Source organism: Platalea leucorodia (assembly GCF_965183815.1).
Source record: "Platalea leucorodia genome assembly, chromosome: 7".
NCBI classification, from domain to species: Eukaryota; Metazoa; Chordata; class Aves; order Pelecaniformes; family Threskiornithidae; genus Platalea; species Platalea leucorodia.
In genome coordinates this window covers 8,092,594-8,363,123 of record NC_138829.1, presented here as the reverse complement: position 1 = coordinate 8,363,123, position 270,530 = coordinate 8,092,594, and the positions used below count along the sequence as shown (strand labels likewise).

At 42.1% G+C, this 270,530-nt stretch overlaps 1 protein-coding gene across 1 annotated transcript; it reads left to right on the top strand.

Moving 5' to 3' along the window:
• Nucleotides 1-45,386: 45,386 nt before the first annotated feature.
• KCNH5 (potassium voltage-gated channel subfamily H member 5) lies at nt 45,387-205,778 on the top strand (the record flags this gene model as incomplete). Its single annotated transcript, XM_082317131.1, has 11 exons — nt 45,387-45,587; nt 58,965-59,088; nt 64,965-65,071; nt 69,511-69,639; nt 85,328-85,443; nt 89,323-89,715; nt 105,641-106,070; nt 153,317-153,516; nt 165,142-165,394; nt 177,469-177,665; nt 204,831-205,778. The coding sequence occupies exons 1-11, from the start codon at nt 45,515-45,517 to the stop codon at nt 205,776-205,778; spliced, it is 2,970 nt and encodes a 989-aa protein (XP_082173257.1). The 5' UTR covers nt 45,387-45,514.
• Between the last annotated feature and the right edge of the window lie 64,752 nt (nt 205,779-270,530).

Here is a 270,530-nt window from a genome sequence, read left to right as displayed (position 1 = left end):
CTCAGGGTTGTCTGTTGTTCCCAGGCGTGATCTCCTCTGATCTCGGGATAGGTATTTTCTTACATTTGGGAGGGCAAGGTGGGAGGTGGAAAGGCAGACAGGAGGTATAGTGCGTAGGTAGAGTTTAATGTCAGTTTTCTCTGTGTCTATAGCTCTTTAAAAAACTTTGTTAGAAATAATAAGTAATTGATTTTTCAGTTTAGGCACTCAGAAAGTATCATCTCTTGCATTTCCTCTCATCCACCCAAAAAAAAGAAAAAGAGGGATTTTCCCCCCCCCAGTGTAAATATGTAAACACAGAGAGAGAGAGAAAAAAAGGAATGCATTGTTACAGAAATTAAAAAATTAAAAAAGAATAAAACCATTGCATAGCAGTCTGTGGAAAAACAGCTTTGAACTGTATTCCTGACCTCTTGTCTGTTTTGTTCTGGTGTTTCACGTGCCTCTTCAGTCTTTTCTCAATTTACCTATATAACAGTCTATATGCACATGAAGGGCCAAACGGCCTGCTCCTTCCACAGGAAAGATTTTGCAATTTCCAGCAGAAACAAGCCAGACATCAACATAAACCCCAGCCCAGCAGCCCAGCACATCCTGCTGGCTGCATTTCCCTTCCACGAGACTCGAAGGCTTTGAAAGGGGGAAACAACTGGGGAAGCACACCGGTGCTAAATGCTTCCCCCACCTTGCTCATGCCTGGCTAGAAAGAAATCACAGAATCATAGAATTGTTAAAGTTGGAAAAGACCCTTAAGATCATCGAGTCCAACCGTTAACCTAGCACTGCCAAGTCCACCACTAAACCATGTCCTTAAGCACCACGTCTACCCATCTTTTAAACACCCCCAGGGATGGAGACTCAACCACTTTCCTGGGCAGCCTGTTCCAGTGCCTGAAATGCCCAAAAGCACACTCAGGCTTGGAGCAATGCACACCTAGAAGTGTAAAGATCAACACAACCTTGAAAAGGAACTGTCTTAGCCCCAAACTGCATGAGTAAAGACAAACTCAACCTTAATAATGAACCTCCTTAGCCCCAAACTGCGTATCCTTCAATGTTTGGAGTAAAGGGGCTCAGCAGACCCCTTTCGCAGTCTCCCCCAGACAGGCTAAGCCCCATGTCTGTCAGAGCTGTTCACTGATTTAACTGTAAGCTGGATCAGCTCTTAACACCTTCCCCAAGAGGTGGTAAATGGATAAAACGTGAACAAGGTTGAACGAGGTTTTTCTGTTTACCCAGCGAGCCCCAAGGCTCTGTTTGCCATCTCTTATCAGGAGTCTTGGCCATTCAGTAATTTGTGTACCATGCCCCATGTTCTTCCTCTTCTTCATGTCCTTCTCCCTGTTGACAACAGGGATCTTAGTAGGCAGTGTTAGGCCCAGCATCACACCCACTGTCACAGGGCATCACTAAAGGCTTTCCCCAGTTAGGAGTTCAGGTGGCAACCTCGTAGCTTCAAAACTATAGCCCAAGGCTCAGGTTTATCCAACAAAACTTGTGAGGTCTGAGCACCTAAACCACCATTCTCTAAGCATGTACTCTGCTGATCATTTCCACCATCAGGTCATCCTAGGGGCCATCAAGTATTACAGGGTTTTGTTCTTTAAACTTCTTTCTAGTTGCAATTGGGGCAGACTCCAAGCTTGTGCCTCTGTTTGGTTATTACATAGCTGAGCAGGTGCACTGATATCCCCTATGCCTTTGCTTACCAACCTAGTGACCTTGTTGCCAAATATATGAGTAAGTGCATGCTGTTGCAAGGTAACAACAGAGCCTGAGGAAGCAAAAAATTCCAATAATTCATGGTTCAGTTCCCCCTTGCATCTATCAGACAAAAGCAACAGCTATACTTCCCATTTTACATAGGCATAATCCATCTGCAAGTTTTTTCAACATCAGACATACCATACTCAAGGCAAGCCTTAGTGCTATTTAGGTCAGATTTAGGCCTACAACAAAATCCCCATGGCTCATTCTTCCATGCTTAGCAGGGCTTTGACCATAAAGCTGGGCAAGTCTCAGCAGGACTGTGTCCACCTCAATTTTTTTGCAAGAGGTTAAACAATGAAATTCCCTTGCTGTTTCTCTAGAGGCTTTAAGATACTTTATTCTCCTCTCCACCTTTTTTTAAAGGGTCTTTCAAAATTGCTTAAAGGGGTTAGCTTTTTCGATACTCACACTATCAAGGGCCTGAACCAGAGGGTCTGTACAGACATCTTGCCTGTACAACTCAAATCAGTGCTACATTTTTGCTTTACTTATATAGGTGATATGTACAGCTTTAGAGGAGTTAAGGTAAAGTTATAAGACCAGTGTCTGGACTAAAAACATGTTTTCTTTAATCTCATTACTTTAACTTGGTTTGGCATCATTCAGATCAGCTGGGCCAAAACATCTCAAGAGCTGGTTTAATTGCAATGAAGTATAATCACATTGTTTTACACTTTTCTCTCAGGAGACTGAGACAACATTAACCCCTCTGCTGCTCTGGGGTTTTACCTTTTACTTGCAAAGTTGGCCCTGAGTCTGCTGTGTGAATTAACAGCCAGTTCTGTCATCTAGCCGTCTAGTAAAGTTTGAGACAATCCTGTTATTCTTTACAAAAGATTTCTTAACCTGCAAATTGCAAGTGACAATGCTTTAGGTTATGCTGACCCTTCTGCAGTTGCTGTGCAAGTATCAGCTCCCCTAAGACTGCTTCTGCACAACGGAGCTGCCTACGAGCCCCAGCGTGGAAGTCACAGGGTTATTGGTAATGATTAACAAAGATCAGAAGGTCTGGTGATTTAATCTGTATCCAGGGCTTTTTTGCTCTTTCACTGATCAGGTTAGAAATGGTCAGATTTGCTGACAAGATCTTGTCCTTTCCCATCTCACAAATCCAATATGAGCAGTCTGGTTCCAAGCCATGAAGTCTGGAAAACATGGCTGAAGTAAAAAAGTGAACCCAACCGGTCTGAATGGAAAAGCTTGTTTAAATGCATGTGGTTCTCCAGTATCCAGCCCAGTTTGTTTCATACTCGTTTTACAGGCTTCTAGCCAAGACCACCATGGCAAGAAGCAAGGCTAAAAGAGACCGTAATAGATATGGGCAGGTGCTATTAACACCGTGGAGTGAAGATGTCACCTGAAGCACTTTCTAGCAAAGTTTCTCAAGCAAAGAGCTCTGCTCTAGATGAAGTGCCTCTGACCTTTTGTTAATTAACAAATTAACTGGCAGCAGCTCTATTCCTGGAACTGCTGAGTTTGTCTAACTCCCACACATCTGTGTGGAAGCATTAGCTTCATCTTCATCAGCACAGGTCTGACAGGGCGGTCGCTGGAGCTGCTTCCTTGGGGATTAGCAAGTTCAAGGCTGGTGCAAGAAATTTTGGTGAGAAAATCTGTAGGAGATGAAGGACTTGCAAATTTGTTAATTAGCTCTGCAATGAGCAATATGTTTGCCAATTAACTCTATTCTATATTTCTCAGCAGAACTGCAGAGGGAAAAAAAGGCTATGATGCTGTATCGCATTTTCCCTGCTCTCTTCATAGAATCATAGAATGGTTTGGGTTGGATGGGACCTTTAAAGGTCCTCTAGTCCAGGCCCCCTGCAATGAGCAGGGACATCTTCAACTAGATGAGGCTGGTCAGAGCCCCGTCCAACCTGACCTTGAATGTTTCCAGGGATGGGGCATCTACCACATCTCTGGGCAACCTATTCCTCTTCCCCTGGCCAGCCTTGCCACTCCCATGTTTCTCCCCAGTGCCTCCTGCAATGCAGCCGTCTTCCTTTGTGCAACTTTATGAACTTAAAACTTGAAAGTCAGAGGAATTTTCTCCATTAACTGTTTTCTTCACCAGACCTGACCGTCTGCATTTGATGAGGCCCTCATCTTTCCTTAGGCCTTGTCCTCCTAAACCATCTCCTTCATCATCCCTTGGCCTAAACCAAGCAGATCTGCTGCTCCATTCTCACCCATAAGAGGCAGCTCCATGGGGTGGGGGATTTTGAAGGTGACTGCACTACCGTGAAACTTTTCTCCCCACCTCTTGCTGCTTAAAACAGCCTTGTCCAGCCTCCCTCCTTCCATCTACCAGTGTTGATGTGGCAATGAGGTTTCTGGCACTGCTACTGAACTATAAATTGACTTCAGGCAAATTTTATCAATTTTTTTCTTATTCTTTGTCTAATCTGTTTAGCTTGTCAGAGTTTTTTAGGGCAAGGATTGTGTCCATATTGGAATGAGCATAGCAGAACCATATTAAGCCTATCACTGTGCTGTTCAAGACCAGGTTTCCCTGGCCATCAGATTAAGGACGTTTCCTGGACTATGATATGGTAAGAGACAGACCGTTGCAGTTAAATGAATTTGGGACTTTAAGACATCCCTACAGTCACTATATTCTCAGGGGAGCCTCCTGGACCCCTCATCTTAGCTAGAGCTGCCTTGGGATTGTGCTAAGAATAATTGAAATGAGGGCACTTTATCCTTATTCCCTCCATCGTCTCTTTCCCTTCCTTGCTGCCAGGCCCATTCATCAGCCTCCCACCCCAGTGAACTGGTCATTGAGACCTCAAGTGAATTTGATATATTGAAAAGCAGAAGCAGCAAATGAAGGAGGAAAAAATAACAGTTTAAGAGTGACCACAGGAGGGGTGGAGGTGCTCTGTGTGAAGCCTTGTTAGAGGCAGCTTGCTGAAGGCCAGGTGCTGAGGTTCAGCTTTGAGGGTTGTTGAGTGAGAGCAAGCCTCTCTGCAGCCATCACATACCATCAGTCACGTTGCCACCATCACCACCACGATGGTGGTCCATGCCAGCAGCTGGGGGTTCCCTGTTTCATGCTGCTGCTATGGATATAATTAGCGTCATTGGGTTTCCCTTTGGAAAGATGAAGTTATAAAACAAATTACTTTTGGCAGATGAGGTCAAGCAAAGGATTATTCATGTCCTGTCCATCAGAGTACCCTCTTGCTTCCCAGAGACAGCTGCTATATAATGAGAATTGCACATGGTGTATTCCTGTGTTCGTGAATGGGGAGGGCTGTTTCAACTAGGAGAGGTGGTGCTCAGCTTGTTACCTTACAGTTCATTCTGCATCACTGACTGTAGATAGTGCTGTGTTATGTACCCATCCATACAGCTGGTGGTATTTGTCCAGGGTCTGTATTTCCAGCTGTTCTGTTCATAGGTATTTGTATTTGGACTTTGAGGATGAGTTTTCCCTGGAGGTGTGAAAGTTGCCTCTAGATGGTGGCATATGAGCATCTGGAACATAGTCTGGGGCGTCCCTCTGTTTGCATTAGGGTTCCCTCATTTCCTTCCAGAAAAGTGCTGTCTGTTGTCTCTGCCTTCTCTCCTTTCTGTTTTTTTTCTTGCATGGCTGTCTCATTGTATTTTTTTTTCCTCCTTTCTCTTATCTCCTCTCCTCTCCTCTCCTCTCCTCTCCTCTCCCTCTCCCTAGAGTAGAGCTGATGTCTGACAAAAGCTGTTTACCCCTCTCCCTATGACAGTGGAGAGAAGTGGACTTAGGTAAGCATTCAGCCTAGGATTAGCATTGCAGGAAAAATATAACTTTAGGCAATTTCTTCCTCCCTACCTATGGTGTTTTCCATAGAGAATTTTTTTCTAAATTACATTTATTTTAGGATGAGCAATACAGCAGGAGGTTAAACAAAGGGGAACCTCATCTATGCCTCTTCTGCATCTTGAAATGGCATTTGCCTCTGCAGATGGTGGACTGCTGGGAATGTAAAAGGGCTCCAATCAGGAAATCAAGCTGCACTGAGGGTACCAAAATTGTGACCAGTTAGCACCATGCGTGCATCCACTCAGTGAAGTCATTAAAGGGACAAATCTATTTTGTTCACCTCTGAGTAATGCTTGGGAAATAATCTGCAATTTCTTTAAAAGCAGAGAAACTTCCCCAAGTTAGATGTGACCGAATGTAATGTCTCCAATGGGGGGAAAAAGTTCGTGTCTAAAAACATGCCAGTTGGAATCTGTAGGTTTTCAGCTTCCCCCTTTTCAGGCCAAATTGCCAAGCTGGCTTTATCGTTGAAATGAACACATGGCTGATTCATAAAACATTCATGCAGAGTTTTTACTCTCTTGGAAAGAAGGGAGCGGGCTGCTTCCAGGGGGGGAATGTGCTTTTGTGCTTCATGTGATCTTTCTGCCTCCACTCAAAAAATAAGCAGAAGGCTGGCGCTGCCTCCACATTCCAGGAGCAGGCAGACAGGAGGAGACCAAGGTGCAAAGCAAAGGGATGTCAAGATTGCGATGGGTGGTTTTTCTGCAGTGTCTCCTTGCTGAGCCTATTCTCAGCAAAGCCTTGTTGCAAAGGCACTGCAATGAGACCTGGGAGCACCCTGTTTCCAAACCTGCTGCTCAGACTTGCACAAGCAGAGGAGATCATTTGAGCAATGCCCTTATCACATATGTAAACCAGATTTTTTTTCTGTGTATTTATAGTGCTAACCTTCAAGGCAGGGACCAGCTCCTGCATTTGAAGGATGTGGGTCCATGGCAGAGCTAAACCAACTTACTTGCCACCAAGAAAGTGTTTGGTCTCACCTCATAGTGAGCTTGTTAAAGCAGAAAATGTGTAGGAAACTTTTACTCTTTTTTTTTTCCTTCATGTTGGTTTTCTTCTGTCTGAACTCCCCCAACTCGCTGTAGGGACAGATGGACTTTCCACCAGTGACAGAGTTACGGGAGGATTGCTGGCAGCAGCAGGTTACTTTGCTCCTTTTGTAGCGATTGGAGGTTTTATTTGCATTGCCAAATGATCCTCCTGCTTTAAAGGTCTCTGGGTGTGGTGGTAAAACAAGTGAGGAATGTGGGCACCCTAGCTAGGCTGCTGAAATGTATGCCCAAAATTGCACGAGGCCTAAGGTTAGAGCATTAGGCCAATGCCTTAGGACCTACAAGTACCTGAACATGCAATGGAAGGGGGAGGGAGAGGTGGAAAAATAGTCAAAGTCTTAATTTGCAGTGTCTGCTGACTACTCGCAGGTAATTTTTGTAGCCACAGCAAATTTTGGCAGCTCACCACTGGGAGAAAGAGGGGTCAGAGCATGTGTGTGGATGGGCTGATAACTCAGCTCAGTGGCTGGTAATCTTTTTGCCCTAATGAACTGCTGCCAAGATTTTCTTGTGGCCAAAACCCACCAGATACATATCTAGTACCTTGGGCTGTGGGAGGGGGGTGGATGAGAGCTCCAGGGAGTGGCTGCAGTGATTCTCCAGAGCTCCCTGCAGAGGGGACAACCAGATGCCATCACCTTCAGCAGGTCCTAGTTCCTCAGTCTCTCTCCACCATGGAGGCTCATGTTACTGACCCAACGGCACTAGCACAGCCCCGCATCCCTCCTCAGCTCCCTCTGAGGGGTTTACAAATCGTGTCTTGCTCCAGGGCCACAGCCTGGGCTTTCTGAGCTCATGCCATGGAAATATGTTCTTGTGCTCTCTGAAGCATGTACCACAGTGCTTTCCAAGAGGTCTATGCAGGCTTTTCAGTGCTCAGTAGAGCTTTTGCTGCAGGTAACACAGCTGTTAATGTACCTGTGCTAACGTATTTGGTTTGTGTGTGGCAGAAGCTGCAGTCACAGCTTTGCAGACATGCCACGGTAGGCATTCCTGGCTCTCTCAGGCTGATCCAGAAACTCTTTCACCCATCTGTGCCTCCCCTTTCTCATCGCTGTCTGGCTCATTCCTCCTCTGAGAGGGCACTGACATCTCTCAGTAGGATGCTCTGCTTATTTAGAGGTGGCCATTTGTGAAACATAGGCATAGCGTAACATTAGGGAACTGTGACTGTTAAATACTGCAGTACGGTGCTCTGCTCTGCACTGTGCTGCAACCAAGTGATGCAGCCCCATGAAGCTTTTAAGGGTCAGGCTCCATTTCCCTACTTCTCCTTCTCCCACAGTGGCACATTTGTGTAAAATGAGCCTGGCTGTACATTTGCCACTGTCTCAGAGCTGTCTGGGTTCGCTTCCACTGTCTGTCATTAAATGGCAGGACTCCCTGGGGGGTGGACCAGCTGACCTCCAGCGGTTCCTGCCAACCTCAGCTACTCTGTGAGTCTGTGGTCAGATGCACCATGCAGCTTGACCTCTTCCTCTGTCCCAATGTACGATGAAGTACCATGCCTAGGTATTTTGCATGCCTCTTCCCACGTGTACCTCTGAGGACCAGCACTGCAGCGTATTTCAAGAATTTGTACAGAACCCGCTAGTCACAAAGGAAATCATGACTTTTCTATCATTAGGATCTCATGAATATCATTGTTTCTGTCAAAACAAATATGATGTAGACTACAACTATGGTGAATAATATGGGGATCAGTTCCCAGTGAACTATTATTGACTGAGCTTGATTCCAACATAATTTCTTTGCTGTCTTCATGACATATTTGGTAATAGTCAGATACAGGTTGCTCTTTGTTACAGCAAATGTCTAAGAGGCGATCGGGGGATCCGTTCTCTTTCTTGTCTCTCTGATTTGCACCCTGCAGGCACCAGACCTGATTATTTGGCTTGTGCTGGGATGAAGTCTGCATTTTTGGATACGCAGAGAAGCATGTAACTTCTTCTCGCCTGTGGAAGTGGCTTTTGGGCAGAGGCCTCCGTGTCCTCTCTCCAGAGGGGATAACTGCAGTATGGAGATGAACAGACATCTCGAAACAAGTGGGTTTATTTAACATATGGAGCAAAACATTAGAGGAACTAACTTGAAAACAGCCAGCAGCTGATAAGCATCTGTAATTTAAACTTCAGAATTCTTTGATGGACCTTGCTCATCAGTGACAGGAGCAGAACAGCCCCAATTTACGTGCTTTAACTAATGCAGGCGATCTCGAGACACAGTCTGCTCTCAGTAGGCATCACCCAGTAGGACTTTTTCTTGGAAAAGCTTTTCCCAAAGCCCTGGGCCTGCTGTGCTCATCTGAGCCCTGTGACCATATGTTGCACTGGCTTTTGTCAGGGGTCCCAGCTGTGAAGCTTTCCTTTTGTCACAAACTGACTTCTTTTTCCACTTAGGCATCCAAGCAGCCTGAGAGCACACTGCTGCAGGAACCACTCTGTAATCATACCCTCCAGAGCAATTAATTTTTAATGCCTTGGCCACAGACCTTGTGATGACGGTGAAGCACAGCCATGCTTTCATGTCCAGTCCTGAGCCCACCAGCCTTCATCACCATCATCAGCTGAGCTGAGAGCCCCACGAAGCAGGTGCTGGTCATGTACACAATAGCAAAGAAACCTGATGGCTTCCAAAAGCATATCAATCCTTCCTGTCCTCTCTGCAGGTCTATCAGCCGTGTCTGAGCCCTACCTGAGAAGGGAAAGCTCTGGAGTCCTGGAAGATGTTATGTCTTTCCCACCGCCACATGTGAGAGCCCTCCCCTTTGGTGGCAAATGAACATCAGGAATGAGATGCTTCATTTCAGCCTGTTACCATCACACTGTTTGAAATGCTTCAGTGATTTTTAATCCTTCCTGTAGATCATCTTCAGAGCTTCATCCACTTTCAAAATGGCCATTTAGACCAATTTTGCTGTGTTAGTTACTGGATAAATAATATAAATAATAATCCCCAGCTAAAGTAATTCACTAAACATCTGAATAATGGCATGGTGTTTATATACATTTCTCCACTTTTTTAGGTGTCTGAGCACTGTTAATTTTTTTACCAGATTGGAAGTACAGCTCAGATTGCCATGACACATTTTAATACCTCTTTTCAATTTCATCTAGACCATCTTGGTCCATATTTTGATTATTGGTGAAAAAAAAAGAGAAAGAGAAAGAAAGAAAAAGAAAAAAAAAAAAAAAGAAGGAAAAAAAAAGATGAAACTTTATAGGTTTTTCCAGAGAAGGAGCTGCCAAGTTCCTCAGAAAATCTGTCCCCATGAGATTTCCCAACTTTTTTGACCAGGTTCAGTTATTATTCCTTTTCCAAATTTTCACTGAGGTAAGGGGGACTGGAAAACAGTCCATTGGGAAATCATACGAGAGTGGGTTCATGTGACAGATCTTTCTGCAACTTGTCACGCCATGAATAGCAGAGCAACAGCCTTTCAGCCCTACACCATGTCACCGCCTGCCTCACTTTTGATGGAACTGGGGTGAGTGCGTGCTTGTGGAAACAAGGAAAAAGTTAACTAGTGCTTTTTATCTCAGTAAAAGGTCTGGTTTGTGTTCTCATTCAATGTTTGCATAATATCTTAATTTAATTGCTCTCCTTTTATTGTGGCCCCTGCTCCAGTTGCTCTGTGCTGGCATGTAGGATTTGCACTTAGCAGTGCTCGGAAGACCGCAGCAGAAACACGCTCCTGTTACATTAAGCATTGTACAAAGGTACAGGGAAACTCAGCAGCCCCAGCCTCACAGCATTTGCAGTCTAAAGGTGCAAATGACAGTAGGGGAACCAGAAGGGAAAGTGTTGTCCAGCTGACGTGTGAGGTAGTGGTGTTGCTAGAAATAGCACCCCATGCCCTTGACTCATAAATCAGTGGTTATCTCCTGCTATGTTAAATGCCTTCGAGTCATGTGCTGTGCCTACAGCAGGTTGCTCCGAATGCAAGACAAGGGCCAGACTAGCTGTTTATAGGATTTTCCTGATGTGGGATCTGTCACTCTGCAGTACTTGCGGATGACTGAGCGTAAGGTGCTAAAACTGTCCTCTGGGGCCACTTAGCTGCAGGGCAGCCAACCCGTGGGCTCAGGCTGGGGCTCCCCCAAGTCTCTCCATAACAGCAGAGATACTTGCTTGGAAATGTCACTTGGAAAAGTATATTCCCTCTCCTGACCTAGCTGTATCAAAGACTGTATAAAGATAAGCAGTGAAAATCGGATGACACAGAGGCCTTTCCTTAGTTCAGCTCTTTCATCCTGCTGTTGTTGCCTGTCCCTGTTGAGACCATGCCTGTTGGCTGGGCTTGAATTTGGATTTGAAGCTGCTGCACTGCACAGCTCCCACCAGCTGCAGCTGTTCTGCCCCAAGGGGCAAAGTCCAAGTCTGGACACTTCCCTGCAACTGAATTTTGTTGGCTGGCAAATCCCTAGGCTCCCAGCTGACACAAATCAGTTTGGGAAACAACAGGCTGGCAAATCTTGGGTTTTGAGAAGAGTGGATTCAACGTGGGCTTGAAACCCAAGAGGATATAACAATATAGCTATGAGATCTTCTCAGGTGCACAACTGCATCCCACCTCTTCTTCTGCCTTCCAGAGCGTAGAAACCACATTTACATCTGAGCAGGACGGATCTGATCGGGCAAGCAACTTCACAGAAGCATGAGGTTACCTCTCACAACAGGCAGCTGCTCACAGCTGTTGTTTCCCACTGTGGATACATACAACTTTGTTTTTATGATGCAGGGGGAAAACTTGGGCTTTCAAACCCTAACAAGCTATTTGCTTCGCCTTCTCTGTCTCTTCACACAGCTGACCTCCACGTCCAGCCGCGAAGGCATTTTCTGGTTTAAGAGTACCATTGAGCAGAGTGCCAGCAGGTGATATCCCAGCCTCTCCTGCCACTCTGTAATTAGCAGCCCCAAACATGGAGCAGTGTCTGACCCTTTGACATTTTTTGCTAAGGCTTTTATTAATTTGACACTAGTTTTCATAGCAACTCACTAGGGAGCTGTAACAAACATTCAGCTGTACCTGACAGAAAATGTGGGTTTATCTGCTCAAAAGGTTATACTGAGCGTCAGAGGCCAACTGCGGTTTGAATCCTGGGGAACACTCCAACTGTTTGATGGAAAAAATGTGGAGAATTAAAGTGGAAACATTACAATTTAAAAGCAGGATTTGTGTCATCTTGAGCTACTGAGCTCTGTTATCATGGTCTATCAAAACTCCTGCTCTCTGGGGAGCAGGCAAGTAGGAGACTTTTAACACCCCTAATGCCACTGTTCCTAAGGGGACACTGCTTTGTCACCTGTAAACTAACTTAAAATGAAGGGTTGGTTCATTCATTAGCTGATGGAGAATTTTTTCATCTTATGAAGTGAGCTTTTGCATTGCTTCCACGAAAAACTGTTCTCAGTGCTCTTGTGATCCCTTTCCTCCTGCTCTGCCCACTTCTGGCGTGAGCACACTGTTGCATAGTAATGCTTGGACACCTCAAATTGTCTTTTTTTTTGGCCAGATACTGTGATGATGGCCATGGTATATGCAAGTTTGGGTATTGGTTTTTTTGGTGGACTTATACTTTTGGTTTCATGTGGTGTTTTGTCTCAGGGTCCTTTACCCTAATGCAATTTGATGGCAGTGTTCAGCCAGTGTATGCTCTATCAGGACGGGGGAATATCATTCCATCCTTTCCTTGACAAACTTGAAATGCTCTGTCAGAAGATACTTCTTCATTCACAGGGAGTCTCTTGACTTTACCCCAAATTCCAGTCATGATCTGGTTGCTATAATCAAGGACTCCGTCCACCCCATATTGATTCTTCACTCTTCAGTAATTTACAGGCTTCTTTGTCTTTTCTCTTGTTGTTGTCCAGTTTGCAAACACCTCCTTCATCTGTTTCCCCTTCAGCATGGAATGGGGCATTACTCAACATGAAGGCATCATTCAGTGCTATCTAGTGGCTCAGCGTTGTACAGCGCAAGCCTCCGTCCAACAGTGGATATCGTATAACATTAACCAATTTGTTTCACGCATCCCTTGCAAGGCTCATTTCTCCCACCCACCTGCTGAAGGTGGCTTTAAGGTATCCATTGTACTACCCACGTTTTCACCTGTTCTTGGCTCATAGCTTGGTTCTTCTGCCTAGAAATTTCTCCTCCAGCATAAATGAAAACCTGTAATTCTTTCAGCATCAGGCCATTGCTTCATGATGTTTATCCTCTGACTCTTGAGTAAAACCTTGATGTTTTCTGAAAAGCTTTGGATGCACTGGACAGTTATGTGACAGGCCATGTCAGTTGTCAGTGTGTGTTTAAGAAGCACTGTAGTTGTTAATGCTGCATTTCCCCCAAGCAGATTTAATGGTGGTGGCCTCAAATCTGTACATCCTATATTTTTACTGTTGTTGAACAGATAAATCTTTCATTTAAATACTCTTGAAAACTCATTAGTTTCTGTCTCAGATCAACTTAAGATCTCAGAGAAGCTTCCATAAAATGGCTTGCAGTTGAGACAGGAGTTCCTTTCTCTCTCACACCCTATGGGGACAATATTATGTGTGCCTGTTAACTGCAAGTGGTCTTACCGTGGACTTGAGCTCGCTAACACCTGCTGCTAATTGTGGTGAGTAGGTAAATAGGCCCCTGCTGCTGTTCTTCCCTGGTTGCTTCCGTTTGCAGTGAGGTGTAATCTGAGGGACTGCACCTTGTACTCATTTGCAAAGCAAAATCATTCCTAGGTGTAGGCAAGTTTGGGATGAAGGAAAGGACAAAGAACATCCAGACATCATAAAGCAGCAATCTGTGTCCAAAGCATACCCCGATGCAGTTTCACAGCTGCCAGCAGAGAGGGGTAGCCAGCCATGTAGACAACAGCTGCATTGCCAAGGAACAAAATTACAGAGCCAGATGTTCCTCTTGGAAGTACATTACACTGAACTTGGCAGATGAGTGCAGTAGCTGCCAAGTACATCTCTTATTTGGTCATAGGTAATGATCCCTCTGTCAGGGAATGTGGAGGAAAAAGACCACACAGAATATCCTCATCAAAATGTTATAGTTGAAACATTAACTTTTCCTGGACTAAAAAGATTTGGGAGCTCCATGGCAACCTTCACATCTTGTTTGAAGGATGATGTTGTTTACTACCAGGCATGAAGTGAGAAACTTACAGTAACTGAAGCCAAGTGCTTTCAAGGTATTTGTTGCTGAAAGGTGACTAAGAGGCTGATATAATTTTTATAGCAACCACAGTTGTTTGTGGGTGCTGTTGTAGTTCTCAGCTAAGACTGCAAGTGAGAAGGAGAGCTTCTGGTTCTGTCTCTAAAGTAAATACCAGGAGTTCGGGTTTCTGAGGACATGTTTATGCTGCAGCCATGTCCGTGACACAGAGTGATAGAGATAGACCCAATCCAGCTTCAAACTAGCCAGCTGGGTGTGAGTAGAGACTAGCCACTGCAGTGCAGGACACCTTCATCAACTCACTGCTTGTGTATCTATCTTTAATGGAAAATTTTGAAGCCTGATGTTGCCTGTATTGCTGTCTAGAGCTAACATTGCTAGGGTCCATGGTACTCTGCGATGGCAGCAAGTAGACACAGAGGCCCAGATTCATGGCAACTAGTGGGATGCAATTCATAAAAGTGCCTGACTTGGGGGTCTGGCTGTGGTGTTGCCAATGGAGAATGACTGATACCTCCTCAGGGAGATCCACCCCTCCAAAGACCCCAGACACCCCTGTAAGTACTTACCTAGTGAGAGCTTAGATGACTGAGTCTTTGGAAATAGGTAATACTAGCATCTCTGAGATAACTGGAGAGATAATTCGTGTCTTGTGTCTCTTCTTTCTTAAACTTTCTGAATTTGATTCTTCTCTCCTGGGACTCTCAAGTTGCAAACCCATTTCTTTCTTTAAGTACCTTCTATTTAATAACCAAAGAAACTAACAATAGCCCAAATCCCTCTGCCAAATAAATCTCTCAGTAAGGAACTTACCCCTAAAAATTACTTTGGCCCAATATTTCCCATGTGTAATATTAAACTCACTCCCGCACCATCAACAGATTTAAGATCTGATATCTCAGGGCTTGCAACAAAGCTCAGAAAAGCTACAGATTGTAAATGAAACTTGCAGATCATACTGAAGGATTTCTTCATCTCTGGTCATGTCTAGTTCATGGCCCCCACCACTCATCCGCCACTGAGGGAGGGAAAAGGTCAGGTTAAAAACTGTGGGTTTGGAGCGAGAACACACCGTACTGCTTACACGTTTTCCAGGGACATAGGGACAATAAGTTTCTCTCCCCACCTAGTGGTCATTAAAAGACTTCTAATAGAGCAGTAGCCTAAACCAGGATGCTTAACAGCCCTCTGTGAGTGATGCATTTTGCATTTTTTCCATACCAGCACAGGGAGGAGATGGTTGCTCACTTTATTGTAGATTACCTAGCTGAGATGAAAGCAGAGAGGAGGATTTCTGGAGGATTCCCTTTGTTTCCAGTTCAGTCTTAATCAAAATATGATGAAGGTAAGAAACTGAACTGATGGTAGGAAATTATTGTAACAAACGATCGGGCAGTGGACACTAATTTTTCTTTCCTTTGTGATCCTCCTTCTGTGGGTTTTGCGGTGAGCGAGAGCAAGTCTGAAATGTGACAGGAACAGAAACATCTTCATTGCTCGACAGCTTGTTTGGCCTGGCTGTGGTTAATTCTTTCTGCAAACAAAGTGACATTGGGCAAGGGAAGAAGAACATGAAATTAAAATGAATATGGATGTTAAGCAAAGCTGATACTGACTTGTTTAAATTTGAATAAGGGAGCTAGGAGAGTAAATAGTGAAAGCAAACAGAGTTGTTTGAATTCTTCCCATTCCAGTGCCCTAAGGTGTTATAAGTAACATGGGAAAAATATATATGAAGCAAAACCGTGGTCATAATATTAACACAAGACTTTCCACTACCTTCCCTGAGACTACTCATACAAACACAGCCTGCAGGACTGTTAAATGGGGCATGGTTCTTTTTGGGAAAGCAGTGGGTTTTTTTGCTACGCCTCTTTTAGAGTGGGTTATGAAACACAGCAAAGAGAGCAGCCCCAGTGGTACCTCGTGCTGACTCTGGGTTACCCACGGGTGGCTCCCTGCCTCAGTGCTAGATGATGTCTTGCCATGTTTTCCAGCGCTTGGTTGTAGTTTTATTATTCTGTAACTGTGAAATGAGGGTAATGATATTTTTCTTTCTGTGAATAAAACTTGGAAAATGAAAGCTGAAAGGTATAATTAAAGACTGCAACTGCATCAGAAGTGCTGGCTGAGGCTTATTGGCAGGACAGCTCGGGTGTCCTTCCCTCCAGCTAGACACGCGCAGGGGAGACCCGGTGGCTGAGTCCTCCTGTCCTGCATGCAGATGCAGGGCGGGGGAAGGGGTCCCGGCCCATGCTGCTGTTGTTTCCCCCAACAGACAAACTTCCCAGAGGACCCTTATAGGACCCTTATAGGAAATCCCTGGAGCTTAAGCCTGCACTGAGCTTTTTGTCCCTTACCTCTGAACGCAGACCCAGGTGACCTGTGGGGACACTGGGTGGAGGCTGCTCACTCATGGTGCTGCTCCACCATCTCACCCGAGATACTCGTTTCAGCCCTTGCTGATGAGCCTTCCCCTCCTGCATACTAGTAAAGCCTTTTAACTGAGATTTGAACTGCTCTGAGCTCTAGCAGATCAGGACAAGCTTCCTTGGAGAGGAGACAGATGTTTCCCCTCTTAGAAAAGGGCTCCCCATTGCCATGGACTTCCCATGGACTGACTTGTCTACCTGACTGAGTTTGTTTTTAATAAATCCCTAAAATAGGAAGGGAATCTGAAAGCCCCGTGGCACTATGGGAAGGGATCAAATTGTCCTGTGGTTCAGATGAGGAGGAGAAAAAAGTCTAGCAGAAGGTTTCCACATGTGACACCACCTTTCTGAAAGGTATGGTGGGATGAGTTTGGATGGAAGAAGGGCAAGTTAAATTTCTTCCTTATCTCAAACCTAGTTATTATTTTCTCCACTTGACTCTACAGAGACCTTTCATGCTGTGCCTTACAGTGGTATAATGAAGCAGATGGAGAGAAATGTGTGTCTTCCCTCTAGCTCTCTTATCAATACCTCTGTACAACAGTAAATAACAGGAAAACAGAGCTCGCTTGTCAATGTTACCAGCTGCCGTTGCTTTCTTTAAACATACAGTCATATATTTATTGCCGACTTTTCTGAAATAAATAACAGCATGGGACAGGGCTGTGGACACATTTTCTTACCTAAATAAGATCTTAGTGACAGCCAATGTTAGATATCTTAGGTTTTTTAATTTTTATTTTCAGTAGTTGTTTCCTTTTCAGAGGGTGCCAGAGAAGCTAGTCAAAGGCAGACTAGGCCACTAATTAATCTCAAATTAGATTAGGTTGACAGCTAACCCTAATTTACACCTTGAAATATAGAAGGTGTATTTGTAGGGGTCTGTAGCTGATGATGCGTCCCTGGTCTGGCATAGCTCCATAAGCGTGGTAGGGGAGTGTATCCCCTTCCCCATCAGCATCGTGTTTCCTGCCCCCTGCCCGGTCACAGCTGGTTCTGGTTTCTCTGTGGCCTCTGCTTGACCAGACATCATACTCACGTCCTGCCCTCCTTGGTGGGTATGACTTTCTTAATTGAGGCCACCTGCATGTTCCTGAAGTTTTACTTTCCATCATTAACAAGATTAATGGGAATACTGAGTACAATTCAACAGGACAGACCACTTCAGGAGCCCAACGGCAACATTTGCTGTCGGTCTGAGGACAACGTCTTGGGACACATTTTTGCAGGCAGGTGCTCCTGGAAACCATGCTTTCCTAGTTTCTCATGACTGAAATCAAGACATCCATCCTCCCCCTTTCCCAGTCATCCTGTCAAAGAGGGAAATGAGTTTGGGTTTGGTACAATGTGTTCTTGACGCATCCACTCTGGCTTTTTTTAATCACTTTATTGTTCTCCTGATGTTTATAAAAGGATTGTTTAATAATTTGTGCTAGTATCTTTCCAGACTGACAGTTTTATGGTTCCCCAGATTCTCATTTTCCACCTTTAAAAGGGAAAGGTACTCTGTTTACCCTCCTGGTATGCAACACAAGTGATTTCATGTGAAGAAGCAGCGAAATGATATTGCATTATGACAACTATTTTGAGTCATCCTGAGGATTAATCAGAAACAATGGCAGTGATGGGACCTGAACGTTCAGAGCAATAACAAAGCAGCAGGGAGAGGCTGTGCAGGTAGTGTTGTCCCACCTTTGCAGAGGAGAGCCAAGCAGTGGTGGCTCGGTCAGGAGAGGCCGCGGAGAGAAAAGCAGCTGTCAGACAAGAATTGAACACACTGGAGTATCACTAGTATCCAAACATCTGGGTATTTGGCTCCTGGTATTTTGGTATTTTAGAAATGCAATGTTGACTTGGTGCACAGCTGTCCATCTCCCAGTGTGGAAAAGCCAAATTTTGCTTTTCCAGCATGCACTGATGCCCTAAAAGAACTGAAAGGCCAACGTATGGCATGTAGCTTCAATCATATCCACATTAATCCCTGGTGTTCAGAAAAAGAAAAGAACCCTGTAGTTTAATAAAAAGTGAATTAACTTCCCGAACAGCTTATTTTAAAAAAGTTTCTTTTTTTTCTGGCATTGCTTTATTGACCTGTTTTGGTGGATTAGGTATCGGGACATGATGCTTATATAAACTTTCTCAATAAGCTATGTTAGGCACAAACATCCCTTAAGAAAACTATTCTGTTCTTGCTGCTGATAACTATATGCTTTTTATTATTCAGAACATAAGAACAAAAGGCAAAAGAACAAAGAATCCAGAAGATACCTGTATCATTCATAACTTTATAATTTTCCCTTTGTCGGGCTTTGCATTTAAGAGAGAAAATGTTTAAATCCAAGGGTACCATTGCTAGTTTGGATCTGTGTTTATAGTTTCTGTTTCTCACAGCTTAGAAAATGAAAGTTCGGGGAAATCCCATCATTCTGGTGATAATGAATTTCAGTTTCTAACACCCTTGATGTGTAACATCACATGAAATATTTGTTCATTTAACACTCAGTAGGCGTTGTGATGGTATTGCGGTTGTTCTTAAGAAAGTTTCTCTCTTTACAGTGTAGGATTGTGGCTCAACCTTATCCCCTTGCTATGAAAGGTAGGTCCTGTGCATGGGCATACAAGTCAATACACTAAAGAAAACAAAGGGATGACTGAATTCCTGAAGGCGGGGGCATATTTAAGTGTTTGTAGGATCAATCCCCTAATTTGAGATTGTCCTTTCAGGGTAAAGAGTTAACGCTAGCATTGTTAACTACAGTACACATTGCAGTGTGTTGGGCTACTGCCTACACAGTGAAGAAAGCCATTGAAAAGACATTGCTATTTCTAATTACCAGTTTTATCTGTATAGAGAAAACTATCACAGAAGAAACCTTCTATATCATAGTAGAACCTGGATTCCCTTTTTCTTACTTACTGTAGCAAACAGAAAGGAGCTACCTGCTTTCATACTAATTATTTGAAGAAGATAACACTATTATTTGCTATTCCATGTTGGGTTGCAGCACAGTTTTGCCTGACAGACAGACTACCTTTTTGGCATAGGCCCTGGAGAGGCTGTGCATGGTTTGTGTCTGTCATGTTCTTATTGTTGCTTGTAAATCTGCCCTCCTATGTCATGCATGGAAGAGTATCTGGGGCCAGGTCCTCATCTGGTTTAAAATGGTCTGGTGAGCTGAGGTTGTGCTGTAGTTGGTGGATGTGGGGTGGTTTACGTGAGTTGAAGACCCATCTCTCTCCTCACCCATCTACTCCCAAGCACTGAGCAGTTCCACCATGATGGCTAACTCCCGTGCCCTCTCCCCTTGGCCACCCTCCCTGTGTCCGTCTCCTCCCCAGCCTCTAGCATCTCTTGCTCTGTGGCCCCCAGCACTCCCTGCACCCCACCAGCCCACTTTGGGCTGCCTCTGCTTTGCACTTAATAAGGTATAAGCAGATATCAACTGCTCCATGCAGAGCTCCTCTCCTGAGAGCCGCCAGCAGGAGCATTTCAGAGCTTGTTGGGCCAGCTCGCCTGCGTACATCATTGGAGGTGTTGAACTGACAATAAAGAGTGTAAACCTATGTTGAGGGAAGATCAAGGTTACCTAACCAAATCCCTCTTTTAATTCTGCCATCGCCTTCTTTCCTTTGCAACATGAGTTTTAAGTAACCTTTGCTGATGGCATTTAGCTTAATTTCTCACTGCCTTTCTGCAGTGCTTTTTCACTCTACAGACAAAAGCATTTTAAAATAATTATTTTTTCTCAATACTAAAGCAGCTGCATCATGTTCCCAAGTCAAATATCCTGATTATTTAAAACAGATCCCTTCTTCGTTCCTTCAGTATTTTGTCAGCAGAAATTAAATCAGTAGAAAAATGTGATGGCCACAAAGCCCAGTTTCCAAATATTTCCATTACTGAGAGCTCTCTGTCAAGTGTCTGCAGAGGTAATGAAGAGGAACTGCAGCCAAGTTCATAGCATATCAGAGACAATATAAGGGAGGGTCACAGGAGAGACTGCAGCTCAGTTGTGTAGGTATACCCCTTTTCTCCCTTAAAAAGTACTTAAGAGTGGAAGATTTGACTGTAGGGTCACTAGAAGTATTGAGAAAGGAAAGTCCTTTGGAAAAAACTATCAGTATACTCGTATGCAATAAACAGCTGGAGGTCAGCTGCAAAATATACACATCTGGGTTCTTGGGAAGCAACCTAAGGGTAAACCCAGAAAAAACAATCCTCTGCTTTAAGTGGGAACAGGGTTACTGGTTTCAGTACTTCTATGTCCTGTTGTTCCCTGGTAATGGAGAAGCGGTGTAGGTCCCTGTGGTTAGGAATGACCATGATCATAGCAAGATCTATTTCAGGTTTTAAGAAACCATAGCTGTGAAGATATCTTGCAAGATATATACAGTCACTTTTTTTTCTTTCTTTTGTGGCTGATTTTCAACACCCAGAAAGAGCAGAGACTGAGCAAATTATGCTTTATGAAAGAGGGTGTTGAAAAAGCTGGACTATGTGTAATCTTTCCTACATGGGAGAGGCTCTGCCCAGATCCTAAGTCAGTGAGAGGGATGGGAGGAAAAGGTACATTTTTTTTTTCTCTTGGTTGATTGGTTGATTTGCCCTATCCCATAGAGCTATTTTTTTAAATAAAGCCTAGTTAAGGGATGTTGGTAGTTGAGCAGTCAGACCATCTATAATCCAGGCTGGCAGGCTGCTGGCCCTCTGAAGCTGGCTTGGGAAAGTACATATGGTATAAAATTGGCAATCTATGGAGGAAACTGACGGGACATTTCTCTTTGGCTTTGTGGAGGCATAGAAATGCACAGCCCCACAATAATCTACAAAGGACGTGAAACCTGAAGCCTTCTCCTTTGCCAGGGGATGGAAATCCATTAGATAGATACCTCCTGAAAGCAGGCAGCAAGCTGTTTGCTGGGACTAAAGCTTTGCTTCGTTTTTGCTCCCTTTGAAAGAGTTGGTATCACTGTGAAGACCAAGAGTGCTGGATAGGAAAACATTTAAAAGGAAATTCTAGGATATAGTCAAATGCTAAAGGGTGATGTCTGAGCCAGAATGTGTTTAAAAAGGGGAAAGGGGAAATGTATCTAAGAAAGTAAATAAGTATTCACTGAAGATTTGAAGGGGAAGACTAAACTGACCCAGGATGTCATTTCGCTGGCTTCTTTTTCTGTTGCTCCTGGGATGAATTTGGCTCAAATTCTATGAATGTCAAAACCAGGTCAAAAGATAATTATTTATGTTATTTGTACAGAGCCTTGCTCATGGTGGTTGCTGGTCACAGCTAAAGCTCCTGGATGCTTTACAGCTAATGAAGACTAATAACGCAGGTAAATTGTTTTCCATCTATTGTAGAGGACTAGTTTTAAAACTGTAATGATGTAAGTGGGAAATCTGTACTCATTTTAAAGTTCCGGATAGTTTTAGACTTAACTCTGATTTTCTGAAAAAATGCCTCCGATGCAGTATCTTCAAAACATCTGTATTTAGATTGTGTCTGCCTTGTCACTTATGATGAGCACGGTATATAGTTTCCTCTACTCTTCCAGGAAATGTGATTTACAGTTTTATGCTGTGCACCAGGAATAGCAAAATGAGAGACTGAATTAAGTCAGGAAGAGGCAAGCTTGGGTGCCGTGCAGGAACAGGGTCCAGATTTGGTTAATTACTTACACTGAAGGGAATGACCAGTTTAGCAGTGAAATCATTGCCTTGTGTGCTATTTGGCAAGTCTCCCAACAACCAGTTCATACAAATGAACTGAACTCTTGACACTGCCTGGCCACCGATGACTGTACAGTTGGATTTTTCCCTCTCAGTCCCTGTTTTCTACATGCACATCGTGTTCTTGGCTGGTGCTTGGGGTCTTGGTAAGATTCAGGCTGAACTTCCTTTCAGCTTACTGAGCTTGGATAGATAGTTCCCCTGGGAAGCGGAGGGGGGCAGGCGAGCAGAAAAGATGAGACTGCAGAGCAACACACCCTCTTCTTCCTTCCTTCAGGCTTTTTTCAGGGATTTGGTATGGGGATAGGGAACACTCCTATGTTGCCTTTCAAGAACAGGGTTTTTTCAGCACTTTTTATGTACAGATTCCTATAGTTTTTCTGTGAAAGTGCATTTAAATGCTCTAATATTAGTCTTACTCTGTTCCTACCATTTGTGACCCCTTAAAAATTAGTATCTGCAGGCCCTGGGCAGCAAACTGAAAGCCACCAGACGGAGTGTATCCCAAACCAAATTGCTTGAAACAGCCAACATAGTGTCTGCAAGCTTGGCATGTCCTTCCCATCTCTGAGCACCTTGCAGCAGTACAGCAAATACACCAACTATCACCTATGTATAGATTGCACTCTTGGCCTCTCATTAGGTAGGAACAGTGTGGGCAGAGCAGTGTTTTGTTTAGGTTGGGGTTTTGTGAGCACATGCATGTGAAGTCTTTACGGAAAGCTCTTCTCCGGCTGCCAACAGCATGTGTGTGTCATACACATCCAGGAAAGGACTTGCAACAGATTTCCTGGTGCTCTTGTTCATGGACCGCAAACACCCTAACCACTGAAAGAAGGGTTCAGTGGGAACTCTGCTTCGCAAAATTCCTGGATGCCTTTTTGCCTTCCTGACGTTAGTTTACGGGAAAGCTCGGCATGGCCCTTTGTAGTATTAGGAAGTTGTGTTGAATAATATAAGTTACCTGTGTGTTACTTTTAGTTTAATTTCCATCCCCAGCTGAAGAATGGAACAAGTTATTGCAAGGAGACTAGCAAACTCCTATAGTGTAGCGGAACTGCAACCAGCAGGTCACAGAGCTTTTAAAGCCAAAGTCGTGATGATCAGAAGGTAAAACCTCAGGCGGAATAACAAGAAAAATTTCCCGATGGTGTATTGTACCAGGCCTTTGAATAATCCCTGTAAGGAGTGTCAAAAGTCCAGTAAAAAGGGTTGTTTGATCCTGGGCAAGAGCAATCTCAGTGAGCAGACACCAGGGACCAGCCCGGTACATGGGAATGTGACATGGCTCATGCCCCTTTCTAGTGCGTCTGATCTTGTTCGTGAACAATGACTACTGAACATCTTAATCTTTGCTTAATTCTGGTTATTGTTAAATGATTTCTTCTCTGTCATTTCTCCAGGGAAATGTTAAATTATTCTTTTTTTGCCCATCTGCCTACTGGTGTTTATCTCTTCCTGGAAGAAATCCAAGTTTTGTAATTAAGGCACTGAGAACAGTAAGAGGTTTGATCAGTAGATAAAACATAATTATAACAGATCTGTGAGTGTCTCTGCAGTAAATATTTTAACACCTTGGGCCAAATCCTCCATTAACATTAACAGAGTTATTGGAGATCACACTGTCTTACACCAGCTGGGGATCTGTGTAAAACTGCACAGGCAGCTCCATTGTGGTTGTGTGGGAAAACTTACAAAAAAAATTACCTTAGGAAGACGATGAGGTACAATACTGTGCCCAACAGGCAGTTTGGAAGAAATGTTGGGTTTTTTTTTCACATCCTGTGACATACGCTTGCCTGTCTTTTTCCCTTGGCTGTTTTCAAATATCCTGAAATAGAATTATGTCTGTACAGGTAACATTTTCTAAACTAATCTCTTCAGTCGCAGTGGTGAGTACACTCTGTCTCATAGTTGGATGACATATATTAATTAAGCAAGCGGTGTAACCTATTCCCTACTTCGGATGCTTAGGTGAGGGTTTGTGTTAGAAACATTTCACATACAGAAATCACAAGAAGATCATTTTGGACAACAGCACCAAATTGGCTGAAAATTCCCCAAATTCTACCATTTCTGGGTATCTTCTTTACCTTCCTGCTGAAGTCTGGAGCAGGTTTCCATGCCATAGCTAGTGGCAATCACTATTTCTGGCCTTCCTGACCTGGGAAAATGCTCTAATGGGACATTGGCCACGTTCCCCAAGGTCTTCCTCAGCTGTGAGCCCTGGGGGAGCCTGACATCAAGTATTATCCACTGAACCTGCAAAGTACCAGATGTTGTCCTGCCGACTCCTCACCCCTCCATCGTGGATTGAAAGCTGTAGAGGGACATGCAGGAAGGTCATCTGCCATGGACATGGGAAGAAAAGGACTTTTGGGTGGAACAGCACTCCTGCATGTGATGGAAAAGTTTCCAAGGAGACTGTACGGATGAACCATAACACAGTTTGAGAAGGTGTCCCCACCCCAGGCTGTGTTGACAGTCCTTTCAGCTAGTCAAGACTTACTTCCCAAAGGATTTAAAGATTTTACTGCTGAACAATTAAAGGGAGTTGGTGGGGAGGATGAGCCATGCTGCCGTCCCCACAAGTGGCACTCGTTGTCCCTCCCTGCTGTGTGCTAACCACTGCTGCCAGGTAGAGAGGCTGAAAGGTTTCCACCAGCAAGATCTTCACTGAAGGAAGGGAGCTGAGCAATCAGCTTTCTGCCTTGTCACAGATGGCCTTTATGGGGCTCAGGATCACACTCAGAAGTAGCGATGGGATCTTATGTGAAAATAAGCATTTAACTCATTGGGCAACATACTTGCTTCAGTCCTTCTTCAAGCAGTTGTTTGCAGCAATGGCCTGATGAATATTTTGGAGGGTGCTTTCCATCTGATTGCATCTCACTCTGCAGGGGTTGTTCAGAAACTAAAAGGCATCAAAAGCAAGACAAAAGAGAACAAAGATGAAAATCAAAAACGAAGTGAATTTTAAGGCCGTGGAGGCCCAATGGCAATTCCTGCTTGCCGAAACCATGTGGCGCAGGTCCTGTAGGAGGGGTTGTACAGCAAAGGCAGCAGCAGTTAGCTGGGACCAGACAGCTTATAGCATAACAAAAGAAACTAATTCCTCAATGTGCCTTGCTTCAAAAGCAGAACCAATAACCTAATGTCTTCCAAACAATGACAGCTCAACTAACACAATAAAGAGTTTAAAGAAAGCATTTAATAAGAATGGAACATTATTATAATTTAAAGAAAAATAGTCGCATTGAAATGTTATGTACTGGCTTGATCCTTTAACAAACAGAGGTTCCAGGGAGCCAACGGTAAAAGTTGAGTCTATAACTCTTCCTGTGTTAAGATATAATATAATGTAGTGTAATATAATATAATATAATATAATATAATGTAATATAATATGAAAAGGCTTACTTCTGTTCTCCAAAACCAGGGTCCAAGGCTCAGCTGGCCCTTCTGGGTGGCCTCTTTCCTTACGTGGAATTGATATGAAAACTTTTACCTCAAGTTTATGTCTGCACTGTGTGTGTGATCAAAGAGTAAATCGCAACGATCTTTAAAGTCATCGGAAAGCCGCATGTCTATAAAAGAAGTATTTCATTATGATTCAGAGATGCCAAAAGCATCGTTTCCCTTCAAGGTTTGCCAATTCATTTGAAACAAGACGTAAAGGATGCATCTGTGCAAAAGCTTGGAGTTACACAGCTGCAAAAGGGGGAAAGCAGTTGTTTATCCCTTCAGAAGTCTTGCATTTGTGAAAGTAAACAATGCACAGATTGGAAAGGATGTATCCCATACCATGCAGCGACGTCTGTCTACGTCTAGCTGTGAGTGATCGTACAGGAAAAGCTGCGGCTGGCTCTGACCATAAACTTTTGGAAGCAATAATGAGAAAAGCTTGTGGCAGCACCAGCACATCTATAAAACATAGTGATGTTCCTGCAGAAATATGCTACTGTGGTTAAATACAGACCAAGAGAAAATATACCCCATACAGATTTCTTGGTCAGATGGTTTCTGGCAGGGTAAAACAATTAGAAGGAGGTATTTTCAGGCGTAAATTAACTTCCTTTGGGCTGAGCAGCATTTGTGAGGTAAGAAATGTAGAGTCCAACCATGCCAGATGCTCAGCTGTCCTTAGCCATTTGATCACATTTCAGTGGTACAGTGGCTGTCCCGGGAGGAGCCAGCAGTTGTCGGTTACCTGGATTTTGGGGATCCAGACAAAATTTGTTCATTCTGGGAGCATGAGTTTCACAAACAGCGAAGAAAGATCAGGAAACATGGAGTGACATTATATCTCTGACAACCTTCATTACTATGGGATATTTTTGTCCTATGAGACAGTGCTTGGTAGTGCTGATTGAAATGGGATGCTTTTTTTTGTTGAAACTAAAAAAAGAATAAACTGTCTGTAATTAGAATTTTCAGTTGTGAGGGGTTTTGCTTTTTTTTTTCCCCTTAAGCTCAGGGACTATTACTGGAAGTTGCCAGCAGGAGCTATAGAAAAGTGTCTTGTTATTTACACCTTGTTATTTATATGTGTAAGCGTTAGCTCTCCGAGAAATGCTTATTGTTTGGCACGGTTCATTTTTGTTTTATTTTCCTGAAAGCCAAGTGCATCAATAATGAGATTTATTATACTTTATTTTTTTCTTAGAGTCAGTCTTGATGGCAGCTGCTGCCCTCAGATTAGCTGCTACAAACAAACAAAAATTTGGTTCAGATATTTGGCTCAGTGTTCAAAAAGCAGTTAGACAAACTCATGGAAGAAGAACCTGCCTGTAGATACTAAATGCAGAGAAAACAACTCTGGCTTAGGAAGCTCCTGAACTGCAAAATATCACAGCTTTGGAGAGTAACCTGGGACTATATCTTCATATGCTGGCTGTATTCTTGTATTCCTTCTCATACAGCTGTTCAAGGCCAGCGTTGGAAACAGGACAACGGGTCTTTCATCTGAGGTAGTGTCTCAGTTTTTTGTCCTCATGTTTTTATTCCATGTCATAAAAACACAACAGCTTTGCTGCTTCTAACATGTTTCTCAGCAGCAACACACCTGATTTTTGGAGCTACTTTGGCTCCACATCATGACAGAAAATGAAACTGCTTGCCCAGTTTGTTCATATGGTAATCTGCATGTCAAAGGCTGCATGTGAAACACAAAAAGAATAGTATGTACTGAAACAGAAAAGTGGTGCAGTTAGGTACACCCCCCATGTAACTCTGGAAACTCACATTTTGAAAATAACCGTTAAAAATCAAAAAGACATGTCATAAAACCTCATGAAAATCCCTTTAAAAGCTTAATACTGGTTCACATATTTCATTAAATAACAACCAGAACAGTAAACCATTTGTGGTTGGTTCTGGTCATATGAGCTTATTTGTGGCTTGACTTTCTCTTGATGAAATTCCTTGCAAGAGCTGCTCTCAAAGGCAGAAAAAACAATGGGTTAGTTTCATATATCTGATTTAATCAGATTGCCCAAATTATCATTTTTCACTGCTGCCAGGGAATCAGAAACATCCCTGTATCCTTCTCCTCAGTCTCAGGTGTCGTTCTGGCATGCACAGTGTTTGGACCAGGTGAGCATGAAGAAGCGCCGTGGTAGCAGCGATCCAGTGGAAAGTTTAAAGAAATGGTTCAGACCACTACAGCACTTACATGGGGTCATCTGGATATATATGTCTTGGAACACTTCATATTAGAAATACTCAGTGGACTCCCAAGAGGTTGTGACCCCCAGCTGAGGAGACATGTCAACGCTTCTCCAGCTCCTTGGTACAGTCACTGGCAGGACAAACATCTGCTCCACTGGTAGTGCTTCAATGGGAGTTCAGTTTGGCTAAAGAAGTACCCAGCTGTTTGATAGGAAAGAAGACGTCTCTGTAGATGGCTAAATAATCCTGTTTAATAGTACTGAGAGGCTCTTACCCTTACCTGATGGTATTTGGATTAGCCCTGTTCATATCAACGGAACTGGAGTGGGGTATTTGCGTGCTGTCTTGTGGTAGCCTGCCTGGAAAATATCCCAGCTGTCTAAATGAACCTATACATCATTTTGGTTTGTTTGTTGGTTTTGGTTTGGTTTTTTTTTTTTCCCCCCTTAATTTTATAGTCAAAGTTTCAAGTTTGATAAGTGAAAAACCATTTAATCAAATCACTTTTCAAAAAAAAAGGAAACTACAACTTAAAAAGACATGTTGCCTTAACCAAAGTCTTAAGTTAGTTTGAACCAGGCAGTAGCTTGAGGAATCCCGGAAGGAGGTAAAATAAGGCTATACTTAATTTTCAGCAGCACCTTCCAAGCAATTTTACCAATTTTTCTATTATTTATTAAGGTCTTCTGAGTTCTTTTATAGAGATCCTCCGACAGCCCAGGTAGAATTGCGTGCTGTCTTTGACACACTGGTCCCTCAGAGCCTGGGAAAGCAGTAAGAAACACGAGATATCCTGCAGGAACGTGGAAGACATCGTGTGTCTTGGAGCTTGGTGAATTTCCGGCAAAATTTACTTATGCTTCAAATTCATATTAATTCCTCAAAACCTGCCATTTGAGATGCTCTGAGCTAAGAAAACTGGAGGAAATTGAAAATCAGCATAGACCAGTGTCACCCTTGCACACAGGGTCTGAGTTATTTGGGGCCTCCTAGCTGAAGAGAAAAGCTTTAGATATCCCTGTGAACCTAGTGAAAATGTCTCCACAATGTAAAGCAGCTGTGAAAAGCTAACAGCAGTAAGTAAGCTGTGTTAACAAGGGGATAGAGAGTAATACAGAAAGTCTGGGGGCTTGACAAGTTAATCAAAGCTGGGCAGCAGTTTAAGAAGGATATAAACCAGAGCTGCTCAAATGATTTTCTACCAAGAGCTGTTGGATAGATATAAGTACAACAAGCAGTTGGGTTGTTTCACTTCCAAAGGGATAGCAGGTTATAGGTGAGTGCTGGGGAGAGGGAGTGGAAGTTGATTTGCAGCACTAAAGGGAAACAAGGGGTGATGCTCTGGTCCCGTGTATGAAGTGGAGCTCCTGCATGCAGGATAGGGAAGGGGATGGGGAGGAGTTAGATCATGTGGGGAGATTTATGGGGCTGAAATGGGATTTGGGAAAATGAAGAGAAGGACGTGTAGGGATGTTTTCTTAGAGTGGAGGTAAGAGAAACAAGATGAAGAGAAGTTTCTCGAGGCATGGGGGGAGCAAGCAGAGGCAGATGTGAAGATAGGCTGGTGGAGGAGGAGGCCTACAGTTGGATTTGGAGATTGAGGAAGCAGAGAATACATTTTGCAGTTGATCCCTCTTCAACAGCAAATAACATTAGCAGACCTTGCTCCCATCTGAGCAGCTGGGGAGGGAAAATAAGGGAACATCACATTTGAAACATTCATACAGTCTGCTAGCCACAGAGAAGCATTTTCAGGACTATGGGAGGGAAAGAGAGGAGGACTGGCAGGTGAGCATGTGAAGTGGGTGGCAGAGAACCAGATCGTGAAGCTTCTGTGACAAACTCCTTAAGAGCTGGGAGCCCCCTCGGATCTGGGGTGTTGCGGTGTGGTTATTCACTGTTATCTCCAAGGGATATTATACAGGGTCTGGGTTTCTGGGGTTATTACCATGAACAGGGCTTCAGAACATAAGGGTGACTTGGAGCTGCAGGATTTGAGAAATAAATTAAGTAGGTGGAGTAAAGGAAAACATAGAAGAAGATTTGAAAAAAAAGAATTGGAGCTAATACTTTCTACATTGAGTTGCTATTCAGACTGCACAGGGTGGAATTAGTAAATTTTATTCATTAAAAGCAGAGGTGTGTTATTTGCTTTTCAATTAGGAGGTGGAATTCAGCCTTCCAAGCAAAGGCAATGGAGTAACTGGAGGCACACCTGCTCGTGCTGCAGTTACAGTCGCTCTAATCTCTTTTAAGGCTGTTCCCCACTGATGCAGCTCCTTTCGGATATGTCTGATTAGCCAGCTCACAAATCATCACGGTGTATTTACACTTCTAAAACGCATAATGCTTTGCCTAAAGTCGTCTTATAATTGGTGATAGGTAAAGATCATCTTCAGATCCTGATCTCTGTTACTCATTATATACAACATGAAAGATGGGAATGTGTTTCTTCCTTCGGAAAAACATCATACCCTTCGGTAAGTTTGGTGGTTCATTCAATTGCAGTGCTGTTTTCTGAATCCGTTCTGCTTATCAATTCTGAATCTGTTCCACCATTGGAAGAGGTGGGTGGAGGATTTAAGTCCAAGAAGAAGAGTTTAAGAGGGAAGAGATCAGGAGTTTGGGCCATGAAAAGGAGGAAAGAAGAAGGAAAGTGGGATGAGTACGAGCATGAGGTGGAGGGAGAAAGAAAAGACTGAAAAAGGAGGGAAACGCAAACATACTCTGTGTGAGCTGGGAGGATGGGATGTGGGAGCCGTTGGAGCTTGGCAGAGGAAGCACTGGTCTCGGGTGAGGGCCAGGACCCAGCACTGAGCCTGAAATGCAGGGCTCGGGAAAGCAGCAGAGCCCGTGATGTTAACCATCATGTGCATTCACTGTCTTCTGCTCAGTTCATGGGACTGGGCTTGGGCGTCAACTGGAAAGCAGCTGAAATCATGGAAACACTTAGAGTGTTAAGAATTGATGTAACCAGGACAAAAGAATGGTTTAGAAGAGGCAGACAGTTTTGCTTTACAGCATAGATCATTCTGATTATATTATGTTTTCTGGTTTTGTTGGCAAAAATCTGTCAGCAGGAGACAACAAATGGCTTTTAACTTATTGTTTTCTCTAAGGAAAGCATTATTTTTTAAAGACCTCTCCATTAAATCTGCATATACTTGGAGCCTGAAGAAAACAATCTGACTGGGGGGGGGAGGAATAGAACAGCTGAAAATTTATTTGCTAAGTCCTGCAATGGAGAACATATATTTTAATGTGAAACAGTGATGACAGGGGAAGCTTTAGACAGCTTCAAAGCAAAAGCATCTAGGCAGTCAGTCCTGCAGGACTTCAAAACCTTGCATTGAGACAAAGCTTTTTGTATGTCAGAGCTTGAAATTCAAATCAAGCGGAGAGCGAACCAAGCCAACTTTGAGCATTCTGCATTTCACTTGATGTCCTTAAAGGCTGCAAGAGTTTCTTTAGCATTGGCTTGCATCACGTGCCATTTGCAGTGCTGCTTTGCAGGTGTTCCTTTGCTCTTTTTCTTCCGGTTTCCTTGAACAGTTACACTACAAATCTATGTGTCACATGTGTTTTTTAAAGCTTTTGTTCAATTGGTTTCTCCTTTCCTTCCTCCAGCCTTAAAGGCAGATTTACAGGAATCTTTTACAGATATGACACTACATTATTTTAAAAGCTTTGCTCTTCTTATCTTCATGGTCTAGGGGTCACAAAGGACTATATATGAGGATAAACATCAGGTTCCCCAGCATGGAATAAAGTCAGACTGGATTACACAAAACACTTTAACAGATAAATCCAGATACTCTTCTCAGTGTCTCCCCTCTCTCCTATCACTGATGAGATTTCTTGAATTTATTTTAAAATGGCAGGAGGGAGGAGTGCTAGAAAGAGCAAAGAGATCCTCAAACCTCTATCAAAGAACCTGAAATAACATTTTAATTCTAACCAAATAATGCTGGCTCAAGAGTGGCTCAGTCGAGATATTTTTATGTGAAAACCAGCAAAGGAATATTGTTGGCTAATTAATGACAGGGTTTATATTTCATTAATGAATGTCCAAAAAATCACGTAATGCTTTCAAATGCTTTCAAATTAAGGGCAGAGAGGAAACTACATTTGCTTTTGTTGAAGGAACAACTGGATATTGCAAAATTGTTTCAGTGATGAGGCTTTGCTGGATTTGATTCAAAGAAATGCTGAAAGCTTGGTTCTACGTTGCCCATACTTTATACCATAATTTCAGTCATGCCGTCTTTCTCCATGCGCTGTTGCAATTAAGGAACCTGTATGTTTTATAATTTACAGTTCTGGCACAGCTCAGGTATGCCAGAGATGGGGCATTGGGAGACTTTGGGTATGAAACTTGGCTTTGGCCAAAGCCGGCAGAGCACTGAGGTGAGTGGAGGGTGGCTTTGCTCCCTCCAAGGCTTTGCTCACAGGCATTGCCTCCCAGAGTGCAATATCGAAACCTGCACCAGCTGCCCCTCTGGTCTAGGTAGGATGAGATCCAGGTGACTGAATGAGCACCAACCCACCCTCTTCCTGGGCCAGTTGTATAAATGATAAAAAATGGACAAATAGAGCCTGGTTTTGCCAGTACTGTAGCAGCTGCATGCCCTATTGCAGCATGGATGGTGCTGGAGCCTAGGGAGCCCCTGAGGGGTTTTATGCCCAGGGTGGGTGTCCCCATGGCTGCTGTGGACACACAGAGAGGCACAGCTCCAGGGACCTTTCACAGCCAGGAACAGTTTTGGTGCCCTTGGTCTCAGGTGACGCATGGTACTCTGCAGAGCACAGAGGGGCTGGGTGACACTTGGGGGGTTCACGGGCTCTCATCCTGGATGCCCAGGGGTCTCAGCATCACAGGGACCTGCTGTGGATGGGTGCCACTTACAGCCTGGCAGAGGGTGAACCGCGTGGCTTGAGAAGAGCTGTACCTAGCATGGGTGAGGAGTAGCTCTGCCAGCCAGGTGCGGAGGGTTAAGGCAAGCAGCAAGAAATAGCTCTGCTGTACTTTAAGTAGGACAAGTCAAAGGTTTTGGCTGTGTGTGATGTGGCTGAGGGAGATGCGGTTCGCTTGGGTATCTGATTGCTTTCCATTTTTTCAGAAAGGGTGAAGGGAGTGCCCAAGGCCCCGCCACTCTTGCTCAGAAACAGGCATCTGCTGGGCTACCAGCAGTCACAAAACGCCTCCTGGTGTTCCCCTGCATTTCAATGTCCTGTGATTTCATAAGCAGTTTATTTTGTCTCTCTCGGTCCTAATCCTGATATCAATGGCATGATTTTAATCTGACGACAGAGGTGAGGCTATCCCCCAATGAGAGGCAGCTGCTCCAGGAGCTAAGGTAAGGGAATGAAATGGGATTTATGCCTCCTGCACCTGGCTGTGCTGTGGTTTCACTGAAAACATAACACTGAAAGTCACTGAGGCTCTGGGCAGTTTAGTGATCCATATGGTGGAGACCAGATGTGTCTCCAGGAGGAGGCTGGCATTTGCTGATACCCAGCTCTGGGCTTCCTTTCTGATGAACCCAGAGTCTGTAGCATCACGGACTCAAAGAACAGGAGATGGCACAGCACTCCTCACAAATGTAACTATTTTAATGGGAGCATTTGCAGCAAAATGTGAGAGGATGGTAATTCCTGCTGCATGTCTCCAATTCTGATGCTATTTCCAGGTCAAGACAAGGGAATGGTCTTTGCATTTTGCTCTGCTGCACAGGTCTGAGCTATTTATTATTTCCATACTGAGTGGTGTCTTTCTGAGGGACAGATACTCAGCCAGCTATGGAGGATTGGTCCAGTACCCTCCTCTGGGGATGTAGTTGCCAGCTAGGAGGGACAGGTAGTGTTCAGCTGCAGGCAGCTGGCAGTAATCCTTGCTGAAAGGCAAAGGTACGGAGATGGGTACAAGCAACCTCGTGTCACTTGCAGAAGTGATTCTCACCTCTGAAGTGTTATTGACTCTGTTACTGCTTCTGAGACCACAGGTAGCAGGAGTCTTTGAGCATCTTCTGCTGTCCAGAGCCAGGTGAAGCACTGCACTCAACCTTCAGTAAGCAGAAAAAGTGCTGTTGGCCAAAGAATTTTTTGGTGAAAAAAACTTCACTTTGTTTTGGGTATTTTTGTTTATTTGTTCTTGGGGCTTTTTTTAATAAAAGGCAATTCCAAATTTAGGATAAAACAATGACAGAAAACTTAGCCAGCTGAAGATGCTGTTAGTTTTCAGTTTGGGTGTCTCATCAAAAACTACCGAAATGAGTTGTGGAAAAGCTAAAAATCCCCGTTTTTTTTGTTTTAAATATCTGACCCAAAATTAGCATTTTGGCTTACTCTAACATGTAACCCAGCAGCCCTAGGCTATCTGACTGCTGATTGCCATATGCAGTGTTTGCGCCTGCAGGACAGGTTATTACAGAGCACTCCTGTGATTAGAGCTAGCTTTGTAGACACAGAAGCAGCACGTGTACCAGGATGCGGCTCCTTGCCTGTAGACGAGGTGAGAAATGTGTCCAGGTGAATCTGGAGTATAATCTCTGTGCCCGTGTAAAATTTTAAATGTTCTGTACAATGCTTTTTTTAGCACGAGGAGATGGAGGAATCCCTGCGTGGACAGGCTAGGTTTTTAGTTATATATAACCAACAGGGGGCATTAGGCTTATGCTTATTAAATGTGTACTTCTACTCCTAGCAGAGAAATAGCTCAAAGTTGTTTGATTGAAAACAGCAGGATGGGAATCCTGTATCCTACAAAAGAGAGAGGATTCTGTTTTTCCAGAAGATTGTCTGTTCTGTTTTCTTTAGGTCTAGCTTGTGTCTATTTCGAGATGAAGATAAGTGAGATTGATGTAATTAAGAGCCAGATGACTTTTGTATGATCTGTAGCTCAACAAGCACTTGAAAAATATAAGTGTTTCTCGTGCAAATTTGTTTATATTGATGATTTCCAGCTTTATAACCAGAAATGAAAGTAAGGCTGCAATTACATCTTTCTGTTAGAATTAGATTCAGCAGTACACAGTCAACTGCTGCTCTTCATTATGGAGAAAACCTTGCCCTGAGTTATTTGATTACTGAATGCAAAGGACTTTAGTGAAGAGCTTCAGTGCAAGCACAAATTGTGGTCTTCAGAAATGAAAGTAATAGTTATTAAGAGATAATTATGATGGGTGCAACCACTCATACTCCTGTATGTGAGACTACTCATACACACATTCTGAGGGAGATGTGTGTTTTATGTTTATAGCACTGACTGTAGTAACAAATCTTTTTCTTAACAGTTAAAGTTGGAAAACTGTAGCCTGCTCTGCTCTCCTGTCACATACAAGCAGCTGGATAACTGTTTTAGGTGAAGTGCTTTCTGCAATCTATGGTTAACTTGAGCTGCATTTGGAAATATGGAAATAAGTTAAGGAAGTAGATGCTAAATAACTAGGCGATACAGCTGAGGAGAACTGCTTTCATAACGCAATGTCAATACAAATTGTTGGCTAGAACATACAGACACTAAGTTTCAAGAGGTTGATTTAATTACCTGCTTTATGTTAAAATGGTTTTTACATAACCTAATAACTTTAATTTCTTCCAAAGTAAAGTAACAGTTATGATTTGGAAATAAAGTAAGCAATGAGCAACTCCTAGGAGTAGCAGAGCTTTCGCCTGCTGGTGCATCTGGGATGCTGTGAGCAATTCTTGGTCCCCCACAGTCAGAGAAGAGAAATTCTAATTGGATCAGTGGCACACAGTATCTCCGTTCCCCTGAGCTTCTTCATACCCCTGTCATAAAAAAACAAACAAACAAAAATCCAGCAAGAGGAGTCTGGTTCATTTTTATCTAGCAAGAATGAAGATGAAGGGCATAAAACCGCAAACAGCCAGTCCTGTAGCAGGGTGCTGCAGAAATAAGAATTATAAAGTAAAGCACAATGTTTGCCCAAGAAAAATGGGTATAACTTTGCAAACCTGCAGGTGATAAGGGAAGGTATAGTTTTCGGCAGGTCTCTTTAGGTGGTGCCTGAAGCAAGGAGGGTTGGACGCTTCCCAAGCATTTGTCCTAACGGTAAGCGCATTCAATCAGTGTCTTCTCCCGGGTGCCTAACCCCAAACTGCTCTGTTGGAAGGGGGAAATGCCTAGTGGTGGCATTTCTCAAATGCCTGGGGTGCTCTGTTGTACCGGCCCCACTGATCTTCAGAGCAGGGGCTGTACTGCTCTCCCACCGCTCTCCACTGCGGCAGGACTTGGCTCCATTTGGGTTCCCTGCATGTGAGTACAGGTCAGAGGGGGTTATGGAGCACTTCTCAGCCTCGTTGGCTGGAGGAAATCACAAATGCTTGCGTGTCCAGTTTGCTGCTGCCTGGTGTTTCTGACCTCTGCCTGTTGCCTGGTTTGTGTGTTGGATCTTAACAGACAGCTCTGCATTATTAAACAGGTTACGGGAGACATCCCAGAGCATGGGCTCACAGATGGTTTCTTTAAGTGCCATATCCGCAAGAGAAGGACAGCCCAGACTCCCTTCAATGCACTCTAAGAAGTGGCTTAGTTTTAATTGCTTCTATCAGATTGTAGGTTTGCCTGCATGAGTAAATGAAACTCTTAAAGATGTCAAAGTTTAAGTTACTAAAAGGTAATTGCTACAATATCTTCCTCTTGAGATCTGCCCCTATTTCTGCATATATCTGATTATCTTCTTAATGTGAACAGTGATTTTTTTGGAACTAAAGTCCAAATGCTCAGAGGTGAACTCCCCATTCAAGCCTTCAACACAGGAGCAGCTTGTAGTTTGAAAAGGGAAAGTCATTAGACGGGGAGAGAGTTGGATCAGATTCATCAATAGCAAGAACACTCACATATTCATCTCTTTCCTCATCTCTCTTCCTCCTCCTCGCTGCCTGTTTTTTGGATCTATGTACTGAATAACTTACTAGCCATGGAATAAGTTGGTTTGTGTTTTTTTTTTTTTTTTTTGCCCTTCCAGGATACCTTTCCTGTAGTTCGCATTGCTCATCTCCTGCAGCCTGGTACTTGCATCAGTGAATGAATGGTGCTAGAGTGCAACTTGTCTGTAAAATTTCAAAGCGTGAAAGCTTGCTGTGAGTGTATGCTAGTGCATTTAAAAGTTCTTGGTGGGGATTTCCAAAGCATGGATCATGGAGAGCTAATATATGGGTCTGACTTGAGTCCAGGGGCCAAGTAACAAAATTAAATCCCACTTTGATGCTTGCAGACATCTTCCAAAGATGGCCTTGGGTTAGTCTGGCCCAAGCTTGGGAGCAGTTCCCCGTGCTTATATGTATGCGTTGGTCTTGATGTCTCATTTTGTGCCAGACTCAGAAGCAGTTGTGCTATCTGTGGTGCCGGTCTTTTGTCACTCTTGTGCACTTTCCTAGAGCAGTAAGAAAGCCTTGAGGAATCGTTAGAGCATGATAGCAGCTGAAGTTTCAGCCCCTGAGTGATGACAGCTCTGGCCTCCCAAGTGCTGGGACGTGTGTCATGGTCCAGGAGGGACCCTGTTGTTGCTCCAGCTGCAGTGACTTGACTCTGAGGGACACCACATCTTAAGACTTCTTCCATAGTCCAAAGGTGCTGCAGGCAGTACAAGGTTTGTAGGCTTCAGACTGGCCACCCGCTGTAATAACAAAAGCGTGTTTTATCTTACATTGCTTACCTGGCATGTTTGTAGACCTAAGGGAAGCAACCAGATTATCTAGAAAGATTTTTTTGTTTTGGAAGTTGCTTGATTAATGCCCTGGTATATCCTTCCTTCTTGTAAAGCAGAGTTTAGTCTCCTTAAATACTTAATTCAGTCTGAATTGCATTTTAAACAGCACCTCATCTGTTAGACCTGCTTCTGTTAGTGAAGAGTTGTGTTATTCTGTGTATCCAATAGAACAGCAAATTAGGGACACCTTTTCCATGCTAATCAATTAGTCATGTAAGATGTTACTGCTTTCCAAAGAAGTGCTGGAGTAGCAGCTGTGTTACTTGTTATGAAAGGTTTGTGTGTCAGCAGATTCTACATCTGTTATGTTTTCTGCAGAGCCAGCAGCAAGTCCTAATAAAACTTAATGCGAGAACACACTGCCAGTGAGGTGATAGGTTGAGATTAACTGCACTAAACCGAGGTAATTCCATGCTCAGTTTTTTAACTTCTCTGAAGATTCACTATTATAAACATACCAATTTAAGGACTTCTTTCTTCTGTGAAAATCAATATGAAAACTTGCACAGAATTAATCTAAAGCAGAAAAAGCAGACAGCCAGCTACTGCTCATCCTAAGCCTGGACAGCTAAACTGTGCATAGGCCACATTCGCACTGGGCTCAGTGGAAAACTTCACTCGTGCAAAAATCTTTAGCTGAATTAGATGTTTACTGGGGAATCTATGTTGTTATCCTGCAGATCTTTTGCCTTAGTAGTTAGGAAAAGGGACTCATAACTATTTTTTTTTTTTACTATTGCAGTTAGACATAACTTGAAGGATAACATGTATGAAAGGGGCAATGTTCAGCTGTCTTCCAGAATGGCATGAATGATCAGTTCCTCTGTTGTGTGATGCATCCGTAGGTAATTGCGTTTGCTGTACCATACATTGAAATTAAGGTTTTCATGTCAAACCGATCTCTTTGAAGAGAAAGAGTATGTGAGCAATGGTTGGTGCAGACAGGCATCTGGTGTCATCCTACACTCTATCTGAAGAGGAGTTTGGGGCAGGTGCATGAAGCCTCAGGCTGGCAATAAGAGGATCTAAGTCTGATCGTGGACTCTACCCTGATTTTCTTTGCTAGCCCAAATGTTCTGTCTTAGTTTGCTATCATCTACAGAACAATATTTTTTTGCCTCTCTTTAGCTCAAACCGAACCATGTAGGTACATGTACATATAGGTACAGTGTCTTTGCTGAAACTTTCTGGCTTTCTAGTAATACAAGTTTTAACAAGTATGTTTAAACTCAAAATTTAGCCCCTTACTGAGTTCTAATGACAATTTCAAAAAAAAAAAAAAAAAAAAAAATCACAGTTGAGTTAAGCCCTGGTGTAAATAATTTCCTTCTCAAAGACTTTTTTTTATAAACAAGTGTTTATAAATAGGTTTAAAATTGAAAAAAAAAAAAAAACAAACCAAAACACCCTTGTTCTTAACTGCATCATTGTTATTATAACATTTTACCCAAAATATATAAAATGCTTAACTTACACTGCCTACATTAGAAGCAAACGTTGTGTTTAAAGCATTTTTCTGTTTTTTCTTAAGTACATAATTTTCAGGACAACTTAATGTCATTCACTTATGTCGATGCTTCAGCTGCCAAAGTCTTGATTTTTCTGGTGTACTTGATGCACAACCCTCAGGCTCTCAGAGGCATTCCTGTACCAGTAAAACGTGGTGAACACAGTGGAATTCTAGCTCTGGAGAAGGTTTTTTCCTGTAGCTGCTGCCCATTTCAGAAGAGGCTCCAGAACCTGACATGGTTCTCACACAGAGAAGGGTCCAGAAGAGGTGTCGGACATGGGAATAACTTGTAACACCTCTGAGAAGTGATGGTCTGTCTCAAACTGTCCTGCCTGCTACAGCCATTGCCACAAGCACCACCTTTGGCTGGTTGGTCTGTCCTCCCTCCCGCCAGTGCAGCTTTCCTGGCTGCTTTCCACACATGCATGCTACCAAGTGTGGAAGGAAAAAAAGATTCAACCAAAAGAAAAGAGCCAAGATCAGACCTAGAGCCCCAGCTCCTGGAGTCATAGGATTAGAGACTCTCAGCTTCCACTTCTTCAATAAAGAAAAGTTTCTTCTCTTGGAGTCCCTCAAAAAGCCTGGAAGCATGGTCAGATCATAGCCTACGAAACGATCCATGCCTTTGAGTCTGCAGGAAGCCTGAAAAACAGCTCTAATGCAGAAAATGCCTCCATCCTCCAGCAGGGTCCTTGCTTTCCTTCTGTCCCCCATGCATGACTGTGGCTGGAGAAGAGTGGGGGGTATTTGCAGCTATTCATTTCGTATTGTTCCAGCTCCCCACTTGTGCATTGGGACCTGTGGGGATGTGAGGGGGGGATATCATGCTGTTTGGGGCCTCCGTTAGACTTAATCCAGACTATTATCCACTGCTGCCTGAAAAAATATCCCTATCTGCTGTTAGGATACCATTTATTTCTGAGTTGTCTGCCCCTTTGGTGTCAAGGATTTATTGCTGGTTCAAGTAGTCCAAAGACCCCCACAAGCACCGCACCCTGGAGTCAAAAGCAGTTTTTTGTGTATTGTAAACTGGGCACAGGAAGGACCTGTGAGCCCATGCAGTCCTTGCCTCTGTTATGGATTTCCTCAGAGCACGCCTGCAAGGACTTTTTGGGGCTATAAAGACTTTAGGGATAGTCAAAAAGGCCAAGAGAAACAGAAGAGGCTTCCGTGAGGTGTTTTTAGCTGGATACTACTTTAAATGCAAAACACTTCTTCTAAGATATAACCATGGATTGTTTCCTGTTCTGAATCTTTTCTGTGATGATTCAGCTATTGGCAAAAATAACCTGAAGAGTAGGATTTTTGAAGCATGGGAATACTCTGTAATCCTGTCTTCACATGGTTGTTATTTCAGGCATTACCTGTTTGTGGGTAGAAATATTTTCCCCTTTAAAAAAAAAAAAAAAGAGGCAAGAGGAGGACATCAGACTGTTTTTCTTGGCTTTCTGTAATTAATCTGGTGATTTATCTCTGTAAAGTCTGACAATAAATTATTGGTTTGTATCACCTTATTTCTTAGGAGGAAACCCTGGAAGGGGAAGTTGCCACAGGCTTATTAGAGCCTCCAGTGATTAACCTCCGTGCTGACATTTGCTGTCCTTGTACTGGAATAATGTTTCCCCCCCTTATTCCACATTTTGACCTACTAAACACCAACCATTTACACCACTGGCTGCTGTGACTGTGCCCCACCTACCCCTGTCCCAAACCTTGCTGCTTGGGTATCTGTAAGCTGCCATCCTGTGGTACTGGTCTTACTGGATTTTTAGGTTAACTCAGAGGACTCTTTCCTCCTCTTCTTTGCAAGTGGGAGTTTGAGGTTCCCACTTCTTCTCTCCTGAAAGTCTCAAAGACATGAAAACTTTCACTCCTATCACTGTAGGTTTCTCTACCCATAAATGTGCTGTAGCATCTGTAATGGTTTCCTTGCAGGGTTAGAAATATGAACTCTGTACCCTTGAAAAGAAGGTATTTCCTTTCTTTCCAGGGAGAAAGTCCACAGGAGTCTTGGTTTGGACCTTGCAGCACCTGCCTGGTGCTGTGATAATGGGCTTTGAAAGTTTTGATGCTGTTAAATTCGAGGTGCTATTTTAGGTCATTTCAGAAGCTTTAATGGCTCTCTGTGACTGCACAGCTGGACTGATGACAACTGAAGCACAGACTTCGAGCTGAAGGAATATGAAAAACAACATTAATAAAATGATAATATTTTAAAGGCTTTTTTCCCCAAGTGTCAGAGTCTGGCTTAAGAAAAGCCTGTGGAAAAGCAAAGTTGGGGTTTCTAAGCACTCCAAAGTGAGACAATGCCTATATGATAGTTGGGTTGCTTCTGCCCTTATGTCTATTCAATCCAACACAGTCTTCGGTTACGTTCCCCACGATATTTCATATATGTGTGTGTATATACATCTTCCACACTGGCTTCTAACTTCTGTGCAACTTTGGCCTGTAATACCTTTGGTGTGCTCATTAAAGAAAATGAAAGGTATGAAGCAATAAGGCAAGGTCTATAAAAAGTCTCATGTTAAAAGCAAAAAAGACCCAGAATTGTTAAATCTGTTACAGGGCTCTTCCATGAAGCTGTGCAAGTGACTCGAACCTAGTGCCTCCCAGTGCCCATTCTTCCTATTTTTTTCAAAAGCTCATGGGAAATGCACAGGTTGTGGTCTGGAGAAATGCTTTGCGCTCACAACTGTAACTGGAGTCACTGGACACTGAACATCTAATCTTCTACTACAGTGGGACTCCTCTGCTATAGGATCCTGGATGTTTCAAGTTGGACACTATGGATTACCAAATGATTTTGACCTTAATCTCACTGTGCCCCAGTTTCCTGTCTGATCCCTGTATGACAAGGTAAAATGCAGAAGATGTTCATTGATGCCTACAAAGCACCAGCAGATTAGTGATGAGCACCACGAAGAAATTAATCGTGCCATACTTGAGCAGAGGTTGGCTGGTGTCCCAGGAATATGGCACAGGGCCATGCTGAATGAGAATTATAGAGGGGAAAGACTTAGCTGTTACTCATTCACTGATCACCATCCTGAGTCCATCCTAAGCGCACGATACACAGGAAGCCTTAAGTCTTCCTAATTCCTGTGTGCTCGACTCAGCTACCCAGCCCTTTCTGAATGCTCTTGCCTCATGTAAGTTCTGCATCCCTTTGGTTTGGACTGCCAAAGGGGCTAAGGGACAGAGATCCATAACCTCCAGGTCTAGTTGCCCAGGCTTATTTGTGCAACACAACAGAGGATGAAGAATTCCCATCGGTGCCAAATCAGATACCAGCAAGTGCTTTGGCTCTGAGGTTTCATTGATATTTTCCATCAATTTTTATACCAAAAGCAACAACTTTGTCAAGTTTTTATTGATTTCCTGTCTGTCAAACTGCTTTTTCAAATTTCTAATGGGGCAGGAAGCGAAAGACAAAAAAATAGGAAAGAAACTGTAATTTATTCCTTCCCCCCACCCATTTTTTTTTTTCCTAAGTATTCTTTCTTGATATTATCAGCTGTTGCTATGAGCAGAGGTATTTCCTTCTTTCTGAAGGCTACTGTCCAAACGAAATGAAGAAATGCTGTCACATGTATAAGCAGATCTGATGGCATCTCCTCAGTAGCTTTCACCCACATGGTGAAAGGGACAGTGGGCTCAGAAATGCTTGCTTCCTGCAGATTTCTGACGAGTCCCATGCACACTTCTTGGGTAGTGTTTTGGAGCCAGTAAAAGAGAATTGACCTTATGGTCCTCCCTGCTGAGGAGAAGAAAGTTGCAGTACAAGCTCAGCTGTTGTCCCACTCCAGTTTCTAATGACAGGTGTACTTTTATTTATTTTTTATTTATTAAGGACCTCATGCCTCATAGATACCAGAAAAGTCTCTTTTGTCACATTCTTCTGTGCAGAGATTCTCTGGGCTATAAGGAGCAAACTCTACCTGCTTTTCCTGCAGTTAGCATGCTTCAAACATCACCCTCTGGCATCTGTTTCCCACTTGAGCCCTTGTTTCAGCAATATAACTGTAAGCCATGAGAAACAAATCCATTGGAAATCAAACATTGTTACTTTTGGAGTTCATAGACCGATTTGTACAAATGGTGTTGTTTATAACCAAAGCTTGTGGTCATCTTGATTATGATGTTTAGAATGGGAAGTCTTCGGTGTGCACCTGCATTAGAAAACAGCTCTGCGCCTTGCCAAGGGCATCCCATCACTCAGTTCTGCTCACAACATTTTTAGATCTCTGTGGGTGGGTCTCACTGGGTGCCCATAGCAGTCCCAGGGAACCTGACTCACCTCGTGACATACAAACACTGAAAGCAAAGGCAATGTTGTGAATCGGTTCAGCAGCTCCTACGTTTTAATGACTCAGGCCATCGGGGTGTATCAGTGCCTGACCTGTTTATGCTGGCCTATGCCTCCCTCCTCTTCCAGGAGCTCCCTGAGTCCCAGGTGACCATTCTTCAATTCATAAATTCATGGAAGTTACATTTAAAGCTCTGTGCTGTGGATAAGAACCAGTTCTGAAATGTTTAATAGTCCCTGAAGTAAAATAACCCTCTCCTGTAGGTTTAGATTCAAAGGGTCAGCTCTTCACCAGATGCAGCTGAACTTTATAGTGTGCGCCGTCTCCTCTTGCTGTGGGAGTCGATGTTTGCCCCCTGCTCGGTGGATAGCGGGTATTGTGCCTTTTGTAGAAATACCAGTAAAGAGGTAAAACACCCCAAGCAGGTGTTTCACATTTCAGAAGGAAAGAAATGGTGAAGCAGAAGAGGAAGGAATCGTATAATAATAGAAATAATAATAAATAGAAATATAATAATATATAATAAAATATAACTATATATAAAAATAAAATAATAATAAATAATATAAATATAGTTAGAATATTTTTTAAACAGAAAAACAAACATTTTCTGTCCAGCAACTTTTCTACACAAAGAGAAAACATCTTTCACAAAGCATATAAATCTCCCCCAGACTCTTAGATTTTAAAAGAAAAAGGAAGAAGGTATGGTTTATACTACAGGAAAACAAGAAAACAATCTGCACAGCTTTGCAAAAGCTGGCACTACTTTTAAACCACACCGCTCTAAGGAAAGCCCTGAAGATTTCAGAGCTGGGGGGGGGAAGCAGTGTTTGACAAATAGGGTCTGGTTCACCTCGCGAGCTAGTTTTATATCAGCATTCACAAGCTGATTGTAATGGAGCTGCTCCTGATTTGCATCTGTTCAAATGGAAGCAGAACCAGACCTTTTCCTTTCAGCGGGTGCCTGCGGCCAGCTGGCAGCGACAGCGGTCCTGGCACCCAGGCTGGAGGAGCTGCTCCTGCAACAGCTCCCGGGGAGGCAGAGGTTTTAAACCTGCGCCTAACTTTAAGCAGAGGAGTTCAGGTGACCTCAGTGTGACTTGTTGGACCAAGATCCAAGCATGGGGAGGAGGAGGTGCTGAAAACAGGCGGGAAAAAAAAAAAAAAAAATTGATTTTTCCACAGCGGAATAATGTCCTCTGGGAGAAGCACTGCTGCTTGTGCCAACTATGGCAGGAGCGTGCAGCGCACCGGGATGTGCTCCGCAGGGCACTCTCCTGCCCTAGGCAAACAGCGATTTTCCATCTCTCGTTTCCTTCTACGACCCTTTCTAGCCTGTAGCAGCATGTGAGATTAGCAGAGGAAGAAGTAATAGGTGGAGAAATTCCTTCCAGGATTTTACTGTCCATACCTTTAAAAGACAGTGTCCGAGTAATGAAAAGGCTGGCGGGGGAGAAAGGCGGCTGGGTCAAGAGTAGGGAAGCGCTCGCACAGCGATCGGCGGGTGGTGGCACCGCACTGACTCATCTCCTCCTCGGGGCTCCGGCACAGGAGCAGCACGGCAGAGCTGGGCCCCTCAATAAAATGATAAAAAAGAGGGCTCCAGCCCCAAATCTGCCTCCTGTTGCCTCCCCCTCGCAGCTGCTCTCGCTGGGAGAGGGAGGAATCCTCCAAAAAAAAAAATAGTTGATGGCTTCACGCGAGGCTGGCGTTTTACATGTTACCTTGCACGTTACGGTTATCATTTGTGGGCAAAATGCGGCCACCTTCCACTATGTCACATAGCATTTCGTAGGCTGTTTTCCCCAAAACCCAGCCGCTGAGAACATGGGGAAAAAATGTTAAGAAACCATTGTAGAGATGAAAAGGGGGTTTAGGGGTTTTTTGGTTTCTTTCGCTCAGGGGGACCGGGCAAAACTTCGAAGCGCTTTCCCGGAGAGCCCGACCCGGGGACAACCGGGGGACGACGCTCGGCGGGGCGCGACGCCGCCACCGCGCATCCCCGCGGGGCCCCGCTCCCTTCCGCGCCGCTCCGCGCCGCTCCGCCCCCCCGGCCCCCCCCCTCCCGGCCCGGCCCGGCCCGGCCCGGCGGGGCGGGCGCGCAGGCGCAGGGGGCGCGGGCGGCGGCGCTCGGCGGCGCGGAGCGGCGCGGCCCCAGTCCGCGCTGCAGCCGCCGCGGGGGCGCCACTACCATGAGCGGCCGCGGCCGCCCCTGCGCGACTCACGGGCACCGGGCGCACCAGCCGCCGCCGGCCCCCCCCCGCCGCCGCCGCCGCCGCCGCTGCCGCGCACCCCCGGCCCCCGAGCCCGGCGCTGCAGGATGCCGGGGGGCAAGAGAGGGCTGGTGGCACCGCAGAACACCTTCCTGGAGAACATCGTCCGGCGCTCGAGCGGTGAGGGATCCCCGCCATCCATCCCTCCGTCCGTCCCTCGGTACCCGTCCCTCCGTCCCCGCGGCGGCTCCTCGGGGCGCGGAGCTGCCGCGCCCGCTGCCACGCTGATGGGGCCGTGCCAAAGCGGCGCCTTCAAGGAACGGGGGCTGCCCGGGGCGAGGGGCTGCCGTGCCCCGCCGGGCTCCGCCGCCGCCGGCCGCCGCGGTCCGTGCCCTCTCCCCCCTCACTTCTTACATCGTAACGGTGCTCTGAATTTGTAGCTTCTTTTTGTTCTTGTTTTTTGGTGAGCCGTTTCTGAAGATAAGTAGTCGTCATTTACATTTCTAATATCCTCTCTGCTCGTCGGGTCGTTTTTTTCCTTCTTCTTGTTCTGTAGTTCTCTAATAATTGGGCTTGCAACCGTTTTCATTCAGGGTTTCAAAGTCTTTGCAATTCTGTGACACTTTAAAGTCTGTGGCGAAGGTACCGGGAAAGAGGATGAGGGAGTGACTGTGATTTGGAGGATGGTAATCCTGTGGCTGAGCAAATATGTAAAGAACTGTCTGCAGTTGCTCATCTACGGCTCCTCTGTTAGGTGAATATTTACAGGACTGGTTCAGGACTGCGTGGCCATCAAATTATTCCTTGCTGATGGACTTAATTTTACCCTTTCATCCAGTGCAAAGCACTGATCAAGAGTACTGTGTATAGCTCCATTAAAGTTACGATGTGGTTACAGACCACCGTCTCTCTTGGTGTGTTAATGTAGATGCTGCTTTAGGCAAGTCTTGTGCTAGTTACCTTCCTTTTTTACGCGGTCTTTGCGCTGGTACATAACTACTGAAACATCTGAATGTTTGTACAAATGAAGGCCAGTCAGAGACCCGGACTTTGCATCTGCTAAGAGATATCTCCTCGGACAGCCCAAGCTCGGGGCGACCCTGCCGTCCCAAAGCACTGCTGTGCCAGTGTGCGTCTGGGGACGTGAGTGGGAAAGGTGGGCAGAGCAGAGCACTGAGAGAAGTTGCCACATGTATTATTAATTGAGACACTAATGTGATGTGAGATCGTGCTGAAAAGTGTTCCACCTTTCTGTTGCACAATTCTGGATTTACCTCACGTTCATACTAACGTGGTCTGGTGTGCTGGCTTGAAGTTGAGTTTGATGGCAGGTAGTAAATTAGTGATTCATTGACTTCCCCAGGAGCGGGAGTGGGATGAGGACCTAGAATTTGTTTTAAAATGTTGTACGTTAAAGTGCCAGCCTTGTATTAAGCCATCAACCCTTTTTGGGGGGCTTCTTCCCTCTCGTGTTGTTCTGTGCTTGGCAGCTGACTCTGTGTCAAACTGTAGCTGCAGGATCGCTAAGAGCTAGTTTCCCGCAATAGTGTATTTATTTACCAGAATATTAAATGCAAGCTTAATTAATAGGGGTTTATATAGCACTTTCCCTCTGACAATTTCAAAGTGCTGGGTAGAATTTAATTACGCTTCACAGCTCCTTGTGGAAGAGGACACCCAGAGGCATGCCCAACCTGTTCTTACAGCTGTGGCGTGAACAGGGGCTCGGGGCGTCACGGTTGTGTTCCCAAGGTCATGCAGCAAGTCGGTGGCAGGGCTGGGCACAGGGTTTGGGATTGCCATGCTTTTGTATCGTGCTCTAATTAAATCACATGTCCTCCCTGGTGAAAGCTCAGTAAAGCTTTGAGATGTCAAAAACTGGAGGAGCTCAGAAGGCTTTCAAACATTATACTTTAAAAGCACGTATCCCTCTCCAGTTTTTAACCTGGTCTAATTTGGGAGCATAAATCATGCTGATCTGGTCATTCATTCTGCTTTTTCTCTGCCACTGGTGATGCCTAAGCGTGATGCTGCAGAGGCAAATCTGCCCCATTGGACAACAAAGCGAGAAGTGGATTGGGAATTTGTTTTTAACTCATATAAGTGGTCAGTGCTGTGCCCTGAAACATGATTTAGTTCTTATTTTTGTTATCCAGGACATAACCTTATTTGTCCTATATAGAAATAGTAATTTTCATTGGATTCAGCACTATTTAATCCGAACTTAATGGTATCCAGTAGAGCAAATCTGGTTCAAGTGTCTCCTGCCAGTGCACGGTAGAAGGCAAGGATTTGGTCTGCTGACTGCGTGCTGGGTTTTGTTTTTATACTTGGATTCACCAGTTTCCAAGAGATTTTTTCATTGACAAGTTGAGGAATGGGATGAAGGAAAGACTGATGATTGTTTTTTTGAAATATATCTCCAGCATCCTCAAAAAAAGCCCTTCTATTGCCTTTCCTGGTTAGAGAACACTCTCTTTTGAGATTTCTCACACTTATACAATCCCTTTGCACTTCTTGACCATAAATCTTTTCTTAACAACCAGGAGAAGGTTTGTAGATAGAGGTAATATCTTCTCTTAGGCAACAGGTATGACTGGAAGAATTAGACAGGTATTTCGGCAGATAGGCTCTTGTTCAGGTGAAATGGAAGCAATGGTTTCAAAATGAAATGTAGCTGGAGACAAATTACTCGGAGTTGCCAGATGGATCTGAATAACAAAATTTATAGACAAAATTGCCGTAATTTTAAAATGTGGAAAGCCAGAACTGACATAGTGGGAGAATGGCGTGCAGACTCTGTGGTGGCCAGCCTGGTGTTAAAAGCAATCATACATTCAATTTTCAGCATTATTTACGCATTTTCTGTTTTTCCTTTTCACTCCAGCTTTGGCTACAAATCAGGTTAAAATTGTGGGAGAAGCGCTGACGGTGAGTCAGTGGAGAGCAAAGCGTCAAAGAGCCATGCAGGAAGGGACGGGGTGGCTGCGGCTCTTCTGTCCTCTGCGTGGAGGGGTGGGATTTCTGGGCTGCCGTGCTGGACGTTCCCCTCCTGGCCAACGTGTTTGGGAAAGATGGAACAACTGCCAAAATTGATGCAGGGAGGGGGCGTCCCATGGTGCCCCACTGCCCGGGGAACCTCTCTTTTGGAGGTGACTTTACACGTTGGAGCTTTTGAAGTATTTCAGAGCAGCGGCATACTTTGCTTTTTGGACAACATCAGGTTGCAGGTGGTTCCCAAAGCGTTTTGTGGTGGATGGTGCCCCTCAAGCTGCTTTGCGGGTTCTTTGCCCACACCGCAGCCGTGCTCAGCTCCAGGAGAGACAAAGTCTGCGGGGAGAAGCGAGGTCTGTCCTTAGACCAGCTGCTGCGGTTGGTGAAAAGGGACGAGCCCTCTATCATCAGGGTAATCTCAGTGCGCTCTCTGCAATCTCTTTTTTTTTTTTTTTTCTTTCTTTTAAAACGTACTGAAACTACATCCAGTAAAGGTCTTATCTGAGGCTCACAAAGATTGATACGATCTCGCTACAGCCTTGACTGTGCCCTGGATCTTAAGAACACCAGGTGTTTTGCTGAGCAGAAAGAAGCAGCGTTTTGTAAGAGCGCTGGGTTAAATCACATTAAGGTGACTGCCTTTTACTGCCATTAGTATTTCGGACTTTTAATAAGGGCCTTCCTTAGGGCAATGTTCTCTCCTAAGATGTTCTCAGCAGTCTGTGCCCGTTATTACTAATATTATTGGTTGCTTCTCCAGTGCATTCAGAGCTCCTGCTGATGCTGACCTCGGCTCAGCATCGCGGAGGTGCAATGGGTACAGAATTGGGCAAGTCTCTAGAGCAGGGCTGGCCTTCGTGGACCTGGCTGGTGTGCAGAGCGATCCGGCCAGTTGAGCTACACGCACAGGGGCAGAGAAATGTCTCTGTCTTGCCTGTCCATCTTCACCCTTCACATATTCTAGCAGGAAAAGCATTAAGCTTGTGTTAGTGACATAATTTGCTTTTATGGTAGAGGATGAGTTTGGGAAAAGGTTAACTCTGGGACTTTGCGGCAATATGCAATAAAGAGTGCTAACAGTCTGGAAGAGGGGCTTAATCTAGTGAAAAGACTATATACAGTCTTATCTATATGATAAGAGTCATCATTATTGGTTATCGTTTCTGTTGCAATAACTCTTAGAAGCTTCCTCGGAAAAATGGGTCTTTCAGGTCTTTCATAAATGTATTTTGACACTTGGGCTGAAATTTTGGCTCCGTAAGGCTTACATGGGAATTTTACCGTGAGCTTTAATGAAGCTAGTATTTAATTCCTGGCCTTTTTCAGCTTTGTGCCACATTCCTACAAAGCAGTTCCTTCCGACGGAGCTTCACGCCCTGTTGGGTCCCTGTGACTCTGATGGACGAAAGGGTCAGCCCTGTTCACGGGGTGACTGTGTTGTCAAGGCAGGTCACCCAGGAAGGAGAAGGGAAATGAGTGTCACATCTGTAATGCTAAGACACCTTTTTCATTTTTATTACATTGGTATTATAGATAAAATAAAGTGCCTGTTGTCTCTTCTGTCCTTTTTACCAGCCCATGTAGTGTACCTGATGTCTTACAGGCAGGGTGACAAAACATTGTTCTCATGGGACATGATACATGTAGGCTTCTCTCCCCTAAATTAAAACAAGCTGCATTTTCATCTGATCCAAATCAAGTTACGCACGCTGCAGAGACAAAGTTCTTTAAAGCAAGTTACTTCAAGTTTACAGGATGTCTGTCATTGGGATCCTCAGAAAAAAAATGTGGACCTCAGCAGTTCCCTAAATCTCTGCATAAAGACCCTATAAACCATGGGGCGAAAGTTTCCATCCTCCAGCTCAGTTGACTGCAGAGAAGTTACTGAAGGGATGACCAAGGAGCTTATGTCATTAGGGCTTTCTTTGGCATTCGAAGGCACAGGGTTTGCAGTTTCTACGACTGCAGGAGGCCTGCTGATACGTAAATCTATGGATTTTTACACTAAGAAGCATTACTACATGACGTTTGTGAGGAGTTTTCAATTGCAATCTCCCCGCTTTCCTTACTTTTCAAGTTGGTTTGCTGAATGCAGAAAGATTAAGCATATCTGCCTGCTGTTGATGAAATCAGGGGAGTTTTACATGGTCTAAAATTTGTGTGTGTGTGTGTTGGTTTGTTTTTTTTTTTAAATGGTTATGGCAGCTCTATACCATTGTATTAATTTAGAAACCCGAATAATGCCATGTCGTTAGCTAAAGGAATAGCTGGATTTCCTTGAGGTCTGATCAGCTGCTTTGTAAATTGTGGGTCTTCTCTTTCTAATATTTCTTTCTGTGCACACCGCTGGCGGTGGGATGGGGCGGCGGGAGAGACGGTCTTCTCTTCTGGGGGATGCTTGAGCGCTGCTGAGCGCTTGCCACAAGAGGTCACTGCAAGAGTTGTTGCATTTCCAGGTTAATGTTTAAATCTGAGAGAGAAGAGAAAAATGAAATTATTGATTTTTTTTTTTTTTTAATTTTTTTTTTTAGAGTAAACATCCAGGTTTTTTTATTGCTGTTGGAAGGAGTATATAGCCAAAGAATAATGTCAGGAAGTTAAGTGAGCTGTAGAAATACATTTAATTAGCCTGTTTAACAGGGTACTGTTTGGTGGTTAACCAAGATTTTAAGTTCTTCTCCTGGAGCGCTAAGGGAATAGTATTTTCTGGTTTGATAAAATTAAGTAATAGAAGAAGATTTTGGAGTTAGCACTCTAATGACCTGTTTTTCAGAAAAAAAAAAAAAAAATCTGTTACTTGTTTAATCAGCACCCTCAGTGACTGGCTGTTTTAAATGCCAAGCCCTGTGTAAGCCAGCCAGCCGGGGCCCGATCCTGCACCCACGGGTGGCAGCGGGAGGGAGTCCGACTGCTGGCTGGTGAATAGCCCCTTAGGAGGCTGGCCGAAGCAGCACCTCGGTGCGGGGCTGGGATCCGTCCTGCTGGTAGTTTTGCTTCAGCCACTTGTACAAAGAGGGGGGCATGGGAGAGGCAGACGATTCTCTGCCAAAACAGGTTTTTTTGAGATGCAGCCAGGCTCTGTGAAACTGCAGCCAGGACTAGGTTCGGGCTGAGTGTTTGCAAGAGGAGCCCCCGTGTCTGCTACTGTTACCACAATTTTCTCATCTGGGAATGTGAAGCAAGCGCTCTCATTTGTATAAAGCTAGAAATCTGATTTTTGGTTGCTCCCCGAGGGTGCCCGTGTGCCTTTAGTGAGAGCTACAGTGTGCTCCAGTTTAAATTTAGTCTCACTACATCTGTGTTGTGTTCCTCATAATTTTAATAGAGAACAGATTCAGCGGCGGCATTTAGAAGATAACTGGGATAGGTGAGGATTAGTTTAACTCTAGGATAGATGAATGTGTGAGGGAGAACCTGTGGTCGGAATTGTATGAAATGTCATTTTGTGAGCAACTCATGGGGACGCTCTCTTGTCCTTATTGACTGAAAACTCTGGAGTCAATGACGTTGTGCCACAGTAAAGGCGGGGGACTGCGCTCTTTGTGGGCTTTCGCGTTCAGAATGGTTAAAGTTAATTTTTTAAGTTTTCAGGAGGTAAATTCCAGGTGGACTCTAACCTTTCTTCTTGAGCTTGCTTGCTAAATTGCTGAAAGCTGCTGTGTTCCCAGCTAAGTGACTTACACGTGGATTTAATATTGCCGCCAATGCTGGATTGTTTATCTTTTGTTTTATTTGAGGAGCACTTATTTGGGGCAGGAAATAGATCATTTTAGCATAGTCGGTACGGTGGCATCTTGCTCTGGGTTTAGCCCCCTTTGCATTTTCATAATATGAGTATTAGCTAAAAACAACAGTGGTACAGAAAGGTGACGTAAAGAGTTAGTCCTTTGAGAGATTTTTTTTCAGGCAAGCAACGCTTAATGTGCTGGATAAATTGGATGACACTGATGTTTTGCATGCTTTCAAGACACTGGGGAAATAATAGCTTTGTTAGAAAACAGCAATGTGGTTTTATAGCAAGGAGTACAAAGTGCTGGTGGAGGTTGCTGCTTGAAGCAGAGCGGTTTGCGTGCAGCCGACCCCGGAGCTGGAGGGATGTCGGTGCCCCTTGAGGCTGATTTCAGAGGGCAGCGCCCTCCAAAAGGGTTTGGGATTTTCTGTTGTATTCTGTGGGGATGCAGTACGTCTTGAGCATGTGGTTGGAGTCACTGTAAATAACACCAGTAGAAATGTGCATTACCAGGGCCAAGACTTGCTCAGGAGAGCTAAAAGAAAATAAAAAAAAGAGAACATTTTTTAGGACCCCCCTGCCCAACACACACACAGAGGAGCCCCATGAGTTTTCCAAGAAGATCTAAACAAGACTGCAGCAATATGCTGACCCTGTGTAGTTATAAGGAGAGTCAGCTGACAGCCGTTTAAGTGGTTTGGGGCTTTTATAAGACAGCATTAGCAAAAAAGGAAAATTCCAGATGTTTCACAGACCCTGTCAGGTCCGGGCTGCATTTGCTCTGCAATGGAAGGGCGGTAATTCTGAAGGACAGCTCTGTGTAAAGTTGCTTGAGTTAGGAGTTTATTCCTAGATGAGAATAAATTCCACTGCTTCTTTTTATTATTATAATTATTATTACTTGTGTTCTGCTACTGCTTCATTTTTTTTAAAACATCTTTTCAATGGTGACTTTTCTAAAAATATTAGTTGCCTGTTTTCTTGGGATGAGCTGGAATTCCAAAATGGTGATTTAAACAATTTTGGTTACAAGTGGTACCCAAGCATTCTTGAGAAAAGATGATTAGGGACAATATTTCTCACTTGGCTAAGCATATCTCCTGGAATGATTTAGCTGTTCTTGCTCTCCTGTCATTATATAACATGAATTTTACACTGCTTTGGGCATTTTGTTGGTTAAAAAAAATTGCTTGCACACTGTGGTCTTTTTATTTATTTATTTTTTTTTTTAAACAACACAAGGCTCAGCACTGTGTTGAGTATGAGCTGCTGCAAGATAGAGTAAGATTAAAGGCTTGCTGCTCTACAGCATAGGCTGCCTTTATACAAAAGAGCCTTTTTACAAAATAGAAGTGCAGCAACAGCAAATACAGTGCCTTTAATAATTGTTTTCCTCAATTGTGTTTTCCAACCTGAAATTTTGCTAACTGTACGCCTCTAATATCCCAATTCCTTGCCATTGGTATTAAACCTTGTAAATAGGAGAGTTATATTAGCTAATAAAAAGCCTGCTGACTTCCAAAGAGGAATCTAGCAACTCTGAGGCAGGCGACTCTGCTGGCTGAGCCCTGCTTCCCTGCTCTCTTACAGACAGACACTGGTGTTAGATGTGTCTAGTCAAAGAACTTACACAACCTACAGATTTGTGATTTGGGCGCTCTACAAAATATCAGAAAGGGGAATGGGTGGAGAAAATGATTGGTGGAGGCAATGACATCAAGACAAGCTTAGAAATAATAAAAATTGACTTTTATCTCTAAGGAAATGGGAAGTAGAAATGCATTTTCAGTGCATCGGAGAAATCTGAGCAAAGATGAATGCATTACCAGACATTTTGGGCTAATCATCATGCAAGTTTTGAAGTTAGCTGCATGTTAATGTTTTCAGAGTATGAGATATCACCACATGGTAATCTGGATCACAGTTGCATAGAGTTTCATATACGGGATCAGACCATTGGTCTGTCAGATTTACTGTCCTGCTTTCAGCAATGGCCAATGTCTAGCGGACCAGAGGAGAAGTTCCCAGCCTCCATGGTAAAATACTTGTGAGATTGGGTGCTGCTGCACATGGAGAGAGAAGATTTTCCTTTCTGGGCCACAGCACAGATATTGCACACGTTTTAGTTACCAGTGTCTTACTGCAGAATGTGAGCTGTATTTATGCATTGCCATCTGTAACTTTGGCTATCCTTGGCAATCCCTGTTGTGATACTATGCTTTCAGTGAAGTCGTGGTATTCTTAAAAACTGAGTCAATTCAGGTGTTGTGGTGTAGGCATAGTGGCTGAATTTGGTGTTGTCCAGCTAAACTCTGTTAAGAAATACTTATCCTTGAGAATACCTCCAATATAATATAGTCTTTAAAAAAAACTAGCTTGCAGAATATAGCTCTTGTGTATTGAATCCCACAGGAAGACAGCTGTGGAGATCCCAGTGCTGGTGTCCTTGCTATGCTCATCACCCTGCAATTTGCAGACCTTTTGTTGGCTCCTTTTTCTTCTGAAGAAGGCACAAAACACCAATCTTATCTGTTAAAGACTAGAGCAGGCAAGGAGAGCTTGCCTCTCCCATGAAGGGAGTCTGAGCCTGGGTCTGTCTTGCAGAAGGCATCTCCCCTGTGAGGGCAGTCCTTGGTGCGTGGCATTGCAGGTCTCATGCCCATGCTTTAGAAAAGACTGATTGTGTAGAAGTCCTTTGGCTCACTCAGAAAAAGATCCTTTGTATGAACTAACCAATATGGATTGTGGGCCATCAGGGGAAGGGGAGGACCAGGAGTGAACCTGGGATTTGGTGATGGAGGTGCACCCAGTGCTTGCCTGCAGCAACACTGGCGGGGCACGTCCCTCGGCTGCCATCGGGTGAGTAGCTTTGGTCTGGGTGTGTTTCCTCCCTGTTGTGTGCAATGAGTATGGACGTATCTCAGGAAGGAGCAAGTCAGTTGGCAGCCTGTAGGCAGGTCTGTAGCACACTTGTCTTTCACTGTACCTGATCTGCTTGAATGAAGGCTTGTGTGAAGAGGCTGCTCTGGGACTTGACCACAGAGTCACAGGGCACAAGGGGACATCAAGATGCCCTTGGCTGAGGGTCCTTGCTTTGGAGCTGCTGGCAAAGGAGGCCAGGAGGAACACACAGCCAGTTGTGTTTGGAAGGGAACAGACTCGTCTTTGGTGTTAGGCTGCCCTATGGCAACTGGAGATGGAGAGGAAATGAGTTTTTTCCAACCCTTGTCTCTTACACCAGGTTCAAGCAGCCAGCTGGAAATCAAACAGAGTGGAATTTGCCATAGTCAGACTGATGGAAATCTTAACCCAAGACACAACTGTGATTGACCTTTCTTAGTGAGGAAACCATGTAACTGAGTTCTAGAAATATGGAAGTCAGGCATGCAGATGGATTTAGTCCAGGACTGCCTGTTAGGACCCAACCTGAGGGCAGGTAACTGCAGAAATGGACTTTCATGAGTGGTGGTTAGTGGTGATGACACGATGTAAAGCAGTCTCTTCTCCAACTACACAAAACTCCTAGAAACCCTAAGGTTGCATTCTCTAAGGAGTCTCTGTTGTTGACCAAGGTTAGGCTCCAAAACAGAGACATGTTAAAGAATATACAAGGGGTCAGAGCAGAGGACTCAAAGCAAAAACTCCTCCGTGTCCCTTTGCACTCTGCAATTTTAAGAAATTATGGCCAAATAAAAGAGGTTCTCTCAAAGTGTCCTGTCATCCAGTGCACAGTTTGGATGTTTACAGCTGGGTATGGACTGGCTAATGTAAAGTTAAATCTGCCTGGAGTTTTGATCTGGAGAAATTGTAGAAATAGGGAAGAATTAATATGTGTCTTTGTTGGTGAAAATAACATGACTCCTGATAAAATGTAGGGTAGGCATGTGTTCCCGTGGATGCTGAGACTTCAGTACACAATAAAACCCAAGGGTCAGGTGCTGACTCGATCATCCTTAAATTTTATCAAGCTGCTTACTGAGCAGCAGCGTTCGTGAAACATGGATTCCTATGGCTTTGTGCCTGCAGTTAGGTTTATTGGTAACAAGATGCAAACATTGCTTCAAGATTTTTCTTTAGTTGGAATAGGACACACACGTACATATTCATGTGCTGAGCATGGATGAATAAGCCTTATTTGCTTAGGAGACAAGGGTAAAAAAGAAGTCAATTAAGTAAAGGAAAATTCATAGGGACAAAAGAAAACATATTCTAATATCTGGTCTGGTTTCTAGTACATATACTATATATCTGATCTAACCTTACAAATACTAGTATCTACCAAGTGTCTATTTTTTCTGATTTTATGAGATTGTTTTAAACTATCAGTAGTTTGGCTTTATGTTTTGTTCCCTCCCAAGTTTCTGGTGGATTTGATTTAGTGAATGCCTTATCAAGTATATTGAGACCCCCAGGTGTAAAGAAGTGTAAAATCCATAGAAGACAACCATTAAATGCTGTATGTCAGCTGCCGGCTGCAACACGTATCTTCTGTTGTGTACTCTGTGTCCTGAAGCAGTTACGTGGTGGGAATACACAATCAAGATTATGTCTGTCGGACGGGGAGGCTTCGAAGCAGGGTTATCTGCTTTTGGACTGTGGTCCTGTGGGGAGGACCCAGATGTGCACAGTGTCTGTGAGTAAGTTTGGTATTGAGGTCTCTCATCGCCCAGGTCCTGCCGGTTGTATCTAGATATGTGAGCAAAACTTTAGTGAAAGATAATGCTATAAAGAAATCTCTTTCCAAATCTGACCAGAGGACTTGTAATATTGGTTGTTTCCCTGTGCGATGGGAAATTAAGAATTGTTTATGCTCCCATCCTCTCCAGCTGCTGGGGTACGGTGGTGGTAGGGTGGCCGCCATGGGGGGAGCCCAGAGGGTTTAGGGGGCTGGTGGTGTCTCTCCTTTTCCAAACTGGAGAAGATGCACGATGTTTGGTGGACATCAATACGATGGGATGAGCTCCGGTGAACCCTTTGGTTTCCAGGGGGTTAGGATGTCCCCTGGGTTAGTGTCTGTGCCCTGCTGAGGAAAGCTGGGCTGAGTCCCTGGTGCAGAACAGGCTGCGGAAAGCCAGGGAGGTTTTATGTAATGCTTAGGCTTTACTCTGTGTCTCCTGCTGCTTGTAGCGAGGGCATCTCCCTTTGGGTAGGAAAGCAAATTTTTAAAGTTGGCATTTAGGCTTAAGAATGTTTGTGATGGATTCAAAGAAATTCTTTGAGCTTAAAAGTGTTAGATTTCACAAAAACTGAACTTCTATTTCTCACATTGGTTGGCTTTTAAATATTTTTAAATCTGCTTTTCTATAGAAAATCCAGTAATCTCCAGATTATTTTTTTCCAAATTCATGCTTATAAAGAAAAAAGAAAGAAATACTATTTTTTCAGTACACTTCCCTTGTTCAACAGAATAACGTTTGCATAATGTACAATCCAGTCACAGTTACAAATACTCTGAGAAGGGCTTGTGTAGCTCATGCAAACCCAGTGTCACTTTTATGTGAAAATGAATGTGTGCACCTGAGTATATGTCCATAAGTAATTGGCATAACCATTCTTTGGCTATTATGAGGAAAATTTGTAAAAATCTCCTTAATTTTTTTTCCACAAGAACTGCTGAAAGGAACGTTTCCTATAATTTCTGTACAGCAGTGATTCTTAATAGTTATATTTTAATAGCTTTTTAGCATCAATGAATGGGACCAGTTAGTCCCATAGCTGCAGTCAAAATGAAATTGAAAACTTAAGAGTAAAAATAAAGAAAACTCTGAATATCATCACAGACTACAATTTGAGAACCTCTGCAAAGTGAGAATATCATTTCTGAAACAAAATTAGGAATGTTTACAGTGTCAATAAACATAAAATCCCACAACATTGCTTTTAAGGAAAAATGGGTATTTCCTTCTTTGGAAACGCCTTGCTAAAAGCAGGGATGGAAGAATCTTTCCAAACTAGTGAATAAAACTATTTTAGGACTAACTTGTAACGTGTTGGTGCCCGTCCGTGTGTATGAACTGTAGGCACTGACTGAAAGAACAGATGACTGAAGCAGTATTTAAACCTGAATTCAGCCTCCTAGAAATACTCCCTGCCCTTATTTTGTATTTACAGCAATGGATGCATGTTACTAGGATGAGCCAAACCCACCTATTTGCATTTTTAATAGACTGCCACTGAAATTCAGTACCTGCTTTGTGTTATTTCAACGTGTAAGTCCCTTTGGCACTCATCAGTTCCCCGATCGTGCTGAATTTCCACGTGGGTCACTTAATATCCGCACTCGCAGGCGTGATGTGGCTCGTGGTGTACCGCGAGCTGCGGTGGGCACATCTCGCCCCTGCCCAGCGGCTCCTGGCGCTCTCTGTCCCTCGTCCCAGGGATGCTGCCTGTGTCCTGCCAAACAGGCTGGGACCTGCCAGGAGGAAAAATTTACTTGTCTTAAGCAAGAGAGTCATCATCAGCGTTGGGCACACATACAGTTCAGCATTTAAAACTCAGTTTGCAAGTTAATTTAAGGTTGATTTCAAGATACATATAAAATGAAAATCAAACATGATACCTTGCCCAGATGTTGTGAATAAATGAATCCTTTCTAAATCGTTAAAGCATTGGTGCTTGTGTCAGTATTCTGGGGTGCAAGAAGCTACTTATATTATCCTGTTTCATCACGTTTTCTTTTCTGATACCCATTTTGATTTCAGTTCCCTCTGAAATTTCATGATAGAAGTTACCATCGTGAATAACTCTGCATCTGCTGTGTAACACACGGAGGATTTAAATGTATTGTGCCACTGACAACAGCCCTTTCTCTCTTTTTGTCTTTCTCTCTTCAGAATCCAGTTTTTTGTTGGGAAATGCCCAGATTGTGGACTGGCCCGTAGTTTATAGTAATGACGGTTTTTGTAAACTCTCTGGATATCATCGAGCTGACGTCATGCAGAAGAGTAGCACTTGCAGGTATGCTGACTGTTCGTTGCCACTCGGTGCACTTTTAAAATTATAAATCTGCTGGGAAGAACAATGAGGTTTTGGCAAAAGGATCAATGTAAGAAAAGCATTGTTTTGCAGAAATTAAAGTATTGAAACAGGCTTTAAATGAATGAAACCAGCAACTTATCAAGGACATGGTAAAGCACTTTTTGAAATTTATCCTGGCTAATATCAGTACAAATGTGCTCTAGCTAATAATCCAATAAAGAAAGTGGGGTTTTAGGTAATGTATTTCAAAGTCTTTTTATACTAGATTTTTGTTAATGCTCCTGTTATCATGCCAGGAGGCGCTGGGCTATTCTGCAGCCGATGTTGGTCCCTGTTATTACACACGCACACAGAGAGCACAGTAATGTGCAAACTGCATCTTTATTCCCAAGAGAGTGATTAGGCTGATGATATATTTACTCGAAGCATTGCAGCTTTATGGCTTTTTCCTTTTGTTGGTGGTCTTTCAGGAGCAGGCAGCTGTGATTTATGGTTAGACATGCATCTCTGCCTTGTCTGATGCATCCTTTAAAAGGAGGTGCTTTGGGGAAAGACTAAATCCCTAATGCGTGTGCATGTGCGTATGTGCGTGAGCAAAGTAAACGACGGACAGAGGCAATAAGGAATGGCTGAGATACAAGTTTCTGTAGGTTTTCCCTTTATGCATTCAGGGAGCGACCAGCTCCAGGGCACTGGGAGGACGGGGGCTGCATGCCTACAGCAATGATTTTTGGGAGACGGGTGCTGCCAGACACTGATCATCGGCTGATGCTTCAGCTGGCAGGAGCAGGGCGGGCAGCGAGCCTGTCCTCGGATGTCAGTCATCACTTATTACAAAAAACAACACATGCTGATGTGTAGTCACTGCTCTCATCTGCTGGGAAGGGGAGGAAACCTTGGGGGTCCAGGCTTGCTGTGTGCAGCCAGGTGTCCTCTAATAGGCAATGGAGAAGAGATGGGCATGTGCTGCTGAAATGAAATATTCATTCACACAGTAGCAACAGAGTCGATGTACTCAGTGGAGCTGAAAGGAACAGCCTTATCACAGCCATCCTGGTTATACCTACATGCTTTCCCCTTTGCTCTCTGCTATCCTGCATATTGAACTGTATAAGTTTGCTGTGAGCCAGCACTTTTGTAGTCTGTGCACGTTAAAATAATTATAAATATAGAATGGGATTGTAGGAAAAGGTTGAGGAAGTGAAGGTTTAGCAATACCTCTCTTATAACTATTCCCCTGTGTCTCAAATACTGAGGAGACTAAAAGGTTTATTACATCTGAGTGCTTTTTGTGAATGTGATGGGCTGTAGTTACAATTTGTAAGGATCCTGTTTTGACCACATTCAAGTAGATCATACAGGTGAATCGTACAGATGCAAATTCAAGGAGGAATTATTGTGGAAAAGGGAATTGGTAGCAAAGATTTTTTTTTTTTTTTCTTTAATCTTCGTTCTATACATCCATCTCTGTATTTTGGAGAAGCCTCTTTATACTCAAAGCACGGCTAGTACTTCTTTCGTGTCTGGGTCTTAGCTGGTGGAGCTATATATGCAGTGTGATGTTTCCTGCTTCTTAGGAGACATCCCAGTCTTTGCAGATTAAAGGAGAGCTGGAGAGGTTTTCAGTATGGTCTGACGTGCAGTGTGTAACCTTCCAGAGCAATGTCTTTGGAGCTGCTCTCTAATGAAGAGCTGTGCAGCTGTATGGAATGGAAAATAGTCTTGAAAGCCAATGGTGCCTGCTTTGGCTTACTCAGTAGAATGTCATTGGAGGTTTTTTGATGTCTGCGGCTGTTATTTATATTATTTTTTGAGTCAGGCTCTCAGTCCAGATTTGCTATGTTATGCCCAGATTATGTTACATTATACATAAAAATTGCTTTATATATAATGTTTGCATTGCTGTTCTAAGGCAAGTGCTCTGGGATAAGAGTGCTGTGGTGCTACATCTTTATTGCAGGTTTTGGAAGGGTCTGTTTTTACAGCTTTTTGGTGCCAAAAAACTTGATTGGAGTTACTGTTGTTACTGATCACGAGTGTGATAAAGGACAATTTATAAATTTTGCAGTATCATCTGGTCAGCTTGCCCCTGCCTAGAAGGTATAGTGCCTTCAAAGCAGCTTTCACCCATGCTTTTCTCCTGGGTAGTCCAGTGAGTATTCCCTATATCCTCTTTCTGTCTGTCGCACCCCATACCCTACAGTGGGGCTGCTCATAGGCCATCATTATATTCAGCCTCAGGTGGTCTTGGCTGATACTAATCCCTGGGAGGCGTGGATAAACTGAAGGCACTGGAGGCACGAGCAATTTTTGTTCCAGCTTGGGCAATGAGTTAGTCTCAGTTACAAGGTGGTAATCCCTTTGATTTTACACTTCTCTCATCTTTTTAATCAGCAACAATGTGCCTATTGGCAGGAAAATCACTTAGAAATCCCTCAGTACAAGCGCCAGCCTCCCTAGTTTCACGGGCAATATATAAAAGGCACAGCGTACACAGGGGTCAGGCTACGTGAATATTGTGTGATGGGAATCAGTGTGTGTTCTTTCTGGGTGCATATGGGGCTCAAGGTTCCATGTGTAGCTGGGGCTAATATATAGAATAATTGGTATAAGTGAGTGCTAAAATGCACAGGATTTTTAGGTGGAAGAACTTGTGTGCTGGTGAAGCGTTGCTGTGCTAAATGAAAATGAGCTGACAGTCCAGGAGGAGCAGGGCATCTGCAATTACAACACCTCTAACCTTCAGTTAACCATGCAAAAACCCCTGCCTGGAGGTGCACTGACAGATCAACCAGCATGCAGGAAACCCACGTGCTGGACTTGAAAAAAGTTGGATTTGATATTGGGATGTCATCTCCGTGACCTGATTTTTGTGTATGTGAGAAGGCCTCCTTGCACTGCCAAAGCTGTGCAAAGAAACCTTGCTGAGCACGCCAGTGGGACCCTGGAAGCCACACCATTTCTCCTCAGAAATGGTGCCTGCTCTTTAACTTGCAAAGTTTTGAAGCTATTGATGTGTATCTGTATTTGCTGTTCCTCCTGGATAGATGTTTGTCCATTGTGATTGATGCCTTTTCATCCAACACTTTGGGATGAGAGCTGTAAATTGGATGCAGGATCATATACTTTCTGTGCTTCACCTGTCCTCTATCCTGGATAATTCCTCACAAAAAGCTGTTAAATACCGCCCTGGCACATGCTGCAGACCTGGAGCTGTTCTGATGCCACTGCTCTGGATCCTGACAAAGGACAGAAGAGCACGATATAAAGCTTCAGACGGGGCTTTTCTGTGCCAAGGGATGCTTTCAAAGGGATGCGGGAGCCCAGGCACCTTAAATGACAAATGGTCTGTTTCAGAGATGGGGAAATTAGCTAAGATTGTGCCTTTCTCTGAGTATTTCAGTAAGTCTTGTTTCTCTTTGATAAGTCTATTTTCTAGGTAGTAAGATTCCCAGTAGCAGGGTGGTTTTGATATTTATGTCTTGTACAGTTTGCACTGAAGGCACTCAACAAGCACTAAATAACAAAAAACATGAGGCAGAAAAAGACAGAGTGATTGACTGAAGAAGTAGGAGTCCCTCCATGTGTACAAAATAGGACAGACTAAATTAAATTAAACCTGTGATAAGCAAAGATATTATATAACTTATACAGTGAGTGGCTTTGAGGTTTCTTTGGTGCTGTTAAAAATTGCCTTCTGAAAAATATTTTTATTATTCCACAAGCCTTTAAAATGTCTCTTTATATGTGAAAATAATATAAGATTTGAGTATTACAGGTTTACTGCAATAATAAGCTGCCTTTAATTTAAAACATAAAGTTGATTGATTGTATTCAGCAGCACTAACTGGTATCGTCCACCGCTCAGAACACCAAGTACGATTTGACATTTTAACGCTAATTAATGATGACTTTCTGTATTATAAGCGATGTAAAGTCAAGCACTTTAACAAAGTCTTGTTATTTTTTCCTTCAGGGCTAAGAGAAACATTGTTTTAAATCTCAAGAAAACAAAAAAAAAGAGAATTCAATTGCACAACAGGCTGTGTGAGAACTACCAGCTCTTATTTTGTGTTGCAGATAGGGGAACAATCTGCTTTACCTCATCAGTGCTTTAAAAAAGGCATAGATTAAAAAAAAAAAAAAAAATCAAACTCTCTTCGTTGTCAACTCACATATAAATATATAAAAGGTTATCAGCTGAAATCGGGAAGGAAAGGCAGGTCATTTGAGAATGAGCAGCAGGCTGTGTTTTGCATTTCCTAAAGACGGCCGTGTATGTTAATGCTAAGCAGTACCTTAACGAAGCCTTGTGCCCTGGTGAAGCCGTTTCCTGACGTCAGTCGCTGTAGTGGCATCTCCATTACATTGCTGTCCCAACCGTAGCAGTTATAACGTCATTTATCAATACCTCTCCCTGTGTTACTGGTGAAGAAGCGCCTGTAGTGACATACAGATGTTGTAGTTACTGCCTCTGTCACCCGTGCTGGGCAGCAGCTTATTCTGGGAGCAGCCCCATTACCGCCCTTGGTTGGCTGTGTAAAGAAAAGATTCATGGTCTGGCCTTCATTGAGTATTTTAATGCTTGCCGAGTCACTAACCACTATGCTGTTTTATTGTTTCTTTCAGAACAGTAGACATAAAAAAAAAATGTTTATTGAACCTTTAGAGGTCTGTTGATCAATAAAAGAGAAGCTGCACTGAAACCACAGAGACACTGATAGCTTGTCTTTTCTCTTTTGTATTCTCAGGGTTGTCTGTTGTAGGTTTCAGCTGAAGCTCAAACTCTTTGTGAACAAAGAAAATGGGGGGGAAAAAAAGTCTGATCAATTAAAAGTATATTCATCTAAGTGGCTGAAAGCTTTTATCCCATGTGCCATTTTCCTTCAGTTCTGTAATTGGGAATTTGCACAGAGTGGTCTTCGCTTATTTTTAATCCAGGGAAGAATGACAATGAAAGCCTGGCCGTTTCCTTACAAAGGCTTTCAAAAGTAAGGTCAGGGGGTTGGGTTTGCTTACACCAGCTGAAAGTCTGACCTGGAAAAGAATGCAATGATGAGATGGTCAAGATGGTCAAGAAATAGCAGAGTTAAAATTATGTTTTTATATTCTCAGTCTGGAGAGGGATGAGTGTCCAAAAGCATTTTAGTGTTTTCCATATTTTTACTGAAATATTAAAGAAATGCAGTATACAATAAGGAAAATGAGGGTGAATTTGGTTCTATTTGGTAGTAGTGCAGAGGTAGCTACGCTGAGACAACTTCATACACTTGCTTTTTGTGCTGAATTTTCAGAGAATTAGTCATCACAACCCCCCTCCTTTTGTAATCGGTAAAAGGATTCCAATTATCTTATTGTCCCAAATGCATCTTGACAAGATTAGATTTGTAGCCATTGATTCAGCCAACAGCCTTTACCTGTGGTAGCTTCCATTCCTCCTCCAGAAGCCTTTTCAAGAGGACTGAACAAAATTTGGGAGGTTTTAGAGGTTTTGTTCAGTTTTCTCTGTTTTGTCAGCAATATTCTCATGGCCTGCAGCTGTGGCAATAATGGTTTTATAGGCTATCAGCTCTTCTTCTAACCTTCTATAGTTCTATCCTTAAAGATACGCTCAGAAAAACACTTAATGAAACATTACAGTGGATTTATTTGCTGTCATTTACAGTAAAAAGGTGGCCACAGTTACTCACTATTGTAGGTTTCCTTGTAACACTAAATATTTAAATGAAGTGTAAATCATAATTAAACTTTGGTAAATGACAGTTAATAGCATCTCCAGTGTTTATACCATTTAAGGTGACTGTAACAAAGTTGTTGCTTGTCTAGAAAAAAAAGAAACATTTGTTCTTTTTCAGTTTTATGTATGGTGAACTGACAGACAAGAAGACCATTGAAAAAGTCAGACAGACTTTTGACAACTATGAGTCAAACTGCTTTGAAATTCTTCTCTACAAGAAAAACAGTATGTATATATTTGTGTATGGTGTTGGGAGTGATAATGCATATTTAAAGTATATAATACACTAAAATAAATTTTCATTTCGGCATATGGGTAAATTTGGGGCAAGATTTGGAGAAGAAATGGGTATTTTGGTCGCCACAGCTCAGGAAAAGAGCTCTTTTTTCAGGACGAGTGTTCAGATTGCCAAGAATAGTTGTTCCCTGCTGTCTCTAGTCTGACTCCTTCTTTCCAAAATATATTTAGTTTTGAGGATTGTTTCCCTGAAGGGAAACTGACTGGGTTAAGTGAAAAGAAATCCTGAATGAGGTTCCCCCACATCCCTCAGGAAACACCCCCATGTCTCCACAAGTGAGAACCCAGACCCTGGTTGCTGTGAGTGGATGCTCCCAGCAGTGCCTCTGCGGTGTGTAAACCAACATGTCTGAGCTCTAGTGAGAGTACTACATTTGGTGCATAACCCATGGATTAATCAGAAAACCAGGGAATTTTGTAACTTAAGGAGATGTAGGACCTAAAAGTCCCTTCCTCTTGGTGGCATTGGGTTTACAGGAGGTTGCCAGAACCAGGGAAGATTTTCTTCAGTTTGTCTTAACCATGAGTCACTCCAGTCACATTTTCTGTCCTGCCATGTATGTGGGTAGGACTTCTTGCTTAGTATGTGCTATAACGTTGATAAGCCAAACTTGCACAGTTGTGTGGTCTCATGCTGGGCTTGTGCAGTGTGGACGTGTGTCCTGGGCTGGTGGTTGAAATTCCTGCTGTCGTCAGTGGAGATGAGCAGCCTCCTCCACTGGCACAGGCCATCGTCCCAAGGTAGAAAGCTGAAACTGTCAGATGGAGCGTGCTCCAGAAAAGCTGGTTCCTCTACACTGAGCAGACCAAGTCTAGTTGGCTGGGTCCGTGGCCGTGTCAAACACGAGCCAAGAGCAATCTCAACAATGTTTTCTTCAGTTTTGCTTTCCTTGCCCAGTACATGATGCAGCTCCTTGTGGGGTTGGAGAGCTTTCCCCCTTGTTCAGCTGCCAGGAGCCCAGCAGCTGAGGCCATGCTCCCCCCTGGGTAGACTTCAGTGCTGGCATGGAGCACCGTGCTGGGGTGAGGCTGGAGGTTACCTCTGCGTGTCGTGGCTGAGGGAAGGCAATGGTGTGCCTCGGGAAAGAGCTAACTATGCCTGACTGCGCCATTTCACTGCAAACTCCCAAAAACCTTTCATGACACTGAAGAGAGCATCCCGGATACCTCATCTTCTTGAAACAAACTCACATGCTTTATGCCTTATTTCCACTTTCCCTTTTTAGACTAAATCTTCCTGTACGTGCACTTAAACAGTAGGAAATGTCTTTAGATTTCTCCAGTTCTGCCTGCTTCAAAGCATTTTAGCCAATACTTTAATTAAAAAGAGAAGCAAGAGCGGCTCTGAAGTCCAGCTGTTTCTGCAGGTGCCCGGGAGAGCCCTCCAAATGACCTCTTTTCAGTTCATCAGCATATGGATGTGTCTGTTCTCTAGATTTTCTGCTTCTCTGCTTGTTTCCTATGCAGGTCACCTGGACATCCCCTCGCATTAGGGGAATTACCCAACACAAGTCTGTCCCGGGAATCTTTGCAGGTGGTGGTGCCCAGCACTGCCATGCCCTGTGTCCATGTGATTTCCGAAGAGGATCCCAGAGACCCACTGCTCTCCCTGACCCTGGCTTCTCTTATTAACTGGGCTGGCAGCTCCTGCTTTAGCACGGTCTGGTCCTGAACTAAATTCCTTTCCATTTTATTTAAGTATAAAAAGGGGAAAGCCTTCTCTTGGTGACTTTTCTGTAACAAGCCAGTCGCTTTTTGCTTTGGGTTGTCGATTGCCTGCTGCAGCTTGATGATGCTTCAGAGATTTATTGAGCTGCAGTTGCTTTAATAAAATCTTCACCTTTGCCCAGATCTCCAAGCCTACACTTTCCCTAAGTTATGCAGGATTACAGAAGGACTTTATGGAAAAGTCCTCATATTTCTTTTTAGGCTTGAGTCGTTTCCCATCCATAACATCTGTTGCCAGCTTCCTTTTCTATCACCCAAAGCCCAGAACTTCAACCTCTTGCTACCACTAACAGGCTCACCTTTTGGCTCCAGTTCGGCATCTGGTTTGCTCAGGGTTTGCTTCCATTTGTCATACTCTGAGCCTTGCAGAAGAAGATTCTTCAAGAAACTGCCTGCTTATCCTTCTTATCCTTCAGGCTGAATATTGGAGCAGATAGAGAAGTAAAGAATAGAATCTCTTGGTATGAATGAATATACTTTGCATATTCATATATATGAATATACTTCTGCAAAATGTAGACAGTTACTCTGTGGAAGGGCTCATGTTTATCACCTTCAGAGACCCTGCATATTGCCTCTCTCCTGCATGGTGCTTGCAGCGCACTCGGAGCTCCCTCCCACCCACATTTTCAAACTGTACATCCAGAGGTGCCATGTATTTTTCATGATGTGGCAACCTTTTCTTTCTCACCCATTCCTTTATGCTTTTGGCAGAGGGAGATTTTGAGATTTTCGGGTTGCTTTCCCATCCTTCTTTCCTTCGGCACAGAGATGATCTTCAAGAGCTGTTATTCTCAGGCAGCATCCACATGACTGCCGACTTCACATGCCCCCACGGCATTTTAACCCAGCTAGCAGGTTTCAGGTTCAGACCTGGAAGTTTGCTACAAATTTCTTCTGCTTTACTGCATTCCCTTATCTATTCCTTAGCTCTACCCACCCAGCTATTCAGCAACCATGTAGGCATGCATATATATGTATATGTGGGTAATACTCAGGAAACATCTTTGCCTGCTTTTGCCCAGATTGCTGCTTCTACAGCAGGAGCCACCTTGCCTCTGTCTTTGATTTTTATCAGTGCTGTTGCCCAGGTTATTTTGCCTACTTACTTTCAGAGCTTTTCAAGGGGTGCTGATGAGTTGCCAGGTGTAAGTACAAGTACATTGTTACTCCAGAGAGCTGCAGCACTCTGTTTTAGAAGTTATGAAAAGAGTCTTTTATCTTGGGTTAGCAGCCGGGAATTGAGATAATCAAGTAATCAACATAATGGCTCTGGAATTATCACAAAAAGCAGTCCCCCATCTTTCCCACTTCTCCAGTTTACTGCTAGTGAGTTACTGGTTTACTCCCAGTTCAGCAATGCTGAATTTTGTCATGAACCCTTGTGGATTTTAACCTTCCCCACGGTAGTCCTAGTCCAAATGGGTTTTGTTGCCCTTTGGACATCTATTCTGCAGTTCCTGGCACAGCTCCCAGATACAGCGTATTACAGGAGATCTGGGGGGGGCAGTGGTGCCCGTAGGATAACAGTGGGCAAGCGGCTTGTCTCAATGTGTCAGCTCTCAAGCTGGCATTCAGACGGCACAGGAGAAAAGCCATTATGTCAACTGGCTGAAAGCACATCAAATCCCAAAGGTAATTAGCTGGCTGTGAAGGCATTTACAGTGCAGTGTGTGTAGATGCAAGTTTGGGAGGGAGGAGACATGGCTGTGGGTATCGAGCTTTGCTGGATGGAAAGCATCTCTGACATTCATTTCTAAGAAAATTGCTTAAAGTCTTTTAGGAGTTCGCCCCTTACAGAGCAGACCTGCCTGCACACAGGGGACTGCCATGTGCGGTTCAGCCTAGGAGGAAACAAGACCAGTTTCAGCTCCTGAGCATCTGCAGGAGCCCTGTGTGAACAGTGAGGATTTACCAAAAGCCACGCTAACCACTCCAACACCTTAGGCATTTTTTTGGCTGTTTATTTGGTGAGTGGTAGGATTTGAAAAATACTTTGTATTTATTTCAAAAGCTGAATAGAGAGAACTGCATTGAGAGAGTGCTGCACTGGGCAGGACAATGAGGAGCTGGAGGGTATGACCTGAGACACAAAAAGGAAATCAAATCTCCTGATTTGTCCTGATAGGACATTTAGAGTCTGTGTCTGGATTAGCTCAGGTCCTCTTAAATAATGGAGTAGCATAAAATTTGGAGCATTTGACAGTATACTCCATCAGTTTTGGATTTGATAGCTCCATATTATGTGAATAAGGAATCAAAGATAGCGTCCATCCATTTTTTCTTGCCGTCCTACCTTGCAGATGCTGTTTGTGAGACATGCTGGGAAAAAAAAGGGGAAGAGGGGAAGAATAATATATTTTATTTCAGAATGGAGATTTATAAAGCCTCCTGTCTCTGCTTATCATCTAATTAGATTGGTAGTATTTTCCCATTTTAATGAAGCTGTAAAAATGGGAATATATTGTTTTCCTTTGAGGAGATAAAATTAAAAGATCTGGAAGATGTAGAAGTATTGAGATATGGTCCTAAACTACACATGTATTATAATGACATATAAATGATGAAGTATTCTGTGTACAGGCTGGGGAAAGTTTGTGCTACATCACAGTCCAATGTCACCCTTTTCTCTGCTCCAGGAACCCCAGTTTGGTTCTACATGCAAATTGCACCTATAAGAAATGAGCATGAAAAAGTGGTTTTGTTCCTGTGCACTTTTAAGGATATCACTTTGTTCAAACAACCAATTGAAGATGATTCAACAAAAGGTAAATACGAAATACATTATTATGTTTTTGTAAATGATGAAGTACATGCTTGAGCTCAGTCCTGTGACAGGGACATGTCATGCCTGTGATCTGTTTCTTGAATTCAGGAAATGTTTTGTGACTGGTCAGAGTTTCAATGCCACCCTCCTAAATTATTGCTTAAAAATAAAAGATAAATCATCATGAGTAGAAATTCCCTGACAACATTTTGCCAGAGTCACAAGCCTTCCTTTCTGCTTGTAATTTTACCACTTCTTCACTACAGCTGGCATTTGCTAAAAATTATGTAGTTTTGAGTCATTTTAATGCTGCATTGTTTTGGGAGACCTTTCTCCTACGGGACTGGTATCTTTTTTTCAGAAAAAAAATAATGTCAGCTCCTTTGTGCTGAGATGTTGATATTTCCTCCTTTCTCACTCTTGGAGACGAAATGCAAAAGAAACAGCCCATTTGGGTCCTTTATTACTGGCTAGTGATGTTGACTGCATGGCAGTGGACACAGTACTTGTTATTTAACAGCTGCTGGTGATGGCGTTTGAGATGTGCCATGCTCTCGTCACCTAACAAGCCACGGCCAGACCCGCAGCCTTGCATGAGAGAGAGTTGGTGGGGAAAGGTGCAGAGAATCTAGCAGCATCCTCTGCTTTGGTTGCAAGACGTGTGTCTTGTGTCAGGTTTACATGTGTATTGCTTTGGGTAAACTAATGCACACTTAGATAAAGAAGGGCATTTATGCTACAGCATCCACATCCTATCTTCTCTTGGAAGTTGCCTTCTGATGATTAGTTCCTTGCTATATTTTTCTCTTCACTCTTGGAGAAGGCTTGATTTCTCACCAAGAGCCGTGTGTGCTCTAAGCCATCTTCTGTAGAATAAACGTGGTGTCATTTGAATGCACACAGGATTTAAACTCATTTCTTATGATCTAGATAACACTTATTATATGTGTTTGGATAACTGAAAAGTAGATATATAAAGGCAGACTTAAAACGAAAGGCCTCTCTTTGGGCTAACACTAAATATGAGAATTATTTTGTCTAGAGAGTATTATCTGTGAAGTTATAAGATCCTGATATAGGAATACCTTCTCAGCCATCGTAAGCTTTATTGCCTCTACAATTTAGTTAGCAACCTGCAAATGTTCCTTTATTTTGCTTTCAGCTCCATGACGTGGAATGCTTCTGCCTGGAAATAATCTAAAATTTAGAGAGCTCATAAAGGAAAAAAAAATTAATTAAAATTTAGGGAGCTCATAAAGGGAAAAAACAGTCTTTGCAAGGATCCTCCTGTAGAATTTCATATTTGATGCTTTCTGAGGGGACTGAGATGTATGTCACATGGAACCAGCCCCCAAATCCCCCCCTTTCACCAGCTCTGCCCTACTTTCTGCAGTACATAGTTGTACTGAGGAGTGTGGGGCTGCAGCAGGACGGGGAAGACACATGGAAGGTGGCTCCCAAATGCAGAAATGATGAATGTTGCCTTCTTTGCATTCTCAGCCTGGGAGATTCATACTCTGCTGCCTTCCCTGGGGAGGCAGGGATGTGCTGGGAGGGGGAGGGGGGATCTGAGCTCTCCCCCTCCCCGTCTTGTGGCTGAGGAGGAGCAGAATCCACCTGGCATCCATTATAGGAACAATATATGTTCCTATGGGAAAGAGCAATAGCTGCAAAGTGCGTAACTTGTGTACTGCTGTTCTCCAGTGAAGGGTACCATTAGTTAAAATGCCAAGCATTAACTATGAACATTGCAAAATATTGTCGTCAGCAGCCAGAGAGGCTTGACTGCATGTTTAAAGAGCACTTACTTCTGTCAAAGTCATACTTCAAAAAAAACCAAACCAAAACACCGCAGAAGGCAGTACAGCCACAACTCTCAAGTGTCTTTAAGGCATATGATTGGAGTCTTAGAATTTGCTCAGGGTGCTTTGATTAGAGCATTGATTAACGTTGATCAATATGCCCAACAAGCTCCATAATTACAAACCATTGACCTGATTTTTTTCTTCACCTTTTGCTTAAATTAGAGCTTGGCTTTTATATTCTTCATATAAAAAAATCATATTCCAATATTTGCACCATTTTACTACAAGGATGGGAAAACAGCACTGTTGCATTACCTTCTGTGTCTCAACTGGGTGGATCTACAGGATCCCACGGCACTGGGATCACAGTGTTGTTTTGGCAGACGTGCTATGAGAGATGCATAATTCATTGTCCTTGCAGATAACATTACAATGTGCTTAGAAGCTGTCAGGCCACTTTCTTTTTGAATTATGTGATTGGTAAACATATACATTACAATTTAGTGGAGAATTTTTAAACTTTTGTAAAAAGCATTTCAGTAAAATACTGCTGTTGAGTGCTGGGATTTGTCATTGAAAGAGATTTTATTTTTCTTTTTAAAAGAAAGATTTTTCTTTGGAAATTCTGCCAGGACCATGCAATACATAATACATAAGTAACTATGGTGCAGATAAGTTACTGTCTGTTACTTATGGGAGCAGTAAATTTGAGATAAAAAATTCAACAGAAATAAAATATTGATGCCATTATGCAATAATCTTTCCGTACCAATAAATTCTGCACTGTTCAAAGGTATGTTCCTTTGTTGTGAAGCTTCAGTGTATCACTCTCCTACGAGGTACTAGGATTTGGTATTTAAATCATAACAATAGGTGTATCTACACTGCAGTGTCTGTGTGTCCTGGCTCCTCGAAATCAATGGCTGGGTTTGCCAGGTCTGCTTGTGGTGGCTGCAACGCAGTCGGCATCTCGTGTAGACCTTACAAGGGAACAGCAGTTTCAGGGGACAGGGAGCGGTGCCCCAGTGCTGAGGTTACAGAACTGCTCAGAAGCGTTGAGGAGTTTGTCGTGTTTGTGAAAACGGGACGTACAAATGAAAGAAAATAGTTGTCTTACTACAAAGCACACTGCAAGGGAGAGGTGGGATTTTTTTTTGCACAATGTAGGCTCAAAAACATGCTTGTTTACAGGCTCAGTACAAAAAATATAGTTGACATCACAGGGACTAGGCCCCCGTGCGAGCAAGAGGAGTTAGAGAGGTCTGGGGCACTGCGGCAGATGGTCTATCTCTCTGCTTACCTGCATGCTCACCATTTGATCTGTGTTAATGCTGTCAGAGAGGAGGAGGAGGAGGAGGGAGTTTTGCTTGCAGGAGGGAGTAAAAGTAATGAAAAATTTTCCCAGGTCACCCAGGAGACTCTGAATTTGTTGCAGTCCAGAAAGCTGTTGAAACTTACTGGACTGAAAGCAAGACGGGAGAAAAGGGATATTTAAAAGCTACCTTCCTCTAATAAAATACAGTGGCAGAGATCAAAACCCGTGTTTTCTGAGAGGGTACAGGTGGTTCGACACTAAAGATTTGACTGACTTGTTTTCCTGTTACCCATGCTGGTATCTATTATCGCTGGGCGATGTGTGGGAGACCTATGATGTATAGCAATATAACAGTGACCAAAAAGTACTGTTGTATACTTGTAAATGGAAAATTACTTTAAAAGTGTCTAACCATGCAAAAGTGTAAAAAAAAAAAAAAAAAAAAAAAAAAAAAAAATCCCAGCATCTCAAGTAGAAGCAGTGAACAGAAGGAAACATCAGCCACCAGGTTTATGTGTTCACTCCTTGGTGAAGATGCCAGCGGCAGTTGTGCAGGTCTGGAGGGTAGGGAGACCACCCTCCGTTGAGTTGGTTTGTGGTTCATAGTGCCCCAGCTCCCGAGTCGGTGGCTGGATGAGCTGTGGATGGTGTCAGTGTGGAAGAAGAGGCGTGAGAATTAGTGATGGGGCAGGAGATGTCCCAGGAGATGATGGCTGCACTTGGTGGTCACTGGGACAATGCCCTATTTTCCAGTGAAGGAGCTGTGCTATGTTTGTCTGGTCTCTCTTTCCTTCTCCTGTTCCTCTTTGGTAATATGAACATTTGTCTGATCTGGATTCAGTACCAAGCAATAGGTCCTTCCTGTGGTGGTGGAGGGCCAAATCTCCAGGTGTCTTGGATGAATGCCTTACACAGCAGAGGTGGAGGACCATTACAAGCATATGAAAGACCGTATTATGTGTTTTCTTCCGGAGAATAAAACCCAAAGAATCTTCTTTTTTATGTTTGTACCATTGTAGGGTCACGGTTGGATGCTTTTATAAGCGTGCTGTGCTTTTATTCTGTCTTTACCCAATGGCCTTTTAAAAACATCTGAAGACTTTCAATCCCTCCAAAGACACACAGTGGTAATAAGCTTATGTTTATTTGTCAGAAAAAAATGAAGCCATTTTTCTGGGCCCTAACTATTAGAAGGCCAAACGGGGCCACTTAAAATGTTAACAACATTTGAAGCCAGGAGTGCTGTAGATTATATTGAACTGAAAGTTTAAGGACAGAAAAAAAGGCTGGCATTTTTTTGCTAATAATGGAGTTTCACCTAGTTGTGCAATGGCTTTATTTCCTTTGTTATCATCAGTGAAATAAAAATGTGGCCTCTAGGTAAACTTGGAAGTTTTTTCAGCTAGTATTCTCACTGGTTGTCTTTCTTAAGTCACTTTTGAGTGAAATAGCAGGCTTGTCACATGCTGGAAGTGATTGGGAAGTTCTGGTGAGTACTGACGGGACGCTGAATTAGGATGCAAAGCTGTTTTAATGAGGCCCCTACAACTCAGGACTGTGTGCTGTTAACAGATGGGATCAGGAGATGGCACAGCAGTATCCTGAAGTTGTTTCCCCCCCTTGATACAGCCAGACTTTGATTATCAAGACTGTCTGGGACAATGCTGTAATGCTTCCAGTGATATAACTCTGTATGGTTATATAACTCTATATAATGATACAACTCTATCTCGGAGTGTGACAGGGCTATAAAAAGTGTAGTAGTTGCAGAAATACGCACTTACGCTTGCTAATCCTTGCTAAGCCTATAATTCTGATCCTTTTTTATCTTTAATAAGTGCAAGTTATTAAGCATATATAACTAGTTGCACATGGGAACTTTTTTCCTTGAGGGGGTATCAATCCTGGTGATAATAGAAGAAGTGGGTGGAGGGATTAGAGCACGAAAATGAGGTTTCTACCTTTAGCTGCAGCACAGTGTACCCGGTTAAATACCTCACCTTGACAGTAATCTATAACAGTAATTTAATAGGTCACAATTTGGATATCCTTACCATATTTTTATCGCACTTTTCCATGGCTGTAATAACAAGGGTCTTGGTGCTACAGAGACCCACTTGTTCTGGTGCTACTTCCTATTGCTCTCATCTGCAGAGTTTCACCCCCCAGTGCCTTCAGGCACCAGGGAGATCACCTCCATCTCTCCATTCTCGCCTGGGTCTAGAGGCTGCATCCGGGGACACCTGGGCCTTGAGAAAGGACTTTGTGGGGGATGACAAGAGAAGTGTCATTTGCCAGGACACCAGGTGGGCTTCCACTGTCAAGAGTAGACAACTCATAGGAATGATGCTAAAATACAGTCTCTTGGTATTTGAAACCATCCATTTTGGATGGGCACAGCTTGCTAGTAACCAGGAAGACCTTCTGAGGTCGCTTTTTTGCTCCTGTTCCTGCAGGACAAGCATCCTTGTTATTGTCTTCAGTGACATGCTGGTGTCACTTTTAGCAGACACTGCTTCCAGTCATGAAGAGGTAGTTGTTTCCTCACTCCTAGGGGTGACACTCCCAGGCCTTATTTCTGCCCTGCTCCTTTCTCGCTTTGCTGCTGTTGGAGACCCACCCTGATGAGAACAGGTAGTTTCCATATCCAGGGCTGTTTAGTTTCCTTCACAGAAATCAAGTACTTTTCTGAATCTGGTATTGCCTTTTGAGGCCTTTGTGTGCTCCATCAACAACGCATAATGCACATTAACTGTCTGTAAAAGTCTAGAAGTTTAATGTGCGATGCAAAAGAAATCCCATTGAAATCAATTCTAACCCTGTGAGAGATTGAATTAAACTGAAAGCTGATTTTCAAAGCAGTAACTGTTTGTGGATGGATACACTTTCCATGTAGAAAACTGAACACTCATAAGCCGTATATTAAATAATAAATATAAATTTAGTAGAGTTAGAGAGTTTAAGAATCTAATCTGTATATCACAGGCCATTACATTTCACTAAGTTACTCCTCTGCTGAACCCATGAACTTATGTTTAACTAAACCATCCCCTCCAGACAAACATCCAGTATTGATGTAGAAGTCTGAAGAGGTTGAGGATCCAACACATTCCTTCATATTTTTCTTGCTTTTTCATTACACTAATTTCTTTAAAAAAAGCATCATATTTAAATTAGCCTGGCTTCAGCTTCTTGCGGTGGCATCTTCTTAAGCATTTTTTCCACTGTACTAAAAAAGTCCCATTAAGTCACTTACACATATAATCAAGCCATCGCTCTACCTTCTTTCGATTAAGTAAATGAGTTGAGCTCCTTAAAGCCCTGTCTAGCCTGAATTTGGAGGTCTGGTGATGGCAGATACAGACATTTTAGCTGCATTTTAATCCAGCTCATTGGCAGCAGTAGGGATGAAGTCGTGGTGACACGGATTGCAGCCTCCCAGGTCCCAAATAAGTTTCTGCAGCTGTTGTAGCCAGGAGGGTTCATAGCTAACTCCTCAATATTGCCCATTGCTCAGCCTCTCCAAGCCTAACTCTTACTCTTGTGCATCCAAGGAGTAGGTGACTTTTTGCCAAAGCAAACCACACGCTGAATTGCTCATCCACTAAGACCTCTGGATCCTTTTCAGAACTGTTCGTTGCTAGGGACATTTCCCCCTCCCGTGCTAGAGATAGAATTTGCATTGCTTTTGCCTAGATATCTGATTCCCATTTAAAACATGTTTTAATGGCACATGCCCAGTTATCAAGCACATCATTCTGTGTGACTGCCCTCACTACTGTTTAACATTTGTCTAATTTTCCTGTCATCTGGGAATTTTTATCAGCCATTTTATAATGACTTTCAAACCATGGAGAAAACCAGTGAATAGAAGGGGACCTATCTGCTGCGGTCCAGAAGGCTCTCAATAATAATTTTTTACTATTTTCCACTACTCATTGTTTGATATCTGCCAGGTAGCAAGTTCTTCATCCATTTAACCAGTAATTTACTAGACTGCGTAGTCTCAATATTTTGTCAAGAGTGTCACACAGTGTCAATTCAGTAAAGATTACTGTACAAGAGGATTTGGCCAACGTGTGGCTGTCGGGTGATTCAAATGCGGCACCAGGATGAGGTGATGATACATGATGAGCACTGTGGCTGTGCTGATTTGGGAGCTGTTGGGTCCTTGGCTGCAGGTGGGAACAAACCCAGGGCAGCCACTGAGGTTCTCATCAAGTAGCTGCCCAGTCCAGCCCCAGCAAGGAAGCACTGGTACGGGGAGCTGCCCTGGCTCGTGCCTCTCTGGCGTACATCATACATATGCTACAGCTCCGGCTGGCCATTGCATTTGGCTTGCAGCTTGTTCTGTCAAGGCGTTTGGCTGTCTTCCTCAACCAAATTTATACTCTTATCAAATAATGAAATTAACATTGTGGGGCATTTTACATCATTCCGTATTGACAGCCATTCATTATGCTCCTTTCCTTTTCTTTTTTCTTGAACATATGGAAACTCAGATCAGCTTTTCTCTCATTTTGCGTGGCACTGAGATCAAGCTAAGCAACCTCTAATTACTTGGGTCAGCCTGTTTGCCCTTTTTGCATATGGGTGCAGAAAGCCTTTTGGTTGTACTCTGGGAGTTCTTTAAAAACTTCATTGTTACTGTAATAAATCTAGCCAAAGAAGGATTTTTTTTCCCATATGTCTTTAGCTTTCCATGTCCTTTCTGATAAGTCATAATTTCTCATTCACATACTTAACTTGTTCTCTCTTTCTTCCCATCCCTGTGTGCTTTATTGTATACTGCTTTTTCATTTCTAGCAGCTGCCTTCCTTTTGACCTTGAGCCTTTGGCTGGTGTAGTCCTTTTCCTTGACCTTTGAATGGCACCATTTTGCTATCTGACAAACTCCTAAAAGCCAGCTGACTGACATTTACAATACTTAGTCTCCCCCCCCAAATTTGTACTTGTTTTTATATACTTATGGGAAATAAGTTTTTGGTGGCCCTATGTGTGTGTTTACCTTTAGTTGCAGAAACATGAAATTTAAGAAGTTGTGCACTGTAAATTTACAGCTATGTCAGAATTCAATTTAAAAATACATTGTATACCAAATGTAGTCTAGTGGTGTCTAAATCTTAGCACGTTTCATCTGTAGATCTCAGAATGGCTTGCAAAGTAGGTCGTTAGCATTATCTTAATTTTAAGGAGAAACTGAAGCTCAGAGAGGCAGAGTGATATGCCCAAGATCACCTGGTGATTCTTCATCCATTTTGAGCTCCCCAGTAGTTGCGGTGGGTGGACAGTAACTGGGAATACAACATTGAGCAAGAACAGAGGTCGGATGTAAAAATTATCCCAAGAGTGCAGTACATCATCAGACAGTGGAATGCACAGACTTTCAAATCAGGAAATTTATCCTAATATTTTGAATTACATGTGAATAGACTCTGTGGTTCTTCAGTCCGTAAATAGTTTTACTGCATCATGGGAGTGATTGAGCTTTGTTTGACTATTATTCTATTTATTCAGGAATCCCATTTATCCCTCTCTCTCTAACAAAGCAAAACCAGGATGATTAAGTTTTTTGAAGAGGCAATGAGCTCTTGCAGCCATACTTTACCTGCAATAAAGAGCAAACAGCCAGCCATTGCAATGATTTTACTGTCTGAACATCCAGAAATAGTTGAGATTTATAGATGCTAACTACTGATGCAAAAGGATGATCCATGTTATCAATTGAATTCCAAACTGCCTATTTCTGAGTGGTGCTAGCTCTTTGCTTTTATGGGTAAGTCAAGTCATAGATTATATATTATTTAAGCATTCTGTATGCTAACTGTTTAGTGAGAGGAGGACAACCTTTCCATGGTCTGGAGGTGTTACACTCCTGCAGGCAGGAATCAACACAAGCACTGCTGTAATTACTATTTGCGGTTGTTTTTTACATACAATATCATTCTTAACCCAAGTGTTTTCACTGCAGTCTAAGATATTGGATAGTTCCCTGTTACACTGATTTAAAGGCCTTCATTATTTCTGATCCTTTTAAGACCAGACAAACCTTGACAAAAAGGTTAATTGCAACCCAGTAGAGCTACACTAATGTTTTATTAGGCGGAACTAGTCATGTCTAGATTTTTCAGAGCAAGTGCACTATAAAGAACATTAACATCTCGCCTTGAGATTTTTAAACTCTTCATAAACTCTGATGTATGAATTTAGCTTTAAAATAACATAATATAGTTTATGAACTAGAGATTTAATTATTTTTTTCAGTGTGGCTGCTAGCTAGGTGGCTAAATCCGTATTTGTACCTGTGCACAAATTCAGTAAAAGAGATTGCATATTTCAACTCCTAATTAAATTATGTGGAGAATTTGAAGGGTTTTATCACTTGCAAATACTTATATTTGAAAATATTTACTGTTATCTGTGAAGGCAATGGGTAGGACTATTGACTACTGAGGTTTGTACAGGGAAGGTGGCTTAAGCACTAGCAGAGCAAAAGAACCCAAGTCTTCTTTGCTCACTAGCCCGTGCCTGCACAGGGGCTTCTCTCTGGCGGGGGGAACTGCCCGGGTCTGACACAGCCCCTTGGCAGGAGTGTCCGTGTGTGATGGGCACCAGGAGTTGCTCCTCAGGGCATGTGGGAGCACCATCAGGAGGCTCACAGATTTGGGTGGAGTCTAACCAATTCTCTGCCTGCTTTGTGACCTTGAGAGGAATCGGAGGAATTTAAAGGTTTTGTCTCCAGATAGCTATTAGGAAACAGTGATCCTGTACCATCACTTCCAGCATCACTTCTGCTTGGAGAAGCCTCCCTTGCTGTGCTTTCTTTGGGCAGCTTTTACCCTGGTCCTTTTTATGGCCTGTCATATACTGCAATAGCGTCTTCGACCTGGATGACATTCCTCCTTACTTAGAGAAGGCAGCAGAGAAGAGGAGCGGGTGCTGGGAGATGGATGAGAGTGTTTGTGTACTGGATCGATCTGCAAGGTATATTAATGGGAAGGAGATGATTGGTGACCAGAAGGGCAGGGAGAGAGGTCCCTATGGCAATGCAGGAGCGCAGTTCGCAGGAGGTCCCTGAACACAGAGTAAGCAGTGAGCGTGGCGGTGGAGTGGAGCTGTTAGGGGAGCAGCTGCCACAGAGCTGTTCCCATCCCAGCTGTCCAATGTAAAACACAATGATTGATTCAGGATCTCAGCAAGAAAGATGTGTGGGCATAATACTACTCTTGTTGGAGTAGTAGCTGATGGAAGGGCACGTGCTCTAGTGAGTAAGAGGTTTAAGGTAAGATAGTTTGGACTCTTTGACAGTGGAGGGACGATAGGATCAAGTTCTAAGCGGGAAATACTGTTTCCTCCTTAGATACCACATAATTTTTGTAGTGGTGTATATATACATCTAGGGAGTGGCTGAGTGAGCATCTTAGACCCATCTGGAAAGCTTTTCCCTCTCTGAGGAGGTGTTTGGGCGCTCTATCTGCTTTGCTTGACTATTGCCTACCTCTATTCCGTGCTCCTGCACTCCCTCAAGCATCCTGGCACAATATTAACAGCTTCAACTCATCTTGTAGCAGCTAAGGTTTGAAAGAAATACTTTTTTTTTTTTTTTTTTAAATTAATTTATTACTCCTTTTTTTCTCTTCAGAGGAACCTTTGGCTCAGCTGTTGTCTGAAGTACACCACCCAAGTCATCCCTGGCTCAGTTAGCCCTGCAGTCAGAGGGCTGTCAAATTAGCAGTCCTAATTAGAGCAAGAGACGTGGAGAAGATTTTGCGGATGTAAAGTATTTAATTGTGACCAGAACACATGGAGGAAGAAGAAAGTTGCATGCTTGGAAAGACAGCATTGCAGCTGGGCAAAAGGAGAGACTAGTTTAGTTCATGCCTATCAACATGCTTGCCTTCATGCCTGTTTTCCTAACTGTATGGAGTTGTTAAACTTGCATCTTAAATTTCTTGAGAATGCAAACATTTTGATTTCAGTAATGGGTAGGAACAGGGAAATATTTTGCTAGGCTCCTGTTTAAGAACAGACCCTTGTTTTGGGTTATGAGAATGAATGCACATCAAGAGTTTTTTTTTTTTTTTTTTTTTTTTTTTAAAGCAGGGGTACAAATTCTTCTGGCTTTGTCCATGAATCGGGAATTAATTAAAGAGAACCAGGGGAAACAATCATTTTATGTGTATGCTATTCCAGAATTTTCCATTTGGGGTAGTTAACAACTTTCTCTGAAGTATCCAGTTTAACTTCTTGTAAGGAGAAGCAGCTGCTGGCCTGATCTGGTGTGTGATCTGATGGTGTTGCCTTTGTTCCTAAGAATTTGAGTGCAGTGGTGCAAGTTCAGGGTATTATTTTTCAAGTGGTGCTGTGGAAGAAAGACACAATCCAGCTGAGCTGAAGAGAGCATTAGAAGCGTTGCTTTTTCTCACGAGTAGTTTTTTTTCCCTCTTGCACCTGCTATTTGTGCTGCTCCTTTACTCCTTCCAGACTGAAAGTATCTGTGAGGACAGGCGGTCACTAATATATGGGATAAAATTACCATTCTTTTCATGTCTCTGTCTATAGAGGAAAAGAAGAGAATCATTTGAAGAAACATTGACAGCACTAGGCAGCTATGCAATTTTTGCCTCGTCTATTTAAATATACACATTGGTTTTAAATATAATTCTGAACTTATCTAGTCTACAACAAGGTCAAGAAACAGAGAAATGTACCCTGTACAGATTATTTCAGACACGAGGCAGCCTGTATACATTTTCACCTTCCCACTCATACCCCAGCATCTTGCTGTTGCTATGTTTTTAATTCTCTTGGGTTGTAAATAGGAAACAAAAGAACTTGGTACTTTTTCACACTATTGCAGATGGATAGATTGGAGCAGGTAGAATAATGCTGGAATTTGTGCTGAATTAGAAAAAAAGTCATGTTATCGTATTCTGTATTTCCAGCATCCAGAATCATGGGCTTCACAGGGCTGAAAGAAATGTGAAAATGTGAAGCCTCTAAATGAGGCTGGAAGGGTTTTTGCAAAAGATCTGCTCTAGCACAAAGCAAAGCTTTGGTCTTGGTGGAGAAAGGACACGATGAAATGGTTTGTCCCGTGAAAAGAAGAGGTCAGATCAGATGAGCAAAGTGGTAACCCTGAATGCTAAAATGTATGGCTTTCTTTCACATGACATTGATGATCTCACCAAGGTGGCGAAGGAGTATTTGAAAAAGTCATAGTTCTTCTTTCTTCTTATTTTTACAGCTAAAGGATTGCTGCTGTTTGGTATGTGTCTTACTCCTCCAGCTCCTTGTGGTACATCTTTCCCCACTTCCCCAGGCTTTCTGTATTTGCAGTTAATGCAGAACAGATGTTTTTCTTACCTAAGATGACAAGGGGTTTCTTACCAGTTTTACTTTCGTAAGAGGAGAGGCATTTTTAAAACCCATATTTTTGTGATTGAGATCTCTCAGCCTGTGAAGCGCCATAGGAAAGGATTGCTAGAGAGTATATGAAGCCATCTCCTGTCATTGCCAGCCCCTGACTCTTCTCCAAATCCTCATCTAATCACTGTACAGATCAATGCCCTAAACCTCAGAAAATAAAGTAAACCTTGAATCATTAACTATCAACCATCAGAAAGGTCACAGAATCACAGAGTGGTTGCGGTTGGAAGGGACCTCTGGAGGTCATCTTGTCCACCCCCCCTGCTCAAGCAGGGCCCCCTACAACCAGTTGCCCAGGACCATGTCCATATAGCTTTTGAATATCTCCAAGGATGGAGACTCCACAACATCTCTGGGCAACCTGTGCCAGTGCCCCCTCACAGTAAAACAGTGTTTCCTGATGTTCAGAAAGAACCTCCTGTGCTTCACTTTGTGCCCATTGCCTCTGGTCCTGTCACTGGGCACCGCTGAAAAGAGCCTGGCTTTGTCCTCTTTGCACCTTCCCTTCAGGTATTTATGTACATTAATAAGATCTGCCCCCCTGCCGAGCCTTCTCTTCTCCAGGCTGAACTGTCCCAGCTCTCTCAGCCTTTCCTCAGAGGAGAGATGCTGCAGTCCCTTAATCATCTTCGTGGCCCTTTGTTGGACTGTCTTCAGTATGTCCATGTCTCTCTTGTACTGGGGAGCCCAGAACTGGACACAGCACTCCAGGTACTGGCCTTACCAGTGCTGAGGGGAAGGATCACCTCCCTTGACTTGCTGGCAATGCTTTGTCTAATGCAGCCAAGGATACCATTCACTTTCTTTGCAGCATGGGCACATTGCTGGCTCATGTTCAGCCTGGTCCACCAGGACCCCCGGGTCCTTTTCTGCCAAGCTGCTTTCCAGCTGGGTGGCCCCCAACATAAATTGGTGCATGGGGTTGTACCTCCTTAGGTACAGGACTTTGCACTTCTTGTTGAACTTCATGAGGTTCCTGTCAGAGTAGCTGACAAAGCTGAGATGTGACAGATGAGAGCGTTGGGACTGAATCCAGCAGTTTGGCTGTGGTGGTTTTGGCTTTGCTGAGCTCCTTTCCATCACTTTCGTATCAGCTCTGTGGGGCAGGGTGACAAACTAGAGCTTGGGGACTTGCCCTGAATCCGTCCCCATGGACCACAGGGAAGTGTCTTTCCAGGGGAAGAGGACACTGCATGTATGCATGTGTGTAGGTACCTTCCCAGGGTCTGGAGGTGGGTGACTACCTTCCCAGAGGAGAACTGCTCTTTTTCTCTGGTTCTTGCAGCGTGGTTGCAGCGTGCCAAGAGCAATCGTCTGGATGCACCGTGGCCTCCAGCAATTATGAGAAATGTCGGGGCAGAGCTGTCATGATGCTGTTACCACGCTCACTTGCTCTTTGAAATCACTGGCTAAGAAAGATAAAGAACAGTTCTGTCTTTTGTCTTAAAGCTGTCTCCTTGCCACAGTTTTATAAACAATTAGGAAAAAGAAAACCACAATAATTTTCTCTAGAAATTAATAGTTCATATTCTGATCACTATAGTCTCTTTTGACCTTATTTAATACAGGAAGTGCATGTTCCTAATTGAACATCCCTGTAAGCTCAAGATGCGTATCTGAAGTTCCAATTTAGATTGGAGAATTTAATAAAATACTTCTATTTTTTTACCTTTTCACAGTGCATATTATATGTGCATTTTTGAGGTCATATATAAATAGCCAGGCAAGTGGTTTGTGTTGTGCTGGTGGTGTGGCATGATACTTAGATCTGTTCTGATTGCTAAATGATGAACAACGGATTTACATTTGCATGAATGTGATAGGTATGTGGTAAGTTGCAAAGCCAAACTGTAAATTATTTTTTTCTTTAAGTTTTATTGTTTTGTCTGTTCTCTGCTCTTCATTTTATTTACCCCAGGGCTTCCCTTAACTTTTCAAGTCCCTGACTCCTATCAGACAAGAGGCATTTAAAAATAAACCTAGCTAACATAGAAATGTTGTTTCCTTTCTCAGATGTGACATTTCCCCCAATTTTCACTTACTCAGCATTCAAGTTAAATAAAAGTAAAACCTTCTCCTGAACCCATTTCCTGACCGTTTGTTTGATATTTTATACACACCTGTGTAGTAAAATATCAGGCTATACCTGGCTAAACTGAATGTTGAGCATCTCTTTCAGTGCTCTTGGGGAGGCATTTCCTTCCTGAAGATATCTGAATTTTCACTTTTCCTGCTTAATGCCCAGGTGCTACACTGCTTAAACCCCTGGTGTTTTCTTTGCTCCCGCCAATCTACCTCATCCATTGACGCATCCGCGCCAGCTGTCACGTTTGGGCGTTTTTCCAGCAGGAATGACTTGATGACACGTTGTCGGGTCGGTGCTGCTGTCAGTAACAAACTCTGATTGCTCTTTTCTGAATGCTGCAGAGAAAATTCCCAAGGGGCAGCCCAGTGTGTGGGTCTCAAGCTACCATTAACGCAGATGTTTATCATTAGTTTAACAGCTAAATGTATTTCTTAATGCCATTAAAAATCTAGTGCTTAATCTGTCTTTAAAGTCTTAATGATTTTTTTTTTTTTTTTTGTCTGAAGCATTGCTGTTGATGCAGCCCTGAATTTTGCTGATTTTTTTTTTTTTCTAAGTTTTAGTTTTGTCCCTGAAGTCTAGTTGGGGCAAGAAACAGTGAAGACTTAAGGACCAGACTTTTGGGGCTGCTCCAGTGGCCCTGAATCAGCAGAAGCCTTTCTGTAGCTGGGCAGGATTTTACTTCAGCAGAATTTGCAGACTTTGGAAGCCTTTGCATCAACTTCAGAGGCTTAGAATTAGATTTCAGCAGCAGAGTAACTCCCCAGAAAGCTGAAAGCACAATGTGATCCCTCTAACACAATGTCTCCAAAAGGCAGAAGAAAGAACAAGCCAGAGTGTTTTGATTTTACTCAGATTTACTTGTGGTTGCCTTGAAGCAGCGGTATTTTTCCCTCTTTAGCAAGATCTTTAAGCCTGGAGGCTGAAGCTGTTCTGTGCAGCAATTTAAAGAAACTATTCAAGTTTGAGACTTAATATCGGTGAACATGAAGGAGATTTACTAGCTATGAATTAGGTTTGAGTACTTCTGACACGATTTCCTTCTGTCCTGCAGGTTGGACAAAGTTTGCCCGGTTGACACGGGCCCTGACGAACAGCCGGAGCGTACTGCAGCAGCTAACGCCGATGAACAAGGCCGAGGTGGTGCACAAACACTCCCGGTTAGCCGAAGTAAGTGGGACAGACACCAGCCTGCTCCCTTCGTGAGGCAGGAAGAGATGGGGGGCATAAAAACCCAAACCTATTCCTATTTGTGAATGATATTTTTAGAGGAAAATACTTCCTAACTCTGTTTTTTTCAACCTCTCCTCTGCTCATCCTAAAGCAGCACTATGTGCCAAGCCCGTGTTTCCGGGACAGGTCATGCTCCTTCAGTCATGAAAACAGTCTCTGTAGGTTGCTTTTACTTAAATGGCCCTATTTCTGTGCATGCAATTCTCAGTTTGCCAGTTGTTGCTTAACTTGGGGTGCACAGTGTCCTCTGCGTGCTGTCTCACAGCGACATGGAACCAGACTTGATGTCCTTGAGCCCTGTGGATGGTCGCTTACTCTCCCTGGGAAATGGGATTGTTTCAGAAACCAGGTACTCCTCTTTGGAAGTATCCCGGTCTGGGTCCCTGGGGTTGTACAGGCACACTGACTACATATATATCTTGACTTTCTTGCAAAGTCATTCCTGCAGTATTTTGCTCATCGTTTTTTTCTTCAGAACTGATGAAATGAACTCTTTGGCAGGTTGCAAACATCTCCTTAACAGTGCAGATGGTGCAACAAGTGAATGCCTTCAGGTTAACTGATGAAACAGAGGTACTGCTTTCATCTTCATGTCCATTGGTAATGAAAAATATATGGGTCAAAAATATATGGTCAAAATATATGAGCTACTGAAAATGACAACCCTAGCCACCTTGTGCCAGAGAGCTTGTCCTGGGTTTGATGCTAAGAACTGGTAGCAGCTTTAATTTTTTTTTTTTTTTTTTTTGTTCCCTTTCGTGGTTTTAGTGGACTTTGATAATAAAAGCTCTACTTAAATTAAAATCAGAATGGAAACGCACAGTTTTCAGGTGTTGGCAGCGTGATGCTTTCCCTTGAGTTATCCCATACCAATAGCTTGGATGACTGCTGAGTTACTCTCACATCTTGCTTTTCTGATTCATGACATTTCAGCGTTCTGTAAATCCAGTTATATCCATTATTGGTTAGTCTAGAGAAGGGAAGACTGGAGAAGATATGGTAACAATATTCAAATAAGTCTAAAGCAGTTGCATAGAATGAGGGAGGAAATTATTCACCAGGACCACCATAGCTAGAGAAAAAGTAATGGCATTAAGTCATAGCAAGGAAAATTTGGATCAGGCAGTAGGAAAAGCTCAGGTAAGGGAGAAGGTTGTACCCAGGAATAGGTTGCTTGGAGAGTGTGCAGTCTCCTGTCTTACAAGTTGTTTAGAGCTGCAAAATGCTGTCTAGGCAAAATGCTGTCAGGAATGCAGGCTGAGTGGATGTATGTCATCACTGTATAGGCCCCAATTTTCCATACTTCTGTGTTTGAGGAAGATCGTTATCATCACAGCTCATTTCTTGCAGAATGTACTGCCCACCTTTACCAGGCTTAACTGTTATCAGCCATTTTCATTAGTTGTATACAAGAATAATTCAGAATCTGTGATGAATGCAGCTGACTAACAAGATATTGTGTATTCTTCAGTGATTTAAAATTAAAAATTCATGCAGCATGAAAGAAATAATCATTATAGTTCAGTGGTCTCCATAGCCACTTGCCACCCACTCACCATGTCAAACTCAGCATGATATTATGTTAAGAATAATAATTATGCTTTTACGGTATCATGGGAGCTCCTAAGCACTCCACCACCAGAGGCATAGGGAACTATCAAGCATATGTTCATCGCATTCGGCTTGAGCCCTAAGAAGCTTATTATTCCAGCTATAGTGAGGCTGTTTCCAGCTCCTGCCCCAGTGAACAAGACAGCGAACAAATAGGCCTGTAGAAACCAAGGAAAGAAGTCCCAGTCCTGATTTATCACGATAGAAGAGTGTTGAGTCCAGAGATAACTGGAGATAACAAACAGATTATGAGTCAAAGCCAAAATGGTGTGTTAAATGCAGGGGACAATTTTGGCATTGAAAGAAGTTTCATGGGTTTGCACAAAGGCTGCTGTGGTAAAATGACTGTACCGGTCATTGCTTTTATTCCAGGGAAGGACCCATGGATCCACCAGTGAGTTCAGCGTACCACAGTGGCCAGCTGAATCTTGCCCATTGCGTGGTTATAGGAGTGCTGTTAGTGAGTTTTGTCCTGGTCACTGGGGAAGGGGTACCTGGATCTTGATATTTTTATGGGTGTTACCAGGGGTTTGGCATCTGTGAGGGCCTCTGGTGAGTGCCATTGGGAGCAGGCTGCCTGGTGTGCGTTGCTGTTCAGCTGGAGTTCAACACATGGCTTTGTGTTACACCGAAGCTGGTGTGATATGGGGCTGTTGGCAACGGGAGCAGCCATGGTCTCCTGGAGGTCTCTGCTGCACTTTCACTGCTGCCTGTGTTGTGGGTCTAGTGGTTTTCTGGCCACAGGATAAATTTATGTAACTCAGCTGACTCTGTAGAAAACAAATGGCTAACTAATGTAACAATAAGTTAATTTTTCGTCATATCAGTTTAACTGACTTTCCTTACAGGTCATGATTGCTAAATCTGGCCTTAGGGAGGGTGGGAACAGGTAGGCAGAAGCAGGTTTGCATCCCATCAGGTTACAGCGTGACATTGGGCCAGATTAGACACGTTGGGAAGCCACATCCTCCGACACAGAGTGAGAGAGGCTGCTGTTGTTGTCCCTTGGTGATTTCTGAAGAACAGATTTTCAGTAGAGCCAGGCTTTTACTGTTTGATCTCAGTAACAGCTTTCTCATCTTAAAAATAAGACTGCAAAGAATTAATGGAGAATCCATATCTGTGGTACTTGGGTTCATATTCTTAGTTGTGCTGTTTATTCAGAGACATTTACTCCTCTTCATCGAGCAAGCATCCTGTGTTTGATCATTTTTACACATATGGGACTGCTATTTGCAATCCAACTGTCCTTGCAAATACAGTGCATCAGCTTCAATATGGGACAGGTGTAGGGCTGAAATGAGTTTTAAAGTTGCTGAAATGATTTATTTTATCCCATACAGACTTGAGATCCCCAAATGTAAAAGGTGTTATTAGTTCCAAAATAGACATGAATCTTTCAATTGTCAGCGCGATATATTGCCACGTTGTGCGTTCCTTTGTGCTTTTGTTTCTCATGTTGGACTGAGATAAGAGGTAATTAGATGAGCTGGGAGGAATGTCTTAAGTGAATTTGGCTTGGTTCCTTTGCGATGTTTCCAGTTCCACATTTTACAAAAGTATGCATGCAGAGATTACAGTCATATGCAAAAAAGAAAAGTAATTACAAGAAATAAAAGAGAACCCACTAGTGATATTGAGCTTGTAAGAGCAACAACTTTTTGAAGAAAATGAGAAGGAAGTATGCCAGGGTGTTAGGGCAGAAATTGTGCACGAAGTGCTTCATTTTAGAAGGAGGTCAGCCAGCAAGGCTGAAGTCTGGTTTACCTTTGATGGGTATTGTTCTGGCTCAACAGTGGTTTAAAAAAGAGGTCAGGCACGAAGGATTAGTCTTGTAACACTTCCAAATATGAATGAATATTCATGTTCATAACTGCAGAGTATAAGCTGGTGTGGCAGTACCCACAACCTGTTTATGGAGCCTCCGTGCCCTTGCTATTGGCATGGTTTCCCTTCAGTCCATCTGCAAGGACCTCCCTTTTTGCAAGAATATCCTTAGATGCTATGCTGCTGCCATTCATCGAGTGATAGCTGCCTCCACACATTCTTAATAAATCAGATAGATAATTTAGAAACTGTGAATTGACTTGCAGTGTCCAATGAACACAGTCCTGTCTTTGTGCTGCTCCTTGCAGAAATCCATAAGAACCCTTATTGGATCATATTAATTGAAAACAGTAACATTTGCTTTTCTGTCTTTTACAGGTTCTCCAGCTGGGATCTGATATTCTTCCTCAGTACAAGCAAGAAGCTCCAAAGACTCCACCACACATTATACTACACTATTGTGCTTTTAAGACCACTTGGGACTGGGTCATCTTAATTCTAACCTTCTACACAGCAATTATGGTTCCATATAACGTCTCCTTCAAGACAAAACAGAACAACATTGCCTGGCTTGTGCTGGACAGTGTCGTGGACGTTATTTTTCTGGTTGACATTGTTTTGAACTTTCATACGACCTTTGTTGGCCCTGGTGGAGAGGTTATATCTGATCCCAAACTCATAAGGATGAACTACCTGAAAACATGGTTTGTGATTGATCTTCTGTCCTGTTTACCGTATGACATCATCAATGCCTTTGAGAATGTGGATGAGGTAAGTGATTGTAGTCTGCCTCAAAAGGATTGTTTTAATTAGGAATTAATTTAGGAGCATGCTCCCAGGCATCTGGCAGCAATAAGAGGCAACTGAAACCGTGCAAATATGCAGGGATGGTCTGAAGCTGCTGGGCTTTACCTACGCAGCATTCCCATGTTGGAGAAGAGACGTCTTATGATTTCAGTACCATGTACGGGTGTGTACATTAATGATGTGGGTTTTAGAATCCCTTGCTTGTCATCCAAAAGCATTGTTGCACGTCCATACCAAAACGGGCTGGACCCCTGCCACAGCCTCTCTTTTCAGCTCATACCCAGTGATTGACTTTAAGCAGTCCTAATCCATTGCAGGGCAGACTAATATGGCTTGACGTAAATAATCAAAAGTCTGTATCTGCTCTGGCTGAAGCTGGTGGCAAATTTGCCACTGAGTTATACGAAAATAGAGAATGCCTCTGAATGAGCATTTTTAAAATCCTGCCCTAGGACTGCTCTTTGAACCATGCTGTAATTATCTTTTTTTTGTGATATCTTTTTAAATGTCTGATTGAGAGGGAGATTTATCTCCATTTTTTTAAACAGTTCTTGAGTTACTGCTGGAATTTTAGAAACTGTTTGAGGAGAGAAAACATAAATATCTTAAACGGACACTGAATTAAAGCTTTTTAACTGCTCAATGTATTAACATTTACGAAATCGAGCTTGCAGCCTAAGATAATAGAGAGAACAAGCAATAACTATGACAAATAATGCATGCACAAGTCAGTGTAGAGAAAATTAATTATTAAAATGCAACTATAATGGCATTAGGAACTGCTTTAATTTTTCTCTAGAGCCTTTTATCTTTAGGGCCATAAACAGATGAAAAAGCCTCTGTTCATTTTTTAACTTTTTAACAGTTTTTTTCTTAGAACACCATTGAGGTTTTTTTAATTTTTTTTTTTTGTTTTTAAATTCTCAAATTCTACAGTTGTATATTCTCACTATATAAAATCTACATTCTTATTTTTTAATGCAGATTTTGTAGAGCTCCTTTAAAATTCCATCCCTGCCTCTGTGCTAAGTACCATCTTTTGACATTGTTCCATTTTATTTATAGCAAATATGACAGAAGTGATAATACTTGCAGCTTAAATTCAAGATCATATGAGGGCTGCCCGTCAGGAAGCAGGTTGTACAGTCAGGCTGTGTAAGGAGGTGGTATTATCAAGGTTGTAAATATAATACAGCTTTTTAAGATCACCAATTTCAGACTGAGAGGAACCCGATTTTTATAAAAATGCAGCGTTATCTCCAGATTTTTGCTTTAATATGTAAAACAAACAGAAAATTTCTGTGCCCAAGTAGTACAGATTTAAACGATGAGCTTAACCTCTTTATCTACATATAGATGGGAAATAAACCATCTGTAATATTTGTGACAGCGAAGAGAATCATTGGCATAGCACATTATAATTGAGGCACACTTAAAGTGGCAAACTTTAACCAAAATGTAATAACAATAACAAGGTATCATGAGGTCCAGTGATCCTAGACCTGCTATCATTTACCTTCAAATAAATGAAATATCAACTCCTTTTTAATAAGAGAACCAATAGTAACATTTCTTTCTCATGAAATGGTGTGTTATGGCCCTGGAGCCTCCAGCAGACATTGGAGTATAACTGCCTATGTATTTGATTTCAAACCCCTCCAACTCCAGTTTTCCCTAGTGCCTGAAAAGAATTGAAGTGATTTTGAAAACAGGTATGTAAACAGTCAGTCTTTCCTCCTTGGGTCTACGTTCTCCCTTTCCTCTGTCTTCCAGGGGAGATTTTTTTTTTTTTTTTTTGTATGATATGTCTTCATTTCTGACATTTAAGTCATTTGAGCTGGTCGGTGTGTTCTGGGTGGTTGTAGTTATTAATGCTCTCTATCTTCATTTGGCTTTTGACATTTATTTTGACTGATGCTTCTTTTCTGGGATTTAACTTCTTGTCCCACTAGCAGCAGTGTGCTCAAACACTGTTCATGGGTAAAGAATCAGTAAATCGATAAGCTTAATTTGGAAGAAATATTCCGATTGATGAAAAGGAGAGTATTTCTCATTAGAAGGTGAGTGTTTCCTCCTTAGGCAAGTAGGAGAGAGAAGAGTTCTTTTAGCTCTTGATTCTGCTAGGTTTTAGCTCTTTATCTTGGCCTGGGTGTTGCATTTGTCTTCAGCATTAAAGTTGGCGATTGTGGCATTTCAGAAAAAGTAAACAGAAAATCAGAGCTTAGTGGTAAAGACCTTGGGAGCAGGTCCTGGTGCTCTTTGAGTTCTTGGTATGGCGGTGAAGGATGGACCCAAATCAGAGTGAATACCCCTAAAAGCCAGCTAAGTGAAAGGTGACTTTCCAGATTTCCCTTGTATGTCCTACCTCCATCCCTCCTTTTTCTACATAAAGCATCAAATGCAATTTTGTTAGTTGTTAAGGGACTACATGAGTAGGGGGGAACACCATTGCAGGCAGTTTCTTTTCCTCCCTATGGGCAGGTCTCTCACGCATAAAGAAGGATACGGCCAAAGAAGTTTAGGTTTGTGTCTCTCCATTGTAGATGTAGACTACTATATGTGATATAGGTGCATGAATGTTCTCACGCAGAGGCTGCTGAGTCATTGTATAAGATGTCTTATGCACTTGAGTGCTATTTTATAATAGAATTAAGAATTCTAGAATAGAATAAGAATAAGGAGATAGAATAAGAATTAAGGAGGTAAATTGAGAGATTAAAAAAAGGAGTCTGAAAAAAGGAAATGTGAGTTTTCTTACTGAGGCTTGGAGTTCTTCAAATGCAGTCAGTCTGGGCCGGAGTAGGAACAGTGTCATTTCCATCATGGACAACATTAGGCCAAGGCTGGAGTCCTGTGAAATTCCCACCTGAGGCAAACATGACTGCAAATCAAAGTTGTTTTGTTGTTGAGTGGATGTAGAGCCTCAGAAGAAGGATATGATGAAAAGGATTATGACACACAAGTTGCGAATTGAGGGGGATTAAGATGATTTGAGGCAGAATTAGAGGTGTAGGTTTCCATGCTTGGAGTTACAGAGCCAGGCTGTTATAGTCTGCTCGGGGGGATTTGGATGTATGACAAGGAGGGGGGAAAGGTGAGATAATGAGAGAGAGAGAGATACCTTGCACAGCATAGGGTGATCTAAATTGATGTGATGGATGAGGAATTAAGTGGCTAAGTGGTATTGAAAGGGTAGGAAAACAAGGCAAAATAGGAGAAAAATGAGCTAAGAGAGGCGAAAGTGGAATCCTTAGTGGGATATGTGCTTTATTTAAGAAAATTGGTAGGATGATAGTCCTAGAAATCAGAAAAATGTATGGCATCTTTTCTAATTGGGAAACATTACTTGCACTGGAATACATTCTGGCTAAACCAAAGCCATGCAGAAAACCTTTCATATATAGAAGTATGAGAAGGGACACTATAAATCATACTGAGGAATCCAGCCAATTTCCAGGGTATGAACCAGAATGGAGGGTGTGTGTTCAGAGTCTCGGAAACTAGGCTGATTATGTTTTTTTTTAAGTAAAAGAGTTCTCTAAAACTTCAAGTTTAGTCCAAAAGTGCATGTCTGTCTGTCTCTTTTTTTTTTTTTTAAATTAAAAAAAAAAAAAAAAAGGAAAAAATGTTTAGAGTAATGGAGGATATGGTGTTTGGATCCAAAGATTTTGGTCACATGAAGTTCCTATTGTTGTTAGGCTGTGAAGTGTGTAGCGACTAGAAGTTTGATTTTTGTCTTGGAGTTACATGAAGAGATTCTAATTTTTTCCCTGAGTACTTAGCTGTATGTAACAACTCTTTCCATTGCTGTATGCACTGTCAGTTATATTTCTAAAATCATGACTCCCTACTTTTGAAGCTAGAGAATTATTTTCCCTTGAGGCTTAGCCTTTATATGTGTTCTGCCTACTACAGAGAGATAAATATCCAACCTCTGTTAGTCTGGGCTACCAAAAGTTTGTTTATAGTGTGGGTAACCATCGATTCCATACAAGTCACAATTATCAGAGTCACACTGTGCTGAAATTGTCAGCAGATGGGTTTACAGTGTGCCTGAGGACACCGATCCCATTGCTTGTTCAGATATTGTCAAACCATGGTACAACTCTCTTTGGGACCAAATGTGTGGGTTTACATCTCAGGGAAACCAGGATTTTGTGCAGGTGCTTGGCTCTTGTCCCCAGATGGAGCCATGCAATTGGGAGAGTGCCTGGATCTGGAAGGACCTCAGGTACAGGCGCACTGATACAGTGCTGCTGAGGGCTGCATTTGAGCATCTGTAAATTAGTGCATGGAATAAATATTCCCAAGACTAGGTAGATGGACAAGCTTTTGGACAAATGGAAAATGCTTCCACAAATTAAGTGTTAAACACAGCTGAAAAAGCCCCCTTTGCTATTTGGAAAAATATTGGTGTCTTCCCCCCCCCCCTTTTCTGGGAATTTTCACTGCGATTCGTGAATTTCTGAGTTTGTAATGAAACAAAACCTAGAAGCTTGATCTCATCTCTGCCAGAAACATGGCCCTACAATGACATGGCACATATTGCGAAGAATGGGAGCAGATGTTAGGATGGTACATACAGATAGCCAAATAGATAGTTTTCAAATGAGTTGTATAAAAGATCATCCTTTCTGCAAAGGTTAGTTTTCATGAGCCAATGGCTGGAAGTGAAAGCAGACAAATTTAAATGACCTAAAACTCTAAAGTTCTATATCTATTGTTTAATAATGTAAGACTACATGACCCAATGGCCTTTAAAATTTAGTGATCTGTGCAGGACATATTAAGGCATGGAATACTTGTAATTGTAATCTTCTTTTAATTACTATTATCGATCTGTTTCAGCAGTGGCAGAAACTTCTTTGCATCACTGCAACTAATAGCAACTAAAATAGCAATGTCTGTAAATTGAGAGCAAATAAAAGCTGATACAACTATTTTAGTCATATTCACATCTGCAGTGCTTTACTGCAAACATTCCCTTTTTAGGAGATATTTGAAAAAGGGTTTATGGACCCCGGTCTGAGTGGCACATGCAAGGTGAAGATAAATTGGTGTGTTTCAAGTACACAGCTTTTGCTCTGAAATAAAGTCTATGGCTAGCTACCTTTCGTAAATCTAGGTGGCTGACATGGAGAAAATAATTCCCAGAACTAAATCCCTGCTGCAGCCAAGTGTTAAAACTGTGATGAAGACTCCTAGCAGCACAATGACAGACGCGCTAAGCCTGGGACCTGGCATTTTCCCCTTTGTTATGCAGTCAGAAGGCAATTAAATATGAAGAATACTGTCATCCTGCTGTAGTGTGCAGAAAAACACAATATAATAATACAATGGCTTGGTTATGGTGTCCAAATAGAAATGTGTGCACCATAGGTGTATATTGTATAGATGGTCAACCATATTCACCTCTGTCGCTTATTCACCCCTGTCACCACTATTGCACTTAGTTGCAGAATTGCACTGTGTCTCTTTAGCTTTTATTCAAGTTCTGCCACTGTTTAACTACCAGCTTTTTTAATGCCATACAAGATCTGGGATATTTCTGCAGGTTCCCCTATGGAGACACATGAATGTCATCTTGACGTGAGGGGCAACTTGTGAAAGGAAGGGACTGAACCGGAGTCGATGCGGGGGGTGGTGGGAGGGCAGGCAGGGTTGTCCCACGAGATGGATGTGACCTGGTAGCCTCGTGCTGCACCACTCTGGTGTGGATTATGCATACTGAACTTTATGTGTCAGTGGTCTTCCCCCACCCCCCCTTTTTTTTTAATGTGTGGTATGTGTTGCTGGGAAGCAGATGTTGGGTACAAGCCATTTAAATCAAATCTTTAGTCAGAGATGTATTAAGTGATGCAGAGTCCAATTGGGGCAAATTGTGTGCGGAGTACTTTCAAGGGAAGCTTTGAGTCCTGCATGATCCCTTCGCTTGCAAAGGAGGAGAAGGCTTACAAAGGAGATGAGGCAAATGAGATAATCTGGTCAGATACTCACTAAAATAATGCTGATGGAAGTAGTGCAAATCCACACCACTGAGATTGCTGTACAGAGCTGTCAATGGGAGGAAAATAGTCGCAGGCTTAGAGACGGGCAATTGCTCTGAAGAGAATGGAGCCAAGGTACAGCCTTGGAGAAACTAACTGCATGGCTAATATCAGAATTAGCAAAGTTTTACTAGCGAGACAGCCTTGTAACTTGGTGTGAGTCTATTTTGTTCAAGACTGGGTTGGTGTTACATCTACCCCTTGACGTCAGGGATATGTGTAGTTCCAGAAGTACTTGCAGAAGCATTGCAGCTCAGGTTACTCTCTCCAGGTATTTCTTCTCTTTTTATTCCTATATTGGCATAGGAAATTTGTAGTTTGTTGCTGGCATTAAACTATCAGCTAAGTTTGGTATCCTGCTCAGAAGCTGTGACAACTGATGTGACACAGACCTTCCTCTCCCTCCCATTTCATCCTCTGTCCATCTTCCCTAAGAAAGTGAAAATTACCAGATCTTAGGATATCATCCTCTTTTTTCCCTGGTTGGGCACACTGATGCACTAACAAATAAATAGTGCAAGATGCCATACCCCCCTTACCTTGAATCTAGAACAAATATTTTGAAATCACCCTTCTTTTTATGACCTTAGTTTTTCACTGTTTGAAATGTATTGTGTTGTATAGTTGTGCCATAAACAATTCACGAGGAGTTTATTTATGATGTTATAGCTTATTGACATTTGTGTTAGGTGGGGAACAAAAAAAAAGAAAAGCTCCCACGTCCTCCCGGAAGAAAAACATGCATCTCAAGCAATAAATTTAGAGGTGCTTTCAGAGACTGCATGAGAAAACCTACTTGCTTTCATTTTGCTGTAAGGACTCAATTTTGTGCTCACTGCAGTCACTACTCCCAGTGCTACCAGTGGTGCAGGGTCAAGTATTAAATGGGCTCTGCTTGTATCTGGACCCAGGATCTAGATAGCTAGTGCAGAAGCACAGCCCCTCACTCCTGTGTGAATTTACATAATTGAATGCAACCCTAAATTCAGTTCTTAAAGTGGTGATAAATCAGAAATGTTGCTTTTTTATTTTTCTCATTCCAGCATTTTGATTTGTAACTGTGCAACTTTATTACGTTAATTGTTTACCTAAAAAGAAGGGTTTCTGAGATATGTTGGAAGATTTATTTTAACATTAACTCCAGTAAAGAAGCATTAAGGAGCTAACCAGGGATTTTAGAGCTAAGCTCTATTTAAGTAGCTAAGCTCAAAAATTTCTTTTGGGAATGATTCGCTGGTTAAATTTCAAACAGCCTATACATCCTCCTGGATACTCCTCCTGCACTGCACAGAACAGTACCTTCTGGATACGTGCCAGCAGGCTCACCCGCTCCTGTTGGCAAGACTCACCGTTTCAGTTGTTCCCAAAATCTGTAGGCACTTTGTTTTCTTTTACATTGTGTACCATCATGTAACAACTGCTCAGTGAAGATTGCCCAAGGTTTACAAAAATGGTGCCTTTTTCACTGCTTCAATACCAAATGCTGAGCTATACCTTGACTCTACAGAATCAGCTAAGTGGTTCATTTGGGTGAATTTTTTTTGTGTATAATTACTTCTGGTGAGGGAAAGGTAATGAAAGTTTTGCCCGTGCTTCTTTAAATAAAGTATTTGGACTGTATTTCAAAATGTACTAAGCATGGGCTTCATCTGATGAAACACAGGGCCAGGCATAGTCCACAAGGAGATACCGGCCTGTTCAGAGTATGGCTCCTCATGTTCTAAGATGCATCTCCAAAACAGGTCTGAGGAGTCACCCTGCCCTAAAATGCCTGTTTCTTACCATTGACTGTAATGACATGCTGGTGTGACTAGCTCAGATGCAGACCCCTCCATGGTATAGTTTAGGACGAGATGAGGTGCATCCTCCCCTTGAGACTGTATTTGCTTCACTTCAACTTTTCAAAGGATAAAAACAAAAGAAGAAAAAAATAACAGGGGTAAAGCTCACAGGGACCTTTTGAGTCACTGAGTATCACCCTTCCCATAAACTGGTCAAAATCCACCTTAACTCATGGTGTCTGCAAATCTGTCTTAATTCGCAGTCTGCACATTTGTCCCTGTGCCAGCCTTCTTGGTTAAATATTTCTTTTCCTTCCCTCATGTTTATCTCCTTGATGTGCTTAGAAAGAACTGCCATCCCCCTCTCCCCCTGCATAAACACGCCTATTTGCCTTTCCTTAATCTAAGCAAACTGATCTTGTCTAGAAACCTCATTTATGAAATTTTATGACAATTTTCTTGGCCGTTCCAACTGCCTCTCTCTGCACAGAGTTAGGTTTGAATATATCTCTGTAGGGCAGAGCTGTACATATTACTCCAGGTGGAGAATTCATCTTTGCTTTGTAATTGGGGTTTGGCTTTTCCGCTTGACAGTGGAAACACTCAACTGATCCATCCTGGAACTGGATTAACCTCTTCTGTGAGTGCAACCCACTGATTGCTCTGAGTCACTGTGGGATTAACCCGTATACCCAAATATTTCCTTTTCTCAGTAATCTTCAGCTAAAGATCTTAGTGGTTGTAGAAATTTTTGTTAATTTGCCCTGTAATGGATGCCTTGAGACTCTGTATTGTTAAACTGTTTCACATTTTCCTTTATTCCCACCCAGTTATTCTTTGCACTGACAGTCTATTCCGAAGTTGTGCCTTCAGCAGATTTTGTGACCGTATAATATTTCTGCTTACATCACTAAGAAACCAACAAAATCACCAAGAGTCACCACTTGTAACCCTTGCTCACCTTCCTTTTAATGGTTTCCATTTTGCCATCCTTTTCACAAGTTCCTCAGTCACCTTACAATCCCAGTTGTGGTCCCTGTTTTCTGTGTTTCCCAATAATTTCACCCCTTGCGTTACTGAAATACTGCATTTCTTTTATTTAGAAAATGGACTGTGTTACCAGAGAAAGCTATCAGGAAAACTTGGCTAGATCCCAGCTAACCAAAGCTTAGCAAACCTATTGCTGCACTGATTGCATTTTGATTTATCTCAATGTTTCTAATTATTCTTTCCCTTAACATTTGTTCAGGTAATGTATTTGTTTATTTCCTTCTTGATGCATTAGCTTTTCTGGAAAACATCAACATCATCTTTGAAAACTAAAGCTAAGAATTAATTTAATTTTTAGCCCAAGCCTGGATTATTTTTACTTCATTGCCGCTTAATCACTTTTGTTGTTCTTTTTTCATTTATGAATGTGAAGAATCTTTGGGTATTTGTTTTAATGTTCTTTACAAGGAAAAGTTCAACCTGACATTTGGCAATTCTCACTTTATCCCTATTCTTTTTACCCTCTAAGGTGTAGCTTTCCTGTTGATCAATTTTTTTATTTCTTATATATTGTCAGTTCTCTGCTTCTGTTTTTTTCCTTTGGGTGATTATTTGTGCATTTATAACTGATGCCCAGCTTTATGAGTTTTTCCCCTTCTTTGAGATACAACCTCTGCATGTTTTGTACCTTTTGACATACGGACATTCCAGGTGTCCTCTGCTGCCAGGTGTCTGACTCTCCTATCTCTCACAGTTCAGTGGTCTTCACTTATTATTGTCTACAGTTCAATATACTATCCTTTATAATTTACCAGCTCTTGCCCTTTTGAGATCAAGAATCCCAGTCCAGTTCACTTTGTGATTGTTCATTTTTTTGTGAACTGATTCAATTCCTTCTTCAAGCCCATGAAGACTTCTGCAAAATCCTATGAAAACCAAATGTAGTGTAGCATCACTTTCTGTGGAGTAATTGGCTATTCAATGAAGAAATAAGCATGCTATTGCATCTGTGAAAAATCTCAGCATAGTGCTATTAATAGCATTTATTCTCCAAGCTCATATGGAGAAAGATAAGTCTCACATTGTGAGGCAGTGCTCTGTAATATCTATCTCGCTAATAACATAATACAGGCTTGGATGCTGCCCAGATCCAGGCTATCCAGATTTCTAAGGATAGGTTTAATTTCTCCTCCTGTAAGCTGTGTAAGTGATAGGCTTCAGCTTCTTTGTATTCAGTGGGAGGGCAGAGAGACAGCTCCAGGAGGTGATTCATCCCATCCCCGGCTGTGTGAGACGGATTGGGTGAATCACTCTCCTGACATGCCTCTCTGCTCACCAGGGAGGAAAGCTGGACTATTCACATAGACTGGATGGTTGGCTGTAAGGTTGCAGCATTAAGTGAGATGAATTCCCACCCCAGGAGGGTGGTTAGTGCTCAGTCATGGTGTGGCTGTGGCTTGTGCAGGTGTGCTCGAGCTCAACTTGCATGAAACCATTTTGCTCTTGCATGCTCTTTTTATCAAAAGCTCAGCTTGAGCTGCAGAATCCTCAGAGGATTTGATCACTTTAATGGCTAGTTTTGCTGAATGCAGGTTGCTGTAATTGCTTGCATCTAGTAATTCTAAACATATTAGCTTAAATTTAGCTTAAGAAGGTCTGTATATACTGCAGTGACACCTTTGACTGCAGTGGCAACATGCCCTACAGCTTTTCATAGAAATGTTCCCAGCTCTGGTTCTTGGCCACTCCATAAATTCTTTAAAACCACAATGTGCTGAACATCAAAGCATAGTGAAAAGCTCTTCTTTTTTTCCCTCTGACCTCTTCCGAGACAGTGTTTTCTATTAAATGATGCAGTACCAATCCCCATTTTCAGAGCCAGGAGGATTTCAGTTTTAGAACACATTTAAAATACATGTTTCATTTTTTTTTGTTGCTGTTGCATATGTGCCCACAGCTAACAACAAATAAATAAAAAAAATCATGGAGTGCAATCTAATCGAAAAAGCGCCTAGAGTTAAAAACACATTGTTCCCTAACAGGAAAAAAATTATGCATGAATTTATCATTTCAGCATACTGGGATTTAATTTTGAGGTTTAAGCAGATTTTAGTATATTTAGATGGTAGAAACTAATGGCTGGTTTTGGTTTTTTTTTTACTTTTTAAAACATTTAGGCAATAATTTCCTACTGCAGAAAAGACTTATTAGATTAGCAAGTAACCAGCTGATTAAATTTTTTACGTCTTTTACAAAGATGCAGCTCTGCTATTCTGTTGCTCCTTTTGTGTAGAACAGACTCCACTTTCTTTTTCCTGGCTTAGGAGGACATCTCTGGCACTCATACTAGCTTGAATGATTTCCTGCACTTGTTAACCTTCATTTTCCTTTGGTGACAATGTTCCTCTCAACCCCCCTATAACATGACCTTGACAGCTTCATCCGTCCTATTGCCTGGCTTATCAGGAATTCGTTAAGCGCAAGAGAACTTAGCTCCCTGTTCTTGCTCAAGCTGCGGAGGTCTGTTCCCAGGGCCTGTATCGCAATTGCAGGAAACATCTCTCTCAGCCTTGTGGTCAGAGAAGTCTAGAGTCAGACACGCAGCTTAGACACTTTTTTCATCCTGGAAGACTGAAGTTTGACAATGTGTAACATCTAGGATCTGAAATGGCAAGATTCAGGTAATTTTAATAGGAAGGAGTAGTCCCTCTGCATTTCAGACTGAGTGCTGTCATCACTTGTGCCTCCACCATCAAACTGAATTTCCTTTCTTAGTATATGAAGAGAATTTGAGAACGCAGACTTTGCAAGGCACTTATGTCAATAAACTTGGGCTTTCTTTAATCATGAATGGCTAATTTAATTCCAAAGTTGAACATCCATTCCTCAAAAATGTCTTTCTGGATAAATTTGACATTGTCTACATCCTTTGTGGTGGCTTCAGCTGTCTGCTAAACTGAAACGGTGGTACAAAAAGGGCTGGTTCAGGGCTACTGCTTGTGTCCTTTCCAGATCCAATGGCCTTAGAAGTCACTGGGAAAGTCTCTTGTGACTCACACTTGTAACACTTAAGTTGATGATAGGTATCAGACAGGAATTTGGTTCGAAACTTGACACAGAAAATGCAATTCTGGAGTAGGTGGTTTTTCAGTTAAAAGATTTCTACAGCTGAGATGATTGAAGATGAGCAAGCTGAATGTCCTCATCTGATTAAGATGTGATCAAGTACATTAGTCAAAACCTCAAGGGGCAGGATTGGATGGTTCATAACATAACGAGATATTCTCCGATATTACAGACAATTGGCCCAATTGACTAAATATGGCCACAGAGTGACAAATGCTGCTCCCAGAAGGCTGGATCTTCAGTATCAAACACATGCGTTATTTAGATGATTCTAGTGCCAAAGAGGATTACATGCTCCATTCAAAGTTTCTAATCACCTCTCTGTTCCTTGAGTGCTGAGGTTACTTTAGTTAGAGCACCTGCTCATCCTTTAGTAGAAGGGTTTGCAAAATATTCATTATGGAGCATAAATACAGTTAAAAAAAAAAAAAAAAGAAATTAAAGGCAGCCAGCAATCAGTTGAGTTCAGAACACTGAATTTCTTGATAGCCCAAACTTAATTCAAGGCAGTTAGTCTTTCACATAATTTCCACCAAAGACATTGTTGCTGAATCTTAGGCAGAGCTTTGTGTATTAACAATTGTGCATTTATTATCAGGTGATTTTTTTAAGTATCAAGGTACCAGCTTGACCCAGCCCAGTACTTAAACAGTGCGATGCATCACATGTTCATTTAGTATGTGCTTAATTGCTCTTTCATGCGTAGTGTTTTATGGAGTAGGCTTTTAAAGTTTCCAATATTGTCTTTATATTTTGCAAGATTAGACATGAAACGTGAATGGTCAATAAATATATCTCTGATTTTTTGGCCTTAAAGTGGTGGGTCAGGCTGAACTGGCTTTAAGACTTACCGTGAAACTTACTTAAATGAATTACTCTTTGGAAAGAATGCATTTCAATGTAAGCTAAAATGAAACATTTCTCTTTGTTTTATACATAAGAGATGTGATTGTTATCTGTGCTTAGGAAAAAAAAATAATCACAGCACGATTTTTCTCTCAGACTTTGAAATAAATGCTGTATTTTTATATTAGTTGTACAACTGCTAAACTGTCCACATAACTTAGAGAAGATGTAGAATCATAGAATTGTTTAGGTTGGGAAAGACCTTTAAGACCATCAAGTCCAACCATTAACCTAGCACTGCCAAGTCCACCACTAAACCATGTCCCTAAGCACCACGTCTGCCCATCTTTTAAATACCTCCAGGGATGGAGACTCAACCACTTCCCTGGGCAGCCTGTGCCAGTGCCTGACTACCCTTTCAGTGAAGAAATTTTTCCTAGTATCCAATCTTAAATCTCCCCTGGCACAGCTTGAGGCCGTTTCCTCTCGTCCTATGGCTTGTTACTTGGGAGACAGACCCCCATCTCGCTACAGCCTCCTGTCAGGTAGCTGTAGAGAGCAATAAGGTCTCCCCTCAGCCTCCTCTTCTCCAGACTAAACAACCCCAGCTCCCTCAGCCGCTCCTCATAAGACTTGTGCTCCACACCCTTCACCCACTTTATTGCCCTTCTGTGGACACGCTCCAGCACCTCGATGTCCTTCTTGTAGTGAGGGGCTCAAAACTGAACACAGTACTCGAGGTGCGGCCTCACCAGTGCTGAGTACAGGGGGGCGATCACTGCCGTAGTCCTGCTGGCCACACTATTCCTGATACAAGCCAGGATGCCATTGGCCCTCTTGGCCACCTGGGCACACTGATGGCTCATGTTCAGGAGGCTGTCAACCAACACCCCCAGGTCCTTTTCCTCCAGGCAGCTCTCCAGCCACTCTTCCGCAAGGCTGTAGCGTTGCATGGGGTTGTTGTGACCCCATGTATATGTAATATGGATTTGTATGTAACATGGATCCATATTTAATATGGATGGAGAATGAAGCGTCAGACTGTAAACTTTCCTGATCAAGGGTTGACTCTCGGTTTGGGTTTGTGCAGTGGAAAGTGCAGTGTAAGCCTTGCCACTGGGAAGAACTTAAACTACTGGGTGAAAAAAGGGCACACTCAAGTTTAGATTCCAGGTCTGTAACTCCCTCCTTAGCCTTAATCTTGGTAATGAACAGTGACTCTTTAAGTAAAATGGAAATAACGTGTATCTCCTTGACCAATGCAATAGGACCTGATCCTTCAAAAAAAACACCCTGCTGTTTTCTCCCTCTGATTTCATAGCAAGTTGTAAACTTTCAGAATCAGGGCGAGTTCACTGAAACACATTGCAGATTAATTTTGTGAAATACACTATTAAACTGCTCTGTAGTTTTCTTTTTTTAATGTAGATACTGTTTCTGTGGAGTGTGACCCTCATTCAGTACTCCGTTCGCCCCAGTCCATTGTGTAATGAACATTGCAAGGGACTTCCCAGTTTATTGGACAAATTGGCTGTTCAGAGTGCCTCACAGACATATATCCCAAAGCAAAGAAGTAGGTACATGTTTAGATGGAAATCAGAATGATAAACTAGACCTGTGTCTTGTGTAAATGCAAAATACAGAAATCAAAATGGGAAAATTCCACTTCCTTCCATGGTATTAGTCATCATGAGAGCTTGAATGCAAATATAGAACTTCAATTTATTAAGGATTTGGGGATCTGAAACAAATTCCAACAGGATTTGAAAAGCATACAAGAACTTTGCCAAACAGATTACATCTAGAAATATCAGATGTATGTTACCCTTCAAACGTTAGTTGTTAAAAGAAACAGAGGTGCAAAAGAGATTAATGTTTTTCTGGTATGGAAAACTCCAGAAACTCCAGTCTTTTACTGTTTGATAATATAATTAGCCAGTGTTTTGACTAGACTGATTTGATAATGATGCACAGAAAAGGGCAATTTAATCTTGGCACAGTGACTAGGAATGTTTGCCTCATTGCTTTCTATGTCTTAATTTCTACTTTAAATTAAATGTCTTCAGCTTCTGAATGTTTTATATTAGAAACCTTCCTTTACAAACCTTCTATTTTGAGCCACTAATTAATTTAATGCACAAGTTAGGTATATCATGGGATTGCAATAGATCAGGAACATATTTTTCTTCTCTTTCTGCATCTATAAACTCTATTAAATTGCAAACTATTTGTGCATTGAGGAGGACATACACATTTCTTGTTCCCTCTGAGATGTTTCTATTAACTTTTTGATGGTCCCTGTGCTTCTATTCCCTAAATATTTGTACTTCCATTTATTTGTACTCCATTTATCTTGGCATGGAAAAAAAACACTGCACAAATACTTGCTTTAGGAAAATATCTGGAATGTCTGTTGATTGGAAAGGAAATTAACCCTATATGCAAAGGCATGTGGTTTTCTTGCCAGTGCCTTGTGGTCTGTATTACCCTCACTCAGAAAGGTGATGCGCCCACAGTTGTTAGTTCCATGTTCAGTCAGTGAGACTTCTTATAAATAACAAAATATCCAGAATTATATTAGCTGCGGTGAAGGCTAATATGAGGTGGAGACTGTTGGACTGTTTTGGCCAGAATAGCAATAGAATAGCTTGGATTTAATAGAATACTGTCATCTGAGAAGCTTCGAGGAGACTCCACTTGGATGGTGTAGTTCCTTCTGTGACTGCTCTTCTGCCATGTTTGACCTCTTTGAGGTCAAAGCAGAGTCTCCCATTTACTTCAAATTGCCAAAGTATCAAATCATTCCTTTTTGTAATAAACATGCCATTTCTCACTTTGAATTCCACAGAACTCTTCTGTTACTTGGAAAGACTGAGCTTGAACGAAGTAATTTATCCACCTAATGAATGCCAAACTTGATTTACCCTGATGAGGACAAAAGTACTGGAGGGGGAGGAGGGTTTGATCTTGTATGCTGTCATCTGGGGCATGAAAAAATTGTATAGAAAGATTTAAAGCACATGCAGGAATCGCTGTAGAGCCTCCTGTGTTAACGAGCAGGATATTTCAGATGAAATAATGATTTTTGTTCTTTTCTAGGGGATCAGTAGCCTCTTCAGTTCCTTAAAAGTGGTGCGTCTTCTACGACTCGGTCGAGTTGCCAGGAAGTTGGACCATTATCTGGAATATGGTGCTGCTGTACTGGTACTGTTGGTGTGTGTATTTGGACTGGTGGCCCACTGGCTAGCCTGCATATGGTACAGCATCGGGGACTACGAAGTTATAGATGAAGTCACTAATACAATCAAAACAGATAGCTGGCTCTACCAGTTGGCACTGAGTATTGGGACACCATATCGATACAACACCACTGGCTCAGGGCAGTGGGAAGGAGGACCCAGTAAAGACTCCTTGTACATATCCTCTCTCTACTTTACCATGACAAGCCTTACAACGATAGGATTTGGAAACATAGCACCAACCACTGATGGAGAGAAGATTTTTTCGGTGGCCATGATGATGGTTGGCTGTAAGTAGAATTTGATTTTATTGTGTTTAAGCAAAAGGTGGTTGTATAGCTAGTATGATGGCTGCATAGTACACTTGCTCTAAGCTTTCTTGACATCCTAAAAAATATGAAGTACCTGTAAATAATCATGAAATGAAATTGGAATTACTGAAAACAGGAATTGAAATTGTGTAGTTGCTGTAGCTTTTAAATTGTTTGCGAGTCTACGTGTAGTATGTACATAAGTGTGCCCGATGACAATTTTATATTGAGTTCAGGGACTCTTCTTTACGCTTTAAAGATGGCTTTGATCGTGTTTGAAAGGTCTTGGTGGAATTTGGTTAAAAGTTGCAACGTATATTCAAATTCAGGTAGTCTGACTGAGTTTTGCTTATAAACTTGCACAGGTTTGAAAACGTTGGAAGTGGTTTTAGCCAATTCTTGAAACATTTAGTGGTTCCATGAAGTGATTGTGTACTTTATGGCACTGGTTTGATGTACAAGAAGTCCTGATTTTATCTCCTGAATGTGGTGACCTTTGTCACCAGCAAACCTAGAAGTGAAGAAATCATAACACACTGTATTGCACCTTTTCTCTCCTTCCTGCTGTTTTGCAGCTCCACTGAAATAGTCTAAAAACAATAGTGGTAAAGCACATTTCTTATTTCATGTGCTGCCAAAATTAGATCACTGATCAGCTCTCCAGGTTAAACAGAAATCTTCAAAATATAGTAAAGACTGCTGAAAATGTTAATGTCATTTGGAAGAACTATTTTTCTGTTAAATAAATAATTCTTGGTATTTCTCTGATGCTTTACATTTTCTGAGCTCCATACAAACACTAAGCAATTATGTAACAAGAGAGCAAACAAAACCTTTTGAAAATAAGATCTGCATAATCTCTCTGATAATTATCTCGGCTTACACTTTGAGCTCATCATCTCAGAGAAATACTGAACTATAAAAAGGAAGTTTTCTTGCTACAGTCTTTCTAGATCTTTAGAAGATTAAAGCCATTTGTTTGGAGATTTTTAAATGCTTTTTAAAAACAGAGGTTGCAGTTTTAGGACTCTGCTTGCAGCGTGGTGCAATGAAATTTCTGCTGAACAGCATCTTTACATGATGGGTTGATGTGTTTCAGAACATTTCGAAGTCCATAAAAAGCAAATCCTCAAGCTAGAGCATTAATGAGCTATTGCAGCTAGGCCGTAGAAATCCTATAGGTGCTGATTGGCCATTTGTTGAAACTGCTTTGTGGTATTTACAGAAGGCTGGGGATTTGGAGAATAAAGTGGATATAGAACATTTTAAATACTGTAATATTTACTTGCCTTGTCTTTTGTGGGGACTCCTGTTGGCCTGCAGAGGAGAGTCCCACAGAAGGAACTAAGCAGCCATGGTAAATGACTTAGGGTGGTGTGAAAGCCATAAAAACATAGTGAATAATAATAACAACAACAACAACAACAACAACACAGATACATGGCCTCAGTAGGTGAAAAGGAAATGGAGCTTGTAACCTGCTTTGTATTTGTTCTGGGCGGATTGTACTCTTGCTTTTTCATCTCTGAAACACATGTTAAAGATGGGGAATACACATAGCAGTATCAAAGTTGACATTTACAACAACCTACGTATGTGCCACTGGCTGATTTTAGTAGTTTGCATAAGTGTTACCTACAAAATTATTAAATGTACATGTCAAATTTATAAGTGGTACCTGTAAGCTTAGTTGGAAAACCATGAGTAGGTTTATAGGCTTTTGGGCAAAGCCCAGAGTAAAATCTAACATGGCAAAAGGACAGTTATGTTGCTTATTGCATAAAAATAATGCCATCAAAATAAAGGTGGCTTCTCTTGTGAGTGGGGTGAAGAGCATTGTGGCATGCAGGAAGGCTAGGGACAGAAGAAAGCTTCTTTTTAGATTATTTGCAAGTGTAAAAATGCTCAATTATGATCAAATGGTTGAATCTTTTGCAAACATATCGATGAAGATTTGAAGATTTTCAATTCATGCACATCAGTATGATGACTGCTCCTGAAAATGAGTTGCTTGATTGATTGAATAAATGGTTAGAAAATACGCCAGCTTCCAAACAGATATCAGTCATGGGCTTTATACTTGCAATATTTCTGCAAAGAGATCAGACCTGCAGGATTGTATAAACATGCTTTGCAGTGAGAGCTGCTGAAAACATGACAGTCTGTACAGCAAAATGGGACAGGAAGGCACAACAAATAGCTGAGGCAAAATGCAGTTTCTCAGGCAATCAAAGTGGCCGGTAAGCTTGGGAAGAGGATTTGGCCCCAAGAAAAGGTGTAACTAAGAACTGAAAATTGTTTGAGTTGTTTTCAAAACAAGATGTTTCAGTTTTTATTTTGCAACAGTGTTTTGAGATAAACATTCAGCAAAATTCAATTACAGTTCAATCAATAAAAAACTCTGGTCCCTGAACTGACTTCTGCTATAAGCAGAGAGAGACCGTGAAATACCTTTGGTAGTTTTCCTGAAGAAGCTTGCTAATACCAATAGTTGATATTGGCAGCATCGTTTCTAACAGACTGTGCCAAATAAACGTCTTAAACTTAGCACTGGAATCGGAGATAGTAATTCATCACAATCCCAGCTGCCTACTCATGCAAACTGCAGATATGAAAGAAAACCTTCACTGCGTTGTCAGCTAGCAGCAGCTTGTTCTGCAAGCCCAAAGTTTCCTATTCATGCTGGCAAAGTTATCAGGACCTGGGAGGAGTATTTGGAGAGATTTGCAAATCCTTCTGGTGGGCAGGATTGCAAAATGGTGTACTTGTTAAAAATAGCCAAATTAAGATTCTGTAGCTGCTGATAAAGCATTGCTCAGTGCAGGGCAGTGGCAGGGGAAACCCAGATGAATGGGGATGATTTTCAGTTTGATTGGCAGTTTGTCACTTGGTTGTTCACTGAGGACAGAATCGGGTGGGATATTTAGACTGAAATGCATCACCTGTCTTGCAGGAGAGAGAGCTTTGAATAATTAACCTCATCTTGTGGAGCTTACTCCGGATTTCTTTTTGCCTCACTTGCTTTTTCTTGGTGGCCAGTGCTGTTCAGCAATATTTTTTCTGTTGCTTCTTGACACTTGAAAAGCTAAAAATAGCAAACACAAAGCATCCTATGACAAGGGAGCAAGGTTTTTTTACAAGGGTTATTGTTTAAATACCTCTTCCGCATTTGCTGCCTAGAGTTGCTGAATATGCATCGAAAATCTGATTTTTGTAGCTCCTTTTGTGTTGATACAGGTCATTTCATCCCCTCTCTGCACAGAACAGAACAAATAGGTAGGTCTGTCAGATCCTTTGAATGGACCAGGAATCATTTATCATTCAGGAAGGACCTTTCTTGTAAACCTCCCATTATCTTCTGTCAGCTCACCCCCTCTAGCAAGAAACTCCGTCTCTGCTGCTGCGTGTTGCTCTAGCTCAGTCCACAGGCAGGTTTTAGGCTTCTGCAGCACAGCCATAGATGTAGATGTAAAACTAGCTGTTTTTGTGCCTTTCACAAAACAGAATGTATTAAGAAAGAAGCCAGAAAGATACTTTCGGTTTGTACACCATTACTATCTTGCAACTGAGCACAGCCAGGCCTTCAGTGAGCAGAAAGTCTGTAAAAGGGAAAAGGCATTTTGGGGAAGGTGGTAATACGGCGGGGTGAAACAGATGGCAGAATTCAGGAGAGATGGGGTTTGCTGAAGAAACAAGTGTGAATGTTTAAACGACAAGAGTTTGTGTACTGCTGTGTGCCGCCTTCCCTCCTGTGCTTCCACTGGGAGAAAAGTGGCCCTCTTCCCAGCTTGCAGCTCAAAAGGTCTCTGATACACTTCTGCATGCTTCTTGTGTAACCTGGAGCAATTGATTTGCCCCTGTCCATGTGCAACAATGAAGTTGCTCTGAATGACACAGAGCGGATTGCAGAGTCAGTCTAGCCCCATAAATATGGCATTTGCATGAGTTTATGTGTCCAGCTGAGTGGGCCCAACCCAGCAGGTACTTCATCTAAGCAATAACAGAAATCCAGTATATTCTACTGGTCACTGAAATGCTCCGATGATCCCTGCTGCAAGGGAAGGTCAGAACAAGATATTGAAGGCAGGAGTGTCAATGGACATTGAATACTTCACTGTTTCTCGGGATGTGGAAGTCCCAGATGAATCTCTTAGTCATCCATCCATCCCCAGAAGAGCTGAGAAAGGGTGCTTTGTTGTTCTTGCTTTAGGGAGATGCTTATATACATAGCTTGCTTTGGCTTCTGTTTACTTCCAGATTTATGTGGGGAGGTGGTTGTGGGGGAGATATTATTTTTCAATGACTGGTTTTAAATTATGGTGAAGACAGGCTTGTTAATTCAAATTGCTTTTGTGTATGAGCAGAAGAATTCGTTGTGGTGATTGTACAGGGTACCTTCTCTGGAAAATTGGTCATTTCTGCCAGCTATTGGAGGAATTTTTAGACAACTCTTTCCAAAACTCAGTTTCTAATTTCATGGCTTGAAATGATGACTTCTTGTTTTCATCTTAAAAATACCCAGGATGATGATTTGCAGGTTGGAAAAGAAAACAGATGTGATTGCTGTCGCTTTGACCCCAAGTTGTTATTGTTCAGGGAGAGCTGGTGAAGGAGAGCGTGGGTGGGTTCCTCTTGATACCCTGCTCTGCTTTTAATTTTACTAAACAGAGAGGACATGCTCTTTCCTATTGAGATTGGGTGAGATGCTTTCATCCGAGCCACCTCTGGTTCTAAAACCTCCTGAATTGGGCGAACCAGGCTGCTGGTTGCTCGTGGCACCCCCCCTTGCTGCTGCTCAGCTCTTGTTTTGGAGTTGTGACATGGACTGCCGCGGACTGTCAGTCATCTCTCCATTGATCTGCCAAAACCTAATTCATTATTCAAGTGGGTTCTTTCATTGTTCAAGTAACATTCATCAGTTCCCTGCCACTACATGGTAGTTAGCACTTGAGTGCTGTTTGTATGAATCATGGAGGTTTATCTAGTAAATTTGTTAAGCAGTGGCTAAGCCCACACACTGACACAACAGTGTATAATTGTAGGAAAGCACTTGTCTGGCAGACTTCCAGACAAGCAATCCCAAGAGTCCATAGGATTTAATTTTTGATCCCAAGGAAAATGTATGTGCAAGATAGCACCTTCTAGCAAAAATTGTTGCCAGTACCGTAGATTAAATCGTATTTTTCACAGCAACAGATAGTAACGTGAGAAGGCTTTACATCTGTAGGAATTCACAGGCTTGAGCGTTTAGCTATGGTTGAAATCCAGCTCTGCTCTAAGGGTGTCCTACAAGAGTCTGTCCTGTGTAAAGGCATTTTCTTTTCCTGCAGAGATGTGGGATATGGGAGAGACATGGCTTCTGCACCACCTGTTAGGAGCTGCAGAGGGGTTTGACCTCTTCAGCAGTAGAGAACTTGTGCCAATTTATGTGGTGCTCCTTACAGTTTCTTAAAATGTGGGCCAGTGGGGGGAAATATGTCTCTCTGAACAAGATCATGGCCCCACTAGCAAGCTCTTAATTGCTTCAGTTACCTACAGATGTATCCCCCAAACTGTGTTTGGCAGGTGAGGTGCAGGATGCTTCCACAGCAATTGGTGCGACGTGGCTGGAGAGCTGGGTGACAGCCTGGACCCCCGGGAGGGATCGCTTTCAGGTTATTGCCAGGTTGGACTTAGCAAAGTTTTGAATGTCCTACAGAATTTGGCCCAGTGAAGGAGGGATGAAGCAGCTTCTCACTTCTTCATGGTCTTCTACGTTGTACAATGTGAATCTACTACATCGTTTGGCAAAACTGCCCTGATTGAGGGTACTGAGAGGAGGGCACAAGGATGCTTCCAAACTAGGAGCTCTTCTGTGTGCAACTGCTTCCCTCCTGCTCCTCTGCACAAGCATGCATCCACCCGGAAAGGCTGCAGACTCACCTGTGCATTAATAACTGTGTCTCAAAGACAGAGCATTTCATTTAGGGGCAGTGGAGATTTTCTGGAGGAGATCATTAGTTTCTAATTGGACTTCTAAGAGATGTAGGGCTAATGGAGGAGGAGGTGTTGATGTGGGGACTGCCTTGCAGTAAAGAACTGCTTGCTTGACCCAGAGTGGTTTTAAACATTGAGACAGGGTGCCAAAGATTTTCCCAGAAGGGCTGATCTGGGTATATTTCTAGCTGTCTTGTTCTGGGCAGGTTGGCATTTGGCCTCGTCATCAATATCCCGCTGGATGAAATACCAGAAGTAAAGCTGTGCATCACCCCTACCCCTTGTCTTTGAAGTGAGCGTATCTTGATATTTCAGAGCTTGAAGAAAGGTTCTCAAAAGGTGGCAGGACACCTACAAGACTAGGAGTAAAGATTTCTGCACAACTAAGTCAGTGATACAAGTTATAAGTGAAACTGGGGATAAATTTATTAGTTTAGTATTTCAGATGAGGCAATGAGAAAGGTGATAAATTACTTAACATCCACATCAGGAGACAGTAAAACTGTTCATTCACATTTACCCATCAGCGCAAATAGAAGGAAATGACACAGAAAGTTACGTGAAGTTGCCTTGCAAGTGGAAATTTCCCCTTTTGAGTGCCATTGAAAAAGCATTTTGACACTTTTGAACTGCTGAACCGTAGTCCAAGTGCTATCAGCTCTACAAAGCAAGTATATCAATATTTGTCTGTGATATCTTTTAATTATTAGCAATCTCTGTTATGTTTCACAGCTGGAGCAGATGAAGTGTTTCCAGGCAGGGTATTGGTCTCAGTGCAGCAGCTGAACCTGGCAATCTTAATATTCTCTGAACAGCTGCATGGAAAAGGCGTAGAGTATAAATGTATCAGTAGCCTACAGTAAAAAACAAGTTGCTCTTAGGGAGTAAAAGATCTAGCATCATCCACTTTTTCATGAAACTTTAGTCTAAGAGTGAGATTGGGGGGGATACAACAAGGGTAATTGTCAAAAGCACCATGGCGCTCATATGTGCCTTGTTTTGCTTTAACTCTGACGTGGCAGTAGATTTTTAGATATTCAGGTTCTAGTTTACAGCAAAAACATGTGTCTTTCTATAAAGAGCTTTAAAACTGTAAAACAGCCTCCTTGGGAAGCTTTATGGGATTTTTTTTTTGCAAGGTTATAGCTAGCGTGTGTTTATATAAGCTTTACTTCTGTTATCATTGGCTTGATATGTTTAAATGAATTTATGGTATCAAGAGAGATGGGGCAGTGAGTGGGAGAGGTAAGAATGAAGAAAGAAATGTTATTTCATGCTATTGAGCTATGTTATTTAAAACAACTGAAAATTGCTATTAAATAAATGATACATAAATGTGGAAAATCAAGCTTTATACAGTGCTCTTGCTCACACACAGTGCAAGCAACCACCTGAGATGGTCCCAGAGGGATTATCAGGTTGTCCCGGATTACTCATAACATCTGTATCTCTCAGGAAGCAAAAAGTTTTAATTAATCCAACTAGATTAGCAAATATATCTGACTAGCTCACAACACAGCACAGCTTTATAGCATATTGTGCTAGAGGGATAAACAAATCTTAGAAAAAAGATAACCCCCAAGGTATTATACCACTTGGATGGAAGGGGCTTGGGAGATTGTTCATGTTTTTCTGTTCTGAAGTTTCAGAAAGCCAAGTGAGTGATCTAGGCCTGTGTCTGCACAGAGATCCTTGGAAATCTGCAGGGCTTAATTTTGTATACTCATGAGATAATACCTGTGTGTGGCTGGCATTCAAAAGGGAGAGTTACCCAAGGAAGTTAGGCCAGTTACCCAGGTAGATCCTGCCTGGTTTCAGTGGAGCTGTGGTCCTCAGTGGGCGCTGCTTTTCCGTGGGCAAAACAGATATTTTCTGTTAAATCTCCTTAATATTGGCCTAGCTTTACTTGCAGACAAGTGCTATGGTTTATCAACCGGAGTGTATGGAAAGTTGTTAGGATGGGCAGTGGAGTGAGGAGACAAGTTGTTTTAGGAAGTGTCCCATTGTAGAAAAATTGAATCATACCAGTGAATCAGGCCTTAAAATATTATTTTTTCAGGTCAATCAAGAGATTTCCTTGCCTAAATTTTGCTAGGTTGAATTTCAGAACTGAAAAACTGTGTGACATCGTTGCACATCCAGAGCAGCTGATAGAGTTGTTTTTTTTAATGTTGTTTTTGTAAAAGAAATAAAAAGCCCAAATCCCTGGGAGGTTTCATTATTGCACTACTGCCTGTGGTACTGCAACATGTTTGGTGGTACCAAGAGATATCAGGTAATTGGATAAAAGATGACAGATACTAGTTCTTGGCTTCTCATTGCTTCCTTTCTGTAGGTCTGAAGTAGTACAATGTCATGTTCCTCTTGAAAATACTGAGAGCACTGAGGACTGAGCCTGCACGTCTCTCATCTTCATTCATCTATCCTGCAGCTTTTTCTGCAAGAACCTTGGTAGAATCAGGAAAAACTTTCCGCTGGTGGAAGCATACCCTATGTGGGAGTATGACTGCAGATTCCTCCTTAAAGAGCTTTACCCCTTTCCCTTCAATTTGGAGGAAGGAGAGGATAGCATCCAAAATGGCATCTCTCCCCTGGGTACCTGCTGTGCCTCCCCGCCAATGCTGAGTCAAAAAAAAATCCAGTTGTGCTTCAGTAGGAATATTTTGGTCATGAATGATTAAAACTAGTTTTCTTCCACTGGCCAGCAGCCAGCATGGATTTGTCAAGATGAGTTCATGGCAAATTAATCTGATTTCTTTCTTTGACAAGATAACTGCCTAGTGAATAAGGGGAATTTAGTAGATACGATATATCTGAACTTTTTAAAAGGCTTCTGAGACTTTTCGACATAGTGGTCTCATAGCAAATGAGTGAAAGATGATCTCAACACAGTCATAACAAAGTCGGCGATAACTGATTGAAAAATCTCTCTCAAAAAGTAATCAAGGGCTTCATTGTCAAACCTGGAGGGAATTGCCACGGAAGTCTTTGACCTGCCTGTGATTTTATTCAACACTTTCATTAGCAGAGTTAAGTGACAGAACAGAGTGCATTGGGAGAATTATGGGAAGGGTTGCAAGCAGTTTAGATGACAGCATCAGAATCCATAATGATCCCGATAAATTGGAAAGGCGGCCCGAAATCAGCAAGGTGAATGTCAATAAAGGCAAGTGCAATGCACCATGTGTAAAGAGGGCAAATCAAATGCATAAGCGCAGTATAGGGAATAACTGGGTCTGCTGCTGTGAGGCTGTAGAAGATCTTGGAGGAAAAGGGAGGGGGAAAGTGATAGGCAACTGCAGACTCAACGTGACACAACAGTGGGCTAAAACCTGTAAATCCCACTCTGGAAAGTATCAGGAGCAATGTCATAGGCAAGCTGAAGAAGGCATTCATTCTGCTGGGATTAGGGCTGGTGCGACATTTTTTTCTTTTTTTTGATACAGAGCTTTAAGAAAGCTGTAGACCAGCTGAAGGGAGAGGAGATCGATAAAAATCTGTTACAAGACAGGATCTCAGGGGAACAGTTGGAGGAACTGACTTTGGTTTAAGCTGATGGAAGCTGAAGGGGAGCATGAAGATTGACTTCTACCATTGAAAGACTGTGCTTTAAAGGGAAAAAAATGTTGGTCCTCTGTGTTTCTTGAAGGGCAATCAGGTCAGTTAGGAGGGAATGAAAGACTGATGTTGGAAATGGGGGTTTCCAACATCAGTCCACCAAAACTTTTCAGCTGTGGGTGGATTCAGACCATGGGCAAAGCCACCACCAGATTTGGTAGACTCCACTTCATCGATGAGTATCTGTCAAGCTTGCTCCAGGTATCCTTGCTCTTGCCTCAGCATGGCAATTGGACCAGGCAATCCCTTGAGGTCCCTCCCAACCCTACATCTCTCTGATGCTGCAGGGAGAATAAGGTACAGCCGTAAATCTCTGTTATATGTTAAGCAAGGCAAAGCTAGCAAAGCTCGCTTTCTTTAGATGGTTGACTATCCTTTAACATTTAGTGATGTTTTATGGTCTGTGATGTGGCGGCTGCACGTTTGCACTGCATATTCACCCTATATGACTTCCATATTTGAACTGTAAAATGTGCATACACGTGCTGGAGTACACTCATCCTGGGGATGTTCATCTCCCTGTGGAAACGCTCTTGTCATCCAAATCGTGCAAGGCATTGAGAGATGAATGAGGGTGTCCCAACACTAAAACAAAGCTTTAGTGGGATTTTTTCTGAAGTACAAGGGCTCCATGGTAGCATTCATATTCTCTAACATATTTGGAAGGCATTGTTTGGAGCTGATGAATCTTGATTCAGTTATTTATGGAGGAAGAACCTGTTCTCACTGTGGGTCTGAATCAAGTCCATCTGCAGGAAACAGGGGGAAATTAATTTCAGTAGAGGAGTTTTGGCTTTTTTGGCTTTAAAAGTTTTTGTTACTGAAATATAGTTGTCAGCTAAATGTTCTTGCCTCAGTGTTTTCATCAGGACTTTTTCATTAAGAAAATAAAGACTTACACTAAAGAAAGAAAATATTAATTTTATCTTGGAAATTTTATTTCCCCCCCCTTTTTTCCTGTCTTTATTCCTTTAACATGTATTTCTTAAAAAAATTCACATGTTTTGGTATTACCCACTGGAAGAATAGTAGAAAGATGGAAGTAGAATCTTCCTTAAAGATCAAGAAAAAAGAGAAAAGAGAGATTTGGGGACAATTTTCTCATTTTCAACAATTTCTCTCTTTTTCCAGGGGAAAGTAAGCAAGCAGGTACAAGGAAGAAGGCCAGCAGATAGAAAAATATATTTTTTAAAAGATGAAAGATTAATAAGCTTTTATCTTACTTTGTCTACATTTTGTTGCATAACAACATGAAGGATTTTCTAATAGAGCAGAATATTTAATTTCTTCTAAAGTATGTCATGAAAATCAAAGCATATTTCAAAGCTCTATTGTGAAGCGTAATCAGAATTGAAATAGGATGAAGTTGATGGAAACGGGGTTATAAATATCTGCCATTGATTTCTACATGATGATGTGGTAATTAGAGATGGCTTGGAGGCTGAATTCCTCTGCAGGAAAAAGCCCAGGTCTATAGAAATGGCATTGTGTCGAGTTCTGTGTCAGTTTTTCCTCAGTGGAAGATGGTCAGTTTTGAGGTAAAAGTCCTTTAAACTGGATCTTTCCTCAAGTTGGAACACTGGAAGTAGCAGTCATATCTGTGTCCCTTCAAAATTTGTGTTTGTGTGTGCACATGCCAACAGTAATGGTAGCAGCTAGGGCAAAATTGTAATTCTTACAGTGTGTTGGCAGGGTTGAACAGCCTGAAACCATCATCAGTTGTCACACAGGCAAACATCATCTGCCTTTGGATGGGGTGTTGCATCCTTTAAGTCTCATCTCTCTTGCCTCATATGTGATCAAATGACATGAGGTTAAAGGCTAGGAGGGCAGACCAAGGTGTGATGAATTCTTACCTATTTTTTAAAAGCATTTAATCAGGTCCTTCGGTCCTTCCTGAACTGGGACCTTAAACATGCGGTGTGTTTTAAGCACTTGAATAGTCCCACTGACCTCATTGTTGCTTAACGCCAGCTTACCTTTAAGTGTTTTTCTGGTAGCAAGCCACAATGAAAGGAACTTTTCTGACATTTAAGGTTTATGGGTGGATCTTCCAAATATAGTCAAGAGGGAATTAGGAGGGTAAGTCCCGTTTGAAGGTCGCTAGGACTCATGCCTAAAATTCATGCATGTGAGTGTCGATGTGTTGAGCCCTATCACCTAAGTTTTAGTTGCAGCAGGGGTTGAAGCTGGCCCTGCTGAGAAGCAAAACACAGGTAAGCCTGCTGGTGTCTTGTGGGACCTTGCAGGAGCTGATGTGGTTGGTGCCACTGAGCTCCTTGTCCCCTTTCTGTTCCTCAGGTAGAAGCAGGTGGGTACCCATGGTTGCACCCCTGTTGAGGTTGCTCTGCTGTCTTTTCTGGGAAGTTGAGGGGTAGCATTGGCTGTTAGATGGGATTTTAAATGGCAGAATTAGAGAGATTTATCTGAAGCATTAATCTTAATTTCAAAATAATAAATCTTCATTGGCAGAACTTCCTTAATATTTTTCAGGGATCGTAACAGATGCACATTATTTATGTTGGGTTGATGGGCTTTGGAGCAAGTTTACAATTCTAGGAAGCCAGTGGCTTCATAGATCCCACAGCCTGCTTTGGACATTTTGGAAAAAAACCTTTTTTTCCCAAGCTTCAGAGCAGGACCCAGCACTGCAGCTGTGTTACGTGTTCTACCAACTGCTAAAGGCGCAGTTTGGGAAAGCGCAAGCTTAAATCAAGTTTCTGTGTAACCTGTTAAAAAAACCAAAAACAAACCCAAGAATATCAGAGAGTATTAGTGATTAAAATCCTAAAGTGCTTTGCTAAACGGAGGACTTAATGATAAATATTGGGGGTCTCCCAAGTAAAATATTCTCTAGCTATCTTAGGAAAGAGTGAGATTTAAACTCCCTTCATTACGGACAGAATAGCGAGAAAATTATTAATATGGTTTATGCTTCTTATAAGCAAGTGAAGCCATTAAAGACTTCTAAATGTTTGCAATATTGTAAGGGGTGATTAGAGACTTTGGAAGGAGTTTAATGGAAACTGCATCAATATTGAACACGCACATGAACACACAGAATAGGAGGAGCAGGAAGCCGAGCTGAGCAGATTTGACCTAGCCTAATTAGTCAGATTGTTGTTGTTGTTTTTACAGTCTATTATTGATATACAAACACGCTGTTGAAGAATTAGTAATCTAAAACATTGCAGTTCATTAGAGTTTTTAGTGGTGCTCTAATAGCCACGCTCCATCTGGATGATAATAAGAAATAATGGACCGTAGAGAAGTTATGCATCTGCACCTTATAATCCATTTTCAGCCAGCTGAGAAAGCATCAAAGAGGATGTTTGCTGAAATATATCACTGTGCGATTATAAATTCAAAGGGAACAAACAGAGTCCTGTGTTCTTTATCTCTCCACCAGATATTTATTCCTTTCTTCCTTTGCATGCTGCACAAATATTTCTAACCAAATTTATACAGTGGATAAAGGCACGTCATTGTGTCGGTATGACACAGACATCTCTGCAGTGGCATGACATTTTTAATGGTTTTTATGCTACTACAATAAGACTGTCAGAATGAATCAGACTTGCTCATAGTTTATTGACTTTCAGGTTATAATTGTAGCAACAAATTGTCTTCACGTATAATGGCAACACATGGAGGTTGTTAACTGATGTGTTTTCATGTGTACATGAAAAGGAGAAGGAGTCAGTTGTGGTCTCATTTAATTGGTAGAGTTTAACACAGGAACAAGAGCTTTTGGGTAGAGATGTCTAAAGGTTAAGGCTCTCATCTAGCAATGTGAAACCTTTAGTTTCATTTCCAGATCTGACATTTGGTAGAATCATGAACTTTGGCATTTGATAAATTCTGTGGTTCTTTTTTCCTCTCCAAACCTATGCCTGATTTATTGGTTTAAATGTTAAACGGTTGGGGGCAGGAACTCCCCGTGTTTTTGTACAGTGCCTACCAAACCACGTTCCAAGTTACAGAGAGCCAACAAAAACAAATGAAAATGTTCCAGGAGTCACAAAAAAAAGTAGTCTGACTGTACTGAATTAGTCTGAATTTCTGTAGTTGACTCCATGTAACTGGTTCAGAGCCCAGGTTAAATTCAAAGAGTACAGGAGGCATTTAATTTTTGCTAATCTACAGTTTAAAAGCTCAGGTGAAGGCAGAGGTAAAGAGGGGATACTGTCCATTGCTATGGCTGATCTAATTGCTTGCAGTTGGCATATTTCATGATAGCCAAAAGTTCATGTGGGTCTGAGCTACAGCATTTGTGGGAAAAAATCAGACAGACCTTCTAGTTCATCATGATTGAAAAAAAATAGTATATATATTATTTTGCTTCAGGGGATGCAGCCTACCAAATAGGACTGGAGGCAGTTCTTCCTACCATGTTCAATGGTAAATAATTCCAGGATTAACCTAGCCCATAATATGTGGGAACAGTACGGATTTGTGCTGAAATTAGTGCCCGTCTCTTGCTTCTCATCGGAATGCGATGAGCATATGTAGGCATAAATGCAATAGTCCAATATATCCTGATGTTTTAAACTGATATATTAGCATGTTTAAGGCAGAGTCAATATTATTCAGCAGAATGGCAAGACATATATGGCTGACATGACAGAGCCACAACAGGTATCTCCTATAAATCTGCAGAAGGTTTGAAGTCCCATTGTAGATACTGGAAATGTGAGTTGTTTAGGATATTAAGCAACATATTCAAAACACTGATAGAGCTTTTGGGTGTTTATTTCCCATTCACTTTCAGAGAGATCTTGGCTTTTACATCATGTTTCCTTTTTTCTGAAAATCTTTCCCATTACAATCAACATGGAACATTTTTAACTAGTTTCAGATTTGCTCCTTGTTTCTTTCCTAACTCCCAAAACAAGCCAGAAATATTAATTATAAAAAGGAAATGTGAGATGAAAACCACTAAACAGGCAAGATTAAGATAAACCAGCAAGTCATTACTCTGAGTTCCCTGACCTCCAAGCACCGGGTCTTGGAATACTAAGCCTTAATAGTAGATACTTTTTTTTCCCCCCATGAAGAACAAGAAACCAATTTAAAAGTCTCACTTTATTTATTTTTTAAATTTTGATGATTTGTCATTGGTTTGAGCTTTCTCCATGAGATTTCTTTGGTTTCTTTTTCTTGCAACCTGTTTCTGTCTCAAAAATTTTGGAGTAACCTTAAGAAAAAAGCATAGAAAATTCAATTCTACTGTAGATGAACAAAAATGTTATTGTTTAAATGCTTTTAATATTGAAAGGATATTTTCAAAGTTTGTATATATGTTTTATACTAATGTGATCAATAACTGCACTGAATTTGAGACTTCTGCCTATAACTGGTTACTCTTACACGTACTTCCAAAAACGAATGAAAAAGACCGTGTTTTTCATGTGGAGCTACAACAAATGAAAAACAGCCGAAGTAATTTTCCCTCAAATTTCCTAAAAACATTCACCTTGACGCTGGAAAATATCAGACCAAAACAAATTGGTCTTACAAAAGGAAGGAAGTTTAGAGTGGGAGGTGAAACTGTCTCAGCTGGGGAATGCACTGTTCACTCTGCAAATAACGTTTTAACTCCCTTTCTTACTCCAAACTAAATATCCTTATTTTGGTAAAAAACACATTGAATATACATTTGTAAGACATAGTATTACCTTACTTCCATTTCCTGCCCCAAATAAAATTTTACAATCATCAGCTCTATATTTGTAATATTCTCGTTCATTGTTTCTTGGTCTCTTCACATTCAAGACACCTAGCTAAAAATATCAAGAAAGTTAATACCGTAGGCAGAAGATTTGTTTGGAAGAGTGTCACAAAATGAGGACAAATCCATTCCTTAGATTTTGATCCTATTACTTCATTTTAGAAGCCAGTCTAAAACAACAGACTTTACTAAATTCTGTTTAGGTAGTCTGGGTATCTGATATATTGGATTAAGATGTTTTGACAATTATCCCATTGTTATACTCAGGGACTCTATCCTCATATGCTGTTTTTCTTGAAACAGTTTCTGAAAATGGTAATTAATTTTTTTCCTAATCTTTCCCCCCAAAATTGCTGACATAGCACAACTCTGTTGACCTGGCATGCAGCTAGGTATTTATGTACAGCTATAACTGGAATAAGGCCATCTATGATGTCCCAGGGTAAAATCCTGACATAGTTTTTCTGCTTATTTCCATGCAAGCAGAATGTTACCCCTTTTGTTTTGACAACGAGGGGAGACCTACGGGATCCATAGGCTCAAGTATGTAACAATATGTCTTGCTGATACTAATTTCAGCTCACTTTTCGTGACAAGGTAGAGCATGGAGCATGGTATCTTGGAGGCTGATTTATGTGGCATCTTCTCATTAAAATAGGGGGAAGCTTCAGCCCCCATCTCCTTTTTCTTTTCTTTTCTTTTTTTTTTTTTTCAAGTGAAAGCCAAGCTGGCTTGAGTCAGGGTGTACTTACAAAGTTGAGATGTGAAAGTGAGTACCTATCAACTCAGAGTTATTTTTTGTGACTGTTAGTAGCATCTATTTGTATAGGCAGAAAGTGAAGCCTGTGTTGTGCATCACAGTAGAATATGGAATTGTAAGAAAAATCTTTTTTTTGTTGTTTCATTATGAAGTTATCCATGCCACCCCATAACATAGTGGAGTTAGCATATGAAATAGTTGCTGCTAATTAAGCCCTCCTGATTTAAAACCATTTCCATAATCTAATTAGGCTAAGTACGTAGCTGAGTGTTGTATGGGATAGTTAATGAAAATATTTATAAGCATGGATCATGGTGAAATTAGAAAAGGTTGAAATTAATTATGGTCAAGAATTTTTCTGCCTCTTTTCCAACCCTGAGTGTATAAATGGACTGGGATGAGGGCTGGCAGTGAGGTTTGTTCCCTGTGTCTCTTCATGCTACTAGAGAAGAGATTTTCTGCTGTCGTCTGAAACATTTATCACAGCAACAGGCGTAAGTATTTTCTTTCCTTTGGGAGGTTAGTGCTCTGTGTTCTTTATGCAGGATAAATATGCTTTTTCACAGAATTATGTTGTCAAAGTCTTTAAGTACAGAATATTGGAGACTTAATATATTAAAAAAGTACTTTGGGCCCATTTCACAGCAGTCATTCTGTTTGCTTCTGCTTTAATCTTGCCCATTTTTCACTGGGAAATTTGATGCACACTTTTCCCACAAAACGGACAGACTCCCACCCTTTCCTAATCAGCACATACACAGCTGTCCATTAATCAGGCACTTAGTGTAGAGTGCAGCAAACTTATTTCAAAAAGCAAGGTGTCCGACTTGACAAACCTCTAAGGATTAAGGAACTATAAGAAGTACCAAATAGCTGTGCTAAATTCTCTGAGGAGGAGGATTCAGCTTGCCTCTTCCTTCCAGTGATTGCATTGGCAGACCTCTTTTCTGGGTGCTTTGTGTGGATCCCAGAGATTTCATCTCTGCAAAGGATCTCCAGACTGCCTTGAAAAGGCTGTGTGAGCAAAACCAAAAGCAGAGATGGTCCAAGGGAAAACTGGCCACCAAGTGTGGTTTTCCTCATCCAGACCTTATGGAGGAAGAAGGGCACAGATTTTGGGATATCAGTAGTAACCTGGGTTCATGTTAAAACCTGGGGTGAAAGTGGAACAGTCGTTTTGTGCAAGGGGCTTGTTTGCAGTGGAAATGACTTCATGGAAAGGGCGGAACACTTCTTTTTTATTTTAGGTCTTGGAAAGTTTCTGTAAGTGAAAGGACCAATATAGTCAGTTTGAAATGTTATATGTGGAGCTTTTATTCTGTCAGTTCCTTTATTGGCCTGAAAAAATAAAGCGGGGAAAGAGAGGAACAGAATCCTCTGCTTGGAGCATGCAGGAGGGGGAATTTAAAGGCATCTATGGTCAGTTGATCATTGTTGAATTAACCAGAAGATGATTTTGGACCTTGCTCCAGCTGCCATTTTTTCCCTCTTTTTTCCCCAGTTTAGAGCCAACTTTGCCAAAGAAATGTGGAATTTTGTTCAACCTGACTGTTTTCCCAGGGATTCAGAGAACCGATTAAAGCATGTGGTGAAAGCCACGCTACTGTTTCTAAGATGCCCTTAATCAGAAACCTCTTTTTCGTAATGGTAATAAACTGACCAACTCAAAAAAAAAAAAAAAAAAAAAAAAAAGAGTGTTTCTAATGTATTATGGTAATAGTTGTAGATGATAATTTCTACTGTCAGCACAAAACTTGACTTCATTTTGGTCTGTGACCTGAAAAAATATCTTATTAGTGCTTCTGTACTGTCCCAGTGGTGTTTTGTAGGCTAATTCAGGGTTCGGGTGCTTAATATATGGATATCATAAAAAGATGGGGTTAGGTAGAGGTAGGGAGAGTCTATCCCTGAAGAGGCTCAAAGTACATCCATAATTCAGCAACAAGAGGAATCGTTTTAATTAAAGTTATGTGATTTTCTTTTTTGACCTCAGGCTGTAGTTTTTTAGTGCAGTGTGGGACTTCTATTTTAACAGCAATCATGCTGCATACTTTCCTAGTAAAAACCAGTATCATGGGGGGACATAATCTTGGATTCTCTGTCATCTTAAAAAAGCACATTGTTACTCATAAATGAATATTAATCTTAGTGCATGGTCCAGAATGTTTTAAAAATGGTCCCCTTGGCTAGAATTCATCTTGCCTAACTTAAGACATGTATGATATAAAAAGTTACTGTCTTTCCTAACCTCCTTTAGGTTTATTTTAGACTGATTTGGAAGAAATGAGCACTTTCAAGGCACAATTCATCTGACCCATCGTAGGTGTCTGTACTTCAAAATCAGATGAAACTCTGTTCTTAAAGTCTGATTATAAAACTAACTTAAATGTAAATATCTGTGTCCCACACTTCCTTAGGAACACAGGTAAAGCTTTGTAAGAACAATGCAGCAGTATTTAGATAAAATCACCTGATGAAGCATGGGAGCTTTTACATTGCTAGTAAATATTTTTCACTATGAGGGTGGTGAAACACTGGCACAGGTTGCCCAGAGAGGTGGTAGATGCCCCATCCTTGGAAACATTCAAGGCCAGGCTGGATGGGGCTGTGAGCAACCTGATCTGGTTGAAGATGTCCCTACCTGTTGCAGGGAGGTTGGACCAGATGACCTCTAAAGGTCCCTTCCATCCCAAAGCATTCTGTGATTCTATGATATTGTGTCACAGAAGTTTGTGGACCTGAAATAGCGTATTTTTATGGAAAAGGAAGGAGGAGAAGGCAAAAAGGACTGTTTCTCTTTGTACGTATATTGAGTGCATGTGGATGGGTGTGAATTTATATATAAACTTGCTGTGTGTGTCTGAATGCTTTGTTTTTATAATTGCTCTGCTTTTATCATTCCTTCAGTCGTAGGCGAATCTTTGTTTTCCCATTCTCTAGGTTGATGTGCAGCCCATCACCACTAGTGGGCTCTATTAATTGGTGCAGTTGTGCTTTCCCTGATGAAAGCACTTTGCCTAAAATTATTTAAACTATCAACAAAAATGAGTCCAGCTTGGCCACATCTGAAGTGTGCTTACTCTGTATATACCAATGCAGCCTGCAGTTGCAACAGTTTGAGGTGGATCAGGTTCATTTGACATAAATACGTGATCCAGAGAGATTACTCCAAGCATTGAAAAACTTTAAAATTGAAGTAGTCGGGTGTTGCTGAAAAATCTGCTTTATTTTATCCTCTCTTGAAAAGATGCCCTGAGTTGCATGGTGCAGTCTGCTGATAGCACCTTCTTAATCAATAGCTTCATTTTAACCATATCGCACAAGTTGTGCGCAGAAATTAAGAGCTTCTGTTGGGCTCTCTTAGCAGATATGCGGAGCAGTGATAAATTCCTGCCTTGCCTATGTATTCCTTTGTTACTTGGTAATCTCCTAAGAAATGGTAAATACGACTGAGAGCTGAGTGTGCTGCTTTACACAATAACCACTAACCTAATTCCTGCAGGGAAATGGGGCAGTCGACGCTGCTGTGTGCTTGGGAGAAGAACAGCTTGTGAGGGAGCCAATAAGTACCTTGAGAGTGAATGCAAAATTGATAATATCATTTTGATTCAGCAGAGCAACTCAGATAATGCTGCTCCCAAACTCCATTAACTTAATCAGTTCTGACGAGTGTTACCTTACACGGCTCTGTGCAGATGCTGCACACAGTCGCTTGTAACTTGTTCGTGCACTTGCTAGGTGATTTATCTCCCTGCAAAAGTATTTAGCTCTCTGGGTTGCCGGATAATTTGTATATATTTGGCACTTGATGACAGTGTGTAACTTCACTAGCAGCATCACTTTGTTAGAGTTTATTAACTGTGCTCATATAATAGATCCTGTAATAGACACAGTCAGTCTGATGTACAGACTTGGCACCAGCTATGTTAGGTCATGGGAAGTGAGTGGTTTTTAAGCTGGAGACTAGTTTAAAATTATAGAAGTATGGAAGCCTTTGATTGTATTGTTAGAGAAATACATTTCAAAGGGTGAAGAGTGGAGGCATGAAACCTGCAATAAGTACCTTTATGAAAATGGGTGGTTTGCCTCTTTCAGAGGGAATACCCGTGGTTTGTCCTCTGAGTTGCACCTTCAGAAGACACAATCAATACAATCATAATCTAGCAAAACCTACTTGTTTTCAAATAAAATTAAAAACATTCTTTTTTCACTGTGAATTGAGCTGTGAAATACCAAACGATGTAGATGATTTTCCTAGTATTCTCTATGCTTTGTTCACTTGTAAGAAATTCAATTAAGTTTTTCTTATTTGAATGTCATTATTCACAGTACACCATATTATCCTGCATGTTGAATTACATTGCAGCAATAAACATAAAACACGACTTATTTGTGCAAATATTACAGCTAGTCCCCTGCAAACGTTTGCATATTTTCAACAGCAATAAAAATTACAAATAGAAAACATGATGGTTTTTTTTTTGTTAACCAGCATATAATAGACTGAGTACATGAGTACTTCCCTACCACCAACTCATTTTTCAACCTGCCAAGACCAAATGTGCTTGACAAAGAATCAAGAAAGCAAGCAATAACCAAAAATTGATTCAGGAGACTTAGGCTACTGCGGTTTCACTTTCTCTAAGCAACTAGCTTTCTGTAATGTCAAGATTTTTCTGAAAAATAAATTCCAATCATAAAAATGAAGTATTATCGCTGTGATGTACAGTGCAGGAAATTCTAGGTCTAAAATGGTCAAAAAAGAATACCCGAGATGTGCAATCAGATTGTAATGGTACTTATTTATTGGGGATAAGGCAAGAGTCAGCCTTCGACAGATGGGCTCCATACTGAATTATCCACCCACTGAGGAGCCGGATCTACCTTTTCCTTTTTTCCCCTCATGTGCTGAGATGCAATACGGAAAATGACGATCAGCTGAATCACCATGGGAATAAATGAAAATAACTTTTGGAAGGTGTTGTGTCACTTGAGACTTACTGCTGCCTGAAGGTACCATTTTTAAGAGGGTCTCCTCACCACGGCATAGGGTGCTACTACAGCGCTGTCTTGGTGGCAGCTGCCGGTGTAGGGTGTCTTTCCTGCCTGAGTCCATTGGAAAAGCAGTTGATTAAAGTAATGCACTATTTTGTTTCAAAGTAATGATGTTTCAAATGTCTAATGCTTGAATCTGCTGAACATGTCAGGGGAGTGCTTCATGGTGCAAAGTTAAATGATCACATGCGGACCTTGAAGAACTTAATGATTTTTTAAAAATAAGTTTGTTGTTATGGAAAGGGCAGTCATTAAGTCCCTTTGCTCTAAAGTTGGAGTTTTCCCATGATGCACAGAGGCTGCAGCATGTTTGTCATGGTTTAACCCCAGCCGGCAACTAGGGCCCACGCAGCTGCTTGCTCGCTTCCCGCCGGTGGGGTGGGGGAGAGAATCAGAAGAGTAAAAGCAAGAAAACTCATGGGTTGAGATAAAGACAAGTTAATAGGTAAAGCAAAAGCTGCGCACACAAGCAAAGAAAAACAAGGAATTCATTCACTACTTCCCATCGGCAGGCAGGTGTGCAGCCATCTCCAGGAAAGCAGGGCTCCATCATGCCTAACAGTTACTTGGGAAGACAAACGCCATCACTCCGAACGTCCCTCCCCTTCCTTCTTCTTCCCCCAGCTTTACATGCTGAGCATGACGTCATATGGTATGGGACATCCCTTTGGTCAGTTGGGGTCAGCTGTCCTGGCTGTGCTCCCTCCCAGCTTCTTGTGCATGTCCTCTCTGGCAGACTATGGGAAGCTGAAAAGTCCTTGACTTAGTATAAACACTGCTTAGCAACAACTAAAACATCATTGTGTTATCACATTATTGTCATGCTAAACCCCAAACACAGCGCTATGCCAGCTACTGTGAAGAAAATACCTCTGTCCCAGCCAAAGCCAGGACAATGTTGAAAAGTCTGTTTGTTCAGCAGGACTAGGCAGAGAAACAAGCTCATTAGGAAAATCATAAACTGCAAGGTAGTTTTATCATCTCTTGAAAATTTAAATATACAGTAAAATGCAATGATTTCAGCACAGTACATCAACCTTGCTTTTTCACTCTAATTAAATTTGTTCTAAACATTTGGAGCTGAAGGTCTTTGTGGAGGAACAGAGAGAGGAGCCAGACTGTGACTGACCTTTTCATTTTGTTCGTGGGCCAGGCAAAGGTGCACTACCTGTGGTCACTTGGAGGACAGTATAATTGTTTCAGGCATTCTCAAGATTTCGCTAATTACACCCAGATACTTGGTGTGTCATAATGTTCACTAACAAAAAGTTATTTATGTTTCCCAATCAGTAAAGAAAATTGGTATTTCTATGCGTGTTCTCAGCATCTTGGTAGGTGAGGAAGCCACCTGGGTAAGTAGTATGTTGCCTTGTCATTGCTACTGCCACTGCTCAGATTTTCTTGCTTCCTGCTTGCTTTGTAGCATTTTCATTTTAAACTGCACAAGAGAAAGTGCTTCAGGGAAGAAGCATCTGTAGCAATAGCCAGGGAACCATCTTAATCCCTCTAGTAATTCTGTGGTTCTTTGACCTCGTACTTCTAATCTCCTCGAGAAGTTTATTCCTTGACCTCATGATTCTAATCTCATCACAAATTTTATTCCTTGACCTCGTGGTTTTAATCCCTTTGCTAATTCCACTCCTGAGTCCTGGGTTGAGTGGGGTTTTGTGTAAGCACATCTTTGAATATGGTACTTTACAGTCAGCAGTGGACCTCTATTACTGTGCCTTCTTAGCTTGTTTCTGGTTAAAGGCTGAAATGGTGGGAAGATAATTAGAAGATGCTTTTATGCACATACCCAAATATATTCCAAGAGAGAGCCAACTATTTCTGGGCCCAGAAGTTTCTGTGAGACATTTAGGGCAGGAAATGTAGGCAAGCAGTTGCAAGTTACCTTAGCAGGGGTATCATTTGCTTAGATGAACATTAAACTACTCTTAAGATGAGTCTTGTGAACTTGATTATCATATTATTGCAATTATGTCCTCTGGGAGGATTTGAGATAGGAAGATTTGCAAATGAGTTGGATGTTCAGGCTCAGAGAGCAAGAGAAAGCTTTGGATTTGAGTGTGCTTTGCCTGTATTTGAACCCAGCGAGGAATATAGATTTACTGACCATCACATAGCAAAGGCCAAGGATGGAGAGATGAAAGACTTTGCATGCTGTCATTTTTCTTCTTTTGAGCTATTCAGTTTCCTACAGTGCATCAATTTTTAAACTGAGACTTTAATCTACAAGATTTTAGCCCCTTTCATGAAGGGATTTTTTTTTTCTTTACTTTTCCCTTTTTGCCAGTTATGTAAAACCATCTGCTGTTTACATTTTGTCACTTTGAGTGCTCACTCCTTTTCTTTATTCTTGTTCCCTTCTGTCTGTCGCTGTACGAAAATAATCGTGTTATTTGCAAAGTTCATTTGAAAGTTGCTCGTTTTCGTCTGCGGCGAGTCCTTTTGCTGGCAGCCACAGTAAAGCATGTAGATACTATTATGTCCTTGTGTACTTGACATTAAGACTTGATTTACCAAGGGCAGAGTGGAGTGCAGGCAGCTGGGAATGGTCCTGGCTCCCAACATCCATATTAGCAATCTTGCAGGGATGTGCTGTTGTGTGGCTGTGGCTTAGAGATGGTTTTCAGGATAGCCTTGAGCTAAGGACACGGCAGTGACTTGTTTTCTGGGCCCCATAATGATCTGGTTCATGTTCCACCTTCTGGATAAGATGTAGAGGGAAAAGGCTACTCTGAGTAAATGTGGGATTTGGTGCTCAACTACTGCTGAGCAGTTATTCCTACAGACAGTAGGAAGGCATTTTTCAAATGCTGATTTATTTTTTTTACTCTCACGTTGCTGGAAAAAAACATAGATTACTGCTTTACAGCTTTTCTGTTTGCTTATCCCATCTTTTGATCAACTGTAGAGCTACATGGTAAAAATGCTGACAAAACAATCATCAGGAGTATTGGACAGAAAAGAGGAGGAAATACATTGTCAAAATTGAACACCTTGTCCTTCCTTTCCACCATTTTCCAATGACTTGGTTCCCAAGAAGCTAACTCACCTGACTTGCGGTAAAACTCATCAGTGCAAATTATCATTACCATTATTATTTAAATAGCACTATTTAATTAAAAGGAAGATTCTGCCTGCTATATCTCCACTTCTCCTTTTTTTTTTTAAACTCCCTTTTTTTGAAAATTAAATGTCAACTCTGGATCCACTCAACAATCTCAGTAATTTAAACATTAAATACCTGATAATACATTCATTTTCAAAGATGATGCATTGGAACAGCTGTAATGCAAAACCCTTGGAAAAGCTAGCCAAAACGAGGGATGTCAGCGCTCCCTACATTTTAGTATCTGTCTTAGTTGTGTTTCATTTGTTAAATGCAAAAGCAGTGGTGGTGTCAGAGATAACAGAAGCCCAGACCTGATGTCAGAGGTATCATCTGCTGGTAAAACTGTCCATGTGTTTCTGATGTTACTGCAAGCACAGTGACCTCCAGGATGAAGCTCCATGCTCATCCATGCTCAGCAAACACTGATGGCTCAGCTGGGTCACAACCAAGGCTTGGCAAAGTTGCACCATGTGGATGCTTGATTTGTTTTGGCAGCTTTGAAATTACCAGGCGGACAAGGCTCGAGCAGAAAAATAGCATTGTGTATGTTGGAAGAGTAGTTATGATGAAACTGAGGTCAGGGGAGGTTTTGTGTGTATGCAAAAGCTGAAATGGGGAAAACAATATTTAGCTGATGATTGAGGTTCATGGTACACTTGTGCTGTTTGTATGCCCCAGTGCTGAAACTCTGGCTATCCTGGGTTAAAGACAACTGTGTGACCAGGGTTGTGGGAGGAGGGAAAAACTGGTAGGAAAAAACATATCCATATGTCTTTCATAAGACATGTACAAGACATATACTTATGACACTATACATAGTGCATACACAGACCTTTATGCATGCACAAGCAGACTGGCTCTTTAACCATGTTCCCTGCCCACTGTGAAAAGCTGAGGGACCATTTAACCTCTCCCATAAAATGATGTGATAGAAAATGGAAAGACTGTGTCTCAGGAGCATAGGAATATTACAGTGAAAGGAAGAGGGCGCTGTGATACAATGACAAAAACATGAATGCTGTATAGCCTTATGTCAAAATAGCCTAGGTAACTTCTTAAATATGAAGATTAATTGAAATGGACTGTATTTGTAGTCTGATGGAAGTCATAGCTTAGGTATGCTTGAGATCTTGTTTTAATTCCAGTTCTCCAGGGTGTTTCTCAGCCCAGAGTTTTCTTTACGCTTATCTTGTGGCAGATGCTTTATAGGCATTTCAGTCATTCAAGCTGCTATATTTAATGCATGTATTACTGTTAACACAGAAGGTGTTAATATCCATAATGATGTTTCCTTTGAAAAAGCCAGCAGCATTTATTCTAGCTCTTTAATGTGATTGTCAAGATTTTGCTATGTTGGAGAAGGAAATGATGACATTCAAGCCACCTCGGAGTAGTAATTCCATTAGAGCACTTTCCAATTCCTTAGCTATGGCCTTGGCTTCTTCAATTAGCAGAGAAATTTAAGAGATGTATTAGTGAAAGGAATTGGAGTGTTATCTGAAGACAGAAAAATACCCACTTTTCTGTTACAAGTGTGAGTAAACATGTACAGCTGAATTGGATCCACAGCATCATCTCCTGGGGTTTGCTTTGGATGGTGAACACCAGAGGCTACAAAAACACCCCATTACTAGTAACAAATCTTCAAAGCAGTGGCTGAAGCTACAAACCTCCTTAAAAAATCTAGGTGGCTTTTACCTGCTTCCTGGGTGGGAGTGTGGGATAGGAGCAATATGAAAATAGCCAAATGAGTTGGCTATTGCCTAGTGGGTTGCTTGTTGAACACAGTGGGTGTCCAAATGTTGGAAATCCCATGAACAGAAGTTTATAAGGCAGGGTGGCTACCAGGATCCTCTGCCCATCTGACACCCACCACCACAAACGCAGTCGGACCCAGTAGTTGTTCTTTGAAAGGAGCCAACAGGGGTTCACCATGGCAGGGTCACTGCCCTCACCTGAGTATTTGAGGAGAAGCTAGGCATCAGAATATTTCCGTAGGACCTGGGCAACTATCCTTGGTCTGAGGGATTTCAGTCCTGCATCTGTCACCTTCTAGAGGTCCCAGGTCACCTTTCTAACTTATCCCTCTTAAGGCATCCTGCCTCAGGCTCCTGCCTGTTTCTCTCCCAGATGAACTCATTCATCTCCTGTGACCAAGCCTGGCCATTCTTCTTAACTCTTTCCCATATCCTCTTAGTTCGACAACCTTCATTGTTTGTGGGTGCCTCTGCCTAGTCCCTCCCGTATCCTTGCTAAGTCTGTTGGTCTCTGCAGAAAAGCAGCATTGAAGGTGACTCAGGAATATTTAGATTAAAAAGAGAAGCAGCAGATGATTCTGAGTAATTCCAGGGTTAGTCCTCATTGCAACACAATGATGCAGGCATCTGAATTTGCTTAACCTTTGTTTTCTGCTTGTGCTTCTTCTTTGGACCTATTCCATGATGTCCAAAGACCCTAACAATGATCCATTTTTGACTTTGCAAGGCACTCATCCAAGTGAAATTCTCTGTTCTGAATATTTATGCTGAAATACTCAGGCATCGAGGTGAAGCTGTGTGTACAGACCAGTTTCATCTGCAGTACCTTGTCCTGTGTTCTTTTTTCAAAAATTTCAATGACTAAGAGCATTTAATACAATTACATAATCACGTTAGGAGAAAAAGCAAATTTTTAAACGGAATGCTTCTTCCAAAACTAGTATTTAAAAAGATGTCTTCTTGAAAAATGAAATTATCAAGATTGTATTTTTTGTGCAAATGCTTGCTACTTTTGAGGGTTTTTTTCCAACTTTTGCAAAAGCTGTTGAGTATATAAACGTGTAATCGTAAAACATATGAAAATGCTATAGCCAGTTTATACTCCTTATAAATAAGAGAGAAAATGATGTGACTGTTTTGTACTTACACAAGGTATACTTTTTAGCATAAGTAATAGGCTTTTAGTTCTCAAATGGCTTTCACTATATGTTTACTGCTATTTGTGTGAAAAGCAGCAGCTATAGTATCTTTCTTGAGAACAGAAGCTGAAAACAGGCAGCTGAAAATAACCACGGTCAGGTGGTTATTTGGGATATGGACAGAGAGGAGAAGGTTGCACCTGCGTTTACCATCCCCGTGCAGCTGACTTCTTAAAATCTCCAATCACCCAATTTTTCATTTCTTTTCTCAGTCAAAAATAGTGCTAGGGTAATGAAGCAAAGCAGTGCTTAAATTCTTTCGCCTTTCCCTGTCATTCCCTCTTTATTTCTGCTGGTGCTAAAATCAATACACATCTCCCAAATATGGCTCTGAAGTTGCTGGGGGCAAAGGAATCAGTCTGCAGGTTTGCTGTCAGAACAGTGTTAATTCAGCACCTCCAATAATGCGGAGAATGTGAAACAGTCTGGATTTAGACAGTTTTTGGTTTCTCGAAATAGATGGCGGCTTTTCTGTATTGATTTTAAATGGATCATGAAATGTTCATGTAATGAAGGTAAAAGGATTCTAAAACCTTTTTTACCAACAACTGGAAAAATTATTATGTATTGCCAATGAAACCTCAGTCTTTATTCCTCACCTTTTATCCACCATTCCTTCCCTTCCTTTCTTAGCAAGTGACTGTTGAAAAGAAGTTCTGTCAGCTTATAGGGAAGGACTATTGCAATCGTTGGAGCTTGATTCTTCTGATGCCAGGTTTATGTAACTTATGTCTCCAGAATTTCTATTGTCACTTTTCCCTAAATAGAAGACATTACACCTAATATAGATTCTTTTTATCTTTTTGTCATTTAAATATACTACCCATAAATTTAGAACCTGTTAAAAATTGCTTTTAGTTAGGAAAATAAAGTGCTGGGTAATGTTCTTTTTCTCCCCTCCCCTTTTTCTTTCTGTGAAGATAACATTTTCTCAAGTAACTTTTTTTAAAGGCTTTTCTATTGCAAACTATTTGAAGTGCATGTTACCAGGCTAATTAAAATTCTTGCAGGACTACGTTTGCTGTTACTTAGCTTGTAGCTGTGCTGTAGGCTTACAGGCGAGTTAATCATAAAGGCCTCATTGTGTTATTAAATAAAGCAAAACAGAGTTGGAATATACAGTTGTGTACAGTTGGGATATTTTCATGGAAAACATTTCGTATTCTTGCAGAACACATCCTTATTTCCTAACTACTGATGATCCCCACCTTCCCTGGCTGGGAGAAACTGCAAAAAAGATCTGGCACGTCCTGTACCTCCCTACCAAGTTCCCACAGCCTGCTCTATCCTGAAAAAAAGGCATCCTGTCCAAAGCAGTGACCTGACCAACTGCTGGTTACAAAGACCTGGTGAACAGCCTACAGAGCCACTAGTTCATCAGTGACAGTATAGTATTAAGTTATATTTTAGATCCATGCAGAGGACAAAGTTACTGCTTCTCCATGGATGGGGTGTACTGCCCTTGTCATGATTTTAACAAGAAGGAATTTGAATGATTCAGTTTCTATTTGAAATAAAATAGGGGAAACATAGTGAGAAATAGACTGGCTTCTGAAGGACAGTGATATATGTTTTTAGTAGTTGATACTTACAAATACTATTTTTTATTTTTCTCTGAAGGAAAATGAAAGCTATCACGTGGAAGATCAGTCATGGTAAATGTTTTCAATAGCCTTTCCCAGATGTCATCTCAGCCTATGTGAGGATCATGAGATCAAAAAAAAAAAAAAAAAAAGAGTTTTCTTCTTCCAGTAATTAAGAAAAATCAAGATACTAGATGAGCAGTTACTTTCAAACTGCTCATAATAATTTAGTACTAGATTGTGCCACAATGGTAACTTGTCTGAACATCCTCATGAGTTTAAATACAAAGATATTCAATGTGGCCCTTATAAGTCTGAATGCCCTGAATGCAAATACCATTGGAGTATTGCAGAAATCCCTTACTAGCAAGTGAATTGGCAGATTATTAAAGCTAGTTAAATTTTTTGAGGGAGAATATTATTTCAATAGAAGAAGCTAATTTGTCAAAGAGGAAGCATTTAACTGGTCTTGCCAAAACATCTTTTAAAAACTCGTTAGCACTCTGTGTCCTCTTCCTTCCATTATGTCCTGATAAATTCAATATGGGACAAACTGACCTGTCAATTTTGTCATTAAGCATCCTTTGCTTTGAGTTTTTTATTCTTTAGTGTTACCTAGTGGAATATAAAATAGTGCAAAATGATTTAATTTTAATTCCTATTTCCATAATCCGCACCCACCCACCCCCAATGTTTAAATCTAAAAATTATTCTTTCTTTCCAGTTTGTTCTCAAAATCAGAGTTTCCTGAGAGAGAGAAAATCTGATCCATATTAATCTCTACATGTTTTTTGAGGACAGAGGGGGTGAATATCAAGCTTTGTGGCAAAAAAAAAGGGGTGTGTGTGTCAAATTCTCAATTTCTAACTGTCCCTGGAAAAGACAGCGGCAAAATGTCTCATTCCAGTAATAGCTGGAAACAGTAGAGTAAAGCAGCCTGGCCACCAGCTCAGGAATGGGACCAAACCTACAGCTTTAGCAGTCAGAGATCATCAAAAAGAGCTGTAGATAAAGAAAACATATTTTCTCTTCTACATTTCTTGACTCATTTTTCCAGTGAGTGTATGGTGTGCTGACTAACGGGCATTTTTGCATGTCTTTGGCAATTTCCCTTTCCATCGAGTTGGCTCTTCGTGGCCATGCTGCGTGGTTTTCTGCAGCCTGTTGTCTTCAATGTACATGCGCTTGGTACCTGTTAATTAGGGGGGGCATAAGGGGACTGCTCTGCCTTGCATGCTGCACACTGACTCTGCTCAGTGACATTCATTTCTTCAGTCTTGTCTAATTATGGAGCAATTAATGACTCTATGACTGCACAAGGCAGGAGGAGATTTGTAGGGTGGGCACAGGCTTGCTTAAATTGTCTGTGGGTTCTGTGCAGGGTTGAAAGGATCATTTCTCATCCTCTACTCAGTCCCTCGCAGTATATGTTCTTTAAAGTACTTACTGCTTGCTGATTGCTTGTAGAGGATGAACCTGGAAATGGACTGTACATTCATTTTGTGTAAATGAGATGGGAGATGGGCAAGCTCTTACTAATTATAATCAATAAATGGTAGCTTTTGAGAATTTTAATTTGTTGTTATTTTGGTTAGAGCACTCGTAACTGTCTTTCATAAATGAAAATAAATACATTAGGTAAATAAATCAGTCCTTGAATCTGGCATGAATCTGCCCAAAATAATAATAATAATAAAAATGAAATTTAACTATAGCCTTATGCCTCTGGACTGTGAAATGGAGATAACAGCAAAATATCATTTTGTTATTAACTTGTTAGTTAAGATTTTGTTAGCTTCTGCCCCAATTCTTATCCTAGCCTTGTGGATGAATCGTCATCAACAACAATAAAAGCAGATTTACTCGCCAAGTTTGTTAATAATGTAAAAATGAAAATAAATGAATATTTTCTTACCATAAAAAGCTTGGCTATTCCCAATCTGTATCAGGTCTGCAATATTAACGACATAGTTTTGAAGAGCAGAACCAGAGCTTTAGTGGTGTGTGTAAATAAAAATAACGGATATAGCTAATATTCTGTTTTCTTAACAACTTTCACAAGGACAGATACACTATGAGGATTGTCCATGCTGTATATTTCAGACTGTCTTAGGTACGAACTGTGGTCCTCTAAATTGTACATAATTGTCCAGAGAACTGCAATATAAACAGCGTGATCTCTGTCTAAAACTAATGCAAAACAGACTGTAGAGATTGAGCCGTTAATGCTGCTTGGTGTACACTTAAAATGCTTTGGCTTCATTTCATGTTTTCAAACAAATGTCCTGATTGGAAAGGTCTGGGCCATGAGGGGAGGTTGTGAGGAGACTGGGATTGAGGTTTGGGGTGACTTAGGGGCCAGGCAGGAGGAGCTGGGGTTGCCAAAGGTGAGGGAGGACTTCTAGCAAGGACCGCTCTCCTGAGAAGGATCTCAGCTTCCTCTGGATCTCCTTACTATGTCCCTGCTCTTTGCATGAGGTTCCCTCAATGCACTCCTTTTTCTGCAACTGTAAAGCTCTTAGAGAGTCGCAGGGCCCTTAAAACAGCTCAAGCCATTAACATCTGTTCTGAAATTCACTGTCTCAAATCATGTTACTGTAATTAGAAGGTTGCCTGAAACTTTAGGGTTAGGCTCCAGCTTCTTAGACAGCAACTTACTGCAAACTGTGTCTTCTTTCCTCCATGTTTTTAAGAGCACACCACTTTTTATTGATGTGAAGGGGGGGGGGGGGGGGGGAGCTTTGCAAAAGCACTCAGCTGTAACCCAGCTTGGCTCCCACCAAAGCCATACCTGTGTGATCTGCATTGTGCTGATGAGGTGCTTGTGCCACCTCACTGCTTGTTGCTTTCCACTGGGTGTACGTGGTTTGTTTCATCAAGCATAGCCTATTTGCCTTTACTTCTTGCCAATCTGTTGGAAGCCCTCCACTGTCAGGGTGGTCCTACCGCTGAGCAGCCTGTTGCACCTCTACCTTTAGCAGCCACTCATTAAATTTTCAAGTACCACCTGCCAGGTTGTCCCTTATTGTTTTGAAGGAGGAGGTTTACACATGATCACAAAGATACGAAAGACACCTGGAAACTTCTGTTCTTCACGGGTGCCTTCAAGACGTATCATTAGGAAGAAAGTTGTCTATTAGGTTAATCATTGCTGTTGCATTGATGCCTTGTGCTTTGCTGTCTGGAAGCTCATGGAGGAAGAGTGCCTCTGCCTTGCAGTGCCCCAGCTCCTATATTCTAGCGCAGGTGTAGACATAGATAGGGCCAGCATTTGGGCAGTCATAGCTGTTGTGCCATGGGAGCAGCCCATCTCGCTCCACTGGATGCGTGATGGTGGTGGCATGTGGAGGGTGATGGCAGATGCAGAAAGGTGCGTTCTCTGCCTCTGTTTTGAATTTGAGGAGAAACATGCAGGTGGGGGGAGTGTGCGAGTTGTCTGTGACCGTGTTGTAGCAGCTGGGCTAACGCCCCCAGACGCTCTGTGGGTGATGCCATGTGTCCTGTGTCTCAGACCAAAGCCAAGTTGTGGAGCTCCATGCGGTGGGCAGGTTAGAGAAACCAGGCGCAGCTTTGTCCTTAAGCAGCCCTGAGTCTTTGCTATCCCTAGTAACTCCACTAGGAGCCACAGGGCAGAAACTGATGAGACTGTTAATTATGGTTACTTCAGTAAAACAAGTCCCTTGTGATGAGAGGTTGCCATTTGGCAGCTGGACTAATGGTGCTTCATGTGACAAAGGCGTGCCATGCTACGGCAGAGCGCTAAAGCTGTGCAATCTTGGTCAGTAGTAGCAAAAGGAGAGCACTTTATGAAAAAAACCCCAACATTTTTAGCCCTATTATTCCAATGTAACCTAGCTGCAAGGGTTAAATTGCTAATTATTTTTTATGGAAGTGTGCGAAGCTGGGGAGTTGGTGAAAGCAAGATGTTCTTTATAAATTCTTCAGAAAGATCCAGGGATGGAGAAATATGGAGTCATTTCTTACAGTTTCATGGCAACCAGCTCTACCCAGAGGAGGCATCTTATCAATTAGGTTAAGTAATTAGGAATAACATTGAGTAAAATGAAGAAAAACAGCTTAGAATGATGTCACGTGGGAGGCAGCTAAGCTTCTAAACAAAATAAAAAGTAAGCCATATCACTTCTGGAAGACTTCATCAGAGGCTGAAAGGAGACATGGAAGGGAGGAAGAAATGGAGGGAATTAATGAGATAGTGAAAAAAAAAAGTAGAAACTTACTCAGATAATATGGAAAGTATTTAGACAAACCCTTAGTTTTGTTTAAAGTGTATTTTTATTGAAAATGACATATTTTGAAGAAAAGAATTAATATACACAAGATTTTTTATTTACTTCCCTACTAATATGTCTCTGATTTTGAGATAACAGAAAAGTTCTCTCTTGCTCATCCTCTTACTATGCTGTTCAGATTTTTTTACACTAGAAAGAAACTGGAGAAAAATCCTTTCCTTTGTTTTCTGCTGGAAAGGTTTTAAAAAAAGAGAGGAAATGTTATTTTGTTTTTAAAAAACTTTTCACTTTGATGGTGGAAAAAGTAGAACATAGTAAAGAAGACATTGGGTTTCTACTTTCACTTTAGAACGTCTACAACTACAAATTCAGATTAAGAAAACCCACAGGTGTTACTTTTTCTCATTTTTTTGCTAAACTTTACGCTATTTGACTAGAAAAAAAGTAGCTAAATAATAAAATGGGGAGTAATAATTTTTAAAAACAGTAAAGGTATCAATTTTGTAAGATATTTCATTCTGAATTTTCCAAAGAAAAATAGAACAGGGACAATTGAAGTAAATGACAGGTATGGAACAAAATTGAATAATTTATCTTTCTTTGTAAAATGTATGTATAAATGTCAAGTATGGGTTGACTATGATATTATTATTATTATTATTACTACTACTACTACTACTTGTAACTAATTCTTATTATGAATAGACATAAAGAAAATTAAAATAGTTTCCCAAAGGCCTTTTGCCCTGCCTTTGGGAAATTTCCCATACGGATTCTCAAATGAAAATATAAACGTATCTGTTTATTGCCAACCCTAAAACTCACTAACATCAGCAACTACTTTCCATTGACCTCAGTGAATTATGGATCACAACCTCTGGGAAAAATGAGTTCAGATTAATATCATTAAGAACCAAAGCAGGTTAGCTTGCAAATTTGGTTCAAAGTGGTTTTATTTAGGTTAGGTAAATGTGTTTTAATGGTATGCTTACTAATATGTACTTGCAGGAATAAACACTTGCATAAAATGAGAACTATATGAAAGATTGTGTCTCCCAAACCATCAGTAGAAGAGATGAAGAGGCCCTGTTCCATAGATAATAAATCTGAATGCCTAAAAAGATTAAAGGAAATATTTGCAATTTGATCAAACAAACTGTGGGGAATAAAATGAACTCCTTTGGGATTGGGTTTGGAAAACTGAATAAAAAATGTAAAGAAAACAGCTTTGCAAAGTCAACTACAATTAAGAGTTCAGTATAAAATTAATGTACCATACTGCAGAGGCTGGAACAAACAGGCTGGAAGGCCTGAAAAGATGTGCTAATAAATGGGTTGTTGAATTTCATTTTCATTGGGTTTGAAGACTTCATCCTGCAAGGCTTACAACAGTTTCTTACTCACAGAAGTAGTCAGTGGTAGGAAAAACTGAATGTGAATGATACCTTCAGGTATTAGTACCACTAGCTGGTTTAGGTCATTAATGCAGAGGGACCAAAAAACCTGAAAATACTGTCAAACTCCCCATTCCATGTACAATCCCTATTCTGAGTATAATTTCAGATGTCATTGCTCCTAACAAAGGGAATTAATGGCATACATGCCCAGCCATTACTGCCTCGTAACAGCTAAGAATCAACTGAGGGTGCTTCATGTATTGGCAAAATAAGTGGGGGGAGAGACCCAGCAGTAACTCCTTCAGCTGTCAGGATATGAACAAAAACATCAAAGGCGTCACGGTCACGTGAATTAACCTGTTGCATTCACAGCTGATCTCACTGTTACTTGAATAAAGACGATAGCTGTTCAGCATCGTCAATGGTGCACGCAATGGTGCGACACTGGGACTGCCAAACTGGAGGGTTAAACATGTATTTTAGAAATCGATGCTTACTCTTGCTGCTAAAGACTTAATGTTCAAGAGACATCCCATAACTGTTATAAGTGTTGGGTCACATCTTGACATTTTTATTCTGTCAAATCGCTCATTTATTTTCACTGGACTTTTAGGGTTGGCTTAGTCACTCTTGGATAAAATCCAAGAAAGAACAGCTTTGCCTACATTTGCCCTGCTCTGGGAAATAGTCAATCCTGCTTGTAGTAGAGAGGTGATAAAATCTTCCCAATTATTGGGACCTAAGCCATGATACTAGTATAAACCTAAAAAATTGAAGAAACAATTCAATTTTGCCCAGATTTTTTTTGTTCTTTACCTTGGAGCTTTATTTAAGTGCAGCTTTTCTCCCTTGTGCTGCAGGTCTTTTTTCTGCTTAATACTGAAATTAGGGTTTCTGGTTTGCTATACAAATCCCACCACAGATGTGACTGTGAAAAGGACAGATGAAATTCAGTGTCAGTGCATGCAAATTAATACACGTAGGCAAAAAATAGCTAGCTATACCTGTACAATAATGGTTTCTAAATTAGTGGTTACCACTCAGGGAAGACATCTGACTGTTACTGCAGATAATTCCTTGAAAATATCAGTGCAATATTCAGTACCAGTCAAAAAAAAGGCAAACAGGATTTCTAGGCAAGTAATTTAAATTAACATTGTTGCACCACACTGCACTGTTCTACAAGATTTTGTAAGATTAAAAAGGGTGTCTAAAAGTTGATGAGAATGAAGCATGGAATGACTTTCTCAGAAGGAGAGATCAAATAAGTGAGGGCTGTTCACAACCAAGAAAACACAGTGGAGGAAGGCTTACAAAAATCAAGAGTGGTGCACAGGGGGTGAAGAGGAGCAATCACTCACTCGCAAGGGGAGATGGGGTGGCCAGTGTAAAGGCTGGGGCAGCCAGACTTGCAGAATAGCATGGCAAAATACTTTTTGCCGCAACATGTTTTGGTGAGAAAGAAGTAGAAGTGGATTTGTCAGATATTCTTGGTGGAGATGTCTGGTCGGTGGCTAATACCATGGTCTGGATGCAGTGGGCAGTTTAGAAAGCTCCTGGGCTCTGGGTTCATGGAAATGTGGAAGGAGCAGCCCAGGGCAGGAGACGCCCTGTGCACCCTCTTTCTTGTGCTCTTCTCAGAAGTATGTGGAAGGGGCTGCAGTCAGAGGAAGGATTTTGGCTTAGATGGGCACTTGGTGTGATGCTGCATGTCACTTCTGTCGCTGTAGACATATCTATGGGCCATATGCATCACAAGCATCTTCCAGACAGCGTCTGGAGCTTTACAACAGGAACACCATCATCCCAAAGAGAGTTAACTTCATTGCAGCATCCAAAAGCAGAATAAATGGATTTTAGTGAAACAGGACATTTAAAAATGCTATGAAACAACCACAAAAAAAGTCAAAGGAAAGTGATAAAATACACTCAATTATTCTCCTCAGATACTCTCCAGACGACAGTGTAATTTCATTGACTTCAGTGAAATTAGTGTTAATGTTGGAATGGAAATGCAGCAAATCTAATTCCAGCATCTTCTTCCTGCAATAGTGAGCAAGAAAAGAGAGAGGTAATCAGATAGAAACAAGTGCTGATCAGAAGGAGTTGGATGGGGAGGAGGAGAGCTCCAGGAGCTGCTGCCAGGAAATAAGACACTTTTCCAGTCTCCCTAGTCATGGAGAGTTCAGCAATACATATGCAGAGGCTGAAATGAAATGCCAGACTTTTTTTGTTTGTTTTAATTTGCCAATAGATGCAACCTTTTGTTGTTCTGTTGAGTATTTTCAAACCCCTTCTACCAGGACAGCATCAATGGCTAGCAATATTTCCAGCAATGTTGTTATGCTTGGTATTATGGGGAAGGGAGCATAGAGAGCTGTGGGACTGGTGGAAAGAGGTGGAGTTATGTGCTCACTATAGTATTTTGACAGCTCTTGTTTCAACTGCAAATAGATCTGTTTGTAACCTTTGGAGTACTGATGTCCAGTTCAACATATATATTATTGTCTGGCTTTGTGCTCCTCTGATAGAAATTGCAAAAATATATTTAGGGTGTTGGCTTCCATTTTGCCATGCCATTGCTCTTCAGCAGAACAGTTCGTGGCACCTGCAAAGGTGAATGTGGAGAGCATCTTCCTAGAACCGTAGATGTTCTCTCAGGTGTCATAAAAATGACCCAAATATACCGGGATTCAAATCAACGTTGTGTAGGACATGAAACCCTCTCGCTAAGCGCATTCACACTAATATCTTCCCCAAAGACCCTTCTCCACTGGTGAGAAGTGGCTTTGGAGTGGCGGTGAGTGACACCAAAGCCACAGACCTGTGACTGAAACGTGGTTCCACCAGTGTGTCAGGGCTGGTGGAGGTGGATATAGTCTGAATACATAAAGGGTTAATTGGTAATGCTGAATGCTAAAATAAGAGGCCAACTTTCTTCCTCCCTCCTCCTTCCAGAAGGATGCAGTACAGAGTAGCACACCTGATTTCACAGAGTATAAAAGTGGGAAATGTGCTTGTTCGGTTCGGTTTCACTTGGCTATTGACTGTTTTACAAGACAACCACTGAGGAAGCTCTGAAGAAGCTGTCAGGCTCAGTGACAGCTCAGCATCTGCCACAGCTAAATCAATACTGCAATGAAGGACAGGTTCCCAAAGTGGATAATCAAAGCAGAGTAAAATTTAATTCACCTTGAAAGCCTGAAAACATTAGTGTGAAATTTTTTAGACAAAACCAGCATTATTCCAGCAAAGCATGAGAGGTGCCGAGGTCCAACCCTGAGCAGCAGTCTGCCCAAGCTTTGCCTTCAGTGGGAGTGGGGAGCAGGCTTCAGGCCGATCACGGGCACAGATGCCTTGATAAAATGGGAACCTGATGCTGCTAAATCAGGCAAAACGGGGTTCATGTTGGCTCTGATTGCTAGCAGTTTGCTAGGAACTCATGGTATGCGTTTTGTGGAAAATATTCCATTATAATATAAATTTGGTGTGTGTGTGAAGATAGTGAATGTTCCATTTTTTCTTAGGCTGTTGAGACTTTTTTTGCATCAGAATGGGATTTTCTTCTGTTGTTCAGGTTTCAAAGGTTTAAAATCAAAAGACTGGAGGAAAAATGTTTTGCTATGAATAATTTTAGCTTTATAAAACCTGGAGGTGAATTGTTTCAGCTTTTTGTGGAACTCTATTTTTTTTCCCCGCAGTTTTAGTGCAAACATTTCAGGGAAGGCAAATTTAATTTGAAATAGACTGTTAGCATCACATAGAAAATTTTGGCTACAAAATTTTGCTCAGCTCTGTCCAGAGATGCTGAATTTGCAGGACTGAGAATTAGAGGGAAAGTGCTTCCATAGATGACTTAGATGAGTAAGAAACATTATCGTTCAGTTCAATGATGCCAGTTTTGTGGTCATTTTACAAAGCAGAATTATTCTGAAAATAGGATGCAAACATCACCTCCAAATACTAGTCTTTTAGTTTTAACAGTTAAGTACTTTATTTTGTCCCTAAAAATACCCTATATTTGCATACAAAAATCTATCCTTACACAGAGTTCAGGCTGATGAATTAAAATACAGAAAGAAGGAACTACCAAATAGAAGCAGCATTGCTTTACCTGCACCCTGTCTCATTAATCAGGCAGATATTGTGTAAGCATGCACCGTTATCCTAACAGGTGTCTTTTCCACATCTCTCAAGGCTATGCGTGGCCTGTGTTTTGTAGCTGGAATCATTTGTGTAATTCTCCCAAGTCCATTTCCTATTAATTGTGCTGAGATAAAATTGGACATTTAATGAAATTAATAAGCAAAGTTAGATTTGAAAGAAGTAGAAAGAATGAGCAACTTAGAAGACTGAAAGGAAAATTAGCAGCTGCAGAAAGACTGAGCCCATTCATGTTGTATGTTCACCTTTACACTTACATACAGGTGTATCTGTGTGTACGTACGTATATAAATACGTATATTTGTGAGTATCTAAAACTCACCAACACCAGATTTATACAGTACAAACTTTTACATTGGCATACGCAGAAAAAAAGAACCTAGGAGCAGAGAGCTAGAAACATATTCTAGTACAGTCCAGTACTTTGAAGGTGTGTTTACAAATTTCCTATTATATTCTAACAAGACAGGCAATTTTAGGTGGTGTTCCTCAGGATGAGAGTGATGTTCTGTCATCCTGCCTGCAGCAACATTGCTATCCTGGGTTCATCTTAATGTGACAAGAACTTGGTGTCCCACTAAAAAATTCCCTTAAAAATATTAAAGAAAAAAAAAACCTCAACCACAGGAAAAAACCTTGCAGCTCAAATCCAGCAACAAGCTGTCAAGTTGTTTCACACGGTAATACTGACAGCTGCCAACTTTGCTCAGAGAACTTTTTTCCGGAGATGATCCCTTTGGTTCCTGTGCTTCCATTCAGTAGCGCTGGAGACCCTTTGCATCCTGTGCTTGTTACTGGTGACAGTTTTGACACGGTGAGGCACACAGAGGCAGGCACATGGGATGGTTTTGTTCCACAGGTGTCAGCGCTGGCCAGTAACAACACTAAAGACAGCACTCTGGGGAAGCAACTTCTTTACTTCTTTGATAAGAAAGGAAAGAAAAAGATTTATGTGATGGGTAGATGATTGTTTGACAGACACAATTCAGCTTTTTTTTTAAATACTGGAGAGAATTGCATGGAAATGAGGCAATGTTAAAGATAATATTCAAAATAGAGAAAATGATAAATAAGGGATGGAGCAAAGTGCTAGAGGCATGGGGTTGCTGGCATTCATGGTGAACATAATTCTTATGAATTTTGGTCATCTTCTGCCTCTCTGCTTTCCTTCTGCAGCCACTGTAATTCCTTTAGGGAAGTGATTGTGGTTTAATTAACATTTACCATTGCCCAGGGCTTTATGCAGCATGTGAAATGCTAGATGTGCCATTTGGTAAGGAGGTGGTGGATTTCTGAAGAAACAGGAAAGATGAAGCATTAGTATAAGAAATGGTTTAGCTCATTTCACTAGTTAATTATTCTCTGTTTATGTCATACCCTTCTTATACATGGAAACTTAAATATTCCTCCCTCAGTTGTCACCACCAAAAGCTGTGACCCATGAGACCCCACTGCTTATGAAATTTGTACGAAAAAGCCCTAACTCTCAGCGTCTTACTCCAGAGCAATTAGGGAAAAAGTTTCCAGAATTAAAGCCCCTTCACTACAAGACATGGATTTTTCAGGCAAAGTGAGGTTTTGCCACTCAGTAAACACAGGGTAATGCTTTTTGCCCTGGTGCCTGTTATGGTGTAATTGCAGCCCTTTTTCAGGCTATGCCTTCCCATATGATGCTTAACACCCTTGAATAATATGATGAGGGAGAAGCAGACCCTAGCAGACCCAGAACCCGTAAAGCTTTCCAGATGAAAGAAAACGCAGGAAATTGCATCCAAACGCCAAGAGGAGACCACTGAACCTGCGCAGGGCTGTATTTCTGATGGCTAGCACCATTTCTCAGGTGAACGAACAAAGTAATCTAGTAACATGGGGTGGCTGTTGTAGGGGATGTTGAGCAGGGAAGATGTCGTGTGTGAACTGTGATTTCAAGCTGCTTAGCATCTGCATCGTCAGACCCAAGCAGCCCTTGGCCCCTCATCCTCAGGGAGGGCAATGTGCAATTTTGTTGTCCATGCTGCTGAGTAACCTTAGCAAACTTCAGCGCATGTCCGTTGTTTCCTCGGGGCTAGAAGCCAAAACCACTGATAACTATGGGCAATGACAGCCTTAATTTAAGACTGTCTCAGTAAAGCATGGTACTGTGTTTTGCAATACAATACCAATTTGGCCAGTCTTGGATTGCATCTGTGTGCAAAAATCTTAACTAGTCAGCTCATCACATTTGCATGGTGGAGAGGCATTGGAGCTTTAAAGTAAATATTTTCTGTTAGCTAAGTGCTCTCATGAAAAAAAAGCTCCCAGTTTCACCATTTAAAAATCAGTGACTGTACAAGTGCAGTTGAAAGCCCTTATTTTTATAAGGATTTTTGCATAAAGTATGCAAAATGCCTAACTACCTTCAAAGCAGCTGTTCCACTCTGCTGTGCAAACAGTGTCCCCTATAACGGGAAGAACAGCAAGTGTGAGTTCCTGCAGTTTACTACTGATGATCCTCTTAATTACATAATTATTTAGTTCTTGTCGAAGAAATATCACATCAATGTGAACAGGGATTTTACAGATTTATCATTATTATCATTATCCTCTTAATTTAGAATTTGCATTCCTGTAGTATTTAGAAGGTGTTGGGTCAGGAAAACAGGGGTGAACATCAGCTGGACCCACGGAGGAGCTGTGCATCTTATGTGACTGCAGCATGGGATATAGGAATGCATGGAGGGCCACCACCTCCCTGTGTTGGCAATACGGGCCATACATCTGGATGCAGGCACTGTATGTAAAGCGTATAGGCTATGGGGATGCTGGATTCAAGCTGGCCGTGGTGTGCCTTTGCCTAGACACAATTATGTCCAACTCCCCCCTGATTTCAGCAGTTGGATGATGTTGGTGAGAAGTTCAGAGCTGAAGTTCACTGCTGAATCCAGACCTTTGCCCATTAGCTTCACTGCTGCAAAATGGGTGTAACAATGCATTGTGGGGCTCATGGGAGGATCAATATATAGGATTATGTGGCACGGGATAGTGCAGTGATATGGCTGTGAGTGTAATTGGAGGAAAGAGATTTTTTTTTTTGCTTTGGGTACTTTTGGAAGTAAAATGTGAAAGCTGTTATGCTCTAGTGTTGATATCCCCTCCCTGTAAATACGGAGTAATTGTATTTAGGACTCTGATGGAACACTGCTGTAAAACTGGTGTCAGCATTACTGGAATGGGGGAGTGTATTTTAACAGCACAATTTTTATTGGGGCCAAAGATTCAAAATTAAAATTGGCCTTTTGAAGACCTGTAAAACGACAGGGTTGTGTTGGTGCTTTCACTGGCACAGCTGGCAGGCAGGAGTGTCGCTGCGGGTGGAGGTGGGAGGCTGAGGCTGTGGGGCAGGATGGGGCAGGCAGCAAAAGAGTGAGGGGGCTTAGAAGGATTATTTTCTTCCAAGTAATACACTTTGTTGAATAACGTTGATGGATTTGAAGAAAGCTGTTCATTGTGGCAGCGGCAGCCTATTGCTGCTTCTGCACCTCAGTGAGGCTGTTGAACTTAGGAGATGGACACTGTGCTGCAGGCGTCACACCGAGTAGCGCCTGCAAATGTTTTGCAATATAATCGGATGTATTAAGGTGAGGTGGCAGAGGATAACAGAAACCAGAAAAATAATAAATCAGATATTTGTGTACTGGGCTTATATCTAATTATAGCTAGTATCTATATATTGGGCTTTGTATCGAATCTCTCATGAATGATATAGCTTTAATAATATTAATCTAATAATCTTACAGGAATGCTTAATTCCAAAAATTCGTTGAAGAAGTTGCAGCTAGCCTCAGCATGTGAAAACGAGTATCTATATTCTTCCAGGATCAAGGCATCATCTTCTTCTTTACAATTACAGTTTAAAGGTATATTGTATATGCTTAGATTAATAACACTCTAGCATAGAGCAGGCCATAGGCAACATTAGATCTCTCAATCACGCCTTCACTTCTTAAAGGCAGATGTTCCTATCTGGACATATTTAGTATATGTGCAGGTATTAAGAGATCTGAAATGCTTTGGGATAATTTAGGTAACTCCGAGTGTTTTTTTTTTTTAGAAAGTTCCTTATTTTTAAACAGGCATAAAGATGTATGTAACACTATTGCTAAATCATTCAAAACTGTTTTATGTATATACAAATATAGTAGCACATATTTTATATATAAAAATATATAGCACTTAGATCCTTGTGTATAATTTAGGGGCGATTTTTCAACACTGAAGAGTAAAAATAGTAATTAAAATAACAGTTGAACCACCTACCTCACCTTTAGGACTGAGAGAAAAATATTTCTGCATCATTATATCAAATTGATCTCTATGAAATCTAGTAGACTGTTCCAGATTTCCACAAACAGAACAATTAAGTAAATGAGCATTTCATGACTGTAGAACATAACAGGAAATGTCTGGAGAAATGCAAGGCATTAAAGAGAAGGTGAATAAATGCAATTTGACCTAACTAGTCATTTCAAGAAATTGGGTAAAGTAATTTCACCTTTAACCTCTGTAGCATCCTCTCTCCAGTTTCTTGTAAATCAAGAGACTAAATTAAACCTATTGAAGTGTATGTATACCCTTCGAGATTTCTTTAGTGATTGTTTAAATCCTCTATTTTATTTCCTTCAGAACCTTTTGCAAATTATCTTTACTGCCACTTCCCCTTGCCAAAAATAATTACAACAAAAGTGAAATGCCCTCGGTAGTGCTCCTCTGCCTTTGGTTTTTTAAACGTGAGGGGTAACGTTCACTCTTGGCACTTCAATGTTTGCTCATTAAATAGGGATGCTCTGAGAAATCTTCATTTGCTAATTAACGGCACCAAGGGGCATTCATGGAGAATCTTAAACCTTTAAAGGCTGAGAAAGGCAAGAGCAGTGTTAGATGCTCGCGAGCATGTCCACATGCATGCACATGCCTGCATGTGTGCACCCGTGCATTGGGGATCCAGTGGGCCCCGGTGGTTGTTGGCTCCCTGAGCTGAGGCATCTCTGCCAACTAAGGAGCTGATGCAGTTCTGTCCCATCTCTGTCGTATTTGCAGCTAATGCAATTACCTCAGCCTAAAGTTGGGTGGGGAAGAGCAAAGGCAGGTAACTTGTATTTTTCAGGTGGACTAACCTCTTCTCAGAAGACCCTCCCAAGCAGAGGACTCTTTCCCTGTAGAGTCACAATGGGTGTATGTAATGCAAATGATTTTATTTACATATTTATTATATATTTATAGATGTATATATATAAATACATATTTTATTAGATATTTATGTATTCTTATTTTTATATTTATTATTTCCTTATCAGCACAAACTTGTTTTGTTGCATACCAAGACCTGCAAAACAATAAATACCAGCTTTTTTTAAATGACCCACTTTTCTGGGTATCTTATAGAGAACAGGGATGGGGATGTGATTTACAGAGAGAGGTGGATTTTCCATGCCAAATTATGAAAAATGTGCTCTCCCCCAAAAAAACAACAAACTGGTCCCAGCAGCTACCAGTGTTGGCATAAGGAAGCACCACGAGCGAGGAGAGACTTTGAGGCACAGCTTCAAAGCTGTGAAGATCTAAGTAGGTTCCTTTTAAATGTTTGCCAAAGGACCCCCATGAAGTAACCTGTAAGAAAAGTGGAATATTCAGATGAACTCAATCATGTGTCCTTACCATTTCCAACAGGAGGCAAAGGCAGGCTTTGATTTCCAACAGAGGGATAATGCTGGTTTTGTCTGTGCAGGCTCTACAGTGTGTAGGCTCGTGAACTCTGGCTTACTGAAGTACTGCTGGGTAATGCTTGCAGCAATTTTGCAGGCTTGATCCAATGATTTATTCTATCCTTAATTTCTTGAACTAACATACTCTTTTTAAGTACAACTTTCCAGGACCCTATATTAAGAGACACGGAACTAGAATATCTCTTCTGGCTATATGTTTTCTACAAATTGTCTCTGCCAAAGGGTAATTTTTTTTGCAGAGGAGGTGATATGTGCCAGTTGCTTCAGACAAGCTGTTTTCACCATGACATTCTTTGCTGTTTCCAACCTGGCAGGTGTCAGAGTTTAATCTCTTTTTTCCTAATCTTACAGGGCACTGTGTCACATTTTCAATCAGCCTGTGTCTTCTGTGTAGGTTTGTATGGCCAGTTGGGTTGTATGCATTGTAATTGCATATGCAGTCTAGCTGTAGTTACAGGCTTGCATAAATTTTACTCATGCAGAAGGGCAGGGTTGTGGGGACAGTTATGACTTTTCTGTACATTTATAGTCGCAGTCATTTTCAGATGCGTGTGACGTCAGAGGGCAAGACGAGATATTCTGCACTCACATATCTGATGAGCTGACTTAATGATAAATCAGCAACTGTTCTTCAGAAGGATGAGGGATGTTGCACTTAGAAGAAGTGACACTTCATCGTGTTTGTCCTACTACAAATGTCCGAAAGAGTGGCAAAAGCTAAAAAAAAAAAAAAGAAAGAAAAAAGTCAGGTGACATTCCTCCATCTAGACTTTTTTATAATCCACATACTCTTATACTCTGGGTGTTGATATAGAATCATAGAATCATTTAGGTTGGAAAAGACCTTTAAGATCAAGTCCAACCGTAAACCTAACAGTGCCGAGTCCACCACTAAACCATGTCCCTAAGTACCACCTTTACGTGTCTTTTAAATACCTCCAGGGATGGGGACTCAACCACTTCCCTGGGCAGCCTGTTCCAGTGCTTGATAACCCTTTCGGTGAAGAAATATAGATCTGAATGGGTACAGAGGTAGAGAGAACCTTTCACTAGCTAGCAGATATGATACAACCATCAGTAAAGCAAGGAAAAAAACCTACCCTTGCAAAGAGCTTTATTTCTGGACATCAGAAGTATTAATCTGCTGTATTTTCTAAAATTGAAACCTCATGTTCATCTTTGCTACACAGTGTGACCTTGTTTGATATGATCTTGTGTGTTGAGATGAAAAATACTTTGATGAAACAATGAACATCATATTTCTGATGAACTTCAGCATCTAATTTTTACATGGACATAGTAAAAAGCACTGTGAGGAATGGAAGTACAATTTTTCTATTAAACAGGTTTTAGGATAGCACCATGTTTCTTTAAAAATGCCACCTCTCAAATAGGGATGATAAACAACAGTAAATGAGTATGAAAAAAACGGAGTTTTCTAGAATGAGGTAGAAATGTCTTGTGTAGAGGGAAGACGTTATGCACTGAGAGGTGGAAGGCATTTTTCCTTTCACAGTGGGTTATTTCTTGCCATTTGTAGGCTGCAGTTGTTTTTCAAAAAAGCAATATGGAAATGCATAGCTGCATTCTGCTATAAAGAACCTCCAAGCAAAGATTATTAAAAATGACAGGCACATTTCTGTGTATTTGATAATGTCAAGAGCAGAAGTAAAGTGCAGCACATTGGTGTTATAAGATATCAGAATAATTCTCTTTTCTGCAAAATCTGTAATGCCTAATGGAAGAATGTCATTTTGGCTTGCTTGCAAGGGTAATTACATTGTGACTCAATAAGGCACCTTAAACTTGCTTGACTTTAAGAGCGTCTTTCAATCCACTGCTATTCAAGACAGCACTAACAAAGGTATGCATTTAAGTTTTTGCTTAAATGCTTTGCTGAATTTAGGCTTCAGAAATTAACTGTTCTCCATCAAATAGTGTTCACTGCATCACACTGGAAAGGATTACGTAAAACATGTGATTTTCTTGAATATGGCATGTCATTCTTTGATGTTGCACAACTCAGCTGGCTAAGCTTGACAGTAATGGTGGCAGCGGTGGAAAGGAGAAAATCAAACCAGAAGAGACGGTAACTCCAGGAGCGGGTTTGAGGTAGTGCTTCCTACTCTACTGTGTCCTCCTCCTGCCCTAGTGATATGCCCTCAGCCATGAGGTAAACTTGGGGCTTTCTGTTGTTCTCTAATCCAATTTTTCTCTCTTTGGAATCATTAGTGACTGGCGTGTAGAGTTGACGTGACATATCCAAATCATCTGCTGGGGCTGGCTGTGAAACTGGGCTGTGAAATGCCACTCTGAATCTTTCTTGTGCACCTTGGCCATTGACACAGGACCCAATTTGTATAAATATCTCCTTGCCAGGGTTCCCAGGTTCCTTCCTTCATTTCATTTCTTCTTTGGGACTGAGGCCATTCTGTACTCAGAGCACGTGCTAGCTGAGCTGACCTTACGGGAGATCCACATGATTCTTTGGATAGTGCCTTCAAGGTTTACTGGCAGGCTGAAGCTACATTTGAAAATTAGTTTGGCTTAGTATAGGGTACAGAGTTAAAATGCACCGTCTGTTTTTAAATAGCGCCATGTGTGGACATTATCTGTATGACTGATTTTGTAAATTAATGCAGACTGAGTGGCTGTATGAGCTGTATGGGTAAATTCAATAAATAACTCTGTACATGTATGTGTGTGAGAGTGTGTACATTTTTTACGTAGTTTACACCTATGCATTGGCAGTAATTTGTAACCATACATAAAATTCTTTGAAGTTATCCTTGAATTATGAGTAGCATTTATTGGACCATACATATTTATTTTTTATTACCTTTGGTTTTTTTCAGCTCTTCTTTATGCAACTATTTTTGGAAATGTCACCACCATTTTCCAGCAAATGTATGCCAACACCAACCGATACCATGAGATGCTGAACAATGTGAGAGATTTCCTAAAATTATATCAAGTCCCAAAAGGCCTTAGTGAAAGAGTCATGGATTATATTGTCTCAACCTGGTCCATGTCTAAAGGAATTGACACAGAGAAGGTATGGGTACATGAGGTAACAATTTAGATAGCAAGAGTTTGTGTCAATTGTGTACTTTCTTAGAAACAGGACTGTATAACAGTATATAACTTACTAACAAATTCTTAACTGCATGCTACTCCATTATTATGTTTGTGTTTGGATCAAAAACTGGATGTTTTAAAAAAGAACTGTTTTGCTGCTTTGGAAATATGCCTTTATTTTTCTTTATGGTAAATGTTTTCTGCTTTCCAGTCTTACTTTGCCTAAATACTAAATAATTTTAATGTACTTCACTATTGAAATCAACGGGAAATTGGTCTTCCAGTTAGTCCAAGAACATAATTTGGTGTCTAACCTACATCAGTATTACTCTGAAAAGTATTGGCATCTGTGAGTTGCAATGAAATGAGTTTGACTGGCTCGGACCTTTTGCTGATGCCTAGGACATCGACATATCCATCAGCATAATTAGTATAGGATTTAATGGCAGTAGAGATTGATCTCCTTGAGTTAAAATCTCTCGGCTAGAACTTAAGGCCTTTGGTAGGGAGATACAGAAAATGTGGCACTGCTGGCAGCCTTGCGGGGTAGAAGTCCTACAGGACTTTAGCCCTCAGAAAGGACTGGTCATTTAGGTTTCTTCAAAAGCTGATTAAAGGAGAAGGTCACCTTCAGAGAGTGATTCTTTGTGTGCCAGGGCAGACCAAGTGAATTTTCCTCAGGGCCTCTCTTTCTCCATGATATGTGCAGTGAGTCTGTCTAGCCTTGGATATTTTAGAGAGCTGAAGTCAGATGGAAGGGTTTCCACTTGCAATACCTTGAATGTAGGCAAGATATGACAGTTTTAGGTCTAGATTTTTGGTCAGTGGAGATCGGCAATGCTCCTGTGGCTTCTGTGGACCTGATACACATCAGCTGAGCTTAGGTATTCAAGCTCCAGTTTCCATAAAGATTTCCCTTCTAAGAACTTAAAAGGCAAGTGTCCGAGGGAGGGTAAGGAAGCATAATGGCAGATTAATATCTTAAAATGTCTAGTGCTTGCAGAGCTTTGAAGTTCTTGCTTCAGTTGAATCTATTGTGTAATATGGAATGATGATGCAGCTTGTTCAGATATGCCAAGATGAAGTCAGCTACGCTGAAAAATTTAGTCTTATATCATGCTGATGCAACAGCAGTTATCTTATTAATCATTGGCTGTGAAATTCGGTTTACCATCACAAATACAACTATTTTAAGTAACAAGGATTTTGATTTCTTTGATTCTTGTGCTTCAGTATGTCGCATTCTTTAATATGTTAACTCCTTATACACTAATACCCTAACTTCCCAATGCTGATTCATATAGTGTTAAAAGTGAGCTTTTATATTGTAAACTACTGTAAATGCATTCAGTCCTATTGTGTAAACTCAAAACCATGTGAAAATTCAACTTTCATTTGCATTTATCTCCTTGCAGTTAAGCCAGAATCCTGTATCCACTACAGTTTCATTAGATTTTAATGATGCTTTGCAGTTAATTAGGAGAACCTATGCTTTAATTACTGAAATTTCCTTCCATAGTTTCCGCATGTCCAGTTTTATAGATTATAAAAATGCAGTTAGAGCCATAATCTTCAGCACATGGTAAGCAGTGTTCTCTGGTCTGTAAGATAGTAGTGGCTGCTTAGCTAGATAATTAATATGGCTGTAAAATCTGTGACCTAGGTTTTTAACAATTTTCCCTTGGTAAAGACTTGCCTAAACTTAGGCCTGGATCCAAAACCTATTTAAAACAGTGGAAGGATTTCAGGAACCTCTGCATCTGGACATCAGTAGTTGCATCTAATCGAACTTCCCAGAAAAGCCCATGTTACAGAAGAACAGAGACAAGATAAACGTAAGAACTTGAGCACCGGTTTGAATATTTTGGTGTTTTGTATCCCTTACAGCCTGCAAGTCTGCAAAAGCAACAGCACCAGCGGCCTGTAGTGCCCGCACTGAGCATCCCTGGGTCTGTATGAGTGTAAGGATCAGGCAGTTTGCTTTCAGCTGCAGGACCTTAGCCAAAGTCAGGATTTGTTTTAGCAAAAGGGTGGAAAGCTGTGTCATAGCCAGGCAGCTTTCCTACCTTTATCTTCACTCAGGAAGGTGTTATAATGTACTTCACCAAAACAAATGAGAAAATGTTGTAAATCCCAGCTGAGAAGTGGTAGAAACAATGGTACAGTCCCAGAGACTAGTCATGTAGAGTGGATCGTTTCTTTTGCATTAGTTCCTTCATTACCTGTTCAAGCCCTGTTCTAAGACCCTTTGCACTTAAATTTAATCCATCTGTGCTAACCCTAGAGCAGCAAGTGGATGGGAGAGCACTGTAGGGATCTCCAAGGAACACCGAGTCAAGTCAGATTTATTTCCGTAGACACAGTGGAGCTAATGGGACTACATTGCACCTGCAGCTGACCTGCTAAATCCAGATAGTGCTCTAACGTAGGCTGGAATAGGGGATTACTGCCCGAGGTCTTGAATTGCTTCTCTGCACTGCTTTGTCTGACAGCCTGGACGTGACCTTAGGGGTTTCTTCCAGTCTAGTTTTCAAAGCTCCAATAATGAGATTCTGATGAGTCCGTTGTCTGGATATCTTTGCATCACATGATTTCCCATTCTCCTTAATTTTTATGAACTTTTCAATAAGCTTCTTATTATCTTGCAAAACACGTGTGCTCATGACACATGATAATTAGTGAGGAATTTCTCAACTTTTCAGTTTCCATCAGACAGCTCAGACAGTTTCCATCATCCAGGGATGTTTTTCAACCTAACATAGAGTATTACGTCCTAAACTGTTCCAAATATATCTGCATTGTCACACTGGAATGTGTTTTGCAACATCATTTGCCACACATTTATAAGACATTTCATTCAGTCACTCAGCATGTTGAAATGGCTTTGTTTTGAATCCAAATTCAAAGAACAATAAGGTTAATGTACTAACAAAGAATGAAATTTCTTATATGAGCGTTATAGTAGGTTCCTATGGTGATGAACAATCCTAGCAATTTGGTGGAGTAACAATAAAGACATGTGCATGTGTTTCTTTGATAAGTATAGATTTTAAATTCATATGCTTGAAATAAAAATATAAGTTAATAATTTGATTGGAATTACTACCGCTACACACATTGCTACCACTTAATATGTGTAGACTTGTTGCATCAGAGCTCAAATACCTATTCTCCAATGACATATTCAGTGTGTAGTCCCAAAGAACATCTTGGCTAAAACTGGTAAGGATGAGATGGGAACTAAAGGCAAAGTGGAAGTTAGCATGGAGGAAGTTTAATGATGATCTTGTCCTTGCTGCTTGTGAGAGCAAGCTGTCCCAAACAGAACTTGATTTTAAAGCCCCAGTCTGTTCTTCTATGTGGAAGAGGACTTGTTCTCCCACACTGAAGTGATGGTCCCTTAAACACACAGTTTTGGCTTCCCCGTTCTCCTTCGGAATAGCTCATCTTCAAATCCTGTCTTCAAACTACAGCGCTTCAGCCTGTCTCTGAGTGTTCACAAACAAGGAATTAACGATGACACTAAAAGCATTAGTGTATTTATTATTATTACTTAAGGGGAAGTAAGTGGCCTCTGATCCATAATCTTAAATCACTTAAACATGAGAGCCCTTCTCTGACAGCTGGGATGATATATGTAATACATGCACATGGACTCTTATCTCCTGGTGTAACAGTGGCTCAAACAAGATGGAAATTTTTTTTTATGGTTAATGCTACAGGTTTTGGGGTTATTAATTTAATAATGAGCAGAGCTAAAAACATGACAAAACTAAGAAGCCTTTATATACTACTAAACAGTATCTCTCATCCAGCAGAACCCGTTTTTCTGAGAGAGGTAAAAGAGAGGCAGTACATTCTCTGTATATGAACATTTTTAAGCAGCTGAAAAAATCTTTACAGTAATAATTTGATAAATGAAACACACACTGAATTCAAATCTCTTAGTTTTTATTGAAATCTCTAGGCAGCAAATGAAAAATTTATAGATATTAGCTCTTCTATAAGAAATAGGTCATTATACATGAAAGCAGAACAACCGTTAACTAACATGCAGATGTCTCAAGGTCTCATCTAATGATAGCATTCTGAAATGTCAGTAAAACCCAAAGATTTTCTCTTCTTGACCTCTATGCTGTTGTATGGCTTAGGATTTGCTCAGAAAGCAATTAAATAAATGTCTATCATGTTTTAACAGTCGATTCCTTCAGAAAAGTCATAGGTTGAAAGAGAAAAAAGGCGTCTATTTAGTCTCAACCTAAGCATCAATGGCGATTCGAATAATGAGAGCCAATTCCACATTGCAATGACTGAAATGGAAATCATGGGAAAACAACACATTATTAAAACTATCCGCTGCTGGCCCACTAAGCTTTCATACAGGAGAGATGGGTTTATGGTAAATAGACACAGGTCGTAACGTTATTAAACATTAATCTACAGAAGGACAGTGCAGTTTAGTCGTGTTTGCTGTTAATAAGATCTTCAAGAGCTGTAGTAATAATTAGTGATACCCTGAGACAAATAGGAGAGAAAGGCTGCCATTCCTATGGTATCCCATCACATAGGGGTGTCTGTAAGTGCTGGCTGGATTTCCTCGTGGATGACCGGGGTAGAAGGCTTCCAAGCTTCGTGGCCAAAGAGAACTTCTACAAAATTAGGTGTGACAGCTACATACAATTCCCTGCTGAAGAGGGAAGGTAAAAATCGTTTGGACAAGTATTTTTGTTTCGTTGTAGAGGCGGGGTTGTTGGTCGTTCCTTGCAGATCGGGACGAGGTGAACAAGAAGTCGTCCCTCACCTCACAGAGCTGAGCTAGGACCAGGTACAGTTGCAATCCATGGTTCTTTGGAGAGTGGGATGCAGGAGAGACGGTCAGGGTCTCACTGTCCTTCCCACGGGTCCAAGAGCGGGGCCTGTGCACCAGTGGGGCTTTCTGTTTCACCTTGATGGATGGTATGGATTATTTACCTCCTGTATGCACTGTGCAGAGCCAGGAAAGATTATCCACAATTATCTCTGCCTCTTGGATGTGTTCATCTTGGGATTGATACAAATTAAACTATGTCATACTTGAGGAGATGCCAGGGCTATACACCGTGGCTATGGAGCAGCTCATAAGCCTGTTTTCTGGGGTGAGAAGTACCCAAGTGGATGGGTCGGGCATCTTCCTGAGCACTGCCACCAAGGGGATGGAGCTGACAGAGGGACTGTCAGTTCCAGAGACCACATCTAGGGGAAGGTCTTCTCCAGATCTGTTTTCTTAATGCTTTCACCCTTGAATGTCTTTACATAATGCTGCATGTTAGAAAATAAAGCCACCTCCAGAAGAAGCACAAAATAAAATTATCCATTGACTGACTCCATTCTTCCAAGGGTGACCTTTGTGCCTGAAGTTGTCACTCAAAAAAATATTGTGACTTGAGAGATTCTTTGATGTATGCCATATTCCTTCTGATGTATGCTGTGTTCCTTCTGATGTTTATTTTTCTTTCTCTTATCTAAAAATTTTATCTTAATGATAGACTTCCCTGTAGTCTACTATCCTTTGCCCCATTAGAAGGTCATGTGATGATTGTTTCTGAGATAGATATTATAGCAAAACTGAAAACAATGAAACCTTTAACTATTCTGAGACTTCTACAACCCTTAGGCAACCTGGGATCTGCTACTTTGGGTCGTTGGTGAATTTTACTAGTGTGCCACAGTGCGTTAGACAAACCAGCAGCTCTGTGCTGGTGAACCACTTGATTCTGTAAAACACATGGTGATGCCTCTCATCTTCCCCTGTTTTTCAGACCTTTAGCCAGATTCTATCTGTGTTGACAATACTGAATTTAATGTAGTCGAGAGCCAGTTTCTAGGGATTTTTTAATGTCTCTAACACTTGTTACTCAGTTAAAAAGTGGTTAATTTTGTTACTATACCACTAAATCTAACCATTTTGATCACTGGTTCAGATCATGTATTGTTAAAAAGAAAACAAGCCAAACTCAACTTATTAGACTTGATTTTCAGATCTCGGTTTCTGAGCATTTAAATCCAAGTGACCTTGGATTTTAGTGCAATTAAAACAGAGCACCTCATTGCTGCTGAAATTCAATTCTTAGTTCCAGGATATTCAGTGATGTATTAAAGATTACCCTAATGTATGCAGGGTTAATAACTGCTCAGTTCCGTACATCACCTTTGAGTTACTTACAAAATTACCTGATTATTACAGGAAAATGTTCTGTGATTTGCCAATGAGCTGTTTTCTTACCTTTGTCTCTTTGGCCTCCATCCAATGCCAAATGTAACACTTCTAGCCAGGTCTGCAAAAGAATTCAACACTCAAATGAGCCAAATCCTTCTAAAAAATCTCAATAACTTGATCAGGTGCCTAGAGGGTATTGTGGTTTTTTGGAAAGAACTGACCTTGATTATGACTGCTGAATATGTCTGAAAACCAGAGTGGCCCTTCTCCACAAAATGAGAAAGAGATATCTGTGGCCTATAGATGGTTAGAAGTTGGAGGAGTTTATTTTATTTATTGTCAAAGCTGACATTTTTTGTTATCACCAATATTTGTAATGGTTATTCATTTAGGAAATGGTCCTTGTTATTGTACTGCTAAGACTGCTCTTCACTTGAATATCAGTTAATATATCCCCTAGCTACAACCCTGAGAAAGTGAGAATCCTGCTGAAAGAGAACTGCAGATAGATAGCGTTCATGATTTACTGGCCTCTGCCCTTTTTGTTAACAAGTCTTAACAGATTCTGTAATATTTGCTAAGCCATCCTGTAGTGTTTTCCAGCTGGGGAATATTTTTTTTTTAAATACTTGAACCCATCCTAGGTATTGTTTGGACACACTCTTAATCTGTACAGTTTTGTTTCGATTCATTTGCTTTTCTTTGAGTTCTTTATAATCTCTGCTCCCCGTAGAGTTCTTTGAGCTGTTCAAGGGGTTTATCTTAAACTGCCTGAGCATGCTGAGGAAACAGATGGGAGAGCAAAAAATCAGATGGAACCTCCTTGGGAATTTTATTCCCTCCTTACAGATCTCAAGCTGAAAAGATAGTGAAACGTTTTGTGCCAATTCCCTGTGAGTCTTCCAGAGCTGGTTCCCGCCTTTCCCAATCTCTAGCAGCAGCAACAAGCTTTTCACTCACTGCCAGCATTTTACGCATGCCATAGGGTGCTCTAGAGATGACAGCGGTGTTGAATCTGTGCATTGGGTGTCGTGTTGGGGTTTGTATCAGCTGGGTGCCAAGTGGTGATGGCAGAGCTCAGCAATTGTCTTATACTGGCTTTGAGGATGTTTAATTTTCTGTGCGGAGAAGGGAAGTGATAAATCTTATCCTGTGCTTTACTTTCTCCTCTCTCAGCATTGTAGTAGTTCAGGTCTTAGAAGATACACGTGTACTGTTCGTGTATGGCATGGAGATTTACTCCTTTTCTGGTAGAAACACAGCTTATACAGCCAGCGAAGATTTTTCTCTGGGTAGAATTTGACGTTCTCCTCTGATTTTGCATTGAAACGTAGCAGGTTCTGTTCTTTCATGCCGCTTGGATGCATATGGGAAAGCTGACTGCAAAGTCTGTGGCTACAGATTTATTACAGAGCAACTTCTGTAGCAGCACAAGCATCTGGTCCCTGCAGACTGCCTGCTCCAAGTTGTGTGCTCCAAAACCATCGGTTAGTAAAGCATTGCAGTCAGCAACCTTAATATCCTGCCTTGCTTATAAACTACAGGTTTCACTAAGAAAGGTCTTGAAATCTCTAAGGAAATTTCCTCTTCAGAAATTTGTCTTGGTGGTTTTTGATACGCTGCTGAAAGAATACACAGGCTAGAACAAATGTCCCAGCTGAACTTTGGTTCCACTAACATGAACTGTTGGAGGCATTCCCCTAACAGTGAAACAGTAGATTGAGCATTACAGGATATCCTCTCCCTTGAACTGAATTTCTCTTTTATACCCATGTATGTGCATTTGTACACCATATGGACTCACGTACAACCACGTTGCTACTAGTTTATATCTTTTTAGTTGCATGCTGCCTTAAAAATGCTGAGATCTCAGTAATAGCATTTCACAATAAGAATGTCAAAGTCTTGTATTATCAATGAGGGATCATTTTCAGAAGAATATTTATCTGAATTTGAAGTGCTCATTTTCTCATTTTCTGCTCTTAGGAGCTTTGGACTATTTATCATTAGCTTCCAAATGCTTCTGTGTGATCCTATATCACATTATGTGTCTTCTTTGGAAGCTGGAAGATTACTACGTACTGTAATCTGTGTCATCAGCCACCCCTTTCTACAGTACAACTAATAGAGAAGCTGGTGGCATCTGTGAGACTCCTGAGTTCATGATGTTGGTATTTGTAAACGCAAAAAGAAGTGCTTGAAAGTCAGGTTGGAGCTCATGAAGTCCTGTGCTTGGAGCATACAGGAAACACACAGCTGAATATTGAGGTTGTCTATCTTTGCTCTTTTTTTCCCCTACATATATCTACATTTATCTTTATCGGTCAAAGCTCCTTTGCCAAATCCTTTAATATTAAGTATTTCTTTTAGTTGTCATCTGTTTCATTCTCTGTTCTCAGTACTTGCAGCATAGCAAACAAGAAAACTGAAATAAGAAATATTTGTTCCTGGCTAACTCTTGGATCATTACTCATTTACTGCTGTACTAGTTGATAAGTGATATCTCCATATATCTCCATACAGTATTATGTCATTAGCAGAATCACATCAGAAAATTCCTGAATTATGCTTTCTAAGACTGGCTTTTTCTGTGCAATGGAATTTTTTCTGTCTCTTCGTACTACAGTGTGTGATGATAAATATGTTTGTTGTGTCTATAAAAAGAGTAATACTTTGAGTGCTCACTTTTAATAGTCTGTATTTAACTCTGTATTTGTGAGGAAACAATATGCTGCTTTGCATCCAAGTGGCTTTAATTCTTGAGAGACACAATTAATTTACACTCCAAAATACAAAGGGTCATGGAACATCTCTGAATCTTACAGTCACAACCTCTGCAATAGTTTAACCAATTTTTCCTGCAGTTTGGAAGCTTAAAAGATAACATTCAGAAATCAGTCATGTATGAATACACACATTTTTCTTAAGAGCAGTGTTTGAGAATTCATAGCTCATGGCCTTGTTAAGTCAAAAGCACTTACATTACTGAAAGTATTAAAGGGACATAAAAAACTTCTAACCATGATTTTAGGCCCAAGTGTAGATAAAAATGTTAAAAATTGTCAATCACGATACAAAAGAAAGCAGAATTTTTCATTAAATTACTGTTGAGAAGAAGAAAGATGGCATGTTTCTATTTTATTATAATAAAGGCGAGCTTTCTGTTTGATCCAGAAGTAGGGCTGAAGTGACACAATCACTCTCAAAAGTAATTTTTGTTTTTTACTGGAAAAACTAAGGTGTGCCCATATTTCTAATGGTAAGTGGAATGACTCAGGTAAGTATAAGTTTATAAAATTGACATTTGCCTCTAATAAAATTATGGAAATGTGATCCGGGATACGGTCAACAGTGACTCAGACAAGACATTATTACTAATGCAAATGATGGTTTATGGAGAATATGTCTTGTCAAATGTGTTTATTATTAATTTTTATGATTAAACAGACTTATACAGGGTCTTTTAATGTGTTCTGTACAACATTTTGTTACAGAAAAATAATATTAAGCCAAATTGACTTATTCTGTGTTAAATCAAGTAAAAACTAATTATCTGGTAGATCTGGGAAGGTGGTTCTAAGTGAGAAATCCTCATGCTATGGGGAAGTCTCCGAAGAGACACTGTGCTTCATAGCATTAGGCACAAGAAGCATCATCTCTCTTGTTTATTCAGGATGAGATCGAGACATGACCTGGTCATGTTCTATAAACACCTACGTGTGGAAGAGATTTCCAATGATTGCAGGTCTTTTACCTGAGCAACATGATGAGATCTGCTGGCTGTTGGCTGAAAATTTAAAAGAATCCATTCAGACATGTTTTAAAAGAGAGAGTAGCCGTCCATTGGAACAACTGCCCTATGTCATTTGAAAACATTAAATCAAGGCCTTCTAGGCTATAATTTTACCAGGTATTCTGGGATTGATATGAAAATTATGAGTGCGAGAGGTTAGTGCAGATGGTTGCGGTATTCTGCCTCAGACTGTAATAGTACAGAGGACAGGAGAATAACTTCTACTTCACCTTTTTGCATTCATTATACCTTTGACTGCAAAGGGACTTTGATCTATTGAAATAAGAAAGGGACTAAATGTTATTATTAAACTGGAAATTGTTTATTGTTTTCCCATTCTATGCTTTAGGACCTTTAGTAATACTTTACAATAATATGTTTTATACCTCTTCTGCATTAAACAGAAATGAAAATCGTGGCTTTACTTCAATATTAACATGACCATTTGCCTCAAAGCTTAGTCAGGGTTACCAGAGTCTCCCTCTGTTTGCTAATATTCAATAGCAGTCAACACATTGACCCAGTGTCCCTGTCTCTCACACTGTCTGCATAGCAAGCTGTCAGATTAATTCCATACGATGAGAAATTAATCAATACTATTGATCTGCAGTCTTCTTTATATGAGACTTCCAGAATGCTCTTAATCTCATGCTCTTTTCTATTATTTATCCTAGGAAAACTTTAAAAGGTTTTATATGGTTCTTAGTGCAATTAGCTACAATGCATTTTAGGGTTATAAGGACGTTAGTGTGTTGAGGAGGATGTGCAAATATTAAACACACGGTTTACAAACCTAACAAGACCCACAGGTTTTCACTTTCTTTCTTCAGGTGTATTTGTGTTACTATTTCAATAGGGAAAGCTATTTAAGGTAAGAAATTAATTGAAGGTCTTATTTAATTGATCTGCTATGAAGACATCTTCATGTTCACAGGACAGTTTTTCCTCACCTTTACTTTACATTTCATAAGGTTTCATAATACTTTCTTTTTGCTCTAATCTCAGGCTCTTTGGGTTTTCTAGTCTGTAAGCCCTCCAGGGCAGGTTGCTTATTATAATATGTCTGTACGGCACTGAAACTAAACCCTAGGTGTGTTTGAATACACGTCGGTAAGTGGTCATCTACATCAAGACTTTTGAAGACTAGGTTTTCTGGATGTGAGCAAAATGTGGTGTTTTCTATTGTGAATGGTCCGTCTTTGCATGCCTTCAAGCTCCTTCAGCTCTGAGCATCCGTTCTGTGCTCCTGCAGGGATTGAGCGTAGCAGCGGGCGGATGGTCTGGGCACCAAGTCTGGAGGGATATCCACGAACAGGACATAGTAGTGCCACCTGCAATTCTGGAAAATAAGTGTGAAAACTGTTAGGAATGAGAACAGTGTAACAGAATAGTCCCTTCTTCCACATCACCCTTTCAGCTGCAGTGAAAGCAGTAGATGGGTAGAAAAAGACTACCCAAATTCAAGATAAAACTCCCAGCAGAAGCTTTATGAAATAACTGGATGGATCCACCCAGGCGGATCTTAAGATCCATCCATTCAGTTATTTCATAAAGTGCACGCTGGCCCGGTGTCATATTCCCAGCTGATTATTTTTCATCTTTCTTTTATTCAGGTTCTCTCAATTTGCCCAAAGGACATGAGAGCAGATATTTGCGTGCACCTAAACCGGAAAGTTTTTAATGAGCACCCTGCCTTCCGGCTGGCTAGCGACGGCTGCCTGCGAGCCCTGGCTGTGGAGTTTCAGACGATCCATTGCGCCCCGGGGGACCTCATCTATCATGCTGGGGAAAGCGTTGATGCTCTTTGCTTTGTGGTCTCAGGATCCCTAGAAGTCATCCAGGACGACGAGGTGGTGGCTATTTTAGGTACTGTGATCTCTATTGAAATGCTAGTGATTTGGATATATTCGCCTTCTGCTTAGCTTCAAATATTAGCTAGTCTTGCCTAACATCAGCTGGGACTACAGGAGGCTAGTGGTTGTCATAAGATGGAGATGATGTGTCTCCAGAGATACTACTCTAGAAGCAAACCCTTCATCTTTCATGCCATTGGGAATGCTCTTTCTGCCCGGTATGGCTGACTGGTCACAGTTATAGTGTCTCTGAGCAGAAGAGAATGCCATCTGTGTGCTTGACATCTTTTAAATAGCCTGGTAGAAGAAATACACATTGTTTTCTATTAGTCTCTCAGGAGGATTTCCACATTAACCTTCACACTGGGATTTTCATTTGTCTGTGTTCTAGCCCGGAATAACACCTGCAAACGGTATCTACAAGGAAGCAAAATCGTCACTTGTAGTGAACTGGCTTTACAGAAAATAAGTAGTCTGATCTGACTATGAAAAGAGTTTATGCACCGTTTATCCAGCCACAGTCATGAGAAGTCTGAGTAATGGGGGAGCTCCTGGTTAATCACCGCACTGTGGTATCTGGTTTGCCAGCAGTGGGTGGGAGAGAGCCTAATGCAGGCTCCTCGCTAGCTTGTATGGAATTGGGAAAGGTGTAGCAGATGGTGGGACTGAGTGGTCAGCACTAGTGTTGAGGCAGGAATCATCCTCAGAGGCAGAACAGTATAGAGGAAGAACTGGTGGCTCTGCATGAAAACCATCCAGAGTCTGTCTTGCCTGTTTAAAATAGACCCATTTATTGTAGAACTCATTTCTTGTTGAATATTAGCTATTTGCCTTCTCTTAAACTGGTGCTGTGGCTCCCTGAGGGCAAATCCAGTGGGTGGCCTTGTCCTAGGGGACCTCTCACACCCCACTGAAGCTCTATACTGCTGCTTCCCCGTCAGGGTGGCTCCAGAGGGCTCCATGGGTCCCTCTTGTATCTCATGGGGACGATCGCTGGGAGATGAGGGTTACACTTGGGAGTTGCGCTGGCATGTGGGAAGAGGGCAGACATGGTGAGTCAATACTGGTCGTGAATCCAGGCTTCAGCTCCTTTCCAGCTGGAGGCAAGGGGGAAGAGAGGAGAAATGGGGACAAGCACGTAGCCAAAGGAGACTCCTGACATGTTGCCGTACAAGCCTGTGTACGTGTGTCCTGCACTGGGGTGGGACTGGGCAGTGTGCAGGTGTGTGGATGGGACTGCATGGGGATGGCTCCCTGAGGGCATAACCTGCGTCCTCCCAGCTGGAGAGTATGAACTCAGGAAAATGCACATCCATGCTCTTTTCGAAATACCTGCTGCACCTTTCTGTATTCTAGTATATACTCTGGTTTATAAAAAGAGAGATTCAATGTGAGAATGAATCTGTTTCCATATTCAGATGTGAAGTCATTATGGTGAAAGTTCCTAAATTTGCAATTTCCATAGTAAAATATTCCGTGTGCTTCAACTCACTGGACCATTTCCTTTATATTATTAATCTCAGTGACAATATCTTAATTTGCTTACAGCTATTTAAAAAACAAAAGCTTTAAGAGTAAGCAGCAGAATTTAAACAAATAAATGGCTTTCTGGGTATTACAATGAAAACAGACAATAAATATGTAATTTACTGAACTAGAAACCATCACTAAATGGATTACATGCAAAACTTTATTGCATTTACTAATGAATATTGTGTGTTTGGAATGACAGTAAGAACTTTTTGTTTCTACCTTGTAGATATGGTAAATCTAGCACCTATGTTATTCTCCATTTGGCTGGAGAGACCTTTAACCATATCTAGTTAAAGCGAATTACCTTTAATTACCGAAACCACCTTTGATTCTGCCGTGGCTGCTGACAGGCGATCCCATGACTCAGAGCTATGTTCACTGTGTACTACAGGGATTGGCAGAATGCGTAAATGTAACTTAAAGCAAGATTAACTGCTTCCTCTAGTCATAGAGCACACTGAAGGTCTTTTTTCATGCTCTGACAGATTATTTAACAGAATAGTGAACTGAGTAATTATGGGATGTTGTGTCCTAAAAATTCACTTGTGGAAGAAAACCTCTCCCAGATATAGTTGCAGAGACATTTATAGTGGCAGCTGTGGCACCTGAAATAGTGACTGCAGATCAGACGGTGAAGAACATGATTTTTATCGATCTGTTCTGCCTTGAAAAGTTCAAGCACAAGGAAAGTGAATCTGCCTAAGGGGGAGACCAGGTTTAAAAACATCTGGCTAACATGAAAACCTCTGTACCCTGCTTTGAATACGCCAAGCATCTGCCCTCACACTGGGTTTCCTAGGGAAAGGCAACTTATGGGGCTGCACTACCAGTCTGTCCATCTTCTCCATCCCCCAGCAGTAACCTAGAGTGGAAACATGATAAGTATCCTTTGGAAACTTGTCCACATTAATTTCCCTTGTGGGAGCAGGAGCGTGGCAGGACATGCTGTCTGCCAGCCTCTGCTCCTTGCAGAGCCATCAATTTCCTAAGTTTACTTTGGAACTGGTACTTTGCAGTTACTGTTTTAATAATGTAGTGTTATTTAATATGGTAGTGTTATTTGCCTTGCTTAAAGAGAGAGAGAGAGAGAGAGAAGGTGTGTCCATTTTTTTTGTTTTTTACCATGCTCACCCACAGATGGAAGTTTTGGTGTATTCTTAAAAGTGGAATATCCTAGGAAAATGAATCAGGTAGGGACACCAAAATGGGTTAAGAACATGCATCTTCCATCTCTTGCTTTCGTGCTTCTATCTGAAATGCAGGGCTTTGTCCTCCCTTGGGTCCTAGCATGAATCACTCTGCGATGTTGCTGCTTTTTCCCCTTCTCCATCTTCCCTTATCATGTTCCCTTCCCTCGCAGCCATGGTGAGTTGGCACATCCAGCCTCCCTGCCTGCCGAAACGGTGTCCTCAGGAGACTTGGCATCCCATCCAGGTGCCTTTTGCAGGCTCCACTGTGGAGACAGCCATCCTTTTGTTCAGCAGCAGTTTTCTTAGCTCAACAGCCCCAGCTTTGGCATTTCTTGTGCTCGAAAGCAGGTGAAACCCAGTGATTGACAGGGCAACTTGCAGCACTGTGACATTTTGTTCTCCCCTGGTTTGGTTTTATTCTCATTTGTGCGTAATTAAATGCCCAGCTGCTGCAGTAATCAGCATTACAGAAATCGGTACAGTAAGAGAATGACTCCAATTGTAGATCCGCAGTTTATAGGACTCATTAATGAAGATACCCAGGTGCCCCATTACATTCCCCTCGTTAGTTATCTCCATTTCTGGAGGACAGTCTCCCACCTTTTGCAGGTACTGACTGCTGCTGTAGCAGAGAGCGCACCACATGCAGAGCTGGTGTGATGGGGTGCTGCTTCACTGGAGAAAACCAGATCCAGTCATTTTAACATAACTCATCTGTAGTTGCCAGGATAATGAAGAAGGGCAAACAGTCTTGTCTCTAATTATCAAAACTTTCCTAGCGAGCGAGGTGACCCTGAGAAGGCACATCAGTAATTTTCCACCGTCTCAAGCAGGAGTAAACAATTTAACTGCCACTGCTCTGGGGAGGTGTTATCAGTGGAGAAGTCTCAGGAAGGACCAGGGGTTTGAAGTCCCCCAGGCTAATGAAACAAGGCGTCTGCTAGCGGAGGGCACCTAGCACCCTGCCACGATTAACCTGAATTTGCTCCTGGCGAGGAGTTTCATGTAAGTGGCGGTGCCAACCGAGTGTCTCTGGAAGCTGCTTTCCAGCTCCTGCTATTTGCACAGCCAACTGCATAAGTTGTACAGTAACTTAAACCAGGCAGCTTGATTAACAAGGTTTAAAGAAGTCGTTTTGCCAGCAGTGAAATAATGACCCACCACATTCAAATGTTGATTGTAGGAATTGATCAAATATATTGCTCAAACTGCATAGTGATAAAAATATATTGAGCAGTGAAATCCTAGCAGGGGCTGCTGCTGAATGAATTCAATTTTGATAGTCAAGCCAGGATGAATATAGATTTAATAGCTCATGTTTCAGCCACACTTAAGGTCCTGGTCCCATATGTATTCAATTAAGTTGCTGTTTGCCTTTATGTGTTGCATGTTAATTCTCAGCGCGTTCTGCGTGTAGTCCCAGAGCAACCTGTTGTATATTGGATTTATTGTTTTTAGGCAAGCCAGAGTTTCACTTATTAAAGGTCTGCTTCATGAATTCTTTCCAAATGTTTGGTCTGGGAAGGGGATATTACGCAGTATCAGAGGAGTTAAGGAAAGCAAGAGCGCAAGCGGCATGTCTTCTTGAATTTGGTATGACAGCTGAAAATAGGGATGAGTCTTTCTACTTTTAATCTTACATGTGTTTGGAGGTCAAAAGATTAAGTCTCCTAGCAAACCACACAGAGGAAAGTTCTTTAGAGGCTGAGCGAGTAGCAGCTGCCATTTAGGTGAGCAGGAGACCCAGGTGCTCTGTAGCTCTCCTCTGTGTGCATTAGTAATTTAGTATTTGGGATCCATGCAACAACACTTTGAATTTCCTTGGTGTTATACAGCCGGGCATGTGCTTTGTGCGGAACAAGACTGACTGTGTGTCATGTACTGTATGACATGAAAAACTGTCAGTCCAGTTCCATCTCAGAGTATTAGTAGCCAATTCTGTGATTTTAATTAGTTTAGTTGCAGCTTGGGTTTCTTCTCCAGTGGAATGAAGATGGCAGAATTTGCCCCTATGCCAAATCAGCTCTTGATATTTTATACTCAACTTTTTTTAGTTTTTCATGTGAAGTAAACCAAGGCGGACTAATTGTGAGAGTTTCCCCAGGTTAGTAACATGCACCTTGTAGCAATTTATGGAACAGCCTGTGTCCTGTTTCATCTATAGGAAAAGTCCCTTTTGATCCAATGAGTTAAAGCTCTAAATTAACTAAGAGGAAAATTAATCATAGAGGAAAGGGTTGTGGTTTTTTTCAGCTAGCAGGACTGCAATAATTAATGTGATGCAGGTTGTTTATTAAGTGCTGAATCTCAAAGTATTTTGCAAAATACTTGAAGGATTACTGATCTGAGAACCAATGTGACATGCTGCTCTGCACTGTGCAGTTCTTCTTAAGCACGTGCCTTGGAATAAATCATATCTTGCAGGTCTGGGTTGGCCTATGTAGTACCATGTAAGATTTAGTTCTACTGATGCTTGTTCAAAAGCGTTATTGGCTCTTACTGACAGAGTTGAAAGGAATACTCAATTTTTCACATTATTTTGTACATTTAAAATATGTTCGTCTCTATCTGCATGATAGTTAACTATAAGAAGAAGCATTGATCTTAATTTAGTGCCAGCTGGTGTGTTTAGATGTGATCTGCAGCCTCCAGTGTCAGAAAGATTCCTTTCACTGAATTGAAATGGTTTTGCATTAGACCTGCACATTTCACTGCCAAACCCAGGACCTCAAAAGTCTTGGCAGCGCAAGAAAGGGAAAATTATTTAAAAATCATGTGATATATTTCTTTTAAATTAGACTAATATGATGTTTGAGGCAATCTGATTTGCCATATGAGTTTTGAAGATGGTGGGAATGGTCGTGCTTTCAAGTTGATTTCCTTGGTCAGGAAGGATAGAAACTTATTTCTGTATAAAATCAAAATGGAGATATCCTGTCTCCAGGAGCTAGGGCTTCTAGAAAAATATCAAGTACAAGGAGATTTGTACTAAAAGTGAGAGAGATGGGGACCATAAACCCTTCGCTAATAGGAGAAGATCTATATAGACCTTTTGCTCTTCTTGCAGCAGTCCTGAATGCTGGAAGAAAGGTAAATTTCTTTTGTGTTTTTAGGTGCAGATGGGGAAGGTTGCACTGTGTGAAATAATGCCAAGTACCTTTGCCAGCATGGACTTGGATCTTTGGCACAGTCTGTTTTTATTGTTTCTTGGCTGGCTATTTTGAAAATCTTTCAAGTAGTAGAAATGCTGTTTTTTCTCATCATTCTGCCCTTTCAGATGTTAATGTGAAGTCCTGTAGAGCTGGATTTCTGAGTGGTCAGTGCTCAGCTCTGATCTGATTTTCAAGGGAGTTCTGGCCCTTCTGGAAGCCATAAGAAAGGCGGAGATTCTGGCTAAAACGTTCACAGAGGCAAGGAGCCCTCTCTCACAGTCTGGTAGTCATCTCTGCACATCATAGGCTGTGCTTACGGGAAGCAATGTTGTCCCAGCTGGCAGGAAGCAGCTGATGAGTTTGCACCACTACATCACCCCCATCTTCTCCAGATTCCCTCTTCAGACATAAACAGCTGTATCATCTAAGTCCAGAAATCCAGCCAGCCCAGTAGCCTGTTTCCAAAAATGGCCAATAGTGGATGTGCAGGAGAAAGTCAAAAGATGAAGTAAGCAAACAGTGATACTTACCCAGAATATTCTCCAGCCTTCCATTAAATTGTGTTTTAAGGTCTTCCTCACCCAGAGTGAAAACTTTTGTGTTTAGTAGCCACAGATGGATTTTATTGCATGAATCCATCTGGTCATTTTGTAAACCTATGCAACTATCCCCGATGTCCCGTGGCAGGGAGCTGCAGAGCTTACCTACTCGCTAAGCCATCACAGAGCTGTGTGCTGCTCTGGGTAACAGGAGCTGATTCCCTCCTTGCTCATTGGATTTCTACATCAGTTTGAGATCTGTCTGTCCTACAGCTAGAGGTTTCACTGCAGATGTATAGACAAAGGCAGATGTATTTGTCTGAATACATATACCAATATATATAATTATGGCTGCAGGGACTTGATATTTGGTTGCTGACCTCCACCTCTGTGCATGATGCCGTTGCTTTGTGGCTGTTGGTACCTGAGCTGATTAGAGGAACGTTTTCTCTACATGATACGGCTTTACTGATTCTGCAACAAAATCAGCCTTTGCTTTTCATAAGCAACAGAAGATTTGAGCATATCAGGGTGGAAAGCCTACGTTATTCATCACGTCTGGCTTTTACTAGTGTGACTGATGGGACTTTGGAGGTGTTTTAAAATGAGAGGAAGGGTAGCTGGCCTAATAGCTACGATTGCACAGCACAGAAAAACACCTTATCACCTTAAGAAGAAGTCTTGGTCCCTTTTATGTGTTTTTCCTCAGTGCTATTTTCCACTAAGAATTAATTCTTTCACTGCCTTCCCACACTTCTCCCAAAGGCCCCATCAAGTTCTCATGTCTGCTAGGATATTTCATAGCTCAGTTTCTGTCCCCATCTGGAGAAGGATAAATTTTGCCATTACATAGATATCACAGAATCATAGAATCATCGAACAGTTTGGGTTGGAAGGGACCTTTAAAGGTCATGTAGTCCCACCCCCTGCCATGAGCAGGGACATCTTCAACTCGATCAGGTTGCTCAGAGTCCCGTCCAACCTGACCTTGAATGTTTCCAGGGATGGGGCATCTACCACCTCTCTGGGCAACCTGTGCCAGTGTTTTGCCACCCTCGTCATAAAAAATTTCTTCCTTATATCTATCCTGAATCTACCCTCTTGTAGTTTAAAGCCATTACCCTTTGTCCTGTTGCAACAGGCCCTGCTAAAAAGTTTGTCCCCATCTTTCCTATAAGCCCCCTTTAAGTACTGAAAGGCTGCTGTAAGGTCTCCCCAGAGCCTTCTCTTCTCCAGGCTGAACCCCAACTCTCTCAGACTTTCCTGATAGCAGAGGTGTTCCAGCCCTCTCATCATTTTTGTGGCCCTCCTCTGGCCCCGCTCCAACAGGTCCATGTCCTTCCTGTGCTGAGGGCCCCAGAGCTGGACACAGTGCTCCAGGTGGGGTCTCACCAGAGCGGAGCAGAGGGGCAGAATCACCTCCCCCAACTTGCTGGCCACGCTTCTTTTGATGCAGCCCAGGATACGGTTGGCTTTCTGGGATGCGAGCACACATCGTCAGCTCATGTCCAGCTTTTCAGCCACCAGTACAGAAGAGAGATGCAGAATTAAGATGCTGCTTTGCTATCACAACAGTTGCTCTGTCACTCCACTGTGTCAGTCCATCTGCTACTAAGCTAAAACAACGCTCCTTTACCAGTTCCAGCTCACCTTACAGATCTCCAGGTGAATCAAATTAGAGGACACCATTAAACTACCAACTTTTAACATCACATTGTACTACCTGTGTGGGAATTTGAATTTATGAAGTCTCCTCCTTATACTTACCCTGTAAGTTTAACAAAGGGTTATTTCTTTTTTTGATTAAATTCACAATTGTTTTTAAAGAAATGCCCCCCCTGCAATGGAGTGAATTTTTTTTCCCCCATTTATTTATGCAGTAGGAGCTTCCAAAGGCCACATCAACCCTGAAAACTGAGGCTCAGCTCTTTGAACATCTCAACAATAGTTACCTATTTCGAAATAACATTCGGAGAGACATTTCTGCACCAAAACAAATGCTGTAAACAGCTGGTTAAACCCTTGCATATGGGTTCTGAGACGCTGTTTAACAAGAGTCTTCCCTCTCTGAGTTCAAGGACTTTTTCATTCCCTTTGCAAGCTCCCGTGGAGTTTCATAAGGCCTTTAAGATTTTTTCTGCCTGAAAGGTCCAGGTGTGAGCTGCTGTCTCACAAATTGGCAAGTCAGTCCATGGTGCAAGGCTGTGGAGAACATCTGCTCCCCACCCTCTTCTGTATGGGAGCGTTATAATATAAAAGAAACAATAGTGTATAGCAATATCATTTTCTATTATATAGTTACATACCATGCGATTGTCTCTGTATATACAAACATGTATGAATATATATGTATGTTTTATGTACAGGCATATGTACATAATACACCAGCAAATTTTTGTCCATGTTTAGGATGATACTGGTGTAGCTATTTCAGCAAAAATGATGCCTGTCACCAGCACCCTGTACATGTCCTCTTGGTTTCCATGGTTCTTTTAGTCCCCAAATCCTTACACCCATGTTCCTGCCAGCTTTAATCCAGCAGTATCCAAATCCTGATGCTCCTCTTCCCTTTCCTCATACCAACTGTAAAATGTATGCAAGCAGTTCCCACTCTAATTTTACGACATTCCTTTTTTCTGTGGTGCTTTGGGCACGGTGAGAGCAGGGGCAGGAGGACTTCCCGGAGCTTTCCTCCGTTCAGGAGGGGTATTAAGACTGCTCAGGACTCAGGGCAGTGCAGATTTGGGAAGTAACATGCTGGGGCCTCAAGAAATCTCTAGAGAGAGGCTTTGAAAAGTCTGCAGGCTGCATCAGCCCCAAGTGCCTCCGTATTCCCAGCCCAGCCCCGGGCTTTCCCTGGAGGCGCGCACATGTCGTGCAAGTGTACAACGTATACGTGCCTCTGCGTAGCTGGTGTTTCAGACCTACTGGTTAAATTTTCCGTTGCAGCTCTGAAAGACTTTTTTCATTTAGTTGTGCCATGTAAAATTAAACTGGAATGAATAATTACTGCTCTCTACTCAGTGAACTACAGTTGATAGAGACGAAGTATAGTACGTTAATCTCTGTATTTATGAGAAAAGACACATTGTTTTGGAGAACCTGGTTGGTTTTGTTTTCATTCAGAACATTCCTTAGCACATTTATAACAGGCAAACAGACTCGGAAGTGTGTGAGGGAAACGTCAAATCCAAGAACTTAAGGGTTCTTAATGCTTCCAAGATTTTATACTTTCTGAAGAGAATAAACCACAATGTAAGAGGAGCTTATAGCTTCACCATTCAAATGCAGTGACTGATGACTCATGGAGGAGTGAATAGATTTAGTTCATGTCCCAGCGTTTCTGAGGGACCCATTGTGGTTCCCTGCCTCACTGAACTGAAGACGATGAGAAGATCTGCTCAAGTTTAAGAATGGTGATTTCATTTATCTGTGGTTTGGGTACACATCCTGTAACACACCATCGGATAGAGTTTCGGAGTGAGCATCCACTGCTCTCAACCTCTTGGCTTAAATTAGCTCTGTATTACCTTAAATTTGAAAAGAAAGCAAGTATTCTGCTCACATTTCAGTGGGAAAATCATAATAGTCCCTATTATTGAATTCTGTCTTTTTAACTGCACTCTGCAGCCAGTGAAAGCAGGACTCAAGTCTGTCCTGTGTCCACCTCAGAGAGCAAATCCATTAAGCAATTTTGTGCGTTTCAGAAATGGTCTATTTTCCATAAATTATGTAACTGTGCTGAGTATGTCTGTAAACCAGGTTTTGAACTGTGGGTATAGACAAGGACAATTAACTGCAAAGGGTAATTTCAAAACAGTACATTAGATAAATGATATGTTACTAGGAAATGCTCCACGATAAGGAGAGCATTTTAAAGCAACTTGTTTTATAAATTATACCGTGTATATTATGTACTGTAGTTAATTTTAATTACATCAAAACATGTAGAATTATTTAAAAGCAGTTCAATGAGAATGCAGTTATAACCTCTCTAAGGGTTGATTCTGCTATACAGACTTTTATTAGGAAATTAAAACAAGGAAATGAAGATAAGGACTTGCACATTTTATTTTACTCTACGTGAGAAGCGTTGGCTGTGTTTTACTGGATACAATACCTAAAGCAGAAATGGAAATAGAGACATAGAGCCTCTGACCCCAAAAAGTAATAAGGTTGGATAAATTATTACTCTGCCCTGTGTTCCCAAAATAGAGTTAAGTGAAATGGTACAAGTTCTTAAAAGAGGAAATATTAAAATGTATTACCTTTTTTATCCCAAAACTATAAAATCACTAACCTTCACCAAGGGGCTGCTTGAGGTACCTGAAATCAATAGCGATACCACCACTGACTGATTGATTTTAGGTTCCTTTTAATAACCGCTAAAATAAAGAGCTTGGATATCATTGGGGTCTGAAACAAAAAATGTCCTTTGTACCATGGCTTCTGCTTCAGGATTTGAGGTGTCAGCCACAAACCACACGCCATGGCCCTTGCCCAGCACATAGGTGGCAAGAAGCTGGGAAGCAAGAGGCAGCTTTTGGATGCTTCAGGGTGCTTTCTGCTGCTGCTGCTGCTTCTCAGAGCAACCATAGGGTCCAAACCTGAAAGTATCTCTTCAGTCTGCATCCATGCTTGTGTTTTGGTTGCGTCAGAAGTGTGATTTTGAATCTGATGTCCTGATCCTCCTCGCTTGTCCTGCTTCAGTGTCTAGCTCGGCTGTCTGCGGGTGTGGATTCCTCGCAGAGGGAAGGAAACTGGGGGATGCAGAGGAGCACATCTCATGCACTTCTACTCCTTGGAGCTCTTCTGACTGTGGGACTGGACTACAGCTAGTCCTAAGTCCTCAAAATGTGCAGGGTGAAGGTCAGGTCCTCAGCATCAGCTGTTTTGCTGCACTGCCTACTGATGTAGAAATAGCCTTCAGGTGTTAATTTTCACATCTGGTTGAAGTTAGTTATATGTGCAGGTGTCTAATGGGTCAAACCCTTTCTTACTCAGCAGACATTTAAATACAGACTTAAGCGTAAGCCTCTACTTAAGTGGATGTGTTTGGATTTAGAACTAGACTTCTGGAGCTGTTTAAGGTATAGAGCCAGTTACTTATAGGTTAAAAGTCTCAGGGAGGTTTTTGGTGGGTTTTCAAAAGGAGTGTTGCCACTCACACTGAAGTAAAAACGTTTAAACATCCTTTAAAAAGTGGTCTTGGGCCCTGGAAGCTGGCTCTTGCACCACACTGCAAAGCCTTGGTGATGTAGGAACCTAGACATCATGGGCTTTTGGTGAGAGTGGGGCTCCTGAGTCACTTAGGAACAAGCCCTCAGAAATATTCAGTCATCTGAACGTTAGTTAAGTGCTTACTATATTCAGGAGCCTTTCAAGAATCTATTACCTGCATCTTCAGCTACAAGGAGACCTTTACAATCTGTTTTTCATGCTTTGTGACACTTCACAGAGCAATCTATGAATACCTTAAAAACCTGGGGCTACTGCTAAGGATACTCAAGTACCTCAGATACTTTTAAAACTTTTACCCTTACTGGTTTTCACAGTTGTGAGCTTATGTTAGAATAATCAGAAGCGTAAGACAGTTTGGGAAGAAATCGTTTGTGTGCTGAAGAACACTGTGTAAGTTTTATCTTTTAACAAATTTGTTCTGCTGTTTTTCAGGTAAAGGTGACGTGTTTGGTGATATCTTCTGGAAGGAAACCAGTCTGGCCCACGCATGTGCCAACGTACGGGCTCTGACATACTGCGATTTACATATTATTAAACGAGAAGCCTTGCTTAAAGTGTTGGACTTTTATACTGCTTTTGCGAACTCGTTCTCGAGGAATCTCACGCTCACCTGCAATTTGAGGAAACGGGTAAGGCAACTGCTCTTGTTTTCCTCTTTCTCTCACCCAGAGATTACACACTCTTGCAGACTGTTTGCAGTGTTTAACAACCCCCAATTTACTCTTGATATTTTCAGGTCATTGCAGATTAACTGGCCTTTCAATAAATATTGTGGCTGTTCATTAATGATGGCTCAATAAAAGTTTCCCATCGATTTGCAGCTCTGAGATGCAATCCTAACAGGGTGACATATGAATTACATTTCTTTTCCTTTTCTTCACAGTTGCTGGGTTTTGGCTTTTTTTCCCCACTGCATAATGGATAAAGCTATATTTTATAGTCTGATAGAATCCAGATTCTGGATTCCTCAGAGGTGAGGTTTTGTCTCTCACCTGCTAAGATATAGCTCAGAGAACAGTCTGATGGATCTGCATGGTATAGACAAACTAAGAGAAATTTATTGATGTTAAATAAATAAAATCTACTCAGCAAAAGTATTATATTAATACCTGCTTCTCTCACTTGCATAGTTTAGAATTTTAATATGGCAAGGTTAATAAAGCTTGGTAGCAGTTTTACATTCACAGCTCACTTCTTAAACCCTCCTGCTCATTTTATAATCAATCAGCAATGCTCACTATCCATTAGTCCTTTCAAAGAACACTCCATCTGAAAATTAATTAGCTATAAGGACGTATCTTGAAAACAGGTTAAGGGATTCTTTAATTTGCATTGCGGCTGCAAAATTTAATCTTTATGATGTGTTTTTTAAGATTGATGAGGGTTATATAAATTTCATTTGCATAGAGAAATCTCATAACAATGATTTATAGATTATTGAGCATTAACTGTGATCCTCTAGCTGCTGAAACACATCTTTCTGCAGCTGTACCTAGGGCATCTCACCTGATAATGTACCGAGACTACTTCAGTATTTCACAAGACAATTTCAGCCTCTGCAGTAGCAGGAGTTCAACACAATGAGAATTTTACTTTTCTGAGTCTATTTTCTCTCTAGCCACTGGAGCATCTTACAAATGCTTCTTTCAAAGGAGTTTTAATTTTTAGTACATTCCTTGTGCTCATTAATATACCAAGTATGGCACAAAATACCCATGGCAAAAAGCAGATGCAGTGGGATTACAGTCCCCCTCTGTCTGTGCTGGAGCCTGAAAGAGCTGAATTATAATCAGGTTTGGTTCCAGCTTGTCAGCTTGCCTCTGACTTGAAGCTTTTTAACTCTGCTTCAGACCTGAAGGGGGGGTTTGGGGGCTTGAAAGCTGGTTTGGGGTTTCTAGTTTATCGCTTCTCTGTTGATAAGATGTCCTCCAAGCCTTGACTTCAGCATCCCCCCTCTTGCCATCTCGCCTACCTGTGATGTGCCACCAGCTACAGTCCTGTGATGACAATTCTGCTCAGGCATTGCTGACAGTGATTTCATGGGACAAGATAATGCCACATACCTTGTGTCAAAATGTGGTCTTTCCTTCTTAAAACTGTGAACCTGTCAATTCAGCTAGCTTCCTGGGACTCCCATTCCCCCATTAGCTGTGACAAGGTTGTGTACAGCAAAAACACCTACAGATCTTTTCCTGACAGGGAAATGTGCTGGAGTTCAACTCTGTAGTCCAGGGATGCATATGGGAAACAGCCTTCTGGCTCGGTTTTCATGGATTTTCTTCTCTCCCATGCACCTTTTATTAGGAAAACTGGTTCCCCTTCAGGGCCCTGCCATAGGGAGTCACCCAGGTGGAAACAGTCATGGAGTTCAGGTCCGCGGTACAGATACCCGCAGTATAGCTCACTGTTAGGTACATGGACTTTGCCATGGGGACAGTGACTCAAAGCAAGAAGGACCAGCACTTCTAAAGAAACGTTGGATTTTGGAGGAAGAAAGGAAATGTTGGTTGGGTGCACGTGTGGCCATTACATGAGAGTGGATGGAGAGTCAAAGAAAGGTCGTGTCAATGTGGTAAATGCAGGGTGGAGTTCATTTCACTAAAAGTTGGGTGGTGACATCCAAGCTAGTCACCAGTCACCTTTATAGCCCATGAGGAAAGAGTCCTCCAGAAGGCAACCATCTGGCCCCTCTTCAGTGCCCAGTAAGGGATGGGAAAATCATCCGCTTTCTGTTGACTTTTGAGAGAGTCTTTGATCACTAACTTTTAAATACCTAGGTTACATCAGATGAACTCCACCTATCATGTATCCTACAGTTTTACTCAAGAGCTATTTTGGGAAAAGTCTTACTTCTAGTGTTGCAGTAAGATGTGCTGAGCCAGAGCCCGCTTTGCAGAAATTCTGTGTCTTGTTCCTAGGCACAAAATAAATCATGCTACTTTCAACACCAGGGACACAATCTAAGTCCTGTTACATAAAGTTATTCAGGGGATTGTTTCAAACCTCATATCTGCTGAAAGTCTACGTGATTCCCTGTTGGGCACAGAAGTGTTTGACGGTGAGTTCATCTCTAAGGAGAAGCAGTGCCATCCAGGACAGTTTCATCAGGCGAACAGAAAGCAGTTGTTCAGGCAACGAGACCGGGCTGACAGAGCTGCACTGTACTGCCGCAGTTTGTGCTGGAGTCCTGTAATCTAAATGGAAAGAAAATCATTGTCTCCTTTAATTGATTTCAATAGAAATATACTTAGCACTTTTTCTACGTAGTCATCACTCGTAAGGTTTGGCATTTAATTATAACAAAAATACAGTCCTTGCAGTTCTATGCTGAAGAAAATGGCTGTTCTCGCTGTCAAAAATATATGGACAGAATTGTTCTTTCATCATGTCTGCTCTTTGAAATGTGCATACCTGTATGTGGATGCACACACACACACACATGTGTTTGTGCTGCCTTGTCCCTCAACAAGCACTTAGATGTAGTCCATACGCTGCAAAACAATTTAGACGTTCAAAAGGCTAATAAATTAATAATAGTACTGAGCACAAAAGGTTAGTTCCACATGACAGGGAAGAGAAAGTCACGCTGAAGTGGGAAAATGATGTTATCTCACTCCCAAATAACATTTAGAGGCCTGGCATGTTGAATGACCTACTTAAGGCATCTGCTCAGCATGCTATTATCAACTCTGGATTTTTGGTTTCTTTTTTGTGTGTTAGGTAGTTCAGCCATCACACTGCATTTATGAGCCCATAAAGTGAACGTGCCTGCTAGCTTTTCAACCTGCAGTCATCTGTCCTGCTCAGGGTGGCGAGGTGACTTTTAATTCGTAATTGCAAAGTACTGCAGCATATCATGTTTCATGCTCTGAAATCTTTATGGCACATCTAACCTCACTAATGCACACTCCAAGGCAGAGCCAGGACTTTGAACTTTTTTCCAAACAGAGAAAAATAATTAATCTGAAAAGATATTCTTTAAAATCACAATGAGATTACGTTGCTATCAGCCACCTCTGAGGACTGAAAGTTATAAAGCAGTGTTTAGGATGAGTCTTCAAAGAGTTAATTACTGCCTTCCAATGTTGGAAGAGAATATTAATAATGTCTGATTCATTAAGTGACTTTCAAGATATCACACAGCTGGAGGAGGGCCTCTCTGCAAGCTTGAAGCCATGGAGCTTGGCCTGAGGAGGGGAGCCACAGACAGAGGCTCAAACCCATATAAATGTATGTACATTTTATTGATGGTCAGAATTCAAGAAGGAAGGCTGATATCAAGCTACCAAATGTGTTCCCACAGAAAACAACTGAAATATTTTTAAAGGTTTTTCTTCTTTTCTCATCATTGCTTCCACTCGCACAAGCTAATGCACCATCTCCAGCTAACTGGTAGACCAACACGGTCTACGTAAGTGCAATAAAAAAATCAAACTGAAATTTTGGCCCTCCTGAAATCACAGCTAAAATTCTCCTGCGCTTCAGTAAAGCAAAGATTTCCCCCACAGCTTTTAAGGTACACAGTCACATACTGCTGTTTTCTCCCATGAGCAAAATGAGCTGTGTTGAAGAACTGAGTCAGGAGCAGCCAGGGAAGAGGACAATTGTCCGTACAGGACCTCTGGTCCATTTGCTCCTGGAAGGTGTGCTAGAGAGTGAGCCAAGCAGATGTGAGGAGAAACGAGTGCCTTTAAGGCAGTGAAATACCATCCAGAGAGGCTCGTTTCTTTTCCCTGTGATGCTCTTAAAGCCAGGGACAATACTGTGAGCGACTAATGTTATCTAGTTCCTCCAGTACAGTGTGAATCTCTGAGGCTTTTTAGCGGTGAGGCTATCAGACTGTCTTAACGCACATCCCGTTTTTCTTTCTGTTTCAGATTACAGTAATTTCTTTTTAAATTGGCCTTCTGTTTTTGCTTGAGGTTTTAATGTATCACATGTTGTTTCTTGACCGAATCACTCATTGTTTCTGTGTCACATAGTTTTTAGAAAAGCTTTATTTTAATTTGAATTCTGCATTCATGTCTCCTAAAAATGAAGGTTGTACCAAGGTTCATTCAGGACCCCCCTTCTTTTTCATTTTTAAGACTCCAGATGGTGTGCTATATTAGTGAGTGTCCTGATGCAGAAGCAATGTCAGAGGCAGGAAGCATTGCTCTGCATATTGGCCCTTGCTCCTGAAGGTTGCACATGTTCTGGTGAACCTGAGGACTTTCGCAGGTTTTGAGCTATGAAAACCATTCACAATTACAGCAGCTTAATTCAGAGCTGTTTGCATTTTGCCAGCTGGTGCTCACACTCGGTCCTGATCAGTTGTGGGGAATGATTTGCTCACATAGGAAGGGATCAGAGCACCATCCTTGGGTAACTGGCAAACAGAAAGCTGTGGGGTACCTGTGGAGCAGGACATGCTGAGCACCTCCTCTGCCCAGTGGTCCATCTGCACTACCAGGTCCGTCGTCCATTTTCACCTTTTTCAGTATAGCATTGGGAGCTTTCTCGATGTGGGACAGCAATGGACGAGAGGAAACGGCCTCAGGCTGCGCCAGGGGAAGTTTAGGTTGGATATTAGGAAAAAATTCTTCACCGAAAGGCTAGTCCGGCATTGGAACAGGCTGCCCAGGAAAGTGGTTGAGTCTCCATCCCTGGAGGTATTTAAAAGAAGGGTAGACATGGTGCTCGAGGACATGGTTTAGTGGTGGACTTGGCAGTGATAGGTTAACGGTTGGACTCGATGATCTTAAGGGTCTTTTCCAACCTTAATGATTCTGTGATTCTATGAATGATGGCAAAACCTGTCCAGGAAAAACAAGTTTTTCCATCATTATTAATGAAGAGAAGCAGGGGAGAAAAACATGCTGCTTAGGGAGCTGCTGTGACTAGCAATGTGGATCAGCTGGTGGGGGCTTCAGCGGGGTCCTGGACTCCCATCCTGTGATAGGGAATGTGCCCACCCCCAGGTTGGTACTCGGTCCTCATCCATGTCTCACTCCTGGTACTTTTCTTTTGCATGTGCAGCTTATTCCTCTACTCGTTTGAGCCAGTGGCAAGGGTCCCAGGGAGTGCAGGATCAAGCCTCTGGAAGGGCAGATCCAACAGATCAATTTCTATTATGGCTTATATGGCCAGCAGGCTTTTGGCATGACTTAACTCAGCATTTGTTTGTAACTCAATGGCTTGCTCAAGCCTATTGAAAATTAATTTGATCAACTTCTTGATGGCAACATGTATGGCATGTTTCCTTTCCCTGTCTGTATCTTTTCAGGGACTCAAAGCATCTACAGGATAATGCATCCTGCTGCTTGCGGCCCCTAGCCGAGGCAAGGGGACACAGAAGGGTTCTCCAGCCAGGCATGGTGACGCCCCTTTTCACTTCTCCAAGGCAAAACACAGAGTGATGTTAGTCACAGCTCCTAGCTGTGCTGCCTGTGACGTGTTTGGGTGTTTACAACTCTTACTTCATTACTGCAGTAACAGGCAACTCTCTCGTGACCGTGGCAAAGGACACCTTTCTCAGTTGTCTAAGCCAAAGGTCTTGCCTCTAACTTTTCCTCCTCACTCTCTCCTCACCTGTGACTCCAACAAAAGTAACACACCTCATTCCTTTTTTTGTCTTTTTTTTTTTTTTTTTTAAAGCAATAAGGTCAGCTCAATTTGGGCATAAGGGGGGAATTTACCTCCTCGTGCTCCCACTGTAGAGCTCGCAGACTAGCCTTGCCTTTAATGCCACCAAATTCCTTTCTCCATCTCCATGTGAGAAAGGAAGGATTGTTTTACTTTGTCTCAGGATGCTTCTGCCCTTTCCTGTCCCTCTCTGGTCTTTAGTTGTCTGGGCTTTTTTCTTCCTTTATATGAACATGTTGTCCCAGAAAATGAAGTCCTATAGTTATAGCTTAGCTGTAGCGACAGTTTAGCATGATTACAGAGCAAATAAGTTGTACTGTCAAAAATCAATATGGTTTTATTTTGTTCACATCTTAGCAGACTCTGCAGCCCCCATTATGCTTGAAGAAGCTTTCACTTAAGACAATTTTTTTTTAAAATTTTTGTCGTTTGGCTTCATTGCATTCACAGCTATCTCCAGATACATTAATATTCCATTGCAATATTTCCTAAAGGACTGTTTCACTGATTTAGATCTAGTACCACTTCTGATGGTGTTTAGACTTGTATATTGAAAGTGCATGGGACAGAAGAGCCCACTTCAAACATTCAAACAACATGGCCTCATCCAGACTGCCAATTGACAGTGGTCCCTGGCTGGTCCATGCCTGGGAATTTCTTGAGAAACTGCTAATGGGTCTGGGCCAAACCCATGTGAGGAGTTTATCAGTACGGAGAATGGAGTAATTCCTTGCGTATTCGTAGCTTTGTGGTTACAGGCAGCCCATCACAGCCCATGCTACACCTTCTGCCATCGAGAGACCCATGCGATTCCTTCTGAGTGAGGATTGCAGCTCTGAGGCTGGAGTTTTTTCTGCAGCTCTTCCCTCCTATCTCCTGCTCCCCTCAGCAATTCCTTGTGTCTTTGCTCCTCTTCGGGGGCATGGGGATTTTTTAATTTGAGGCAGTCAAAGCAAGGAAGTTAGTCCTTGGAGGACCATGCATGACTTTCCTAGGTAGAAGAGCAGCATAAAAATTCAAAGAGAAAGCTGCGGCAGCATTAACTTCACCCCTCTGTGCCTCTCTGCCAGACGTCATGGGACAGCTGTCTGAGTAGAGCTATTGCTGTAAAAGCTGTCAGTGGGTTTGCTTTCTCACTTTTTTTTGGTAGCTGTGAACCTGACTCTTTTCTGCGTGCCTCACTCCCTTCCCTCTCCTTTTTGCCACTTCATCATCTCCCTTACGGTGGTGTCTTCTGGGCACCCTTCGGGTCATACGGACCATGGGAAATCGCGGGTACAGGAGCAATTTCACCTCTGAACCCCTCCCTGGAGGCACAGCGGGAGCACAGTGGGTTTCTCTCCTTCGACAAGCACAGCATGCTCCCTTGGCTGTGCCAGTGTTCATGGACGGGTGCAGAAGTGGGTGATAAACCTCAAATCTCTCCTCTCCTCGCCACCTCAAGGACTTGGGTATCTTAGGGAGTGTTTAAATACTTACCTGTAAAACAGGCACTGTATATCCCCCAGGGTCTTTGGGAGGCCTGGGGTAGTATGGATTCATGGTACAGTCTGGGTTAATATATTTGCCTTTAGACTGCAGGCAGATGCAGAGATTAGCCAACATGCTATCATCTTTAATAGTGTTTCAGAGCCACATTAGTCCTATAGGGTACCAGCAGGCCCCTATTCTATTCTAAATATAATCTCTAAATTAAATACCTTCCTCAGAGGTCCTGACTGTGCTTCTGTAGGAGCAAAAGGCAAAGCACCACCAACTCTGTTAAGAATAGGACTGAGCCCAATTCTGATTGGGACATGTAGCTTCTTTGTCTAAATCTAAATCAAAAGGACATTTGATCTTGTTTGTCAGGCTATTATTTTACTGTTGTTCTTTGTTGAGAAACGCAAGGCAATTTAGCATACTTTTCTTTCAAGGATCTTTGAGCAGTATGGTATGGCTGCAGAAAAAAATGTGTGCAGATGTGCTGCTTTCTGCAGGTAGGGGCTCAGCAGCTGTTATAAAAGGCACTCTGCTGATTTACTCCAATGAAAGGTAGGAGCATCTCTTCTTCTAGGCAGGCAATGCAAACTGAGTGATATATTTGTGTGTGGACAGATAATTAAACAGGAAATGTCAGGGATGGGCAGCATCCATAGGAAAACAAAAGTGTAAACTGGCTATGTTAGAGTGAAGATCCAGATTGATGATGATTTGCTATTGTGCTTTTTGTGAATTAATACCATTTTCTGTTTAGAAAGCTGTCACAATTAAGAGACTCTCCTTAGCTGACTCAGAAAGGCTTCTGCAAGCTGTCTGCTGGTATCGATTCAGGGCAGTGTTGCTTGCACAGGACTTGAATGATGATAAAAAAATAAATCAAAGGTTTACTATTTTTAATCTTGTAAATATTAAAGAAATAAATACTTTGTGTTTACCTCCTCTCATCAATTAAAATTGATGCTTTTAGTCTCTTCCTACTGCTAGGGAAGGGGAGGGAACGTGCATGGTGCAATGAGAAGCAACATTGCCATTTCATTTTTGATTGCCAGTTAAGAAGGTTTTTATCATCAGCCCCCTCTGTGTTTTGATGTTGCAATGAACACAAGCACCGGCAGCTCAGCCAGCAGCAGACCCAAGCGGATCACTGTCCCTGTCCCGGAGCTTCCCTCGTGGTCTGTTACTTTGCCAGGCTTAGCTCTGTGGCAGGCTCTCTTTCGGGCAGGCATCCTCACAAAGCCGATCTCCCCATAGCTTTGTGTGACTCCGCTGGTGCCTAATAAGCCATGGGAGTGTTACAAATTCATTTTTGTTACCACTGAGAGTAGCCAATTTATTTTGTGATGCCCTCAGTGCACCCAGCAGCTGCCACTGCTGCAGGTGGTTCCCTGCTTGTGGGCCATCTTCGTTACGTACAACTGTGCCTAATGCTAAGGCCACCAGCATCCTAGCAGGTAGGATTTGCACCGAAAGTGGGGAAAGAGGTCTGTTGTGTTATCTCTCCCCACCCCCCCAAACAATTAGCTCAGAGCAATGGATTTCTTCTTGCATGGCCTGCTGAGCCTAATTACCATGTAGGTCTACAACTTTTCCAACCGCAAAAAAGGGGGAGATGTTACAAAACTGAGATGATTAATTCCAAGTGCTCTCGTTGCTTCTGTCGTTGCTTCCTGGAGCAATACACCAGACGGTTTAGTAACACAGCACAGCATGACTTGCAGGTATAAAAATGAGTTTCTACACAAGACTTCTCACTCCCCAAACCTTACTTCTGCAAGGCTGGGAATGCCAGTTGCAATGCACCCAAAACCATGGCTGTGGAAAGAGAACTTCTGCCTGTTCATTGGGATCATATAAATTGATTGGTACCATATAAATTGGTGTTTATGGACATGGTTTAGTGGTGGACTTGGCAGTGTTAGGTTAACGGTTGGACTTGATGATCTTAAGGGTGTTTTCCAACCTTAACGATTCTATGATTGTATGATTGTATGATTCTATGATTCCCATAGGCTTCACAAGGAGCAGACAGAGCTTTAGCGTTCACCCAAGTGGGAGTTTTCTGACCCTGCCCAAAATGGGGTGTGTTTTGTCCACTCTAGAAATGATCGATAACAATTTCACAGCTGTTTTGCACTAGAGAGAGCACTGGTTTTATTCTTGCCTCCCCCTCTCCGAACAGGTTTTTGCCTTGACTTGCACAGAAAGACTCCTCACCAGTTACATACTGTAAGCCTGTAAAATGCTAAATAAAACTCCCTGCATAAGGTCTCTTTTCTGTGCAAGTATAAATCCATCTATTGTTTTGCAGCACACACTTCACAGATGCAATAATACCCAACCGTGCTGGTTCAGCATGTGATAATCATTGCAGCTGTGCAAATCCTAGATTTACCTTACTTTGAATGCTATTTTTGGGCTGCCTTCTCCAGCAAAGAAACAGTGCATGTAGGAAAGTATTAAATTGTACACAAAGTGCAAGTGAAACTTTGTGGGGAAGTTTGCATGAATCCCACTAGTTTTAGTTAAAAATAAAACCCAGCCTGTCACTTCCAACTTAATGATGGCTGATTGACTGTGCCTTTTTTAATTGTCAGCCAGTTGGTGTGATTAGCAAGCTGCTTCAGTTTAGGTCCCATGCAAAAGAAGTCTGGAGGAGCAATTATGAGAGTAGCTGATTTACATATATGCCAGAGGTGCACATAGCTGTTGGGAGGGACAGGGGGATTCTGGGAAGCACCTGAAATAAGTTGAGTCCCCTATTATTGCACTTTTGAGCAACTTGCTGAAAGGCAAAAATCTGCCGTGTGTTTAGGAAGGAATATATATTATTAATCCATGTTTTTTCCTCATATTTTTCCTTCTCAGTTTTCACAGCCCTTGGTCTTAATTTGTTTCCCTTCCTAAAGAAAACAAAATCATAATATAGTTTTCAGATGTAAGTTACTGTTAAAAAAAGGAACATAGTGTAAGCAGTTATAAAAGTCTCTGATTCTCTTAACTCCTTTAATTAAACTGTCAGTGATCTTTTGAACTTTGGGAGCTCCCTTCAGACTTTTAGGTGAATTTTAGATTATTTTATTAGTACTCCACAAAGCTGTCCCAGCTGCCAAAAAGATTTTGTATAGTGCTTCCTATCTAAATATTTTCATCAGTCACTGTACCTCCAGAGCAGGGGGACTTACCTCTCTGTGCTCTGTGAGTACATATCCCTTTTGGAAACAGTCCATTTTCCTCTGTTTTTCATTACGGACAGCGCTCCTGTTAGTGCAGGAACAGGCTTTGGCTTTTTCTGAGAGTCTAAAACACTTTGCGCTCCCTTAAAAATGTGAAAATGGGGACCTAAGCAACCAGTAGATGACAGCAGCAAAGAATAGCCATTTCTAAGCAGGATATTCCTACCAGTCAGCTGAAATGTAGCATTTTTATTAAGATTAGCTTTGCTCTTCCATTCCTGCCCATCGCTCACCGCTCAGTGCACAGACGTCCAGTTTTCCTTTTCTATGTCCCTGACCTTATCAGAGAATCCTGGCATCTCAGCACTTAATTTCTGTGTCTAGCCTCACTGTTTTCACCAATTCTGCCTTCCTTGACTGCCTGACATTGTAATGAGTTTCCACCTCCATCATGTGTCTAAGGCAAATCCATTTTTAAATGGAACAGTTGTTGGTAGTTCAGAGCAACTCAATTATGAATGACCCCATCCTTCTCCCAGGCTGTATTAGCCCTCCCGCTGAAGAAAGCTACAGTAAAAGTGTAAATGGATGAACTGAATCATGCATGTTTTTCATGTGTTATTAATTGTCCCTGTTGCCATTTGTTAAAGGACTTAGCCAATAACCTCAAGGTGTTCTACAAAAGTACATGAATAATAATTTACAAGCTCAACACAGCCGTGCATTAATATACCAAACAGATGCCTGACTGATCCGCATGAACCATCAGCCATAACTTAAAGCATTTGTCAGAAAGTTTGAACCAAGTCACTGTTTGCCCTGTGGTCCATCAGTAATGTGTCCCATGAAGAACTTCCTCCCAGACAAGTTGTGCTCAAATTCAGTCCAGTGTGTCAGATAGCTGCTAATAGGGTAGATAAAGACTCTGCTGGGACAAGAGATTGACCTTGCAAAATTCCCAACAGCCTTCTTTAACCTTGCTAGCCTTCTTGTGGGCAGATGCTCTTGCTCCATGGATCAGCCCTGCCCCATAGGTGGAACATCTGGCACAGTTGCACATCTGTAGGCATCCCCTAGCATCCAAGGTGGGTGTCAGACCCCGCTGAGAAGAGTCAGCCTCCTAGAAGTGCCTGGACAAGGCCTTCCTGGGAGAAGGTGGCTGAAGAACTGCTGTCTCATGTGGGAGGCTTAGGGTTAACTAGATTTTTCAGACACCAGAAAAAAAATCAAACCAGAGTAAAACAGGGAGGATGCTTTAGCCAAAGTCTCAGAGGTCAAAAGGACCTCTGGGAAGCAAACGCAGCACTGAGATGAAAAGTAACAGAGCCAGAGGTAGAGATGTGTACTTCTTCTGTCTGGTGTCTCTCTGCATCGTTGCAGCAGTGTTTATCCTGTACCAGCTGGTGTTTTGTTAATTGTGTGTGCACAGGGAGTGGTAGAAAGGATACAAACAGTGTGTAAACAGGGTGCAGCATAGTCACAAATGGGGAAATACAGAATCATCAATGTTATTGATTACAAAGACCTGTTATTTATGCAGGTACAGGGTTTTCTTACTAGCCCCAGACAGGAAGAGGGGACAAATCAACTGGACTGACTCCAATTTTATATGAGGAGGTCATTTCTGATCACTTTTAAAGCCAGATTTGCCAAAGTATACAATACTGAGGATTACAAACTAATTTGTTTGGGTCTGGAGCAATGAGATAAGCTAAGGCTGCAAAAACAGCAGGCTCAGCCCCTATGGAGCGTCCTGTGTCAGTGCCTAAATACATGGATAGGAACATAAAACAGTGCTGATGAGCTTTACAGAGATACACATCTAGAAAAGAGGTGATGGCTGTGATACAGGTATTAGGGAAGATCACCAAGAATCACATGAAAAAAAATGGAAGGACCTTTTGCCCGAGAACAGAGTAAATGCCAGGATACAATAGAATGATACCCACAACTAGGATATAGCCAGATCATTAAAATCCTCCCCAGCAGAGCCTTAGCTTATTGCCATGAAAGCCCAGGGATTGATTTAATGCAGTCAGCATGTAAATGGGAAGGAAATGGCTCTTCACCACACCATCTGTTTATCCTGTCCCCATAACCCCACTCGTTAACTCTTTTGTGCTGTCTCTTCCTCTTGCTGATACCCTTCAGAAATAAACACACAGCTCTGCAGAGTCACCACTTGCCAAGTTCCTCAGTCACATCTTCTGAGGTTAGAAAAAACATCTAATGGTCCCTTTGGGGACAGGCAGAGCACTTCGTCGTCCCTGGGTGTTTGTCACGTAGGCAACCCACTGGTTTTGCCTGATACAACTATCATTAGCAACTTCATTTCTGCACAAGTAACCTTCAGGGAACAGCACACTTCTCTTTATGGTGAAGTTTCACATGGCTGATGCAGTATTCCCATGCTGTCATAGGAAGCTCACTAGTTGGTGGATAGCTCTCCTCCTGGCTGTGGGGGGATTTTCCGTGACTTTCTGCCCCAGAAAGGAAGAGCTCTTCGCTGGTGCAGATTCGAGTACAAGGAAACATGAGCAACATCACTGAAATGGGGTCTTTGCTCTCTAAAAATTTTTCCGTTGGTTATGCCATAAATAGAAGGCCCCTGCTCTGTTGACAATTACAGATGCCTCTGAAAAACTCTTAATTCCTTCAGTCTCTTGAGCTAAGGCACCCTCAGTGGCAGCTCTACAACAAACCCCTTTTGGCTAAAGGGAGATGCTTAGGTCAAAGTAGCACATGCTCTTCATAGTATATTTCTTCCTGACTGGATACATGTTTGCATGCTTATGTCTTGGGTCTTTTTTTCTCCTCAAGGGGTTCCTCCCCACTGAAGCACTGGCTGTGATTATATTAAAGGCAATTACAGTACGTTTCAACAACCAGCACTCCTTACTCACACACTGCCAACCGAGAGCTCTCAACTGGGAAAATTTTAGCTCTTGCTGGGTGAGAAGTTTCACTTGAAGAATCCCAGGGATACTTGTTATGGTTATTTCACAGAGCTTTCTATAGTTAAATGAAGTAGATATTAAAAGTTTAAATAACCTTTTGGTCTTTTTTCCTGTTAAATTGGGATTTCCCAATGGTTTAACTGAGTTATTTCGCATCTATTACACAGTGGGCTGACCCCGTCTTTCAGTCAGTCAGTGATCTGCCAGAGGTGTTCGTCTTTTCTGAGTCTTGATTTAAGTTTAAAAGAATTGCCAGGTCACACTGCCAGTGGATTTTGTGCTGGTGTCTCTGAGCTGAGAAGCAGAGATGTGAGTTGCTGAATTGCCCCAGCTCATTCTCCCTTGCAGCATCCCTGTGGCTTCGTTTGCAGAGCATCCCATGGGGAAGGTAGGCATGGGGATACATCCAGCGGTCATTTGAGCTTGGGTTTCATCCAAAAGATCTATAGAAAGGGAGTGAGCACTGGCAGCACTTCCCTGAATTTGATCCAGACAGATTCAGTCTTCTCTGATATGGCAGTAGGCTGTATTTATGGGTCAAGAAGGAAAATAAGTAACTCCGAGGTGATTTTGGCATGGCTGGCTGGCTGAAAGCAGAACCATGGTGCAGTGTGAGCTTTGGGCTTGAAAGCAGAAGAGACAGATTAGAGCAGTTCTGAACTGAGCCTAATTAATCCTGCCTTTCTGCGGGGGAACACTACTGTGCTACAAGAGGAGTCCTTGTGCCGTTCTCTGTGGTGTGACATAGACATGCCCTCACTTTCAACCCCACGAGCATTTAAAAGATCAAGTCCTTGATGGGGATCTAGAAGCAAATAGGAAACAAATAAATGACTGCATAGCCACCAGCCTAAATCTGCTCCACTCAGGAATACTGCCATGTTTTTTAATTAGCTTGAGTCTGGAGTCAGTGGCCCTTGCCACCAAACTCGTCTCCACTATTAGACCTGGTTCAGGGGAGGAATGTCTGACAGTGACAGAGCAGCATGTTTTACCTCTCTGTTCTGTACATGGAAGGATACAACGAGGTTTGATGCCTTGGCTCTTTGAGGTACAGAGGCTGTCCATTGTCCCTTTCGTTTGGGTCTGTTGTTCCTATGTTCTGCCCTTTAAAATTATTTCTTCATTTCTGACTCATCACTTCCAAACAAAACTAATGGTGTTCTGCATCGCAGGGCACTGGAAGTGCATTGTTTTAATTGAAGCTCCCATTATAAAAGCTTTTCAATAAATTAACAAAACCTTGAAAATGATGAAGTGAACAAACAGTAGCTGGTAGCACATTCCGTATAAAACTAAAGTTTCTGAAAGCCAGGTAGAATGTCCTCAATGTCAGAATCAAGGCTGATAGCAAGGGGTGTTATCTTTTGTTAGACCAGTGTATATAGCTGGAAAAAAATCAACAAGCTTTCAGTTGCAAAACACTTTTTCAGGTCTGAAGACTTCAGATTAAATTTCAGGCACTTTATAGTTTGGTACAGTAATATTTAATAAAAAAAAACGCATAATGATTCCAATTAATTTAAATTTCCACTTAAAGTAGAGAGGAGAGAATAGTTCATTTTGGGAACAATTTGCAATTCTTTTGCTGATGTATTACTTTGTAAATGCAGAGTCTCTGTTAGGCATTTATTGAGACCATTCGGTCTTCAGGCAGAAACCCATAAGAGGCAAAAACACAGAGAACAAAACATGAATTCTGCAAATCCTCTGGGCCCATGTTCTCTGTGGCTTTGTGCTAACGCTATGCAGGAATACTGGGTCTGTCAGAAGTAGGGCTGGCCAGTAGCCAAATGTGAAGATTTTGACATTTTTCATTTGAATAAAAGCAAGACCTTCTGAAAATTTTCACTAAATAAACAGAGATAGTGCTGCCCACCTCCCCACCCCTCTTCCAACACAAACCCGAACAGCAGTAAAGTTGTCCTGGACTGGATTTAATTTCAGCAATTAACTGAAATTACAGTTGAGTCCTTCCAACTATTTCAAATCCAGAACTATATTTCCCAGACTGGATAGTAGTGAAAAAAGTGTGTTATTATATTAATAATTTTTTTTTTACTTTAATAAATATCTTTATTTAATCTTTTTGCATTATGGCTTTTTCTCCTATGGGGGCTCTAGGCTGGAAACCTTGGTTCCATCCGCCTCGCTCATCCATTAAACAGCTCAGTGACCCTGGGCAAGTGATGCATGACCTCTCTGTGCCCTGGTTTTGGCATCTGGCAAAAGAGGCAGCGACATGAATCCTACTTTCTCCAATACAGGGAAAGAAGAGTGGTAGATTAGTACTGCATATTATTATTGATGATTGATTTTCTGTTCAAGTTAAATCAGGCTGAAGAGCAGCTTGAAAAGTCTTTGACCAGAAAGCACCATTTCTGCAGTTTTCCCCCAAGCTCAAACCACACTGCCGTCATCTGGAGGCTTTGAACTGTCTTCCCCTATTTATGCTCAGAAGCGTATCACTCTTAGGAGATACTGCACTGGGCAAAGCAAAGGCTGCTTTCTTTGGGGAGTTTCTTTTTTTAATCATCTGTAATAAAATGCACAGACCATAACTCATCTGCACCACAGTAAAGCCTGAATCAATTGACACTGCTGCTTACTGACATTTCATTAGGCCAGTGCCAATAGCAGATATTGATCCAATGGCCGATACAAGTTTGCAAGTACCAAGCCTGCCTGATCTAGTTGGAAACTGTCCTGTTGAAGGGGCACTGTCTCGCAGTGAGCACACCACCCCACAGCTGGGCTGGAAGGCAATGGGAAGCTCCCTTCAACTCTTGAGCCCTAGGGTAGCTAATGGTGATGTGCTGGCAGGATTGGTGGTGGTAACATGGTCTTAGTGCACCACTTGATGGTATGTGTCACCGGCTATTTACATCAATGTGTAGTTATAAACATCATGGCATGGTTTCGTTGTGGTGGGTGGAGGCCATCTTTGCTGGGATTCTCTTCCACATCCAGTGAAAGATCTTGGGTCTGTTGAGCTTGGGTTTTTAGCCTTCTGCAGGGCTTCTCTTTCCCATGGTCTGTAGAAGTACCTCAGCTTCCCTTCTTACAGGAGCTCTGTGCTATACAGAGCTAGAAACATCTGCAAGATGGAAGGAAAGAAAGTCCAGCAAGAGTGTTAGAAATCTCCTCTTCTCTCTGCCTTAGTGTCAGGCAAAGAAGTAGGAGAAATATCTCCCCGGCCCTTTGGTCCCTCTAATAACTGCTTCAGTAAGGAAGAGAAGGGGAAGGGGGGAAGGGGAAGGGGAAGAAGAAAGAGAGATGAGTACGTGCTGCTCTCCATCAGGAGTACATCTGCAAGAAGGACAGATTGGTAGAGGGAGGCAGAGAGCAGGAGGAGCTGTTTAGTTTGCTTACCCACCAAATGACCGACCCACGCTAGACTTGTTTACATGATAGAGTTGTTATGATGTAAAGGAAGGCATGAGTTTAAATCCCAAAGTGGGTAAACCTCACTAGTGAGAGGGAACAAGGGTCCCCATGAGACACTACTCAGTAATAGTTACACTGCTACAGTTATCCCAAAATTGCTCTCTGCTCAATCTCCCCATGTTTAACCATCTCTGTGTTGTGTACAGGAAACAAATTACGCCCTGATTCAACAAAGTATTTCAGCTCCCTAGTCCAATTTAGTCTTTGTATTGAGTTCAGTGTAGAATTTAGGGTCCTGAAAAGGAATTAGGAGGCTAAAGCTGGGTTTCATTGCCCGCAGTTGTGACAGGAGCCCCATAGGAGGGACTGTGTCTCTTCGGTCACAGTTCAGTCTCTTCTGAGGCCACACAGATCAATACTCCTCTCTGCACTGGACTGACACTAAAATAGGCCAACGAGCAATAGACCCTGGTTGAAAAATACCATAAATTCATAAATGAAGTTGCCTTTCTGGTTTATTGTTTTAAATAATTTTGTATGTGGAAGGTGTGTTTTTGCTGTCTTTGATAGAGTTGGAGAAATAGGTCTGAATCTGGCTGTTCTGCAACATGCTGAGGCATCTGCTGTTTGGTTAAAGCAAAGCAAACAGAAAATAGTGAGGGCAAAGCAGGAAACAAAGAAGTGATTGGTTTCAATTCCAGGTTCTTTTTTAAAAACCACGGCAAAGCTCCCCATTGCCAAAGGTGCACAGTGCCCTTCTTCAGCATCCCTTTCCAAGCAGAAACACAGAGCCCAGCAGGCATCAGCTATAACAGCTAAGCCTGCAGCAGCATAAAATCCGTGCGTTGTTTTCCCCTGGGCTACAAAGAGAAGGAGGCGTCTGTAAGAGCTGAATATATGGGCAGGAGGTGCTCAGGTCAGGGCGACTGGAAGAACAAAAGAGCTCCCGATTCAGGAGGCTGAGCTGCTCTCAAAAAATGCTCTTGTGGTTGGTGTAAGTGCGTGCAATTATGCAAACAGAGTAAGAGGCTTTGGCATTTCTTTTGGCAATCTGACTCCTTAGCTCAGCATATGCTTAGTTAAACATGTAATCACACCATTTTGAAGAATCAGTGCCCATCACTCAAGCTGAGCAATTTTCCTGATCCTTCCTTGCAAAGTAGGTGTCAACGCTACCCTTAATCAAGGTTTGACTGATGTATCAGGGCATCAGGAAGGGACTTCATGTAGCATTGTACACCCGTTGTGCACTGCCCTAGATGTCTCAGTGCCTCAGGCCCTTAATATTGAGTTGAAATCCTGAGAACATGTATGTGTGGTTTTTATGGCTGTTTTTTTAATGAACTGTCTCAGTTTTGGTAATAGGCCAAAACAGTGGCCTCTCTCTGCTGTCAGCCATGGATTCTAGTCTCTTGGTTGTAAATAGTTAGCAATGAGAGAGGGATTTCCAATTAATTGCAGAAGTGAGGGCAGTGTTATTATCCTCTCTTACACTGGGAGAGATGGAGACATGAAGAGACAGTATGATTTGCACAGGACCTCCCAGCTGGCCAAAGGTCAGGCCAGCAGAATAATCCATCCTCCTGAATCCCAGCCTGGTGCTGTATGTGTTGGGCTATGATGCTCTGGGGATGTGATAAATGTGACCTGGATCTCTGCCTCCATCTCTTCTCTTTCTTCTTCAATCCAGACATGTTTTAAAGTAAAACAGGATGACTTCAGATCCATACCAAGTATGAAGTAGATGGGGCAAAGTCTCAACCACTCTACTCTTAATATGCATGCATGTTCACAAATGCAGATCAGCGTAATTGACTGTCAGCAGGCACAGATGTCTCTCTGCAAGAGTAGTCGGGTGCCATGCAAATTGATTGCAAACACAAAATGGAACCGGATTAAAATTTGACCTACAGTAACCAATTTCTAAAACACAGAGCAAGCAGTAACGAGGTGATGGAAGTTCTGGGCTCTGGGAAATCAGTTACTGGCTGTTGTTGGTTCTTTTGAAGGGTCTCTCCCTCCCTACATGCCCTGCTTTTTCTTTAGATGAGCAACTTGGAGGACACAGATCTTTATTATGTCATGATGAAAGGTTTAACCCCTTTCTTGCACATAAAATGACATTAAATTTCCCTTAAAAGGGCTTTTTCAACATCATGGAAATAATTCTCCTTTCCTTGAAGTGACATCACTTTGTTACTTGGATTGGAAATCTTCGCATCTCTTACAAATCAATTCTATAATCGCTTAGGAGGAAACTACAGGAATACAGTTTCTCCAAAGCAAAATTAAAATGTGCTTAGTAGCAAGCTTTTGCTTTTGCATACTACCATATCTGTGAAGTCAGGATCAATGGAAATTTGCAGAAAGGCTATTATTTACTGTTTCTTTCAAGCAGCCAGCAGACTAACCTACAAAAATCTTCTTTTCCTCCAAAATCCAGCATGAAAGACTGTTTAGTCAAACATTCCTATCCTGGAGATTAACTAATTGCTCAGCAGTCAGTCATTTTCACTGCACAGCCAAGGACAGTGATTCCTCTCCCACACGCAGATGGAGCAATGGTTTAACAGAAAACAGTTCCTGGGACAGGAGGATTAAGGAGAATTTACTGGAGAGCAATTAAAACAGTTGTTAGAGCAATTTGTTTGTGAGGCTGAATTTCACATCAAAGTAAAGCTATCTGAGGAGCGTACAGAGCAGAAGAACAATAAAGCCATCATTTCAGGCCATCTATTCTGCATCCTCAGAGTGCAGATTAATAAAGTGAGCTAAGAGGACATGGAGATTTACAGGAGTAAATTAGGTGAAGCAGCCTAAATGCAGTTTGCATTTGGAAGGAGGTGCCCTGCCTTCAGTCTCTGTTGGCTCTTGCTTTTTGTGGCTTCAGCTCCCTTCCATTTCTGCCAGGTTTCTTGTCACTGTCATATTCAGTAGAGGGTTTCTGCCCATGCTTCTTGGTTGCAGAGACTCCTGCCAGCGCAGGACAGCGCGGTCGGAGGCTGCTCTCATGCACAAGCCATACTGAAAAGGTGTTAATGGAAGCTGTGTCGGAGCCAGTGCTCCTTGCTGGCCCTTTGCTGGTGTTTGCTGGTCTTGCTGGCTTGGTCTTCCTATCCTAGCTGTCTGCTCGTACCTCTTTGCCATGCCCTGACCTAGGAGGAGGCATTACTCCAAACTCTCCCAGTTAAGAGCTGGAATTGCATCTTGTAGGTGGTGCTGCCATTGCCCTCTCTGTTTTGGAAGGGCAGTAAAGCTGCAATGAAACAGGTTTTCAAGGCAGGGAACCTGTCCAGACACAGTGAGTCCATCCACAGTGCATGGCAGCAGCTTCTTGCTTCCACCCCAAAGGAAGGTTTGCATTAAAACCGACTGTTCAGGTTTCTCTGGCTTGCTGTGAGGCTCGCAGCCTGGACTTTCAGATGAAGGACAAATAGGGGTGGACTGTGGCTCCTCTGTCAGACCATCCCAGGTGGGCTTCAGTTTCCTAGGAGCTGCGAGGAGATCAGCTCAGTTCCCCAGCAGTTGCTGGAGGGTTTTCCTGGGGAGCATGGTATGAACAGGGGGGCTTTGCCTTCCCTATTATTGGTTCATCTGATTGCTCTATGCAGGCTAAATATCTGTTTTTTCCGAAGCTCTTACTTGGACCCGCCAGTCTGGCACGGTCTTCTGTGCACTTGTCGCTTGTCCTCCCTCTGCAGCTTTTAAAATAATAGTGTTTATCTGGAAGGACTGGCTGGTCTCTGAGGTTGGGTGGGGAATGCATCCCAGCCGGGAACTGGCAATACCCCAGCATGCTGGGCGGAATAAAAATAGCATCAGATGAAGGGTATAGTACACACACACATACACAGAGAAAAGCTTTACAAGAAGGCTTTTTACATGATCTGCACCAAAGCCTGACATTTGCACTGCTAGAGGCAGGGGTTTGGATACTTCCTACCCACCATCACGTGGAGGATGTCTACATCTAAGCAACATGCACAAAGCTCCCTGTATAGACACAGGAGACAAGCAGGCGTTTCAGGGTACAGCTTGTCTGACCTGTTTTGACATCTAGCTGCAGGTGAAATGACTCACACCGTCCAAGTGTCTTTTTCTCTACCTCGACTGTGCAGGGCTCCTGGAGGATGAGTTCATTTGCAGACACAGGCTTCATATAGGTGAACCCTGTTCTGAGTGTCTGTGCTCTGGAAATTGGGTGTATTTTGTAGTTTGTTCTCAGAAGCAGGAAAATAGCACACTCGCCTGAGCACCGCATGGGTTAGGGTATCCTGTGTCTAAATCCTGGATCTGACACAAATTCGCCTCCCTCATTAGCATGAGAAAAATGGCAATTACTTTTCTACAATGCAGTCCAAGATATGAAAATTAATAGTATTTTTTGCAAACATCTTTACAAAAGTACAAAATGTTGTGCAGCCTAGGCATGAATTAAGCTTTCCTTATTATTTTCGGTTGTATTTGTTGGGGTTTTTTTAGCATTGTTTCCTAAGAAAATGAGGTATATGTGATTGCAGTATTTGTCTGATATTGGTCATATCATCAAAAACTTCAAAATCCATTTGTCAGCTTCAGCTAAGCTTGTGTGAAGGGCTCGCCAAGGAGGCAATGGAAGACAGCTCTCCTATTTCCAAAACAGGACCTATATAAAAGGATGCCAAGACCAACACACCTTGTGAGGACATCGACCCTTTTTATGAGAATTAGACATTCCCGTAGGATGTGGACCAGATCAAATCCCTCTGGTGGGATTTGAAAGCTGGTAAAGGAGCGGCTCTGCGGGCCTCAGCCAGCTCCATTGCTGCCTCCATCACTGCAGCCGGCTTGGAAAGTTCCCACTTGCTCCATCCACTCATCCCACTTGCTCCATCTGCAGTGTGTTCCAGTACAACTGTGGGTCTGTGCTGTCAGATGGGTCACTGGCATGGTCCACGTTAAAAAGAGACCTATTTATTTCTTCAAATTTATTAACCTGGATCACGTCACTGATCTAATTTTCAGTGCTGCTGGGGAGGGGAACAGTGGATAGTTGTCTTCAGGGCCACAATATTGAATTAAGGTGTCTTCTGGGATGTTCCTGTATTAAATGGGAACAAAAATACAGGGATCTGGACAAATACATTAGGTTGTGAGTATCCAAATGCAAGGAAGATGGGGCTTCTACAAGACATTAATACAGACAAGATAGTTACCTCTGGAACCAATTTTTGAGAGATGACCAACACCCACATCAGCCTAACCTATGCATTAATGAATGTGACCTGTCGGTTACTGATTGTGGCCCCAATTCAGCCACACGGCAGGGCTCCTCCTTCTGCTCTACATGGCTGTATGTATCTGTGGGGGCCGAAATGTTGTGTTTGCTTTCTGTTCCAGTTTTTGGCACTGCATAAACACCTGGTGAGCCGAGTCAAGCTAGTTCTGCTAGGACAGGGTCTCCCCTTGCTGCAGGATTCCAGCATCACTTGCCCATCAGCCACGTTTGTAGGATGCCTCAGCTTGGGCACCCAGAGTTTATTAGTCACTGTGAAAATCTTTACGTTGATGGGCTTGTGCAGCTTTCCTTCTCTCTCACTTGGTGCACACCCGCTGTATTCATCACCATGACAACGCTGTGCCCTTTTGCTATACCGTTATATGTTTCTGTGAATTTCTGTGGTGAGGGGCAGGCGCGTAGTGAACGCCACTAACAACAGCATGGGATGTTCTAGAAATGGGACAGGATGATCTCTGGTCAAATATTTGCCACTTTTATGAACTTACTGTAATTCTTCAAGACTTTTACCAGTTCTTTACTCCATTCACATACCTTCCTTGGAGTCACTTACTAAGGGGTCTTTGTGAATGGGGCAAGGTCATGGAGGGATGATCTTCGCAGTACTGGTACAAAAAAAGACAGCAGACAAGGGATGCATTTCAAAGCATCTGGAAAGGCCAGAGTTTTACTAATTAGTTCGGCAGTAGATGGGAGAACTTGTGTGTGTCTCAGCCTTGAGCTGGCTCCCCGACCTCTCATTGCTGCTGCCCTTGTCTGCACTTGGGTTTGGGTTTGGTTATACAAGCCGGCACCTCACAGGAGCTGCTCCAGCAGTAATGTACCCGTTGCCAGTACCTTTGGTAAGGTCCCTCTTTGGAAGTGGTGATGGGCTGAGTTCTCAGTCACAGTGAGTTACCTCTCGGTACCGAGGGAAGTGAAAGGAGGTTGGGGTTAAGATCAAGTGGAGAATCTCAAGTTGCTGTTGTCTCCTCTGTGCCTGCCTTGTAGTTAACCCAAATACTTCAGTTCCCAGGGCTAGCCATCAGTTGACTTCTACTTAACCTTTGCCTCCTCAATAATTAATGTCACCTCCATTCCCCCTCCTTCCCAAAATAAATACATTAAAAGCAAGAAAAACAGGAACCTGGTCTCATGAGGCAGGATCTGTATCACATGGGGCAGTCTTTCACAATCCCATCCATAAAGGAAATGAAGTCCTACACTGAATCTCTGTCACATTAATGAATTTAGCACTTGCCGTGAGACAGGGATATGGCTCTTTACTCCTTGAGATATGCTGCATACACTGTTAATTCATTTTCTTCTGATTAACTTCTTTGGGGGTTTGTGTCTATTCCTGGGACATACGTTTGGGCAGGCCTACGTGTAACCTCTCTGAAAAGGGTCAGGGACAACTGAAATAGCTCATCCAATTTAAGATTTCAAAATAAGCCTCTCTCAATTTGCTGAGGAATGTCAGATTGCATGAGGTGTTTTTCTGTTCTTATTTATAGAGAAAAATAGCCAGTAATAGTTATTAGACATTAATAGAATTAAGTCTCCATGTAAACACATTTAATCCTGATCTGGCTTAGGTTGAACCACTGTGGAAGTGGATTAAATCCAACCACATGAAAACATTCCTAATATGGAAAAATTTGGTAATGCAAAACAACTATTACTGCTAGAATTCACATCTCATTTTTTTCCCCAGTTCTTTGTCTGTATAAGAGGATCTTTCTTTTCTTTTACTTGTACATATTCTAACAATATTGAATAGTCCTGACTAAGACTAGATCCCGGCCATGCTAGGTGTAGTGTTCCCTTGGTTGAGGGTGGATGTCCTGAAGAGGGGACAGTCTCCATGGGGTGATGCTGTGATGAAATGGTTTCCATGTCGTGACAGGGTAGTTCAGTGCGTGAACGAGGTCCAAGACCCTGGTGTCCAAAGTGTCATAATCACACAGTGTCAGCTGGGATATGAGGGTCTGCTTGGTTATGCATTTCAGAGTGAAAAATAAAATAGCAACACCTGTGAACACATCCAGGTTTCATGAGAAAGCCGAGGAGAGGGTGGGCGCAGGGCTATGCATCAGCCCACCTCTGCTTCCTTGGAAATATGGCTCCACCGAGACAGATCAATCCTGAATTCTTGACTCCCAGCTAACCTGGATTTCCAAGTCCCTGGGCATTTTCTGCACTAATTCAGAGTGCAGCAGGCTTGCTTCTGCAAAGGATCTGCCCATAATTGTTCCAGGGTATAGCACTTTCTGTCCCAAGCAGAGAAAGAGGAAAGGATTTATTGAAGAGCTCTGCCAGGCTCCTGCTAGTGTCCTACAAAAGACTGAAGGAAAATCTCCTGGGGAGGTGACAGCAGGGCTTTGGGAGTGTGTCTTCTCCACTGCATGTGTGTAAAGTGGGGAGAAAGTCCACGGCTGTGAGTGGTTACTGGGTCCTTGGTCTCACTTGGCTGGAGCAGATTTACACTTCAAATCTGATGGCGTTCATCAGCTCGGCCACCCATCCCAGCAGTAGGGACACATTCAGCTTCCCCCAAAGCGTTTGCCCCATGCTGAGGCACAGCAGCACTTGGGCTCAGACTCCCACGCCTGTGGGCTCGGCTCATCCAAGTGACGTCTGGCCAAGGGGTTCTGGGGCGAAGCCTCCAGCAGAGAAAAACAAAGTGATTTCCTGGCTTTCAGAAGGGCCCACTTCAGGAGTGTAAGGTACAGGCAGTGTCAAATTAGCAAAGTCTTGGCTTTTATTCTGCAGAAGGCAGCAGCAGCTGTCACGGGTAATTATATTCTGTGCAGAGAGATAACCTCTGGCTGGAGAAGTTTTGAACTGAGAGGAGAAAAGGGAGAAATGAAAGAACAAGAGTAGACTGGGGAGAAAAAGGGAGATGAGGGTAGTTTTCAGTGATGGGCGAGTGTTTGGAGAGGGATCAAAAACTGGTGCTGTGGTCTTTGTTGTTGTCGCTCTGGTCTTTATAAGCAGCTGGCAGGACAGAAGTTACCTCATGCCTCTCCGGACCGCGCATTCAGTGCTGCACCGGACACGGGAGCGCTGCGAGCCCCTGCCAGGCTGCAGGCAGCACAGGGCAGAGCATCCCAGCCAGATGTGGAGACCAGCAGAGACATACCTCTGTGTCTCTGAGACACATCTTGGGGACACATCCTTGCAGCTGGGTGCTTTCAGCATTGTGTCATCTGCCAGAGGTGCCACGCTGCCCTCCGGGGAAAGGCAGGCACAAACAAAACAACACAACTCACCTTCCCAATCTTTGTTTAGAGAGCATGGCTTCAATCAAATGTAATTACTTAATTTTGAATCAAGGGCAACTTCTCTTGCATTTATTTGCTGTCCCCAGTGGCTTGTCCGAGAGAGAGTTGCTCCACGAGGGTAGGTGGTAAGGAAGGGGAGCTTCCAAGTGAGTGTATGTGTCGCTGCATCTAGGTCAGAAGAGCCAGATGAAAGTATCTGCCATGTTTCTCTGTTGTTTTTTTTTTTTAAAAACTGGACTTCTAATAAACATGTTAACTTTCCAAATTATTATAAGCAGCTGCATCTATCATCAGCAGCCCACAAGGATATATTTACTGCATTTGAAAGCTCTCTAATGAAGCTTTGAAGTCCAGCTCATTCCAGATTCATGCAGGGAAGGAGCTGTAGCCATCGTGGCACTCCTCTGCTGACTTCTGATGATGTGAGACTTGAAAGCAACTAGTTGTTTGCAAATAATATGGACAGGCGTGAGAAGCCTTTTTATAAAATGTAAATAGATACTGAAATATGGATACTCAAACAGATACTTCAAAACCTACATCTGACTGTCACAGAGTTTTGTTTGTGTATTGCAGGGGCTTTCTTTTACTTTTCTTACCAACACTATCCCTACACAGTCCATCTTTGCATTTAATCACATGCTGCTTTTCACTTTAGTATCGTCATCCAGAGAACCAGAGCTTCCCTATCCTGCCGCAGTCCCACATTCAAGAAAACTGGATGAACCTAAGGGAAAAAAAGAAAAAAAAAAGATTTCGTACGAGTAACATGTATAAAATCAACAGAAAGGTTTTTACTCTGTGGATCCTTCCACAGCTTGAGGCTCAGATTCCTTTTTCTATAGAGGCCTGAAAGATGCTGCAGGGTGAAATAACTGCAGCATTAAATGGCATGGCATCACAAAACTGTGGATATTGCTGGGTTTTATAATCACACAGCCCTGTTACAGTACTTCTCCATGGTGCTCCCAGTACACCCACACGTATTAGACATATAAACTCTCCAGGAAACGCTTGTGTTGTTGTGTGAAGCTACACAACATGGCACATGGGGAACCTAATTGCACCCTCCAGCCACTGTTATAAAACTAGCAGTAAGCAAAGCTAAAAAGTATTGAGTACATTTGGATTTTCCAGTCTCTGGAAGGGTGTGCACGTTGAGTTAAACTTACAGCTATGTGGTCTCCACTGAATTACTGTTTCCTTTTGATCTGTACTAAAGATAGTGATGGAGCAGGTATGAGTGTTAGTAATGGGTAGGTAGATATCACAGTATTTGGGTTCTTGCTCACATTATTTCTTCTCTTTATTCAGTTTCTTTCCTTCTCTTGGTGTCGGGATATTTTTAGTTCTTCAGGGCTCTATCTTCTGCATCAAAAATAAAGGTGAAATCCACTTTTAATCTATACTTTCAAGAAAGTGTGTGTGTATACATGTATGTATGCAGCGGCATATATTTGAGGTTGCTATGTCTTGATCAGCTCCATTTGAATTCACTACAAGAAATTAAGATAGAAAGGAAGGAGAAATGGCTGTTCTCTCAATACTGTTTCCCCATCTCCCAGTAACGTTTGCCGTATGCGATGTCCTTTGGGTATTAACTCTGTTGTGGGTTTATCCCCCATAGATCATCTTCCGGAAGATCAGTGATGTCAAGAAGGAAGAAGAGGAGCGCCTGCGCCAGAAGAACGAGGTGACGCTGAGCATCCCTGTGGACCACCCCGTGCGGAAGCTCTTCCAGAAATTCAAACAGCAAAAGGAAATGCGTAATCAAGGCTCAACCCACATCGACCCGGAAAGGAACCAGCTTCAGGTGGAAAGCCGGAGTGTGCAAAACGGGGCCTCCATCACAGGCACCAGCGTGGTCACGGTGTCTCAGATCACCCCCATCCAGACGTCCCTGGCTTACATGAAAACCAGTGAGGCCGTGAAGCAGAACAACAGGGATGCGATGGAGCTCAAGCCAAATGGAAATGGAGACCAAAAATGTCTGAAAGTAAACAGTCCCATGCGGATGAAAAATGGGAACGGGAAAGGGTGGCTTCGACTGAAGAACACAATGGGGACCCACGAGGAGAAGAAGGAGGACTGGAACAACGTCACGAAGGCTGAGTCTATGGGGTTACTGTCCGATGACCCCAAGTGCAATGACTCAGAGAATGGTGTAAATAAAAACCCACTGAGGAAAACAGACTCCTGTGACAGTGGAATAACAAAAAGTGACCTTCGCTTGGATAAAGCTGGTGAGACTCGCAGCCCCCTGGAGCACAGCCCCATTCAGGCTGACGCTAGGCATCCTTTCTACCCTATTCCTGAGCAGGCCTTACAAACCACGCTGCAGGAAGTCAAGCACGAACTCAAAGAAGATATCCAGCTGCTAAGCAGTAGGATGGCTGCCCTTGAGAAGCAGGTGGCAGAAATTTTAAAAATATTGTCCGAAAAGAACGTACCCCAGATCTCTTCCCCCAAGTCTCATTTATCACCCCAGCGGCCCCCCCAGATACCCTGCCAGGATATTTTTAGTGTTTCAAGGCCTGCATCACCTGAATCAGAAAAAGATGAAATCCACTTTTAGCATATACCTATGTGTATATATGTATACAGTATATATGCAGAGGTGTATATATACCTTTATACATATATATGTGTGTGTGTATACGGTAAATATATATACATATATATTTTCACTTGCATCCAATATGACTTGAACACACCAAGGATTTTGATATGTAAATATTGCATGTCCAGCTGGATTCTGGCCTGCCAAAGAAAACAATTATTAACATAGATATTGCTTGTATAATATGCAGTTGACTGCATGCACACTTTACATTTATTTATAATCTCTATTATGTAATAAAAGAATGACTTTTGTTTAACAAAGGCAATGTACTATTTAAAGAATCAGGGTCTAACCTGCCAATATTGCCATGACAGTTTTGATCTCAGGCTGGGTGAATTGAGCTTTTATTTCCTCACTGTCTATTCTGCCAAGTTAAACAGTAGATTAACGTGACCACGTGGAGGACACGTTCAGACTCCAATTAGTATTGTTTCCTGGTATCATCCCATTACGATATACTGTATATTTGGTGATGAATTCCCCTACTCCTCCTAAAGGGAGGGCTCAGCTCAGTGGCCAGGGAAGGGCACCATGTCCGGTGCTGGGGTGGATCACTGGAATTTATTTGTGTGGGTATTGTGCATGCACAGCCTTTTATTTCAAGTATCCTCCTGCTCTTTTAACATTGTAAGTAAGAAATAATAATGGTGATTTATGTAACAAAATGAAACTAACAGAAACTCTCTCAGCTGCACTCCCTATGTGTTTGGGGGTAACGTCTTTCTTGAAAGCCTCCTTTTACTGATGCCATTTTTACCGAACTGTTAGAGTAACATTATGTAGATTCTCTTTGCAGCACTCAGCGATGGTGTCCGGTTCTGTCAGTATCTTCATTAGGATGTCCCGTTTTTGCAGGGTTGAGGTTGCTCTCCCGCTGTCCCCCTCCATTGCTCCTGGCAGAAAGACTTTGCATGAGGTCTGAGCAAGGGAGAGAACAATCGTAGTTCAGCTCCTTGGGAGCCATGTGAGCAGGTTTGAAAGCCTGAAGTGAAAAGGCTGCAGTTAATCCTCCTCCACTCTCTTTTCTGAGGACGTTTATCAGTCTGCAACTGCTTTTGAGAAGGAGAGAAAATAACCAGTCAGGATGAAATTCACTTTAGTCCAAGGCACCTGGATGGTAATGTTTGGGTGGGAGAGTGGTGGGTGTGTTGGGGAGATGAAGCCCTCCCTAGGGTGCTGCCCACTGCTCTTGCCTTGGACTCGTGGAAGGTTTCAGTGCATGGAGGGGGCACGCTTCAAGAGCAGGCTTGCAGTGCCCACACAACCAGTCATCACACGTACTAAAAGTCCCTTAGGTCTTTGTCAGATGCTCTGACCCTCCTCTTAGTTGACTCCCATCAGCATCTCCCAGTCTTGAACCATGCTCAGAGCCCCATCTCCACCTCCTGGGCTGGAACATCGCCCTCCACGCGGCACTGCTGGCTTCGCAGGGCTGCAGGAGGGCAGGGTCTTGTGCTGGATCCTGTTTGCTCTCCTGTTCGGAGCTGAGGTTTTGGCCTCTGCCTGGGTTTGCCCCTGAGTGTGGTGGGGTTTTTTTGTCTCCCCATTTACATGGGTTTTGAATCCAGATACACATGATGCACAGCAGAAATGGCCGTCACAGCTTCAGAGCTGTTAACCAGTACAGCTTGAGGCCAGCTGAGTGGTGTGCAATGGCTCCTTCAGAGAAGGATTTCCCCTTCTCGCTTAAATGGCCTCTTGCATCAAGATCCCATGTTTTCAAAAGTGCCTGGAGTAAAACATATATGTACCACAAGGCATCACTATCAATCAGATAAGTAAAAGACATGTTTATAATTAGTGGGCATCCTTACCAGACACCAATACCAGATCCGTTGCTTAACATTAGGAAACTAAACTAAACTAAACTAAATTGCTTCCTGAAAAACTAAAAAAAAAAAAAAACCAAACCAAAACAAAACAAAAAAACAACAAAACCAAAACCAACCATCATTTGCAGTAGTGGCAATTAGGAAACTGCATCTTAGGGTGAACATATCTTCTACTGTGAAATCCAAACCCATAAACCCCCAAAAGTGCATAAGAAAGCCAAAGAAATCATTGCTTCTCTTGTGTCAGTTCATAGAGGCTTTTTGGGAGATGAAAGTCTTTCTCATTTGCTGTTCCTTTCTGACCGGTTTCTGCCCCTTCTCCAGTTCCTTTCTTTAGGAAATTATAGACAAAAAAAAGGAAGAACAAAAAGCTACCAAAAGGGACAACTCTTCCCAAAGCCTGGTGGTTAGGCTGCCTGCTCATTATAGTTCTCTGCTGTATTTTGCAGCTGCTGTTCTGACACAAGTGCAAATCTGTAACTCTGCAACCATGCTTTGGTCTGCAAGGACAAACTGCACTTGCGAAAGAGCAAGACCTTCAAGGTCGTACTCTACATCCTACCCTGGGACTCTGAAAGAATCGGAGGGTTATAGGGTTAGGGAGTTACAGGGTTGCTGCAGGTTGCTGGAGTATGTACAGACCTTGTGGGTACAATTTAAGTGCCAAGCTTTGAAGATTTGAATGTTCTTGCCTGACTTGGATTCCTGGTTAAGACAGACACACAGCAACTGCCCAGAGATGCCCAGTGAACAGCTGAGTCACGCAGGCTGTCTGGGGGCCAGATTTTGGTAAAAAGTTCCTTGAATGCATGAATCTGATGTGATGTGATTCTGCAAACGAGCCAGCAGGGTAATGGGGGTGACTTTGTTAGAAAGCTTTAGCCTTAATGGCATTCCTTTGCCTTTGTGAAGGACTTCTTTTCTTTCTCTGTAACTGATATTAATTCTAGATAGAACTGCATGGCATGTGAAGGGATCTCTATTTAGGTTTATCTTGCAAGTCAGGCGTAATTTTGTGCCACTTTACAGTGAGAGAACATGTAACAGGATTAATCTGACCTTGAGAATTATTTGAGCCCAGAATGTCCATTACGGTTCAAGTGCAACTCGACTGGTTACAATGTGTAGTGGCTAAAAGCTATCAATAGTGTAAAATACCAAGTTCATGAAAAAAATACGGTGTTTCCAGGTCTAATGCTGCTTTGACTCTGATATTCCAGTATTGTCCATTGCAAGTTCAGTGGAACCAGCTTGTACCTTGTACGAGGCAGTAGAGCGATGGGTGTCTTGCAGACATGATAAATGCAGCCTGCAGGTGGGCTATCCCAGGCTCTGTGTGCCGGGGGTGCAGCCGGAGGCCCAGTTTGCAGGATTGACTCCGGTGACTATTGCTCTGAAAATTTGGCTTGTACAATTCTGAAGGATTTTGCCTCCAAAATTTCATGATCGGAGCATTACATGTTGTTTCATGGAGTTGTTACTGGGGCACTGGTTCAGCTTTCCCGTCCCCTCCCGGTTGTGCATGATGCAATCAAGCGTGCTGCCGGCTGGGGCATTCCTTTTCTGTTAAAGACGCATGAGTCATATTCTTGTAGTTCAGGCTTGACTGAAAGCAACCACATAGTCATTAAGTGCAGTAAGGACACAAATGTGTCTCTTCCACGTAAGCCAGTGCTCAAGCAGCTACCTGCGGCGTGGAAGGAGCTCTCGGCTGCATGCTTTCCTTTCCTTGAAGAGCTGTATACCTGTACAGATGTTCCTGCCACATGCTGGTAACAGCATTCTTAGCACTTACTTACCTTGTGCTTTGTGTGTTCAAAGCATTTTACCTGCACACAAGTGGATTTTATCTTTCTGGACTTTGCAATAGAAATAAAATATGTACAGAAAAGTAAACACTTCCCAAAGCAAATGAACTAGAGTACCTTTAATAGTGTTTTTGTGTAATATTACATATACGAGATAGAACAGCACTTCAGGATAATAACTGAAAAAAATTAATTGTTGTAGTGAAGATTCAGTTCTTCTGAATTTGTATTTGTAAATCCTTTTTTCCATTTTTCTGTCTTTGCCAGGGGACAGGGGTTAGAGCAGAGCTGACTCTCGAAGTGACAAACTTAAGCTTTGCCCATTTTCTTTTCCCTGTTCTGGAGAAGTAGCACAACTATAGGGACTCGATGCTGCTGGCACCGAAGTTTGGGCTCATTGCTAGATTCAAATTCAGTCTTCATTTACCACATGGAAAGCAACCCTGTTACACAGGTGTGAACTGAAGGGTGAATCTGACGATCATATTGGACATTAAAGTGTATTTTGGATCCCAGAAAATTATAGAGAACTGGCAGCTGCAGAAATAACGTTGTACTATTTGCAAGCCGTGAGCAGTCGGTCTGGAAGTAACTGAGACTGTTATACAGACGTCATCGTTTGCATGGATCAGAAAACAGATGTGCTCATGAAATAGCTTGGAGGCTTTTTGGGGAAAAAAGATGTCCTGAACTGGAAGGGAAAATAAAAAATCAAAGGTTAAATACGGAATTTGGGAGTGAGGAAGTAGAGGGGTGTACTATAATGAATTGACACTTTTTTACTTGGATTTTGAGCATTTAGAAAACAGAAACCTATCTTTTTGGATATCAGAATTGGACAGATGATTGTTTATTAAAATCAATATTTTTTTCCTAAGTGAGGTGGCATCAAAGTGATACCCGCTTTTTAAAAAAAGTGTTTAAATGCCATTTTCCTACAGAAGAGAGTTTTAACAGGTTTTGTTATCGTTGTTTTTAACAGGCTGTATGTAGAGGCTTTTTTCAGTTGTTTTTTTGTACCAGGAGCTCCTATGTTAACACGTATCTTCAGGTCTATAGAATCTGTATTGCTTTATATTCTTGCTGCTAATGTACTTGTTAGAGAGGGTTTGAGAATCATTGAATCGTTTAGGTCAGAAAAGACCTTTAAGATCATTGAGAAGTGGGATTTCTTTGGAGAAAGACATCTCTCCATGGCAGCCTGGGCTCTCTGATTCTCCCGTCCTGAGCTGCAGTGAGAGCTGTGAGCACTAAACAGCAGCAGTTTGCATTTTTCTTGGCACTTCTGGACCTGCACTGATTTCCTTCAGGGAATTTAAAGAAGGAAATAGAAAAGTTGACACTGTCATTTCTCCTGGATGGCCCCAGTCCTTCACCTGTGTCTGTGCCACCAGAGCAGTGCTTTCCCATGGAGCCTACAGGGAGGAAAAGTTTGATCCAGGTAGATTTCCACATCTGGGAATAATTTTTATAACTTTCTCCTTATTTTTTTGGTACAAACAGATAAAATGTTCTCTACATTTTTTGTTGTTTTTTATATGTTATAGCGCATTTCAAAATTAAAGACATTCTTAAAGCAAAGTGCTGAATGAAGCTAAAATAGACAAGAAGTCCACATTATTTCAGGCAGAAAAGCAGCAAATTTTCTTACTGACATAAAGAATATTGTGCAAAGATCAGTTTTGTGATACCTGACAAATGGCAAACAAAATAAAATCATTCTTACTGAGGGTGCATTCAGTCATACAGAAAATTGACCTTTTATTACACAGTGGGACAAGAAGGCATATAATGATTTTGAATAGTCAAATGATAGAAGCATTCAAAAAGGGCTTGACCAGGCTGTGATAAATAAATTATGTTAATTTATTATGTTATGTTAATCAGCCTCCTGATGCAAGGCAGGTGGAACCAGCCATCTGGGGCAATAGTCTCACAAACCTTTTTATCCATTGTCTATACAGCAGATAAGTGCAGTTCATCATTATTTTCTGCTTGGACACGTAAGCTTGCTTGGCCCACAGTCTGAGACTATTGGTGTGCACCAACTCTGTATCTGGCTGTCTGCCACAAATACATCAATTAGCCTTAATTAAAAGCCCTATAAAAAGGATTTTTTATTAGGCTGGGCTCAGCCTGCCCCCCTGCCCAGTGACATGGCTGTATGTTAACTGGTTCAGAGCAGGTTCAGTTCAGACGAAGCAATGACAGAGTATGTTTCTGCCTGCCTGCAAAGGATGTATAGACACACCATATGTATGTATACCTACCCATTTGGAATGGGGACTCGGATCTGTCCGGTTTAAGACAGGTCTTTCAGACAGGTGGGATAAATCATGCTCCAGAGGTGCCAGTCTCTCATCATTTACTGTAGAGTAATGACTTTAGATTAGACACTTGATTTGTAGACTGCTAGAGGGTAAATGAAGTGAATCCAACCCATAACTCAAGCTCCCAGCCTGATTTCGTTTGTATAAAAAGGTACCTCTGAAAGGGACCATTTCCAGCACAGAAGGACTCTCATACAGGTGACTAACAGTACAGGGAACATTGAAATGTCTCAGCATGCAACCAGAAACAAAGCGTTCAGCTCCTAAACTGCTAATGAGAGCTCCATAAAGACACTCAGAGGCTCAATTCTTGGCCTGTGGTGATCAGGTTTTTAAGTTTTTACCCCAGTGCCATGGCAGGATAGTCCAGGGACCCCCATTGTCACAGGTATATAGCAGTTGAGATGCTCTTCATCGCAATGTGCAACACCAAGGCACAGGGGAATCACCGGTCACTTTTTGGATGGTGAAGGACTGCCACCTATGTGGGATCTGTGGCTGCTCGGGGGTATTGAGACTGTTAGGAGTTTTATTGCTGAGCTGTGTCATGCCGTGGAAAGAGGCCAAGGCTTGGAAATGTCCAACAAAGGGAAAAATTGTAGTGAAGCACTTCCAAGGTAGATAGAGAGTGACCAATGGTCAGGTGATTGCCCAGATCACAGCAGAGCCCTGGCTCTGTGCTGTGCAATGGGAGGAGAGAGGGGAGAGGGAGAAGAAAGGGTATAAAGAATGGTGTCCAAAAATGGTGACAATCTTCCACTGAAGTCAGTACTTACTAGTCTCTGCATAGTGGCTGTGTCTTCGTAATTTACTTATTCGGAAGTTGGCAGACTCCTCTTTCCTTCAGGTGGCATTCAAGGATGAGGCTGAAAGCCCTTTCTAGGGTGACAACTGTGGGACAGGGAAGGGCCATTAGAGGATACTCAAATATAGATGACCTTAGGGGAAAATGTGGGCTTCAGGAGAGCCAAAGCTCTTAGAGCTTGCCAAAGACCCGTCAAAAGGAGGCATATAATATCCAAACTGTGTAGAGTCAATGTATGGACTCTATATTTGAAGTTGGCCCTGCTTTGAGCAGGGGGGTTGGACCAAATGATTTCCAGAAGATCCCTTCCATGCTATGTTGTTTTATCATTCGGTGATTCTGTAGATTTTGATAGCACAAATAGAGAGGAGGTAAAATTTGAAGGTTCTTAATTATGTTCCATTATTTTCTGGTTTTCAATTTAAATACCATACTGAGGAATGTGGTGCCAATTTTCAAGGCAACGAATATTTCTATGATGACCTGATACTCATCAAGCAGACACCAGATAAATTTGGCATATTCTAAAACTACAGCATATAAATAAAGTAAGCAAGCCCTTCACTGGGCATGAGCTAACATCCACACTTGATGCCAAACACTGAGAAGAATGTCTCGGTGACCATGCAGTTTCTGGAAGCAGTGGGCTAGTATGGATGCATCAGCAACACCCACTCCCTCTTCCAGCCTCTTCCCCAGCCCAGTGAAAGGTGATTATGTTATCTGAAAACACCATCCAAAAAGCAGTAGCGTTTGAGCTGGTTTTCAGTGCTGCACTGGCGGACATGCACAGCCAAGGCTATAGGAAAGGTGTGAAGGGCAGTGGCAAGTAGGTTTCGCGTTAGTGGCTGGATTGGTGAATGATTCTCGCCCCTCTAGATTCAGCCTGCTCCTCTCACTGTCAGCCGGTGGACACCGTTGCTGAAATGGCCTGGGCTTGTCCAAAGGGTCTGGATACGTCCGTGGGACCTGTGCACATCCACAACCACTTTGTTTTCCTAGAAAAAAAAACCCTTCCGTGCTGGTGTCTACCTCCTCCAGCTGGTGGGGCAGGAGAGGACACACACGGCTCATTGCAAGCAGGCGAGAAGCAGTGCGGTACACTGCACTTTCTGGCTGATTGATTGGGAATCCAGTTGCATCCAGGGCTGCTGCCAGGACCATTAGTCGGAGGTCACAGTTCAGTTTGTAAATTGGGTGTCTTACCCGAGCTCTCATGGAAAAAGTTGTTTTGGTTTTTTTTTTCTAAAGCAAAACAAAATTTCTGCTCTGCTTCTAATTAGTCCTCTGTTGTCCCTGCAGGATTAATTACTGCCATCTTCACTTGTATCATCAAATGCTGTTTGGCAACAGCTGCTTTTTTTTTTTTTTTTTTTTAATTTTAGGTATAATTAGGAGTCCTGGCATTACAAACAAGCTCAGTCAGGTGGTACTTAAAAATTACAGCACTGAAATGTCACCTAAACTAGTAGTTTAAACCTAGCTTTTGAATACCAACGACCCCATTTCACTCACTGCGTGTTCAGAGCTCATTGCTTTGGGGTCATCAGTACGACAGTGTGAAGGTGCTTCTCCTGAAATCAATAACAGAAGGGTTTTTGTTCTGCAGGGTCCTCCCATGATGTGGCTCTTCTTAGAAAAGGGCTGTGGGTGCAAGGATGCAATGGCACCTCCCAACTCTTCCTAATGCCCATTGATGCTCTGTAGATTGCCAGCCACATTTTTTTTGACTTAAAGGAAGGGCTGAGTGCCACCAACTGCATAATTCTATCAAGTGGTAAATTCAATTTATTGACTGGGAGAGGCAGTAGCTAGCAATAAGGCAGGATTTCGGTTTTAAAAATCTGCCTTGTGGGAATTGGGCAAGCTACCAGAAAGACAATAAAGGATTTATCTGGCAATGCATGCCAAAGGAATGCTAAACATGTGAGCGGGAGAATTTATTGATACCAGTGAAAAAGCTCATTAGCGTTAAAGTGCAAAGCAAGTCTATAAATGTACCTTTCAGCTGTCCCAATAAAACCCCTGTACTTAGACAAGGGGAGTTAAGCCTTGTTTCTGTGGAGTGCAGAACTGGCTAATAAGCTTTCCCAGAAAACTTGCACGCAAAACACGTTTCCTCAAATGCAATAGTTAGCATTATTTTACTAGCATGGGCAAATTTCACAACTAACCTCAATGTATTTCCCCTGCCACTAGTTTCACAGTGATTCAAAGATGCTCCTGAAGCTGGTACTGCTGTATTTCTCAAAGGACAGGTTTGTTCCCTTCCTTGCTTGTCACTGATTGTCAATTATTTGCCCTTTAAGAGAGCTGTGGGCCTGTAAGGGACATGGGACACCAAAATTAACCTGCCCCTTGTGGAGATGCAGTGGAGATAAAGCTTCACCATACTTTTTCTGGAAAACATCCCAGTAGTAAAAGTACGCTTGCTAACTGTCTAAAGCTCCAATGCCTTATCAGCACAGTTTATGTAACAAAATCCCACTAGTACTGCAAACCGTTCTCACATGAATTAGGACATGATATGCTTCATAAACTTTACATACCTATTTACTGTTGTTATGCATATAGCACTTGGCTGGGGCTTTTACATGCAGGTGTAGCCGCCTATCTTGTGTTAATTTCTGTGTGTTTTGAAAGCTATGTAATATGAAGCAGAACATTTTCCACAATGAAAAGCAGCGTTTCCCTTCCTTGTTTGCTTGTTTCTCTCTTTTTCCTTTCCTTTCCTTTTTCCTTTTTCCTTTTTCCTTTCCCTTCCCTTCCCTTCCCTTCCCTTCCCTTCCCTTCCCTTCCCTTCCCTTCCCTTTCTTCCTTTCTTTCTTTCTTTCTTTCTTTTCTCTTTCCTTCCTTTCTTTTCTTTCTTTCTTTCTTTCTTCCTTTCTGTCTGTCTTTCTTTTTCTTCCTTTCTCCCTTTCTCCCTTTCTTCCTTTCCTTTTTCACTTTTCATTCCTTCCTTGAATTCTTTTTATCTTGCCTATACTATTAGGCTAGCAACTTGTAGAAATGGAAAGATTGATTAAGTAATGTTGCCTCAGCAGATGTAATGAGATAATGACCTGTTTTGCTATTTGTGTTCAGAAGAAATAATAGGCTAATAGGAACTGTAGTTAGGGCTAACTTGTTGATGTCCTGCTTAAATACCAGCCAGTGACCGAATGGTTCAGTGAAGTGTCTCAGCAGATCTTCTAAATTGTGTTCTTCATTTAGAAGGTAAATATTTTGAGACTTCAAACATCCTGTGTAAATGTTCTTATTAAGGTCAGTGGAAATCTTTCCATTAACTTCTAACCAAGAACTGTGGGTACTAGAATTTTAATTTCAGGCCCCTGTCTAATGCATGGGTACAAGATTTCATGCCCTACAAAATGCTGCATGTGGAATGCAGGCAGAAATGTAGAGGGTGTGTTTGAAGATTGGGACAGCAGGTAAATTGCCATAAAAATCAGCTGAACCGATCAGGGAAAGGGCACTTTTTAATTAATACATATTTGAATCCGAATGACTTAGTCTCAGTGTCTGTACTGTCAGTAATTTCCATCCAAAGTAGCTGCTCAAAATTCATGACTGTCTAGAATATCCTTGTACAAGCCAGATATGTACATAAGCTGTGCGAACTCTCTCTGGGGAGAAGCACAGTTAAAAATAAAGTTATTATTGCTACCACAGAGAGAGACGATGACAAAGACAGGAGGTTGTGCACCAGATACAGTGAGACTCTCGAATCCTGTCCTGCCATCCCTGTATCCAAGTGCTGCTGATGCAGACATGGGCTGACGTGCTCAACTTTTGAATCCTGTTTGTGTTTCCTCGTGTCCGTCCACACCTGGAGTGGAGCAGAGCATCACTCAGGGAAGGAGCAGCTTGTCTAGGACTTCATGAAGTGTAGCCCCCACCCCAGACCAGGCTTCGAAGGGTGAAGTCCTGGCTCCATGAGGGCTACGGGAGTTTTGGCATGGGTTTTAGGATTCTTCCTCTGCCTCCTGCATCCCTTTGAAATGCTTATGAGTTCCTACTCATGTTTAGGCAACTGGTCATCCTAGGCTCTTAAAGGAAGAAAAATCTGGGGAATATAGGCGGAAGGGGGGGATGAGGTGTGGGTGTGATCTTGCATATGTCTCTGCACCCCCAGATCCCCAGTGGTGTCTGGTGAAGTATCCTCATAACAGCATGCTCAGAGTGCTTTCACAATTAGTGGCAGGGGGAGATTTTTCCTAACGAATTGTCATCACAGAGGACCTCATTACAGACAATACGTTGTACTGTTTTTCTAGCTTTTTTTCCTAGGCTTCCACCTTCACCCCAAATGACAGCTGAAAACTGAACTGAGCCACGTGCTGCTATACAAGCCTGCACAGCAAGAGGCTGAATCTAAAAATTTCAGAAATACAAAAATAGAGGCTGAATCTAAAAAACCACCCCAGCTTGCCCTCGCGAGGTACCCACACAGTCTGTGCTGAGCTCCCATCCTAGGCGTAACCTGCCTTCTCTTTCTTTTTCTCTGCTGAAATGCAGCTGCATGGCCAATATGCATTTTTTTTTCTTTCTCTGGGAGCAGGCATCGCCAGCCCAGCGCTCATTGACCCATGCTTGTGCTGCAACGTCTCACTCTGCACCTTTGAGCACCTAACAGGGACAATCCTGCAACGCTAATCTCTAGTTTGTGGGAATCGTTCTACTAACGTTAGCAGGACTTTCTTCCCAAGAAAAGCATAATGGGCTTTAAAGCCTCTTTTTTTTCACCCTGAGGTCCTTAGTTTTCAAATTTCAAGGTGTCCCATTAGCTGAAAAAGCACCAGCTGGTATAATCACATTTGTGCAACCCTTATGGAGAAGTTGGGTAAAACAACTGGTTTTAAAAGATCATATTGGAAAAACTGATCTACAGAATAACTGCAGCTTTTGAATGTATGTGATTCACAGACACGGGACTGTGGGGAGGAAAAATATTTTGGGAAAACTCTTTTTTGCAAGGGAGAAATTGGGGGAAAGTGTTATTGCTTGGGTAATGTTTCTTTTGTTACTACTTGCTGCTCTTTGTACACTAGCCAATGCAAATGGCATTCATGTTACTGATGATATTTTTGAACAGCCCAGCTATCTTTTTTGCTGTTGTTAATATACTGAGGATTTGGGGGGATTTTAAATGCCTCTGCCTTTCAGGATTATTTCTACAAAAGCAATTGAGAACTGTATTTTGACAGCAGGAAGCTTATAAAAACCTAGAGAAAAAAAAAAAAAAAAGCATTTGAAACTGAACAGCTATAAAAGGAATGCACCTCTGCTACCATATCCGAAATCTGCAAAGCGATCATGAATTACATCAAGGAAGGACCATCTTTCTACTGAAAATCACACATCAGTTTGTACAGAGTGGCTGCTCCCTTGACCACTCGCCTGACTGCCGAGGAGGAACGCGTGGGAACGCTTTCGTTAAACGTGACTACCCTGTCACTTTTGGACATTGCCATGTGTGGTCGATTGAAATCGGTTAATCTGTAGCAAGTTTCTTGTTGCACTTTTCTGTTTGCTAAAATTCAACAACAAGGAAAATGTGGGTCACTTTAAAAGCATTGGCAGACAACTGTTTCTAACCCAAAGGATTATGGGTTTTAGCACAATGAACTGTACTTCTTCAGGGAGGATCAATGTTGATTTTTTTTTCCACACGTCTTTATTTACATGTGGCTATATTTTCATTGATACAGAATAAAAAGTGGCTTTTATTGACATTGCGTGCTTGTGTTGTTACTTCTCTGGCACTCTGGCATCATAAAAGCGATAGCTATTGTTTTCCTGGCCAAAGCAGAACACAATTTGCTGAGATTAATGAGCAAAACATAATCTTATTTTTAGAAGGCTTGGGGACGGCGGAGACACATAAATCTATTGTTAGAATAGAGCTTGTATACAGAACAACAGGAACTATGCTTGGCCTTCCTCCTCACTAGCCTGAAGACAACAGAAAATAAATGAAGCTGAGCTGGGCACAGGTATCTCATCCATAAAACTTTTGTAGCATTTAATTCCCTCCCCCAAGCAAATCAGGATGAAGAGGGAATACTTTATCTAAGGGGATAGTAAGTATTTGCTTATAAGCTTTTGTTCATAAAGTGTTCCATTTTATTTGGTACAAATGCATAACTTTTTGCTTCAAAACAATTCCATACATTCATTACATTCCAAATGAAAAATAAAGATTGGGAGGGTGGGGTAGAGGCAGAAGTGTTCCACTTGGAAGTAGCGAGTTCCAACAATTTCTAAGAAAGACATTTCATCCCTTTGCTTCTTACATCATGAGCTTTGTCACAAGTGGCATTCCCCAAAGATTCACCTGTGCCAAGGTGCCAGTGGCTTTTCTGACACATATATACACAACATTGCTAACATGGTCTTGAAACCACGATTGCTCCGACACTCCTTCAGCTCAGAAACCAAAGCACATGGAAACTGGTGGAGTTTTTTCTATTCCCTTGCAAGTGGCTTTGACCCAGATCCTACAGGCTTTGTCCCAGCCAGTGATGGTATCAGGGTGTGAGAGGGGTAATTACAGCTGTGACAGACAGAGTGGAACTAATTCATTTTGAAGGTAAAGCACCCAAAGCTAGCTGTCCGCAGATAGATGTTGCAGTCTGTAGGGACAGGTTCTCTGGGGAGAAAATGTTTTCTGTTTATGGTGAAAAATGCCCATCGCTGACCTTTTCTTTTTTTGACTCGCTTGAGCGCTTACCCTCAGCATCCTCAGCTGTGGTGAGGAGACCTTGGGCTCAGCACAGGAGGGAGGACAGCTTAAAGCCTTCATGGCAGGCACTGGTAGAACAGGCCATCATTTCCATCAATGAAAACCCAGTGGTAGAAACCACTCCTGCTGCTTCTCTTTTGTAATTAGGGTTGGCTTTTGCCAGATAGGAAGCTGGCAGCGTCAGCACAGCAGCTTTTTCCAAGTGGGCATTTGGGACCGTGTCAAGGCTGTGCATCCCAGCCCTGGGAGCCATGCTGGAAAGGGAGCTGCCAGGCAAAATGGAGGGAGACTGAAGGATAAAGCAAGAGTGGATTTATTTGCAGGAGCTAATTTGTTACTGACTGACAGCACTGGTTTTTGTGGTAGTGCAGCTGTGCCTGAGAAAGCTGGCAACTTCTGTTGTGATCCATGGGACTGGTCCTCACCAGCATCCCAAACTCCTTCCATCCCCCCAGAGAGGGTTTGGCTTGTTCCCCTGCAAGTTGCAAGGATGCCGGGCGAGATGCAGGATCAGTCCCTGAGATTGCTGAGGCCCTGGGGGAGACAAAGCGCCCATTTGGCTTTGCAGATTGCCTTACCTGTGCATATTACCTCTGCCTAAACAAGCCCTGAAAGCCAGGGAAACAAGTTAATATGTATGCACACCTAATTCCCTTTACAAGAGCACCATCCAACACACTGGGCTGAAGATTTATTCTCCAGGGCTGATGCTCCCACTGATTTAGGAGCCATCTATAAACAATGTGTATAAGCTAACACAAGCCAGGAGCACAGGGCAGAGACAGAGGCTTGGTTCAGACCGGCTCCTTCCTCACATCAGTGCACCCTTTACAGGCAACTTCTTACAAAAGTTTTTTTCCTTATTGTCCACAGCGATGTTATTTGGCAGAGAATGAGGCTAAACCAATCATCTTACACCTCTGATGAGGTGAAGTAATGAAGACAGAGTGAGCAAGTTCTTTAATGCTGGAAATTCTTCAGTGGTTAACTTTGCTGCATAGAAATAAAACAGCTGCTCACTTCAGAGCACAAATTGAGCCAGACATTGAAAGCTACCTGCGTTTTTTTAGTGCACAACTCAGAAAACGGATAAAGAGAGATATAGCACTGGTGTCAGCTGTTTTGGGGGCCACGTTGACCACTTCCCTCTCCTGGCCAATGATTTCTATCTAGCTGGGTCTGCCTGAGTACAGTTTCTTGCTCCTTTGGTTGTACCTAAGTTCACAAATCATTATCCTCAGGCATGAGCAGGCTGGTCCTGCAAGCCCGAGGGCGGAGCGTTTGAAGCATTTGGGCAGCATGGGGTAGATATTTAAAAAGTTACACTGAGCTCATACACAGCAATATGTCTCTGCAAACACCTTTGTGGCAGCACTGCTCAGTGCTTTTGACTGCTAGCACCAGCAGCTGCTCAGCAGTCACTGCCACAATTTTTTGGAGATGCTTTTCTGCCCTTGGTTAGATAGCAAGACACAGAAAATATGTCCTGATTGCTTAGCTCAGGTGTGGGAAGCAGAGGTTTGCCTTGCAAGCCATTTGTCAATGGCTTCTCCTGATCATAACCACTTCTCTTCAAAGGCTGCCAAACAAATAAATACAAATATATGGTGTATTTATAGATATGGTGTATTTATAGACTTAAATATGAATAAATTGTGCTGCATAAAGAAATGGCAAATAGAGACAATAGCAAAATACCTTAATTTCTCTGTCATCACAAATGGACATGCAGAGCCTCAAGCTCTGCTGACACTCGCCAAGGGAGAGACAAGATCTGAACGTTTACTTTCCTATTCTACTCCCTGTGGCCTGCCTTCATCTCACCTAAGATTTAGGCAACTCATTGAGGATGCCAAACTGGAACCTGGTCCTGCTAAAGATCCATCATGACGGGCAAGACACAGGGCACTTCCAGCTCACTGAAACCCTTCGAATGAGTTATCTGTTCCCCATTAACCAGACTGGGGAGGCCTAAGGTGACAACACCCTTATGTCATTAGTGTCCTGGGCTGCTGGTTATAAATTGCCATTGTACTGTACAAACACAGGCATGGAAACATTGACTCCTGTATTTTTGCAAATACATATCCTGCAGATGAAATGCAGTACTTAGAGTCATCACACAAGTCCTTCAAGAGCAAGATATACCATTCTTGATGGAGAGCCCATTTGCAAAAGACTTGAAGAAATTTGTTTTTAGAGGAGCTGCCAAAAGCTTTCTGTGAACATGTTATGGGGAGCTGGCTAAATGATTATTATAATGCAGATTATGAAGGGAAAAGTTAGGTTCACTGGTAGTATCTATTATTCTTCTGCTCATGGAGAACACGTGGTTTAGGAGGGGTGAAGGAAGCATCTGTCAAGAAGGGACATACGGATTTTTTGTTGCTGAAAAGGAAGGCACAAACAGAGCTACACCATGAGAAAGGTGTGCTTCTGCCCAGGCATTTTATAAACACATCTTCAGAGGAAAGCCAGTGGGCTGGTCTTCCCCTGCAAATGACAAGTCTCTCTGCTTGGAAGTGCCCAATAACTAAAACAGCGAGAAAGGACAAATCTGTGAGACAGCTCCTGTCTCCATGAGCTCCCCGGCTCAAGCCTGCCAGGCGCTGCACACATTGCTGCCTGTTGTCTCTTCATTTCACCCCGTGCCTGCAAGTCACTTGCTCCTGCCCAGCTCTTGCAGACTTTCCTGCCTCCCAAGAGCTCCCACCACTGTCAGCAGTGCCTGTCGCTCCCGTGGCAGCTAAGCAAGAGAGACAGAGAGCTGAACGCTCGTTTACTCCCTGTTCGGGGCACAATTTAAAGCCAGCCTGCGATTCTGCAAGGGAGAGGCAGATATTTAAAGAGATCCCCAAACCTGAGTTTTCCCTACAAATCTGGTTGCTCCCCTTCTGATTTTCAGATATGCTGAAACAAGGATGGGAGTACCTGAAATCAGAAGAGGCAGGTTGCTGCTTCTGGAAAGCTCGTTTCTGGCTCCCAGGATGGAAAAGCAACCTGAGAGCTCGAATGGGACACCATTTGGGACGGTCTAAACATTTCTGCAGCAGGTCATGGAAACTACCACCAACCCCACACTGAAATGTGGTCAGGTCAGAACAAAAGTTGGCCACGTTAGCCCAGTGCTGTGCTAGCCCAGTAACTTTCAAAGATGTCCAAATGTCAAAGGTATTTTCAGGAATTCCCAGTTTATACAGACCATATGAAGGTTTTTTTTCTCATTAGACCAGTGTAACTTAAAGTGTTCTTTTAAAATAGGCTCTCACTGAGAGGATTAGAAGGTAAAAAGTCTATGATAGGTTAAATATTGTAGCAAAGTGTCTGAATCTGTGTCTCTGTATCTGTATCTTGTCCTATTGGCATGAAGGAGAGCACAGCTACATCAGCTGGAAACTACCCACTGAGGCATTGAGGTGACCTTCCTGATAAACAGCAAAGCGTGCCGTCCCAGAGGCGCTTTCTGGCTTCACAAGTGCTGCTGCCAGGATTAGTGCTACTCAGCACCTCCTTTAACCAACAGGAGGAAGGTCTTCTGAGTATGCTTGTGCTGCTCACAAATGGGAATAAATGAGGAGGAATGGCGATCGGCCAGGAGCGCAGAGTGCAGACGCAGGATGCGCGGCCGGCTAAGTGCTCCTCGCATGGGATGGTGCCGGCTGTGAAGAGCCCTCAAGGGCAGGGGCCGGCACCACATCATGAGGCACTTCTTCGAAAACATTGCTGGAGCAGAGCCGGGAGTGTGCACTGTTGGGAACTGCCCTTGATTGGCAAGAAGATGGACCGACCAATTTAATAAACCTCTTCCATCTCTCTCCACTGTAATTCTGTGACATTTTCTCCAGGAAAGTAACATACTTCCAAATTAATCTGATTGCAGTGAAGCAGACTGTTGTCAGCCCCTGGAGAGTGCAGGGCTTCACTGGCAGAGGGAGAGTGGTGCGATGGTACATCTCAGCCGAGAGCAGGTGAGACTGCTACCCCCATGGCATGGGGCGAGGGTGACCCTCCGAGAGGCTGCCAAGTCTATTTACTAGTAATTAGCAGGGGAATAATAAAAGGATGGATAAGGAGATAGACTGAATCAACTTATTGCCTGCTGGGTAAATAAAGCACAGGCAAGAAAAGAACTGAGATGAGAAATAGATGGACAGACAGACTTGATGGATCAATCAGTCTTGTCATCTACTTATATGTAGGCATTAGGATGACATTACGAATCAGTGATATAGACACTACTCAAAGAATAGCACATTGGTATGAAAGATCTAAGATTGCAGAACAGACACTATTCATATTTAGCTGTTTTTCATATATATATATATATGTTTTAACATTCAAAGACCCCAGCTCCACTATGCCACAACTTGGCAGTACCCTGCAGCAGAGGCAGAAGTTACCAGTGGGACCAGCTGTGGGGAGGTGGATGGATGCAGCCCCGCCATCTGCCCATCTTTCTCATATTTATTCCAGCCATTAGGGCTGAGCAGAACTTGAGTGAGGACTGGGTACTGCAGACATGGGAAAGCACATTTCTTACTCAACAGGCAGCAAGGGAAAAGGCAAATCTGTGATCATGCAGCATGTGATCAATCAGAAGTCACATATAGGGATTCAAAAATTGTGGCAAGATTTTGCATTTGTTGAGATGGAAAGAAGGGATGCAAGAGGGTTGAAGCACCATAATTCTGTCCCTGATGCTCCCTCTCTCCTCTAGTCTCTTATATTCTTCCATTCAGTTGCTATAAATTACTGGCTTCTGTTGGGAGTGTAGAAAATATTCATTAGAGACAATTTTCCATTAAATGGAACAGTGAAAAATGGCATCCCTGGTTTCATGGGTGTGGCGAGGTCAAAGGGTCTGGAAATATCCCCAGCTTTTCAGAAGTAGCTCAGCCTGTCATGATTTTCCAAACTTTCTCAGAAGGGTTCTGCTTCATGATGGGGACACCAAACTTCCTTCCTCAGCAGCAGTTTTTGAATAGGAAAAGCCAGGGATCAATGGGTATAAGCAGACTCTTTGAATCCCATTTGTGGTTCACAATCTGATAACATAAAGCATATTATTTATCAAAGATGCCCCCATCCTCCTTATCTTCTATTTACTTTGTGAAACAGGGCCAGGAGTTGCAGAGATTTCCTCCAGCCAACAAATCACTCACCCTTTGTCTTTTGCCTTCCTTCTAAAGATTAAAAAAAGCTACCTCAGTCTTTCACAGCGTAGTTTTTTAATTGTGTATGTAATCAGCTTTTCTTAGTGAAAAATGGAAAGTGCACAATAAACAATAGCTTCAAAGACATGTGCAGACTTCTGCATCCCTGTAAGGGATAAGGCCTAGCTCAACAGTGACGCATTTCTAATAATCCTATGGCTTCAAAACGTTGGGAAACTTCATCCTGGGAGCACACGGCTTCGCAAAAGCCTCAGTTTTCCTTTAGTAGGGTGATGTTTCTTTCCCTTTCCTTTTTCCTTTCCCTTTCCCCTCTCTTTCCCTTTTTCCCTTTTCCTTTTTTTCTCTTGCCCTTTCCCTTTTCCTTGCCCTTTACCCTTCCCTTTTTCCCTTTTCCTCTTTTTCTCTTTCCCTTTCCTTTTCCCTTTTTTCTTTCCTCTTCTCTTTTTTTCCCCTCGCTTTTCTTCTTTTCCTTTTCTTTTTCTTTTTTGAGCTTCATCAAGAAATGCAGACTCTTGTTCTGGCCGGTTTGACCTGCAGGTTTGAGGTTGGTCTTTTATTCTGGCCAGATGACTTTCTAACCGCAGCAGGGAAAGAAAAGTAACAGAGGGAATCCAAGCCATCAGTTGTGCCAGCAAATGTACGCTAGTAGTCTAGCACACTCTATATTTCCAGATAAGCTTGCTTGAAACAAAGACAACTAAAGAAAACAAACAAACAAAAAAACCCAACCTGTTAGAACTTGACAGAACTAACCCCTCACCATATGATATTTGCTAATGAACTGCATGCAGTGAAAAATGTGTGAGAATCCTTTCTGCGGCTTTTTGGGGAGGGTGATGAATTATTATCAAGTAATGTAATAAGCAAGTCTGAAAATGGGTTGTGGTGGGTGGTTGCTTTTTTTTCTCCCCCCTGCTAAATCATGCCATAAATGTTTCCCTCAGCAGATGCAGACGCACATCATTTCTTTCGGGATTTTATAACCATGACAACCAGTTTTAAAGGAACGTTTTCAGTTTCCATAGTTTAAATTAGAAGTCTATCCAAAAAGAGGGTTGTAAAATGAGCAGAAATAAGCTACTATTTCCACATTTTCCTGAGAACAATGGAGTTTTACATTTTTGCCTTTATTATTATATACAAATATGATAAAATGTAAAATAAAGCTTCTATACCAACTTTTACTTTAAAATTAATTTTAAAAGCAAAGTTTATTCCCTTGCTAAAAAGCCTCATTTTAAAGATAGTGAAATTAAATCTTCCTCATTTTAACTCCTGTTAGATTTAATGATACTGTAATTTATAATGAGTAAAGCATGTTGACATTTAATGCATATGACTTCTTTGAAGTTACATCCTTTTAGTAAAGAGGAATTTTGATGAGTTTTACCAAAAGGGTTGAAAGAATTTAGGTAAGCTAAAAATAACTCAGGAACGAGTTTAATCTGGGTTAGACACGGTTGCTTTTATCTTACATTGAAATCTCATTAGCAGCAAGGTGCAGAGAATCTTTCAGTGCTTTCAAACACTTTAAAAATCAATGCCAAGCTCTGGGCTGGAGTCACGAAGAGGGGCCAGTACCCAAGCCCAACATGCTGCCAGTGCTAGTGTCCTGGTGATCTACTGAGCTGGGGCTTCACCCCAAAAGGCTCCTCTGTGCTGCCATTTCTGTTTCAGGCTATGTCCAGCTTCACCCAGGGCTCACCAGCTCTGACCTGCACATGCTTGCCCAATGCCCAGCACTGGTATTGCCCATTTGAATACCTGAAGGACCAGGGCAATAGGAAAAAAGATGTGTGCACCACCTACACAAAGAAGATGATCCTGTCTCAGAATTCCCTTTTTTCTTGTCCAATAAAGAAATCAGAATAACCCTTTCTAGAACCTCTAAATAGAGGGCTGGGGGCTTGCTTGGATGCAAACAAAGCACTGAGCAGTGCCAGGCAGAGAAAAGCTGTTCCCTCCCAGGTGTGTGCTGCTGTCACAGCTCCATGCCACATAGCATTCATTTGGGGCTCGTCTATTCACCCTTTGGTGCCTGACCTATAGTTGTTTGCATCTCAGCTAATCACCCAGACCTCTTTTGCAGACAACAGAAAAAGACAGAGAAAGTATGTGCATGTGTGTCTGCATGTGTGCACATGTTCTTGTGTGTGTATGCTTGCAATAGTGTGCCTAAGCAGAATTTTTTTCTCAAAATTAAACATCTAGATAGGTCAGATGAACAGTGCTTTATGAGCATCTCTACCTCTCCATTTAAATTAGGAACCTAGAACTGATGTGCAGATGCCTGCCGTTGTATGGATAATCCCACCTGTTCTTTGAGGCCCTGATCAGGCAAAAGATTCCCCTGTAACCAGCAGATAACTGTGAACTGCTGGTCCCCCAGCTTCTGGTTACAGCAGCCTGGCTACTGCACTCATGCTTTCTCTTGGTTCAATTCCATGCTTTGGCTACAAGAACATTTATTACTCAGATTATTCATTTTAACCATTGGTGGGCTCACCTGCTTAATGCTAAATGTCTTTTTAAGCAGAGTGCTCAGTAGGGCTCTTACAGCACTGGTACTTTGTGAGTCTCTCTCTACCTTTACAAGTTTCATGTGGTTAGTCCCTCATTTGTCATTTCCAGCTCATACTTCTAACCCATCTTGAAGCAGTTTGCCTAATGGCTCTATGGACTTGCTTTTGTTTGCCATGTTGCCAAAACACCATGTCAGCCTGGCTGGGTGAGGCAGTTCTCCTCTTCTCCCAGTGCAGGGTAAAACCCACATACAAAGTCCAGGCAATCGCTGGGTTCATTTACCATGGGGTGCATATGAAAATGTGCTTTCAAAACAGGTAGCACGTAACATTCAGTTGATCCTTGCTGCATAAAATCAGTTATATTTTGGCATTTCTAAGAGATGCAAGTTGTTCTGTGCTCAGATGTAACAAGCAGCAAATTCTTTATCCTTGTGACTGGGGATCCATCTGTGGATCCATCAAAGAAAGATGAGCTTGTTGGGTTGTTTATTAGAAAACCACTGAGGACTCGTGTAATTTCTCCTTAGGGGTGACTAAGGTGACCTGGTCATTTCTGCCCTGCAGTGGAGGACTCCAACCCTCTCCTGAGAACGCAATTTCAGCCTAAAATGCAGTCCAGGGTTTCTGATCTGAGGTTCACCATTGCTGGAGGGGCTTCTTCCACATGCATAGTTGCACACCACTGCTGGCACTGCTAATTGATCGTCCACTCAAGCTGCCTCCCAAGCTGGACACAGCTCTTGGGCAGCACATAGCTTCTTTTGCAGAAACACCTCAGTAGCCCCTGTGCAGTGCTCCCCTGCAAATATTCAGACCTGTGCCTTGCTCCCTCTGGCTTGCAGTTGTATGTTCAACTTGAACCCCGGTGTCGAGCCAAACCAAGCTACCAGTACAGGGCTACAATAATTAGCTCATGTTTCCATTAGCTAATCACATCTTTTCATGCTCAGCAGTAAAATCCCATATAAATGAAGCAAAATGTTAGCTTAAAACAAATGTGGCAGACAATTACAACCAAGAACTGATCATCCGGAGAGCAGCAAACCAGGAATCAATGGAGAATGACCTCAAAATCCTTCAAAAGAAGGTAATTCAACATTGCTAACGTCAAATTACCAGGAGTTTGGCTCCCGAAGCACCTTGAGTTAGTGTTTTTTTTTAATCTGGAAATACATTTCTCACATCTGATCTCTGTTTGCTGGTTCCATAGTTTTGAGAATGGCAGTGGGCTCATCTCATCTGAAGATCCATTTGAGGGCTTAGGGTAAAGTGAAGCCCCCCAAGGTGTCTCTGCTGATGAGATGAGAAATGATTTATTCTGATGTCTGAGAGCAGAGGAAGGGAACAGCTTTTGGGGTATGAAACCTTTCCCCCCTTCTGGACTTGCTGTTGCAAAATTAAGGAAGATAACAGAAGATTTTAAACTTAATTTTCATACCCTGGGACAAGCATGTGATGCACAGATATACAGAGGAGAGATGGGGTTTAATCTAGCACAAAGACCTGCTTAGGCTGAGGGTTACAGAAACTTATAATTTTGTATTCTTATTAGTATTATTACATAAAATTTCTTGACACCTGACAGCTGTAAAAGCATTAGACCCTGCAGCCATACGAACACACCAGAGTCATCACTTACATGTTTTTAGTGTAAATGCGTGGCTCACCAGCCCTTGAGAACACCATGCAAACTTGCACATTGAAGTTATGACATCAAACTGCTGCAAGCACTGCCTTTACATCTGTATGATCTCTGGGGGAAAACATGCTCATCGTTTCTGACTCTGCAGACTTCTGAGGAGTGACACTAAACTTGGTGCTCTAAAACCACCTTGGATTTCTTTGCTTTTTAAGCGGTAATCTAATCCAACTTTGACACGGATGTGCGTGTGAGAGAGACACTGCACAATTACATTTCATAGCAATATAAACTTCTTTCTCAGAGTCCAACTGAATTTTCAGTTTACTACTGAGACCTCGTGCCCTTCACCACTGCTGTACCCTCTCACTTGCTGCCAGAGCTGTGCTCTGGGTGCAGCATCAGGCATGCAACACGCTTTGCAAAAGCCAGGAGAAGCAGTCACTCCTTTTGTAAGCTGAACTAAATGCAACAAAGGTAAACAGCCTGGTTTCTCTTCCCTTTTAATAGCAGGTCAGTGATGCAATGTCTCTAATTAGCACTCACAGCTGGCCATAGCTGAATTGCTGGGAAATGTTCAGTGGCCTGTAGGTACTTTGCCATCCTCCCCTTTCATCAGTGGTTACTTTCAATCACAAACACTTCTGCTCTTGACTGCTGTTCCTTGAGCTGAAGAGCCAGCGGTTACAGCCTGGTCTTTGGACAGGGACAGAGGATTTTTGTTAACTGGGTGAAGAGAACAAAAAAGTGGGCAGAATGCAAAGAGCAGCTTTCACAGACGTGTCTAACCTTTGTAAAATCAGGAAGAAAAATAGGCAGGGGTTAGAGGGCAATTGAAATTCCTTCCCAGTGTTACCTAGATCTGATCTAATAAGAGCTAAGAAAATGCTGGGTGTTATTTTCAAGCAGGAGTGAATGCATATGACATTTACTGTTTAGAACTGAGCTCTTAGTCTATAAAAGATAGTAGTATCATGCTTTCAATTCAAATCACAATGTACAGACACCCCTATATAAAAATGTGTATACACATGCACCTACACACATGCACACACATATTCCCATGTGTATGCACATAAAGTTATTAAAGAGATGGACTGAAGGGAGAAGAAAAAAAAGCAGAGAAAGAGGGCAAGTTTTCACTCACTGGAGCAAAAGCCTTTCTTAGAATGACCACCAAGGAGATGGCAGTGTAAAGTGGTAATGTTTCCACTGCCTCTGTTTCTCCCCTAGCTAGTGCTGCTCCTTTTCTGGCCTCTGCAAAATGAATTCAGCTTAAGGAAACGCTTTGCAACAGCAGTGGTGCAGGGCTCCTCCAGGGCCCTGCTACTGCTTTGTTTGCGAGGAAGGGTCTTTTCTACCATGAGCAATTCTACACTGTGAAGGATAAATGTTAAATCTAAGACGGCAAAGATTTGCAGTCCCATGGGAGGGAAGGCACAGTTTAGCACAGAGTTAAGCGCTGGTTGAAGAAATGAAAGTGTGGTCTTGCCCCTAGTTACTGACAAAGAGCACAAATGTTTTGGCTAAGTAATATTGCACAACTGAATATCATTTGACTATGAATGGCCCTACTCAGAAAGACAAGAACTCTTAAAAGAATAAAAATTGAAAATTCTGCAGGGTTTTTTTAGGGATCATCCTTTCAAATCAGATATGACACACCTAGTAAACATGTGAGGCTTGATAGGGCCGAGTGGTATATTAGACTCTCTTCCCAGGGCTCCTATCTTAATTTTAGCACAGCTCTCAGGAAATTAAATGCACTTTATATTGTTCCTTCATTTGTGATGTACCTGACCTTGGTCCAGATTTAGATTTTTCCAGTTGGATCAAATTAGGCAGTCATAATCCCTCCTTTCTGATGTGGCTGAATCTGAAATATCTGAATTAATGAGGTCTCTTGTTTCACTATCCATAATCTAAGATGCCAAAATATTTACTTTCTCCCTGAATGATGTACAAAAGAATGAAAATGTAAATCATCTACGTGCTTCTTCAAACGCTCCTTTACATATAAACCACTAACCTAGCTGCCTTTTACTTTCCAAGCTGTATCCTGCAATACACAAAGAATGCTCAAATTCTGTCAAATTTAACCACAAGTATGAAGATAATCAGAGGCATGATGTGCTTTAGACCCACTTAAACTGTAAAAATCAGCTTAACCAAAGTATCTGCTTATACTGTATCTTTGGACTAAGTACCTCAAATAGATAGCTCCCAGCTCACAGGATAAACCAAAAGATACATTATGAACTCAAATGAAACCATAAAGATTAGGGATAGCTAAGACTTTAATGTTCTTCTAACGTTCATTTGAAAGTGGAACCTCTCTCTTACGGGAAAGGAGAGCTGAAAACCTAATAAAAATACTTGTACTTTATGCTGCGTCTAATGAACGATCCTGTAACAAATGGTAATAGTTAAATAAGGCAAAAACCATTAAAGTGCTGTTGCTCTGGTCCTGCTGTCAGTTGGCATAACTCCATATCTTCAATGTAGTGAGAGCCAATTTAGCAGCAGCAGATCTGTTCCACCATGTTTGAAAAGAAGCAGATGAGCATCTCATCAGTACGATGAAAGAGGCTTTCCTTTGCATTGTCTACATACTTCTAGCATACGGATGACTGAAGCAACTTTCCACTTTTCAACTTGCAACCTGGTGAAAGGAGACAAATACCCATTTGTTGGCTGTGACAGTCAAGAGGCAGGCAGCAGACACGATACGTATTCTGAGCGTATACGTATACGTATACGTATACGTATATGTAAGTGTTTCTGCATACTAGCTGTGTACCCTAACTTCTGATAAATCTGTTTTTCAGAACAGAAATACTGTTGCTTCTTTCCTGGTCTATAGGAAATACTCTGTAGTTTGGGATAAGATAATTAGCCGCAAGTGAAGAATTTACTGGGATCAAGTCAAGGAGGTATCTTGCACAAAATACACAGAAAAGGATTCTTATCTCTTTTAATGTTTCTCTTCAGTCCAGAGAGATCTTGAGAAACTTGATCAGGACAACAGAAACCTCATGGAGTTCAATAAAGAGAGATGCAAAGTTCTGTGCCTGGAATTAACCCCATTCCTTCGCGCAGGCTGGGATCTGCCTCAATGAGCAGCAGTCCTGCTGAAGAGGAGCAGGGGATTATGGAGAACACCAGGTTCAACATAAGTTCAGAGTGCACATGACCTCCAATGAGATGTTGAGGTAGCTGGGTTTGTTTAATCCAGCAGAGAGGAGGCTAAGGCATGATCAGGTGGCTTGAAGGGTAGCTCAACTACTTGAAGGGTAATTACAAAGATTACAAAGGCAGACCCAGTAGGGGCAGACAATATAACAAGGGAAAACACACATAAATTGCCATTTTGGAGGTTCAGGAGAAACTTTTTCATCAGGAGGGTCCTGCAATGCTAAAGCAAGCTGCACAAGGAGGGGCTATAATGTCCATCCTTGGAGGCTTTCAAGACGCAGCTAGACAAAATCGGCTGACCAGTGAATTGGACTATAGACCTCCAGAGGTCCTTTCCAACCAACACGACTATGTCTGTGATTCCTGTAACAGATATCCCATGCTTACCCACCTTCCTCTGTTGCTAATACGTGCGTTCTCCCAGATAAGTGGAGCTTTTATGGTATGTCACAAAGTTCTGATAAAGCACAGGTGTCTTTGAGCCTCTAAGGACAACTTTGGTCAGAAATCTGTTTTCTTCGGGACAATCTGTGTTACAACTTTGTTTTTTTCTTCGTATCCTCAGAGTATTGGAAAGAAAAGAAAAGAAAGATTCCAAATATCAACATGATAAAAAAATAAAAACGAACTAATAGTGGGGTATCTTCTGCTTTCAGCTACAGGAACTTTGTCTCATTTGAAAGAGGAGTGCTAGCTACAGAGCCAAAAATCATTTATTATGAATAGGGCTACCAACAGACCTTTCCTCTCATGAATCCGAATGGAGGATGGGCCACAGGCTCAGCTGGTGCAAGTTCAGCATGTAACAGTCAGTGCAAATATTGTGATTTACACCAGCTGAGATATGGCTTTCTGTTTCTATTTTAATAAATCAGCTCTAAGAATAAATTTCTCCTTACTTGCCTGGTATGGTTCTGTTGAGATGTTTAACCGCACTAACACAACGACTATGTTTTTAGTGCAAACCACAAATGAAACATCCTTTGTGCCACATAAAGCACATCTTCTAGCCCAGATTGATTTTAGAGGTGCTAATTACATTATATAGTGTTGAAGGAACTACAGTAATTCACTTCTAAAATCCATTTAATTTCTTTTTAATTACTCATGTTTACCAATTCCTTTGGATTCGGAAAAGGCTCAAAATTGCAGTTAGCAAAGGAGGCTTGAAGTGGAATGATTAAGAACATCTGGCATATACATAATTATACCAGGCAATTTATTCCGCCTTTACCATTTCACTATAGCCATGGTAATGAGGTAGAACTGGATTCTATCACTTTTCTGAACATTTAGAAGTACCTTACTGCACAGACTGTTTCACTGAAATAACTGGCAATAATTAAAGTGTATACCGCCAGACCTTGGCAGAAAGGGTGGCAGATTCTTTCCCTTACTAAGTGGAGCTGCCAGTCCCAGATATGTGGTCACCCTTTCCCATGAATGAATTCAGGCAAGTCTGTCTGAGTTTATCTGAAAGACTACCTGAATGTAACTATAGCAAACACCATGGACAGCTTGTTATAGCTTAACAAAAGTATGAATCAATACTAAAATCATGTTGATTCTACCAATATTCTATCTTTAGAAACAAACAGAAGAAAAAAGCAGACAATGTCACACCATACTATTTCAAGAATTTTTTAAGTTAAACATTTCATTCTTGCTTTAAAAAGTTGCATGTTTTATGAACATAAAGGAGAAATGGACTAAAGCATTTTACTTCCAAAACACGTTCTTCTTAATTTTCCTTTGTGGACAACTTAAAAGATTTAGGTTCCTTGAAATTTGTGCAAGGCCAAACTTCCAAAGCTTACTGACGCAGAACTGCTTTTGAGCCAGCATATGCAGTAACCTCACTCATGGTTGGCTTGCTTTTGCTGGCCAGGGGGATCCTCAAATGAGTTCAAATGAATTAAACAAAGGACCTTTAATATTTCTACATCTACAGCCTTTTGCTATCCCTTCAGCCCACTGAGTATCCCACCTGGGCAGCACTCACAGGGGTGAGAGCGACAAGCAGGGCAGCAGTGGGAGAGGGAAAAGGGCCCTTTTCTGGATTTTGCTCCTGCATCTCAACAATAATTGTCAGTTCTGGTATGCAACCCATACATTTTCACGGTACAAATATAGTCAGGGGACTTCAGTGACATTTATTCAGATAAACCAAGAGAAAGTGATGAAGGCCATAGACAAATCACGGTGGGGGAGATCTCCCAGTTAATCAATGCTGACTTTATTGGTTGTGAAAGACATTACAAAAGTCAGTGTTCAAGCCACTGAACCAGTTCACATTAGAGAAGAGAGAGCACTGCTGTTGAGCTGATAGTGACTGGGTTCCCAGACTTATGGCTGGCAAGTGGTGGGTTCACCATCCCTTGGCGTATTTAAGAACACACAGAACCTCATTTAAAAGAATTTAAAGCAACTCCAAGAAGAGCTATGAGCTTCACACATAAATTGCTGTCTGAATCTGGCTTTCATTATGCAAGCCATGAGACTGACTGATCAGGGTGACTCTTTCTGGCCAAAGATCTGTTAATCTTATTCCCTAACTACCATCTTTTTGGAGCTCTTTATTCTTAGCAACATTGATGAGGCACAATCCAGACTCATCTCCTGGGAAGTGCCACTAGCCACAGCATTACCAACAACTCCTACTCCCATGGCGCTGTGAGAACCTGGAAGAAGACATCTCCTGAGAGCATCCCAGGGTGACATGACCAGTGTCAGGAATAACCATCATACCCGGATGACTGCAGAAAGCCTGACTCCTGCTATCTGAGTTCTTAAAATAGAAAAATGGGCAAAAAACAAATCAGTGAAATGTGGGCTCCTTTCTCTGCAACATTTCACAAGAAAAGTATTGCCATCACATTAATTTAGAGTCTCAACAGTCCAATTTGAAAACAAATAGCATTGCTTCTGAAAATTCTGCTTTATGGATTTCCATAAGATATGTAATGGAAAAATGTAGCCCTACTATACAGTCAGAACATTTTCAGCTGGAAGGAGCCAGGGCTGAATAATGAAATATCAAAGGGATAATAGTAGGTTTGAAAGTTTTGGAGTGCTCAGTCTGTTATGCATCACCACAATTTAGGGCCACCATGGCTCACCACTCTGGTCAGTTGATGGAGGGAAAGCTCACCCTCTCCACCTGGACTGGTCAGTTGAAGGAACATTTCATGTCTACACATCAGCTCAGGCTCAAAGGAGGTGGGCTAGCATATCCTCACAAATACCATGAATAGTTACTCCTCTCACCATGAAACTAATTGCAAAAAGAGTGATGCTCCAGGCCACCAGCCACCCAACTTTATTTTTAAGGATGACAGGATACACTACATATGCTCCCCACGTACTGCAAGTAAGCAAAACTATAGGTAAGCAATATTCTGCAGTGTCCATTTCCTTGTGCCATTTCTTCAAGTTCTTAGCCCAGGACTTACTTTCTTCTGCCATCTCCTGTCCTTATCATTCACTTGTTATTGGCTCCTAGCTGCCATGTGCAACTGATTTCCTTTTTTCATTCAAGGAATCTGTCAAGTCCACCCCAGCATTGACCTTTATTTATCTTTTCTTGTGGTTTTGACTGTCTCTTGCTCCATATTCCTGTTTGTTCTTTTGTGCAGTTTCAAAGTACCTTACTCTGGTCTATATTATTCTTGTGAATACAAGTGACAATTTTATTGAAGATTCAGCTTTTCTTCCTTGTTCCCTGTCTGCCAAATATTGAACCAAGTTATTTTGGAGACTACTGTTCAAATCCAGGCAACAAAAATGCATATGCTTACTCCTGTTTTAACCAGACAGACTGTATAGGATGCAGTCCAAACTTGATTTGAGTTGGCCCAACACCTTCCTTTACACAATAACATTAGCATTTCCCTGCATAAACTGAGTCTTAGAAAATTCATTGAAGAATGTTTTACTCGGAAAAAAAACCCCACCATTTTTATAGGACAGGTACATGTTCCCACCTCAAATTCAGGTGCTTTTCATATATAACTTGCCTGGGCATATTTTCAAAATTCTACAAAGGAATTTATTTCATACTCTTTCAAAGACTGAATGGAAAGATTTTTTTTTTATTATTCTAGTAGTTGTTTTCATTTGAAATAATTATTGGCATATTTGCATATTTCTTGCCATATGCAAATTCTGCATCTATGTCCAGGTCGTGATCCAATTCCTCCTTATAGAACCAAAGTGACTCCTTGTATTTTAGTGATGTAACCCCTGGTTTAAATCTATTTAATTGAGATGATACGTTTTAAGTCTGGTCTGCACAGCTCTAGTGACTGTAAATTTTCTTGCTTAGCACAAGATTGTGCACGAATATAAATGGCACCTTAAATCTTCCTTCCTGAAAACCACCTTTTGGTCACCAGTCCTCAATCCATTGAGACAACCAGGAGAATTTTCAGGGTATGTCATGTCTGATGAAGATGCTCAAGCACAGAACTCTACTAGCTGTCTTTACCATTGGGGCTTTTTTTGGAAAACAATATTTGCTTGGATACTTCTGGCTATGGTGTCAGTCCACTTAGCAGAAGTTTTGCATGAAGACAGGTCTCACCAGACCCACCAGACCACCCTATTTTTTGGAACTACAGTGTTTCTGTGGACAGCAGAAGATGAAGGACAAGAGAAAAAAAAGGTAAAGAAAGAAAAATTAACTGAACAAACATGGAAAACACAGCAAACATGGAAACTCACAGAATAGCTGGTCCAAAGATTTTATTTCTATTAAGTGCTTGTTTTCATAGTCCTCGTATAGCCCATTTCTTAGCTTGCGTAAGTAAAAATGTGCTACTGGTGTTCACTCTAGCTGCACTCTAGACAGAATGAAAGCTTTAGCCCTCAACAATGACAATCCCCATCTTTTAGTAAAATTTAAATTTAACCTTTATGATGGTATAAATCAGTGGTAACACCAAACACTGTTGAGGATACACATGGCTTTTGCTTTTTGAATTAAATTAATGGCATGCATTTATCAATGGCAACTTCTGTTGTTTAATGAAGGGTAACATCACTTACTGAAAGCAGCATGGTCTCTAAGTCATTTCAGGGAGGGAAGGCATGCATGCATGTGAGGCTTGATAAATACAATACTTCCCTTAAGAGAACCTGTTTTCAGTTGCTTCTAGCTTTGCCAAACTATCACTAAAATTTTCCACTCTGAGAATTTGTATAAGGCAGGGGTTGCTTAGGCTTTTTCTTTTGGTTTTGGTTATTGTGGGTTTTTTTTTTCTCTTTTCTTTTTTGGTGAAAACCAGTTGAGAACAAAGTTTAGAACTTCTGAACAAGAATAAAAGAGAACAGGATGCATATTTTCCTTTGCAGTCTTAAAATAATATTGGCAAGCCTTTTTGTTTTGTTTTGCTTTGCTTAGTTTCATTAGAAACCATTAGCGTACTAGAATTTAGTGCAGGTGTGATCTTTGGGATCACAGCTCTGCCTTTTCCTGCTGCTGTGAAAATCCACCAAATCATAAGGCTCAGTATAGTGGATTTTTCTGACTTTGACGGTTGATACTTTTGAAGGTGGCAGCTTCAGTCTCAGAAGACTGCACAGCCTCTGAGATGTGTGATCCCTCTTACATGCAACTGGCATGCAGCACAGGCCACAGTCCTGTGGGATACCACGTCCTGCAGCCTGCAGTGGCGAAAGTGGAGCTGGGTTTTCTCTTCAATTACTGCTGAAGCATTGTGTAGCCCTTGACTGGGTAAACAGAAAGGCTGTATGTGGACAGCTAGGATGACATGCAGTCAAGATGAAGGAGATGAAAAACACTCAAAATATGAAGCACTGATGGGGCACATATTGGGGGAAAGACAGGGGAAGACAAGAGTTTGGGAGGAGGATCCAGCACAGTGACAGAATGGAGGAGAAAGAAGGAAGATACAAGACAGGGTCTGAACTTGGGAGAAGGGGATAAGACAGGATTGAATGGTAGAATAGGAAAAAGAGACCAAAAAAACATATTGGAGTTGTAGGGTTGAAGAGCTCAGGCCTATAGATTGAAGAACAGAATGATCTAGCTGGGATTTCCAGGAAAAACCAATGATGCTTTGGAAACTTCTGTTACAACTCTCTGAGCATCTTCAGACACCCAAAAATCTGGTCATGTTAGTACAGTGATAAAATCTGATTAGTGAGGAACAATATATTGGGGCTAAATAGCAGCAGTAAAAAACGTTTGAAACTACACTTTGTCCAGCAAGGAGAAACGAACAGTGTCCACTGAGGAACTGAAAAAGGCAGGAGGTTTAGACAGCAATCAGTCAATTAAAGATTGTATCATAAAAGTCTGCAAAAATGGACCTTGCACAAGCTCTTTAAACCTGGCAGTTAACTTCTGAGTGCATAACTCTGCACTTGATGGTGTTCCTGGAAAGTCATAGTTTTCTCTCTAACAAGTGATCTTTTAGGGTAAGAGGTTTGAAGCACTTGGTGGCAGTTGCTTTCCATTGACTGTAAGTGAGACCAATACCAAGCTGTTCTAAAAGCCTCACCCTTATTTTACATAAAAGTTTTGCTACACGCAGAAAGGCTTCTTCAGGTATTGAAAAGCAGTAGTGCCAACCAGACCACACTGAGGTAGGAAACAAAACAGAAAAAAAAAAGAAAATCTGCTACTTTTTCCCTAAAAAATGCAATACAGAGCTATTTGGGACCCTCAAAGTATTTTGAATCCACCTCACGCTGCACTTGAACTTGTCCCCTCTAAGAAATAGCTGATAATACTGTTTTCTTTCTGCCTTTTTTCTCTCAGTTGATGGGTATAGACAAAAAAGTCTTTATCAGTAAAAAATAAAGCAATTATTTTTAACAATTTCAATTTCTCAGTTGAAATAAATAATGAAAAAATTACTTTTTCCTTAAGATCACTGCGGAAAATCAGCACACCCAGTCTATGAAACATGATATGTGTAGCTCATAGGCTTTTACTTCTAGTCATAACAAAAAGACCTTGCTTCACTCTCTACCGTTGCTACCATTTGCAGAGATAGTAAATGCTTTAACTCCAGGAACTGATAAGCACATCAGCCTATCAAGTCAGATTAATTACTATTCATCTGTACTGTTTTGGATGGCACAGCTTTTATTTAATCCTTAAATTCTTCCTAGAATTAAAATACTTCCTTTGTACTGGACAGGTACTGTCTGCAAGTGCCCAGTCTGCAAGTGGCCAGACTGACAAAAGAGAGCACCGTGCAATGGACCTGCTCAGTGGAGCTCATTATGCAGCACAGCACATTTCAAACATACCATCAGTCATGTTAAGAGTGCCATTTTTGGAAGGTTGGGGTAAATGTAAGCATGCTATTAAATTCAGCTGATTTGATGTTGCTGAATTAAACAATAAAACCAAAGAAGCTCTTCAAGCTATTGATTTCTGCAATGCATTGTATGCATTTACGTAAATCTAATTAAAACACTGTGCATAACCCAATTACGAGCTATTCCCTTACAGCAAGTTTTATATTTATCTAAGCCAGGCTGTGCCAGCTGTGAGACATAACCCTGGGTTTGCAAATAGCTATTGTGTAACAGCTGAAGTGGTCAGATAACTACACTGATGATTTTGTCTTTCTGCTAATGAATCTTGTACTTGTGGATCAGGACCATTTTTTGCTGTATCGGGTTACTGATACAGGTTACTGTATTACTCAGGTTACTGAGTTTTACTTCACTGACATTTCTGCTATGAGATTGCTCAGGAGATAAGTTAAAGGTACAACTTAAAAGGCAAGCAGTTGAGAGGCTGAGGGACAACAGAAGACCCTCACTTCGTATGCTGCTAGTAAGTGAGGAGGCAGGTCTGAAGAGGTAGTATCACCACTCTGAATTGCTCTTTAGGGGAGGCAGTCTCCCTCCATTGGGAATACAGCAGCATTGGCAATACAGGGGACTGGACTTCACATGAAGGGCCTAATGCTAGGTGCTCTGAATAACCTTATTCCAGCCTTGAGGTTGAGTAGAGCATCAATATTTAGATTTTGATGGGGATTGTACCAATGCTGATCAGAATTGCCCTGATATCCCATAAATGCAGCTCCATCACCTGAGTAATAGTGGCAGAAGGTGCAGTAGGGACCAGCTCTTGCCATTTTTAAGCAATACTACACACAAATCTTCCTGCAGCAGATCTACACTATGTTTGTGACAGTAATAATCTATGTATAATCTTTTCTAGCGTTGGAATAAATATAAGATTCAGGGGGAGAAAACAGTAACTCAACGTTTCTTTCCGGAGTAGAGCCATCCCTAAACCTCCTTGTCCCCTTCAGGAGTACTTCAAAGAAGTGCCCTCATTCAAGGCTCAAATCTATGCTCTCCATAGTTTATAAAGAAGAGCTGACACAGAAGAACCCTTCTAAGGGTGGGAAAAGGGAGAAGGAGGATAAACCCAGCTGAACCATATAAGAGAAGGAGTAATGGAGTAGGAAAGCCCAGTTAGGCATATGCAGAGGCAAAGAGAGGAGAAGGGGAAAGGAGAAGACAGGGAGGCAAAGCACTGGTGAGGATGATACAGAGCCAAAGGGACCATGAGCAGAGCATGGGTGGGACAGCACAGAGTGACGATGGGAAGAAAGGATGCAAGACTTCCTCCAGTGAGTCACTCACTATTTCATCCCTCTAAGGCAAGAATTGTTGCTGTTGGGTGGAAAGCCCAGCCGGGTTCTCACCTATGACTCTCAATAAATTACTTTTCCTTTCCTTTCTCTGCTTCCTTGATGGCAGAGGCTCATAGGGACAGCTTAGCTGGCCAGTAGTGTAGTATCTATTCCTACTCAAGTAGCACTTTCCCAAGCAACGCTTCAGCTCCCAGCACAGTGACTGGAGAGGCAAAGCTGCTGGCTGCAGAGCAGCATGACAAGTAGCAGTCTCTCCTCATGTGACCTTTAAGCGTAGGCTTAGTACAGTGCTACAAGCATTCCCTGGGGCAAGTGAGATTGACGTGGCACCTGAGCACATGTACTACCCAACTCCGGGATTTCAAACTACATGCCATTTCCTTCCAGTTGGAGACAAGTTTATGAGCTTGAGCAGGCAATAAAAGCTTCTCTCCATGCTAATGAAATGTCCAAGTCCTAATTGATTAGTAGTTTTCATATCAGATTAAATCTGAATTTTTGCTGATAAAGACACAAAAGTCACTCCTAATAGGCTTTCAGATTTTGTTAGCAAAAAACATCTCAATAGAGCACAATCGCCTATGGGATACAAACAGGACACAAAAGGCACTAACACATTGTGACGGACTGCTCGAAAACTCTGCCTTCCTCCGACTGGCCAGAACACAGTCAGGCAATGTGCAGAAGGCTATTGCTGATGTGGAGAAACCCTGTGGGCACTTTCCTAGAAGCCCATGCACAGCCAGCCCACCCCTGCTCTCCGCAGCAGTCCCCGTAGCTGTTCTGCAGCCACGATCAGTTACAGGGCCTCTGGAGCCAGGGGAAATTCTCCCACTCACTTCAAAGATTTCAAGCCCTTTTGCTACTAGAAGCTACTCCACATGTCTCTTTGTGAAGCTTCTGAATGAACAGCGATCCCAAACTCGATGCCTCACCAGTAACTTTCCACCCTAAAGAACTGCAAGCATTATTTTGGGTTACAACACCAACCAGGCAATTCCTCCAGAAAGCTGCTTAAGCCATGTCTGTGCTGCTAAAGGAAACAGCCTCAGATACCAAGAGCAAGTGGAACCAGCTGGCTCACATCTATGCTGTTTAGAGCTTCACCTTTCTGTACAGAATTTGTCTAGAAATGTGTTGGAGAAGTCCACAATAGAGTTGGAGAGTGAGTTATCAGCTAAGCAATATGGACGATAGAGGTCCAGCGCTTAAGCTGGCTCCCTGTCTTTCATTTTGCAGCATGGATATTCCCTAGCAGCCCGGCAAAGTGTAGGGCATTTCTGTGTGGTTGGACTACTCTGAAAACAAAGAGCAACCCTGTTATGCTGGAGAGCAAAGCCTATGCACAGGATGCTGGCATAGTGTAGAGCTGCTATAAGACTCCACTTGCAGGTGTGAATTCCTGGCTGTGGATCGTCTGCCCGCAGGGCTCCATAGGCGCCCACACGCTGAATCTCAGAACCTGGATCGCCCTTCTCAGGCATCTCACCATTCCTGTGCAGCAGTGCTTTCTCATACGTCCCGCTATGCTTTGCAAGCATGTTAAAGCCCCTGCACATGCCAACCCTTTTAGCGACTCTTCTGTGGAAGTGGTTTAACATACAGGACAAAATTGACTCAACCAAAGGGTACTTTGCTGACATTTCGTACACATGTCTGATTTTTTTTTTTTTTTTAATTCTTTACCTTTTGGAAAATTTTCCATTTGTTATTTTGGACCTTAATAGAGTGATGCCATTTTCCATCTCAATCAGGGCTTCAGCTTGCTCCCCTACTTCCATTTCTGACTGAGTCTAAGGTAACTTTTAGAAAGGAAGGAAAAGAGATAGATGAGTTATGGCACTTGAAGTCAGAGAAGAAATTCTGAAAGGAAAATGTAATTAAGAAATAAATTGAAAAAACAGAAGCACCTGTGATACAATGGCCAGGAATGATTATTTTAGGGGGGAAACCATCACAGGCAGCTTAATTCCATTTCATTCTGTTGCTCTTGAGATTTGGACTGTTTGCTCATTTATTTGGATAAAATGTAAACCTCTTCCACTTGCATTGTTAGATGAAATGAGTATTATTTTGCATTTAATTAAAATACTGACATGTTCCCACTGGTAGAAAAGTTTCCATTGCTTTTCAGAAAGCACTAGGTCATTTGATTTATAGGACATAGTTATTAACTGCTCAGCAAATACCTGGAATGGAAACAGTTTCACCTGTTGGGAAAAGCACTACCTCTCCTGTAAAAACAAAGGTTTTAAAGAGATTGAGATGTCTGGAAGAAATTCAAGACGGGAAAGGAAAATAAGCAAGAAGGTGACTGTAAAAATGGTAAAGTGACATTTTGAGTGTTTGATTGATGACTGATACCAATATAATTTTATGTGGAAATGTGAGTACACTGGGACAGGACGCACTGCTAGACCTTTGTCAAGTTTGGATTCAGTAGCTGGTTACCCAGGTTGAAGTGGGATGAGTTGCAATAGAAGTACTGACATCTTAAAAGCGACATTGAGGGACTGAGCCAAAGCTTCCCACAGTCTGAATTTGCATGGTATAAAAGAGAGCCTTTTCTTAAGTGAGTTAGCTACTTTTCAGTAGCATTTAAAGTTGCTTCATTGCTATGGAAGAGGGTGAGCAGAGCAGGAGACAAATTCAAAATTGACCCAATGTCCAAAATTACAAGTCAGAAAAGTTCTGCTCAACAGCAACCCTGTGCTGTCAACCTCTTCCAGCTACCTCCTGTCATTTCTTCTTCTGCCCAACACCAAAACTACTCTTCCCAATACTGGAGTTCTCATTCATACCAAAGACTGGCTAAGCATCTAGAAATCAGGTGGGGCAGTGACTCTCTCTGGAAATGCCTGCTCTGTTCAGAGCTACACCTGACAAACTTACAGGATAAGGCCCTTACAGGATGAGGCCTATCTTCTCTGGCCATTTTTAAAAAATAAAACAACTCAATTTTTCAGGGCTTTTTTTCATCTGGAACAAGACAGGAACTGGAGAGCTGCCATAGCTATTTCTATGCTACAAAGGAGGGAACTGGTCCCTTCATCTCTTGATGGTCTCGATCATCACTCTATGATGGCACCATTCAGGAGGTACCTTGATATGATGGGAACAGACTCTGTCCTGGGATACTAGATGAGCATTAGAGCTTGTCTCTAGCTGCTCACACTTGCAGGTCCCTCTCACAGGGCCTGGAAGTGAGGTCCCATAGAAGATCTTGTCTAGTAACACAGAAATACATTTCTCGGATGGGTCTGGAGCCATCCCATCACCACAGAGCATTAAACCCTGTCACTATTTTTTCCAAAATTGCAGGAAACTTCTGTCCTCTTTTCTTTTAAATTATCAGACACACAGGGAATCTTTGGTAGAAATGAACACTATCGAGTAAGAAACACTGCCTGAATGTGTCAATATTCCTACTTCCTAGACAAGCTAGCTCTTTTTTTTTTTTTTTTAAACCTCTAAAGATAGAGGGATGTGTCATTTCTAAAAGTTATACCTCAAATGATTTCAATATGCCTTAATTGAAATGCTGAGGAAAAACAAATCCCTTCTGAACAGATCAGGAATACAACAGGTGCTATAAGCAATCTCGATTCACAACTTCTTAACAGCACTTTTAGTACGCTGTTCACTTCTGTGCTATTACATATTTATCAATACAACCTTAACAGCTGAAAAAAGATTGAAGCTGCATAATCCCACCAGAGCATCACAAGAGAAGCCAGAGAAATGGATGAGATGGCATTAATCTAGTTACTAGGTTTATTAAATCTAAAGTACTTGTTAAAAGTAGAGATCAAAATTTTAAAATTGCTGCAATTGTCACCAAAACTCTGAGACTTTGAGACAGCAACAACCTGCATAAAGAATAACTGAGCTGAATTTATAGCATTTATGTTGTCTTCGGCCTCCCTGAAAAACATGCACAGAATCTAGTTAACAATACATCAGACCTGGTAGGAATTCAGAACTGGTCAAGAGGGCAAAGTTTCAAGTATTAGTGTCTCTGCCGCCAGAGCTGGGCATGTTATTATGGATTTGGAAGGTTTTCACACAGCAACTCTGGGAACTACAGCAGTTGAAAGTTTTGAGAAAGGCTGTTTTTACACTAGAAAAATACATTCTGGCAGATTGGAACCATATTGTGAGGATAGGGGTGTTCTGAGGAAAGCAAACAACAAATCAACATATAAAAGTGTTTTCAAAACAAGTATTTCAATATTGTTGCAACCAAACAGAATCACAGGCTCACAGAATGGATGAGGCTGGACGGGATCCCTGGAGACTGTCTAGTCCTACGCCCATGCTCAAGCAGGGTCTCCTAGAGCAGGTTGCTCAGAGCTGCTCATCTACCAAGCCTGTTGTTTCACCCATTCTCCTAGAACATGGCCCACCTGCCTTTTACAAGAGTTCTCAGACACTTCTGCAATGAACATTGATGGTCAGGACCATGAGTTTGTTAAGGTTAGAATATGAAGTTTATTGAAACAAGCTCTGTTTCAATATATTTAGGAATGTATTGGCTGATACCAACAGCTGTAGCTGATTGTGAGGAAGTAGAGAAATCCTGGGTAGTTTCAAGAATTTGTTTCCCAAATATTTGTCTCAGTGAAATCATAGGAAGACTGTAGTCTTTCACGGACTGCACAAAGCACGTGCACAGAGTGGACACATTTATGAATGTTTCTTTTTATTACAGTAGCATGGATCAGTACTGAGCTCTTACTACGGTTCTGTGCATTTCAGACTTTGGGGGTCTGCAGAGCAGTCCAAGGCCACTGCTCTGAAGGAAAGACACAAATGATTTCTTCAAATGACCACTTGATGTCACTTGACACCATGCTAATAAACTTGATGAAGCCCACTTCTGGGCAATAAACAAAGGTTCTTAGAATAAGGTGTCTGAAAGTAGGAGAGCAAGATGCTAAAAAAGTACTATAAAAAGATCATATTTATTTGTTATGGGTTTGTCTACTGTTCTTGTAAACTAGTGTTGACAACTGCTAAATTATTACTTACAAATACACAATCTCTCTTGTCCAGAGAAGTACTGGTACCCACTTTCTCTTCCAGAGAGAGTCTAGAATTAATCACTAAGACTTATTAAGTTAGAATGTGTTCCTCACTTTTTGGGTGCCCGGTTTTGAAGAGACATCAAAGAGACACAGATGTTGCTAGATTACCCTTCCAAAAATAAGATTCCATTAGCAATCCAGTGTCACTAGTCACTTTGAATGTTTTGGCTAAGCCTCAGGTTTTCTCTCCCCTAGAGTTTCATTTCTTACTGACATAGTGAATTTCACATTTCCCATGCATACAAAATACCAGCTCTGAAAACTAAGGCAAGATGCCATATTTCCTAATCTATCCAGTCCAAAGTAAAGTGAATTATTGTTCCCCAACAGCATTTTTCATACATCAGCATGACCTGAATTCTAATAAATTCACATGATCACAGCCTTACAGTCTCTCCTCTCCCACTTTCCATTTATGTACTGCTGGGACATTGATTTATTTGTGACAGAAACCTTTATCCTGAGACTTGTATATGTTGGTTTTATCCCCTGGTATTCACCAGCCAGGTTGTCTTGCCAGGAAATAGATCTGACTGTCTGCAAAATAAATGTTACCCCAGGACGTTTTCAATCCCAGAGCTAGTTGAAATATTTTAGCCAGAAGAGATTTTCCTTGCAGTTTCATTGAAAGTGAACTGCTTCTCTGGATACTGTTTTCAAACTATTATTAGATAGAAAAAAGTAAATGACTTATTGAGGTTGTCCCATTTTGTTTTGAAAATGTCACAAGAGATTTGTTCTTACTTTAATCAAAGCAAAATGAATGAGTTGTATTGAACTATATTTATAAAATTTTTTATATTGGTTTTGATGTCTTTTTAGCATTTGAGTGGTTCCAAATTTAAACACTTTGGAACCTCTATTATCCAAAATTTTGAAGAATAGAATAGATTCTGCTTCTTGTTTGCCTTTCAGCATTGGCATTCATCACAGAAAGAAAATAGCAAGCCTAGTGATATAAATGTTAGGCACTTGTTCTCATTTATGAAATGTTTTACTTGGAGACTCTACAGTCTCACCCGGGTAACAAGCTTTTCCTTGGCAAGGTAGTCTAAATCAATATCAATAGGCCAGTTGCACTCTTCATTCGGTGTAAGTCAACTGAAGACTGCAGAAACTCAATCCTTACATTCAAGGACTGCCTAAAACCCTTCCAGGCACCTCATTTATGATTTGTTGTGCCTTATCAGCTATCACTCTTGCTGCCCTGACCCTCAATTCTCAGCTAGCGCTGGAAGGAGCAGTGGCAGATCCTTCTATGAGGACTTCTTCAAGAAATGTGGGGGAGTTGTGGAACCTTTCCAAAAACCTTCAAGGATGATGAAGTGATGCATTTAATCTCAGCAGCTGTCTGTAACAAATTTACCTTTCTTCAGTAGCTGAGCTCCTGCTTGCTTTAGTGCATGTCAAGCCAAAAAAAAACCCAAAGGCTGGGTGTCTGTATACACACCAGAAAGTTTTCTGCAGAGCTCTTTGGTAATGTACTGTATGGAGCCACAACTGGGAGGCATTATCCACAAATATGTGTTGCTGCAATACTGAGTATTGCCATGCTTGTATCTGGGACAGGGGGAGGAATGGCAGAAAGAGGATCAAGCTTGCAGGTTTCTGCGTTCCATACCAATCAATCCAAACTAGATTTGTTGTATAGTGAATCTGGCTGTAAATTTGAGCTAGCTGTGACTCCTTCAAGAGGACAGAGAGCATAAAGATGACTTTAGATAGCAGACATAAACATCTGTTGGACATTTTAACCTCCCTTACTTGCCATAGGAACCAAAAGCTGGAATATTTTTAAAGATCAAGATCCAAATGTGCCTGAGGTAGGTAGGAAAAGTATTCTCCATGCTCTTCTCTCTGGAAGGTGATGCCTTGAATACTGCAGGTTTTTTTATTTTGGGGCATTTCTAGATTTGTCTGCCTATACTACTGCTCTAACCCATTTCCAAGGTTCTGGTCCCCAAAGAAACAAAAGAATAAGAATATTATTATCATAATTAACTCTCTTCCTTAGGGAGGTAACTTTAGAGACAAACTACTTTCCAGCATCATCTTCTCCAGCTGCCAGTGCTTGCAGCTCTCTAGTGCTTTATAATCTTCGTTTCCACAAACACTGAGCAGATATTGGTGATTTATTCCTGTAATTATTGTGCTCTTGAAGTTGTACCAAATGAAGTGTACAGTTCTGTGCTAAACATTGCAAGTTAAATCCCACTGGTCAGAAAGAAGGAAAAAAAAACCTATTGAAGTCTATCTAAAGCACATTTCAGCCCTTGTTTGGCTGTCCATCAAACAAGATGGTTTACAAGACAAAGATGAGAGAAGGAAGCACGTGCAATCCATCTTCTTTCAGTGTAGGCAGTGCATGCAAGTTATTTGTCTAGCGCTTTAAATTGTGTCCCTTGGCCCATTGCTTTAAAATGAGAGCTGATGAGAATTTCTAGGCGCAGGAAATTTTACTATTTCATTGCAAATTGAAATGAAAACTGTAAGTATTTTAAGAAATTATGAAAATAATTGGTAAAGCCACTTTCTCTTCGTTGCAGTCAAAGAGTTGGGTTCTAATGCACCCAGAGATGTGATAATGTTGAAAACTGACATAAAGCAAAAGATTAAGAAAAACAACAGAGACAGAGATAATGACTGTATCTTACCAAAACAAAACATTCTGCAGAACCAGAAATGATGGAACCATCTGTTCACATAGAAAAGCGTATTTGCAGAAATTTTTTTAAAGTAGATGTGAAAGTGTATTTATTTGCTTAACTTGGGACTCCTGACCTCATGGTTTTGGTGCCATCTCACTGTAATCTTAAACAATGAAAAGCAAAAATCACTCCGGCAGTGAATCACTGGAGCCAACATCTTCAGAACCAGAGCATGCTGGTGTTTTCTTTTCTCCCATCAGGTTAGCAACCTGAAAGGAAGTGCGTTTGCACTTGCCTGCCAAGTTTTTCATGACCCCACATGAAAATGAGAGCACAAAAGGAGAAACTGGTTTCTTGGACCTCAGCTTAGCAAGGTGATTCTGCATAAGCTCAGCTTTAGTTGTTGCACATGGCACATTTGCATCTAAAGGTGGGTACATCCCTCCGCCCTTCGCTGCACCTGAACATAAATCCAAATGTCACTATTTCAGCTCAGTCATGCTGTGTATCAAATCACCAGTTACCCATAATTACTCCTCTCATTAGCAACCATTACACTGCGTTTTCCTTTCCATTTTCCTTTCTTCAGCTATGTTTCCACTTGCATTAACTCAAGAAACTCTTAGGGCTAAATCTGATCTTGGAGAGTTGTAAATCAGGCAGCACCATAAATCAGGTGTCCACACTGGTATAACAGCCACGTAAATGAGATTGAAAGAGACTTGCAATTTCATTCTATGAAAAGAAAGCTCTCTGCTTTTTCAGCAAGTTAACTTAGCCTTCCTCCTGAGAGATGACTCCACTTAAATATGAATCCAGGAGGAAGTGGAATGAGCCCGAGTAGCATGTGGCTAGCCCTGAATGCAAAACAGCACCAAGCAGTTCTCCCAGCAAGCTGAAAACCTGAGGAAAACCTGAAAACTAGCAATAGTTAATGTTCTGTTGAACACCTTTGAACTGTGATGAAGCCAGGTTTGAGAAGACTATTGCTTTGGATAAAATCACAAATTAAAATGAAAAATTGTGGCATAGGTTCACAGCTGTTTCATGTCCATGCTCATTTAAAGGAGGCAGACTTGAAGGCGGTTGTGGAAAGCAATTTATTTACTAGATGTACTCTGGCTTTCCACCCAGAGGCATCAGCAAGGCACGCAGGTAGTTCATTAGGGTTCAGGATATATGACAACTCTGTTGCAAACATTTACCTTATAACTTCTCGTACCAAATTCTTGCCAAAACTTCATATCAACACATATAGTTAATCAGTGGAGACAGAGAGCAGGAAATGCCATCCAGAGTTCTCCCTGGCATTGATCAAACGCAACCGAGTGTCACTCTCCGCAATTCCCCCTCTTCAAGGAAAACTCCATTAGAATTTCAGAACTGGACGTGCCCAAGAGCCACATTAATCACTCTGGCATGGCACAGCATAGACCTCCAGCATGCTGCAAGATAATGGCTTACAGCTGTAACACAGGCTTCACCAAGAGCTAATCTAAGGATATCTTGGCTGTCTCTCCAGTGACATGGCAGTGCAAAAAGGAAAGCTAAAATAAATAGCTAACTGAAGTGCTCCATCAGAATTAGGATCCTGAGTGTAATGAAACCATCTTCCCTCCTTCTGCCTCCCATCTCTGTAGCTCAAGAGGTGACTTGTACAATATCCATCGTGTTGCACATCACAGATGTGCAATCAGCATGCGAAGAAGTCATATATTAAATTTGTGAAAGAATGGATGACACAGACAGTGCTGTGATGTTCTGTACACCTTACAATGCAGTGGAGAGGCTGTGATCCTTGACCCTCCCTGAAATGGCCCCTGGGTCTCACCACGCTTCTATGTGCCCTAAGTGTCCTTCCATCCTCACTGAGACGCCACTTCCTACAAAGGGTGGTGGGCTGGGGTACTCCCTTACCAAACTGTCCTTATAATCAAGAATTTTGGACAAGAAATCTCTGCACTCTGTGAGAAACACAGGCTGGAAGCGATACCCAGAAACCACCCCTGAAAGGAGGTAGCTTTCAGGAGGAGCCGTTCTGAAATGGTGATTTCCCTTTTCACTTGTCAGAATCAGATTTCTTTGTTGATTGTGTGTTTGACACAAAGATAGATCTCAGTAATTAATATCTTGTGTCAAGCTCATCTTATGGTACTGAAAGAAATCATTTGAGACTGTCACTGTGATTCATTTGAACTATTGAACTCTGTATCTTTTTCAGAAGGAAAATGCAGGATGACCGTATTTACAGAGCAGAAAGCACTGAAAACCACCTATTTATTTTCCTGAGAGCTTTCCTAGGGCACACATCAGCACAGATTCAATTTACAAAGGGTGTTTGAAAGACAGGATAGCACTCTAAAGTAAAGCACTATGAACATAACAGACCTGCTACTCATTAAGAGGGATATATATTCTTCCTGGTCCCTCTGGACATTCCTTTTTGCACCCGCTTTGCTCCCCACCTTTCCCAGTGCTCCTCTTCTTGGACTCCAAATACTGCTCAGCTTTCCTTGACCTTCCTTAATGCACACCAGACTAGATTTGGACTACATATTTGTCCCTTCAAACCATTTAACTTAGCATCTCTTCAGCCCTTTCATGGACTGCAACATCTGCAGTGCAAGGACAGTAAAGGTAGTGAGAAACCATGCAAAAGTTCGTTCCTATCCTTTCACAAAACATCTGAACCAAGTCTCATGCTCAGGAGAATATGGCTGCTCCCTGTGTTTAGGAGTTCAAGTTGCCTTAAGAGACATAAAGCGAATGTAAAACCCTGCAGTGAAACAGAAGAGGAAAGAGTGAGGCCAATGGGTGCTATAGACTAAAAAGTCAGGCACCATGCCTTTCAGGAGTCATAGAAAATGCAAGCAATGGGACTGAAGAGATGCTTAATAAGCTAAGGAGCTCATCAGTTTCCTGCCTCCTTCCTCTCTGTTAGTTGGTAAAGCTCAGCAGGATGAGTTCTGTCCACAGCATCCCCATTTTCACCCAGACACAAAGGGGATTTTCTTACTTTACCATAACTTTCTAAGGAGTTGTTGGCTGCAGCTGTCTCTTTGGCTGCAGTGCTTTCATTATTATTTAGTGTTTCTTAGGACTTGGTACATTAATTTCTGAATATTTTATGTATTTGCCACATGATGCGTCCACCCCCAAATACTCAGAAGTAGAGTGAGACTTCCAGACAATCTCTTTCCATGACCCAACAGAGGGCACTTGCTCCTGAAAGGGGTGGAGATGGATGGGGAGCACGCTTCTTTTGTCTCATTGATCAGATCCTGCAGTTGACATCCAGGCAGCCTAAATTCTGCTCAAGTCCCAGCACTGATGCAGCCTATTTGCTCTTCAGCACTGCTTAATCCTTGAATCTCTACAATGTCCTCTGAGGTGGCCAGAAGGTTCCTTGGGCGTCCATAAGAAAAGGCAACACTTTCTTGGCTAAACTGTCATGTTTGGGCCTCCAAAGCCTCAGACTTTTATGCTCAGTGAAAGACACACTCAGTAGGGCAGTTGCCACCTTCCTTATAACAGTCAACAGTCAGAGGACTTGGCCTGAAATAACTTCAGGTGAGGGTCTTTGCCTAAAGGGGTTTCAGTCCCTCTCAGTTGCCTGTGTAAGAGTTCCAGAGCCACCTGGCTACTGTGGGATGGGGTTGCTGGGTGGGTGAGGCTGGGGGGACACTTGCTGCCTTTCCTGGGACATTAAGTAGCCAGGAGCACAGGAATTACAGGGCAGTGGGAGAGCACCTTAGAGAGAAGCGACTGTAACTCCCCAGTTTGGACACTCAGATGCCTGTGTCTGGTCTGGAGCTGATCAAATTGGATCTTCTCCTGGCTGCACTTAACCCAGCCCTTGAGGGCCTCATGTCGGATGCTGACAGCCGAACTACATCTGTGGCCAGTGCAAGGCTAAACTTCACTACTCTTCAGGAGAGCTGAGCCCATTGAACCAGCTAAGGGCAAAATAGTTGTATGAACCTGACACTTACTTTTCAGAAAATATTTTAATATATATGTTACATTTCTTCAGTTTAGTTCTGACTAATGATTTGCTTCATGCCCACAGAAATGGGGCAGCAATCAGACAGGCAGAAATTAATGCAATGAAATTGGTTTAATGTCCTCCACACCACTGGAATAAAATTTGAACAGAGTGCAAAAGGAACTACAGATAGTACGTTTATATCGAAGTGGAAGAAAGAAAATTCTTCACTCATCAGAAGTGTCCTAAAATAAGCACAGCAATATCAAAGACAATTAGGGAGATAGTGATGTAACTCAAAGACATAATAAGCAGTCTTCTGTGATGCGGTTTATGAACAATTTATCACCACACTTTGGCTCCAACAAGAATATAGTCCAATAAACTACTGGCTTCAACTTACCTTTAGATCTCTATAACCCGGTCATATTGATAGAGCCAGGACCTGACAGTGGTGATAAAATGAACTATTTTTAATTATTCAAACTCAGTGAAGGGTTTTCTAACAAACACATCAAATATATTAAACTGAATTAATTTTCTTTTATGGATTCCCAGCACTACTAAAATCAGTGGATCGGTGGAGCGAAAAAAAAAAGTCTGTGTGTTGAAGCGACAGCATAAATCAATAACCAGATACAAATGTGAAGATAATTTATGCTCCTTTTGAATCCCGTTGGGGTTTTTTTTTAATTCACATATTCCTAATGTGCTCCATGATCCATGCAGGACTGGGGGCGTTCTGGGAGGGATGATAGGATGGGGAGGAAAGGGTATTTGTGAGAGCTGATGGCATGCAGGGATGGATAGAGTGAGGAGACCCAGCTCAGAGACTTGATGAGAGCTATAGATGGTAGACACAGTCTAAAGCCAAAGTGGCTCTGAAAAGGAGCTCCTCACCCAGGCCTGGAGAGAGTCAGCAACACTAGGGTTCATCATTGAGGGTCAGACTCTGTGTGAAGAGTCTGTCAGCAGGTAAAAAGGGACACAGATGATTTGCACTGCTACAGTCATGAGTACAGGGCTGCACCATGCAGAGATGCCAGCTTGGAGCTGAATTGGTACGACATCATTTCCCAGCCAATGAGTCCTGGTTTATGAAGCATCATCCTGATGTAACTAAATCATTTCCAGCTGTACTAACTTTTAGGGAAGCAGCTTGGGTGCCTATGACCCCCAGCAGCATGAGAAAGGAGCACATTAAGATAAAATACACAGAGAGGATGTCCACTACCGGAGGCAGGAAGGGAACATGTACATTGTGCAGTAATTGCCTAATGCATAAAATTAACACAAAACCCATGTTTACTCTAAAAGATCATTGCAGCAGTAGAGGAATTTGAAAAGCTTGTTCCAGACAAGAGAAGCCAGGGTGAGTGTGCTGGAAATGCACAAACATATCAAATACGAAATGTATGGACACTTGAGAAAGGCTTTATCAAGGAATAAACAGACAAGTGCACACCTAAGACTTCCCTGATCTTTCCTTCTACAAATCAAGAAGATATGCAGCAGAGATGACAAGCCTGGGCCTGGTATCCAGTGAGCCAGAGGCCCAAACTAGCCCATGGGTTTGTTTTATTTCTGATTCCAGACTCACATTCCTGGCTCTCCGGAATGAGGCTTCTCAGGGAGACATTTAAGAGCAGGGCATAGCAGCCAGACAAGATGTTTCTCTCTCTCCAGGATTACAGAAGGTGAAACATCATCAATGAAATGGAATTGCATCAAGGTCAAATCACCTTTTTCCGTTGCGAAGATGTTTTGAGGGTTCAGATTCTTTGATGTGACTGGTGGAAAAACCAACAGACAGGTGGTCCCAAACTATCATTCAGTGATCTGGATACCAGCCCACCAAGTCCCTGCTTCCCATGAAAATTTTTCTTCTGAATGACCCTACGCACTAACAGCATGCTAATGTCACTTTGAGCCAGGCAATCCCCTTAGTGCCACTATGTCTTGCCTGTCCTGAACTTGACGGGACACAAGGGAGGGAAAAAGGTTGCATGACAACCAAGCAACCTTTGGCTCCCTAGTCCGAATGACCACACAGTTTGGCACAAAGCCTGAACAGACCGCTCCTGCTCTGTAGCAAGTCACCTTCAGTATTCTGCAACTTAGCCAGAGGTGTTCTGCAATTATAACACACAGAACAATTCCTGCTCCAATGACACAAAGAAGAAATATAGACACTAATTTCCACTTTACAAACTAGAAAGGGAAGCACCGGAGGATGTTGATTGAGCTACACCACACAAGGAGCTGCAGGCACTAACCAGCCCAGGAGAAGTTCGTAGGTAGTACCGTGGCCATGAGGAACACCAGGTTTGCTGGTACCTGTGCTGCTGCAGACCACTTTGGCACATGCAGCCAGTCTAGCCCCCCACTACTCTGCATGGGTTGGCTCTGTGTCACAAGAGGAGTGAGTCTGAAACACCGGCCTTCCCTTGTATGTAGTTTCTGTGCTGTGTGCACACCATGGCCATTTGTCTAGCATTTCCAGAGGACCAAAGGTCAGTGCCGCTGGGTGACTGCCTAATACAGCACAGTGCCTAATACAGCACTCTAGGAATTGTGAGGCTGGCAAGTTGAAATGCATGGCAAAACTGAGATCTGATGAGTAGCACATGTAGGGATTTGGGGACAGGACTGACATTCGTATTCCCAAATGCATTCTTCAGAACATGTTTTCTGTCCCTGGATTTAGGAAAAAGATGCCCCGTCTCATACCACTCATTTTCTCAGTATGGGGTAAGGCAGCAGATTCCTGGGTTCCCAGCTGACTTGTCCCAGTGGAGGGAAATGGGAAGAGTGTCTTCTGTTGCACGATGAGCAACATGTTACATGACGGACACATGGACTCCACTTTAGTTTGTGTGACGGAAACAAATCCCTCCACCAGTTGCCTAATGGGGAGAAATCCCTTACACCATGGTAAATGAAGAAAGCAAACACGTTTGTTTAAAACTTCCAGCATCAGCCCTTTCTCAGAGGATCCTCAACTTCTGTGTCCTACTTGCTTTTGTTAAACTGCTCGACTTCTCCATCTCTCCTTTTTAGGAAGACTCGTTCCTTTTGTCACATACACTCCTGGTTATAAACCAAGTAATAGTAGCTAAACTTGCTGGCAGATGGCACATTCATTATTTTGAGTTTCTTAGCCCCAGAGCCACTGCAAAAAACAAAGTTGAAGAACTAATAATTTTAGTTACACCAGCAAAGTGAAGAGCTGCTACATTCCCTACCGAGCAACAAATTAAAATAAGCCTAAAGCAACTAGCAATTTCTGACTTTTCCATGTGTGCTTTTATTTCCATGTCTCTGGTGGCTACCTACAAGGAGGATTATGTCAAAAGCTTCCCTTAACTCTGAATTTCAAGTTTGAATTAAATTATTAATGTCAGCAGAAGCCCCACCACGCTTATTTAGCTCATGCAGCATGGATCCTGCCTGCCAGGCTGCCTGGGCTGCCTGCCTGAACCTGGACAGGGAAGCCTTCCTCACGAGGAACCGTGTGGGAACCGGGGAGGTCTTGGTCAGCATGAGGATGGTCAGCCTCGGCCGTGTAAGGGTGTCTGAAAACAAAAACCTAGCTGCTGCAATCCCTTCTGAGGATATACTACCAGTTCTCACATCTCCTCTATCTCCTACTCCCTCATTAGACTCTTTCCCATCACAGTCTATGGCATTTCTGAAAAACTGTTGGTGCATCAAATTTTCCCTATATATTCTACAAGGATGAGAGGTTTTAGATTAGCAATGGTTAAACTGTTCTAAACTTTTGCCCAGGTCTCCAAAACCAACTGCACCATATCTTTTTGCAGGTTCGAGGGAGTCTAACAGCTTCCTTTTTTAATTATTATATTTATTTCTAAACATTTTCTGTGTTCAGCCTTCACCAGGAATGCTGAGACTACAAATGCTTCTTGGCATCTGTAGATAGTAATATCCCTCATTCTCTGATGGCAATGTACTTTTCAAGCCTCATATTCATAAATCTTCTAAATGCCCGGGAGATAAAGAAGTACTACTGTGTACTATTATGGTAACCTAAGGCATAAAGAGGTTAAGAAACTTTTCATGCATTACCAACTGAGTCAGAGCTGGGTATTGAACCTCCAAGTCCTAATCCCTCATTTCTCTTCCAAGCACTCACCAGCAATCACTCTCCCAGTAACCAAGCAGTTTGGTAATTACAGTAAGATTTCCAAACTTTAGCTGCTGACTCTTTTTCTCCCCTTCAGCAAAATCATTAACTTTTAAGATTTTAGCCCATTGCTTATGTAAATAGAAAACACATTTAAAAATCTTAGCACAAAGGACTTGGATTTTCATTAAGGAAAATCCACCTCTCAGTGAGAGGGAGATGGGTCCAATTCCCGCACCACTCAGTTGCTGTCTTCCCTTTTAAGGATCCACCTTGCAAGCAAAAGTCTGATCCAGCAACCACCCTGCTGCCTTGCAGCCACTTTTGGATACTCAGCCTAATGCCAAATGTACGTTATGACACCAGTGAGACAGTGGGAGGAGGTGAGGTTTCACAGCAAGGTGTAGGAAGGGAGGGGGAGAAAGAAGAAAAGGCAGTGGAGTAGGAGCACCACCGAAAGGCCATATCTCCTCAGATGAAAGTGGTTTGAAGGTCCCTGGTACAGCATCTTCTTGTATGCCCGTTTCAAGCCCTCTTGCACAAATGAGGAGGACAGGCGTTTTATATTGCTTTGGCTCCCTGCCTGTGTTGGGCACACGGTCAGGCTGGATACTGATGAATTCGGCCAGAGGCCTCTAAATTGAATTCATGCCTTTTCCAAAGCAATTTTTATAAGGTGACACCAGCAGGTGTATTTTTCTTTTTAAAACAAGAAGGCTGTTTTAACAGGGACTAATCCTGGACTGGAAGAAAAAAATCCTAGGACTAAGTTTTAGATATTAAGTTTTTCAGCTTTTTAAATCAAGGTGTGTAAAGGTCACTATCCACTGCATCTTCTTGTGCCATGCTCTGCTGCTTCAGCCACTCAGTCTTGATTCACCTCAAGCATTGGTCACTCTCCTGCACTTCTGTCATAGTCCAGTGCTGTGGCCAAAACTAAGACACTCCAAAGTCTTACCCCTTGGGGCTATCCAACACATCCTCCAGAGTCTAACCCAGGCTTTCCTGGGCTGGAGATCTGAGGACAAGCCTGTTTAGTGGGGAGTTGCTTTACCTTGCTAAGTAAAGTAAATAACTGCACAACTCACCCAGTGGGGAGGTGGCAGGAAAGAGGGCCCTGAACACCTTTGAATTCTGTTTGAAGCCTCCATGAGTCCAATAGCTGTTCTGGTAAGAGTGGTCCTCAGCCTGCCATCTGCAGTCTGTGACACAGGAAGAGCTAAGGCTACACCAATGAGATGACCTAGTCACCCCAACGGGATGATCTCTCCCCATTTTAGCTCCTTTCTTACAGGCAAAGCTGGCAGAAGCAATACCATTCTTCACAGGTCTCAGCAGCAGGGGCTACTGCAGGGAAATGAGGAGCTGGATGTTGAGGAAGCTCCCCCGAGAAATCACCTGTGGGGCTGTTGAGAGGCTCAAGTTATCCAGCACAGATCACAGAAAGAGCTGAAGTACTGGAAACACAAACCTCTGCCAAGTTCCTTAGCTCTAAATGATGCCCTTTGATCACTTCTTGCCCCATACCCCCAAAAATAGGCTTATTTGAAAGAAATATTCATGATCTCAGATGCCCAAAACAAACCAGTTAAGCACAACTGTCCATCAAAAGTGACTTCAAGCAGGTTTGTTACAGATGGGAAGACTAGAAGAAAGCGAGGATTATCCGTATCTATCCCAAAATCCAAGGACCAGCTGATACAGTACCTGCCAAGCTACCTGCAAATTTGGAAGCCGGGCAGATGCACCTTCGGGTTCCGCCTGAAGCCTATTGACAGAAGCTGCTAAAGGAGCAGGTGCTTTGTACAGACCTTATTACCAAAGAGGTTAAAAGATGACAGCTGTGAGAAAATGAAGCCATTCTCTGTGGAGTGGCTGCTGGAGGAGTGGGAGAACATGTCTTGGAAAGAAGCCCTGTTGCAGTTTTGTAACTCAGGTGTGAAAGGAAAATTGTATATCCATATAACCATGCTGCAATGCTGTTTTTCACATTTAACCTCACCCTTCTTTTTATAAGGGTTGGAGAAGTGCTTCTTGCAGTGCAGCTAAAGGGAGACCTCCTTTTCAGTGAGTCTGTCTGTCTTTTGCAGTGTTTGGTGGCCGAGGCTGTCAATGCAGGTTCAAAACTCTATGCTGGGATTAAAATCAACTCTGAGCAGATACCTGAAGGCTCCCACTCCATCTGAGGGCATTTTTTTGGAGAAGTTCTGGCTGACCATCACCAATATTCTACTAGTTATTTTTAGAAAGAATAGGTCCAGCAGACAAATTGCTTGGATTTGCAGAAAAAGACCTAGTCCATACTAACTCCTGTTAAAGGAAGAAAGCACAAAACAGCCTAAAAAAGCTACACAATCCTGGGCAGGCAGCAGAACAACTACATAATTACAGATGCACTGAGGGAGTTATAGTCTTAGCAAACTTAAAAGCAATTAAGACAATTACCTGGTTGTCTTAACAGAAAGCAAAACCAGCAAAGTTTTGCAGAGTCATTGTTGAAATACTACCCAGAATGTCTCTGCCTTACACCACCCTAAGACACCACCTCATGCTCTATTTTCATCATCCTGGATTGTCCCTGAGAAAAAAGCATTTTGTCTGATTTGTTAATATACCCAATCAGGTTTGTAAGGAGAGAAGGTGACTGGTGACTTCTTTTTTAGCTCTGTACCCACATGATACAAGGCTCAGACTTCAGGGCTGTTACTGCTTGCATGCAATGTAAGCAGTAAGAATTTCACATTTCTTTCTTATCTTGCTGCAGAATTTAATTTCTGGCTGGTTGCTTTTCTCTGCTTTCTCTGGGCACCGAAGTGCAGCCAAATTTCAACATGAGAGGGAGGCTGCTTTTCTGGGACTCATAATGACATTCTGCTCTCTGAAGTGTGCAGTGCTTGCACTCAACCACCAAGTTTGGGACTAGGAGGGAATTTTCCCTCCAGGTAAGATTGGCAGGAAATTTTGAGGTTTTTCTAGCTTGCTTCTATCATGTGCATCATCTCTCTTCCATAACCTTAAGGGAAATCTGTTTATCAAGTGCTCTAGTATCACAGGGGTGTAAGTCATTGGTGATTCCCCCAAACTCTTCTGTCCTCTTTTTGTCATATGCTTATGGCATTTTCTCATTTACTATAGGTCTTAGATTGGTCACAAATGGGTCATGTTTTATGGTGGTTGTTGGTGTGAGGAGCAGCCTGTGGACTTTTTTCGATTACTGCTTGGTGTCCTGCTCTTCCAAAGGACTGCATTCAATGCCCTGGGTGCCCTCTTCCAAGCCAATGTTTTTATATTTGATTTACCTTTCATTAGATGCAAAAAACCCAACCATTTTAGTATATCAAGCAAACCTACTTAAAAACGGGGTTCTATGCCTTACAAAAATCCTCCATAATATCTCTGCTTTTCCTGCAATCATTCTGTTCTGACAGTGCCATGAACCCAGTTCTCAAAGGTTTGGAAAAGGAAGAGGAGGGCCAAACTTTTGCTAAAAATGTCCAGATATCGGTTGCTTCAGGGTATGCTAGCAACATTAAGTTACTCTTAGTACAAGAGCAATTTCGTGCAGCATTTTAACCATGTGGTTAAAATGGCCACTCTTTTAGAAGCCACAGTCACTTATGAGACTTTATTTGCCACTCATCCCGATTACCACCTCCTACCTTGCAGATTCTCTGGAGCAATGGATAACGTTACAATCCCAGTTTACAAAATGTACTTTACAGGCAATTCAGTTTCAGCCTCTGAAAAAAACCAACTATTGCATAGAAGAATATCTCACTTGTTTTTCACTTAAAAACACCGTAGTGAGTGTTTTAGCTTTCTAGTCTGATATATTTTCATTTGCTTCTGTTTCATATGTGGATGATATGGCACCTACAAGGTCAGTGTGTGGGTCTAGTGACACTCCAGTACACATACATTGAGTAGTTCCTTACGGTAACAACCATCTTCTAAAAATCTTTTCTGCTATGCTTTCTCCAGTGCCTAGGAGAATCATCTATGATCCATAATTGGAAGCTTCTAGAAGCACTGATTAATAATATGATATAATGGGTAATGGAACAAACATTCTAACATGCACACAAATAAGATACAAATACATTTGCTTTTAAACAATTGCTAAACTGTCTTGCTATATTTTAGCACAAAAATTTCTAGAAAAAGTTCTTGATGACTTGAAATATTACAGTAATTGATTTTGAAAGTATTCACCAACACAATGGATTCATTTGTTAACGGGCACGAGGAATAGTTCTTGGGTGCTGAATAATACACAATCCAGAAAGCATGTGAATCTTTCCAATGTCCATACTCTGTAGCAAAGAAAATATTGGTGCTCTGGAAACATAGATATCAATGTAAAATACTTTGTTTTCACAGTATTGAATATTAATGACATGATACCTGTGTTCTCCATTAAAAATAAGTCATGCTACTTAAATGGTCAGCCTTCAGACACAAAGCACAGATATTCAATCAGGTGTATATTTTTTTCAGTTTGCCAGTCGGAAATATTTAATTCATAACAGAGGCATGTCAAGGGAAAGGAATACAGGGAGACTGCGTTAAGAGTCTCAGCATTCAGAGCTCACTGGAAGCTGGTGGACAAGCGTTGATAGCTCTTTACAAGCTAACATAGACCATGTCAAACATTTTCAATGCTTTTTCAGCAGGCAAGATTGAGACTTGAAACTGAAACCTGTGGCACACACCCAGGTTTCAGTAAGCCCAAAGCTAAGGCAATGACCACAGGGAGGAGACTGGGAAGGGACTTACAACCTTATAGGTCCCTTCTTTCAAGGAAACCCTCACCTGAGGGTGGGACTGTGAGGTTGTGGCTGGGAAATACCCTCGACCACATCTCCTTTGCGTGTGGGGTCCTAAAGTGGGGCCTGTTCACACCTTCCTTCTGCTTGGTGCAGTTGAGAGGACAAGCTCACTTAAAAACGCCACCTCGGAAAATGCTGTGCTTGGGTCATTCTCACCAGCAGTTGTGTCTAGCTGGGCTCTCCCTGCCTTTGCTTTCCTCAGCCTCTGCCTTTCTGACTTACAGTACCAAGCTCTCTGGAAAGGACAAACCAAATAATGCAACTGAAAATACTCACAACAGTGTGTGCTGTTGCTCATCCTCTGCAGACCGCTGGCTGTGCCAGGGCTGCCCTGCAAGCAGATAGTCCAGTTTGACCAGAGTCCATTAATTGCTCCTTTAAAAACTGACTCAAGATTTTGATTCAAGCCCAGCTGGAGGGCTGCAAAGCACTCCAGAAATCATTGCAACCAGCTGGACCTGTGGTGCGAGGAGCTTGTTTTCCTCACACTAGGTGACACATTTCACATGTGTCTTCAAGGATTACTAGTCACAAAGATAGGCTGAGCAAGAAATACAAATATTTGAGCTCCAATCTTTGAAAATATCCTGTAGCAAGGCACCACTTGGCCTTCTGCTTCCATTAGATATGGGCTACCACCTTGATGGATTGAAGTGCTCATTCTCTGAGCAAATACATTGACAATGAAATATCCATTCAGTTCTTGGGGTCACCATTGACTGCGCTGCCCCAGTCAAGTTCATTCAAAGCAACATTTGTCTTGTTTATACCTGCCAGTGCTGCAGGGCTGTAAGCGAAGAACAGCCCTGACAGTCTGTTAATCAAAGGCTGGGAGAAAAGAAATTAAGAAACTTCAGCAGTCCTCACCAGCAGTCTTCTACCCTCTGAGCAGGCTGCTTGTTGGGGTGAACTTGTCGCTCACTCCAGCAAAATAACATCTGCAGAACTTTTTACTTTGCCACAAGCAGAAAATCAGCAATAGCCTCAGCACTGTGTGGTTTACTCTAGCAAACTCTAGTTTTCCTCCATGTATCCCAGTGCTATGCTATGAATTCTCAGGCTCTAAAGATCTTAAAGCTGGGTGGCTAAGACATCGTGCTATACATACAGGCGTTTAAGCCTCTGTGTAGACTAGTACCAAATCGCTAAATCTGCACCAACAGTAGCATGCAGCTGCCCGTTTCAGAGTAAAACTCTCTATTTCAAACACTACAGACTCAGGCAAGAATGCAGCATTACTGGATAGCTCTCAATCTTGATTACAACAGTATAAATTTGAGGCAAATTCTCTCATATGGTCAATTAATCCAGACTGACACTAAAACAACTGAGAACCCAAGAGCCATGGAACATGTTTATAATGCTAGTTTAATTATGATCAGCTCTGTTGTCTTAAAATACTCATTGTGTAGTTCCATATAATAGCAACATGTAAATTTATTGTGGTATTATTTCTTAGTGTTTTCATTTGTAATCTCCCAAGATACAAGTAGTAAAAGAAAGCATCAGTTCCTAGTGGTTAGAGACACAAAGAGAAGATCTGCTGTCTAGCTTCAGGTCTGCTGCTGACCTGCTGAACAACACAAGTCATGTCTCTCTTACATTTGCCTGCTGCACAAGGACAGCCAGCCCTCCTCTGTTCAGCACTGTGAAACCCACGTATCAGTGTTATTAAGGATATACAACAGGAATGAAAATAGATTTAACTGAAGACTTGACTAAAGAGATTGAGTATGAGATGAACTTCTCCCGAGGTGTCTAATGATCTATCATTAGAATGGCTACCATACCTCCACCTAGCCAGCCTCTCCTGAAGTTAATACCTATGGACAAATGACAAGCTTTCTTCTCCTGTATTTGACCATTTCCCGAACTGTCTTTTCACTTCCAGCACTTTCCATTTCTGGTCACAGTGTTTAATTCCATCAGTAAAGTCACTGAGTCATTTCATTATTCACTTCCTTTCACATTAACGTAGATGACCCACCAAACCTCCATGCTAACCCCCCTCCCCAACTTGATGCAGCACCTCTCAAATAGATGAGAAGTTCCTGCAGAAATCTTACTCCAGCATTTCTGATTTGGCACATTTAGGTGAATTCAACTACTGGCTTGTGTAACAAAAGCAAATAAAATCCCTTGACACAAGCAGAGTTAGAGGCTATACGGGCATTTCTGAGGCATTGTCTGGCAGATAGTTTGCATAACATTAAGTGTTATAAAAGCACAAATACTTGTTGGCTATGGAGCTTATGTTACAATATCCCTATAGGGTACATGAAACATGTGGGTGCGTGGCATCCTGAGCAAGCGACTCTCGCTGGAGGAGTGAGTGTCTACTTTTGAAAACATTACTTTCTATTTCAGTTTGAGGACAGCTTTGCTGGTTTTCGTTGTTGTTGCTATAGCTGACTGATCCTATACTCTGGTGATATATTATTCTCCCTCGCCTGCCTTCACCAATCACTGTACGTCTGTCAAAAGTGTTAGAATCAGTTGGCACAGTCTCATCGTGAGTGGGAGCAAGCCAGGTCTTTTGGAAATCCTATGAATTTTCATAGTGTGAATAAGTTAGCTACAGAACCTGGCTGAAATTTTAGTGTTCTTCAAGACATTGAAAAAATCAGTCAGCACTTAGCAGGTCTGAATTATTGAGGCTGGAGGTAAAAAAACACACCCAATAACAAAAAAGCAGTCAGTCACAGAGGACAATTGTGAATTCTGCAATTGGAACATTTAATAGACTTTTTAAAAGCCCTGAATGAAGTCACAAAGTCCTCAGACACTGAATTAAAATATCCACAATAGCCTGTTCCGAAATGGAGCCTGGGATGTTTTAGAAGTTGAATAAATGGCAGACTTCGTACTCAGTGCCAAGGCTTCAATTCCAACTTTCAGGTACTTCACTTCAATATTGTCTAAACTTACTTTTTTTCTGTGTGTTGAGATTTAGAAATGATATTGCGTTGCTGGCAAGAACTGTTATTAGGTGCTGAAAAATTCAATCATGTAGAAGGGAGTGGGGTGGGGGGAAATGTATGCCAGGTTATTTATTATCTCTCTATAGGAGCCCTGTATTTTGTCAAGACAGCATCCTAAGGAAAATTTCGTTGTAGTTATAAAGACAAGACGACAATGGAAAATCCAGTTAAAAATCTGGAAATTCTGATAGCAGCTCTTCATTCAGTCTAGTTTAATTCAGCTACATATCTTCAATATATGCCCATCTAATTAAGAACTGGTGAACAGCTATTAATAGAAATGTATCTTGGATGCTAATAATGTGGGCTTTATGCCCCTGCCTGGCAAAGCTGATATGTTGGAAGTAATAGGAGTATTAGTGTTAGAGAGCTGCCACACTTGCAAAGGCGGGTGAATAACTCCATGTGGGTAGGATCTTCCTATCCAAGAGCCCCTGTAAGTATTAAGGGTGCCCCTCTGCCTACATGATGCAAAGGATTATCATTTATAGTTCCCAAGTGGTTCAAAGAATGACTGGTCTTCAAAAAACACAGATGAGGAGTTTATCCAGAAACAGTTTGTGAAATAGCATCTAATAGCTGTCATCTCCACCCCTACACATAACCCTATCTAGCTGTTACAGCCCTTTGAACTCAGTTCTAAAAGAAATAAATAAAGTCACAGCCTCTAGCAGAGAAAGCCAAGCAGAGAGTAAGCACATTGCAGAGCGGGACTGGAGGCATCCTGTGCAGAGGCAGATTCTAAGGCACTGCCAAAAATGTTGAGTGCAGCAGACGTGGCTACCAGTCCCAGTCAGGATGGAGAGAGAATGTCTTCTCAGGTCTGGTACCACAGCCTGGTGCTGCAGAAACTCAGCATCTTCCATGTCAGAAGGAAGAAGAGGGGAAGATGGTCATCACAACACTTTAATGGATTTTCCTGTCATGTGCTAGACTTATGTCTCCATGATTAGACAGATACCATGAAAGGAGGAAGGAAACTTGGTGAGACTAAATTATTAGGTCAAATGAACAGAAAATCAGACACAACACAGACCAAAACCCCTGATTCCTTCCTCTGTGTTGGTTATCTAAATATAACACATCCAAATCTGCCTTTCTGTTCTTTGGTTTTGATTTTTTTGCTGTTTTTACACAAAATATCACAAATGACAATGGAATAAAAACAAGTCCAAAAAGGCTGCTCGTTCAAGTTTTACAACAATAAGTGTTTTTTTGACAAAATCGGGAAATTTTCCAGGAAGGTATAAAATTTCATCAGTGCTTTCACCAGGAAATTACATTTCACTGTGATACATTCAAATAATTTTGTTTCAATAGAATAATTTTAGCTACTATTATGACAAGCAGAAATAAGAGCAAAATGTTCTAAATCACCATTACAAAGCGTTTTAAGAAAGCCATTTCAATGTTTCATGAACAAAAAATTTCCCAAACTTCAGCTGGTATTTAATTTTGACTTCTAGTGCTGGTTTGAAATTAAAATGGTAAGTTTCCTGCAGAATGAAAATTCCATTTTCTGACCAGCCACCTTCAGTAACAGCACTTCAAATGTAATTCAGAGGAATACAATGGGCCTATTTTCACGCACTGCTATGGGGCACTGCTCCAGTTGGCTCTTGGCCTATTACCTTACCAGAACCTCTTCTTGCAGGGCAAACACCAAGGAATATTTCATGGGCAACAGCAGTGAGTTGCACACAGTACATCAGCCCGCAATAATAGCCAGGAGATGTCTTGGTCACTTTAAAATGTTACAAAGCCAGATTCAGGCAAATCTAACAAACCAAAGAAAAGGAAACCTATTTCAGAGAGCACTAGAAGGGAAGAAAAGGAAAGGAAATAAAGTTAAGAGAACCCATTTACCCATTGCAGGCTTCAGTGGGTCTTGCACAACATTCACAGAGATGGAATGGGTCACAAAAGTTTTGTCCCTGTGTTTGACAACTTAACTTAGTCTCATACCTTCCACTATTTTTTTTTTAAAAGTTATTTGTACCTGAGAAAGAGTGGAGGGAGACACCCCTAGTAATTTTAGTTTGTGTGCAGAGGCACCCCCTTTACCCACATCCTCGGTGTGCATTTCCTTCCTAAGCAGACCCTGCTTTTCTGGGAGGGTAAGTGTCTTGTGGGAATGCACTTTGGAAAGGTTTTTTTCTGCAGAGAACAGACCAGACAGGTATTTCTGTGGTCCCTTCTGGCCTGCACAAGCTCACCACCCCCACCTGGGCAGGGGGAGGAATGGAGGTGAAGCACCCTGGGGGATTCACATGAAGAGGTTTATTTGAGGAATCGCTTCCCCTCCAACAAGTTCAAGGCCTTGCACAATCTGAGGGCATTTAAATGTTTTCTCTTTTTGCCTTACTGATAAATTTCACATCTCAAAATAGTGCTTCATTATATATACGCTGGGAGACCCCAACGTGTTGCCTGGCCCCTCAAGTAGGCTGCATGGTGTGAAGTCAAAATGATACCTTTTGGGGGGACCAGAGAGGTTGTTAGCAGCCAAGAGATGACCTTTACCAGCACACGCGGTGTCCTTCTGCCCCTATCCTGCCTCTGTATCAAACCACCCCTTCCATGCAGCAAGGAGCAAGGTCCTTCAGCCTGAGCCTCTGGAGATTCTTGCACTGGGAGCAAAATCTACAGGATTATTTAAGGCGTCACAAGTCTCCTGTGCTTTCTGTCTCCTCACTGAGTTACATCTGAGTTAAAATGGGTAGGAAATGGGGGAGGGTGTGTAAAGTTAAAGGGTCTGAAAGAGGCCACAAGCATGAACCTGGGGATGGCGGGAAAGAACAAACAGCCAAATATCTTTTTAGGGAGATTGCAGAGACGGCTGCACTGCACCGAACGCTGCTTTCAGCAGAGGGGCACATTGCCAGGATGTGACCGGGGCATGCATCTGAGCGGTTCTGAGTCCTGTCTGTGCCTTTCCTGGTGTGAAAGACATACTCCTTCTGCAGGCTGTGCAATAGGGACGATTTCATTTGCTTTTCGTAGGCATCTGTCCTGAATATCTGCCAGAATGCAAAGATACGATGTTGACAAGCCAACCATCAGCAGGGTTTTATTTCCTAGTCTCTCTTTAATTGCAGCGTTAACTTGTCGAATACCACAATATTGCTTTCCCATGACCTTTGCTGTTAACCAGAGACTTCAGGGCAAGTTGGATTGCTTCTCATGTTCAGCAGCAGCTGTGGGGAGCAGCCGATTGCGTTAGGCAATCTGCAACCAGAGGGACTGACTCAAAAGCACTAACTGAAGTGTGAAATTCGCCTTCCCTTCTCCACTTAATCAGCCCTTCACATTTAAAACCCTTGTATCTACTTTGATGCCACCATACGGGGGGGGGGGGAGTAGCTGAGTGAATACAAATTATGGCATATTCATTAATTATGAATATTCATTAAGTGGGCTAGCTAGTGTTAATATGCTCCTGTTTGGAAGGGTCTCATCAGCATGACAGAAGGCTCTTTAACAAAAAGCATTATTTTTAGGGGACAAAGTATCTGGGAGAAAAGAACAGTTGTCTGAAAGGCCAGAACATGTTATAAACATCCAGATCTTGCTGGGAGATTTTCTTCCAGGGGATATGTGTATCTATCTTCCATGTCCATTAGGTCAAACTCTGGTCTGTTTGTATTCCCTGCTGGTATTTCATGTCTTAAGCATGCAAGCACACACAAAGCTAGTGCTGTTTCAGGCCATACAACAGTGCTGATTCAGATGAAATCTTTTTTGTGGTTATATCACAGCTCTGCTGACTTTCTGTGCATTCCTGTTCTGAGGGGGGGCGGATCTAGTTCACAAAATGAAAAGATCATCCCAAAGAAAATTTAAATTTTCCACCTGAGCCACAGTCAAAAATCCTTTTGAAATGATTGGAATTATTTTATCCAACATTACTGATCTGCCCTTTTATCTCATGGTTTACAAGAAAAAAATCTGTACATTGGGAATATTAACAATGCTGGACAATAAAAATATAGGAAAAAAAAATGGAAAGAAATTAATGGCTTCTAAGGGGGAGAGGAGAAAGCATCTTCAACCCTTCCAAAAACACTTTCTCTTGACAGATGAATGTGGCTGCCCTCTTCACACATTTCTCAAGGAGAGGCTGCCAGAGCCAGACATAGCCTGGATCTGCTACACCACCCCTTGTCATCTCACTGCAACCTTGAGCTTCATCTCTACCACGGGAGAAAATAATCACATTTTCCACAATTATAATGAAATAGTCTGAGTTCAGAGCACTTCACAAACAAACTGCTAGCTATTACCTACATTGCATTAATAGGGCAATACAGACAGAAAGGCAGGGCTCCGTCAGTAACGCAGTAAAGTGGTGATGGGACTGGAGAAGGACACCCACCCACAACCCTCCAAGCTTACGCTGCCGTCAGCCTTCCGGGGCCAACGTCCCCAGACTGTCCCTGCAGTGGCACAGCTGGTGACTGGGAGCATGGGGAACTGCTGACTTGGGTTGCCTGGTCCCCCTTTCCTTTTCAGGCTCCAGACCAGCATATAAAGGAGTACAGCCAAGCCAAGCCAAACTCTCTTGGCAGAAGCACAGTGAATATTCTTTTATCAATAACAAGTTGCAATATTTTCAAAATATTCCCCTTGGAGGCTTTTCACAGTGCTGCCTGTTGGAGATCTGGGGTTGATTTTGGGGCAGGATAGGTTTCTTTTTAAAAAGCAAGAGGCGGGTAAAGAACTACCATGGTGGTGGAAACACGAGATCTGTCTTCTAGTTACACCAGGATACACACAGCAAAACACCTACTATCATTATAACACTTAATTTTTGAAGTGTATCAATGTCTTTTAGGCAGAAGTTCAAACCCTGGTACAATTCGTTCAGCACTTCAGTGTTCCCAAATACAGAAGAAGAATACCAAGTGTTTAACCAGCCCCGGCCCTTCAGATAAGAGCTAAATCCTGCTTGTGCTGCATGGCCATTCAGGAGTTCACAGAACATCTTTTCCTCAGGACATGATTTCACTCATCCTTTGGCTACTTATCCTTATACCCACAGCTACACAGTATATGTTACTCCTGGCTTCTTCCACTCATCAGGACATCCATGTAGTATCTTAAAAATGGTCCTTCAGTGGTGTAGGGTATTTATAACTTGGGAGATGCCTCTGGATGCTTCAGCACAAAAGGCAGAGGAATCTGAGGCTTCTATCTTCATTGCTCTTTGAAGCAGCTCGTGCACACTTAGCAAACACAGGGTAATCTTCAAATATTTCAGTCTCAGGGCCACACAAGTGGGATGAGTTTGTGCAACAAGATCAGTAAAACATACTGAACTGGTCTGAAAACTTTGGCTCAATTAGAGGGAAATGAACTCTCCCAGTTCAGTCTCTGATAAAAAGCAGGCTCCTTTATAACCTTCCCTGAGTGTTATGATAATCAACACCACAGCTCAGCTGTTAGTCTGTGATCAGGAGCTGTTTGGGATGGGAACAGCAGAGGATGCTTCACGCCAAGAGATCAACACATCTATCTGGGGCAGTCGCAACACAGCCTACCAGTCCTATGTCTGGCTCATATCCATGCTACTCATCCCTTGTTCTCATAAGAGCTGAGCTCCATCTGCAAGCTTAAAAAAGGAAAAAACAAGCAAACTTTTTTCTTCCTCCATCAAATTCTGTCTAAGCAGACAGCTTTCGAAAGGCTCAGCATTTTCTGAGTTGCAGGTTCCCTTTATGTTTCTCACCAAGTGGTTGCCCACAGTCATCAGATCTGTTTGAAAACCATTGGCTTCACCACTAGGAAATTAGATGCACAATTGCATTTTCCCAGGGTTTCAGAATGGACTCCCTGGCTCACAAAACAGAGCGTGAAAGAGGCAGGTTTACGGCTGAAATGCAGACAAATAAATGGTAGGTCGTAGTGTGAGGATTTGTTTATTTAACAAAGACTCAGAATGAAAAAGGAAGACTTGAAAGGAAAGGGCAAATATGATCCTTATTTTGTCCATGGAACTTCTTTTATAATCTTTCAGCCATTTGAATATGACTGCTCCTGGAGGCTGCCAAGATCTGAGAGACGAAAAGGCAATCCTTCACGTAAGCACCAGCGCTCTACTTTAAAAGCTCCCTGTGCACTCTTTCAACTTATGCCCTCAATTATATTTTTTTAACATTTGAAAATGCTTTAGGACAGCAGGTACCTATCGCACTCGTGTATTGTTCACACGTCGTTGCCTGTTTTCCCTGTGGCTGTCCTCTCCCGCTGTAAAACCTCACTTTTCTATGAAGATTAGCATAATAGTCATGTATCCCAAAGGGGAAAAGGTGGGAAGACAGAGG